The sequence below is a fragment of the Balaenoptera acutorostrata genome, chromosome 1 (assembly GCF_949987535.1).
Source record: "Balaenoptera acutorostrata chromosome 1, mBalAcu1.1, whole genome shotgun sequence".
NCBI classification, from domain to species: domain Eukaryota; kingdom Metazoa; phylum Chordata; class Mammalia; order Artiodactyla; family Balaenopteridae; genus Balaenoptera; species Balaenoptera acutorostrata.
This window is the reverse complement of record NC_080064.1, coordinates 139,819,962-140,087,242: the sequence shown is the minus strand read 5'-3', so window position 1 is coordinate 140,087,242 and position 267,281 is coordinate 139,819,962. Positions and strand designations below refer to the sequence as shown.

General features: G+C 39.8%; 4 protein-coding genes and 1 pseudogene across 14 annotated transcripts; 2 read left to right on the top strand and 3 right to left on the bottom strand.

The window, feature by feature from the left end:
- The first annotated feature begins 14,029 nt into the window (after positions 1 to 14,029).
- On the top strand, positions 14,030 to 14,383 carry LOC103006869 (transcription elongation factor A protein-like 8). Its single transcript, XM_007196700.2, has one exon. The coding sequence runs from the start codon at positions 14,030 to 14,032 to the stop codon at positions 14,381 to 14,383; it is 354 nt and encodes a 117-aa protein (XP_007196762.2).
- Positions 14,384 to 59,580: 45,197 nt separating this feature from the next.
- On the top strand, positions 59,581 to 182,572 carry ABL2 (ABL proto-oncogene 2, non-receptor tyrosine kinase). 6 transcript variants are annotated; one of them, XM_057540946.1, is made up of 13 exons: positions 59,581 to 59,997; positions 155,404 to 155,466; positions 156,699 to 156,869; positions 160,392 to 160,687; positions 163,739 to 164,011; positions 165,103 to 165,187; positions 166,236 to 166,413; positions 167,030 to 167,214; positions 168,223 to 168,375; positions 169,261 to 169,350; positions 172,118 to 172,291; positions 172,834 to 173,067; positions 173,377 to 182,572. In XM_057540946.1, the coding sequence occupies exons 1-13, from the start codon at positions 59,841 to 59,843 to the stop codon at positions 174,531 to 174,533; spliced, it is 3,216 nt and encodes a 1,071-aa protein (XP_057396929.1). In that variant the 5' UTR covers positions 59,581 to 59,840; the 3' UTR covers positions 174,534 to 182,572. The 6 variants fall into 6 exon arrangements, with proteins under 6 accessions (XP_057396929.1, XP_057396932.1, XP_057396907.1 ...); XM_057540937.1 differs by adding an exon at positions 90,781 to 90,860 and having other exon boundaries at positions 59,867 to 59,997; positions 172,834 to 182,572; XM_057540949.1 differs by lacking the exon at positions 155,404 to 155,466.
- On the bottom strand, positions 91,504 to 91,867 carry LOC103020163 (mitochondrial import inner membrane translocase subunit TIM14-like; annotated as a pseudogene).
- Positions 182,573 to 183,046: 474 nt separating the features above from the next.
- On the bottom strand, positions 183,047 to 211,693 carry TOR3A (torsin family 3 member A). 4 transcript variants are annotated; one of them, XM_007188268.2, is made up of 7 exons: positions 211,209 to 211,693; positions 209,957 to 210,070; positions 209,111 to 209,376; positions 207,302 to 207,480; positions 186,776 to 186,900; positions 186,044 to 186,212; positions 183,058 to 184,430 (listed from the first exon to the last, which is right to left on the bottom strand). In XM_007188268.2, the coding sequence occupies exons 1-7, from the start codon at positions 211,480 to 211,482 to the stop codon at positions 184,391 to 184,393; spliced, it is 1,167 nt and encodes a 388-aa protein (XP_007188330.2). In that variant the 5' UTR covers positions 211,483 to 211,693; the 3' UTR covers positions 183,058 to 184,390. The 4 variants fall into 4 exon arrangements, with proteins under 4 accessions (XP_057396949.1, XP_007188330.2, XP_057396945.1 ...); XM_057540966.1 differs by lacking the exon at positions 186,044 to 186,212 and having other exon boundaries at positions 183,047 to 184,430; XM_057540955.1 differs by lacking the exon at positions 183,058 to 184,430 and having other exon boundaries at positions 185,260 to 186,212; positions 211,209 to 211,576.
- Positions 211,694 to 215,389: 3,696 nt separating this feature from the next.
- Positions 215,390 to 260,225, bottom strand: FAM20B (FAM20B glycosaminoglycan xylosylkinase). 3 transcript variants are annotated; one of them, XM_057551140.1, is made up of 8 exons: positions 260,073 to 260,225; positions 247,579 to 248,087; positions 242,265 to 242,351; positions 235,003 to 235,112; positions 224,576 to 224,747; positions 224,167 to 224,358; positions 221,927 to 221,986; positions 215,390 to 219,401 (listed from the first exon to the last, which is right to left on the bottom strand). In XM_057551140.1, exons 2-8 carry the CDS (start codon positions 247,953 to 247,955, stop codon positions 219,170 to 219,172), a joined length of 1,230 nt encoding a protein of 409 aa, XP_057407123.1. In that variant the 5' UTR covers positions 247,956 to 248,087; positions 260,073 to 260,225; the 3' UTR covers positions 215,390 to 219,169. The 3 variants fall into 3 exon arrangements, with proteins under 3 accessions (XP_057407123.1, XP_057407124.1, XP_057407130.1); XM_057551141.1 differs by having other exon boundaries at positions 224,576 to 224,699; XM_057551147.1 differs by lacking the exon at positions 221,927 to 221,986.
- Positions 260,226 to 267,281: the final 7,056 nt, after the last annotated feature.

Here is a 267,281-nt window from a genome sequence, read left to right as displayed (position 1 = left end):
GTTTGAGATGGCCACCCATGACCTGGTCAGGCTTCCCTGAACGAATGGATCAAGGTTACCTAAACTGACTACTCTCGGTGGACCTTTTAACAAGGAGATTTGCATAAGTTCCCCTGGCCGCCCAGAGCACCCAGCATTGTTCACCCTGAAGCAGAACCTGGCTTCAGCGTTCAGTCAATTCAGGACTGGCAGTCATTGGCAGGCGCACCCAGTTTACCTCTTCTACAGTTGTAATTGCTAATTCTGCCACCTGGATGACAATAGGATCTGATCCATCACCTCTCCCCTCCTACCAGTTTAAGAGCAGTAGGGACACAGGGACTCCTTTCTTTAAGACTGCTCACCACTATATACACACACTAAAAAGACTCGTTTTCGGGCTTCCCTGGTGGCGCAGTGGTTGAGAATCTGCCTGCCGATGCAGGGGACACGGGTTCGAGCCCTGGTCTGGGAAGATCCCACATGCCGCGGAGCGACTAAGCCCGTGAGCCACAATTGCTGAGCCTGCGTGTCTGGAGCCTGTGCTCCGCAACGGGAGAGGCCACGATAGTGAGAGGCCCGCGCACCGCGATGAAGAGTGGCCCCCACTTGCCACAACCAGAGAAAGCCCTCACACAGAAACGAAGACCCAACACAGCCATAAATAAATAAATAAGTAAAATTTAAAAAAAAAAAAAAAGACTCGTTTTCTTCCCTTGTTTTGTTTATTCATTCAAAAAATATTGTGTTTTGTTCTTGGTGCTAGGGATACAGGAGTGAATATTACAGAAGTCCAGCACTCAGATGCTTCTGTTTCTAGTGGAAAAGATAAATTTTTTTAAAAAGTAAATAAAATAATAGCAGGTAGTGATGTGTTAAGAAGAAAACAAAACAGAGTGGTCAAGAAAGGACTTTTTGAGGAAATGATCTGAACTAAGCCTTAAATGAGGAGAAGGAGCCAGCTATGCCAATTATGGGGAAGAAGAGCATTCTAGACCGAGGACATGGGTGCGGAAGTGCTGATGCTGAACAACGCTGGCTTGTTTGAGGAACAGAAGGCCAGGAGGCCTGAAACACCTTGTGTGGAGGGTATGAGACTGAGGTTGGCAAGTTAAGCAGAAGGCTAATTCTGTTGTTTGGATTTTTTGTTTGTTAAGTTATGTCTTGTATTGTTTTTTAAGTCAACCTGTTTTGTAGAGAATGACTTGCAGGGGGTTAGAAATGGAACAGGGAGAAGCCAGAGAATGATAGAGAGCTATTGGACAAATCCATGCGATATATGATGGTGACCTGGATTAGGGTGGTTGCTATAGAAACAGAAGTTGAAGGATCTCAGGATATTTTCCTGGGGTGCAGGTGTGAAGAAAGATGGTAAACAAGGTGACTCCCAGGTGGTTTTCTTAAGCAAGTAGGAGGATGCCATTTAGTTCAAGGGGAAAGATCATTTAATATGATTGGAGGGACCCTAAATGCCTCTGCCCAAACTCCAAGCCTCTCCCACCACTGACCTGAAAATCTCACATCATTCACTCCTTGGGATCAAGGCTTGGTTAAATATGAATGTTGGCTTTATCACACTCCAAAAACCACATGTACGGAACTTACATTAGTTGCTAGGAATCTAAAGATGAATAAAAACAACTGTCTATTGGGGAGATTGATAATAAGTTAGCCATTTCAAGACAAGTAGGACAAGTATTATAATAAGAAGGGATAACAAAAGAGCCTACCTTGGTGGTGGGGGTGGGGAGGTGGGGAAAGGAAGCTGGGACGAAGTGAGAGAGTGGCATGGACATATATACACTACCAAATGTAAAATAGATAGCTAGTGGGAAGCAGCCACATAGCACAGGGAGATCAGCTCAGTGCTTTGTGACCACCTAGAGGGGTGGGATAGGGAGGGTGGGAGGGAGACGCAAGAGGGAGGGGCTATGGGGATATATGTGTACATATAGCCGATTCACTTTGTTATACAGCAGAAACTAACACACCATTGTAAAGCAATTATACTCCAGTAAAGACATAAAAAAATTAAAATTAAAATTAAAAAAAATTTTTTTTAAAGTGCCTACCTTACAGGGTCACTGTAAGGATGCAATGAGTCAATGCCTACAGAGCTCCAAGTACACACACTGGCATATAGAAGTGCTCAATAAATATCAACAGTTATTTTACACTTTTCTACACTGAGGTTTATCATTATTTTTGATGTTGTTATCTTCTGGATTCAGTAGGAGCAGATGGAATGATTATCACAGCCTGCTACTCTAGGAGAGGGAAGGTTGAATGGTGGAAGTCTACCTGACTCTAGCTTTCTGAACCAGTAGGAAGAAAGAGAAGTTTAATTGGCAGGCCAGGGAGGAGGGACATTCTAAGCAAAAGAAAAACAAGATCAAAGGCTAACAAGGCAAGAGGGAGCCAGAACTAGAGCCAGAACTATGCAAGAGACTGGAAAGTAGTTGAGTATTGTTGAAGTGTAGGTTACTTACCGAGATGTGGCAAGAGATAAAGTTGGTGTCAGGGCTGAAGAAATGGGAAAAGAATTTGAAACAGAATAGATACATGTATAGGGATGACTGAATCACCTTGTTGTGCACCTGAAACCAACACAACATTGTTAATCAACTATACTCCAATATAAAATAAAAACTTAAAAAAAAAAAGAAATGTGTAGACCATGCTGAGACATTCTGACTCAGACTCCCATAGACAGTGGGGAGCCAGTAAAGGATGTTAAGTAGGGAAGAGTCATGATTTAGGAGACTGTACTGTACTAGAGGAAATGAAACTGAAGGTGGAGAGACCAGTTAGAAGGGCGTTACAGTACTATGGATGAGAGATGATAAGTGCCTAAACTAGGGCAGTAGCAAGTGGGGTGGGCATATTTGAGAGAGATTTAAACAGACAATTAACAGAATTAGAGAGTGTTTGGATGTGGTGGTTCAGGATGTATCCAGGATTTTCAGCATAGCAGGCTGGGTGGCTGGAGTTAATGCTGACTGAAGTAAGAAAATGCTTCCTGGAGAAGGACGAATAAGCTGTACTCGGGTTAATATTTAAGCTGCACTAGTCCATCTCCAACTGAGACCTAAAGAAACTGAACAAGAAGCAATCAAGATTTGTTTAATTTTACAATAAAAATAGCTCTAACGTTTTTTGCTGGTTGTGTCAATAATGCATACTTACTGCAGAAAATAAAATCAAGTACAGAAAAGCACAAAGATAAAAGCCATCTAAAGTCCTACCACCCAGGGATGCAGCTAAACTTTGATGTGGGGAAGGAAGAGAACAGTGGCCTGAGCCTGGGGACTGAGCCATATCACAAGAAGACACTGGGGTCTACAGGGAGCCAGAACGGGAAACTGAACAGGAACCAAATTGGGTTTTAAAATACAAACATCTGGGGCTTCCCTGGTGGCGCAGTGGTTGAGAATCTGCCTGCCAATGCGGGGGACACGGGTTCGAGCCTTGGTCTGGGAAGATCCCACATGCCACGGAGCAACTAGGCCCGTGAGCCACAACTACTGAGCCTGTGCATCTGGAGCCTGTGCTCCACAACAAGAGAGGCCACAATAGTGAGAGGCCCACGCACCGTGATGAAGAGTGGCCCCCACTCGCCACAACTGGAGAAAGCCCTCGTGCAGAAACGAAGACCCAACACAGCCAAAAATAAATAAATAAATAAGTAAATTAAAAAAAAAAAAAAAGAAACATGCCTTCAGAATCCTAACCAATGTTTGTTAAAAACAAACAAACAAACAAACAAACATCTCAGTTCTTTTTTTTTTTTTTAAGAAAGGTTTTGGTTTTTTTTTTTAATTAATTAATTAATTTATTTTATTTTTGGCTGCACTGGGTCTTTGTTGCTGCCTGCTGGCTTTCTCTAGTTGTGGCGAGTGGGGACTACTCTTCATTGTGGTGCGCAAGCTTCTCATTGCAGTGGCTTCTCTTGTTGCGGAGCACCGGCTCTAGGCATGCGGGCTTCAGTAGTTGTGGCTTGCAGGCTCTAGAGCGCAGGCTCAGTAGTTGTAGCACACGGGCTTAGTTGCTCCGTGGCATGTGGGATCTTCCCAGACCAGAGATCGAACCAGTGTCCCCTGCATTGGCAGGCGAATTCTTAACCACTGTTCAGCCAGGGAAGTCCAACATCTCAGTTCTTCAAAGGGTCACATCTCTCTTAATGATACCAAACAAGCAACAAATCTTTATCCCATTTCAAATATGTGTAATTTCTCCCTTGGCACTCAGGCGTAGTGAAAACATAGACTCATCCGGAGTTAAGGTTTTGTGACTAAGTCAGTATGAGGCAAGAGTGTAACTCAGGACAACCTTGATTGGTATGTCCCTGAAAACTCTTGGAGAGTTGGACTCCTCTCTTTTTTATGTATTCTGGAAGCATCCAGCAAAATATGTAAGAGCCACCTGAAAAATACATTGAATGAGTTAATGAAGCCAACTGAAATATAAGATTGTGGGCAGATCCCAAACTAATGAGAGGTCAGACACAACTTCATTCCTTCTCTTAGTGATTCAGTCATCTTGCATGCTGACATCACTTGTTTTTCTACAAACAGATTTCTTTATATACAAGGAAGAGTGCCACCTATCCCTGTTAAGTAGACTGCAGCTTGACTCGATAGACTGCCTCTTGCTCTAAATAGCAAAGTATTACATTTTAGACACTGCCATAGATGTAATAATAGTTCAGGTAATACACACACGTAAGAAAACACCCTCAAGATTTCCTGAATCACCAGATGATTTTTTTTATCTTACTGGGACTAAGTTGGTATAAATCTGAGGAAGATTCTGGTCAGTTAAGACGATATGGTAAGACCTAGAGAAACCACTAAGAAAATAACTCCAAAAAATATAGGGAAAAAATCATTAAAGAAATTTAAATGTTACACTAAGGAATATTCAATTAAAGAAAAAAAGAGTAAAGTAGGAAGAGATGAACAAAAAAGACATGAGACACAGAAAACAAAAATTATAATGGCAGACATAAATTCAACTATATCGATAATAATAACATTGTGTGAATGAATTGAACAGAATACATTAATAAAAAAAGTCCATCTATATGCTATCTATAGGAGCAGTTTAGATTCAAAGATACACAGAGGTTGAAATTAAAAGAATGGAAAAACATGTATCATTCAAAAAGCAATCATAAGAAAGCTGGAGTGGCTATATTAATATCGGATAAAACAGACTTTACAGTAAAAATATTTAAGTGGTGCAACCACTTTGCAAAACAGCCTAGCAGTTCAGCATATAATTGCCATATGACCCAGCAATTCCACTCCTAGGTATATATCCAAGAGAAACATCTGTCCACACAAAAACTTGTGCAAAGTATTCATAGCAGCATTATTCATAATAACCAAGAAGTGGAAACAAACTAAATGCTTATCAACTAATGAATGAATAAATAAAACATAGTATATCCATATAATTGAATATGATTCATCCATAAACAGAAATGAAGTACTGACGTATGTTTCAACGTGGATAAAACTTGAAAATATTATGCTAAGGGGAAATAAGATTGTCACAGAAGACCACATATTATATGATTCCATCCATATGGAACGTCCAGGATAAGTAAATCTGTAGAGACAGAAAGAACATTGGTAGTTACCCAGAGCTGGGAGAATTGAGTGGAAATTGGGAGTGACTGCTAAGAGATACAGTTTCTTTTGGGGGTGATGGAAGTGTTCTAAGATTGATTGTAGTGATGGTTGCACAACTCTGTGACTACACTAAAAACTATTGAATTGTACACTTTAAATGGGTGAATTTTATGGTATGTGAATTATATCTAAATAAAGTAATTTTTAAATACAGAAAAAACTAATATAGAGGTCCGAATGGTGGTTACCTTTTGCCAACTTCTCAGTTGAGAGAAGGCATGAGGGAGCCTGCTGCTGTGTTAGAAATATTCAGTGTCTTGATCTGGGTGGTGATTACATGGGTGTTCACAAATGTAAAAGTTCTTCTAACTATATACTTAAGGTCTGTGTACTTCACTACATGTAATACATCAGACAAAAAGAAAAACATTTTTAAATGCCAGCTTTATTTAAATAATATGACTTAAAATATTGATATTAATTATATTTAATTTTTCCATTTAATTTTAATATAATATTTTATAAATGAAATAACTTTTAAGACATATATTAAAATAATTTTTATTTTACATTTTACATGTACTTTCCTAATGAAAATATATTCAACATATTCAATTTTTGTACACTTTAAATTCTACTACATTTTGTATACTAATACTTTGAATCATTACTGTAGATAGTGCACAAAAAATGAAAATCTTAATGATAATAACATAATGATTTTGTTGATGATGGCAAGATAAAAGTTATGAAATAAATACATGATAATATATGAATTACATATGTTTTAATTTTATTCCCCATCCAAATATCATTGGATCATCAGCCCAAAATCTAGACACATGCAATAATATTTAAATTGTAATATTTGACATTTTACTTCTCTTTCAGTCATACAAAAGTTATAGCTTTAGATATATTTTCCCATTTGATTGTTATAAAGGTTTGTTTGTTGATATAAGAAGATATATTTTATTTGATAGTCCTGTGTGAACTTGATTTATAACTTTTAAAGACTTAAACATAAGGCACGTGGGCCTCAATTTATTCTTTGGTTCTCAATCCCACACATGTTATTGGTGGGCCTACAAATAGCATGTGTGACCTGCCTTATTTACAGTTATCTATATACTTTTTAACCACCTACTTCAACTTCCTGTATATACACACACAAACACAAACATACACACATACACACACACAAAATTCTCTATTGTTCCTGAAGAACAGAGATGGTCTTACCCATTCTTGATTCCCCTGTGTAGTGTGTAACACAGTAAGTATAGGAAACAATAAATAGATTTTGAATTTAACTGAATCACATATGTAGGAAGTGGGAGGTACACCTCAAGAGATTTCTTGAGAAATCATGGATTTAAGAAATCCAAAAATAGACAGGAGTGATAGGTGTGAAGAGTCAAGACTTTTGCCTTCAAGACATCTAAAGCATATGCAATAGAGAGCAAGTTTACCCAGTTTGCTTCACTAATGTACATCCTTTGACACAATGAACAATCTATGGAGGTGAGAGGTTCACTGACTCAGAGTCGGGCTGGGCAATGTGTGGTAATGAGACATGTCTTTCGGTATATTGTTTTAGAAGAAGACGTAGGAGCACATTAAACTTCATACTCAGGGATGAAAAGCCACTCTCTGGAACTATATAAGATCCTCTATGCAATGTTCTAACAGTCCACCTTTAATTTCCACTGGAATCTAACTCTGCAGAAATTACCAGTAAAAATTCAAGAAATAATTGTGGTGGTTTTAGCAATATAGTAAATAGCCATCTGTTAGAAATTTGACTAAGATTCCCTAATAGGTTGTCAGGGCTGAATGAATTTTAAATAACAAAAATAATGTCAAGCAACAATTAATTTCACCAAACTGCTATCAGCTGGAAACAATCGCCCTTATTGGCTGAGTTTGTACAGTTGCAGAATCAGTATGAAACAATGGATCCAGGTCTTCAAATTTTAGGTCATAAGGCAGACTTGCACAAATGTTAGAGGATTGTTTCCCTTCTGTAGGAACACAGAATGTAGATCGAATCGTCCTGGTTCTGGACAAGAACAAGTTGGCTTTTTATCTCCTCTATTTTACCAAGTAAATTTTGTGACTTGAAAGGTTTGGCAGGAGCCAAAGCATGAAGTCAGAAGATACAGGATGAAAAAAAAAAAAAGATACAGGATGTGTTCAGAAAATAATGAGTAATCAAGTTGGCCAGGAGACTCAGAGCTTCTCAAAACGTTTCTGCCAAAATATCTCCTTACAGAGAAAGAATAAACTCAAATGTCCCATTCATCAAGAAATTTAAGCGTTTGTCCCCATATCCCCACTCAATGTCTTCGAAATCTCATGTTTTATCTTTAAAATGAATGCAAACTTTGCATACCAGTCTATCATATCAATGGTGCTATGTAAAAATAATGTTTCAAATGTCTATTATCAGAGGAGAAAACAAGTTTCCTATTTCTGAACTTGGCTAATATACTTTCTTGGGAAAGGAGGTTCATTATACATGTGGCAAAGCCCTTTATATAAATACATATTTTTGGAATTTTGTGAGAATTGTCACGAATATATACATATATTTTAAATATTATTATTAAACTGTTCTGTTTTCAAACCTAATTCAAATTCAAAACTTAATAAACAGTTTATTATTAAACTGAACAGTAAGTAACTACCACTCAGCTTAAGAAATAAAACAGCCCAGAACCTTAAAGCTCCCAGTATACCCCTCCCAGACTATTCTCCTTCTGCTTGTTTTCCCTCCAGGAAACCACTATCCTGAATTTTATGTTACTCATTCCTTTGCTTTTCTCTATAACTTACTAGTTTACCACAAATGTAGATATTCCTAAACAATATAACATAAAGTAGCATAAATAGCTTTACTTGTTTGTGACCTTGATATAAATGATGTATATATTCTACAATTTGCCTTTTCAGTTCCACATGGTTTTTGTGATTCTTTCATATCAATATGTGTGGTTAGAGTTCATTCACTTTCACTTATGAAGAGTATTGCTGTATATTTATCCATTCCAGTGTTGCTGGACATGTTGTTTTCAGTTTTTTGTAATTACGAAGTGTTGTGTCTCCAGATGCATATGGGAAGGAATTTCTGTAAGGTAAATATCCAGGAGTGAATTAAATTTTAGTAAATAGTGCCTATGGCACATAATATTTTCTAAAGATAGCAACAAAAATATCTTCCGTCCAAATGCTCTTTTTACAATGTGACTTTGACATATCTCCCATCAAGACGTGGAGTCTATGTCCCCTTTCTTTGATAGTGGGTGAGCTTTTGTAACTTTCAGTCAATAGAGAATGGCGGAAGTTACTCTGTGTGACTTTCAAAGCTAGTTCATAAAGGGCCATACACCTTCTATTTTGTTAGCTCAAATACTTGCTCCTAAAAGACTTTAGCTTCCTTATAAGGACTCTGACCAACCAGAGGCCTGAGGCCACCATGCTATGAGCTCAGTCTAGCTGCCCAAGTGGAGAGGTCCCAAGGAGGGACGCTGAGACAACATGAAGAATGATTCCAGCCAGTTCCTAGTGGCCCCAACTCCCAGATGACCCACTGGAACTGAATGAATGATTCCAGAGCTGCCCAGCCAAGCCCCTTCCAATTTGCTGACCCATAGAAACTGTGGAATGTTATTTTAAGTCACTAAATTTGGGGTGGCTTGTATGCAGCAATAGAACACCAGAAAAATACCAAATTGTCTTCCAAAATTGTTGTACCAACTTTCACTGGTAGTGAATGCAAGTACCTGTTGTTCTACATCTTCATCACCCTTTATGTTTTGCCTGTACGGTACACATATGAAATATGATTATAGTTTTAGATTGAATTTCTCTGATTACCAGGGACTTTGAGCATTTTCATATATTTAGTGGCCATTTGTGTTTTTTCTTTCATAACATCAAGGCTTTTGCTTGTACTTCCATTAGATTTTCTCTGTAGAATTTAAAAATATTATGAGTACTAATACTTTGTCAGTTATATACAAGTCTCTTCTAGGTTGTTTATTGCATTTTCCACTCTTTTTATAGTGTATTTTGATGGACAGAAAGTAGCAATATTTTCTTTTATGGTTTCACCTTTTTCTGTCTTAAATTCTTTCACCATGGGATCACAAAGAAGGTTTTCTGTAATTTATTTTAGAAGTTTTACAAGTTTTGTTTTTCATATTTAAGTCTTTAATCATCCACGTGGAATTTATTTTTGTTTGATATGAGAAAAAAACTTTAAATAGGTCCAATTGAGCATCTTTTCTCAACTGAAAACTCTATTGTATGTCAAGTTCCCAAAGCATGGTCTGTTTCTGTGCTTTCTTGTCAGTTCCATTGACTTACTAATCTTTTTGTCAATACCACATTGTTTCAATAATTACAGCTGAATGTTAAGATGTTTTTCAATCTAGTAGGGCATGACCCTCTTGCCTGATTTTTCTTATTCAAGAATAGGCTATATCTCCCTATTTATTTAGTCTTCCTTAATGTCTTTCAATAAGCTTTTATAAATTTCTGCACTAAGATCTTGCACGTTTTTTCCAGATTATTTAACAGTTTTTGTTGCTACAGTAAGGATATCATTTTAAAATAAATGTTCTTTTTTGCTGCTGGTATAATCTTATATCTATAAGTTTTACTAACTGCTCTCATTAACTGTCATAGATTCTTTCTCAGTTTTTCATGTAGGAATCATATCATCACCAAAGCATTACAGAGTCATGTCTTCCTTTCAAATTCTTTCCTTGTCTTGCCTTATTACACTGGCTAAGGCCTATAATACAATGGTGAGTAAAGTGGGGAAAGTGGGCATTTCTGTCTTTTTCCTGGTTTGAAAGAGAATGATTTTAATGTTTTGCCATTAAACATGATTATTAGGGTAAGTACTTTGAAACTAGCCTTTATTAGATTTAGAAGTCTGATTGTATTACTAAATTACAAAAAGCATACATTTTTATACATCCAGATAATAATTACATGGTTACTGTTATGTGGTACCTTGCCTCCAAGATGGCCCCAAATGATTCTCACCTCCTGGTACTCAGAGTCTTATGTAATTCCTCTCATATTGTACCAGAGTAAATCTGTGTAATCAACAGAACATGGCAGAAGTGATCAAATGTCATTAGATTAGGTTATAAAAGATATTATGGCATAAGGTTACAAAGGATCATAAAAGACTAGGAACAATTATATGCCAATAAAATGGACAGTCTAGAAGAAATGGACAAAGCCGTAGAAATGTACAATCTCCCAAGACTTAACCAGGAAGAAATAGAAAATATGAACAGATCAATCACAAGTACTGACATTGAAACTGTGATTTTAAAACTCCCAACAAACAGAAGTCCAGGACCAGATGGCTTCACAGGCGAATTCTATCAAACATTTAGAGAAGAGTTAACATTTGTCCTTCTCAAACTATTCCAAAAAATTGCAGAGGAAGGAACACTTCCAAACTCATTCTACAAGGCCACCCTGATAGCAAAACCAGACAAAGATATCACACATACACACACACAAAAATTACAGGCCAATATCACTGATGAACATAGATGCAAAAATCCTCAACAAAGTATTAGCAAACTGAATCCAACAATACATTAAAGTGATCATACACCAGGATCAAGGGGGATTTATCCTAGGGATGCAAGGATGGTTCAGTATCCACAAATCAATCAATGTGATATGCCATATTAAAAAATTGAAGAATAAAAACCATATGATCATCTCAATAGATGCAGAAAAAGCTTTTGACAAAATTCAACATCAGTTTATGATAAAAACTCTCATCAAAGTGGTTATAGAGGGAACATACTTCAACATAATAAAGACTATGTATGATAAGCCCACAGTTAACATACTCAATGGTGAAAAGCTAAATGCATTTCCCCTAAGATCATCCTTGTTCCACAAGACAAGGTTGCCCACTCTCGCCACTTTTATTCAATACATTATTGGAAGTCCTAACCACAGTAATCATACAAAAAAAAAAAAAAAAAAGAAAGAAAAGGAATCAAAATTGAAAAAGAGGAATAAAACTGTTATTGTTTGAAATGATATGATACTACACTTAGAAAATCCTAATGACCCCACCAAAATACTACTAGAGCTCTTTAATGAATTTGGTGAAGTTGTAGGACACAAAATTAATATACAGAAATCTGTTGCTTTTCTATACACTAAGAACTAACTAATGGAAATTGAGAAAACAATCCCATTTACCATAGCATCAAAAAGAATAAAATACCTAGGAATAAACCTACCCAAGGAGGCAAAAGACCTGTATTCAGAAAACTATAAGACACTGATGAAAGAAATAGAAGATGACACAAGCAGAAAGAAAGATACACTGGGTTCACAGACTGGAAGATGTAATATTGTTAAATGATCGTACTACCCAAGGCTGTCTACAGATTCAATGCAATCTCTATCAAAATACCAAAGGCATTTTAAATTTTTTATTTATTTATTTATTTATTTATTTATTTATTTATGGCTGCATTGGATCTTTGTTGCTGTGCATGGGCTTTCTCTAGTTGCGTTGAGCAGGGGCTACTCTTTGTTGCGGTGCGTGGGCTTCTCAATGCGGTGGCTTCTCTTGTTGCAGAGCACAGGCTCTAAGCATGTGGGCTTCAGTAGTTGTGGCATGTGGGCTCAGTAGTTGTGGGGCATGGGCTCAAGAGTGCAGGCTCAGTAGTTGTGGCACACAGGCTTAGTTGCTCCACGGCATGTGGGATCTTCCCGGACCAGGGATAGAACCCATGTCCCCTGCATTGGTAGGCAGATTCTTAACCACTGTGCCAAAGATATTTTTAACAGAACTAAACAAGTAATTTTAAAGTTCGTATGGAAACACAAAAGACCCCAAATAGCAAAAACAATCTTGAGAAAGAAGAATGGAGCTGGAGGAATCACGTCCCTGACTTGAAATTATACTACAAAACTACAGTAATCAAAACAGTATGGTGGGGGAGGGGTGTGTGGTGGTTGTGGGATGAATTGGGAGATTGGGATTGACATATATACACCAATATGTATAAAATAGATAACTAATAAGAACCTGCTGTATAAAAAGTAAATAAATAAAGTAAAATTCAAAGAAAAACAGTATGGCAGGACTTCCCTGGTGGCGCAGAGGTTAAGAATCTGCCTGGCAATGCAGGGGACACAGGTTCGATCCCTGGTCCAGGAAGATCTCTCATGCCGCAGAGCAACTAAGCCCGTGTGCCACAACTACAGAGCCTGTGCTCTAGGGCCCGCGTGCCTCAACTACTGAGCCCACGTGCTGCAACTACTGAAGACCACGCACCTAGAGCTCTTGCTCCACAACAAAAGAAGCCACTGCAACGTGAAGCCCGTGCACCGCAATGAAGAGTAGGCCCCGCTCGCCGCCACTAGAGAAAGCCCGCACACGGCAATGAAGAAGGAACGCAGCCAAAAACAAAAACAAAAAAAACCATTTTGGCACTGGCACAAAAACAGACACATAAATCAGTGGAACAGAATAGAGGGCCAGAAAAAAATTCACACACTATGGTCAATTAATCTATGGCAAAAGAGGCAAGAATATACAATGGGGAAAAGACAATCTCTCCAATAAGTGGTTCTGGGAAAACTGGACAGCTACATGTAAACGAATGAAATGAGAACATTTTCTCATACCATATACAAAAATAAACTCAAAATGGATTAAAGACCTAAATGCAAGACCTGAAACCATAAAACTCCTAGAAGAGAACATAGGCAGAATATTCTTTGACATAAATTGTAGCCATATTTTTTTGGATCTGCCTCCTAAGGCAAAGGAAACAAAAGCAAAAATAAACAAACGGAACCTAATTAAGCTTAAAAGCTTTTGCACAGCAAAGGAAACCATTGACAAAATTAAAAACGAATCTACTGAATGGGAGAAAATATTTGTAAATGATATGACGAATAAGGGGTTAATATCATATATGTATATGTATACATATATACACACACATGGACACACAGACACACACAGCTCATACAACTCAATATCAAAAAATGAACAACCTGATTTAAAAAATGGCCAGAAGACTTAAATAGACATTTTTCAAAGAAGACATACAGATGGCCAACAGGCACATGAAAAGATGCCCAACATCACTAATCATCAGAAAAATGCAAATCAAAACCACAATGAGATATCATTTCACACCTGTCAGAATGGCTATCATCAAAAAGACCACAGGCAGCTCCCTATTGCTGGAGAAGAAAAGTGCCCCGGATCCTTTCAGGACTCTTGGTCTTTCGGAAGTGACCCAAATCGAGTGAGGGAAGAGGGAGGAAAATCCCCTGGGTCCCTGCAGGGTTAATTTATTCAAAAAAGAAATAAGAGAAAAATGCATGCAAAAGTCAACATGCAAAAGTCTTGTGAAGAAAATGAAGGAAAAGCACAGAACATGCCAAAGGCTGAGGAAGACTGCCCTATGGAAGCTGTACCACAGGAGGCAGAAAGAAATCCTCAACCTTCTGAAGAAGGTGTAAGCCCGGAAGTAGAAGGAAACCTTAGAGGAGGGCTGACTCAGCCTGGTCAGGGATATAAAGAGGACACTCCGGTTAGACATTTGGACCCAGAAGAAATGATAAGAGGAGTAGATGAGTTGGAAAGGCTTAGGGAAGAGATAAGAAGAGTAAGAAACAAGTTTGTGATGATGCATTGGAAACAAAGACATTCACGCAGCCATCCTCATCCTGTGTGCTTTAGGCCTTGAATTCTTTTTTTTTTTTTTTTTTTTGTCTGATATTAAAATCTGGCCCCTGCTTTCTTTCTGTTAGCATTTTCTGATGTATCTTTGACTTTTGTTTTATTTTTAATCATCTGGTGGAGTTTTGTTTTAGGTAGTGTCCTTATTACCAGCGTCTGGATTTTGTATTTTGACACATTCTCCAGGTCTGTTTTTCAATTGGGAAGTTTCACACATATGCATGAAAATATGTTCATTCCATATTGTAAAGTAAAACATAACAGCTAACAAAGCAGCATATTTAGTATCAGCTCACATATGTAGGAGAAACTCTCAAATTGTGTGTGTGTGCATGTGTGTGTGTATACATACATACATATATCAAAAATATAACTGTGCTTATTTCTGTGTGGTGTGAGTTTTTTTCTTTTTGCTTATATGTATTTTTTAATGAACACGTCACACATACAAAAAGAATTATAGTTTTTTTTTATAATTAAGAGTCAATCAAATAATTTGCAACCAGCTTATAAGGGCAATGGGGCACCTAAATTCTTGATGAAAGAACTATTAAAAAAAATGTAAGCCTCAAATTACCTCTGGATCTCTTAGCCAGAGGAGTAAAACTGGCAGTTATCACAGGAAAAAAAAAAAAAAAGACCACAAATGATAAATGTTGGTGAGGACGGGGAGAAAAAAGGGAACACTTTACACTGCTGGTGGGAATGTAAGTTAGTGCATCCACTAGGGAAAATAATATGGAGGTTCCTCAAAAAACTAAAAATAGAACTACTTTATGATCCAGTAATTCCACTCCTGGGTATATATCCAAAGAAAATGAAAACATTAACTTGAAAAGATACATGTACCCCAATGTCATAGCAGCATTATTTGCAATAGCCAAGGTATGGGAGCAACCTAAGTGTCCATCAACAGAAAATGGAAAAAGAAGATGTGATATATATGCTCAATGGAATACTATTCAGCCATAAAAAAGAATGAAATTTTGACGTTTGCAACGATATGACTGGACTTGGAGGGTATTATGCTTAGTAAAATAAGTAAGAGAGAGAAAGATAAACACTGTATCTTAATCTAAGAAATAAATGAATGAATATAACAAAAATAAGCAGACACAAATATAGAGAACAAACTAGTGGTTACCAGTGGGGAGAGGGAAGGGTGTAGAGATAAGATACGGGTAGTGGATTAAGAGTTACAGACTACTATGTATAAAATAAATAAGCTACAAGGATATATTATACAGCACAAGGAATATAGCCAATATTTTGTAATAACTATAGGTAGAGTATAATTATAAAATTGTGAATCACTCTGTTGTACACCTGAGGTTAATAATATTGTAAATCAACTGTTCCTCAATAAAAAAAAAACAAAGAGATATTATGGTATAAGTTTAGACATATAGATCAATGGAATAGAAGTGAGAGTCCAGAAAAAAAAACAAACACCTACATTTATGGTAAATTGGTTTTGAGAAGGGTGGCAAGTCACTTAAGTGGGGAAAGAATAGTCTTTTTCAACAAATGATGCTGAGTCAACTGGACAACCAGATGGAAAAGAATGAAGTTAAACATCTGTCTCAGATCATGTACAAAAAAGAAAAAAAACCTCAAAATAGAGCTAAAACTATAAAACTCTTAGAAAAAAAACATAGGCCTAAATCTCTGTGACTTTACATTAGGCAATGATTTCTAAGGTATGACACCAAAGCGCAAGCAACAGTAGAAAAAATAGACAAATTATACTTTATCGAAAGTACTTGTATTGAAAATATATAAAGAACTCTTAATTCAACAATAAAAAGATAAAAACCCCAATTTTAAAGTGGGCTAAGAATTTGAATAGACATTTCTCCAAAGACCTAATAGCCAATAGCACATGAAAAGATGCTCAATGTCATCAGTCCTTATGGAAATGCTAATCAAAACCACGAGAGGGACTTCCCTAGTGGCACAGTGATAAAGAATCTGCCTGACAATTCAGGGGACATGGGTTCAAGACCTGGTCCAGGAAGATTCCACATGCCACGGAGCAACTAAGCCTGTGCGCCACAACTACTGAGCAAGCGCTCTAGAGCCCGTGAGTCACAACTACTGAGCCTGTGTGCCACAACTACTGAAGCCCGCGCGCCTAGAGCCTGTGCTCTGCAACAAGAGAAGCGACCTCAATGAGAAGCCCACGCACTGCAATGAAGAGTAGCCCTGCTCATCACAACTAGAGAAAGCCCGTGTGCAGCAACGAAGACCCAACACAGCCAAAAATATATAAAATAAAATTAATTAATTAAAAAGAAACAAAAAACCACAGTGAGATACTATTTCATACCCACTAGGGTAGCTATAATAAAAAAGACAAATAGTAAGTGTTGGCGAGGATGCAGAGAAATTAGAACCCTCCTATATTGTTGGTAGAGAGGTAAAATGGTATAGCCCCCTTGGAAAACAGTTTGGCAGTTTCTCAGAAAGTTAAACAGAGTTACCATACGCATGCTCATATTCCTTGGGGTGTCTCTGAGGCCTAGGTTTAAAGTGCATTTTCCCAGAGAGTATTTGAATTTGCTCTGCAAGGTACTTCTGCCAGATGGAGAAGTAGCAATCCAAGCCCACTTTAAACTACATTTTTAGTTGGAATCTTTTGTTTATTTTGTTTTTTGCATAGCTCAGAAATTTCGCCAAAGTCTTGTTTTTCCTCCAACAAAACTTAAGTTGAGACAGACAAGAGTCATTGATAAATCCTTCTGTTTGGTATTTTTTTCCTTGTTTATAAGCTGAAGTAAAGTACTGTATCTCCTTGGGGTTCTCAGATCCGTGTAGGGATTTCCATCCAATCTTCCACCATAAGGGGACAAGTCTTTAGTTTTCTCTCCTGCTCACTGCACCTGTTAGAAGTCAAGCTTTAGGCCATCCATGTAGACAGATGCCTCCAGAGCAAACACCAACATTTGATTATATATATATGTATATATATACATTTTTAGGTGTTCTATACCAGGAGAGTTTCTCTAGACACCTAATCCTCCATAATGCCCGAAATGAAAAATCTGACAAAGCATATTTGTGCAGAAGTTCACATTCCCCATCCACCCCCATCTCTAAGAAAAAGTCTTTAAGTAAACACTAGTCTCTGGGAAAATGTACCATGTTCATTCTGTGACTTTTTACCCTCTGGACATTCTCACATCAACCATGGTTTCAGGAACACAGTGGAGGAGGGAAAGATTAGATTGAGAAGTTAAGTTGCAGTCACATTAAAACAGTCTTAAATGCAAAGATAGGAATATTCGGATTTCCAAATTATCACTTTTTGATTCAATAGGTTGAAATTCCATGACAGACATACTTCCACTGACAATATATATATATTTTTCAAATAGGTTCTTTCATTCAAACTATTGATGGAAGAGATTTTTACATACTAAGGTATGGGGAAATCTTTCTAGCTTATACACAAATTAACTTGAATTTTATGCTAACTAAAACAGCCTGTTTGTGGCCTATCAAACATACATTGTACATCTGCTTTAATTATTAAAGAAAAGGGTGCATTGACCATAAGTAAAGAATGCGCATGTTAAAAATAAAAATTAAATGCCTCCCTTCCTGGGACACCGATGCTGGTATTCTTTCAATGATAAAGACTTCCTTCCTAGGTGCCAAGGCCACACTGACTCACTGTGTACATGGTGATCTGGTTTTTTTGAAACTTTGAAAGAATGTATCCCTTGTTTGATGTTCTTTGTTCTTATAAGATATAATACTGCTGAAAACCATGCTTCTCTGGAACAATTCCCCAGAGTTATCTGAGAGTCTGTCTCCTTGGCTATAGTACTCAGTTTGGCTCAAATAAAACTCTTTTCTATTCCTATTACAGATTGTTTATTGATTATTTCCATCAACATTGCTTGGCATAGTTGGCAGGATATCAGAAAAACCCATCTGAGGTTGCCTGGAGTCTATGCTGGACCAGCACCTTGGTACCAAGCACAGCCCCTTGAGCCCCACTGGCTTCACAGAACCCTTCAGGTGCTTTGGTGAGTTTTTCCTGATATCTAGATCTCCTTGTATTAAGTGACAGTCTATGACTTTTATTTGAGCTGTTATCTTAAGACTTGGACTCTTAAAGGGGTACTGTTACATTTCCTAGGTGAAGAGGACCTAGGGAAAGATCCTAGGCAGAGGGTCTAGAGTATAAACTTTAAAAATTGTGAATCACTATACTGTACACCCATAACATATAATGTTGTATATCAACTATACTTCAATTTTTTTTTTAAAATAAATTTATTTATTTATTTATTTTTAGCTGTGTTGGGTCTTCGTTTCTGTGCGAGGGCTTTCTCTAGTTGCGGCGAGCGGGGGCCGCTCTTCATCGCGGTGCGCGGGCCTCTCACTATCGCGGCCTCTCTTGTTGCGGAGCACAGGCTCCAGACGCGCAGGCTCAGTAGTTGTGGCCCACGGGCCCAGCCGCTCCGCAGCATGTGGGATCTTCCCAGACCAGGGCTCGAACCCGTGTACCCTGCATTGGCAGGCAGACTCTCAACCACTGCGCCACCAGGGAAGCCCTATACTTCAATTTTAAAAAAAGAATGATTATATTTTATGGTCTGTCTACCTAAAAATAGTTTCTCCAATTTTTGGTAACTTGAAACTTTAGAGTTTTGCTAAGTTAAATTGAATGATGAGAATTCATTGAATATCCAGATCATTTCTCATTAAGATAAAATACTGAAACATTAATTGCTAAGCAAGTCTAAGTTTACCTACTTTTCTTACTAAAGAAAAACTAAAGATGCTTGGATTTATTAGACCTATGTCTTATACCACATTGAGGGAAGAATGTTATAAGAAAATGTACGTTTCTAGAGGTTATAAAATGTGTTCACAGATTTACCAATCAGGAAGTGCTGATATGACAGTTTACAATAGCCTGCTTCTCAAGAGATTAAGGTTTTTTAAGGGTTAAAAATTATAACATAGGTGTAATTAAAGCTACTAGAAGTAATAAGGGAAGCATTTCAGTATACAAGGAAAATAAGATGTGTGTTTTCAGTAAAAGGAGATAAGAAGAATGGAAATGCATTTTGTTAAGGGAAAAGAAAGTGATTTTGTCCTGAAGCACCTCAAAGAGAGATATTAAACTAATTAGGCTTATTTTGTATATTAAATTACATGGGAAGCATTGTCAAATAAAAGGTAACATTAAGCCTTCTTTATGTTGTATTTGTATATAGGTATTTGAGAAATTATATGAAATTCATAGAAATCTTATATGTCCTAACATAAAATGTTATTTGTCATCAAAATTTAGGCTCACATGAAAGGGACTGAACCTGAGTATTAGGGAAATGCCCTAGTTGACTTTCATACAAAGACAACAGCAACAGGGACTTCCCTGGTGGTCCAGTGGTTAAGATTCCACGCTCCCAATGCAGGGGGCCCGGGTCAGGGAACTAGATCCCACGTGCCGCAACGAAGATCCCACAGGCAACAATGAAGATACTGCATGCCACAGCTAAGACCTGGTGCAGCCAAATAAATAAATAAATATTTAAAAAAAAAAAAACAAAGACAACAACAGAATCTGTAAAGATTATGGCACGTGTAGATAAAGTCCATTCTGTTTTTGCAAAAATTTACCCCTCATTGTCAGACTTTTGCCATCCTGATGTCCTGGTAACATGGCAAGAGTCTGCTCCTAGATCAGAGAAATTAAGATGGGTAAACAATAGCTGTGAATTAAACAGTCAGGGCTATGGGCAACTCAAAACAGTTTGGCTCTTCTTGGCTCCCTGGCCAACCCCATCTTTTTGTTTGAAGGTTAAAGCCTCCCCTTGCTGCAAGCTGATGCCCTCACAATGAAAAAGAAACTTAGAAAATGTGTTTTCCACTTGGGGTATAGTTCTACAGTCTCCAGTGATCAAGGCACCCACTTACTGGGCAAATCAACAAAAACCTCACAAACTTCTTGAAATTATCACTGTCAATGCTATCACCCTCAATCATCAGGCAATGTGGACAGAACTAATGGAAAAAACTGGACTCAAGCAGAACAAAAATTAATTACATGGCTTTGAATGAACTGATAAATATGATTATAATTTTACAACTTTTTGTCTGAAATATTACTAGCTTTTAATCTTTGTTGTCCAGATGCAAGGGAAATTTTCGCCTTAACCTAACTATGACTTACAGCAATTTAGTAAATTATACCCTTGTTAAGAGAATTGAAGCATTTATCTTTTCTCTCTACCTGATCCCTCCAGAATTTGGAAACTCTTATGTTCCCAGCAGGAGCTTTCCAGGAAGGAAGGAAGGTCCATTTCCTGGCAGGTGCAGGAACCTCAAGATATTTTGGACCTCAAGAAGAGAGATATCCACCTAAATCTGTAGCTATTGCAGATGGGATCTGATGACAAGTCCTTGGCATGGCTCTCCTGGCCTTGAGAGGTCTTTTAAAAGTTCAGTTTGAGATTCCTTATGAAAAGTTCCAGCAAAGCAAAATTTAAAAGAGCCTATACGATCAATTATACTTATGTAAATAATCAGGCCAAATTTATTGAAACCAGACTTATTTAGCAAACAAACTGGTTTTAATTTAACTATATTTGATAGAAATAGGATAATTTTAAAGATAAAAAATTATGTTTCAACAATATACCTTTATGGATATTAAGTTTTAAGTGTTACTGTCTTTGAGGTTTGGTATTTTCTGCCTTCGACTCACTTCCTAGTTGGCTTCTTGTTACTATGTTACATTATAATAAAATTTAATTGAATTATTAAAAAGATACTCTAAGCTTGTTTCTGAAGCTAATCACAGTAATCTATCTTTGGATGAAGATCAGATGCCCCATGACCCACAGCCAGGGGATTATACATACTGGAGAAAGACATCAGTTAAAGGACTCTCTCTCCAACCTAGATGAAAGTGCCCTTATCAGGTAGCATATGCACAATAAAACTGAAGGGCGTTGACTCTTGAATTTATATTTTCCATTTAAGAAGGGCCTCTGCACTGGACTGGTCTATGGAAAGACCTGCTGACCTCAAACAACACTCACACCAGGATAAGAAAAAGATGACAACAGTAGTAAACAGCTTACCCAAGAACCCAGACCAGGACTGTGAGACCCATTCTACTAGTTCAATTGAAAGCTTACCAAATGTTTGTCACCCTGTCAAAATCTAAAGTTATTGTTTTACTTCTAGCTATACTTTTGACCCCATATTCAGGATGGCAAAAAAAATTCTTAGTAAATTTATCACAAAGTATACTTCTGGGGCAATGTAACCAATTGTTGGATCTATCATCAAATTCCTCAGTCAACATAAGACCAATATAGGCCCCTCTTAATACCTATCACTGACTTTCAGATGTACTTAATATTGTCATCCCTCTAGACCAATCCCCCTCTGGCCTAACCTTTCACGTTCAAATTCTTCAACATACTAGATGGACACATTAGTATGTGTCCATCTAGTATCCTCAGATACTATCCTCAGTCCTCAGAGACTGAGCACAACTTACCCCAGGATCCCTTCACTCTGTCTCTTACTCTATTGAAAAATGTCTTAAAGAGAAAAATGCAAATAAATTATGCCAGCAACTCCCATATGTTAAATACCATGCAAATGACTTTTGGAAAGCCTGCAAGAGAAATGACCCATAGTTTAATATTGTGTTGACAAAACTTCCAGTTAATAAGGCAATCAATGAGAGCACTCTGGGAGGGATCACTTGTGCTCCCCCAGGTTTTGTCTTCGTATGTGGTACTGGAACTGATCCACTTTCCCAAGGACGGGCATATAAACGTCTTAATAGCTGGTAAATAGAAAGTTTATATTTATAAGGACATTATGTTACCCCATTTTCTGTACATAAGGAAACAGATGAACTTCCTTCCTTTCTTCATTACAGAGTCAAAAGATTCATGTTAGGGGCTTCCCTGGTGGCGCAGTGGTTGGGAGTCTGCCTGCCAATGCAGGGGACGTGGGTTCGAGCCCTGGTCTGGGAGGATCCCACATGCCGCGGAGCAACTGGGCCCGTGAGCCACAACTACTGAGCCTGCGCGTCTGGAGCCTGTGCTCCGCAACAAGAGAGGCCGCGACAGTGAGAGGCCCGCGCACCGCGATGAAGAGTGGCCCCCGCTCACCGCAACTAGAGAAAGCCCTCGCACAGCAACGAAGACCCAACACAGACACAATAAATAAATAAATAAATAAAATAAAATAAAATAAAATAAAATAAAAAAAGATTCATGTTAGCAAGAAACCAAGATACCTGGTGGCAAAATCTTTTGGGAATCCTGGTTCCTAATGCAAGAGTACATGTAAACAAAGAGATGATCAGAAATCTATCAGCCACTATTGGTCAAATAGCCAAAAGACTGTAAAAAGCATTTTAGCACAATAGACACCCCTAAATTCCTTAGCCCAAGTAATATTAGATAACAAGGTTGCCTTAGATTTTCTTTCTTTTTTTAAAAAAATTAATTAATTTAGCCCAAATAATATTAGATAACAGGGTTGCCTTAGATTTTCTTTTTAAATTAATTAATTTATTTTTGGCTGTGTTGGGTCTTCGTTGTTGCGTGTGGGCTTTTTCTAGCTGCGGCGAGTGGGGGCTACTCTTCGTAGCTGTGTGCGGACTTCTCATTGTTGTGGCTTCTCTTGTTGTGGAGCACAGGCTCTAAGCGTGCGGGCTTCAGTAGTTGTGGTGCACGGGCTCAGTAGTTGTGGCACATGGGCTTAGTTGCTCCGCAGCATGTGGGATCTTCCTGGACCAGGGCTTGAACCCGTGTCCGCTGCATTGGCAGGTGGATTCTTAACCACTGCGCCACCAGGGAAGTCCCTGCCTTAGATTTTCTACAGGCTAAACAAGGAGGTATTTGTGCTATTACTCATACTACTTGTTACACTGATATCAATACCTCTGGAGAAGTTGACACACCCAGAAAAAATATCCCCAAAAGCAAAATGGTTACAAGATGTAAGAAAAACTAACCCTTTAAATGATCTGTTCAGTAGACTCCCCTCAGGAATAGACATTTTTTTTCTGTTTTGCTTTACAGATGATTATCATTGTCATAGTATGCATTATTATTCTTTTCCTAGATATCATGACATGTATCACTGCTTGCTTTAAGCCTACTGCTAAAAGCATGTGTACAATGTTTGTGTGACAATTCAGTGCAATTGCTAAAGTGTACAGTCTCTAAAATATTTTCCCGTTCGCATACCTGTGTGCTTGTTCACTATATCTGATTAGTTTACCCTCAATGTGGATAACTAGGCAAATCTCTATACACATATAAACAACAAAAAAAAGAGGCCTAGCCCTGAGGGACATGATGGACCCAGGGCAAGCAGCAATCTCTGGCATCAAGGGACAAATATTTTGATCATCAATGCTTTCTGTTGAAAGATTTACAATCTAAAGGGGGGAAGTGATGAAAGAAATTTTCACATACTGAGGTATGGGGAAGTCATTCTGGCTTAAATGTGAGTTAACTTGAATTTTGTACTAACTAAAACAGCCTGGTTTTAGCTTACCAAACATACATTATACATCTGCTTTATTTTATTTTATTTTTTTATTGAAGTGTAGTTGATTTACAATGTTGTGTTACTATATCTGCTTAAATTATTAAAGAAAAGTATGCACTGACCAGAAGTAAAGAATGTCCATGTTAAAAATAAAGATTAGGGAATTCCCTGGTGGTCCAGTGGTTAGTACTCCATGCTGTCACTGCTGAGGGCCTGGGTTCAATCCCTGACCGGGGAACTAAGATCCCACAAGACACGCGGCGTGGCCATAAAATAAAATAAGATTAAATGGCTCCCCTCCTTGAATACCAATGCTGGTATTCCTTCAATGGTAAGACTCCCTTCCCAGACACCAAGGTGATACAACTCATTGTGAACAGGGTGATCTCTTTTTTTTGAAACGTTGCAGGAATGTATCCCTGACTTGTTTGATGTTCTTTGTTCCAACAATATATAAAACCATGCTGAAAACCATGCTTCTCCAAAGCAGTTCCTCACAGTTATCTGAGAGGCTGTCTCTGGGGCTATAGTCTTCAATTTGGCTCAAATAAAACTCTTTTCTATTCCTATTATAGATTGTTTATTGATTATTTCCATCAACACAGCTAACTGGTTCATGTGTGCCTGACACTGGTTTCATGCTGTATGGAGTAAAAGAAATCATTAAAGACAAGTTCTGTCCTTAAGTAGTTTATAAGGAAATGTTTATCTGGGAAACATTTCTTGTATACAAATAATTACCACATAAAGCAAAAGGAGCGCTAAATTAATGGTGAGAGTTCAGACAGCTAAAGAAGTTCAAAGTAGGGAGTAGTACTTCCAATGTGGACTGGGGGGAGGGTGACCAATGATCCTGGTTTGCTGGGGACTGAAGGGCTTCCTGGGACACAGAACCTTCAGAGAGAAATGCAAGATAGTCCTGGGCAAATAGGCCAGTTGGTTACCTTAATAAAGGCAGTGTTGTAGGCGGAGTCAGAGAAGGCCTTGTGGAGGACAGGAGATGGAAATTGAAAAGAACTCTGTAGAATTAGTTGGATTGGATTGGCTACCTTCATTAATACCTTTGACATATATACAAACTAACACCCTTCACCAGTCTTACCAATAGCAGTCCTAGCAATTGTGCAGTGATTCCATTTTCGTGAGTACTTTCTTTTGATTGTCATGTGGGTTGAAATCTTTTATCAGCCATTGGCTTCTGCTTTCACTATTGTACCAGTGTATCCTACATAGTTTTCTAATTTCCAGTTGCTCTACTTCCCTTCAATACTGTGTTAAATGAGAGCTTTTTGTAATGCCTCCTCCTCTCCAAATGTATTAAATTACAATGGAGTCTGTATTGGTGGGTCAAAAATTAGAAGGAAGGCTGCTTAGAAGCAAAAATGGGTCTTCATTTGAATACAGATCCTCATAAGCAAGAGTTAGCTGACCTTAAACCAGAGAGGGGAAGTGTCCACCTATGTGAAATACTGTAAACCAAAGCTTCTCAAACTTTAATGTGTAAAGAAACTACCATCTCCTCCTCCTATCTTGTAAAAATTGCAGATTTTGACTAGTAGGGCTGGGAGGGCCTAGGATTCTGAATTTCTAATAAGCCCCCAGGTGATTCCATTGCTACTGGTCCTAGTACCATACTTGGGGTAACAAGGCTGTAAAGCAGAAAGGCCCTTTCTGGCACTTGTACTTGCCCAAATTTCCCTCCACTCCCTAAAATTCTTTTACTTTGCTGCTGAGTATGAAAGTCCACCAATTATACTTTCTGAAACAAGGTGCAGATATATTCACTACTTAACATTAACTTGTTTAATCAGATAATTTTCCTCATTATACCCACTGAATTAGGAACTTTAAGAATGGACATTGATTGTTGTGGGTAAGTAATAAAGAATTTAGTAATGAGGCACTGTATTAAAGGGTGAACATAGAGGTGGAACATGAAGAGGTTAGGAAGAAAGGTGGGTATTGGGCACCTGCAGAGTTCTGTGAAAGCAGGGGCACTTGGGGTTCTGCCAAAGGCCATATTAGCAAATAGGAGGAAGTGAAGAGGTGAGAGGCTACTTATAATGAACCTCATAGTTTCATAGCCTTGCCTTGGGCCAGTCTGAGGAAACCTGATCCTAATAAAAATAGCAAGTCTAGTCCTTGTTTTTTATAGAAAGATAATATGACGCCTGTATATATCAGTAAAGATTCACTGTTTTTTCTCAATTTGCTTATGCAGTTGTGAAATTCAAGAAGTTAGTTTGGTAAATGCACATGCTAGTTGAAACCGTAGGAAATGTCTTCTAATAAATATGTGAGATTTCAAGATAGGATTTAGAGCTAAAATTATGACCAGTGACTGACAAATACAGAATGATAGCACTTAAATGAGTCAGAGATCACCGAGCCTTTTTATCCTATGGATGCAGAAACTGAAAACAAGCAGGTTTAAATGGATTTCTCAACCTCGTTCAGGTAGTTAATGTAATAGTGTGGACTTGACTACCATGACTGTTGACTTTTAACCAAGGGCTTTCTATAATACTATGTACAAGTTAAAAAACCCAGGTTAACATTTCCCAAAAGGTTTCACATTTTAATGTCAGTAAGTTTTTTTGTTTGTTTGTTTGTTTTTTAATGTATAGAAGTTTTTTTTTTAATTTTTGGCCACAAAGCATGTGGGAATCTTAGTTCCCCAAGCAGGGATCGAACCCATGCCCCCTGCATTGGGAGTGCAGAGTCTTAACCACTAGACCACCAGGGAGGTCCTATATAGAAGCATTTTTGTGCTTAATGATCTTGTACTTAATGGTTCAGTTACTTTTGACAAATTTCCAATTTTTTGAAACTTTTCTTTTCTTTCTTTCTTTCATTCTTTCTTTCTTATAAATCCTTGTGTCACAAGCTCCATTTTTAAAAAATTTCTAGGAGACCTATGCAATGTATTATAAATGAGATCAACACCAAGATAAACCCATTTATTTTCTGAACATATTCCAGGTGTCACCAAGAACCCTCCTTTTTTTTTTTTAACATCTTTATTGGAGTATAATTGCTTTACAATGTTGTGTTAGTTTCTGCTTTATAACAAAGTGAATCAGCTATACATATACATATATCCCCATATCCCTTCCCTCTTGCGTCTCCCTTCCTCCCACCCTCCCTATCCCACCCCTCTAGGTGGTCACAAAGCACCGAGCTGATCTCCCTGTGCTATGCAGCTGCTTCCCACTAACTATCTATTTTACATTTGGTAGTGTATATATGTCAATGCTACTCTCTCACTTCGTCCCAGCTTACCCTTCCCGCTCCCCGTGTCAAGAGCCCTCCTTTTGATAAAACAGTAAAATCTACTCTCTTATCCTGAAAGTAAGCCTGGTTTTCTTCTGAAATTCCTCCACCTACTATACACATATTTCCATGTCTGAATTTGGATAGCTAAAGGCAGATGCGAAGTAGAAGTTAGAGTCAAATGAGATATATATGTAGTCCTGACCTCTGATGTTACCCCACCTGTCAGCTTAGCCTGCTTGGTCAGGACACACCTTGAAGCAGTTGGAAGGTAAATATTAAACAAATAAAGGTTAGTATGTACTACTTCACAATGGAGATTGTAAAGCAGTGAAATTTCTCACCAGGAAGGTCACAGACTAATATGTTACTTTCCCAGGCTCCACCTTCCCCCTTATCAAAAATGTATTATGATATCAGACTTTCATACTCTAATGTGAGTTTTAACTCAACTTATTGCATTTTCTAAAACAATTTGGATCTTATACCTCTGTGCTACTCTAAGTAAGAGTGACAAAAATGTGAGGTATCCAATCTTATCTGTTACTGACATTGGTAGAGGACAAGAAAACATTGTTTTAGTGGAGAAGGTTTTCAGAACCCCTGAAATCTCAACCGGTAGAGAACAGACTATTCTGGCATTATTGTTCTGGCGCCTGCAGGTTAATTCATTAGGTTATAAAGCACAGAGTTCACTATAGTTAGCCTAAAAGGTGAATGCAAAATTTTGGATTCAATGTCTCTGAAAACAAAAACACACCTTTTTAGAGGAGTTCTTCAAATACAAGAGAACTGAATTTATGTTATGCCAGCAGGACTTTCTTTTTAGTACCCCATTCAGTGGAATTTTATTTGGAATACTTCTGGATGTTAATTTATAATGTCTTCAGGATTTATGTTTAAACAACATATTTTTAAATAGATTACTTTAGAGGCTGATGAATCAGAATAATAAAAATAAGAAATATGTACATTCATTTCTCAGAGGAAAGGCATTAGATACACCCAGAGTAATGTTGTTATTGTCTTAAGATTGCTCTTTCTTTTCCTAGCTCAAGAAAATGTACTTAATAATTTTCTGAATGTCTCTAAAAGTCCGGATGTCATTTCTCTATGTTGAAATTTTGTCTGTTTTAATGAGATTTAACTTATATACAGCAAAACTCACCTGTCAGAGATATTTAATTGTCCTGTAAATCGATCTGATGAACTAATCACTGCTAATGTTTTAACAGGTATGGACTTATCAATGTGTTCTCTAATAGAATTACACTCTGGGAACTTTTTGAAATAGAATCTTACCCAAAGTCGAGATTCTTCTGGAATGATTCCAAGGATGCTTGCAAATCTGTGGTCAGAGTACTTTGGAACAGACAGTTCTCAAAACAATCTCACCACATAGACCCTTAACTAGCAGCCCAATCCTTTATACCAGTATGACTGGACTGCCCCTATAAAAATTTTCCCTATAATTACAGAGCTAAATAAGAATTCCCCTTTCTGATGTGTAAAACCTTTTTACAGTTCAAGGATGAGATAGTATAAAGTAAATCCCTTCAGTATGAGAGACAGAACATAGCATGTAGAAATCTGTGCTTTCCTTTTTTAAAAAAAAGTAAATAAATAACTAGCACACATCCCTCTAATACCTTTTTTACCAGAATACCTTCAAATACAATCATATGGCAAATGAATAAATATTTACTGAGCACCTACTATGTGTCAAACACTATGCTGTGTGGTTTTAAACGTGCACATTTCATTATTCTTACTATACCCATTCCTCCCTTTTATAAAGCCAATCCAGTGTTTACAATGCTTACAATCAAGGCTCTAAATTTCACCTATATAAATATAAATAAAGTGGTTGTATGATTTATATATCCATTAGACCATATTCCTTGAGGTAAAAGACTACCTGTTCACTTTTCTACCTCTGAGCCTGAGCCTAGTCCAATGCCTGCCACTTAGTACATAGGATCTCATTAAATCTTTTTTGAATAATTCTTTTTTGGGGGGGGGGCTGGTCCTGTGGCTTGCTGGATCTTAGTTCCCTGACCAGGGATCGAACCCAGGCCATAGCAGTGAAAGAGCCAAGTCCTAACCACTGGACAGCCAGGGAATTCCCTGGAATAATTCTTAAAGACATTGTGGAACGGTTTGTTGGACAGATCATTGTGATTAGTTCTTCATAAGTGTATTACTGATATAAATGGTGCTTCAAGTTACTAGGTAAAGGGGAGTAATATGTGAACTTGACCTTCCTCAACAGTGCTTTGTACGTAATGGGTACTCAATAAAGATTTAATTAAATGGGGAATTTTAAAAAGCATTGTGAAGGGTACAAAGCTCTATATGACATGGTTTTATAAAAATATATGTAATCAGAGACTCCACTTCCCTAGTCCCCAGGCTTGGGGTTTACTCATGCCCTAGTTTTTCCTCAGAGTGTGAATACTGGATCCTTGTGGTCTAGGATGCTTGGAGAATCCAGGGTAACCAGTGCACAGAATTTCTTGCTGCTATCATGAAATGGAATGCTGATAGCAAATGGCAGCTGGCCTCTACAGAGTGCTGGCTGGTCCTCTGTTCTGGCTTCTGCCAAGGCACTGGCAGGATACTTGTTCATAACAATATCCTCTATCCACACGCACTGCTGCCTTATGGGCCATAATCTGGTCCTGGACCCAGAATCAGGATGTACTCAAGTATTTGCTACTTTATGGACCCAAGGTTCTGGCTAATTTTTCTCTTTTCCTCTTTGGAAACCTGGCAAATTACTGCTAAATTTAGCTCCAAACAGAAAGATACATTGTTTTTCTAGCCTGAAGTTCCAGCCAAGCCTTCATCCTCAGAGTTATGACCATCTTCTAAGTCCCTGGGCCCCACAAAAGAGAAGAAATAGCTCTTTATTTGTACTTATGGGCCCTCCTGCCTGTACATTCCTTGGTTCCTGCCATGGGATTCAAAGAATGGACAGTAACTACCTTTTAGGCAGCCAAGTAGGAGGTGGTCTTGCTTGGATGCGGCCAGCCCCCATACTGCCTATTTTCTGTTGTTTTGTGAGCATTCCAGCCTCTTCTCTCCATCTTGGATCCTTTGCTACCTATGAAAGGAGAAAGAGCTTCTATCAGCCTTGGGATCCTCTTTTCTCTGGGTTCACCTTTGTTTCTTGAAAACTCCAAAACATGCCTTAGCTTTTATGGTTCTCCTTTGTGCAGCCTTCTATACATACCCATCTTTTCCAGAGCAAATAAAAGCAAGGACATAGCTGGGCAGTTCCTTCTGGCCTTAAGAGTCTTTGATGATTACTCCCAAACAAAGCTCAAAGCTGCTAACATTCCCAATTGACTGTAGGGACCTTAGAGTGGGTCTTGATGGCTCTTTCAAAAGGATTACGTCTTCTTTTCCTCTTTCAGAATTAACCTCCTTAATTCTAGAAGTCTTGGAGGCAGTTTCACAGCTTTAGCCTACGTCTCTGCCCTTCATTAAAAGCACTGCCTCTGATAACTTGATTTCTCTATGGCATCCATTGGAGATAAGTTTTTGGAGCAAAGCCCCTAAATGTGTATGATGTCTTAATAGTTTTGAATTTGGAGCTTCCCCTTTCTGAGTCTAGTCTTAAAACTTCTGACCAGAAAGATCCGACGATTCTCTATATTCTCAAAAAAAATTTTTTGTTTAAGTCTTTTTTTAAAAAAATTTATTTATTTATTTATGGCTGTGTTGGGTCTTTGTTTCTGTGCGAGGGCTTTCTCTAGTTGCGGCAAGTGGGGACCACTCTTCATCGCGGTGCGCGGGCCTCTCACTATCGCAGCCTCTCTTGTTGCGGAGCACAGGCTCCAGACGCGCAGGCTCAGTAATTGTGGCTCACGGGCCTAGTTGCTCCGCGGCATGTGGGATCCTCCCAGACCAGGGCTCGAACCCATGTCCCCTGCATTGGCAGGCAGATTCTCAACCACTGCGCCACCAGGGAAGCCCTTGTTTAAGTCTTAAGGTCCTAAATCCTAATACATGCAACAACATGGATGGATCTCAAAAGCATTATCCTAAATGAAACAAGACAGACTCACAAAGTTACATACTATATGATTCCATTTATATGATATTCTAGAAAAAGCAGAGGTCATAGGGACAGAAAACACATCAGTGGATGCCAGGGATTGGCAGGGTTTGGGGGAGGGGTTGATTACAAAGAGGGCAGTTTTTTAGAAGATAGAAGAACTGTTCCATATCTTGATTTTGGTGGTAGTTAAATGACTCAAAACTCACAGAAATATACTAGGGTACAGTGTTAGTAAAGAGTGAGTTTTACCATATATAATCATAATTTTTAAAAATGGAAAAAACTGTTTCACCCAGATACTTTTAAGAACCTACAAACACTTGGGGGTGGGGTGGGTGATGGTAGTGGGATGACTTGGGAGATTGGGATTGACATGTATACACTAATATGTATAAAATAGATAACTAATAAGAACCTGCTGTGTAAAATAAAATTAAATTAAATTTAAAAAAAAAGAACCTACAACCACTTGACCACATTTATAAAGATATTTTCTACATGGGGTCATCTATAACTTTTAGGGCACCATCATTGGAACACTATATTGATATCTAGTCCCCTTCTAATATCTGCTTCTTTTGTAGGACTTCAGCAATTTGTTGTAAAATTTTATTTCTTTCTTTCCCGGGGGTGGAAAGGTCATTCCAGATAATACCCTCAGATTCTGGAAATCATTACTTCTATCACAGGCTCAATGCCCTTTCCCACAGACTATTGCAACATAACGCGTTGGGCATGTCTCTGATGGCTTATCTAGGCTTGGGGTAATTTGCGTTTTCTTGAACACCAAGACTTGCCACAGTCCTTGCTTCAAGAAGAGTGCTGTTATATTTTAGAAATTTTTGGAGTCTGAGTTAGAAGCTTTAGAAACTACCTTCTATATGTCTACATTACACAAAACTCTCCAGGGATGGGGATCACAAAGAAGAAATTAATATCATCATGTCCTCTCTCCTGTATATTCTGCCAACCACTCTATATCTGCCTGGTTTTGAAGCATAGTTTAGAATCCTTTCAAGCTCAGACTCACCAGACTCTAGTCTCTGTCTACCACATTAGCAGGGACTTTAAGTATCTCATCCATCCATGTGCCCTAGCCTGTCTGTAGCATCATAGCCATTGTCTAAAAAATATTCAATACTTCCCACTTTGGGAGTTTCAATTAGTCCATACTACAAGTATGTGCTAGATGGGAATTCATAAATATCCTGGATAAGGCCCCTGGTAATGTAACTTATTGTCTCCATGAACACATGATACAAATATTGTTCCACCTTTTCATCTTCCCAAATAAATTATACTAGTCCCAGGTCCACTTATCAGGAAGTCTAGAATTGCTGTCTCTTCAGGCTCCTTCCTGCCCCTGAATTTTCAATTAACTCAAGGCCTTAAGCAGTTCAAAAGGTCAGTCTGACATCCTGCCTGTGACAAAGACTGTCAGCTGATCACCAAAGCTAGGATTGTTAGATTTAGCATGTAAACATACAAGATGCCCAAATATTATATGGAACATAACTTATACTAAAAAAATTATTTGTTGTTTATCTGAAATTTAAATTTAACTAGGTATCCTATATTTTATCTGGCAATCCTACACCAACCATTTCTTCTCTCTGGACATACAGCCCTACTATATTTCCCAGCTTCTCTTGCAGTTAGGTGGGGTCATGTCACTGAGTTCTAGCCATTAAAACCTCTCAAGCAGGGACTTCCCTGGTGGCGCAGTGGTTAAGAATCCACCTGCCAATGCAGGGGACATGGGTTCGAGCCCTGGCCCAGGAAGATCCCACATGCCGCGGAGCAATTAAGCCCACGCGCCACAACTACTGAGCCTGCGCTCTAGAGCCTGCAGGCCACAACTACTGAGCCTGCGTGCCACAACTACAGAAGCCCGCGTGCCTAGAGCCCGTGTTCCGCAACAAAGAGAAGCCACCCCAAGAGAAGCCCATGCACCGCAACGAAGAGTAGCCCCCACTCGCCACAACTAGAGAAAGCCCGCACGCAGCAACGAAGACCCAACACAGCCACAAAAATAAATAAATAAATAAGTAAGTAAATAAATAAAGTGCAAATTTAAAAAAAAAAAAAAAAAAAAAAAAACCTCTCAAGCACAATCCTCCTTTCTCTCTTTCTTTCTAGCTGGATGGGGAATCCATCTGGTAAAGATGATGGGGCCACAAGATGGAGGGATTCTGGGTACCTACATCATCACTTGAGTGGGAGCTGCCCAGGAGAATCACCCAGGACAGTCATGTGCCATGACCCATGAACACTGCATTAAATGGTTTTTTTTAAAATATTTTTTTATTTTTTTAAAATTTTTTATTTATTTATGGCTGCGTTGGGTCTTTGTTTCTGTGCGAGGGCTTTCTCCAGTTGCGGCAAGCGGGGGCCACTCTTCATCGCGGTGCACGGGCCTCTCACTGTCGCGGCCTCTCTTGTTGCGGAGCACACGCTCCAGACGCGCAGGCTCAGTAATTGTGGCTCACGGGCCCAGTTGCTCCGCGGCATGTGGGATCTTCCCAGACCAGGGCTCGAACCCGTGTCCCCTGCATCGGCAGGAAGATTCTCAACCACTGCGCCACCAGGGAAGCCCCTAAATGTTATTTTTATTGTTAAGCCACTGAGATTGAACATTTATTTATTATAGCAGATAGTTTTACCTTAACCAATACAGGACATTAGTATCTTGAAGTGGATGGAGTGCTATTATCTTAGTCTGTTCAGCTGCTGTAACAGAATACCATACACCGAGTGGCTTATAAACAACAGAAATTTATTTCTCACAGCTCTGGAGGCTGGGAAGTCCAAGATCAAGGTGCTGGCAGATTCTGTGCCTGGTGAGGCCCTGCTTCCCGGTTCATAGGGCCATCTTTTTGCTGTGTCTTCACATAGCAGAAAGGAGAATGGATTTCTCTGTGGTCTCTTTTAAAAGAGCAAAATCTCATTCATAGAGCTCTGCAGCTAACATATACAAAACCCTAAAATCTGTGACATCAGCTTAGTGGATCAGCAGTGGGAAGTAAGGAAACAGATATCCAAACTTAGAAAAATGGAGACGCATATTATGCGCTAAAAAAAGATTTGATAAGACGTCCGTCACTTGAAATAACTTAGAAGGATGACTGTGTGCCTAAATGCATTTGTAATTCTAGGGCACAGAGGTTAATCTTCTCATCTCTTCTCTTTCTTTTTTCCCTTCCTTCCTTTCCTTTTTTCGTTTTGGTGCCATGTACCCCTATGGCAGTTTGGTGAAGCTGACAGACCCCATTTCAAAGTAATATTTTTAAATGTATGAAATAAAATGTGTACCAGAAAACCAACTGTATTGACAAATGCTTAGGAAAATACTTTTAAAAAGCAAAGATGTGATACAGTAACATATCTGCATCTTTATTAATCCATTAAATAACAAGATCTAAGGATGTGTGATGGTTAATTTTATGTGTTAACTTGACTGGACACTGAGTGCCCAAGTATTTGGTCAAGCATTCCTGCTGTGTCTGTGAGTGTGTTTCTGGATGAGATTAGTATTTGAATTAGTAGACAAGCAAAGCAGATTGCCCTCCCCAATGTAGGTGGGCCTCATCCAATCCATTGCAGGCCTGAATAGAATAAAAATGCTGAGTAAGGGAGAATTCATTCATTCTCTGCCTGACTGTCCTCAAGCTGGGACACTGGTATTCTGTCTTGAGACTCAGACTTGGACTAGAACTTACATCATTGGCTCTCCTGGGTCTCAGGCCTCCAGACTCAGACTAGAATTATACCATCAGCTCTCCTGGGTCTCCAGCCTGCCAACTGCAAATCTTGGGACTATCATAATTTCAAAGTAGTAATGAGTATATGAGTGTAAACAATATCTTGAGGTATGTTATAACATATATGCAACAACTATAATATTATATGAATATACCTGGGACATAATGCACAGGAGCTGCTAATACTACTGTGATTTGTTGCCTACATTCATAACTGAATAAAGGAAATGTTAACTTTCAGTTGGGGTTAGTGAAAATAAAGATGTAATTTGTTTCCCATGTTGGTGGACACTGTTGGTTCTCTGCCTGATCTCCTCAGATCCTTTGTAGGGGTTCCATCTGCTAATCCCACAGTTTCTATTACCTTTGCTTTACCAGCTTTCACCTGAGACGTTTCAGAGTACTGTCCTTGGGCTATGGGAGCCCTTTGTCTACAGATGTAGAAATTTGGAAATGGATGGGTGTTTAAGTCCAGAGGGCAGCCATGGCCAGTAAGTGACTGGTGAGGATATATGACAACCCAGCTTCTTTGCTCTGAGGTATAACATATGCTCCAGAGTTCCCCTGTTGGATCAAGCTGAGGTTGGAACTTTGCCTAAAATTGCATCCTATCCTTATTCTGTTTTTCCCTCATTCCTGGTTAATCCTTAATAAATCACTTGCACATGAATCCTCATTTCAGTGTCTGCTTCCAGAGAACTTGACTTAATATACCATCCAAGTTACAAATCCTTAGGTCTAGAATACCTGCTCTAGGGAAGTGGTTGGAAAGAGTCTGAATGCTAGTGTATTTGAGTTTTAACTTTCTGCTCTCAGCAAGTTATTCTTGAAAAAGATGAGTGTAGCCTAGAATTGAGTTGGACTCAATTCAGGCAGCGATCAAAGAGGATGAGGAAAACCCAGAGATCATGAGCTTTATAGGGCTGGGAAATCCTATGGCTTCTAGATTCCAAATATTAAGGGATAAGATAAAAAAAGGCTTGAGAGAAAAAGGCTCAGCAAGACTACTGAGTAAACAAAATGACAGCTGTGTGGCAATTAGGCAATTAAGGATGTTGTCTTCTCTGCCAACCCTTAAGGTAACCACTTTTTAGGTGAAAGAGCAAATCATGAGGTAAAGAAGCAAAGAATTAAGATGACCCTGAGAAATGGATCTAGATATGGTTGCCAAATTTAGCAAATAAAAATACAGGATACCCAATATTTTATCTGGCAACCCTAGGTCTAGTAAATAACTTTGGGAGTAGTTACTGGCACCTGAGTCTCAAAGCAAATAGATCAGAATAGCCAAGTTCTGGAACTTGGAATTGAATTGATAAAGAACCCACAAGCCTAGTCTATAAAGCTTTTGCCTATCCAGGAAATTTTAAAACAGCTCTCAAGCCTCCACATTTGCGTGGGCAGGGAACACACTGTGAAAGTCCCCAAAGATGACACACTCTCTGACATTGGCTTCAGATGTGGCCATGAAGGATAACGGAAAAGGAAGAGCCTCTTAGAAGATGGAGCCAGGGACTGCAGAGAAAATTGGGAAGAGGAATTCTTCCCAAAGAGCAGGACCATGGTCTAATCAAGGAAATTCTTCCACCCCAAGACAGAGGTCTTCACAGTGCCTGCGCAGCTGGTTTTCACAATTGCAAAGGACTGGCAACTGTGTGTTACCTCCTCTTCTTCTTTTTCCTGAATGGGGGTTTGTTTGTTTGTTTGTTTGTTTTACTGTGGATAGTATGTCCTAGCTCTGCCATTGAATGTAGGGGAGGGGAGAGGACAATTTACAGAAAACTTGTTTCCCTAATTCTAAAGTCATCAGACCATGAGGAGCTATTTCCAGACCTAGAAAATACTGACACAGAAAATACTGTGTCACCCAGAGATCCTGGATTTTGAGCTTGATGTAATGACTGGAAGAGATTTTGAGTTGTTTCCCTTGGTGGAGAAAGAGGATTGTGTTCTGTATATGGTAAAAAGGGATGAAATGGATATTTGATGGCCAGGAGAGAAGACTGTGGCAGAGACCAAACCCGTGTTCTCTTCTTCCTGGGCACATAGTTTGACAACAGTTCCTAGTCTTTCCTGCAGTTAGGTGTTGGCCATTTGTCTGAAAAATATAGTAACTTCTAGGCCGGATCCATAAACACTTCCCAGGATTGGGAAATTCCCTGGCAGTCCAGTGGCTAGGGCTGGGTGCTTTCACTGCCAGGGCCCAGGTTCAGTCCCTGGTCAGGGAACTAAGATCCCGCCAGCCGTGCAGCACGGCCAAAAACAAACAAAAAACAAACAAACAAAAAGCTTCCCAGGAGTGATCCTTCATGCTTGTCCCCTATCCCCACGTTTGATCGCTGGAAGGTAATGATCCCCAGAGCAACCTTGGGAACACAATACTGAAGATGGCAGAACCACACGGAGGAACTTGGGTACTTGAGTCACCATTCAGAGGAGAGCTGCCTAAGAGAACCACCTAAACAGAAATACACACTTTGGACTGTTGGGTGAATGAAGATTATGCTAAACTACTTAGATCTTGCCGACTCATCTAATATTAAGATTTAGTGGCTCTCAAAATATGGCCCCAGACCAGCAGCATCAGTATCACCTGGCAACTTGTTAGAAATCCAAATTTTCAGTCTCTTACCCAGATCAGAACTCTGGAGATGGGGCCCAGCAAGCCTCCAGTTGATCCTGATGCACACTGAAGTTTGAGAACGACTGACTAAGGAAACAACTGGTGTTAACTAATACAGTATCCAAGTGGGCAGTCCCTAAAGTGGACCAGTCTACTGTTCCTATTGTTTCACAGTGATGCTACTGACCACTGGTCTAACTCTACTGACAGAAGATACTGGTACCCTTCTGACCCTGATCTCAGCACAGGCCATGATAGAACCTTGAGGGAGGATGGTCCTTTTCATTCAGTGATAAGCTCATCTAAGGTTGATTTTCAAAGGGGTTTCATTGGTGCTCGTTTTTCTCAGACCCATCACCTCATAGACCAGGCACCACAAGAGCACTGTGTCAGTTAGGATGATCGACTTGTCCTGGTTTGCCTGGGACTTTCCTGGTTTTAACAATGAAAGTTTCTTGTCCTAGGAAACGATCCCCTGTCTCAGACCATCTGGGACTGTAATAGGGAAGAACCTTTGTATTCTATTACAAGTTAACCACTAAAGGGATGCTGCCTATAAGCTTAAATTATACAAAATGGCCCATCTCTGAGAACCCTGCCTTCCAGGTAATAAGCATTAAGCTAAAATACCTTTTTTTTTTTTTTTTTTTTTAAATTTTTATTTATTTATGGCTGTGTTGGGTCTTCGTTTCTGTGTGCGGGCTCTCTCTAGTTGCGGCGAGCGGGGGCCACTCTTCATCGCAGTGCGCGGGCCTCTCACTATCGCGGCCTCTCTTGTTGCGGAGCACAGGCTCCAGACGCGCAGGCTCAGTAGTTGTGGCGCACGGGCTTAGTTGCTCCGCGGCATGTGGGATCCTCCCAGACCGGGGCTCGAACCCGTGTCCCCTGCATTGGCAGGCGGATTCTCAACCACTGCGCCACCAGGGAAGCCCCTAAAATACCTTTGTTTAGCTCACAGGAATCATCCTGACCAGGCCCACCTGTGAATGACTGCAAGCAGGAAGAAATGAACACATCCCCTCTGGAGGCTGACCAGAACCAGAAAATGTTTGACTTTACTCCCTTCCCTTTTATTATAAAAGAACCCTGAATTCTGACTCAGGCAAGATGGTTCTTTGGAACATGGGTCCACCATCTTCTCAGTCTGCCAGCTTTCCAAATAAAGTCTCTAATTCTTGCTCCAACAACTGTCTCTTGATCTGTGGGCCTGTCACGCAGCAAGCAGTATGAGCTTGGACTTGGTAACAGGATGTTTGGTCACCTTAGTCAATGTGGGTTGAAATGTTCACCATTTGTGACCCAGAGCCTTTTCTCTCACAAGGGTGATCCGTAACTCAACGAGTCAGGAAACTTTTTATTTTCAACTCCCAAACACAAAAGTCCTAATTACACTATCTTTCCCAGATAATTGACCTACTCATCTTTGAAGCCAGATATGCTGACTGTCTTATAGTTCTCTGCACACCTGCTTTTGTGGATGTGTGATTGCCGGGGTGGGGGTGGGGGGTCTCTTTCATGGTCAGTGGATAAAAGTGACCAAGGTAACTTCCGAGTGTTTACCTCACTAAAGGGAGGGAGGAGGGGTAGGTACATTGATGTGTACCCCAACTTTATTTTTTATTAAAAAATTTTTTTTGCATTTTATTTTATTTTATTTTTTATTGAGGTATAGTTGATTTACAATATTATGTAAGTTTCAGGTGTACAACATAGTGAGTTACAATTTTTAAAGATTACACTCCATTTATAGTTATTAAAAAATATTGGCTGTATTTCCTTTGCTGTACAATACATCCTGTAGCTTATTTATTTTATACTGTATCCCAACTTTATAATGCAAGGTAGGATGTTAACTTTGCTGTGAATAATACACAAGATAAGGATTTCTAGGGATTTCCCTGGTGGCACAGTGGTTAAGAATCTGCCTGCCAATACAGGGGACAACGGGTTCAATCCCTGGCACGGGAGTACCCCACATGCTGCGGAATAACTAAGCCCGTGCGCCACAACTACTGAGCCTGTGCTCTAGAGCCCACGAGCCACAACTACTGAGCCCGCGTGCCACAACTACTGAAGCCTGCACGCCTAGAGCTCGTGCTCCACAACAAGAGAAGCCTCTGCTGTGAGAAGACCGTGCACTGCCTTGAAGAGTAGCCTCCACTCGCCGCAACTAGAGAAAGCCTGCACGCAGCAATGAAGACCCAACCCAGCCAAAAATAAAAATAAAGAAATAAAGAAATGCACATCCTCTATTAAAAAAAAAAAAGATAAGGATTTCTTCTTTCCTTAATTTCTTTAGGACTCATTCAGAGCACTGGTTTTCAATGGTGGGTGTGGGGTACATATCTAAATTAAGTGCGGGAGATATTTTTTGAAGTACAAATCCTCCACTGATATGGAGTGCTGACTGGCCCTTAAATCCTGCCTGCTTCAAACTCATTAAAAACCTGGGATTGGTTCCAGGACCATCTTCGGATTTGGGGTCCAATTCCATTTTAAATAAGAACCTTAATGTTCAGGCTTATGTACAATTACATGAAGTTTTAGCAACTTAGGAAGGGAAATTCTAAAATGCATTCAAATGGTTTGGATTGATCCAGCACATGAAGATTAAGTGACCTCTCACACTGTTTTAATCCTACATTATGACCTTGTGGCAGTAACTATCTATGAAGAAAAAGAATGATGACACATGAAGACGAACTCATTATTTTGTAATGGCTTGATAGCATCATTACAGGACGAAGTCCATGGACTTTGGAGCCAAACTACCTAAGTTTGAATCATAGCTCTGCTACTTATTAGGTATGTGACCTTTGGGCAAGTAATTTCATCTCTGTGTCTCAATGTCCTCATCTGCCCATTTAACTTAGCAGTTATAACAAAGGCACAATATTGAGCAATAAAAAAATCCTTTTAAAAAGGGATGGAAGTGGGGGAAACAAGTCTGAATACTTAACGCTGGTTTATTTTTGTCCTGTGACTTTATTATCCTCACATCTCCCAGTTTGCAACCTAGTTCATGTGTGCCAAATGTTTGTAGAATCATATAAATTGAGCTTATTTATGTTCTGTTTAAATTCTGAGGCATTATTAGACTCTTTGATCTATGCTGACCAAAGAAAAATGTATGTCTTCAAATAATGACTGCTCTGGAAAAGTCCTCGGTAGCAAATAGCTACAGATTTCTTCTATCCAAGGAGGACACCTAGAGGTTACTTTTGTAATGTGGCTGCCAGCCCTGAAATGCTTTCCAAATTGTGTTCTTCACAGATCCAATCATAAATCATTCATCACAGATCCAATAAGTCCAAGTAGAATAAATGTTAATGTGTAGCTAATCTTTAAGGAGAGGAAATAGACCAAAAGAGGTTACATTTGTTTTCCAGGCGCAGTAGAAGTACATTACAAGGTACAGAAGAGCTTTCAAATGTGATAGGTGGGGGGAACAGTTATGAAGGAATGTTTGGGGGACATTTGGGGAAATTTGAGTATTGACTGAATGTTGGGTGACGTTATTGAGTTCATGATGATATTCTTAGGTGTAGTTAGGGCATTGTGCTCTTGTAGGAGAATGTTTCTGTTCTAGGAGATGCAGGCTGACATATTCAAGGGTAATGTACAGATGTCTGAAACCTAGTTTCAGATGTTTTGGCAAAAGGGAAGTGTCCACATATGGAGAGAGATGAAGCAGGTGTAACAAGATGTCAACAGTTGGTGAATCTAGGTGGGGAGGAATATGAAGCTTCATTATACTGTTCTTCCAGCTTTTCTGCACATTCAATTTTTTTTCAAAAGTTTCAAATTATAATGTAAAAGCATTGAGCTAAATCACTTAAAATGTTAACTGAATTTGTATCTTAACTTGTGACATCTCTTGTGCTGTTTTGTTCCTGTGTTGATATTTAGCTTTTTAAGTCTTATATTCCCACTGTATTGTAATCACTCACATGATTATCCACTGTTCTTTGTATCTCTCATAGGAGACACAGCAAACACTCACAGATATTTGCTGATGCTTGAAAAAAACCTGATAGAAAACTTCATAGCTCCCTACTTGTGCCCTGCTCTCACTGACCTTATTTAGGGCCCAGAGGATGCTTCTTTCTGCCCTTTCTCCAACCCCCAGCTTCCCCTGGCTGACTCATGTTCATCTTCCAGATTCCCATTCTAGTGGAAGCCTTCCTTGCCCCACCTCTGTGCTCTTAGGTCATTTCCTCTCTCTTAGCATTTCAATATATTATAGTGTCTGTTATCTCAGCTGAATACCCCATTAGACTATAGTTTTCTTGAGAAGGGATTTTTTTTTTTTTGCCTTTTTACAGCTGTAACCTTAGACCCTGACACAGTATCTGACACAGAACTTAATAAATAATTAGTGACTGAATGGCCAATGCTAGAGTGGCCAACTTTTTAGAGAGCCAGACTAGAATACTGCCCTACCAGACTGCCCCCCTCCCCAAATATATGTGTGTGTGTGTAAACTATACACATATGTGTTATTAATTTCATATAAAACATTTTAAAATAAGTGTTTATTTTATATCAAAGTGTTTAGGAAAAGATACAATAATGCATGTTAATCCATGTTAACTTGTTTGGTATGGCCTAACTAATTCAGTTCAGTCTATTTTAGACAGTATTGATGTCTTTGGGGGAGAGGAGAAAACTTTGGATTGATTTAGAAGTACTTGCCTTTCTCACTCTGGATTTGTGAGATTCTCAGAGTCAGAGCTTTCACTTCCCCTTCACAATGTTCAATTCCAAATTCTTTTCTGCAAATTGTGTAGTATGCTCTGTTTTGGTTATTTACTTTCTTAATCGTGCTGTGTGGCTCCTTCCATCTACCTCTCATTAAAATAACACAGTTGTCTAACTTTCTTTTTCATGTTTAGATCATGCCGGTGTAGGTGTTGTAATTGTTCTTTTTCATTACCTGAATTCTTAGAAAAAAAAATTCACAGTATTCACAGTGTTAAAAGTTAAACTAGTACTATCTTTTTATTTATTTATTTATTTATTTTTGGCTGCATTGGGTCTTCGTTGCTGCACATGGGCTTTCTCTAGTTGCGGCGAGCGGGGGCTACTTTTTGTTGTGGTATGCGGGCTCTCATTGCGGTGGCTTCTCTTTGTTGCGGAGCACAGTCTCTAGGCACACAGGCTGCAGTAGTTGTGGCACACGGGCTCAGTAGTTGTGGCTTGCGGGCTCTAGAGCGCAGGCTCAGTAGTTGTGGTGCACAGGCTTAGCTGCTCCGCGGCATGTGGGATCTTCCCAGGCCAGGGCTCGAACCCGTGTCCCCTGCATTGGCGGGCGTATTCTTAACCACTGAGCCACCAGGGAAGTCCAAACTAGTACTATCTTGATACAAAGCATAATAGTTAATCCACAGGCAAAGCCAAAAATGGATTGTTACAAGGCATTTAAATTGCCCACTTAAATTGTATCACTCCTAGCAAGGCGACAATGGATGATTCATTATTGTGAACTGGTAATTTAGGTTGCCAACATCAGCTTCAGGAGTAAAAACAGCAACCGGTGACTACACAGGTGGGGTAGTTTGTGCTGGAGCCATTTGACCCTAAAAACAGTGTTGCTTTCAGACTCTATTTTTTTTTTTTTTTTTTTTTTTTTAAAGATTTATTTATTTATTTTTTTATTGATTAATTGATTGATTGATTGCTATGTTGGGTCTTCGTTTCTGTGCTAGGGCTTTCTCTAGTTGTGGCAAGTGGGGGCCACTCTTCATCGCGGTGCGGGGACCGCTCTTCATCGCGGTGCGCGGGCCTTTCACTATCGCGGCCCCTTCCCGTTGCGGGGCACAGGCTCCAGACGCGCAGGCTCAGTAATTGTGGCTCACGGGCCCAGCCGCTCCGCGGCATGTGGGATCCCCCCAGACCAGGGCTCGAACCCGTGTCCCCTGCATTATTGGCAGGCAGATTCTCAACCACTGCGCCACCAGGGAAGCCCCTCAGACTCTATTTTTGTGAGCTGCCACAAGGCTTTTGCAGGTTTCCCCCAAGCTGTTGCACCAGTGTGGAAACTTTGTGTCCTGTGGAGGGGTTTCCCATTAAGTGGGACTTTTCAATGCTACAACCCTGGCAAACTAGGACCATTGATCACGCTAGTACTGGCAGCGATCCCTAAAATGTCAGAAAGACATAAGCAAAGAGAATGTCAATAATCAATTTTCAGAAATATGTTCCTTTGAGACTGTAAAATCAATTCTTAACCAAAAGCTAATTAATAGATACCTTGTCAGCATATATCAAAAAAAGCAGTAACCACTGAAGACAGCCATTGTTCATTAAGAACAATTCTAATGTACCGTTGTTCATTTTAAAGTACCCTTGTTTCAGGACCTACTGCATAGTACAGGAAACTCTACTCAATATTCTGTGCTAACCTATATGAGAGGAGAATCTAAAAAAGAATGAATATATGTGTATGTATAACTGAATCACTTTGCTGTACACCTGAAACTAACACAACATTGTAAACCAACTATATGCAATAAAATTAAAATATGAAAAAAATAAAGTACCATTGTTTCTTTTCTCGATAAGGTTATTAGTTTAGTCAATGAGGGTAAATTCATAGACCCATATATGTTGATTTTTTTTTTTTTTTTTGGTAAGGCATTTAAACTGTCAACTGAAAAAAAATGCACAGCCTAAAAGTTGAGAATTATGTTTTATTCGAGGACATTACCGAGGACTATAGCCAGGGAAGATGCCTCTCAGACAGCTCTGACGACTGTTCCAAAGAGGTAAGGGAGGAGCCAGGATACATAGAAATTTTTTCTGAAAAAAAATGTAGTCGAACATCAAAAGATTACTGCTAATCACACACGAAAAGCAAACGTCTCAAGTTAATGATTTTAGTGTTTTTCTATGTATGGGAAGATGCAAGAGTCTGGGCTTGTTAAATGTATTCCCTTGACATGCATCTTAACTATCTAGGGCCAGTATCCTGTTTTTCTCCATCCCAAGTTCCCCTCAGGGTGCACGTCGGGGGTGGCTGCAGCAGTGGCTGATGGCTTTATGGCCACAATATGCTTTGCTTACTGAAAAGGCAGGTGACATTCTTTGTCTACAGAACTATTTGAGAGTACGTTGCTGATGCAACGTGCCATTATTCCTTAGTACATTAGTGTGTATTTCCTATAAGCATTCTCTTGTATAATCACAATACAACTATCAAAATCAGAAAATTAACATGCATACATAGGTACCTTGGACTTCAGACCCTATTCAAGTTTTGCGAAATGTTTCTTAGAATAAACAGACCAATCCAGGATGATGCTGCCTTTAGATTGTGGTGCCTCTTTAGTCTCTCTCATTCTGAAATAGTTCCCCAGTCTTCCCTTGACTTTCATCATGCACTTTTGCAGATTACAGAATGTAGAATATCTCTCATTTTGGGGTTTCAGTATTTCCTGATGATTAGATCCAGACTCATTTTTGGTAGGAATATCCATGTTCTCTCCTTGCAACCTATCAGCGGGAGCATGATTTTGATTAGTCATGGTGATGTTATTTATTTTGATCACTTAATTAAGATGGTATCTGCCAGTCTTCTCCATTGTAGTGTCTCTTGATTAATAATTACTTATTAATAAGTATTTTGTAGGGAGGTTCTTGAAACATGTACATAACTCGTGATTTATCAAACTTTCAAATTATTTATATATTAATTTATATAAGTATGGACTCATGGCTTCCTCTTTTATTCAATAGTTTTCTCCCTTTCCATATCTCTAACATCCTTCTCAAATAGTGAGAAACCTGGATTCCATTATCCTGACTGTATTTACTTTTTTCCTAATTATTTATTTTGATGCTCGTATTTTCCAGATTTGTAAATGAGAGCCCATTCAAGCTAGCCTTTGCATTCTTTTGACATGCCCCACCTTCTCTGAGCATTGCCTTCTGCCATAGCTCTAGAGTCAGCTATTTTCCTGCCCCAGACCTGTTTCAGACCATTTCTCTAAGAAGTTCTGGTTGCTTTTAGTAGAGAATTGTATTTAGAAGCCAAGATCTAGGCACTAGATGTGCTATTGCTATTGGGGTGTTTCTGATCTCAAATCTTTTCATGGATAGAGTAGGGAATATTATATATTTTAAATTCCATATCACATTTCTTAATTAGTAATAAAAACAGATGTACATTTCCATCTATGTACATGAATACACCCAGGGCTGGCATCGTGGGCGTGAGACCTGTGTGGTTGCACAGGGTCCCGCACTTAGAAAGACAGCTGCACTTGGTTTAATGCTCTGCTCTCACCATCTTGAAATTCTTCATTTTGAACAATGGACCCCACATTTCCATTTTGCACAGAGCTCTATAAGTTAAATAGTCAGTTCTGAATACACTGTAGGGTTCCTTTTAGTTTTTTCTCTTTTTTTATATCTGTAACTCCTTTCTCTGATAGTGAGAAACCTGGCTGACATTATGAATAAGTTTACTTATTTGATTATGCCCCTTGTAGGTAACGAATCTCCCATGACTACTGCTTCCTCCCTGATGTGGATACTCTCTTCATGGCATCTAGGCTCTGACCCTCCATGCTGAGCCACCACTTCCACATGGTGGCATTTCCCACAATATTCAGGTTCTGACAGTTCATGCAAGACTGCTTCTCCATGGAGATGCCCTGCTCACCCCACTTGGACTCTGACACTCTCTCTCCCCACTGGCTGGCTGTCCTCCCCACACGAATTCTCCTTTACCTTGCTGGGGCTCTGACAACCCATTCCAAGCTGCCCCTCTGTAGGTATAGTGTTTATACAACGAAGAAACAAATGGATATAGACTAGCCTAGAATAGAGAATATGAGTATATCACAAGAGTAAGCACTGTTTCCTGAAACTTTAAAGTTCAGTCATATATCAATGTATGTGTGTGTATGTGTGTGAACATACATGCATGTATGTGTGTGTATAACTGAATTGTAATGTAAAATAGACTTTTTTACTATGGAGCAGGGTAAAATAAAATTCAAAAACCACTGGTACATACAGTATGATCCCAATTTTGCTTGAAAAAAGCGGACCCTGCCTCTATACACAAAGTAACAATATGAGGTGATGGATGTGTTAACTAGCTTTATTGTGGTAATCATTTCACATTGTATACCTTAACCTTATATGATGCTGTATGTCGATTATACCTCAATAAAGCTGCAGAAAAAAAGTGAACCAACTTTTAACAACTGAGGGGAGGCTTAAAGGACAACTTTCATTTCTTAATCTATATTCTGTATTACTTTAATTCTTAGGACAGAGGAAGTTGTGTATTATTTATTTTAAAGATAAAATTAACAAAAATGTGTATGTGTGTGTATATATATACACAAACAAAAGAAAAAAACTGAAAGGAAAAACACCAAAAATATTTATATCTGAATGGTGGTATTATAGACAACATTTGCATTCTTCTTTATAATTTTATACATTTTCTAAGTCTCCTGAAATGAGAATTTATTACTCTGGTAGTTTTCCATTTATGTTTTCAAAAGAAATATATTTGACAAATTATTTGTAGAAAAGATAGAAAGTAGAGATTTCTAATGTTCTATTAATAAATACTTAATGGCCACTTTGTGTATACCAGGCACTGTACTAAGTTGTTGGGAATACACTGGTAAATGAGATCAACCCACTTCCTGCCCTCATGGACTTGGAATCTAGTGAGGAAGACAGCTCTTAAACAGGTAATTACAATAATGTGGGATAAGTGTTGGTAGCAGGTAATGAATTGCTTTGAAAGTGCGTAGCAGCGTGAAGGTGAGGTAATCTAACCTAGACTAGGGTTTGGGAAGTCTTCCTAGGGGAAGACTTAGGCTAAGAGCTAAGAGATAAGTAGGAGTTAGCCAGGCAACCTGAAAAAAGGACTGCATTTTAGGCAGAGAGAACATTGAGAAGTAAGTTCAGCTTGCTTCTTTTGCTGAAAGCAGACTCACAAGAGATATAGTCGTGGAGCTGGAGAGGAAACAAGGAAGCTGAGGAAGGTCTGGCAAACTCTCTTAAGGGAAACATGCGAAAATGTCTTTGCAGCTTCTTGCATCTGCACTTGCAGCTTTTCTAGATAGCTCAATGGAAAATATAGTAGTTCTTGAAGCCACTAAACTAGTCACTTATTCACTAAAGGAAGACACTTGTGTGTACAATAAAGGACGGCACTTCTATGAGATTTTCAGCTTTTTTTTGGTCTTCATTTATTGCTAAAGGTTTCTCTTCAATTGTGAGAAAGTTTATTACTGATCACTTCAAAACATTAACATGCTGGGAAAGATCCTAATGGAGTAGCACAACTTACGTGCTCTACAGACATCATTCCCCAATTTACCATTTATGGATGAGTAATATGCATTAAATAAACATGGTATTTTATGGCATTTGTATTCACTGTATTGGTTGTATTGATTAGGATTATAACAGAAAAACAGCTCAAACTAGCTTAAGAAAAAAAATGGATTATAAATATAAATGCTTGCTTTTTCTCCCTGCATATCAATTCCCTCCTCTTCTCTGCTCCAAATGAGAGGAAACATGGCTGCCAAAATATCTTGCACTTTACATCTCACAGTCCAAGTTCTCTAAGAGGGACTGGCCTCTCTCAGTTCCAATTCCAAAATGTCCAGGGGAGGACTGTAATTGGCCAAGCTTGGGTCAGCTGACCATCCCTAGACCAATCACTATGGCTGGGGGTTTGAGAGTGAGGCAATTTTGTGTTGTTCTGAGAGCTTCACATATATTAACTCCTCATAAAACCCTTGAAGGTATACATTATTATTAACCTCATATTATAGGTAAGGAAATTCAGAGAGGAGTTTTCAGAAGGAAGGCATAAACATTGTAGCAAATGCTGAAGTTTGCCCAAACAAAATGGTAGCACTTCTGGTATTCCCCTTCCCCCCTTTTCTGGTAACTCTTCCCCATTACCCCATCCAGAGAAGTTTTCATGTTCTTCTGTGACTTGCTATTCTTTTTTTTTTTCAGTAAACTTTGGAGATCTTTTTAAGCCCTATATACCTATTTCATTCTTTTTTTTTCAACCAGTGCTTAGTATTACATTAACTATTCCTATGTTGATGAACAGTTACTTTGGGTTCAATTTTTCACTATTAGAAACAATACTGTGGGATGAATTGGGAGATTGGGACTGACAGATATACACTAAAATGTATAAAATAGATAACTAGTAAGAACCTGCTGTATAAAAAAATAAATAAAATAAAATTCAAAAATTCAAAAAAAAAAGTAGAATTAGGAATAAAAGAAACAATACTGTGTGGGACTTCCCTTGTGGTCCAGTGGTAAGGAATCCACCTTACAATGCAGGGGACGTGGGTTAGATCCCTGGTCAGGGAACTAGGATCCCACACGGTGCGGGGCAGTTAAGCCCGTGCACCACAACTACTGAGCTGGTGTGCCTCAACTAGAGAGCCTGTGTGCTGCAAACTACAGAGCCCACCCGCCCTGGAGCCTGTGCGCCACAACTAGAGAAGAGAAAACCTGCACACTGCAACTAGAGAGAAGCCTGCGTGCTGCAACAAAACATCCCTCATGCCTCAACAAAGATCCTGCATGACGCAACTAAGACCTGACACAGCCAAAAATAAATAAAATAAATAAATAAGTCTTAAAAAACAAACAAACAAACAAAACAATACTGTGGGAATTCCCTGGCAGTCCAGTGGCTAGGACTCCAGGCTTCCACTGCAGGGGGGCACGGGTTAGATCCCTGGTTGGGGAACTAAGATCCTGCAAGCCATGTGGTGCAGCCAAAACAAAACAAAAAACAAAACAAAACAAACAAAACCAATACTGTGACCATACTTGAACATGTATCTTTGTGTAAATGTAAAAGTAATTTTTAGGAATTACTAGGTAAAAGACTATATGAATTGTACACATAGTATGTATATTGTGTTTATGAACTGAGTATATGTATTGATAGATACTGCTACAAAGACCAGTTTCAATTTACACATGGGCCAGTTTGTCCTTCATACTAACCTCAACAACTCTAAACAGGTAACTTCTAAAGCCTGGGGCACAGATACAGGTTAATGAGGGCCCAGAGAAGGGACATCTAATCCAGCATGTCAGTTAAGCCTTCTTGGAGGAGGTGACTCCTAAGCTGAGTCTTAAAAAGACAAATAGGAGTTAGACAGTAAAAGAAGTGTGAAATGGATTAAAAAGTTAAAGGATGGAAAATATCTAGTGTTAGTGAGGATTTAGAGCAACCAAAACTCTCCTACATTACTTGTGAGAGTAAAATTGGTGAAGCCGCTTTGGAAAACCATTAGATAGTATCTACTAAAGCTAAACATCACATATTCTTTGTTCCAGAAAAATACCTAACAAAATGCATATCTATGGTCACCAGAAGACATGTACTAGGATATTCATATGAAAACTATGCTCATCAGCAATAGAATGGATAAGTAAAGTAGACTATAATGTCATACAATGAAATACTATACAGCAATGAAAAATAAATGATCTGCAACTATAAATGAAAATATGAATGAATCTCAAACACATAATATTGGGTGAAAGAAGTCAGACACAATGATTACATACTGTCTGATTCCATTATATAAGGTACAAAAATATGCAAAAATCAATGTATGCTATTAAAGTCAGTATAGTGTTACCTTTGTGGAGTTGGGCGGAAATGCATAGAGACTGAAAGGGAGCATGGAGAAGGCTTCTAAGGTACTGGTAACGTTCTGGTTTTGGACTGAGATGCTGATGACATGGGTGCATTTAGTTTGTGAAATTCACCAAGCAGTACACACACACATGCTTTCTATATGAACATTATGCTTCAATAAAAAGATGGAAATAAAAGAAAGGGCTATTTGCTTTCAAGACAGAGGAAACAGCATAAGTACAGACACAGAGGCTTGATGAGTTCACCTAGGAGCAGCCCTTAGAATGGAAAGAGAAGGAGACCTTGGGAGTGGGAAGGAGGCAGAGGAAATTTATTCAGTAGTGGGACTAAGATTGGCCTGGGTCCCTTCTGATTCTAAGAATCTATGCTTTTATGATTCGCCCAAGGCCATGTAGCTAGTTAATTGTCAAAAAGGATAAGACCCGGGCTTCCCTGGTGGTGCAGTGGTTGAGAATCCGCCTGCCAATGCAGGGGACACAGGTTCGAGCCCTGGTCTGGGAAGATCCCACATGCCGCGGAGCAACTGGACCCGTGAGCCACAACTACTGAGCCTGCGCGTCTGGAGCCTGTGCTCCGCAACAAGAGAGGCCGCGATAGTGAGAGGCCTGCGCACCGCGATGAAGAGTGACCCCCGCTTGCCGCAACTAGAGAAAGCCCTCACACAGAAACGAAGACCCAACACAGCCAAAAATAAATAAATAAATAAATTAAAAACAAAAGAAAAGATGACTACTATCTAAAAAAAAAAAAAGGATAAGACCCTATGGAAGACTGAAAACAGGTGGAGCCTATTTCCCCATCCTTTAAATCTGGCTGGCCTGTGACTTGCCTTCATTAGTAGACTGTGGTGGCAGTGATGTTGTGAGAGTCTTGGAGACTAGGACTCGAGAGATGTTACAGCTTCCACTCTTGCTCTCTTAGAATACTGAGACCACCATGCTTTAAGGAAGCTCAGTATTATGGCTTGAATTTGTTCCCCAAGATTCATATGTTGAAATCTTAACTCTTTTCTTTTTTAACATCCTTATCAGAGTATAGTTGCTTTACAATGAAATCTTAACTCAGTACCTCACCATATGACATTAAGAAATAGGGTCTTTACAGTACACACACACACACGGAGAATGCCATGTGAAGATGAAGGCAGAGATGGGGTGATGCTATGCACCAAGGAACACCAAAGATTACCAGGAAACCACCCGAAGCCAGGAAGGAAGCAGAGAACAGATTCTCCCTCACAGCCCTCAAAACGAACCAACCCTGCTGACACCTTGATCTTGGACTTCTAGCCTCCAGAACTATGAGAAAATAAATTTCTGTTGTTTAAGTCACCCTGTGGTACTTTGTTACAGCAGTCCTAGCAAACTAATATACCTCTTGTTCTCCAGTAGGTTAGACTGTTTACATTAGCTTGCTAGGGCTGCCATAACAAAGTACCACAGATTGGGTGAGTTAACAGAAATTTATTCTCTCAATGTTCTGGAGACTGTAAGTCTGAGATCAAGGTGTCAGCAGGGTTGGTTTCTTCTGAGACCTCTCCTTGGTTTGTAGATGGCTGTCTTCTCCCTTTGTCTTCACATGGTCGTCCCTCTGCGTGTCTGTGTCCAAACTTCCTCTTGTTATTAGGACATCAGTCATACTGGATTAGGACCCACCCTTAGGGCCTCATTTTAACTTATTTACCTCTTTAAAGACCCTATCCTCAAATACAGTCACTTTGTGAGGTACTGGGGGTTAGGGCTTTAACATATGAATAGGGAGGTGGGTATAATTCAGCCCACAAGAGGCCAATGGAGGAGAACTGAGACAGCAGCACCAAATGCCAGATATGTGAATTGCCAACCTTCCATCTCAGCTGAGCCTCCAGCTGAAAGCTGTTACGTGAGTGAGCCTAGGTGAAATCAGCAGAACTATTCAGACAATCCACACAATTGCAAGAAGTGATAAATCGCTGTCGTTTTAAGCCACTAGGTTTTGGGATTGTTTCTTATTCAGCAATAGATAACTGAAAGAAAAACCCATTTCACATAAATTCTAAAGCAGGCTCAGTTCCACTACACTAATTAGTGGTAGGCTACATGTTAAATGGATTGTTTAGTCAGCTATTTCATTATTACCATAGGAAAGGAGTGGTACTAATTTATTAATTTAAAATGAATAGGGGCTTCCCTGGTGGCGCAGTGGTTGAGAATTTGCCTGCCAATGCAGGGGACACGGGTTCGAGCCCTGGTCTGGGAAGATCCCACATGCCGCGGAGCAACTGGGCCCGTGAGCCACAACTACTGAGCCTGAGCGTCTGGAGCCTCTGCTCCGCAACAAGAGAGGCCGCGATAGTGAGAGGCCCGCGCACCGCGATGAAGAGTGGCCCCCACTCGCCGCAACTGGAGAAAGCCCTCGCACAGAAACGAAGACCCAACACAGCCAAAAATAAAAATAATAAGTAAATAATAAATGAAAAAATTTTAAAAAAATAAAATGAATAGATATTATTGCTACTAGTAACATTTATATAGCACTTTGCCAATTATTTGAAATAGTCTCTTAATAATTTATAAAGTTTTTTAATCAAAGAAGTATTGAATCATAGACCCTTGGGGCTAAAAGGAACAACAAGAGGTCATTTAATCCATCTCCTTATCTTCAAAGATAATGACTTATTCTATGCCAGCCAGATAAGAATCCTCCTCCTCACTGTCATCCAAAAAAACTTTAAAAATGTCGATCTGTAAATGGAACTGTATTTGGCACTCTATAGGCCTTTAAAGATTTAATACAACAACAATGCAGAGACAAACCATACGTAAAACCCAAAGTACTGCATGTGCAAACAGCTTAAAAAGAATGGATAAAAAGTATATGGTATGTACAGGCAATACTTGGACATACTATGGCTTCATCTCTATACCATTGCAATAAAGCAAATATTACAATAAAGTGAGCCAAACAAATATTTTGGTTTTCCGGTCTACGTGAAAAGTTATGTTTACACTCTACTGGAGTCTATTAACCATGCAATAGCATTGCATCTAAAAAAACACCACAATATACAGACTTCAATTAAAAAATACTTTATTACTAAAAATGCTAATCATCATCTAAGCTTTCAGTGAGTCAGAGTAGTAACATCAAGGATCACTAACCACAGTGGCACAGTGGTTAAGAATCCGCCTGCAGGGGACACAGGTTCAAGCCCCGGTCAGGAGAGATCCCACATGCCGCGGAGCAACTAGGCCCGAGCGCCACAACTACTGAGCCCACGCGCCACAACTTCTGAAGCCCACGCATCTAGAGCCTGTGCTCTGCAACAAGAGAAGCCACCACAGAGAAGCCCGTGCACTGCAACGAAGAGCAGCCCCCGCTCGCCGCAACTAGAGAAAGCCCGCATGCAGCAGCCAAAAATAATAAAATAGATAAAATAAATAAATTTATTAAAAAAAATCACTAACCAGAGGTCACCATAACAAATATAATAATGATGAAAATAATAATGAAAAAGATTGAAATGTTGCCAGAATTACCAAAATGTGCTACAGAGACACAAAGTGAGCAAACGCTGTTGGAAAAATTGTGCCAACAGACTTGTGTGATGTAGGGTTGCCACAAACCTTCGATTTGTTAAAAAATGCAAAATCTGTGAAGCTCAATAAAGCAAAGTGCAATAAAATGAGGTTTGCCTGTATATACAACAGAATTTTATTCATGAGGAAGAAGGGAATCTTGCCATTTGTAACAACATTTGTGTTAAGTGAAATAAATCAGACAGAGAAAGAAGACTACTTGTATGATATTGTTTATATGTGGAATCTTAAAAAGCCGAACTCATAAAAACGTAGACTAGAAAGATGGTTAGTAGGGGCTGGGGGGAGCGGGGAGGGGGAGGAGGATTGGTATTGGTCAAATGGTACAAACTTCCAGTTACAAGATGAATAAATTCTGGGGCTCTAATGTACAGCATAGTGATTATAGTTAATAATACTGTATTACATACTTGAAAGCTGCTAAGAGAGTAGATCTTAAATGTTCTTACCATAAAAAGAAATGATAATTATGCGCCTGCTAGAGGTATTTGCTAACTCTATGGCAGTAATAATTTTGCAATATATAAGTGTATCAAATCAAGGCACTGTACACCTTAAACAATGTTATATGTCAGTTAAATCTCAATAAAGCTAAAAAAAGGGTTGGTTGGCCTGGGGTGACCCAGCACTGGAGCCTACGGGCCCTTTGGTGGGGTTGATGGCAGACTCTGGGAGGGCTCACGCCAGGGAGTGCCTCCCAGGGCTTCTGCTGCCAGTGTCCTTGTCCCCATGGTGAGCCACGGCCACCCCTGCTTCTGCGGGAGACCCTCCAACACTGGCAGAATAGCACAAATGATTGCAAAATGTGGTAAGTTTCATGACATTGGTCTTGGCAGTGATTTCATGGATATGACACCAAAAGCACAGGCAACAAGAACAAAAATAAACAAGTGCAACTATATCAAACTAAAAAGCTTCCGCACAGCAAAGGAAACAACCATCACAGTGAAAAGGGAATGAGTGTCGCTATACTGGGACCCACGTTTCAAGATTTGGCAAAAAATGGGAATCGCAGTATCAGCAGTCTTTCTCGATTTTTGTGGGCCGTGCCTTTGGATATCTGGGTGGCTCTGTGATTGGTGGAGTTCTTTTTGACAATATGAATCATTTTCTTCTTTTGGGGGTGTCAGTGTTCGCTACCACAATTGGTCTTTATCTTGTTCGATTTTGTAAGACTGCGGTGTTACTGATTGTCATGATGTCCATCTTTGGTGTTTCAATTGGCATTCTGGATACAGGTAATCCTATTGCTGGGAATAAACCTAACAAGGAGAAGACAAGCATACAAAGCCCAGGGACATTACTGGATATGTGCTGGCCCATAAAATGGTATAAGTTTTGTGAAAATTGTGAAACCACAAAGCAGTCTCAATAACTGATGACTAGTTTAAAAGTTTCTCTGTTTTATATAAATATTTAAAATAGAAAGGATAATAAGGACAAAATAAAGATGAACAGGTATAGAATTCAATGCATTCCTCCCTCAGTAAAAAATTTCTGTACTTGTACCATAGAATAAAATGTTGAGTTAAAAATAAATAAATAAATAAAAATAAAGCTAAAAAAAGAAGAAAAATGCTACATATGAAATTACATTTTTCTTCCAATTTATCTACACAAATATTCTGAGCCCATGTAGATAATATAGACAGAGATTAACATAACTATACAAGCATATGTATTATACAGGTAAAAGAAAAGATTTTGAGAAACATGACAGCTCCCAAATATTTGAAGGGCTGTTGTGTAGAAGAAAAGTGAAATTTATTCTATGTAGCTACTGGGTAGAACTAGGACCAGGGGTGAAACAGATGGAAGTTTCGGGGTGGCATGTGTCAGTTTACCTTTAGGAAGAACTTTTTGACAATTAGAACTCTTCAAAATAAATGGGCTCCCTCACTGGAATTATTGTACAGGGGATTCCAGAAGATTATCCTAGATGACCTCTAAGGTTCTTTCTAACCCTATGACACTGAGCCATATGTCAAAACTAAACACATTTGGGGATGTAGAGGGAGGTAATTGAATTTTATACGCAAATGATTGTTAACCAGCTGTGGTTGTTTTAGGTATGGACCAAGTAGAGTACAGGGAAACTATTATGTCTTTATGGATAAGAAGACTGAGATTTTCCTAAGAAGGAGGCAGGATCTGAGTAGAACCCTGAATACTGTAAAGGGAGTCATTTGGGCACCATATTGGGGAGTATCTGAGTATTGCAAAAGTCAGAGTTAAAAGGAAGACATCCTCGAAATAGGCCTATTGGATAAAACATATATGCCTGCTATAGAAGGGGTGGGGATTTGAGGAACAGGAGCTGATGAACATTAGGCAATTATAATCCAGTGTATCCTTATCCTGGAAAATAATTTTGAAACATCAGGTGAAAAATTTAGACATTGTACATGATGAAGGGGAGGGGAAGCACAGTCAAAGCAATGAGAGGAAGAAGTATTTTTGTTTTAGTGAATTGGTTGGTGAGGAACCTAGAAAGAAAAGGCTAGCATCAGGAGAATCCAGCAGAGAGATGATCTGAGTCTAAATGAACACTGTATCCATATAGACATAGAGAAAGAAATATTGACTAATATGGGAGAAAATGTAAGGATGTGGCAATAGCCTGGAAATCCAGATGGGTAAAGACAGGGATCAGTGAAGCATTGCTTACCAGTTCCCTGCTTCTGGAAATAGTGGTATTACTCTGATTATAGGGAAGGTAAAGATGATGAGCATCTATGTCTTCATTGTGCCTTGTTGGTGTTGATGATGGGTTTGATTTTGGGGGTCATCCCCCGGCCACTGCTCAGGTGAGGCTGTCCCTGTGCTACTGTGCACCATCCCTGCTCCTTTTTTTCATCTGGTTTCTGCATCTGCCTGGAGTTCACAGCTGCCCTCATTTCAGCTTGAGCTAGTACTACTTGGGATTGTTTTAAATGTTTTAATCGTTTTAAATGTTTAATTGTAACTCTCAGCTGAGTCACTTGGGCTTGGTTATATTGAGATGAAATAGTGTCCCGCACCTAAGTAAGTAGGTTCTCCCTGGTCTATCAACCACCGCCCCCCCATTCTGAAAATTCCCATTTCACTTTGAAAAACATCTTCACTTACAAGATATTTGCTTTAGTCTAGGCAGGATCTTAAGACTCTATGGTAGAGGAATCTTCATATGCTAAGCAAAGGTAATATTTCACATGCAATAGTTCACATGTGCAGGTAACTGGTGATGACCAAGTGGGAATGACTAATAAAGTGATATATGATTCCACCTGTTTTTATTGGTTGATTGGTGTTTTTGTTTTTAGTTAAATAAAGGTGGCAGGTGGTGGATGGGGGCTCACATGAATAAATACTGTAGAATTTGTTCTATTATCTAAGCATATACCACTTGAAAAAAATTAGGCCTGGAAAAGCTGATGGATTTCTGAAAACATTACATTTTTTGTACTAATAGTGAGTGCTTGTATGATGCTTTTTATATGCCAAATACTGTTTTAAGTGCTTTATGTATATTACCCAATTTAATTCTCACAACAGCCCTGTGAGGTAGGTACTGTTGCTATCATCATCACTTCACAGATGAGGAACTGATGCACAAAGAGGTTAAATATTTGTCTAAGAGCAAACAAATATTGAGCCCAGTTTTGACCTCAAGCACTTAAGTGCCTCCCTTAACCACTGCACTATACTACACTTACCCATTACATACTATGAAAGTAGAGAAGCCAGACCATTATCCCCCAGATTAAATTCTCTCAGATAATAAAAATCAAACAACAAACCAAATCATGGCTCTATGACCACCTTTATCCCTTGTCAATGATTTTTTTCCCCCAGTAGTTGCAACACTTCAGGAATTAAAAGAAAAAAACAAAGTATTTTAAACACAGGAAAACTTTGATCCAAATGGAAAATTCATATTGTATCCAGTGCTAAAGCATAATGTCTCTGTTCCCGTTTGCTGGGCAATTTCAGTTATTTCTGGTCATACCCTGGATGGCAACGGAATAATTTCAGAGCACTTTTTTTTTTTTTTAAATGAGTTTGCTTCTTTTTTTTTTTTTAATTTTATTTATTTATTTATTTATTATTTTTGGCTGTGTTGGGTCTTCGCCTCTGTGCGAGGGCTTTCTCCAGTTGCGGAGAGTGGGGGCCACTCTTCATCGCGGTGCGCGGGTCTCTCACTGTCGCGGCCTCTCCCGTTGCGGAGCACAGGCTCCAGACGCGCAGGCTCAGCAGTTGTGGCTCACGGGTCCAGTTGCTCCGTGGCATGTGGGATCTTCCCAGACCAGGGCTCGAACCCGTGTCCCCTGCATTGGCAGGCAGATTCTCAACCACTGCGCCACCAGGGAAGCCCCTCAGAGCACTTTTATAGTAGTGAGTATTAATGGTTCATCTAAGGTCAGCCCAGTTCTATGAAAGACATGTAAAGGAGAGCTGTATCCACCTTTTTCCCTGAAAATTATCTTCCGAATGGTTGTTTTGTTGCTTCTTTGCAATGGTTCCCACATCCTCTGCTTTAAAGCAAATTTTCAGTGTGGTACCTCCAATAGTTGATACTTTTTATAAAGGAAATAGGGAAGCTAAATGAATAGCTAAAGAACAATTATCAAGTTCTTTGAGAATGTAAAAAACTGGATCAATATTAACATGCAAGAATGATCAGTAGGGGGGAGATGATAAGTGAATATTTATACATATATATGTATGTGTGCGTGCATTAAAAACATTTCTCTTCTGCCTGAGTCACTGTCTTTAGATAACATAAGTTAAAGATAAGTTCTCACTCAGAAACAGGGTCAAAGGTAGTTTTATTTTTCTCCTTTGTCATCAAAGGAGACCTGACCACGTGCACTATATATAAAGCATGCCGGTAGGAAGATTAGCTTTACTGTCAAGCAATGTAAGGGTAACCGAAACACACGTGGTTACACGGTAAAGGAGTTAAAGAGGAATTCATGGTAATATAATATGAGGAACCGGATCATAACTGCTTCTCCAATGAGACTGTAGAGTGCAGACAACCGAGGCGAGTGCAACTTAACATTATGAAATAGTTTCAAAAAATTACAATGAAATAATGTACGTTTTTATTATCTTCATGTAAATTTGATATCATTTACTTTTGACTGTAGGTCGGCTTGGTGACGAGGGTATTTAAAGGAATTCTCCGGGGCATTTTAGGGAGCCTCACCTGGATGGCAAGCACCAAACGCCTTGTGCTTTTCTGTCCCAACCGTGCCTGCTAAAGAGCGAGCTGTGCACCTGGGGCGCTCAGCGCAACTGATTGATTTGACAGGTGGAGGTGGGACAGGGAAGGCTTTAGACCGACCAACCCTAAAAAAGGCGGTAGCATGTAGAACCGAACGTGGGAGGGGTTGGCTAAGGCGGATTCGGATGTGGGAGGCTGAGGTGCCGCGAACGAACCGAAGGGCCGAAAGACTTGAAGCAGCGGTAGACGTGCCAGTGAGGTAGGTACGGGGGCTGCGGGGGGCGGGGGCGAACCCACCCTCGGAAGAGAAGGGGGCGCGCGGTCGAGCCAGGGCCGGGGCGGGGCGGGGCGGGGCGGGGCCGCCGGGAAGCCCTCCCTCCGAGTAGCGGAGGTGACTGGTCGGGTGGGAGGCGGGAGACGCTCTGTCCCACGCTCTGCCAGTGCTCGGTGGTTTAAAGATGGCGGCGGAGGCGGCGGCAGCGTTGAGGGCGCGGAGCCGCGGGATGGGGAGGGAAAAGGAGAATCTGTGAGGCGTCGAGAGGCAGCGCGGCGGCTGCTGTGAGGAGTCGGGTGCGGAGACGCCGGTGGCCGGACCGCTCAGGGCCGGGGCCTCGACTGGGAAGGAGAGGCCGGAGCAAGCGCCTGGAGCCCGAGGCCGGAGCCGAGGAGGAATGTGACCAGGGGTCGGCGGGGGCGCGGGAGTACGCAAGTGCAGGGATGGGGCAGCAGGTGGGCCGCGTCGGGGAGGCTCCGGGGCTTCAGCAGTCGCAACCCCGCGGGATCCGGGGCAGCAGCGCAGCCAGGCCCTCCAGCCGCAGGCGGGACCTGGCGGGGCGCACCGCAGAGGCCGGCTTCAATATCTTCACCCAGCATGGTGAGTGTGTCCGGGAGCCGGCGTGAGGGCGTGGGGGAGGCTGGAGGTGGGGTTGGGTCGGGGTGGGAGGCAGACAGGCAGCCCTAGGGGCTCGAGGGGTGGAGGGGTGCCCAAGAGTGGGGGCGGAATCTGCTGCCATCTGGGCCAGTCACGGGAGGCGAGTCACACCCCTCCCCCCCTCCCGTCTCCAGCCTGGCTGGCAGCTCCCGGGGGCGGAGGAGGAAAGAGAAGTGGTCTTAGGGACCTTGGATGGACAGTCTTCTGCACTGGGTGGGACACGACTGTGCGGCTCGGGGAAGACGGTGGATAGTGTCCTCAGGGGAGAGAAGGATGAAGGGAGGTGTGAGCTCAGTCCAGGTGTTAGTATAAATTGGTTGTTAGCGAAGGGAGCGTGAGTTGTGCCTCGAGGGATTGGGAAATAGGAACTGACTCTCAGCAGGTAGTGGCCTAGGAAGTATCTACGTATAACTCAGGCAATGAGCAGTGTCAGGATAGTGAACAGTGCCCTGAAGTACCCTTTTATGGGAAAGATAAGGGTAGTATCTTAGCACTTTGAATTTCTTTTTTTTTTTTTCAAACTGGAAATGAAGGGCTTTGCCAAACCATCCTCTGTTCTGCTCTTTTGAGTAGGACACATTTCTGAGATGGCTGGCAGGGGTTAGAGGTTGGTGGGCATCGTTAGGACTTTGGATACGAACAAGAGTTTTTCTCCCTACCAGGTGTGCATATATATATATACACACACACACACATACATACTTACATCCTCTATATGGTCTGGAACCTATTACTTTGGCCTCATTATCAAGGTGTTTTTAAAACAGTTGTCTCCAGACTCGTGATCACGTACCCCAAGAATTTATGTATCTTTATTACTGTATTAATGTGTAACTTAGAAATGTACACAGAAACAGAATTTAAGAAAGGATGAGATGAAAAAATAAATACAACAAGAGTTCTAATAAATTTTTTCCTGCAGCTCAGTGGATCCTTTTGCACTTCCTCTGAGCTGCACCCACACCACTTTTGAGGCCACTTGTCTAGAGGAAGGAAGAATGGAGAAGGGGGGAAAAAACCAAAATTAACCTTCATGGAGTTGAGAATACCCTAAGACCTGAGAGAGGCTGAAGAGATAGATGTGACTTCTGTATAAAGGACTGGATAGTTGAGGTTGGATGAGAGGTAGCAAACTGGACTTTAACTGAAGAGGCATGTGGAAAATAATAAAAGATAAAAGAGGGTATTCTATACTGCATAGTGTAGGGAAGACAAGGAAGGAAAAGAAGTGTGAACTATTCCTTAGAAATGGAGTTCTGGAGGAAGTTAAGACAAATGATAGTATGCAGAGAAAGAGATGAACCTTAGAAGCTGTGGCTTCTAGGTGAGTCGTATCAGAGTTCTGGACTTGGACTTTGTGAACAACCTGAGTTTCCTAATGGAAGCGATAGAGGTGATTTGGGCCATTCAGGAGTTACGTGTCTACTCTTAAAGATGTGAGTGAGATTCTCTTCCAGGTATATAAACGTTTTATGAAGGTGCCGTATAAGTTAGTCTGTATCGAAATCACTTCCTGAAACATAGGAGCAAAGAATGGGTAGTCTTCAGGGAAGAAATGATCCAAGTAGCTTTGCTTTGTGGGAAGTGTTAGTTATGTATTAAACTTGGCCCAGTAGGTAATAGTGATCCTCTTCCTCTAGCATCTATTCAGGACGTAAGATTTTCTGAGAAGGAGGAGGTCATGAAGAATGGAATAGGAGGAGATTTTGAAGGATGAATAGGATTTGGATCTATGGAGCAAGAAAAAGAGGGCAGGCTGTGCAGGAGAAACAACTTAAGTGTGAACAACTGAAAGGAACGTAATTTGTTGATGGAATAGTGAGGAGAGACATCTGTCATGAGTGAAGCAAATCCTCTAGGAGTGAATCCTAGAGCAAAAATTGCAAGAATCAAGTTCTGGTCTTGGCTCCACCTGGCTGGGTGATTTAGTCACTTACCATCTTTGGGTTTCTTTATGTGTTAAATGTTGGATTGGATGATCTCTAAGGTACCATCTGACTCTAAGATGTTATGATTCTACTGATAATTGAGAAGCAGTGGGAAGAAAACTTTGAATACGTTGGGTTATGGGCTGGGTTATTGAAAATGTGGCAGAGGAGTTTATATCCATTTACCTGATTGGTTAGTTTATAGGCTATGTAAAGAAACCCAGGTGTGAGGTGCTGAAAGACTTGGCCTTGAGTGGAGGCAATGGAAACAGGTGGGGTGAGTTTGAGGGATATTTCATGCATTCAACAAAGAAAAGTTTTTTGAGCACCTATTATGTACTGGGCCCTGGGGATGTTGCTGTGAGTATAACAAGGCCCCTGTCCTTGTGGAACTTAAGGATTTTATGATTTGGTTTAGAGGATGAAAGAAGAGAGGATGACTTTGGAATACTTAGGAGCCATTCTGCCTGGATTTGAAACCTGGCTTGACTGCTTATTATCTTTGTGACCCTGGATAAGTTATTTAACCTTTTTGTGCCTTGGATTCTTCATTTGTAAAATGGGGATAATAAGAATACCTGGTAATAATAGTACCTAGATTAATGAGTTAATATGTACAAGGCACTTAGAATAGTGCCTGGCATGTAGTAAGGGCTAAATATGTGTTGGCCCCGGCCATTACTACTACTACCACTACTACTACTATTATCAAAAATAGGGATGAGTCAAAGATAATAAGTTTTGAAATTGGCTGTGTTGACAAGTTTGGAAGTTAGAAGCTGATTGAAAGGATGGGAATAGGGTAAGTTTGTTGCCAAAGACTAGTATGTAAAGAATAGAATTGGCAAATAATATAGGAAACAAAGGTTAAGTGAGTACTGTTTTTAGACAGATGGGTGTTTATAAACTTCTATAGCTCAGATTTTCTCAACCTTGGCAGTTATTGACATTTTGGGGTGAGTCGTTCTTTGTTGTGGGGGTCTGTCCTATACTTTTTAAGATGTTTAGCAGCATCCTTGGCTTCTGCTCACTAGATGCCAGTAGCACCCCTTTCTGGCAAACTACCCCCCCCCCCAGTTGTAACAACCAGAAATGTTTTCAGACATTGCTAGATTGCCCCTAGGTGAGAACCACTGCTTAGAAACACATGATAAATTCTGGTTTGAATGAATAAATTCAACTAGATTCAGAAGCTTCTCAGTGGACCTGTTTGACATTTACACAAAAAACCAGGCAACTAGTGTACAAGTCACTGTCTTGAGTTTCAGTATTGAGGTATTAGCACATAATTTCATATACGAAAGTTAGGTCTGACTGTTGAGTTTACATGTAGGTTTATTTTTTTTTAAATATTTATGTATGTATGTATGTATGTATGTATGTATGTCTGTGTTGGGTCTTCGTTTCTGTGCGAGGGCTTTCTCCAGTTGCGGCAAGTGGGGGCCACTCTTCATCGCGGTGCGCGGGCCTCTCACTATCGCGGCCTCTCTTGTTGCGGAGCACAGGCTCCAGACGCGCAGGCTCAGTAATTGTGGCTCACGGGCCTAGTTGCTCCGCGGCATGTGGGATCTTCCCAGACCAGGGCTCGAACCCGTGTCCCCTGCGTTGGCAGGCAGATTCTCAACCACTGCGCCACCAGGGAAGCCCTACATGTAGGTTTAAATATAGATTAAATGTTGTACGTAGTCAGTAAAAATGTATGTACGTTACAGAAATGGGTTTATCAGAGTCCATGATTTTTCTTCTGTAGATAAAAGAAATGGTGTTTTCTCATTGAAAATGAGAATTTTTTTTATTAATATGTAAGTTGTTATAATAATTTGCTTTGCCAAAAATGCCTTTTGTGAATGTAATTTAGAAGGAATGAAAATAATTGGGCTGTTTTTTGGTATGAAAAAGGTGAGTGCTGTGTGATTTTTCTGAAATCTGCTATTGAACCTTTTTGGTGAGCTGATGTTTTGTGACTAGTAATCTAGGGTTGAATACCTCGTCTTTTTAATATCTGACATACATTACAGCAGTTGAGTGATTTCACTTCAACTTTATTTTTTTTTTATTTTTTATTTTTTTAAGCATCTTTATTGAAGTATAATTGCCTTACAATAGTGTGTTAGCTTCTGCTTTATAACAAAGTGAATCAGTTATACATATACAATATGTTCCCATTTCTCTTCCCTCTTGCATCTCCCTCCCTCCCACCCTCCCCATCCCACCCCTCTAGGTGGTCACAAAGCACCGAGCTGATCTCCCTGTGCTATGCGGCTGCTTCCCACTAGTTATCTATTTTACATTTGGTAGTGTATATATGTCCATGACACTCTCTTACCCTGTCACATCTCACCCCACCCCCTCCCCTTCACTTCAACTTTATTTCCTTCTCTCACTTATTTGCTGTAAATGCTATTAAAAATTAACCTTAAATTGTGAAGTTTTGAGTAATAAAACTTTTCCCTTAAACTCATCAGTTTAAGTGGTCTGATTTCTTTATTTAGGATTTGTAGTTCGTGTTTTAGTCTTTGCAGAATGAAAGATGTCGGCACCACAGGTTGAAAATGATACTGTAGAAAAGAACAGGAAGGCTGTTGCAAGGGAATTTTAATTATGGTGACCTAGTATAGTGACTACTGATTCTTATGAGAACCCGACTTTTAAAAAGAAATCAGCTGTTAGGTTTTTGTTAACCTCCAAATCTGCATGAGTTACAGGTATCTGGGTGTGTCTGTATTTTTAGAAAAGTGACAAAATAATTTGTGGTACAGATTCTTTTATCACAGCCCGATTGACAGTAAGATCCCAGGTAAGTTTTGAAGTCTGAAGTTTCTCCTTAAGGGTCTTGAGCTTGCTATAAAAAGAAAAACCAGCATCTTTCCCCCTTGCAATTACTATACTATATCTTTTTTTTTTTTCTCTTCACTCCCTCTGTCAAAATCAGTAATGATGATGGTAATACTAATTTATATTTGTGTAGTTTTTTTTTAGTTTATGAACACCTTTTATGTCCTTTATCTTATTTGATCTTTACAATTACAGTTGGCCCTTGAACAACATGGGTTTGAACTTTCAGGGTCCACTTACAGGCAGATTTTTTTCAATAAATATGTACTATAGTTTTATCGCGGTTGGTTGAATCCACAGATGACAAACCCGGATATGGAGGACCACCTGTAAAGTTATAAGAGGATTTTTGACTTCGTGGAGCGTCGGTGCCCCAACCTCCGAGTTGTTCAAGGGTCAGCTGTACTCTGAAATAGGTGGGGACAGATATTAATCTTCCCATCTTATAGATGAAGAGTTAAGAGAATTAAGTGACTTCCCAAGGGCAGATAGCTGTTAAGTTACGGGACTGAAACTCAAGCCTTTGTCTCCAAATCTTGCCATAGTGTAGAGATTTGGAGAACATGGGTTTTATTTTATTTTATTTTATTTTTTTTAAATTTTATTTATTTATTTGTTTATTTGTGGCTGTGTTGGGTCTTCGTTTCTGTGCGAGGGCTTTCTCTAGTTGCGGCGAGCGGGGGCCACTCTTCATCGCGGTGCGCGGGCCTCTTACTGTCGCGGCCTCTCTTGTTGCAGAGCACAGGCTCCAGACGCGCAGGCTCAGTAGTTGTGGCTCACGGGCCTAGTTGCTCCGCGGCATGTGGGATCCTCCCAGACCAGGGCTCGAACCCGTGTCCCCTGCACTGGCAGGCAGACTCCCAACCACTGTGCCACCAGGGAAGCCCTATTTTATTTTTTTAAATGCATTTTTAAAAAATATTTTTATTTGGTTGCATTGGGTCTTAGTTGTGGCAGGTGGGCTCCTTAGTTGTGGCATGTAAACTCTCAGTTGTGGCATGCACGTGGGATCTAGTTCCCTGACCAAGACTCGAACCCAGGGCCCCTGCACTGGGAGCGTGGAGTCTTTACCACTGTGCCACCAGGGAAGTCCCAAGAAGATGGGTTTTAAAATGAGATAGAATTGGGTTCAGATCCTGCCTTGTGTCTGACATTGGTAAGTGGTTTACACCTCCAACCTCAGCAGGTTGTTGAATTAAATGATAAAATTTTGTAAGGCTTTAAGTGCTCAATAAATAGTAGTTTTGTTGTTGTCATTGTTACTTACCTCAAGATGGTTGTGAAGATTACATGAGTCTTATGTGAAAATGTTTTGTAAACTATCTCAAACGCTGCTGTTGTCTTCACGATAGCATGCTAAAGTGTAGAATTGTCTTAGCATTTATATTTTAAGTCTCTGTTTTGTCTAAGTCTCTATTTTTCTCTGAAGTGACTCTTGATTATTAAAGGACTTTCAGAAAGCAGCAAAAAGATAGGGAAATTTTGGGGATCTGAAATCACCTTAGATCTGCCTTCCTTGAGGGTAAATGTTATCTTCTTAGGATTATTTGTTTTATGGGTCTTTCTTAATCTTTTCATACTGGTGTTTTTCTTCCTTCAAAGAAGTTGAACAAGAAACACAGGCCAAGGCATATGTAAAGTTTAGGTTGAGACCTCATTCTAAGCTGGCACATTTGTTTGCTAGTTAATATTTAATGATTTTTTATATTGTAATCTCCTTCATCTGACATCCTTTAAGAACTTTTTGTGCCTTCTTATATTATTTTTACCTCTGGTTATAAAGTTTCTTGTTAAAAGCATGTTTTAGTAGAACTTTTATATTCTTAATTTTGTGAGTCAAATTGGGCTTTTTCTCATATACTATGCGTATAAGATTTCAAAATACATAATGTTAACCTCATCAATCTTAACAGATTTCTTCTGGAATAGATAAATTTGGAGTGTCACTGTTGATACTTCACCAGATCATATAGAACCATTCTCAAACTTTAGTGTGGAAACCCAGATTGCTGGGTCCCACCCCCAAAGTTTCTTATTTAGGTCTGAGGTGGGATTAGAGAATTTGCATTTTTGACAAATTTTCAGGTGTTGCTGAATGCTGCTGGTTGGGGCCACACTTTGAGAACTGTTGGTAATGTGAGATTAAGAAGAGTGGTGGGGCTTCCCTGGTGGCGCAGTGGTTGAGAATCTGCCTGCTAATGCAGGAGACACGGGTTCGAGCCCTGGTCTGGGAAGATCCCACATGCCACGGAGCAGCTGGGCCCGTGAGCCACAGCTGCTGAGCCTGCGCGTCTGGAGCCTGTGCCCCGCAACGGGAGGGGCCGCGATAGTGAAAGGCCCGCGCACCGCGATGAAGAGCGGTCCCCGCACCGCGATGAAGAGTGGCCCCCACTTGCCGCAACTAGAGAAAGCCCTCGCACGAACCGAAGACCCAGCACAGCCAAAAATAAATAAATAAATAAATAAATAAATAAAATTAAAAAAAAAAAAAAAAAAAAAAAGAAGAGTGGTGGATCAAAAGTAATTCAAAGATTGTCAGTTGTCAGAAAACATAGTGTATTGACTCTTCTACTTAAAACTGGTTCAAAAGTCCATTTGTTGCAAGTCTAGTGTCCACATGCAGGCGTCCACTGTCTTATGCCACTTTTTTTGTGGCAGGAAGAGATGCTTTGGCCTCAACTTTTTTTTTTTTTTTTTAAATCTCTAAAAGTTCATATGTTGAAGGTGTGTTGAGAGGTGCACTTTTGAAAGAATCTTGTGTCAGGGAAAAGGGAGGTAAGACACACAGAGTTCTGCTGACAGAGTGGGCCTTAGTCACTGGAAGAAGCTGTGAAGAAATAATTGCCACTTACTGAGTGCTGTGTGCCAGGAATGTTCTAAGTACTTAATTGCAGGTTTTTTTTTCACTTAAACCCCATAAAACCTTGCTTGCTCAAATTGAAAAAGATAAGAGACCAAAGAAATTGGGATACCCATTTGTGATTCTATAGTTATGTGTGATGATGCCTAGTTACCTTTTGGGGTTTCTGTATATGTACATATGTATATGTATGTGTGTGTATATAGGAAGATTTTTAGTCTTTTTTTACCCTATCTCTCTTGAGACCAATGATGAGGGTTTCAGAATGGTAGACCAGGGTTAGATCTATATACTTACTCTGTGGCTATGGATTGAGACTTAGATATTATGGCCTAACAAACGGAGCAGTAGGCGCTCACAGTGCAATTTGAAATCTCATGGTAATGTTGAACTATTGGCTTAACCTCTAGACTTAGTATTACTAATATTTCTTATTTAAAGACTTTTATATCCCCCACTCCCTGTTGATAGATTACAACTCTCCTTTTCTCCTTGTATTGGAATCTATGTAACCACTTAAAGTGATCTATTTAGTTTATTATTGTAATATGAAACTCATAAAGACATTTCTTTTTCCTTTTTAGGTAATATGATAGAATTAAAAAAAAACTAGCAGAACACTCTAGAGTATTTCCTATGTTTCTTCAGTTATTTTACAGTAATTGCCTATGTTAATATCTCAGAGAGTTTTTAGGTATAATTTAGACAGAATTGCTGTCCAAAAGAATGATGCTGCTTAAGTAGATATTGATGAACACCCTCATGAAACAGTTAATAAACTAGTCTTGTTTTGTGTGTCTCTGTGTGGGAAGTGTGATATTTTGTATAATAACTGTTGGTTACTAATCTCTGCCTTTTTGGGTTGAGGGCATAATTTCAGTATGTAAATTTGTGGTCATTGTACTAATTAGAATGATTTCTCAGTTCAATTCTTTTCTTTTTTTTAAATAAATTATCTATTTATTTGTTTATTTTTGGCTGCATTGCGTCTTTGTTGCTGTGCACGGGCTTTCTGTAGTTGCGGCGAGCGGGGGCTACTCTTTGTTGCCGTGCGCGGGCTTCTCATTGCGGTGGCTTCTCTTGTTGTGGAGCACGGGCTCTAGGCGCACGGGCTTCAGTAGCTGTGGCTCGCGGGTTGTAGGGCACAGGCTCGGTAGTTGTGGTGCACGGGCTTTGTTGCTTCGCGGCATGTGGGATCTTCCCGGACCAGGAATCAAACCGTGTCTCCTGCGCTGGCAGGCGGATTCTTAACCACTGCGCCACCAAGGAAGTCCCAGGTCAATTATTTTCCATTGAACTTTCACTCATATAAATGCACAGATTAATGCACATTAAATATAATACTGTGACAAATTTAATTTTGGTTGCTTAAAAAAATGAGACCTATATTGAGCTTCTTCTCTGTCTTTGCTTTGTGCTGTAAATGTGCAGAGTCTATGGTGATGGTACTGCGGGCTCCTCTGTAGTGAACTCTGCCAGTATTGGCTTTTGATCCAGCAGAACACAAAGCTCAGCAGGCCCAGGCAATTTATATTCCCTGGTTTGCTTTTCCAGGGAGAGGGAGGGTTTAGAAAACCTTTCACTTGATGTGGTCAAGGTCAAAGAAAATGTTCTGTGGCTTAATATAATATACAATATGTACATATACAATTTTGTTAACATGTTTCTTTCTCTATGCTAATTCCAGCAAATTAAAATAACAATACTGAGTTAGTACTAAAGATTGCCACTTAGCATTTTGTGGTTCCAGATAATTACTAAGAAAACTTGGTAATTTTCTGAGGAAAACTTAAAAATTTTCCTAAGACTAGCAGTACTAACAGGCATAATTCGTATCACCGATCTGTTCTTATAGGAAAGAAAGGTTGACACTTGAAAGTTTTTGTTATAGTAGCTTTCTTTTATTAATGTTGAAATTTGCATTTTTTAATTGTGTAAAAATATATAAAGAGGTATCTCGATGTAAAAAAAAAAAAAAAAATCAGTACAGAAGCATGTAGATTAGCCATGAAAGTTCTCTTTGATATTCCGACCCATGATCCATATTCCCTTGTTAGAGGAAACTACTGTTCATGGTTTGATATGTTATCTTCCCAGAACTTTTTATGTATTTACATTTATGTGAGTGCACATATTAATACTTCTCTTGCCATTTCATAAATGCAAGTAAATGCATTATACTGTATGAATTTTTTCCTCCCAGATTTGTTTTTTGCATTTAATATGTCTGGAAGACCTTTCTATGCCAGGATGTGTACATTTCTCATTCTTTTCAATAGCTTTATAGTGTTCTGTGCTCTTGATATATATTTTAACCATTTTGTTTAGATTTTAACCATTTTCTTATTGACGAATATTTGTTTACAAGATTATTAAAGATCTCCTGTTTTCCTCATATTTTTTCTTGTTACCAGTTTGAACCTTTCTGAAATTTATATATACATATTTGAGGTTGGAACCAACTTAATGTTTTTCCATTGTACTAATAATTGAATAGTTCATCAATTTCCACTGCTTTGAAGAGCTGTATTTCTTATATATTTAATTCTCAAATGTCCACAGATCTTTTTAAAACTCTTTCCATTGTTCCATTCATCTTTATTTCTTCCTGCACGTTGTTAACATATTTTAATTATGATAATTGTATTATAAGCTTAAAGTGTGTATGTTTACCTGGGTAGCTCCCTATTATTGTGTAATTTTTCAAAGTTTATTTGGATGTTATTGCATATTATATCTTCTAAAGATTCTTAGGACCAGATTGTTAAGATTTAGAAATCTTGATGGGATTTTGATAGTGATTGTATTGAATTATAGGTTAATTTGAGGGTGAATTGACATTGTTGCATTATTGTGTCCTTACATCTAAGAATATGGTGTCCATTTGCCAGTCTAGGTCATCTTTGTGTCCTTAAGTAGAAGATTTTCCATTGCTTTCCCATTGTTTTTGGACATTTCTTGTTAAGCTTATTGGTGGGCTTCTTAAAATTTTTGTTGTGATCATAAGTGTAATTCTTCTGCATTACATTTCCTAATTGCTTATTGCTAGTATGTGAGTAGTGATTTTTGTTTGTCAGTCTTGGGTCTGGTTGCCTTACTGTATTCGTATTGCATCTAATCATTTTCCCTTTAATTCTCTTTCTAGGAAGGCAACCAGATTTTCTGTAGTAGTAACTTTCTGCCAACATTTTTATTTTCTTAAAACTGATATTCCTAGAGGCCTTTTTTTAAAAATAAGGATTATTTTGGAAGAGTTTTAAGCTGTTATTACTATTCATTCTTTTTTTTTTTTTTTTTTTAAGGATTTTCTTATTTATTTATTTATTTATTTATTTATTTTTGGCTGTGTTGGGTCTTCGGTTCGTGCGAGGGCTTTCTCCAGTTGCGGCAAGCGGGGGCCACTCTTCATCGCGGTGCGGGGACCGCTCTTCATCGCGGTGCGCGGGCCTTTCTCTATCGCGGCCCCTCCCGTCGCGGGGCACAGGCTCCAGACGCGCAGGCTCAGCAATTGTGGCTCACGGGCCCAGCTGCTCCGTGGCATGTGGGATCTTCCCAGACCAGGGCTCGAACCCGTGTCCCCTGCATTAGCAGGCAGATTCTCAACCACTGCGCCACCAGGGAAGCCCTACTATTCATTCTTTATCACACTTCTGTGCTGTAAGGCGTTTGGTTGGAGGAGGCATGGTGGAAGTAGGAGTGGGTTGCAGGGAGAGAGAGACCGTCTATCCTTTTTCTTAATGAATTCTGGTTACTATTATTGGTGGTAACAATAAATGTTTTGTCCATTTATTTTCTACAAAATAGCTAAGGTATATATAGTACATATATCTAAAGTATATATATAATAGGTGTGTATATATACACATAAATATCATATATATGTTATTAAGTGTACCTTCAGAGAAATTGCCTGGTATATTTTAATACGGCAACTAGAGAAATTGTTTCTCTACATTTTGCATTAAGAAGTGTCATTATTGGTGACTAGCATCTAGAATAAAGCATACAATTTATGTTTTTGCACTGAGGGGAATATTAAGTTTGGTAAATACATTCCTAATGTTGACAATTCATAGTCACAGTGCTACATCAGTAGTTGAGACCTGTGAACACTGATTTTTGGTAAACGTAAACCTTTTAGCTATGAAAAAAGATGTATTCTGTGGATACTATAGAGGAGTTCCGGATTCTCTCCAGATAGCATCTGGACTTGTGTTTAGCTTCTGAATCAATATATATATTTTTAACTATGCTGATAATCCATTAGCTAACTCTAAGACCAGATTCAGTGCAGAATGATTAATTCTGTGAAACTGAGAATTAACTTTAAGGAGGTATGAAGAAAGAATATTTTCTTTTATAAAAATGTATATTTATCAGAAGTTAAGTTCCTGATACCAATAAACTCTGGTCTATTCTTCAGAAATAGAAATAAAATGTGAAGAAAGCATTTTTTTAAAAAAAGGAAGTATTTCAAACTTACAGAAAAGTAGAGCACATAACAGAATGTCCAGGTACCCGCCACCCAGATTTGACAAATGTTCATGTTATGTCACATTTTTAAAAAAAGAAAGAAAACACTATAGAGACAGTTGAATACCCTTTGCAGACCTTCTCAAACCCATTCTTCTCCCTTCCTATCCTGAGTATAACGCTACCCTGATGGTGTTTATCCTTCCCTTCTGCGTAGTTGCATTTTATTCCACTTGTAATTATCTGTAGAGAGTGTGTGTGGGGCAGGCGCCAGTTTGTAGCTTTGTATGTTTGAAAGACTTACATAAATTCTATGCCAGATGTATCATCTTGCAACTTTCTCTTTCTATTCTGTGTGTTTCTGAGATATATCCATTTGAAATAATATAGTTCAGTATTCCACTGTGTAACTATACCACAGTTTATTCAGAATTTTTCATATTGATGGTGGGTTGTTTCCAGTTTTTCATAAAATAGGTGCTATTTGCTCTGACCAGAAAACTCTTTATAGCTATTTTTATCAGAGATGTATGTGGAGAGTTTATAAATAGTCAAATAATATGACAGATTTGAAATGGGAAAAAAAAGAAAGCAGCCCTGTCCCTTTCCTAGGTTGGCACTGTCCAGTACGGCACCTTCTAGCCACAGGTGACTATTCAGCAGATGTCCTTTGTCCTCATTGAGAGGAGCTGTGTTAAAATACGCACTACATTTCAAAAACCCAGTATGAAAAAAGAATGTAAAATGTCACATTCATGTTTTTATGTTGATTACATGTTGACACGATAATGTTTTAGATACGTCAGATTAAATAGATTTTTTAAAAAATAAATGTATTTATTTATTTATTTATTTTTGGCTGTGTTGGGTCTTTGCTGCGCATGGGCTTTCTCTAGTTGCGGCGAGCGGGGGCTACTTTTCGTTGCTGCGCGTGGGCTTCTCACTGCGGTGGCTTCTCTTGTTGCGGAGCACGGGCTCTAGACCTGCGGGCTTCAGTAGTTGTGGCTCGCAGGCTCTAGAGCGCAGGCTCAGTAGTTGTGGCGCACGGGGTTAGTTGCCCCATGGCATGTGAGATCTTCCCGGACCAGGGGTCGAACCCGTGTCCCTTGCATTGGCAGGTGATTCTTAACCACTGCGCCACCCGGGAAGTCCCTAGAATAGATTGTTAAAATTAATTTTACGGATTAAAAAATTTAACCTAGCATCCAGAATATGTAAAATGACATATTTTTGCTCACATTTGTGGCTTGCATTTCTGTTGGACAGTTCTGCTTTAAATGGTAAGCTCTATGAGAGCAGGAACTTGATCTTGTTCACCACTGGAGTCCCTGTACCTTTAACAGTGACAGGCACAAAGTTGACCCTCAATAAATTTAAATTAATTGATACATTCAACAAGAGAAGGTATTTTTTGCATTGTTCACTTAGGAATATTATACCTGGCATGTTACAGTGCAGAGTTTATTCCATAGAGGTGCTTTGAGTTTTCTTTGCAGTTACTGATTGGAAAAAAGTTACTTTAAATTTGGCTTTATTATCCAGTGTATGTTTTTCCTTTTACTACCCTATTTTTAGCTTAACTGCACTTTTAAGTCTTAGGATTTCATAATGTGTTCATTCTGTCTTTATCATTATATTTTTCATTTTCTATTTTATTCTGTTATTAATCCTGCTGTTTGGGAAAATTCTAATGGATTTGTAAGTTCTTTGATCTAATTATTTCAAGTTATCTGTTTCTTGAAATTACTAGCTGTCTTCAAAGAGAAAAGTCATCTTGGCCATGGGCTGTGTCAAGATGGCTTTAGCTCTGGCAAATTTTCTACCACACTCTTACTTTTTCAAGTCTGAGGTCATGCTTATCCTTTTATGTTTATCTGTTTATTCTTTTTTCTTGGCATCATATTAAATCTTTTTATTTTAAAAATTCTTCCTCTTTTTTTGTCTTCCAGTTTATTGGGATATAATTAACATATAACCTTATCTAAGTTTAAGGTACACAACTGTTGATTTGACACATTTATGTATTGCAGTGTGATTACCATCATAGCAATTAACTGACACTTCCATCAAGTCACATAATTACCATTTCTTTTTTGTGGTGAAAACATGTAATATCTACTCTTTTAGCAACTTTCAAATACACAGTATTGGTATTATTAGTTATAATCACCATGCACTATATTAGATCTTCAAAACTTGTTAATCTTATAACTGGAAGTTTGTACCCTTTGACCAGTGTCTCCCCATTTCCGCCACTTCTTAGGCCCTGTTAACCACCACTCTCCTCTCTTGCTTCTCTGAGTTTAGCTTTTTTAGATTCCACATATAAGTGATATCATACAGTATTTGCCTTTTTTCTGTCAGACTTATTTCACTTAGCATAATGCTCTCCAGGTTCATCCAAGTTGTTGCAAATGGCAGGATTTCTTCTTTCTCATGGCTGAATAATATTCCAGTGTGTGTGTGTGTGTATGTGTATCTCTCCCATCTTCTTTATCCATTCATCTCTTGATGGACACTTAGGTTGTGTCCTATCTTGGCTATTGTGAATAATGCTTAGTGAACGTGGGAATGCAGATATTCCTTCAAGATGCTGTTTTCATTTCCTTTGGGTATAAACCCAGAAGTCGGATCACTGTTCATATGGTAGTTCTATTTTTAGGTTTTTGAGGAACGTCCATACTGTTTTCTGTGGTGGCTGCACCAATTTACATTCCCACCAACAGTGCAGGAGGGTTCCCTTCTCTCCACACCCTTGCCTGCCAACCCTATCTCTTTTTTTTTTTTTTTTTTTTTTTTTAGAGAGATTATTTATTTATTTATTTATTTATTTTTGGCTGTGCTGGGTCTTCGGTTCGTGCGAGGGCTTTCTCTAGTTGCGGCAAGTGGGGGCCACTCTTCATCGCGGTGCGGGGACCGCTCTTCATCGCGGTGCGCGGGCCTTTCACTATCGCGGCCCCTCCCGTTGCGGGGCACAGGCTCCAGACGCGCAGGCTCAGCAGCTGTGGCTCACGGGCCCAGCTGCTCCATGGCATGTGGGATCTTCCCAGACCAGGGCTCGAACCCGTGTCTCCTGCATTAGCAGGCAGATTCTCAACCACTGCGCCACCAGGGAAGCCCCCTATCTCTTTTTTTTTAAATGATAGCCATTCTAACCAGCATGGGGTGATATCTCTTCATAGTTTTGATTTGCATTTCCCTTGTGGTTAGTGATGTTGAGCACCTTTTCATGTACCTGTTGGTCATTTGTGTGTCTTCTTTGGAAAAATGTCTATTCAGATTCTCTGCCCATTTTTAACTTATTTTTCTTTTTGTCTTTCTTACATTTTTGGCCACACCGCGCGGCTTGCGGGATCTTAGTTCCCCGACCAGGGATTGAACTGGAGCCCTCAGCGGTGAAAGCGCGAAGTTCTAACCAGTGGACCGCCAGGGAATTCCCTGCCCATTTTTTAACTGAATTGTTTTTGTGTTATTGAGTTGTATAAAATTCTTCCTCTTAAAGCTTAAGAGCTTGGTAGGTAGATGTTTGAGGAGGAGTCTGTCTTAAGTGATTATTTCTCAGTCTTTATATCATATACCAACTGTCTTTGGTTTTTGCTTTTCCTTCTTGTTCAGGAAATTTTGACTATTTTCCTGGTTTCCACATTATTTACCTTTTCTATTTCCTCTGTTGTCCTTATATTTATAGATTAATTCTCATTGATCTTTTTTCTATCGCTCACCATTGGTTTCTTACTATTATAAAGTTTCATCACATTTATTTTTGATTTACTTGTGTTGAACTCTTACTCTGCTGTAGTCGATTCTTCTGTCTTAGCAGTTTTCTGTGGGTAATATGTGTGAGTAGGGCTCTTGGTTACAAGTAGGAGAGACCAACTCCAGATTATTTAATACCTAGAAAATTTATATGGAGACAGTGGAGGCTCAAGAACAGGAATGCAGCTAGGCTGGCCCAGAAACAGGATGTGGAAGGCTGCTAAAAACTCAGGCAATATTTATTTTCTGTCTCTTGTTTTGGCTTCTGTTTGCTCACTTTATTCTTCTCTCTTAGACATTTAAACCATACTTTCCTTTTTTTTTTTTTTTTTTGGTAATCTCTTCTCTGACCAAAAGGATGGTCTATATTCAACTTTAATTTCTTAGTCTCAGTTCCAGATTCCCAGGAGAGTAGCTGTGATTGGTGGTCAGATCACCTCCATAATATTGACATTTTGGGTTGAATGGTTCTTTGGGTGAGTTGTCCTGTGCATTGTAGGGTGTTTAGCAGGATTGTTGGCCCCTGTCAACTAAATGCCAGTAGCGCTCACCTTCTAACTGTAACAACCAAAAAATGTCTCTAGATATTGCTAAAATCCCCTTGGAGATAAAATCACCCCTGGTTGAGAACCACTGATCTAGAATGTATTTAGCTGCTCTGGGCCTACCACTGTGTGAGACTGATGTTTCAGGAGAGTCTTTGCGAGCTAGGCAGGTACTCAAAATGCTTTAAGTATTTTCAGTTTTTTGTAGCAACTATAAATTAACACTGTTTTTCAATATTTTTAGGTGTTCCTTTTTAAAATAATTTTTTCTTATTTAAAGTATTTGACATTAACATGTTTCTTATTAAAATATTCAACTGGAGGGACTTCCCTGGTGGCACAATGGTTAAGAATCTGCCTGCCAGTGCAGGGGACACGGGTTCAATCCCTGGTCCGGGACGATCCCACATGCTGCGGAGCAACTAAGCCCGCGAGCCACAACTACTGAGCCTGTGCTCTAGAGCCCAAGAGCCACAACTACTGAGCCCATGCTCCACAACTACTGAAGCCCGTGCACTTAGAGCCCATGCTCTGCAGCAAGAGAAGCCACCACAATGAGAAGCCCGTGCACCGCAACAAAGATTAGCCCCCGCTCGACACAACTAGAGAAAGCCTGCATGCAGCGACAAAGACCCAATGCAGCCAAAAATAAATAAATTTAAAAAATAAATAAATAAAAAAATAAAATCTTCAACTGGAGTTGTAGTGCTTACCATTTTTGGCCATCTCCCTGAATCTCTAAATTTTTCAATCTGCTACAGGTTTATATTTTTTTTCCTTGAGGGTGAGTGTATGTATATGTGACGGTATTGGTTGTTTTAAGATAAAATTTATGACTTCGGTAGGCAGACAGACAGAGGTATAAAAATTTAGAACTGGAAGAGACCTTAGAAATTATGTATTCTGGGACTTCACTGGTGGGCCACTGGTTAAGACTTCACCTTCCAATGCAGGGGGTGCTGGTTGCATCCCTGGTCGGGGAGCTGAGATCCCACATGCCTCGTGGCCAAAAAACCAAAACATGAAACAGAAGCAATATTATAACAAATTCAATAAAGACTTTAAAAATGGTCCACATCAAAAAAACTCTTAAAAAAGAAATTATGTATTCTGATACACTTTTTTCTTTTGTTTTTTTTGGCTGTGCTGCACGGCTTGCCGGATCTTAGTTCCCTGACCAGGGATTGAACCCCAGGTGCTTGGCAGTGAAAGCACGGAGTCCTAAGCACTGGACTGCCAGGGAATTCCCAGTATTCTGGTACCCTTGATTTACAGATGAATAAACTAATGCTTAGGCAGATGAAACAAGTTGATCACGGACACATAGCTTAGTAGTAGAGCACAGAAAGATTAGAGTCTAACTTTTATTATTTTTCTAGGTTTAGTTTCTAGTTACCTTTGGTGCCCAATTTTTGCTTTTGGTAGTATTACTTATGTAGTAATACTTATTCAGCATTTATATGTTAAAGTCTACTTCAGGTGTTATCTCATTTAGTCCTTGGCAAATAAATGATGAAAATGGTCTCACAATAAGACATGTCTAACTCTAAACATTTTGCTCTTAACCATTGTGCTTTAGCAGTATAATAGCATTGGGAAAGGATTGGATGCTGTGTCCTGGACACTTTATTCTACCCTATCACCTAATCCTCAACACAACCCCAGAAGCTATATATATTTCCTGGTTTTACAGATGAAGATGTTTAGCTAAGAGAGAGTAAGTCTTCTACCTTAAGGCCACATAACTAGTAGGAAGTAGAGCTTGACTTAAGTTTTGTGGTTTTCCCATTTGTGCTCTACCTAGGGGGAGATGTTCTGCAGTGATGCTCCACTGTCTTCCCAAAGCTTTCATGGTAATAAAATAGAAGGAAAAATACAATATAACATATACAATTCACTTAAGGATTAATAAATATTACCATTTTATTTTGAGACTAGCCTTCATGTACTTGTTTTGTGCCTTCTTAGATATTTGTTATTTTATTTATTCTTTGGCCACGCCGTGCGGCATGTGAGATCTTAGTTCCCTGACCAGGGATCAAACCCCCACCCCCTGCATTGGGAGTATGGGGTCTTAGTCAGTGGACCACCAGGGAAGTCCCCTTAGATATTTTTTAGAATTGAATTTAAAAGAAATACTAATAAAAGATAGCTAGATAATTACTATTAACAGGAAAATATTTCTTTAAAAAAATATATTTAAGAGATTACTGATCTACCAGGAATGACTTTGTGTTTGTTCCCTAATCTTGATGTAAACAGATTTTTCACACTTGCAATTCTTGAAGCTTTTGGGTTTTATTTGAGTGCTTTTAATTATAACATCAGTCAGTGCCATTTATAAGCATGCTGTTAATAGCTATGGACTCTGGTGTTAGACTGTGTGGATTTAGATCCTGGATTAAATTTATGATTTAGTATACCAATATCTTGACATAGGTAGAAAATAAATAATTTGCATGGGAATACATAATTTCTAAGGTCTCTTAGGGTTCTGAATTTTTTATATGTGTCTGTTTCCTCATCTGTAAAATAGTCATGCTAATAGTACCTGCCTCATAGAGCTGTGAGAATTAAATAAATACTACATGTAAAATTCCCAGAGGGTGCGTGGTGAGTGGTAAGTACTCAAAAAGTGATAGCTATTAATGTTTTTTTAAAGTTGCCTTTCTAACATTTTTATTGGTTAATGTACTTAACAATTATGGTAGCATTAAGGCTGAGATAATTTTGAGACCTTAATACAAGATAGTATATTGTATTTAGGCTTCTTCTGTCCCTTGGTTTAATTGCCAGATTTCAGTGCTTCTGGATATATAGGTAAGTGTAATGTATAGTTTTATTTTATTTTGGTACAGTTATCAGCATTTTGATTGGTATTTCTAGCACTTCACTTAGGTAGATCAAAGTCTTTCTTTTCCCTCTCACAAAGGGCACTTTGAAATCATCCTGAAATACCTTGCCATTCATATGAATAGAAAAGTTAGTTGTAGGGGCCTTAAGAAAAAAAAGGAGGGGGCGGGGAATGGTGAACCAGTGGCGCTAACTCCAGTGGAAGCGTGTGTTGTATGTGTGTACACTGGAGATCATGACACTCCGTCGGTAGGAGTCATGGTATGTCTGGGCCTCATGGAAACTGGAGCTAGTAAGCCATTAGAAATTAAGACTGCATGCTCCATCTTTCTCTTTTAGGGGCTGCAAGGTTTTGGCATCGTTTTTTGCTCTGTATATCTGTTCAGTTTTCCTTTCTTCCAGCTGGCTTTCTCGGTTTCAGCTTGTAGTACATGGAGTGTAATGGCTGCTCAGTTTCTTTATCATGATAACTCTCAGTGTATTCTTTTGGCATTTATCCCTGCTGCTAAATGGCTCAGTCTTTTTCTCTTGTAAAATTTAAATCATTTATTTATTTATTGAATGCTCAGTACCTTTGAATAGTTCAAAAATCAAATGGTATAGGGACTTCCCTGGTGGCACAGTGGTTAAGAATCCGCCTGCCGATGCAGGGGACACGGGTTCGATCCCTGGTCCAGGAAGATCCCACATGCTGTGGAGCAGCAAAGCCCGTGCACCACAACTACTGAGCCTGCGCTCTAGAGCCCACAAGCCACAACTACTGAGCCCGCGTGCCACAACTACTGAAGCCTGCACGCCTAGAGCCCGTGCTCTGCAACAAGAGAAGCCACCACAATGAGCAGCCCGCGCACCGCAACAAAGAGTAGCCCCCACTCGCCACAACTAGAGAAAGCCCACGCACAGCAACGAAGACCCAATGCAGCCAAAAATAAATAAATTAAAAAAGAAAAATTTCTTAAAAAAAAAAAATCAATGGTACAGAAGTGTTTCTGCCATCCCCTTTCCCTGGCCACTCAAATTTTGGCAATCCAAATCACCAGTTTCTTATGTATACTTCCAGATAAGTGTGTGTGTGTATATGTACACATATATATATACACACATACATACATATATGCATGTGTATCCCCCCAGTCTTTTTTTTTTTTGGAGAACAATGGAAGCATATATACTGTTTTGCACCTCGCTTTTTTTTTTCCCACTTAATTTATCTTGGAGATTCTTCCATGTTAGTAAGTAAAGAACTTGCTTTTCTTTTTTTTAATGCGTGACATTTCATTGTATGGATGAATTATATAATTAGGTTGTTTCAAACAGTGCTGTAGTGAAAAATCTTATGTATCATTTGAAACATGTGCTAGGTATAGCTGTAGAATAAATGCCTTGAATTGGAATTGCTGACAGAAAGGATATAAGGATTTCAAAATAGCCATTTATTGAATAAACTATGTTTATTCACCTTTTTGTATAGTAAAATCCTGTGTGCATTTGATTCTGTTTCTGGATTTTCTGTTCTTTCTGTTGATTTGCCTAATTATGTGCCAGTACCACACTGTTTTAATGTATTTTTATAATGTGTGGTATAAATAAGAATATATAGACTTTTGTGCTAAAGAATGGTGGTTAAGAATATGTAGGCTTTGTGCTGAACTGCCTTGCTTTAAATCTTCACTTCCTTAGCTGTGTGATCTTGGGCAAGTTACTTAACATCCCTATAATTCAGTGTCCTTATTTGTAAAATGGAGATGATAATACCTATCTAATAAGGTTGTTATTAGGAGTAAATGAATAAATTTATATAAAGTGCTTAGAAATAGTGTTTGGCATGTAATTAGTGCTTTATAGGTATTAGCTCTTTGTTGTTGCTGCCATCCAGTAGGACTAGTTCATTTCCATTTATTTTCAGAATATTCCTGGCTATGCCTGCTTGCTTATTTTTTATATTAACTTTAGAATCAGTTGGTTTGTCTAGTTAGGTTATAGGTTGATAACAATAGCTCCCCACCCCAATCTTAGTGGATTAACACATCACAAGTTTGTCACTCATACTACCTGTTCAGTGTAGATCAGTGTGTTGGAGGAGGGGGTTTTGGCAGAGGTGGGAGAGGGATTCTGCCTATCTTTTGTCACCCAGAGACCCAGGCTGTTAGTCTTACACCATCATTCTAGAATGCTGGCGGTTGCGTTGCAGAGGGAAAGAGTACTAGTGGAAACTTTAAAAACCAGAAGAGATGTTTGGCATCACATCATGTCAAGGGGATGGGGAAGGTGCCGTTTTGCTATGAGCCTGGGAGGGCAGCTAGAAATATTTGATGGAGAGCAGTAATGACTACCTTAAGTTTGCTCTGCTGGTTGCTAAATATTGGGTCATTCTTTGTGTTGTATGCAACACACTAACCCCCTCCCTTAGAGAGAAGACCCAAATTTCTATCTAGTAACTATGTTGAGCTCAAACTCTAGAATCTCTGAATCTGTCAGATTCAGAGGAGGTTCCTTTAGGCCCAGAGAGCTGTGAATGAAACAGATGTTATCAGCTGGACTATTAGAAGAGCATCCTATTAGTATCTTCTCAGGCTCCTTGGTGGTTGTGGGAGTAGAGATATGAAAGGAACTTCCACTTTCAACTCTACATATGTCTATATTATTTGAAAAAAAAATTTTTTTTACAGTTAGCAGGTGTTGTGTAAAGAGAAATATCTTAAGACAACCTACCACAAAAGAATCCTCTTATCTCCTATTTACACTAAATTAAATAATGTATAATAAGTGGCACAGCCAGAGCTGGACTGTAATGTAAGACTTACTTTAGCCCACTGTGCTTTCCAGTATACCAAGCTGCCTCTCTTAATTCATGAGCTTCTGTGTTATAGCTTTCTTTTTTTAAAGACTATTTTAATTAATTATTTATTTATTTTCTTATATTTTTTTGGCTGCATCGGGTCTTAGTTGCAGCATGCGGGATCTTCGTTGAGGCGTGTGGGATCTTTCGTTGCGTGCGGGTTTCTCTCTAGTTGTGGCCTGCGGGTTTTCTCTCTTTAGTTGTGGTGCGTGGGCTCCAGAGCGTGTGGGCTCTGTAGTTTTGCGGCATGCGGGCTCTCTCGTTGAGGCGCGGGAGCTCAGTAGTTGTGGTGTGGCATGTGGGATCTTAGTTCCCAACTAGGGATCGAACCCGTGTCCTCTGCATTGGAAGGCAGATTCTTTACCACTGGACCACCAGAGAAGTCCCTAGCTTTCTAACAATAATATAAATGCAGGGTTTTTTGTTACTTGCAATGAATATAGAAAGAGAAAAAGCAGTTTACTTTGAGGAGGATAATTTTTGGGAAAATAATGGAAGTGAAGAATGATCTAAGGTCTAAGGAGGACCTCAGTGAGAGGACAGTCTGTACTAATATGGAGGGTGATGGTGCATGTTAACTGGCTTCTAACTTGAAGATCTTTCCTGGAGTATTTTGTTTTATTTTATTTATTTATTTATTTATTAAAATTTTATTTATTTATTTATTTATTTATTTATTTATTTTTGGCTGTGTTGGGTCTTCGTTTTTTCTATGCGAGGGCTTCCTCTAGTTGCGGCGAGCCGGGGCCACTCTTCATCGCGGTGCGCGGGCCTCTCACCATCGCGGCCTCTCTTGTTGCGGAGCACAGGCTCCAGACGCACAGGCTCAGCAATTGTGGCTCATGGGCCTAGTTGCTCCGCGGCATGTGGGATCTTCCCAGACCAGGGCTCGAACCCGTGTCCCCTGCATTGACAGGCAGACTCTCAACCACTGCGCCACCAGGGAAGCCCTATTTTATTTATTTTTGATCACTGAGTTTTGAGGGGACAGCTTGCAAAGCTAACAGAAGAATGGCCGGCCAAGTGTGAAATGTTTGTTTTTTGTATTATTTGTACAAGTATAAAATGTTTATTACAAAGATCTTGCCTCATCTTTAAACTAGAAAAAGGGGGAAAAAGCCGTATATTTACTACTCGTTTCTTTCATTTCTTTAAGGGGAAAGGGAAAGAATTAATTTTTTCTTATTACAAAAGTGGTATATTTCATCATAGAAAAAAAAGAACATAAGCAAAAAGTAAAACAAACCCCAAACCCATCTTCCTGTTTGGGGACAACAATCATTAAAGTTCTCGTGTGTAACCTTTTAAACCCTCTTTTCATAGTTTGTGTTGTTAATCAAAAAGTATATAAAACATACATGCAATTTTTGTTAACTATCTTTTTTTCACTTCATATATTTTGAAACTTTGTAAATCTTAAAGGAGAAAGGGGTTTTTTTTTTTTTGGTCCTCTTAGAACTTCTTTTGCATTTATTCCTCCTCACATTATTTAACACCCATACTTTTGTCTTACACTTTTGTTATTCCTGTTTCCTTAGTTAGATAAGTTCTTCATTGAAGGCTTCTGTATTCTTCATTCTTCTGAGCTCATTATTAAGTTTATTTAAGGACAGGATACATTAATGGGAGAGATTGTAGGGAAGAAAGCAGAAGACATTTCAGAAATTATTTCAGGGTACAGATCAGTCACTAATTCAGTCCAGCATTGCTTAATTTGCTGATATAACCGAAAAACTAAGAAAGTACAACCTTGTATATGTATATATAAAAACCTTTCCTTTTTTTAAGCTAAAGTAAAGTATTCCTATGATGTTAATTTTTTAATATGACCCTTTGAGCAGAGCATACTTAGTCTGAGGCATTAACTCAAAAATAAAAATGTGGAGGAGGACAGCAAGGTTGTGGTCTATTCCTTTTAAAATGTCATGAGTTGTTTAACTTCTTTCAAGAAGAAGGAAGCGTGGGTTTACTGTCTAGTGTTTTTTTTTTTAAATAAATTTATTTATTTATTTTTGGCTGCATTGGGTCTTCGTTGCTGTGCGCAGGCTTTCTCTAGTTGTGGCGAGCGGGGCCTACTCTTCGTTGTGGTGCACGGGCTTCTCATTGCAGTGGCCTCTCGTGTTGTGGGGCACGGGCTCTAGGTGCGTGGGCTTCTGTAGTTGTGGCACGCAGGCTCAGTAGTTGTGGCTCATGGGCTGTAGAGCGCAGGCTCAGTAGTTGTGGCGTACAGGCTTAGTTGCTCCACGGCATGTGGGATCTTCCTGGACCAGGGTTTGAACCCATGTCCCCTGCATTGGTAGGCGGATTCTTAATCACTGCGCCACCAGGGAAGTCCTACTGTCTAGTTTTTAGGTGGCGATTTATAAAAGGATAGCACTCCAACAGTGTTAACAGCTAGTTTGTAAATGTACATATTAACTAGAAATGTGTAGAAATGTAATGGAAGTGAGGCCCCCTTTTTTCCTTTTCCTTCTTAAAAGAAGCATTATAGTTATTGAGTCTGTTGCAGTATAAATGATCAATAATATCTATTAAATTGCATCAAATGATTTTATCCTAGTGTGCTAAGATTAATTTTTTACTGTCTTTAAATCTTAAAAGGATTTTTTTCTCACAGGTATTCTTCTTAAGGTTAGATACAGAATTTAATCATAAAATTGTGTATGTAGTGTATTTGTGGCTTGTAAAAGAGTTTTAAAAGTTGGGCATAAGCAGCTGATAAGTTTTAAAAAACATAAATCTCAGGAAAGGAAACTTTGGTTAAAATGATAGGAAATGGAGACACTTTTTTTTTTTTTTTTTTAAATGTTTGGCTGCGTTGGGCCTTCATTGCTGCGCGCGGGCTTTCTCTAGTTGTGGTGAGTGGGGGCTACTCTTTGTTGCGGTGTGTGGGTTTCTCATTGCGGTGGCCTCTCTTGTTGCGGAGCATGGGCTCTAGGTGCACGGGCGTCAGTAGTTGTGGCATGTGGGCTCAGTAGTTGTGGCTCTCTGGCTCTAGAGCGCAGGCTCAGTAGTTGTGGCGCACGGGCTTAGTTGCTCCGCGGCATGTGGGATCTTCCCGGACCAGGGCTTGAACCCGTGTCCCCTGCATTGGCAGGTGGATTCTTAACCACTGCGCCACCAGTGAAGTCCCTGGAGACACATTTTGGATAGAAAACAGGGATCACCAAAAACAAAACAGCAGCAGTACGTTGTTTCCAAAGAGACCATCTCAGCGGTGCAGAAAAGACTGAACATAGCAGGCTTGAGACCGATAATCCTTAGAACCCACTGCTTACAAGGTTGGCCCTTGGCTGGTGTCTAGGAACTTGGATTTTGGGAGGGTTTCCACCATTCCCAGAATTGTGAAGAGTGGCTCACTGTGTCTAAACTGTTAGTACAAACAATGTGGTTTATGCTCAACACCTACTTTCCTTCTGGGAGTCTGGAATTTTGCTACGTGGTAGGTAGAGGGTGCCTACGTGACCAGCCCCTAAGAAAAACCTTGGGTACTGAACCTCTAAGGAGCTTACCCTGTAGACAGCATTTTACACATGTTGCTAAAACTCATTGCTGGAGGAGTTGTGTCTTTTGTGACTCCCCTGGGAGAAGTCTCTTGGAAGCTTGTACCTGATTTCCTGCAGACTTTACCCCATCTGACTTTTCCGTTTGCTGATTTTGCTTTGTATCCTTTAGCTTCAATAAATCATTACTATAAGTACAACTGTGTGCTAAGTCGTCGTAGTGAATCATTGAACCTGGGAGTGATCTTGGGGAAGCCCCCCAACACAGCGGTGGATCAGATAAAATTATAACTGGAATCTACCATGCTCATGGAAAAAGCCTCTACGTGGAAGTATCCAATAGGTAGATGTCATTTTTTTGGTTTAAGTTATGTCTAGGGTAGTAGATAGAATAAATGAAACTAAAAGTAATTTTGGGGTCTATAGGAGAGGGAAGAAAGCTCTTAATCTGTGACTGAGAAACTTCTGTTCAAGGTTCCATTTTTGTGAAGCTGGATCTTGGTGTCAGGCTATCTGCTAAGGTTCTGTACTTTATAAAAATGTTATTCTAAAAGGAGAACTTAAAGTGAGACAACAAATGTGACTCAAAGCACTAAGATGTAGAAAGTACAGGGGTTTTGGAGCTAGACAGATTTGGGTTAGAATTGTGGTTTATTAACTATGTGAATTGTTTGAACTTATTTCCTCATTATAAAATGAGGATAATACCTGCTGTATGGCTGGCTTGATTATTAAACAAGATAATGTATACAAAGCTTCTCCCACTGTCTTGCACATAATTGTCTTAAAAACTGTTAGTATACTTTTTCTGCTCTTCAAGATATAGAGAGATTGGAGAAATTTAAAGGGGAAAAAGGAGAGAACGTGAAGCTTGTGTTTCTCTTCTCCTTATTGGTTTGATGTGAGGTTGGGTATGAAGGTTAGTGAGGAGAGAAGAATCATTAAGTTTTAGAAAATGGAATTTTAAATTTATCTCCAAAATCACCCAGGGGAACTTTTCATAGTTTAAGAACTAAGAATATCATTAAGTACAAAGTCAAGAAGGGGCTAGAGGAAGCATAGAAACTTGATGAATGTTTTTCTGTACCATTATGGTGAGGTTGTCATGAATTAGTTGACACCTGTGTGTTATCAAGTTTCAGTAACTGATTAAATACATCCAACTTCTATTCTCTCATGATGAATGCTCCCAAGTAATAATGGGACAATTTGGACTAATTTATAGGCATGATTTCCTATTAGAATTTTTAGAATCAGTGTTTAGAAATAGTGGCATCTTAAAACAGAATTGTATAATTCTGATGTATGTATGTGTTTTTGTTCTTTTTATAACTTTATTTTGAAAGTTAACATTATAGAATAGGTGCAAGAAAAAATTAAGAACTCTTTTACTCTTTGCCCTGTTTTCCCAGTTGTTAATATTTTGTTTTGTTTATTATGTTCCCTCCCTCCCTTTCTACCTTTTCCTCCTTTGCCTCCTCTGCTTAACCAGGAGTATGTATCAAAATCACCTGTAGAATATTAAAAAGAAAAAAAGTGCGTTTCTACTGAACCAAGCAGGTGCATTTACTAGGCTAAATCCCACAGCCTTGAAGTATATCTGCTTTAGTGTTCACTTTTCTCAGTATATTATTTTATTATCCCCTGGGTTCCATTATTGCTGTTAAGAAGTTAGTTGTCATTATAATTATCCTTCCTGGAGTCAGTCTATCATTTCTTTTTGGTGGTTTTGTAAATCTTTTTGTCTTTAGTATTTAGCATTTTCACTACAAAGTAACTACTAGGTATAGATTTCTTATTATTTATCCTGCTGGTAATTCTTTGTGCTTTTTTTTTTTTGGCCATGCTGCATAGGTTGCAGGATCTTAGTGCCCCAACCAGGGATTGAACCCTGGAGCCCTTGGCAGTCAAAGCGCCGAGTCCCAACCATCGGATGGCCAGGGAATTCCCTCTCTACTTTTTTCTTTTTGAACATTGTTTAGACATATGTTGGACCTTTTGTTCTATTCTCATGTTGCTTAACCTCTTTTCCGTATTTTCAGTTGTTGTATCACTGTGCTACATTTTGTGTATTTCTTCAGAGTGCTCTTTACCTGATCTAATCAGCTGTTTAATCCATCGAACTTCTAATTTCAGTAATTATATTTTCCATTTCTGCAAGTTCTATATGATCCTCTTTAAATTGTCTTTTTAAAAACTGTGGTAAAATACACATAATATAAAATTTACCATTTTAACAGTTTAAGTGTACAGTTCAGTGGCATTAAGTACATTCACATTGTGTAACCATCACCATATCCATCTTCAGAGTTCTTTTCATCCTGCGAAACTGAAACTCTGTACCTATTAAACAATAACTCCTCATTTACCCTTCCTCCAGTCCCTGGCAACCACCATTCTACATTTTCTCTATGACTTTGGCTACTCTAAGTACCTCATATAAGTGGAATCATACAGTATTTGTCCTTTTGTGATTAGCTTATTTCATTTAACATAATGTCCTTAAGGTTCATCCATGTTGTAGCATGTGTCAGATGATATTTCATTGTATGCATGTTCCACATTTTGTTTATCTATTCATCTGTTGATGGACCACTTGGGTTGCCTCCACCTTTTGACTACTGTGAGTAATACTGCTATGAACATCGGTGTACAAATATGTCTTTGAGACTGCTTTAATTTCTTTGGGGTGTATATCCAGAAGTGGAATTGTTGGATTATATGGTAAATCTATATTTAATTTTTTGAGGAAGTGCCACACTGTTTTCCCTAGCGGCTGCACCACTTTATGTTTCCCCCAGTGGTACACAGGGGTTCCAATATTACCACATAGTCATCAACATTTATTATTATTATTGTTTTTTTTTTTTTTTGGTGGTAACTATCCTAATGGGTGTGAGGTGGTATATCATTGTGGTTTCAGTTTGCACTTAACTAGTGATTAGTGATGTTGAGCATCTTTGCATGTGCTTATTGGTCATTTATATATCTTCTTTGGAGAAATGTCTATTCAAGTCTTTTGCCCAAAAATAAATCAGGTTTATTTTCTTTTTGTTGAGTTGTTGGTCTTCTTTGACAGTGTCTTTTGTTTCTTCATTTACTATCATCATCCTCTTTTTCTTTAAACATATACAGTACTTTATATATATTGCTGAGTAACCAGTTATTCCAGAGTTTAGCAGTTTAAAACTACCAATATTTATGATCTCATGATTCTCAGTGTCAGATATCCAGAAGTTTCTTAGCTTGGTGGTTCTGGCTCAGGGTGTCTTGTGAAGTTTCAGTCAAGCTGCCAGCTGGAGCTGCAATCATCTGAAGGCTTTTCTGGGGCTGGAGGATCTGTTTCCAAGATGGCTTATGCATGTGGCTGCTGGTGGGAGGCTTCAGTTCCTTGCCCCATGGGCCCCTCTGCATGGCTGTCTGAATGTCCTCATAGTATGGCAGCTGGCTTTCCCCAGAGCAAGTAATCTTAAAGAGAGAGAACAGAATGTCATAATTCCTTTTATGGCCTAGTCCCCAAGTCACACAACTTTACATCCATCTTACTCTATTTGTTAGAAGCGAGTCCCTAATTCAACTCAAAGGGTAGGGAATTAAGCTCTGCCTCTTGAGGAGAGGAGTATCAAACACTTTGACAAGGAATAGATGAGAACAACTCTAGTACTGTGTTAATGCTAGTAATGAAGTAGTTTTTAACAACAAACTAAAACTCTAGAGAATAATCTTAGATGACAGAAGCAAAGTTTACCTCTTACAGGTTTAATGGGGCCAATACTAATAGTATTTACATGTGGCTGGCATTGTTCTAGGTGATTTACACATGTATCGCTTAATTTTCACAGCAACCTAATAATAGAACTAATAATAGAACTCTCTAAGTAACCTAATAAAATGAGCAGCCATTATTTAAATAAGTCAGTAAAAGGTGAGATACATAGTGCTATGAGAAGCAATAATAGTGAAATTTTACCTAGTCAGGGAGGTTAGTGCTGATTTCGTTGAGATTTGAAGGATGGGCAGTTATTAAATATATTAGTAGATAGGAGTGGGGAAGAGTGTTTCAGATAGCGGGAACAATGTATAAAGACCATGTGGATGGAGAAAGCATGGTAGCGTTATTTTCAATGTGTTAAGTATAATTGAAAAGGCTTTGTATACTTGTATTCTTCATTAGATTTTGCTCGATTACTTGCAAAAATATGAAATAGTCATTGTTTAGTTTTATGTATATAGAGTGTCTTAAAATTTTGTTTTTAAGTCATTCTTCTTATTCTACATATTATCAGAAATTATGTGGTATGTAAAAAGATTATTTTCAAGCCTTTGTCAGTAGTTTCTCAAATTCATTTTTTGTAACCATTAGCTCTTTAAAAGTATTCTGCTTAATATTCATAGTTCGATTATTCACATTTAGATCAGTGAGGTAATTTGAGTAATTTTCTTTTAATATTCTCCCTTTATCTTTTAATTTTTGTCATTTTGATTGTAGTGTGTCTTGGTGTGTTCCTCTGTGGGTTAATCCTGTATAGGACTCTCTGTGCTTCCTGGACTTGTGACTGTTTCCTTTCCCAGGTTAGGGATATTTTCAGCTATTATCTCTTCACATATTTTCTCAGGCCCTTTCTCTCTCTCTCCTCCTTCTGGGACCCCTATAATGAGAATATTAGTTCACTTGATGTTGTCGCAGAGGTCTCTTAAACTGTCCTCATTTCTTTTCATTCTTTTTTTTGCGGCAGTGATTTCCACTCTGTCTTCTAGTTCACTGATCCATCTTGGCTGCTCTCCTTTTTATGGTATTTTGAGTTACATTTGTCATATGTTGAAATGCCCCAGGCACACTTTGGCCATATCCTGGGTTACTCCCATGGAATCACTGCAATACCTCCAGACACACAAAGCCTGAGGCTTCAGACACCCCTGCCTGGCCACACGGGCTTGGCAATCTCCTTCTTCCAAGTAATTTTCCTAGTAAACTTCTTTTGCTTTAAATTATATTATTAGGAAACTGTTAAAGAAGATTGATTTTACATTTCTAAATTCATGCTCAGTTTATATAACAATTCTTGGAAGAGATTATATTCGTAACATTGGAAACAGTATTTTTTCAAGAAACAGATTTGGTTCTGTCTTGCAGGGCCCCTACTGACTTCAAAATTATGAAATTAAAAAAAAATGTTAACATTGCTTTGGCCATGGAAAAAATCTGCTTTTCAGGTAAGATTTTTAGTGAATTTGTCATGCTCAAATACTTAAAAGTTCAATTTAATAACCAAAAAAACTGTTCCTCACCAGTCCACTAGGGGAGACTCCAGTACTTTGGAAGAAAATTCTTAGGAAGAAAATACAGTTGCTACTATAGTTTAAAAATTATCTCTTGCTTAATAAAATTATTACTTTTCTGCTTGCTTACATTAAAAAAAAAGTATACTTTTTAGGACTGGTTTGGGTTATTAATTTGACAATATTCATCTGTGGAAGAATTTACAGCATTTTTTTCAGCTTTATTAAGGTATAATTGACAAATGGTAATTGTGCATATTTAATTAAGGCATCAAGTTGTATGTTCTGTTTTGATATATGTTGATGATACAACAGGCATGATGTTTTGATGTGTATACGTTGTGAAATGAACACCACAGTCAAGCGAATTAACATATCCATCACCTCACAAAGTTATCATTTTCTTTTTGTTTTAATGGTGAGAACACTTAAGACCTACTGTCTCAGCAAATTTCAAGTATACAAATACATTATTATTATTATTATTATTATTTTTAGCTTTGAGGCATTTTATTATAAAAAGCTGGCACTCATATACATAAATGAGTAAGAACTTAAAATTCATCATACATTTACTTCATTTTTTAGCTTGACCTTCTAGTAAATCTTTAGCTTCTTTGATTTTGGCTGCTATATAAGGAGATCCTCCCTTGTCTGGGTGATTTAAAAGCATAATTCGTTGATGAGCAGTAAGGCTCACATCTAGTATTTTTTCCCCTTATTGGCAGTAAGGCTTACATCTAGTATTAATGCTGCTTCCCATTTTGTCATTTTGGGCTCAAACCCACCTCTGTAATAGCCGCCACTGAAGGCAGATTTCGGTAGACTTTGAAAAACTTGTTTTACTTGAGGCTCCATATGCTTCATCCTTGCAAAGCGTAACGGCCTGCAAATCCTGCAGCAGCAATGGTCAGTCCAACTGCTACCACTCTACTGGCCATGGTTCCCGCTCGGCTCCTCTGCTTCCACTGGGAGCGCGGTTCATCCCACCCCAACTCTATGCCTCTACCACAAAGTGACGTGGCCACCACCAGCACGTACAAAACCCCAAATACATTATTTTTAACTCCAGTCACCGTGCTGTACATTAGACCTCCAGAATTTATTCACCTTGCATAACTGAAACTTTGTACCCTTTGACCAACATCTCCCAGATTCAAGAAAGCAATTTAGGCTCTTGTGCTTACTAGGAAAAGGTTATCACACTTAATGTTTCAGAAAATACTTCAGTTAGCCAAAAATTTATTCTTTATTTATTTTTCCTAAGCCCTTTTTTGATTTTGTCTATGATATGATTGTATGAGTGTTCTACATATCATGGATTTCATTCCTGTATGCCTTGAACATAGATTCTTAGTGACTTTGTCAGATTTAACTCATCAATTCATCTGATTTCTGCTATTTGTAAGTACAACAGGTGGGTGAAATCATGTGCCATCATGATAGCATGCTTTGAAAAATGTTTCCATTTTTCAGACAGTCTGGGATAAGAGCAAGTATATATATTTGTCCATTGAAAATAAAGGTGGTATAGGAATTACTGAGAGTTTGTTTTAATTTGAGCTGATGATTTTATAGGATATTATGGTGATAACAGTGTTGGGTAGAAGGACTGTGTTTGACTTTCTCATATTGTGTGTGTGTGTTTTTTTTTTTTTTTTAATCTCTATTTCCCTAGCAAAATGGGGAAAGAGCTATAGAGAGTGTTGCGATAATCAGGCCTTTTAGTTATGCATCTGGTTAGGTTGACTAGCATGACCTAGATACCAGCTGTGTATACCTATGGTAGAATGAGAGCCAGAGTATTCCTATGAACCATTTTTCGCAACTAGTTCTGTAACTGCTGAGTATGGTTAAGTTCCCTGCTATGTACAATGATTAATCAATAAATGAAATGTGACTGGTTCATGTTTTGTTGTATTTGGACTAGAGGAAAGGCAAAATGTCACAGTGTCACTGTTAGACTCTCTTGCTTTTAATACTTTTTTGTTTGTTTGCAATGTGTGTTTTTTTTTAAAGTAAACAAAAGAAAGACCATTGATAGTGTTTTTGCTTAGGTCCAAACTTAATTTTTATATGACAGGTTCCAACTGATGGTCATTTTTTTCTCTGACTTCAATTGAGGGAGTAATTAATTGTTCCATCTTTCATATAACACGATATAAACTGTTTCTTAGTAGTTTTGGGAAAACTCTTGGGTTTTTAAAAGCATTTTATTAAGTAGAGATTACTTAAATGATGTGGGAATATGTGTATGTAGTTAAAATGATTTCATACAGGAAGATTGTCATATCATGTAACACCTAATATTTTAATATACAAGAGTTGTATTCAGCATTATCTGAATCTGAAAATTAAGTGCAGTGGTCTCTTATGTTATAGCTGGCAGAAATCAGTGTTTATTCTTTCAAGTTATGGTTTTATAATTCTGATCCTTCATGATATAATACAAGTATAAAGTCCTGGGAAGGTCCTTAGGTCTAGTGTTGATCTATGAAAGATTTCATTACTATCGTCATGCTGGGTTTTCTCTTCTGAAGATGACCTTCTTCACATGGCCTTCATGTCAGTTGAGAGGAGCAATGTTTTCAAGAGAACTGGGAGTAACTTCCTGTCTAATTTGGGGATTAGCTGTGGTTAGAGTAGATAACAGGAAGTGACTGAACAGCTGCTTCCACTTTTCCCTTCCCAACCTTCTCACCAACCCCATTACCAGGGCTAGGACTTTAAATTCTGGCTATACTGGAGCATATCTTAGACTATTCTTTGTAATTGCTGTCTTTGGTGACAAAATTTCTGATAACAATGTCCTTGGCAAACAACCTCATAATTAGTTAGTAAAGGTATTACCACACTGGGCTGTTTGATGGCTGTTTTACCCTACCTGAGTGAACTAGTGAATGTAGCTAACAACTTGCTAGTGATACAGGAGTAAGAGAACTAGTTAATATGATTCAATAGTAAGGGAACATTTAGGAAGGGAACGTAAAAGTTCTTGTGCGTTGAGAAATTCCTGAAAAACCTTATTAAACTATCCCAGGACATGAATAATGTCATATTTTTACCACTAGTGTTCCACATCTTGAAAATGCAGAATTGAACTGGGAAGTTTATGTAATCCCAGCATCAATATTACTATCAAATTTTAAAATGTTATTAAAATTAATAGAAAGTTAACAGATTAATATAATTCAAGATTGAAGTTAACACATTAATATAATAAATGAAAAGTTAACACACTAATATAGTGTTAACACATCAAATAGTTCAAGATTTAAGAGGTATACATTTAATTGTCCCGTATTTCTCTCCCTTTAGCCATCTGGTTCTCTTCTCCAGAGGCAATATTTCCAGTTTAAATACACTTTCTTTTTTTTTTTTTTTTTTATAAATTTATTTATTTATTTATTTTTGGCTGTGTTGGGTCCTCGTTGCTGTGTGCGGGCTTTCTCTAGTTGCGGCGAGCGGGGGCTACTCTTTGTTGCGGTGCGCGGGCTTCTCATTGCGGTGGCTTCTCTTGTTCCGGAGCACAGGCACTAGGTGTGCAGGCTTCAGTAGTTGTGGAGCACGGGCTTTAGGTGTGCGGGCTTCAGTAGTTGTGGCACGCAGGCTCAGTAGTTGTGGTTCACGGGCTCTAGAGCACAGGCTCAGTAGTTGTGACGCACGGGCTCAGTTGCTCTGCGGCATGTGGGATCTTCCCGGACCAGGGCTCGAACCCATGTCCCCTGCATTGGCAGGCAGATTCTTAACCACTGTGCCACCAGGAAAGTCCCTCCAGTTTAAATACACTTTCAACATTTATTATTTAAAGGACTTCTTTGGTATGTGTGAATAATTAAAGTTGATAGCATGGATTTTAGAGTCAGGTGTTTAAATTTTTCATTTACAGTTGTCCCTCAGTATCTGCAGCATACTGATTCTAGGGCCCTCTGCGGATGCCAAAATCTGAGGATGTTCAAGTCTCATATAAAATGGTGTAATATTTGCGTATAACCTACGCATGTCCTCTGTATACTTTTAATCATCTTGTGATTACTTACAATGCCTAATACGATGTAGATGCTATGTAAATAGTTGTAAATACTGTGTACAGTATTTTCGCCCCAAGAATCTGTGCTGCAAAAAATTATGCTGGAAGCAGTTTCACTGCACAACTACTTGACCATAAGACAATTTTGCCTTAAAATAACAAAAGTAAAAGAGAGACATTAAAAAGGACCTAATGAAACATGAAAAATTGAAAACAAAAATTTAAAAAGACCCTATTATGAAAAATGAAAATACAAAAAATACTTGAATATATTTAAAGTGTTTGGAGATTCATGGTTATAGTTGTATTCGGCTGTATTGGGAATAAAGCGATACTCCTTTCTCAAAGTTGAACGTTGAGGATTCAGGATCTAATGCTGGATGTCAGTTCTTTACAGTATAAAAAAATTTGCTGTTAAGTGTCTTCAGCTCTCCTTAGAAGTAAAATGGAAAAGGGATGCTGCTATTTCTTATCAATATATGTAACATATATAACTGGTAGTACATATCTGGACTACATTTAAGTGTTCCATCACATGCCCAGCCCTTATATTTCATCATATCATCTACACCAGATTCAGTGCTAAATACCAAAATTCTGTCTACATCACGTTCTTCACTATTGAATAGCAAAAAATTTTCACCATTTTCAAGAAACTTATACTCATCAAGAATCATGTGGACTTCCCTGGTGGCACAGTGGTTAAGAATCCGCCTGCCAATGCAGGGGACATGGGTTCGATCCCTGGTCCGGGAAGATCCCACATGCTGCGGAGCAACTAAGCCCATGCGCCACAACTACTGAGCTTGCGTGCCTAGAGCCCTTGCTCCACAACAAGAGAGGCCACTGCAAAGAGAAGCCCGTGCACTGCAAGGAAGAGTAGCCCCTGCTCGCTGCACAAAATTGGTAAAGATGGCATTAGAGAACAAGGTGTTGAATCTAAATTAGCTAAAGAATCAATAATTAATGCTCTTGAAGGCTTGTGAATTATTAACTGCCTCTTTTGTATTTGCTATAGCTTGGTAAACTTTTGGTTTTGTTGGGTGGGAAGGATGACTGTGCCCCCCAAAAGATTTGCAAAAACTGATTATCATTTTCTAGTGTAATGAAACCTAAACTGTTGATCAGTTATTTTATCTTTTATGCAAAATGGTCTTATGGCCAATTAGTTGTTTGGCAAAACTTTATGGCTAAGTGTCTCATGGTGAAAATACCTAGATCCTGTAAATACAGTATAAATGCTATGTAGATAGATGCTGGTGTGCTGCAAATTCAAGTTTTGCTTTTTTGGAACTGTCTGGGTTTTTTTTTTCTTCCCCTGATTATTTTCCGTCTGTTGTTGGTTGAATCTGCCAGTGTGGAACCCATGGATATGGTGGGCCAACTACATTTAATAGTTGCACTTTCTTGGTACTGGGAATATAGCATTGAACAAATGAAACCACCTGCCTTCATGGAGATTATATTGTAGTGGGTAGAGACAGGCTCTATTTTTAAATTTACTATATCATGTGGTGATGAGTTCTGAGAGTAATATAAAGCTGGGTAAATTAGAGTGATAGGGGAAATGCTGTTTTGGATTGGGTGGTCAGAGAAAACCTCTGGTAGGGTGACATTTCAATAGAGAATTGAATGATCTGAAGGAGTGAAACTTAAGACTTTCAAGAGAAAAATATTCCAGGAAGAGAGCCATCAAAGGCAAAATTCTGGAGAATATTTGTAAAGCAGAGGTTTTTATCCTTCCAGAATGGTGGAGGAGGCTGGACTGGATAGAGAGGACTGGCTCAGGCGGAGAATGCTAGGAGATAATACATAGAGGGAGAAAGAAGGTAAAAGTTGTGTGTAGGATGGGGATCTATTGGTGTAGGGGGGTTATATTTTAAAAGGTTCAGTCTGTGCACTTTGTGGAAAATAAACTCTTGGGGGCAGAGGTGAAAGCAGAGAAACTAGTTATGAGTCTAAAATAGCCATAGAATATGCAGCAGTGTACTGGATACAAAGAGCTTTATCAAATTTAGTTTGGTGTCACTTCTCTCTAGGATTTGACTTTTACTGTTGAATAATGGGGTAAGAAATGACAGTGAATTCATAATGAATATTCATTTTTAAATGGTAACTTTAGAAATTATAGTTAAACTCTGTAATGATTTAAATTTGTTTGTATAGATTCCCCAAGCATTACTTGCATCTTAAAGAAATATGCTATGTTTTCCTCTCCAGTTTGACTAGGTGACTTTTCAAATTTGAAATGCTTTGGTTTCTCCAGCGTGTATCGATATGCTAAAAAGTATTTAAAAGTCAAAATTCTTAGACTTCAAGCAAGTAGGTTGCTAGTGGTGAAAATAAATGGAATATAAAAATGTCAACATGTAAAATTTAAACTTTCGAGTCACTGAGTAATATATCTGAATTTGCTAGCAAACTTCCTATGTTTGATATTGTGGAAAAGAATTGCATCAAAGGAAATAAATCTCAGGACTCTTAATATCTAAATGGGTGAATAAAGGCATTTTGAATCAAAGATGAAATCATGGATAAGGGAGACATAAAGATCAGACATGGTAAAGATGTAGGAAATAGAAAAGCGAAACAGACACTGTGAAGCATACTTAAATATAGTTAGTGTTGGAAGGAGAAGAGGAATAGAAAATGAAAGTTAAAGGGAAAGCCTAGTATATTGAGAGTTTATGAAATCTTTTAAATAAGGAATTGCTGGATCCAGTCAAGTTTAGGGACTACATTGAAATGACTAGCATAGTCATACACCCACTCAAGAAAGAACTCAAAGTGAATTCCAAAAATATTATATTACACATTATGTAGTTATAGCCTACAAGGGCATTGATAATTTTCTCTATTCTTAATTTCTATTAATTTCATCTGCTTGTATAATGTTCCTGTGACTTATAAAGTAGCTATTAAAAGTTTCACATTGATGGTGTAGAAGATAACTTCAGATTTTTTCAAATGTTTACAGAAGGAACTTTATCCAGAGAGGTAGTATGTATTTTTTTTTTTTTAATAAATTTTATTTATTTATTTATTTTTGGCTGTGTTGGGTCTTCGTTGCTGCACGCAGGCCCTCTCCAGTTGTGGCGAGCGGGGGCCACTCTTCCTTGTGGTGGGCGTGCTTCTCATTGTGGTGGCTTCTCCCGTTGCAGAGCATGGGCTCTAGGTGCGTGGGCTTCAGTAGTTGGGACACAAGGGCTCAGCAGCTGTGGCTCGCAGGCTCTAGAGCGCAGGCTCAGCAGTTGTGGTGCACAGGCTTAGCTGCTCTGCGGCATGTGGGATCTTCCCGGACCAGGGCTTGAACCTGTGTCCCCTGCATTGGCAGGCAGATTCCTAACCACTGCGCCACCAGGGAAGTCCAGTATGTGTTTTTATTAATATATTTTCATACCTTTTCTTGGATTTTTATTTTTGCCATAGTCTTTATCTACAACAATCTTTTAGATAGTATAAGGCTACCTTTAACCCCAATTATGTAATAATTTATTTTTATTTCTATTTAAGATAAGAAAATAAGATATAACCTCAGTTTGGTTCATGGAATCATAAGATTTGAGCTGCAAATAACCTTAGGATGATCTCTTACCCTGCCCCTTAATTTTGTAGATGGGGAAATGGAAATACAGTAAATTTTCATATCTCTGATGGAGAAAAGATTATAACTTAGGTCTTCTGATTCCCGATTCAGTGCTCTTCTATAACATTTTGCCTTACGTTTGTTTTGTATTATGATTTTTTGACTGTTTCAGTTGTACATTAATAAAGACAGGAGTTATCCTTTTTTGTTGTTTAATTGCTGCTTTATGATTATCTTGAGTGCTTTGTGCATACATATAAAGATGCTCTCTTTATATTGAGAAGATGACAGCCTTGATTATCTTCCTCCAAGTGAAAATCAACTTGGAATTTCTAGGAATACAGTATCTAAACCTTTTAATCTTAATTGCCAGCTTTCTGGTTGTGTTTATTGCTTTCTTATTTATTTTGATTTGAATTAAGTTTTGCATAGTTAATTTTATTTAGAAGAGTTAAGTATGCAAAGTATAAGTGGAAATTTTTCTGTTAAAAGCTTAAAGGCCTTACTAATTTTAATAAGAAGAACCAGATTGGCTTTATAGGTTGTCTGATTTATGGAATATTTTAGGACATTCATTATTTTTTTGAGATATAAGTAACTGCAAGTAGATTGAATGGTTTTGCTTATAAGAATCATTGGGGCACTTGATTTAACAAATAGCTAAGGATGTTAGTAGCATTTTAACATGCTTAATAGTTTAAAAAATTAAACAGAGAAAGTATCTTTAATTAATTTTTAAATTTTAAATAATGTTATCCTTAAATTTTTATTGACATTATTATTTAGCAAGCCAAATATTTACAGATACATAGAAACAAACTTTGTTAACTCCTAACAAAATAGTTACAGTTTCCAAAACTTTGAGGTAATGAGGCTGGTAAAACACCCATTAATATTGAACTCTAAAGCACCCTGTTGGTATGTAAATTGGTATATCTAGTGATTCTAGCCAAAGTAGAGGAAAAAATGAAAGCTGCTTATAACTGAAATGTGCTCTTTGTGGAAGAGTTGTGAAAGAAATTGCTTTCTTGAGCAATGTTTGATACTAATCACAGGCAGACATAGCCAGCTATACTGACAATTGGTTATAAAAATAATAATTGGCAGGAAAAGTCACAACTATCAGTGGCAAAGGAAATAACACCTCACTCCTTAATCACCCAGCATCTGTCTTGAAGGTGATGCACACACAGTGTTTTCCTTGATTGTGAATTTTAACCAGTAGCATTCTATGCAGTATAAATTGTGTTCCTTTAGTCATATCCAATTTGAGTTTTGAAAACTTACTGTAGGAGGAACACCTGTGCCTACCCCATTTACTTGAAAGATTTTAACTGGAAAGCACACTACAAAAATAAGTTGCAGTTATTAATAGATACAGTAAAATACTGCCCTGTAGATAGTTTCCAGTAAAAATAACACAAAACAAATATGCAGTCAAAAAATTTCTCAAACTAAAAACAGGGTTGTTCGTTATACAGTAAAATTTAGTGGAAGAGTGGTTATATTTAGCATTAGTGTGTATTATTAGACTCAAGTCAGTAGTTTTAATGGTTTAAGAATATAGTCATTCTTGGGACTTCCCTGGTGGCTCAGTGGTTAAGAATCTGCCTGCCAATGCAGGGGACACGGGTTCGACCTCTGGTCTGGGGAAGATCCCACATGCTGTGGAGCATCTAAGCCTGTGCACCACAACTACTGAGCCTGTGCTCTACAGCCTGCAGGCTACAACTACTGAAGCCTGCGTGCCCTAGAGCCCACGAGCCGCAACTGTTGAGCCCGCATGCTACAGCTACTGAAGTGTGCATGCCTAGAGCCCATGCTCTGCAACAAGACAAGCCATTGCAATGAGAAGCCCACGCACTGCAACGAAGAGTAGCCCCCACTCGCCACAACTAGGGAAAGCCTGTGCGCAGCAACAAAGACCCAATACAGCCAAAAATAAATAAAATTAAAAAAAAAGAATATAGTCATTTTATTATTTTCTTATTTTTGAGACATCTTTCTTGTCCCTTACTTAAACATTTTGATGCAGTAATTTTCTTGTAAGAGAATACTTTGGAAACTGACTGTTAAATGTAATACATATCTTGTTTATCTTTTTGGTTTGTAAGTTTTATCTCAATTCTGAATATAATGTAGATGTTTAAAAAGTAGTTTTTTTGGAAAATGTGTTTTAAGTTACTGAATCTAGCTAAGCTTCGGTTTCTGCATTTTTAAAATGGGGATAATTTTAGCACTTTTCTACTCATACGGTTGTAAAGATTTAATGAGATGTCCATTCTCGCCACTCTTATTCAACATAGTTTTGGAAGTCCTAGCTACGACAGTCAGAGAAGAAAAAGAAATAAAAAGAATCCAAATTGAAAAAGAAGTTAAACTGTCACTGTTTGCAGATGACATGATACTATACATAGAAAATCCTAAGGACACTACCAGAAAACTGCTAGAGCTCATCAATGAATTTGGTAAAGTTGCAGGTTACAAAATTAATACACTAATCTGTTGCATTTCTATACACTGACAATGAAACATCAGAAAGAGAAATTAAAGAAACAATCCCATTTACCATCGCATCAAAAAGAATAAAATACCTAGGAATAAACCTACCTAAAGAGACGAGACCTGTACTCCGAAAATTATAAGATGCTGATGAAAGAAATGGAAGACAACACAAACAGATGGAAAGATGTGCCATGTTCTTGTATTAGAAGAATCAATATTGTCAAAGTAACTGTACTACCCAAGGAAATCTACGGATTCAATGCAATCCCTATCAAATTACCAGTGGCATTTCCCACAAAACTAGAACAAAACATTTTAAAATTTGTGTGGAGACACAAAGGACCCCCAATAGCCAAAGCAATCTTGAGAAAGAAAAATGGAGCTGGAGGAATCAGGCTCCCTGACTTCAGACTATACTACAAAGGTATAGTCATCAAAACTGTATGGTACTGGCACAAAAATAGAAATATAGATCAATGGAACAGGATAGAATGCCCAGAAATACACCCATACATCCATGGCCAATTAATCTATGACAAAGGAGGCAAGACTGTACAATGGTGGAAAGACAGTCTCTTCAACAAATGATGCTGGGAAAACTGTACAGCTACATGTAAAAAAATGAAATTAGAACATTCTTTAACACCAGACACAGAAATAACTCAAAATGGATTAAAGACCTAAATGTGAGACTGGACACTCTAAAACTCTTAGAGGAAAACATAGGCAGAACACTCTGACATAAATTGCAGCAAGATCTTTTTCCATCCATCTCCCAGAGTAATGGAAATAAAAAGAAAAATAAAATGCGACCTAATTAAATTCAAAAGCTTTTGCACAGCAAAGGAAACCGTAAACAAAGCGAAAAGACAACCCACAGAATGGGAGAAAATATTTGCAAATGATGTGACCGACAAGGGATTAGTCTCCAAAATTTACAAACAGCTCATGCAGCTTAATATCATCAAAACAAACAACCCAGTCAAAAAATGGGCAGAACTAAATAGACATTTCTCCAAAGAAGACATACATATAGCCAAGAGGCACATGAAAAGATTCTCAGCATCGCTAATGATTGGAGAAATGCACATCAAAACTACAATGAGATAGCACTTCACGCCAGTCAGAATGGCTATCATCAAAAAATCCATAGCCAATAAATGCTGGAGAGGGTGTGGAGAGAAGGAAACCCTCCTACACTGTTGGTGGGAATGTAAACTGGTACAGCCACTGTGGAGAGCAGTATGGAGGTTCCTTAAAAAATTAAAAATAGAACTACCATACGACTGTGCAATCCCACTACTGGGCATATACCCAGAGAAAACCATAATTCAAAAAGACACATGCATCCCAATGTTCATAGCAGCACTATTTACAATAGCCAGGACATGGAAGCAACCTAAATGTCCATCAACAGAGGAATGGGTAAAGAAGATGTGGTATATATATACAATGTAATTTTACTCAGCCATAAAAAGGAACGAAATTGGGTCATTTGTAGAGACGTGGATGGACCTAGAGAGTGTCATACAGAGTGAAGTAAGTCAGAAAGAGAAAAACAAATATTGTATATTAATGCATGTATATGGAATCTAGAAAAATGGTATAGATGATCTTATTTGCAAAGCAGAAATAGAGACACAGACATAGAGAACAAATATATGGATACCAAGGGGGAAAGGGGTGGGTTGGGAGGAACTGGGAGATTGGGATGACACATATACATTATTGATACTATGTATAAAATAGACAACTGAGGGGAAAACACTCTATAGCACAGGGAACTCTACATAATGCATTGTGGTGTCCTAAATGGGAGGGAAATCCAAAAGGGAGGGGATATATGTATATGTATGGCTGTTGCATTTTGCTGTGCAGTAGAAGCTAATACAACATTGTAAAGCAGCTGTACTCCAATAAAAATTAATTAAAAAAAGCAAACAAACTAAAAACAGAGCTACCATATGATCCTGCAATCCCACTCCTGGGAATATATCTGGATAAAAACATGGTCAGAAAGGATACATGCACCCCAATGTTCATTGCAACACTGTTTACAATAGCCAAGACATGGAAGCAACCTAAATGTCCATTGACAGAAGAATGGATAAAGAAGATGTGGTACATATACACCATGGAATATTACTCAGCCATTAAAAAGAATGAAATAATACCGTTGGAGAAATATCATCTAATATTGCTTATATGCAGCATCTAAAAAAAAAGTACAAAAAAGATACAAAACAGAAACAGACTCACAGACTTACAGAATGAATTATGGTTACCAGGGGGGAAGGGTGGGATTGACAGGTACACACTGCTATATTTAAAATGGATAACAGACAAGAACCTACTGTATAGCACAGGGAACTCTGCTCAATATTATGTAACAACCTAAATGGGAAAAGAATTTGAAAAAGAATAGATACATGTGTATGTGTAACTGAATCACTTTGCTGTACACCTGAAACTAACACAACATTGTTAATCAACTATGCTCCAATATAAAATAAAAAGTTAAAAAGATTCAATGAGATATGTGTATTTTGGTTGGCACATAATAGGTATATTGGTTAAGAATGTAGACTTTCTGCGTTAAATCCCACGTCTGCTACTTATTTAGTTGCATGACCTTGTAAAAGTTATGTCACCCTTCTTAATCTCTTTGTCCCGTCCCCTTGGGTCTTCCTTTTCCATAGAATACAGCCTGTGTTTGCAGATGAGTCATTTTCTCAGCCTGTTTCCTCCTCATAGAAATGTGGGGAATCCAAAGGCGTGTTTTCATTTTATACTGTCTGTTCTCTTTATTTCAACCTGGCAGTGTTTCTGCTAGTACAGTTTTTATGATAGGAGAAGTTACAGCATTTTCGTATATACTTCATATGCTCATGGAAGTGATCTAGTAGAAAGGAGGAGAGGGAGATATTGATGATATAGAAGAGAGCAGAAGAATTGCTGGAGCTGATATTGAAAAGAGAACAGATAGTTGTTCATTTATTATAACAAGAAGGAAGGCAGAGCATTTAGGTGCAGATAGATGCTGATACTGTGGGTGGATATGGTGGTAATTCCTGGAAATTCTAATCCCTTTAATTTTCTGAGCAAAGTTATCGGCTGAGGGCAAGAAAGGGGATGGAAGAAGGCATTAGAAGTTTGAGAAGAGAGGAGAGCGCATATAATTGTCATTTAGAGAAATGCAAGAGTGAAATGGCCTAGGAAAATACACTATTATTCCTAGGTAGAATTAAGGGCTTACTTGAAGTTAAAGGTCATGAGTTAAAAGTGTCACCAGTCAGCTTGGTTGTGTGTGTCTGTGTGTGTGTTTCCTCCATCCATATTGATTTTAGGAGTAGGAGAATAGAGAATTTGATTTAATCAAGCTTGTGATTTTGCAAAGTGAGTGTATCCAAGTGAGAGGGGAGCGAGTGATTATGTTTATGGATCATGGAACTTAAACTGGATAAAGAGAGAAGAGGGGACTTCAAGGGGTGAGGGACAATGAAAAAATAGTTGAGTCGGTAGATTTGAGGTCCTGATGGGATCAAATTATGATAAGAGTTCATGTACTGGAAGGAATGAGTTAGTAAGATAGAATACGTATTCAAAATGGGTTGCGTTAAATTTAGATTATTGAGAAGGGTGCATTGCAGCGTGTGGCTGAGGTAAGGTTACATTTAGTTCTTTGATCTTCACAGCATCTCTATAATGTAGGTAGTGTAAGCATCATTGTTCATGTTTTATAGATGTACAGACTGTAGCTCAAAGAGGTTGGACAATTTCCCCAAGGTCACAAAGCTAGTAAGATGGCTACCTAGGACTCAAACTCCATTACTCTGACTCTCAGTACTCACTCCTCTACCATACTATATCAAGTTTCTGAAAGATGGTGACTTGTTATCCTCTCTTTGAACCTAAATGGCAGTCTCAAGTCAAGACGTTTGAGAAATACACATGAAAAAAATTATTTTCCTCTTCAGGAATCTTCAGAGACTAACATAGCGATAAGGGTGATGTTAGAGGGGTTCATTGCTACTGTTATTACCTAACTGATCTTACTGAACACACACACACACACACACACACACATATACATATTAGATGCTTAAATAAGACAGTTTTTTGTTTAAACTCCCTTTTGTAAGGGGGCTTAGGGTGGGTGGGGGACAGGACAAGTAGGAATGTACTATTGTTTCAGCAGCATGCCTGGACAGACAGCTGTGCTGTTAGAATGTGTCTGCCCAAATTCATGTGCATTCTTTATGGTGGCAGTTTGCACCATGGCAAGTCTCTAGGAAAGGATAGTGGGCTACTGGATGGTGTCCATTTGGGATATGATTCTCCTCTCTCCCCTAGTAAGATAGTAATTATCATACTTTTTCTCTGTGGTCTTAAACATTTTGCTTTGTGGTAGGAGGCAGACTTTGAAGAGCTCTTTAATTGTGAAGGAAGAATGAGGGAATTATAATTAAGTATAGTATGAACTAATGTGTTTACATTTTTGTAAAATGTTTGCCAGAGTAGAAAAAATAGGGTGCCTAAATTGCAGTTGTTTTTTCTTCTCTTTTTTTAAAAATTATTTTTAATTGTGGTAAAATACATACAACATAGAATTTACCATCTTATCAGGTAATGTTTTAATATGCTCTAGTTTTATTTTGTTAATATAATATTCTGTTTAAAATTAGTAGTTCCCTGTGGATGGCCCTTATGAATTTTGGCCAGAGGAATTCCTCTACATTACCACTCTTCTATCTTCTACCTGCTACTGGTATGGAAGCTTTGTACCCCATTAGAGTGGAGTCTGGTGACAGAACAAGAGAAGTAGTAGACTTTAGCTGCTGATGTTCATACAGTATCTTTGAAACATGGGTCATATCAGCTCCTTCCTTCTTTTCCCTTTGAAGTCTTCATGCCAGCTCCTCAGAGAGATTGTATAGGAAAGCCTGAATCAGAGTGTATTGATCTTGATCAGAGTGTATCTGATCTTGTCATTTCCTTAATAGCTTTCATTGATTTCTTACCATCTTCAGGATGAGGTCTAAACTCCTTAGCAGAGCATCCAAGGCTTTCATAATCTGGTGCCTGCCTAGTCTTATACATGCTCTCTAGGCTTCAGCCATACTAAAATACATGTTGTTCTCTAAACATGGTCTGTGCCTGGCAAGTAGTAGGTAGTCTAGAAATATTTCTTGAAAGAATGAAAAAAAATACATATATGTATGTATATGTATGTATGTATGACAGTTGTACTTTTTTACATGCTAACATGCTGACTTTTATTCCACGGCTAACTCTTGGCTTTCCTTTAAGACTCAGGCCAAGAATCCTCTTTTAAGAGGCCTTCTCTGCTTTTGGCTATACTAGTTGACACTCTTGCTCTATGATACCAAAACATTCAGGCCACATCTCTGTATGTAACCATGATAATTACTTTTTTTTATTTCTCCCACGTATGTGAGGTTCTTGAGGGCCAGGGATCATGTCTTATTTACCTCGGTACTCCCTAGCTCTTGGCTTATTCTTCACAGATACTTTCTATTACAGAAAGCTTTTAAGATAGCTGTTGCTCTTGTTTCCTAATATTTACATTATGTAGCATTATATATTGAATATTCCTGGCTTTTAAATTTCACTTCTTTGCCTTCCCAAACCGAAAATTGCTTCGACACTTGACTTATGAAATAATCAGTATTCCAGTGAGTATGTGTCATAAATCAAAATCAGTATAATATGATTGCTTATTATGGGATTGGGATGTTAGGTAGGAAGGTTAGAATTGCAGACTTCATCTTCATGTGGAGGAATTATCCGAGCTCTTTAAATAATTGAACAAGATTTGTGTCTTACCCTTCTAGATCAGTACATCTGAGTTTGCACATTTTAAATTGGTGATTCATTATATTGTTCCTACTTAAGATGTAACTATTGTTAATGCATTTGTGTTTCCTAATTTCCACTCTCTTTTTGTCAATCTTGCTTTCCTTCCTATTCTTGACGTCAAAAGTTGTCATCTGTGTGTTCCTTAGAATTAATGACTTAGTCAGTGGGTGATACATGTTTGTTTTTACAAGAAGGCTTTATGATAGATGTTCTTCCTTTTTAGAGTCCAGAATCTTAATCATTTTACTGTAAGTTTTTACTCTCTCTGTTACTAAATTTAGTTGTGAAATCATTAGGTGAAACAATATTCAAGGAGAGTATAAGCATACTAAAAATGTCTTGGATTTTTTGGCATGAATCTAGGTACCATAAATATTTATTATATAAACAGCAACTGTGTGAAAACCGGAATTTATTTAGATTTATTTAAATTTATTTATTTATTTTTGACTGCATTGGGTCTTCATTGCTGCACGCAGGTTTTCTCTAGTTGCGGGGTCTACTCTTCATTGTGGTGCGTGGGCTTCTCATTGTGGTGGCTCCTCTTGTTTCACAGCATGGGCTCTAGGCGCACGGGCTTCAGTAGTTGTGGCTCGTGGGCTCTAGAGTGCAGGCTCAGTAGTTGTGGCGCACGGGCTTAGCTGCTCCGCGGCATGTGGGATCTTCCCGGACCAGGGCTCAAACCTGTGTTCCCTACATTGGCAGGCGGATTTTTAACCACTGCGCCACCAAGGAAGTCCCTAGATTTATTTAAAATAATTTTAAAAAATTAAAGTGTGGGATTGAAGACATCTCTGTTGTGTTTTTTCCTGGGGTAGACCAGCTCTTCCATGCCAGAACTACCTGACTCCAGCACATCAGCTTTTATGGGATTTACTCTTAAAATTTTTTTGTAGTGCTATAAAATATATATAACATAAAGTTTGCCGTTATAACCATTTTGAGTGTACAGCTCAGTGGCATTTATTACATTCACAAAGTATTGCAACTATCACCACTATTTCCAAACCTTTTCTAACAACCCAAGCAGAAAATATCACCAATAAGCAATAACTCCATTCTTCCCTCCTCACAGCCCCTAGTAACCTCTAATCTACATTCTGTCTCATGAATTTGCCTAGTCTAGATATTTCATGTAAGTTGAATCATACAATATTTGTCTTTTTTTATCTAGTTTATTTCAATTAGCATAATGTTTTCAAAGTTCACCGCGTTGTAGCATGTATCAACTTCATTCCTTTTTATGGCTGAATAATATTCTATTGTATGTATATACTACTTCTGTTTATCCATTCATTTTTTTCTTTCTTTTTTTAATATTTATTTATTTTGGCTCTGCTGGGTCTTAGTTGCGGCATGCGGATTCTTAGTTGCGGCATGCGGATTCTTAGTAGAGGCATGCATCTGGGATCTAGTTCCCCGACCAGGGATTGAACGTGGGTCCCCTGCATTGGGAACGAGGAGTCTTATCCACTGGACCACCAGAGAAGTCCCTCCATTCATTTCTTGCTAGGCACTTGGGTTGTTTCTACCTTTTGACTATTGGGAATAATGCTTCAATGAACATTGGCGTGTTAAGTATCTGTTTGAATCCTTATTTTCAGTTCGTTTGAGTATATACCTGGGAGGGGAATTGCTGGGACATGTGATAATTCAATGTTAAGCTTTTTGAGGAACCACCAAAATGTTTTCCATGGAACTCACCATTTTACATCCTTACCTGCCATGTACTGGGATTCATTCTTAGGAGATAATTCTACCTATAAGGCCTTTAACTAGTTATATATTACCTCGGATGAGTCTGTTAATTTCTCTTTCTATTTCAGTTACTTCATCCTTAAAAATGGGGCTTGAATTAGATAATCTATAAAGTTTCTCCTATCTCTTAAATTCCATGGCTGACATTACGATGAATTTCCATGATGTTTACATTCCCAGTTCTTTTGTCCTCTCCTCCCCTTTTACAAAAAAAAGAGTAGTTTGTACAGTGGGAGACAGAACCTCTATACGCCGGGTGGTACAAGTATATTCAAGTCTCCAAATACTTTCTAATTCTTATTTGTTAGATATTTTCATAGTTCAAAGTTAGTTTATTGAAGACTTTTCAAGCACATCTACATTGAAATATCATAAACTTTTATTAAATAGTATTCTGTGGCTATGAAAATCATAACTTGGGCAGAACTTTACTTTTTGCACAATTTATGTCAAAAAAGGTTTTGCTACACACCATTCTACATTAGTGATATATATATTGTATTTACATATTATATGTCGTATATATTGTATATTGAATCACATAGTAAAATACTTAGCACTTATAAGAAAGTAGGTTACTTTTAAGAGTGTAGCACCATTTGCATATGGATAATTATCTCTAGATACTTAATGAAAACTTGAAATAAAGGGGAGAAATGCATCAAGGATAACTGCAAACTTAAAACACACACAAGTATATTTACACATAGCACTTCAATTACATACCAAAATGTATTACACATATAATGAGTAGAGAGACCAGAAGTCTTGGATCTTGTTATGGGCATTCTGTTAGAAGGCCATGACACTCCAATAGGCCATAATGTGTTAAGGTAAAGAAGTTTTAGTAAGAATTTTTTCCTTGGCTACTGATGACTGAACAGGGAGAACAGTATGAGTAGCTCTTATTCCCGAACCAAAAACTCACTTTTAAACTGGTTTTATAACTTGTTAATATACAGTTGACCTCAGCTTTGCAGGAGAAGGGCCATCTTTTATTCTTAAGTATTTTAAAAGTTGATTTTAGCACCTATTGTTTTCCAGGTAGCCCCAGAAAACAAGATTTTTGAAAGAGATAACAGTTTTAGTCTAGTCTTGCTGTCCCCAATGAATTACTAAAGTAATTGCCATTAAATTAAATGAATTGGGAATTCCCTGGCGGTTCAGTGGTTAGGACTCTGCGCTTTCATTGCAGGGGGCATGGGTTCAATCCCTGCTCGGGGAACTCAGATCCTGCAAGCTGCGCAGTGTGGCCGTAAAAGTAAATAAATAAATAAATGAAATTAAATGAATTAATTGCTATTAAATCCAAGGTTCCTTATTTTCCTGTTTATTTGGGTTTCAGTGGATAAAGAAGGAAGCCGTGATAACAACTCATTGACCTTCTGATAGTGCCTTTAGACCCAGGGCAAGATACTCCCGAAGACCGACAGTCTCCCTGAGGATGACTGTAGTTGGAAGGGGATGGTATGTCATGACTATTCTTGGAACTTGACTTGGCTGTTTCTATGCTTCTTTGGCGGAAGCTGGAAGGGTTGGGTTGGATCTCAGGGCATCTTTGGAATAATCAAGATGCTTAGTGTAGCAGCCTAGCTTGCAACCAGTTTTTGTTTTATTTTGTTTTACAGTGTTTTTGTTTGTTTGTTTTTTAATCTCTTACAATGTTTTTAATCCTTGTTCTTCTTGCCAGTAACAGAAACCTGTGCCTCACTAGTCCCTCCCTTTCCCCTAGGCTAAGGTGTTAAGTTAAAGTTGATTTTTTTCTATTGCTATACTCACTCCTAAGTTTGGCTCATCAAATCTAGAGTTTTACTTTGGAAAAATGATCAACTACTTGTATTTTTTTTACCATAGGAAAATGTAACAACATTAAAAACTAGCTGCTGTTACCCCATAGCACAGGGAGATCAGCTCGGTGCTTTGTGACCACCTAGAGGGTTGGGATAGGGAGGGTGGGAGGGAGATGCAAGAGAGAGGAGATATGGGGATATATGTATATGTATAGCTGATTCACTTTGTTATAAACACACTATTGTAAAGCAATTATACTCCAATGAAGATGTTAAAAAAAAAAAAGGCTGACAGCACCAACAGTATATCAACTGGACATGGAAAAATGGAACTCACAAATGTTGCTGATTGTAGGGCAAATGGTGTAACCACTTTGAGCAACTGTTTAGCACTTATGCTTTTACTGTTAAGAATACACCTATCCCATGACCACCATTTCATTTCTAAGTATTTACTGAAAAGAAATGAAAGCAAGAAAAAAAAAGCAAAAAAAAAAAAGGATGTTCATAGCAATTTTATTCTTAATAGCGAGAAACTGAAAACAGCAAAAATGCCCATCAGTAGGTTAATGTATAAACAATCTGTGGTATATTCATATAATGGAATATTAGTAACAATAAAAACATTTCTGATATACAAAAAAACCCCAAAACTAGCTGCTGTTAATAATGGCCTAATAAGGCTTTTGTTTTCTTGAATAGCACTTGACTATCCCAGATATTTGCCTTCATCTCCCAAAGTGAGAGACTTTTAGAACTTTAAGAACTCTTTTATGCGTATAGTTAAAAAGGAGTGATAATTGATTTCTATCAATTTCTTACAACCTCTTTTGATTGTGGAGAGAGTGGTAAGAATTTTTCTAACCAGTAATCTCCTTTATTAATTTGCTTCATCATCCCTTTCATCAGCCTTTATGTCTTACTGGCTAGGGCATGAGCTCACATTCTCATTTATTAGACTTACAAGACAGCATGCCAGACAGTAGTAAAACTTCCTAGGATATTTGTCTGCTGAGAGATTAAAATTAAGAGCTAGATGTTTATTCCTTTTTTAAAAATAATTTTATTTATTTATTTTTGGCTGCATTGGGTCTTTGTTGCTGTGTGCGGACTTTTCTCTAGTTGCGGCGAGTGGGGGCTGCTCTCCGTTGCGGTGCGCGGGCTTCTCATTGCGGTGGCTTCTCGTTGCGGGGCACGGGCTCTAGGCACGCGGGCTTCAGTAGTTGTGGCACGCAGGCTCAGTAGTTGTGGCTCACGGGCTCTACAGCGCAGGCTCAGTAGTTGTGGCACATGGGCTTAGTCGCTCCGCGGCATGTGGGATCTTCCTGGACCAGAGCTAAAACCTGTGTCCCCTGCACTGGCAGGCGGATTCTCAACCACTGCGTCACCAGGGGAGCCCTAGATGTTTATTCCTTAAGGACATCTATTTAAGGAGAGTAGCTTCCCCCTCCCATCCTACTCCTCAGATAGCTAATTTATTTCCTTTAGGTAGCTTCAGACTAGTCTGTTCTAATATTCTAAATAAGCCACCAAATATTTGGTAAACTTTTACTATTGTGAAGTATTCTTGACTGTGGAAGTCTAGTTTTCACCAGCTCCAAGTGACTGGTGGTGGCTTTTCTTTTTTGAGGCTGGCCAGGGAACAGAAGGCCAATTCAAGTGGTAAAGGGAATAGGGTAAAGGAGCTAGCTTAACATCTAATATCAGCCTGGTCTAATATTCTGCCCCTCTTTATTTTCTTTCTGGTTTTGGCATCCCTAATTTCCTATTCCTTCTCTGGCCATGTACATTTTCCACCTTGCCTATTTGTGCCCAAACCCAAAAACAAACAAAAACCCCAAGAACCCCCTATCTTATATATTTTCTCCTGTTTTTGAAATAAAAAGTGCTCTAAGAAATTTCACAGGCAGTAGCAGAAGGTAAAGGCACTAAGAGGAGGCCAGGGGATAATCACTCTTTTATCTTTCTCTACCTTCTCCTTTTTTGCTTAGAATCAATAGAAAAGTTGAGGGATATTAAAAAAAAGTTGTAGAAGGTTTTAAGACTATACTGTGGACTGAATAAAGTGTAATATATATATTTCAAAATATTTCAAACTAATTCTCAGGTGTATGTACAGGTGCAGGGGATTTCAGCGAGGAATATCAAAGAAGAATGAACTATAGTACTGGAACGGCTTTGGGTGTCTGCAAGTAGTAGGGATGGGGTAAGCTTCTTATTCTTTGATCCAGGTGAGGAGGTAGGAGTAGGGGAGTAATATGTTCCCAGGGCATGCAGGGGAGGGGAGGGAAAGTCAGAGACAAAGGAAGAGAACATGTTATGAGTGAAGAGATGCTCCACAGCTGCTTTTAAGGCATATACATACATAGGTCAGAATACAAAAAAGTGGAAATTTTTTTCTTCTTTACCTGAAATTTTTTTTTAAATTTTTTATTATTTATTTATTTATTTATGGCTGTGTTGGGTCTTCGTTTCTGTGCGAGGGCTTTCTCTAGTTGTGGCAAGCGGGGGCCACTCTTCATTGCGGTGCGTGGGCCTCTCACTGTCGCGGCCTCTCTTGTTGCGGAGCACAGGCTCCAGACGTGCAGGCTCAGTAGTTGTGGCTCACGGGCCCAGCTGCTCCGCGGCATGTGGGATCTTCCCAGACCAGGGCTCGAACCCGTGTCCCCTGCATTGGCAGGCAGACTCTCAACCACTGCGCCACCTGGGAAGCCCTACCTGGAATTTGATATGAATACACACATGCACACACACGAATAGTTAATAAGGGGAAACTGTAATAAAAATGGTGGTTTACCAATATATTTGAAGCTTTTTTTTTTCCCCCTTGCAAGCATGAAGTATCATGCTTCAGGGTTTTTTTGAGTGTTATTGTAATTTATTCTTTTAAAAAACATTTATTTGTTTTGCTTCTGTATAGTCATATATCCAGTTAGGTTCAAAAGTCATTCTCTTCTGAATTAGTATCCAGATAAGACCTATTTATCACAATGACATTTTAAATAATTGATATAACATTTGATATCATATCTAATGGAATTGTTATGTATCTTAAATCTTCTCTTCACCTTTAGGTTCTTTCCCTTCACTCTTTTTTTTTTTTTTGGGCTGCGTTGGGTCTTCGCTGCTGTGTGTGGGCTTTCTCTAGTTGCCGCGAGTGGGGGCTACTCTTCGTTGCGGTGCGCAGGTTTCTCATCGTGGTGGCTCCTCTTGTTGCGGAGCATGGGCTCTAGGCGCGTGGGCTTCAGTAGTTGTGGCACGCGGGCTCTAGAGTGCAGGCTCAGAAGTTGTGGCGCATGGGCTTAGTTGCTCTGTGGCATGTGGGATCTTCCCAGACCAGGGCTCGAGGGAACCCATTTCCCCGGCATTGGCAGGTGGATTCTTAACCACTGAGCCACTAGGGAAGTCCTTCCCTTCACTCTTAATATTGTTTTGTGCAAAGGAAAAGGTTATTATTTCTAAAAAGACAGTGAAGGCCTTTGTAGCTTTAAAATTTGTTACTGCGTTATTCTAATTATATCAGCTATTTCCTAGAAAATGCTTCAAAATATTTCTTGATGGTTTTGGAAGAATGTGTATGGAAGTTTTTTTTTTTTAAACTAAAACTTTTCTTTATAATTTATGATTTTTTAAAAAATTTATTTATTTATTTATTTGGTTGTGCTGGGTCTTAGTTGCAGCAGGCCAGCTCCTTAGTTGGGGCTTGCGGGCTCCTTTAGTTGTGGCTCGTGGGATCCTTTAACTGCAGCTTGTGGGCTCCTTTAGTTGTGGCTTGTGGGCTCCTTAGTTGTGGCACACGAACTCTTGTTTGCGGCATGCATGTGGGATCTAGTTTCCTAACCAGGGATCAAACCCAGGCCCCCTGCATTGGGAGCATGGAATCTTAACCACTGCACACCAGGGACACATCTTGAAGTCCCAAATTTATGATTTTAATACAAGTTTCTAAATGTCCAGATGAGGTTTGTTATATACGTGTTTTACAGTGCAGAGTTCCCCATAATATTCTGGGTAGACATTTGTCTGACCATTTTAATTTAGTATTTTCAGAAGAGATTTGCTTGCTTTTTGGCCAAAGTTAAAACAGAGCTAGTCCATGTGTATTTTTTAATAGGGATAGAAGAATAGGCTTTATGGCATGATTTTAGGAACACCAGCAGTGTCTCTCTGTCTGCTAGTTAATGGCTAAAATTCTTTTAAAAATGGATTTCTTTCAATTTTCACTGTGTAACCTATTAAGATGTAGATATCATTATAGTTAGGGAGGTGGTGGGATTCAGTGCCATTATATGTGCATTAACATCTTAGTAGGGACTTCCCTGGCGGTCCAGTGGTTAAGATGCTGCGCTTCTAATGCAGGGGGCACAGGTTCGAACCCTGGTCTGGGAACTAAAATCCCACATGCCGCATGGCCAAAAACAACAACAACAACAACAAAATCTTAGTAGAAGTTACTTATTATATTATCCTTAAATTCTAAGGCTCTAGAGCACAATTTTTCTAGAGACCTTGCCTGGAGGAGTAAACACCCTTAGCTCTTGTGTAGTGAAAATAAATGGAGTCCCTTCTCTTCCCCCTAATACCACTCTCCAATCAAAGATAAAATCACTTCAGTCCTTCAGATAGAAAGAGATAGACCTGGGACAGTTTGTATGTGCATTCATGTATGTGTGCATGTAGAGGGTAGTAGGAGTATCGTGAGGGGTGAAAGTCCTTGGGAAGTAAGGAGACAAATTCATAAGAGAGGTCAGGAAAGGGGGGTACCTGTCCATCAAGGCCTACTTTATGATCTTCCTTAGAACGAGACCTGATTAAGGAGTTATTTTTCTTGAAGTGCAGCATATATCAACTTCTAATTCTAGTCTTTGCTATTTGAAAATGCTGATAACCTATTATTATTTTTAAGATGATTTAATTTGCTTTTTACTTTGCCATGAATTATTTTAAGCTCTTGCTCTGTGATCAGCTTTAGTGAGGAGAGAGGTAGTTATATGTGGTCTCTGCTGGGATTTCCCCCACTGTGGGAGTGTTTCATAGTATCAATAAGGAACATTTGTGACCAGTAGTTAGGTTTGATGATTTTATTGTTCTTTTTCTGGGTACATGAAAACTCATTCTGTGAAGTTTGACAGAGTTCCTTACAGAATTTTATGTCCATTTCCTTGTATTTAGGTGTAGCATTATTAAGTACATGTTGTACTTTTATTTCATAGCAGTGTAGAATGAACCTATTCTAACCAAACCTCTAACTTAGATGTTAAGCTCTTTGAGAGCAGTCTCTGTATCTTTCATCTTTGTATCCCCCTTAGTATCTTGCTAACAGTAAAACCCTGCTGTAAGTGGGTTCAAAATGTGGTGTGTTATGAAGAGGTTAGTAGAATTATCAGTGAGCTTCTGCACGAATGGCCCATCACCAGTCATGTTATATCACAATTATAGTCCCTTGAACAGAGTAGTAGTTCAAAAATTTTTGAGTGAATGAGGATTTCTGTGTGTATTAATTAATGCTAACACAGATTACTGAAGTTTACACTTTCCATTTAATTCTTTTTTATTCTCAGATACAACTGTGTTGGGGATTTGTATTGTGTATTTTTTTTTAGAGAGAGGTATTATTTAATGTTTGGTCTTAATGACTAAAATAACCTACCTTGTTAGCAGGTTTTTCTATAGAGTTGGATAGAATGAAAGCAGTGTTCTTAATTCAGCAAGAGCTACTTTAGGTTATTTCCTATATTTGACTTTCCCTGCTTATATTTTACATAATTGTTTAAAGTCCCTTGGTTTTGACTTTCAGTGCTTCTCCTGGTATGCTTGGTGTTTTGAGAGACTGGTTAGATTCCTTTTGTGTGCAAAAGGGTTTATTCTTGTTTGTATTATACTTTGATGATTTTATCTGGAATTGCTCTTTAGAAGTGATATTTATCTAAATCTCAACTTCCTGAAAAATTAAGGCAAGCAGAAAATGGGAGGAAATTCTAACTCAGAGAGGTCTTTTAATACTTAATCAGTATAACCAAGCAAACCTGTTTAAAGATAAGAATAGTTTCCAGATTAAGTTCATCTATATCATCCTCTGTGAGTATTGTGGAGAAACTTAGGTTTTGACTGTAATGAACTCTGAGTCAGTAAGTATATTAACCAACTCAGTTTTGACTGACTTGAATATATTATTTGGCCCCCAGAGTAGACTTTACCGTTACTTATTGGATATTTTTGGCATTATTAATATTACTAAATGAACTGGAATTTGGCTGAAAATTTGAAGCCTCAGTAACTGGACAAGTAAGTCATGCTAGTTAGTGTCATACAGCAGTGTTTTTCATACTTTTTTGTTCACATATTTCCTAAAAGGACTTCTGGAAGATCTAGGTTAGAAGAGGATGTAACTGTAAAGGGGTAGCCTGAGGGAGATGTATGTACCTATTGTGTATCTTGTACAAACAGGTGGTGATTACATGAATCTATACATGTATTAAATTCATAGAACTGTACACCAAAAGAAAGAAAATAGATGTGTACTCTCTTGCACGTTTTTGGTGACATCTAAAAACTTTTTTCATCATAAGTTTAAATAATTGCGAATTATATAATTTTTGATATGTTATAAATAATGATATTTAAAATAAAGCTCTTACATCATTTTAAAAGAAAAAGTATCCAGGAATCTAAATACTACAGTGATTTATCACTTACCATTACCATTTAACAGCTGAAAGTTGTAAATTATTCTTGTTTTCTTTGGATTTGTATTTCTGTCCTACTTCCCTCATAGAATTTTATCCTAATGTCGCATTATATTGACTCCCCAAATACCATATCATAGTTCTCTGCACCTAAGATAGGTATATAAATTGAAATTGGATATTTTTTAGTTTCTGTGTTTAAAAATTTTATGATTGATTTAGTATTTAAACCTGTTAGTACATAATCAAAACAATAGGAATATATTTTTGATAGTTAAAAGTAAGATTTTATTGGAAATGCATTATATCAGCTATTGCTGCAAAAATGCTGTGTAGTAAATAATCTGAAATTTCCAGTGGTTTAAAACAACGTTTTTTCCCTCTCCCTCATGAGTCTCTGGGTCAGCTGGGTTTTGGTTGCTCTCAGCTGAGTTTGACTGGATTCAGCTGGATTTGACTCCCAAGCTCATAGGTCTGCTCTGCATCTCTCATAATCTTCCTGTGGAGAAAGTGGAAACACAAGAAGGGTGAGAAACAAACACACATGAAAGCTGTTAAGGCTCTAATTCAAAATCGGGGGACTTCCCTGGTGGTCCAGTGGGTAGTACTCTGCGTTCCCAATGAAGGGGGCCTGGGTTCGATCCCTGGTCGGGGAACTAGATCCCACATGCATGTCACAACTAAGAGTTCACATGGCGCAACTAAGAAGTCTGCCCGCCGCAAGATCCCATATGCCACAACAAAGATCCCGTGTGCTGCAACTAAGACCTGGCACAACCAAAATAAATAAATAAATATTAAAAAACAAAACAAAACCAAAATTGGCATACTGCCCACACTGTTGGGCAGAGAAAGTCATATGACCACGCCCAACATCACTTAGGCCAGGAAACATACTTTCTCTATTCAAGTGGTAGGTAACTGCAGAGTCTTTTGGCCAAAGATTTGGATGTATAATTCTATAACAGGGAGGAACTGAAAAACTGGGAACAAGAGTCCAACCTATTTTGTGCATCTTTTAATGAGATGCTTTCTCTCATGTCCATGGATATTATTTACTAGAATGAGATACCTAAATTGAGATCTGAAGCAGTAGGAGTTAGCCAGGAAAAATCCAGGTAGGGGCAGTGGGACACAAAGTATTTGGGGGTGAGGGAACAATATTTGCTAAAAAAAAAAGAGGGTTTGGGCAATTATTGAGTATGTGCAAAGCATAAGATGAGAGGCCAGGTGTTTACCAAAAGGAGAATGGGTAGGAGAGTAAGGCCGAGGTCCCTGCAAAAGAACCTTTTATGCCATGTGAGGGAGATTAGACTTTAACTTGAATGCAGTGGGGAAATCATTGGAAGGTTTTAAACAGAGTAGTGATGTAATCAGATTTTCCTGTGAGCTAGAAGAAAAAAATCATCTTTGGCTGTTTATGCATATTAGATTGATGTTAGATAAGACCAGAGGCTGAGAGACCAGTGAGGAGACCGACCATTGCAAAAACCCAGGTGAAGAATGAAGGTGGCCTAAACTAAGGTTGTGGAATTAGGGCCAGAAAGAGGTATTGTTGAGCCACAGAGAACTAATTTGATCTGTTTTTAGCCAGCGAGTACATTGGTCACATTCTCTCATTTATATGTAATTTGAATGTTAGAACAAGGGCAGCTTTTCAATTAACATATGTCCTCAATCTTTAATTTTATAAAATGGGGTGAATGTTAGCAATATCTGTTAAAAATGATTTTACTATTTACTATTTGTAAATAGTAAAGTTTAATACAAATGTCAATTATTAATATTATGCAGGATGTTCTTCATTTTAATTCCTTGGGAAAAGAGTTAATAAGTGAATATGTTGTTCTATTGAGGCAAAGAGAAATACTATTTAACTATTAGCTCCGTGACGTAGTGTGTATTGTGTGTATTTTCTATTTCCTTGGTTTAACTATTTGTCCTCTCCTCCATAATCTAGAATATTCAAAATACATATTTGTCTGAAAGAAAAACTATTGAAATTGTTACTGCTATTAATGGCTTCTAATTGCCAACAAGATAAATCTGAAATTCTTGGTGTGGCATTCAAGGTTCTCCAAGATTTGGTCCTTGCTTACCTCTCCTACTTTAATTTTCTTAGCACTTCATTTCATGCACATACCCGCCTCCGCACAAAGAACAAACAGAAATCCTGGGGCCATACTAAGTTTTTTTCAGTTTCCATCATGTCCTATGCAGTTTGCTGTCATTGATCTCACTTTACTTCAGATGGTTGATATAAAAATGACTTGTATGTCTTTAAATTGGAGGTGATGGATGAGGGCCAGATTTCATCTTTCCAGTTTACAGTTATATCCCAAGTGCTTGTTATAGTGTTTGGTACAAAGTGGATGTTTGATAAATATTTGAATAGTTAATAAATTGATGAATTAATACTGAGAGTTAGGCATTTTAGAATTTCCTATGGATTGAGTTATATTGTTTCTTTATGGGCACAGACACATCATATACATTCCATGCAGAAATGTGTGTGTGAATGTGTATGTGAGTATATGTAAGCAGTTGTTGCATGCTTCCCTAGTCTCAGTGAAACAGCTGACTGCTTGGATTACAGAGGATTGTATTGTAGATCTTTAGGAATGATCTAGGTTTATTTGTGAGTCCCTTCCTAGGAATGTCAGCTCTGAGCTTGCATTGAAGTCATTGTACCAGGTGCTAGTTGCATTGACTTTGAGAATTCCATGAGGGAAAGAGGATTGGCACATTCCTTTCATCCCTTAGATATTTCATTATCTTTTGCCTAAACAACATAGGCAATGATGTGTTTCTACTAAGATGCAAAGATCTTGGAATGCTGAGTTCCACACATTTTATGTGTTTAGGAAGGCTATTACTTTCCTCTAAACTTTTGTCACAATTCTGAACAGAAGGGTATTTATATCTAAAATAAGTGTGGAAATTTTAGATTGTCAAGTTAAGCTGTAAATTCTCATCTGTAGGTATTACTAAAATTTAGTGTTCTGTGATATGACATTTACGGCATGACTTTTTATTATTTTCATGTAACTGGTGTGAAAATGTACTTTCAGTCCCATTTTTTGCCTTTTTTCTCTTTATTTTAAAAATTATCATACAGTAAAATTGATTTTTCTGTTTGTTTTACAGTTCTTTGGATTTTAACCCCTGCAGATCTGTGTAATCCCATAATCAGAGCAGTTACATCATTCCAAAAAACTTTCATGTGCAATCCCTTTGTAGTCACATCTTTCTTCTACCCCTAACCCCTGGCAACCACTGGTCTGTTCACTGTCACTACACAATTGACCCCTTGAATAACGTGGGGGTTAGGGGTGTCAGCCCTCTGAGCAGTGGAAAATCTGGATGTAACTTCACAGTTGGCCCTGGTATCTACGGTTCCACATTCATGGATTCAACCAACCACAGTTTGTTGTAGCACTGTAGTATGTATTTAGGGAAAACTTATGTATAAGTGAACTTGCACAGTTCAAACCCATGTTGTTCAAGGGTGAACTGTAGTTTTGTCTCTTTAAGAATGGCATATAGGGCTTCCCTGGTGGCGCAGTGGTTGAGAATCTGCCTGCTAATGCAGGGGACACGGGTTCGAGCCCTGGTCTGGGAAGATCCCACATGCCACAGAGCAACTAGGCCCGTGAGCCACAACTACTGAGCCTGCGCGTCTGGAGCCTGTGCTCTGCAACAAGAGAGGCCGCGATAGTGAGAGGCCCGCGCACCGCGATGAAGAGTGGCCCCCACTTGCCACAACTAGAGAAAGCCCTCGCACAGAAACGAAGACCCAACACAGCCAAAAATAAAATAAATAAATAAATTAAAAAAAAAAAAGATTTCCACTTAAAAAAAAAATGGCATATAAATAGAAGCATACAATGTGCTTGTGAGACTGGCTTCTATTGTAAATTTAGCAAAATGCCTTTGAGATTCAAGTTGTTGTGTATATCAATAGGTCATTCCTTTTTTATTGCTGAGTAGTATTCCATTGTATGGATATACCACAATTTATTTGTAAATCTGTTGAAGGACATTTAGGTTATTTCCTATTTGGGGCAGTTATGACTAGAGCTGCCATAAATGTTTCTGTACGGGTTTTTGTGAATACAAGTTTTCATTTCACTAGGGTAAATACCTGTGAGTGGAATTGCTGAGTCATATGGTAAGTGTTTGTTTTACTTTATAAGAAACAGCCAGGCTGTTTTTCAGAGTGGTTGTATCACTTTGCATTCTCCCTAGCAGTGTTTGAGAGTTCCAGTTGGTCAGCATCCTCAGCACTTGGTATTGTCACTGTTTTTCATATTAGCCATTCTAATAGGCATGTAGTGGTATCATTGTGGTTTTAATTTGCATTTTCTTAGTGGCTGCTGATGTTCAACATCTTTTCATATGCTTATTCACCATTTATATAACCTCTTTGGTGAAGTGTCTGTTCAAGTCATTTGCCATGTTTTTTTTTAATGGGTTGTTTTCTTAGTGTCTTAACCCATTTTTGTTTGGCCTTTGTATATCATGAGTAAGTAATGTTTCTTGTTCTTATCACTTTTCTTATTAAAAAAGTGTCACAGGACTTCAGAGAAAGACCAGCAGCCAGGTTTTAAAAGTGGGTTACTCTAGGGACTTCCCTGGTGGTCCAGTGGTTAAGAATCTGCCTTCCAACACAGGGGACGTGGGTTTGAACCCTGGTTGGGGAACTAAGATCCCACATGCAGCGGGGCAACTAAGCCCGCGTGCCACAAGTAGAGAGCCCGCATGCCACAGCTGCTGAGCCCGCACGCTCTGGAGCCTGTGTGCCACAACTAGAGAGATGCCCGTGCGCTGCAACAAAGAGCCCGCTCGCCACAACAAAAGATCCCACGTGTCGCAACGAAGATCCTGCATGCTGAAACTAAGACCCGACGCAGCCAAATAAATAAATAAATTAATTAATTAAAAAAAAAAAGTGGGTTACTCTGTAAGTCATCCTGTGATTTTTGCTACATTATTTACCTGATAAGATTATTATAAAAATTAGATAATTTTAATTCATGTGTATGAAGTGCTTGACATAAAGGTGTGTCCAAACCTTTCTCATCCCCCTCAGTTCATATTTCAGAGTGCCTTCCCTGGAATACTAGTTGTTTGTTTGTTTTTTAATATCTTTATTGGAGTATAATTGCTTTACAAAGTTGTGTTAGTTTCTGCTGTACAACGGTATACTAGTTTTTTGAGATGCTCAAAAATAGCAGACTGAGAAAAGAAATCTGAGATATGCTACATGCTGTAGCTGCCTTTTGGATGGCTGCTATAAACATGAGTATATTAATGACTCTAATAAGTTAGACATTTCTTTGTTGTAAGACTTGTTTTATTCAGTATTGTCCTGTGACATCTACTCAGTCTACTTTCATGGAACATACTTTGGGAAATAATGACTTATGAGTATGTTACCCCAAATAGTGTGGCACATGATAAACACTCATTATTTGTTAAGTATATAGATACATGATTTCATTTAGTTTTAAGTCTTGAAACAAGCATTTAAAGAATCATATGCTTTTTTTTTTTAAATCTCTTTTTATGACTCATTTATTCCATTTCTAAGGCAGTTCTCAGCAGTAGTTTGAACGTTTGATTCCTATACCAGTACCATCAATTTCACCTCCGGGTGATAGTAGGAATGCAGATTCTCAGGTCCCACCCTAGGCCAACTGAATCAGAAACTCAGAGTGTTTTCTCAGAGGAAAACCTGTGTTTTCCAACGGGTTCTTCAGGTAATTCTTGTGTGTGCTAAGGCTGAAGAACCCACTCTAGGGAATCACTTAGTTTGGGGTTTTGTTAGCACAGGAACAACAACTGAGAAGAGAAGATTTAGATCACCTAGGTCTGACTAGGATTAACCAGAATATCTTTTTGTACTATGTACTGATGTTGAAAGACTTTATAAAACATATTAGAGTACTCATACAACAGAGTGACTCGTTTTGTTGCCTTAGACAGTAGTTTTCCAGTTATGGGTTGTGAAATCAGTCCAGTGGGGGGCCACACTAGCAGTTGAGATGGTAGAGAGGAAGAGAAAAGGGAACATAAGAATGCGTCACGTGTAGTAAAAATGTTTTATGACCGTTTCATTTGTACATGTTTGTAAGCAAGGTCACACTATCACGTATTTTCCTTGGATTACGGGTTGGGAGCATATAAGGTAGAGCAGAAATGCTGCAGAGGGAAGAGCACTGGATTCAAAGTCTGAAAACTTGGGCTTGAGTACCACTCAGTTAGGATTTTTGTCAAAGCCCTATATACTGTAGGATTGCTATAAAGATTAACAGTGGGGCAATTTGCCATCCAAGGGACATCTGACAACCTTTTGAGGCATTTTTGGTTTTCACAGCTGGGGATGGGGTGCTATTGGCATTTAGTGGGTAGAAGCTAGGGATGCTGCTAAACATCCTACAATGCACAGGACACCTCCCCAAAACAGAATTATCTGGCCCAAATGTCAGTAATGTCATGGCTGAGAAACTCAGAATTAAATGATTCCATTTAAAAAACTGTAAATTGTCATAAAAGGTACATACTATTTTATTAATAATTTAAGTATTTTAAAAACACTTATGTTTCAGTATTATCTTTCAAAGGTGAATTTTTATCATAAAGTATAACATGTAAGGAAGATGAAGGAAATTGGAGCAAATCTGTATGATCTTGGATAAGTTATTTACCTGACAGGATTATTATGAGAATTAGATAGTTAGATGTGCACTAATTAGATACATACTAATATGATAATTAGATATATATTTATACATGTTCCAAAAGGTTGGTATTCAATTTAAATAGTGTTTTTTTAAGTTGAATTTTATTTTATTTTATTTTTTTATGTCTAGAAAGACAGTAAACAAAGCAACATTTCATTTTTAAACCATACGACCTCTTTATTTTATTCTAAAAAATATATTTATTTATTTATTTTGGCTGCGCCGGGTCTTAGTTGTGGCACGTGGGATCTTTAGTTGCCGTATGTGGACTTCTTAGTTGTGGCATGTGGGTGCTTAGTTGCGGCATGCGTGCGGGATCTAGTTCCCTGACCAGGGATTGAACCCTGGCCCCCTGCATTGGGAATGTGGAGTCTTACCCACTGGACCACCAGGGATATCCCTTAAACAGTGTTTTTTAAAAAATTTTTTAACATCTTTATTGGAGTATAATTGCTTTAAAATGGTGTATTAGTTTCTGCTTTATAACAAAGTGAATCAGCTATACATATACATATATGCCCACATCTCCTCCGTCTTGCGTCTCCCTCCCACCCTCCTTATCCCACCCCTCTAGGTGGTCACAAAGCACCGAGTTGATCTCCCTGTGCTATGCGGCTGCTTCCCACTAGCTAGCTATTTTGGTAGTATATATAAGTCCATGCCACTCTCTCATTTCGTCCCAGCTTACCCTTCCCCCTCCCCGTGTCCTCAAGTCCATTCTCTACATCTGCGTCTTTATTCCTGTCCTGCCCCTAGGTTCTTCAGAACCATTTTTTTTCTTTAGATTCCATATATATGTGTTAGCATACCGTATTTGTTTTTCTCTTTCTGACTTACTTCACTCTGTATGACAGTCTCTAGGTCCATCCACCTCACTACAAATAAGTCAATTTCGTTTCTTTTTATGGCTGAGTAATATTCCATTGTATATATGTGCCACATCTTCTTTATCCATTCATCTGTCAATGGACACAGGTTGCTTCCATGCCCTGATGATTGTAAATAGAGCTGCAATGAACATTGTGGTACGTGACTCTTTTAGAATTATGGGTTTCTCAAGGTATATGCCCAGTAGTGGGATTGCTGGGTCGTATGGTAGTTCTATTTTTAGTTTTTTAAGGAACCTCCATACTGTTCTCCATAGTGGCTGTATCAATTTACATTCCCATCAACAGTGCAACAGGGTTCCCTTTTCTCCACACCCTCTCCAGCATTTATTGTTTATAGATTTTTTGATGATGGCCATTCTGACTGGTGTAAGGTGATACCTCATTGTAGTTTTGATTTGCATTTCTCTAATGATTAGTGATGTTGAGCATTCTTTCATGTGTTTGTTGGCAATCTGTATATCTTAGGAGAAATGTCTATTTAGGTCTTCTGCCCATTTTTTGATCGGGTTGTTTGTTTTTTGGATACTGAGCTGCATGAGCTGCTTGTAAATTTTGGAGATTGGTCCTTTGTCAGTTGCTTCATTTTGCAAATATTTTCTCCCATTCTGAGGGTTGTCTTTTCGTCTTGTTTATGGTTTCCTTTGCTGTGCAAAAGCTTTTAAGTTTCATTAGGTCCCATTTGTTTATTTTTGTTTTTATTTCCATTTCTCTAGGAGGTGGGTCAAAAAGGATCTTGCTGTGATTTATGTCATAGAGTGTTCTGCCTATGTTTTTCTCTAAGAGTTTGATAGTGTCTGGCCTTACATTTCGGTCTTTAATCCATTTTGAGTTTATTTTTGTGTGTGGTGTTAGGGAGTGTTCTAATTTCATTCTTTTACATGTAGCTGTCCAGTTTTCCCAGCACCACTTACTGAGGAGGCTGTCTTTTCTCCATTGTATATTCTTGCCTCCTTTATCAAAAATAAGGTGACCATATGTGCGTGGGTTTATCTCTGGGCTTTCTATCCTGTTCCATTGATCTAAGTTTCTGTTTTGGTGCCAGTACCATACTGTCTTGATTACTGTAGCTTTGTAGTATAGTCTGAAGTCAAGGAGCCTGATTCCTCCAGCTCCATTAAACAGTGTTTTGATAGGTAGGAATGGTGCAGAAGATAGAGTAGTTGTATAAAAAAATGATTCTGTATCAATACAAGCAGCTTCAGAGAAGCTTATATTTAAACACATTACACTAATCCAGTTCAGGTTATTTGAGAGATTAATATAATTCTATGTTAGCCAAGTATAAGAAAGTGTAGCTACCCATGGTTTTTAATCAGAATTCCAGGAAGGCTGCAAGGTAATGATATTCAGAAAAACAACCCAAAATGGCAAATTTTGAAGGGATAGGCAGAGTTCCCACCATATTCTCTATCCTCTTTCTTTTTTATTGAAGTATAGTTGATTTACAATGTTGTGTTAATTTCTGGTATACATCAAAGTGATTCTGTTTTTTGTATATATATGTACATACACGTGTGTGTGTATATATATATATATTCATATATATTCTTTTCAGATTCTTTTCCATTATAGGTTATTACAAGATATTGAATATAGTTCTGTATGCTATACAATAGAACTTTGTTGTTTATCTATTTTATATATAGTAGTGTGTATCTGTTAATCCCATGCTCCTAATGTATCTTCCCCAGCTTTCCCTGTTGGTAACTATAACTTAGTTTTCTAAAGCTGTTTCTATTTTGTAAATAAGTTCATGTGTATCATTTTTTTAGATTCCACATGTGATATCATATGGTATTTGTCTTTCTCTGTCTGACTTCACTTAGTATGATAATCTCTAGGTCCATCCATATTGCTGCAAATGGCATTATTTCACTTTTTTTTATGGCTGAGTAATATTCCATTGTGTGTGTGTGTATATATATATATATATATATATATATATATATATATATATATACACACACACCACATCTTCTTTATCCATTCATCTGTTGATGGACAGTTAGGTTGCTTCCATGTCTTGGCGGTTGTAAATATTGCTGCTGTGAACATTGGGGTGCCTGCATCTTTTGGAATTAGAGTCTTCTCCAGATATATGCCCAGGAGTGGCATTGCTAGATCATATGGTAGCTCAATTTTTAGTTTTTTAAGGAACCTCCATACTGTTCTCCATAGTGGCTACACCACTTTACATTCACACCACCATTGTAGGAGGGTTCCCTTTTCTCCACACCCTCTCCAGCATTTATTATTTGTAGACTTTTAATGATGGCCATTCTGACTGGTGTGAGGTGTTACCTCATTGTAGTTTTCATTTGCATTTCTCTAATAATTAGCAATGTTGAGCAACTTTTTATGTGCCTATTGGCCATCAGTATGTCTTCTTCGGGGAATATCTATTTAGATCTTTTGCCCATCTTTTGATTGTTTTTTTAAAATATTTATTTGTTTTTTTTACTTATTTGGCTGCATTGGGTCTTAGTTGTGTCATGTGGGATCCCTCGTTGTGCTGGACGGGCTCTTTGTTGAGGCACATGGGCTTCTCCTTAGTTGTGGCGCATGGGCCCCAGAGTGCACAGGCTCAGTAGTTGTGGCACACAGGCTCTCTTGTTGTGGCACACAGGCTCTAGAGCACTCAAGCTCAGTAGTTGTGGTGTGTAGGCTTAGTTGCCCGGCGGCATTTGGTATCTTAGTTCCCTGACCAGGGATCGAATCCGCGTCCCCTGCATTGGAAGGCAGATTCTTAACCACTGGACCACCAGGGAAGTCCTGGGTTGTTTGTTTATTGATATTGAGCTATATGAGCTGTTTGTGTATTTTGGAAATTAATCCCTTGTCGGTTGCATTGTTTGCAAATATTTTCTCCCAGTGCATAGGTTGTCTTTTTGTTTTGTTTATGGTTTCCTTTTGCTGTGCAAAAGCTTGTAAGTTTGATTAGGTCCCATTGGTTTATTTTTGCTTTTACTTCTTTTGCCTTGGGAGACTGACCTATGAAACATCACTACGATTTATGTCAGATAACGTTTACCTATGTTCTATGAGTTTTATGGTGTCATGTCTTATATTTAAGTCTTCAAGCCATTTTGAGTTTATTTTTGTGTATGGTGTGAGTGAGAGTTCTAGCTTCACTGATTTACATGTGCCTGTTCAGTTTTCCCAACACCACTTGCTGAAGAGACCATCTTTTCTCCATTGTATATTCTTGCCTCCTTTGTCAAAGATTAATTGACCATAGGTGTGTGGGTTTATTTCTGGGCTCTCTATTCTGTTCCGTTGATCCATGTGTCTGTTTTTGTGCCAGTATCATGCTGTTTTGATTACTGTAGCTTTGTAGTATTGTCTGAAGTCTGGGAGGGTTATGCCTTCAGGTTTGTTCTTTTTCCTCAGGATTGCTTTGGCAATTCTGGGTCTTTTGTGGTTCCATGTAAATTTTAGTATTATTTGTCCTTGTTCTGTGAAAAATGTCATGGGCAACTTGATAGGGATCGCATTAAATCTATGGATTGCTTTGGATAGTATGGCCATTTTAACAATATTAATTCTTCCAATCTAAGAGCATGGGATATCTTTCCATTTCTTTGAATCATCTTCATTTTCCTTTATCAGTGTTTTATATTTCTCAACATATAAGTCTTTCACCACCTTGGTCGGGTTTATTCCTGGGTATTTAATTTTTTTGATGTGATTTTAAAAGGGATTGTGTTTTTACTTTTTCTTTCTGATATTTCACTGTGAGTGTAAGGAAATGCAACTGATTTCTGTATGTTAATCTTGTACCCTGCTACCTTGCTGAATTCATTTATCAGTTGTAGTAGTTTTTGTGTGGAGTCTTTAGGGTTTTCTATAATAGTATCATGTCATCTGCATATAGTGACAATTCTACCTCTTTCCTTCCAATCTGGATACTTTTTATTTCTTGTCTGATTGCTGTGGCTAGGACTACCAATACTACATTGAATAGAAGTGGTGAGAGTGGGCATCCTTGCCTTCTTCCAGATGTTAGCAGGAAGTCTAGCCTTTTTCTTAAATAGATTAATCTCTTAAATCCATAGGCAGAAAATCAAGAAATCACCTGAACCAGAAATCCCATCATAAACAGCTGTTGCTGATAATTTATGAAACAATCTGTCAGTACATTTGAGGCACTATCTTGTCTAGGACTACTTACCACTCCTTCACCAGCAAGATGTGATAATCTTCATGTGCTCTGTGACTATTACACCGTCTGTTACCTTAGTTGTAAGAAGAAAAGAGTTAGCATAGATCCCCTCTGTGAACTGGAAAATTAATTGATCTTGGACATCATGTTCTAAGGATTCCAGATTAAAGAGATTATCTGTCCTTAGAGTATGCATCTTACCCACGTTAAAGTTGGATGAAACCAGCTTTCATCTGATCATCCAGTACAGTCTGATAGAAAAGGCAGAAACTTCATTGCTAAGGTCTGAAGATAGGGCTTGGTGTACATTCCTTCTAATTAGCCTTTTCATCTTCACCAACCAAATAACTAACTCTTTATACAGCTCTTATTTTGTATCAGACACTGTTTTAACATCTTTACATACAATAACATTTAATTCTTATGCCTCTTCTCTAAGAGTAGGTACTATCATACTGTCCATTTTTGGTTGTGGAAACTGAGGCACAGAAATGTTAACTTGATGAAGGTCACACAGTTACTAAGTGTAGAACTAGGATTCAGACACAGGGAATCTGGCTTCAGAGTCTATGCTCTTAACTACTATGCTCTACTGCCTATTTATACTCATAACAGCTGTCTTGAAGAGCAGTTTTAATTAAATAAAATTTCATGTGCTTAACACTTCACATGTGTTAGGTACTCATTAAATCAGTCATGGTATTATCATATATTCTTTTTTTTTTTTTTTAACTTTGGGTTTATTTATTTATTTATTTATTTATGGCTGTGTTGGGTCTTCGTTTCTGTGCGAGGGCTTTCTCCAGTTGCGGCAAGTGGGGGCCACTCTTCATCGCGGTGTGCGGGCCTCTCACTATCGCGGCCTCTCTTGTTGCGGAGCACAGACTCCAGACGCGCAGGCTCAGTAGTTGTGGCTCACGGGCCCAGTTGCTCCGCGGCATATGGGATCTTCCCAGACCAGGGCTCGAACCCGTGTCCCCTGCATTGGCAGGCAGATTCTCAACCACTGCGCCACCAGGGAAGCCCCTATCATATATTCTTGTTAAACACAACTAGAAAGAATTCTGCAAAGCATGACTTCAAAATGCCTCTTTTTATTTTTTTAATAACAATTGTCTTTTTAAAAAATTTTGGCTGCACTGGGTCTTCAGTGTGTTGCTTGCAGCGCATGGGCTCTTTGTTGCGGCGCACAGGCTTCTCTGGTTGTGGTGCACGGGCTTCTCTAGTTGTGGCGTGTGGGCTTAGTTGCCCCGTGGCACGTTGGATCTTAGTTCCCCGACCAGGGATCAAACCTGTGTCCCCTGCATTGGAAGGCAGATTCTTAACCACTGGACCACAAGGGAAGTCCCTAAAACATCTCTTTTTAAAAGCTAGAAATTATATATCTAAATAGGAATGCTTTAGAAAAATTTTCCCACGTAACAAGAATAGGAGTTATTTTGAGATGATCATATGTTTTTTTCCCTTTAGTCTATTAACTTGGTGTATTGCATTGATTGAATTTTTTAAAATTTATGTATTTATTTATTTTTGGCTGCGTAGGGTCTTTGTTGCTGTGTGCAGGCCATCTCTAATTGCGCGAGCGGGGGCTACTCTTCGTTTTGGTGTGTGGGCTTCTCATTGCGGTGGCTTCTCTTGTTGTGGAGCATGGGCTCTAGGCTAGGCACGCGTGCTTCAGTAGTTGTGGCTCGCGGGCTCTAGAGCGCAGACTCAGTAGTTGTGGCACACGGGCTTAGTTGCTCCATGGCATGTGGGATCTTCGTGGACCAGGGCTCGAACTCGTGTCCCCTGCATTGGCAGGTGGATTCTTAAACACTGCGCCACTAGGGAAGTCCCGCATTGATTGATTTTTGTATGTGAAATCAACCTTACATTCCTGGGATAATTCCCACTTGGTATGGTGTGTAGTCCTTTTAATATGCTCCTGCATTTGGTTGGCTGGTAATTTATTGGGGATTTCTGCATCTGTATTTATAAGATGTATTGATCTGTAGTTTTCTTGTGGTATCTTTTTCTGGCTTTATCTTTTCTTTTCTCCTCCCTCATCATGGAAAAGACCTTGTCTTACTCACCCATTTCCACCTTAGGTCAGAGGTCAGTTTTACTGCATAAGTGCAGAAAGCCAAACAATCAGGTGATTGTGGAGGTCCATAAAACATTCTGGTTTTGGCAGTTCAGGGCATGTGATCCTTGGCATAGGAGGATATTTAATAAAATGCATATGATTTTGTAATACTATCATGGTTCTGTTGTACCATGCTGTAAATAGGGTGGTTTTATTTGTTTTCAGAGTTATTTATTTATTTATTTATTTATTTATTTATGTATGTTTTCAGAGTTATTAAGTGCCCACAATTTCAAGGCTTATAAATGTTAAAGGCAGAATTTCAAATCTTACTCCAAAATTGTCTCTCTGGTTATAGTCATAAATTAAAATAAAAAATACATATAGTTTGCATTATGTGGTCTGTTTATCTGAGAAAAGGGATAATATATTTCTATCATTGTTAAGATGAGGATTCGTGGTAATAGATATAAGTGCTTGACTTAGGTCAGCAAGTACTCAGCAACTGTTAGATGTTAATTTTCTCCCATTCTCTGTCTTCTAAATTGCTCCTAAATGATATGGTGCTCAAAAGTCCAGAATTTAAGTTTTGCTCTTGTGGGGTTAATATAACATTGCTTTTTTCAACCTCTTAACTTATTCTTCCCTGTCCCTTATTTCTTTTCCTCACAGTCTGGCTTAGCATCTAGGAAGAGTTTTGATATCTGATTTACATTCTTCCTCAGTCTGTCCTGTAAATGTTACTAGTGAGCACAGTATTCTGCCCTTCCATCATCAAGATAGAATCAGTGGAAATATAGCAAAACTGAAAAGGGAAATTGAAATTAGTAACACTTCTGGGTTAATTTAAATGCACAAAGCCACTACTCTCTTGATCTGGGCCCAGCTGTCCTGGTGAAGAAATTCTACTAGCTCCTGCTCTTAAGGATTCTGTATTTTTATCTTTTGGATACCTCTAAAGTATTCTTTTTTCCTCCTTTCCTCCCTCCTCCCTTCTTTTCCTCCCCTTTCTTCCCTTTTCACCTACAACTCCCACCTGGATATTTGAACTAGTGACCTGGAAAGACATTATTGGCAGTGGTGGTGGTGTTAAAGCAGAGTTTTTTTGCTGCCCTGTATGATTTTACCCCACATCATAAATTAACCCAGTGATAATAGTGAACTTTGAGTCATAGTACACAGTTACATAATACATAGTATTTATGTAGTACTTATAGTACTGTGTATTCTCAGACAGATCTTTTAGTAAAAATAACTTTGAGAGCTTTATTAACTAAGATGTATCTTTAAAAATTTTCAGTAATTTCGTAATTTCACTGGTAGTCTTGTTTTAAGCTGGAGAGAAGTACAGAGTTTAGCAATGAAATCATATGGATTGAATCCTGAGCATGTTTTTATAGATTATTTGAACAAATATATATATATTATTTTGAGCCCTAAACCAAAAGAATTTTGTAATTTGAAGTATGTTTTTTTTTCTTCTTACCTCTAACACTCGTGCTGTAGGGAGGGTTCTATTGCTTTGGACAGCCATTGCTGCTGAAATAAGGGTAATGAATCAGGTCTTTGTTTCTTTTAGTTAAGGCCATTGGAAATATCTGAATTCAGCCAGCAGGAAATAGCTTGCAGCCAGGACCCAGGTATAGAGAGTGTAGTATATACACATACACATGCCTCTTCATAGACATTGGAAAACTAGCTCCACCAGTCGGAAACAGGAAAGACCAGCTTTTTTGATTTTTAGCATCACATGAAAGGATTATGTTACTAAGTTATCTGCAGGGCAGTGACAGGTGTCCTAGAGGGTAAGGTTAGAGGACCTTTAGAACTATAAGAAATATTTCCTAACGAATGCCCACATACACAGTACTTTTTTTGTTTGAGATGTTTGTGAGATGAGCCGTACATTAAGGGAAGCCTTTTGTTCAGCTTATTCTTTCATATTTGAGTACAAATCAAAAGTAAAGACACAGTATTTTGTTTTGGTCTAAATAAGATTCTTCAAAGAAGAGATGAAAGTTGTCAGTTAAAGAAAGGTTATATTTCTGGATCCATTCTGAGTTCGGGCATGACCTACACAAATTTTTAAAACTCTTCTGAGTCATTGTGCCTTAATTCTGGAAAAATTTGTAATTACTCTGCTGCTGGGAGTAAATTCCAGCAGTTTCCAGTTTCCTTTGATGGAATCCATTGGTTGGTGAGCACATGTGTATCATTCTGATTAGTCTCTTAGGTTTGACTCTTAAATGTCATCCTATGTATGGACAGATGAATCAAGGTCATTCCACTTGGGCAGTCTGGCTGTCTTAAAATTCTTCTCTAGAAGGTAAGAAGAAAACATTTCCCAGTAGTTGTTTTTGTACCACTCTCTATTGAGGCAGCCTTGAATAGCAAAAGGAGCATGGGCTTTGGAGTTATACATGACCTACGGTTTTGAATCCTGGCTTCACCAACTAGCTCTGGAGCTTGAATAAGATACTTAGCATTTCTGAGCATTTGTACATTGGTGATAATAAAGCCTGTCCTTCAGGGCTATAGTTAATAATACTATAATTTGTAATATATCAATTAAAGTGTGTGAAGTACCTGGTTTATAATACGTGCTCCATAAATGGTAGCTATTATTATAATCAAAGTGTAGAGAGAGCTAGAATTGCTTTGAGTCATTTTTAATTTGCATGGAAAACTCATGCTGGCAGTTTTTTGTGAACACTAATTAAAAAATACTGAGTGCCTACTATGTGCAAGGTACAGTGATTAGTATAGAGGAAAATTAGTGATCACATTGTTGAATGCAAACAGCTATCTGTTTAAATAATCTTATCTGCAAATGGCTGGGTGACTCTTTCCCAAATGCAAGTATTTTAATACTATCTCATGACAACTATACCTTCAAAAACAGGGCAAATGATAGTGTGAGAAATAATGAGAAGGGGGTGCTATTAGGGGATGATATTAAAGAATTCTCTTAGAGACAGCACAATCCCTAAGTTCCCCCTATATCACTCCTTTAAACAGGATTCTCTTTCAAGAATGACATCTGCACATGGAACTAAGCAAGGCAGGATACACTTTCTGTTACTAGAAGGAGTTTTTGCTTCAAGCCTATTGAAGAAATATAGTTAGCTAGGACCAAGTTATAGATCTTACCTCTTTTGTTGCATGAAAAGACCATACCTTCTAAAAAGAAACAGGAGAAAAACACAGTAGACAGAGAAAATGTGGCCCAGTCAACATCTCTGAATATAAGAAATTATAGCAAGTTCTCCATTTCCTTGAGGGTGGAGTTGAAAGTCAAGATTCTAATTCAGTTTTGTGAGGAGAATAAAGATCTGTGAATGGCGAGGAGACATCAACTTCTCTTTTCATGGAGACCAGTACATAATTAAGTATGGCATTTGAAAATAATCAAAATTGTAAGCTCATTAGAATAAATTTCTGAAATATTCAGACTTTGAAAACTTTGCTATTTGATTTTGGGAACATGTGAGGACTACTTTTACTTTTGGGCAGTTGATATTTTGACCACAAAATGGGTAAAATACTTTAGAAATAGATTATAACATAGGTTTCATTTTAAATTTTGTTCATCCTTGAAAATTAAAATTGTTTATGCTTTATAAAGATATAAAAACTACTTACCTATTGATAAAGTTGCTTTGAATTTCTTTCTAAAAAGCATACTGCTTTTATAAATTTTGGATCTTAGGAATCTGAATATGTAGAACAAAAATCTAAATGAAATAAATCAAATTTGCACATGTGCCAAACAAATCTATGAACTAAATTCTTTCTATTGCCAAGTTCCAAATCTTAAGTTATAGGAATTGGTAGATTATATGTTAATTTTAATCTCAAGGCTAAAAATTGATGTAAGAGTATGTGTTAGAGAACATATTTAAGAACAAGATAAGAAAGAGACTGGATATAAATGTATGAAAAATATTATCAGTAGTTATTTCTGGGTGATGGGATCCTGATTGCTTTTAATTGTCTTCCTTCCTGTGTGTTTTGGATTCTAGAAAATGGGCAAGTATTGCTTCTATAATTAGGAAAAAATATGTCAACAGATATTAAATACATAGTCTAGGAAAATTAATGAGTAAGGCATATAATTTGCAAATATTTTCTCCCATTTATAGCTTATCTTTTCATGCTCCTAACAGTATCTTTCAGACAACAAAAGTCTGGTTTTGCTTGTTTTTTTCACCTTTTATGCCTTATTAAAAACTTTATTGGGACTTCCCTGGTGGTGCAGTGGTTAAGAATCCACCTGTCAATGCAGGGGACACGGGTTTGATACCTGGTCTGAGAAGATCCCACATGTTGTGGAGCAGCTAAGCCCGTGCGCCACAACTACTGAGCCTGCGCTCTAGAGCCCGTGAGCCACAACTACTGAAGCCCGCTCACCTAGAGCCTGGGCTCCGCAACAAGAGAAGTCACTGCAGTGAGAAGCCCGCACGCTGCAATGAAGAGTAGCCCCCGCTCTCTGCAACTAGAGAAAGTCCATGGGCAGCAACAAAGACCCAATGCAGCCAAAAATAAATAAATAAATAAATTTATTTTAAAAAAAGAACAACTTTATTGACTTCTTTTTTTTCTTTTTCTTTTTTTTTCCTTTGTGTAAATGAGAGTTTATTGACGAAGACAAAGTCAAGCTTCCCCAACTGCCACCCTACCCAAGAACAGATCCCAACAATAAAAGAACAGTAAGCATTCTTAGGGCAATACTTGCCCCCCCTCCCCAACTCCAGAGTTCCAAGGTTCACAACACAGGCACACGAAACTCAGGCAAGGACAGACGCTTAGGGAATCTCTGACCAGCAAGAGTTCTGGGTGTGTGCGGGCTTCCCTTGCCCTTTGTAAGACACCAGCTGACGTTATAAAGACATATTGAGGCAGAGGAAAGGGGAATGCAGGGCAGTCTCCACTCTGTTCCCCAGTTCGTTCCCCAGTTCAGCCAAGCTTGAAATGAGCCCAAAGGGAAGCTGTGATGGAGGCAACAGGCTCTGTCTCTTTAGGAGAGAGGTCCTTTTCCATGGAGCAGAATCCCTCCCTAACTGATCAGGGGCAAACTGGGATGCAGCCTCTTCAAGGAGCGAAGAGTTCATGACTGGCTCAAAAACTTCATTGACTTATGATTTACATTCTATAAAACTTATATTTTAAAAGATGTACAATTCAGTGATTTTTAAAAAATGTACATAGTTATGCAACCCTCACTACAATATAGCTGTTAGAACATTTCCATCACTCAGAATTTCCCTTGTACTAGTTTGTAGTCAGTCAGCATTCCTAACCCAGTCCCAGGTAACCACTAATCTCCTTTTCTCTACATATGCTCTTTTTGGAGATTTCATATGAATGGAGTCATGCAATATGTAGACTTTTAATCTGGCTTCTTTCATATAGCATAATGTTTTTAATGTTCTATGGAGATATAGATCCACATATCATAAAATTCACCCATTTAAAGTGTATAATTCAGTGGTTTTTAGTATATCCACAGAGTTCATTAACCATCAGTACAATCTGATCTTAGAACATTTTTATAACCCCCCAAAGAAACCTTGTAGCCATTAGCAGTCATTCCATATTCCTCCCCACACCCCAGTCCTAGGTTACCACTAATCTACTTTCTGTCTCTATGGATTTACCAATTCTAGACATTTCATCTGAATGGAATCACAGAATATATGTTCATTTTGACTGGCTTCTGTCACTTGGCTTAGTGTTTTCAAGGTTCATCTATGTTATAGCATGTATCAGTACTTCATTCCTTTTTATTGCTGAGTAACTTTATCCATTCATTAATTGATGGACATTTTGGTTGTTTCCACTTTTGGGTGTTATGAATAATGCTGGGAACGTTCATGTACACGTTTTTGTGTGGACATACGTTTCCATCCTTTTATTTTTAACCTACTTATGTGATTATATTTGAAATGAGTTTCTGTTAGATAGCCTACAGTTGGATCATATATCTGCCATATGTCTGTGTTTAGGCCATTGTCCTTTAATGTAATTTAAATATGTGGATTCAGGTCTACCATTTTATTTTTTTATGTTCCTGTTTCCCTTTTCCTGCTCTTTCTTGGGTTCACTTTTTTTTTTTTTTGGAAGTATTGCATTGTAATTTATCTGTTGTGTTTTGGGCTATATCTCTTTGTATAGGTTTTCTAGTGGCTGCTCTAGGGATTGCAATATACATATTGAACTTTTCCCATTCTACTTAGACTCAACATTTTACCACCTCAAATGAAATATGGAAACCTTACTGTCATGTAATTTTCTTTCCCCTCTTTATGTTGTAGTTGTTACATATTATATCTATATACATTGAAGAGTCCCTACAGATGGTGTTATACTTTTTGCTTCCAATCATCAAGCATATTTTAAAGAACTCGAGAAGAGTAGTCTATTCTATTTCCTATTTTCGTTTCTCTTTCTTTATTCCTAATGAATAAAGTTTCCTTCTGGTATTTCCATTCTGTCTGAAGAATTTCCTTTTAACAATTCTTTTAGAGCAGGTCGGCTGTCAATGAGTTCTTTCCTTCAACTGAGAATGTCTTTATTTCACCTTCATTTCTGAAGGATGTTTTCTGTGATTATGGAATTTTGGGATGACATTTTTTTCTCTCAGCACTTAAGATAATGTTTTTTCATTTCTTTCTAGCCTCCAAGGTTTCAAATGCAAAATCTGCAGTATTCCAGTCATTGTTCTCTTGTAAGTGTGATCCTGCAGTGAGGTAGTGAAACTCCCCACCTTACCTCAACCTGTTACTTTTCTCTCTTATGGACTTTATTTCTCGCCTAGCACTTGATATATCCTGCCTAGCAAAATGCTTTGCACATAGTATCCACTCCATAAATAATTGGCTGAATGAATGAAATATGATGCAGATTAAAAGGGCCAATATTTTAATAATTTAATAAGTGGGGGTGTAGAAGTGGGTAGTGTGTCATCTATTTATATATAGTTCCCAGATTTTCTATAATGAGTATATATTGCTTTTATAAACTGAAAACAATTTAAAAAGAAAACATGTTATACTAATACTTTTGTTGCGTTTAATCTTAGGCTTTCATTTATCATTTTTTGGTGGTTAGTTTTTCATGTGCACTTTTTCATTTTATTTTTTTCTCTAAAATGTTAAAGGTGGTATTAGATGGTTTAGATAATTAAAAGCAGCATAGAATGACAAAAGTATCTTATCATATTTTACTTTTAGAGTATCTTTTTTTAAATATCTTTATTGGAGTATAATTGCTTTACAATGTTGTGTTAGTTTCTGCTGTATAACAAAGTGAATCAGCTATATGTATAAATATATCCTCATATCCCCTCCCTCTTGAGCCTCCCTCCCACCCTCCCTATCCCACCCCTCTAGGTCATTACAAAACATTGAGCTGACTTCCCTGTGCTATGCCGCAGCTTCCCACTAGCCATCCATTTTACATTTGGTAATGTATACATGTCAGTGCTACACTCTCACTTTGTCCCAGCTTCCCCTTCCCCCTGCCGTGTCCTCAAGTAGAATGTCTTTTCTTAATTTTTGTAGTTTTCTAACTTAGATGCTGTCATTTCCCACAGAGCTGTTTGCACATCCTTTGTATGTCTTTAATGACTTTGACTTTTCTGAACCTTGCCTAATTTTTATTGTGGGAGTTGCGTAGGTTTTTTCCTTCTACTTTTTTCTTTGACCAGTATTTAATGTAAGGGTGCTCCTGAATGTCCCATCATTATTGTAACTATTCTTTTCTTACCCAAGAATTATAAATAGAAATGTACTTATTGTCTGAACTTGTTTTTGTAGAGAAATGTTGAATTATTGAGAATTTTTTTAGGGGTCCCTTATTCAGTTCTGTACAGTGCAATTCAGAGGGAGGTCAATACGCTTTAGCAAAAAGTATATGTTGATTTGTGTTTGTGTGCGTAAGTTGATAACAAATGGAGATGTCTAGTTGCCTAAATCGGAGTTGAATAACATAAACAGCACTGATTAGTTCTTCTCCAACTTCGTGAAGGAACCATTTAAATGTAGCTGGCATTTTTTCACATTCATGATCCAGAATAAAGAAACCTTACTATTTATTCTAAATTGTCCTCATTTAAGAGTGTGGTAATTGGCATGGAATATTATGCAGCTGTACATAGGAAGAGAACTATTTCTGTGTGCTACTGTGGAGTGATCTTATAGTTAAGTGAGAAGAGCAAAGTGGAGAAAAAGTGTGAAATATCCTACTGTTTAAGAAGAAGTAAGGGTTTGTGAATATGTATCCATTTACATTAAAACAGTGTAAGAATAAAACACTTAAATTTAGGTTACCTCTAAGGAAGGAGTGAATAGGGTAGAGGTGGGAGGGGTGCCTCATTCTGTAGATTCAACTTTGGAACCATGTAAATATTTTATGTAATGAAATGAACTTTAAAAAGCAGAGCTTAAAAATTGAAAATAAAGTGAAACATTAACTCAGGTGGATATCCTAGAGGCAGCAATTCTCAGAATCTGATTGTGGGGCTTCCCTGGTGGTGCAGTGGTTAAGAATCCGCCTGCCAATGCAGGGGACATGGGTTGGAGCCCTGGTCCAGGAAGATCCCACATGCCACAGAGCAACTAAGCCCATGCGCCACAACTACTGAGCCTGTGTGCCACAACTACTGAAGCCCACGTGCCTAGAGCCTGTGCTTCGCAACAAGAGAAGCCACCGCAATGAGAAGCCTGCGCACCGCAACGAAGAGAGCCCCTGCTCACTGCAACGAAGAGAGCCCCCGCTCACTGCAACTAGTGAAAACCCGCACTCAGCAATTGAGACCCAGTGCAGTCATAAATAAATAAATAAATGAATGAATGAATAAATAATCTGTGTTCAACAAATCTCTGTGCTGACATTTGCATTAATGGTGCCAAAGCATTATAGATAAAACTGTTTATGCCCTTAATAGAAATCAAAGTAGTGGGCTTCCCTGGTGGCGCAGTGGTTGAGAATCTGCCTGCTAATGCAGGGGACACGGGTTCGAGCCCTGGTCTGGGAAGATCCCACATGCCGCGGAGCAACTAGGCCCGTGAGCCACAACTACTGAGCCTGCGTGTCTGGAACCTGTGCTCTGCAACAAGAGAGGCCGCGATAATGAGAGGCCCACGCACCGCGATGAAGAGTGGCCCCCGCTTGCCGCAACTGGAGAAAGCCCTCACACAGAAACGAAGACCCAACACAGCCAAAAATAATTAAATAAATTAATTTAAAATAATAATAATAAATTAAAAAAAAAAGAAATCAAAATAGTGACATGAAACAGTACCTAGTAGTCATTGCATTGTCACTGCCACATTCTTTCAGTTAAAAGTCAGTTTTCAGATTGGTTCAAGATGGCAGAGTAGAAGAAAGTGTGCTCACCCCTTCTTGTGAGAGCACTGGAATCACAACTAACTGCTGAACAACCATCCACAGGCAGATGCTGGAACCCACCAAAAAAGATACCCCACATCCAAAGACAAGGGAGAAACTGCAGTGAGATGGTATGAGGGGCGCAATCATGATAAAATCAAATCCCATAACTGCCAGGTGGGTGACTCACAAACCGGAGAATAATTATACAGAAGTTTTCCCACTGGAGTGAAGGTTCTGAGCCCCACGTCAGGCTTCCCAACCTGGGGGTCCGGCAACAGGAGGAGGAATACCCAGAGAACTCGACTTTGAAGACAGCAAGATTTGATTACAGGACTTCCACAAGACGGGGGGAAACAGAGGCTCCATTCTTGGAGGGCACACACACAGTCTTGTGCACACCAGTACCCAGGGGAAAGGAGTGGTGACCCCATAGGATACTGAACTAGACCTACCTGCTAGTGTTGGAGGGTCTGCTGCAGAGCTGGGGGGCAGCTGTGGCTCACCACAGGGACAAGGACACTGGCAGCATCAGTTCTGGGAAGTACTCATTGGCATGAGCCCTCCTGGGGGCTGCAGTTAACCCCACCAAACAGCCTTTAGGCTCCAGTGCTGGGTCACCTCTGGCCAAACAACGAACGGGGAGGGAAGACAGCCCCACCCATCAGCAGACAAGCTGATTAAAGTTTTACTGAGCACGGTCCTGCCCACCAGAGCAAGACCCAGCTCTACCCACCACCAGTCCCTCCCATCAGGAAGCTTGCACAAGCTTCTTAGATGGCCTCATCCACCAGAGGGCAGACAGCAGAAGCAAGAAGAACTACAATCCTGTAGCGTGCGGAACGAAACCACAATCACAGAAAGTTAGACAAAATGAAAAGGCAGATGATTATGTCCCAGTTAAAGGAACAAGATAAAACCCCAGAAAAACAACTAAATGAAGTGGAGATAGGCAATCTACCTGAAAAAGAATTCAGAATAATGATAGTGAAGATGATCCAGGATCTCAGAAAAAGAATGGAGGCGCAGATTTAGAAGATGCAAGAAATGTTTAACAAAGACCTAGAAGAACTAAAGAACAAACAGAGATGAAGAATACAATAACTGAAATGAAAAATACACTAGAAGGAATCAATAGTAGAATAACTGAGGCAGAAGAACAGATAAGTGACCTGGAAGACAGAATGGTGGAATTCACCGCCACAGAACAGAATAAATAAAAAAGAATGAAAAGAAATGAAGACAGCCTAAGAGACCTCTGAGACAACATTAAGCGCACCAACATTCGCATTATAGGGCTCCCAGAAGGAGAAGAGAGAGAGAAAGGACCAGAGAAAATATTTGAAGAGATAATAGCTGAAAACTTCCCTAACATGGGAAAGGAAACAGTAAACCAAGTCCAGGAACACAGAGAGTCCCAGGCAGGATAAACCCAAGGAGGAACATGCTGAGACACATAATAATCAAATTGACAGAAATTAAAGGCAAAGAAAAAATATTAAAAGCAACAAGGGAAATACAACAAATAACATACAAGGGAACTCCCATAAGGTTATCAGCTGATTTCTGAGTAGAAACTCTGCAAGCCAGAAGGGAGTGGCATGATATATTTAAAGTGATGAAAGGGAAGAATTGACAACCCAGAATACTCTACACAGCAAGGCTCTCATTCAGATTTGACAGAGAAATCAAAAACTTTACAGACAAGCAAAAGCTAAGAGGATTCAGCAACACTACACCAACTTTGCAACAAATGCTAAAGGGACTCCTCTAGGCAAGAAAGAGACTAGCAACTTAAAACAACCTTGTACCTATAGAGAGTGCTATATCAAAACCTCATGGGAGCAGCAAAATCCAAAACTACAATAGATACACACACAAAAAAGGAAGAGCAGCCCAAACACAGTACTAAAGAGGGTCATCAAACCACAAGAGAAGAGAACAGAAGAGGAAGGGAAGAAGAAAGACCTACAGAAACAATTAAGAAAATGGCAATAGGAACACACATATCGATAATTACCTTAAATGTAAATGGATTAAATGTGCCAACCAAAAGACATAGACTGGCTGATACAGAAACAAGACCTTTATGTATGCTGTCTACAAGAGACCCACCTCAGACCTAGGGACACATACAGACTGGAAGTGAAGGGATGGAAGAATGTATTCCACGCAAATGGAAGTCAAAAGAAAGCTGGAGTAGCAATACTCATATCAGAGGCAATAGACTTTAAAATAAAGACTGTTATAAGAGACAAAGAAGGACACTACATAATTATCAAGGGATCAATCCAAGAAGAAGATATAACAGTTGTAAATATATATGCACCCAACATAGGAGCACCTCAATATATAAGGCAAATGCTAACAGCCATAAGGGGAGAAATAGACAGTAACACAATAATACCGGGGACTTGAACACCTCACTGATCATCCAGACAGAAAATCAATAAAGAAACACAGGCCATAAAGGACACATTAGAACAGATGGACTTAATTGATATTTATAGGGCATTCCATCTAAAAGCAACAGAATACACATTCTTAAGTGCACAGGGAACCTTCTCTAGGGTTGGCCATGTGCTGGGCCACAAAGCAAGCCTTGGTAAATTTAAGAACATCGAAATCATATCAAGCATTTTTTCTGACCACAATGCTACGAGATTAGAAATAAACTACAAGAAAAAAACTATAAAAAACACTTAACATGTGGAGGCTAAACAATATGCTACTGAACAACCAATGGTTCACTGAAGAAATCAAAGAGGAAATCAAAAAAATACTTAGAGACAAATGAAAATGAAAGTACAACAATCGAAAACCTATGGGATGCAGCAAAAGCAGTTCTAAGAGGAAAGTTTATAAGAATACAATCTTACTTAAGGAACCAAGAAAAATCTCAAATAAGCAACCTAACCTTTCACCTAAAGCAACTAGAGAAAGAAGAACAAACGAAACCTAAAGTTAGCAGAAGAAAAGAAATCATAAAGATCAGAGCAGAAATAAAATAGAGACAAGGAAGACAGTAGCAAATCAATGAAACTAAAAGCTGGTTCTTTGAAAAGATAAACAAAATTAATAAACCTTTAGCCAGACTCATCAAGAAAAAAAGGGAGGGGACTCATCAGTAAGATTAGAAATGAAAAAGGAGAAGTTACAACTGTCACCACAGAAATACGAAGGATCATAAGGGACGACTATAAGCAACTGTATGCCAATAAAATGGACAACCTGGAAGAAATGGACAAATTCTTAGAAAGGTACAGTCTCCCAAGACTGAACCAGGAAGACATAGAAAATATGAACAGACCAATCACAAACACTGAAATTGAAATTGTGATTAAAAAACTACCATCAAACAAAAGCCCAGGACCTGATGGCTTCACAGGCAAACTCTATCAAACATTTAGAGAAGAGCTAACACCTATCCTTCTGAAACTGTTCCAAAAAATTGCAGAGGAAGGAAAACTCTGAAACATTTCTACAAAGCCACAGTCACCTGATACCAAAACCAGACAGATACCACAAAAAAAGAAAATTACAGGCCAGTAATTCACTGATGAACATAGATGCTAAAATTCTCAACAAAATACTAGCACTCCGAATCCAACAATGCATTAAAAGGATCATACACCATGATCAAGTGGGGTTTATCCCAGGGATGCCAGGATTATTCAGTATCCACAGATCAATCAGTGTGATACACTACATCAACAAATTGAAGAATAAAAACCATATGATCATCTCAGTAGATGCAGAAAAAGCTTTCAATAAAATTCAACACCCATTTATAATAAAAACTCTCCAGAAAGTGGGATAGAGGGAGCATACCTCAACATAATAAAAGCCATTACAACAAACCTACAGCTAACATCATACTCAGTGGTGAAAAGCTGAAAGTATTTCCTCTAAGATGAGGAATAAGACAGGGATGTCCACTCGCCGCTTTTATTTAACATAGTTTTGGAAGTCCTAGCTCTAGCAATCAGAGAAGAAAAAGAAATAAAAGGAATCCAAATTGGAAAAGAAGAAGTTAAGCTGTCACCGTTTGCAGATTACATGATACTATACATAGAAAATCCTAAAGACACTACCAGAAAACTACTAGAGCTCATCAGTGAATTTGGTAAAGTGGCAGGTTACAAAATTAATACACCAGAAAGCTGTTGCATTTCTATACACTAACAACAAAAGATCAGAAAGACAAATTCAAGAAATAATCCATTTACCATCACATCAAAAAGAATGAAATACTGGGCTTCCCTGGTGGCGCAGTGGTTGAGGATCTGCCTGCCAATGCAGGGGACACAGGTTTGAGCCCTGGTCTGGGAAGATCCCACATGCTGCGGAGCAACTAGGCCCGTGAGCCACAACTACTGAGCCTGTGTGTCTGGAGCTTGTGCTCCGCAACAAGAGAGGCCGCGACAGTGAGAGGCCTGTGCACCGCGATGAAGAGTGGCCCCCACTCGCCGCAACTAGAGAAAGCCCACGCACAGAAACGAAGACCCAACACAGCCAAAAAATAAATAAAATTAAAAAAAAAAAGAATGAAATACCTAGGAATAAACCTACCTAAGGAGACAAAAGACCTGTACTCCAAAAACTATAAGATGCTGATAAAGAAATCAAAGATGACACAAACAGGTGGAAAAATATACCATGTTCTTGTATTGGAAGAATCAATATTGTCAAAATGACTATACTACCTAAGGCAATCTACAGATTGAATGCAATCCCTATCAAATTACCAATGGCACTTTTCACAGAACTAGAACAAAAAAATTTTACAATTTTTATGGGACACGAAAGACCCAAAATAGCCAAAGCAATCTTGAGAAAGAAAAACAGAGCTGGAAGAATCAGGTGCCCTGCCTTCAGACTATACTACAAAGCCACAGTCATCAAAACAGTATGGTACTGGCCCAAAAACAGAAATATAGATCAATGGAACAGGGCAGAAAGCCCAGAAATAAACCCATACACCTGTGGTCAGTTAATCTATGACAAAGGAGACAAGACTATACAATGGTGGAAAGACAGTCACTTCAACAAATGGTGCTGGGAAAACTGTACAGCTACATGTAAAAAAATGAAATTAGAACATTCTTTAACACCATACACAAAAAAAAACCTCAAAATGGATTAAAGACCTAAACGTGAGACTGAACACTCTAAAACTCTTAGAGAAAAACATAGGCACAACACCCTCCAACATAAATCGCAGCAAGATCTTTTTCGATCTGTCTCCCAGAGTAATGGAAATAAAAAGGAAAATAAACAAATGGGACCTAATTAAATTCAAAAGCTTTTGCACAGCAAAGGAAACCATAAACAAAATGAAAAGACAACCCACAGGATGGGAGAAAATATTTGCAAATGATGTGACCGACGAGGGATTAGTCTCCAAAATTTACAAACAGCTCATGCAGCTTAATATCATCAAAACAAACAACCCAGTCCAAAAATGGGCAGAAGACCTAAATAGACATTTCTCCAAAGAAGACATACAGGTAGCCAAGAGGCGCATGAAAAGATGCTTAACATCACTAACATTTCTCCAAAGAAGACAGATAGCCAAGAGGCACATGAAAAGATGCTCAACATCACTAATGATTGGAGAAATGCAAATCAAAAGTATGAGATATCACCTCACACCAGTCAGAATGGCTATCATCAAAAAATTCACAGCCAGTAAATGCTGGAGAGGGTGTGGAGAGAAGGGAACCCTCCTACACTGTTGGAGGGAATGTAAATTGGTACAGCCACTGTGGAGAACAGTATGGAGGTTCCTTAAAAAGCTAAAAATAGAGCTAGCATATAATCTTGCAAGCTCACTCCTGGGTATATATTCAGAGAAGAACATGGTTAGAAAGGATAGATGCACCCTGATGTTCATTGCAGCACTGTTTACAATAGCCAAGACATGGAAGCAACCTAAATGTCCATCAACAGAGGAATGGATAAAGAAGATGTGGTACATATATACAATGGAATATTACTCAGCTGTTAAAAAGAATGAAATTGGGTCATTTGTAGGGTTGTGGATGGACCTAGAGTCTGTCATACAGAGTGAAGTAAGCCAGAAAGAGAAAAACAAGTACCATATATTAACACATATATGTGGAATCTAGAAAAATGTTATAGATGAACCTATTTGCAGGGCAGGCATAGAGACGTAGATGTAGAGAACGGACGTGTGGACACTGGAGGAGAACGGGAGGGTGGGACGGATTAGGAAATTAGGATTGACATATATACACTACCATGTGTGAAATAGATAGCTAGCAGGAACATGCTATAAAGCTTGGGAAGCTCAGCTCGGTGCTCTGTGATGACCTAGATGGGTGGGATGGGGGGTGGAGTGGGAGGGAGGTCCAAGAGGGAAGGGATATAGGTATACATATAACTGACTCACTTCATTGTACAGCAGAAACTAACACAACATTTTAAAACAATTATACTCCACTTAAAAAAAAATGAAGTAATGCCATTTGCAGCAACTTGGAAGGATCTAGAAATTGTCATACCGAGTGAAGTAAGTCAGAGAAAGAAATATCATATGATATTGCTTATATGCGAAATATAAAAAGAAATGATGCAAATGAACATATTTACAAAACAGAAACAGACTCACAGACTTAGAGAATGAACTTACGGTTACCAAGGGGAAAGGGTGGAGGGAAGGGATAGTTAGGGAGTTTGGGTTTGACATGTACACGCTGCTATATTTAAAATGGATAACCAACAAGGCCCTACTTACTGTATAGCACAGGGAACTCTGCTCAATGTTAAGTAACAGCCTGGATTGGAGGGGAGTCTGAGGGAGAATGGATACATGTATATGTATGGCTGAGTTGTTTTGCTGTGCACCTGAAACTATGACAACATTGTTAATCGACTATATTCCAATATAAAATAAAAAGTCTAAAAAAACAGTTTTAAGAATTTCCTTGATTAAGCAGTAAAAATGGTTAATTTTATAAAAATCTTGATTCTCAGATACATGTCTTTTTAGTATTCTATGTGACAAAATGGTAAGTACGCATAAAGTACTTCTGCTGCTTGCCAAAATATTGTGGCTGTTTTTAGAGAGAGCCATGTGCAATTTTTTTGTGTTTTGAGTTGAACTGGCTGCTTTTTTCATGGAACACTATTTTCACTTGAAAGACTGAACAAACTATTCAAATTTGGGATTTGGTAGACATTTTCTCAAAAATGAATGAAGTGAGTTTGCTGTTTCAAAGAAGATGTATTAATTGTTGGAAATGGTAGAATTTGAGCTTTTAAGCAAAAATTAGAATTTATTAAAATTAGTAACCATCATTCTGATCATGACAGCTTCTTAAAACTTTTGTGATGAGATTGATGGTGATAGTAATGAATAGGATGTTTCAATGTTATATAACGAAGTATATCAACATTTAGTGAATCATGATTTCCAGATGATCAATGCATGATGTTAAAAAAATGCAAAGTACAGAATAGACCCATTCCAAGTACAAGATAAACCAACAAATTTTAATTTGACAGATGATGAAAATTTTGTCTATGTGGTTTCAGATTTCAATTTACAGTTAACCTTTGTTGAGTTTTGGTGTGGTATCAAAGAAGAATATCCATAATAATCTGAAAGAATGTTAAAATATACCTTCCTTTTATACCTCCATATCTGTGTGCAATAAGATTTTCATATACTTAAACAAAAATAACATCACAACAGATAAAATGCAGAATGAAGATTCTACTATCTTGTTTTAAGCCAGATATTTGCAAAAAATGACAATGTTACTCTTACCTCTTAATTTTCTTTTCAAGGGTAGTTATTTTTAATAAAATATTTTAACATGAGTTTATTGTTATTTTAAAATTAATATTACAGTTTCTCAGTTTTAATTTCAAATATGGTAAATAATGATAGATGTAACCCACATAACAGAGGTCTTTGGAGACATCAGTAGTTCTTATTTTTTAATTAAAAAATTTTAATTATAAAATATACATAACATAAAACTTACCTTTTAAACTATTTTAAGGTGTACAGTTTAGTAGCCTGAAGTACAGTCACCCATTTCCAGAACTATTACAGCTTCTAGATATTTCACTTAAGTGGAATCATACAATATTTGTCCTTCTGTGTCTGACTTATTTCACTTAGCATAATGTTTTCAAGGCCCATCTATGTTGTAGCATATATTAAAATTTTTTTCCTTTTTATGGTTGAATAATATTCCATTGTATGTACCACATTTTGTTTATTTGTTCATCCCCTCTGTACTCCTGGTAACAGTATAGGAGCCTTGGGCTTCCCTGGTGGCGCAGTGGTTGAGAATCTGTCTGCCAATGCAGGGGACACAGGTTCGAGGCCTGGTCTGGGAAGATCCCACATGCCGCGGAGCAACTAGGCCCGTGAGGCACAATTACCGAGCCTGCGCGTCTGGAGTCTGTGCTCCGCAACAAGAGAGGCCGCGATAATGAGAGGCCCACGCACCGCGATGAAGAGTGGCCCCCACTTGCCACAACTAGAGAAAGCCCTCGCACAGAAACGAAGACCCAACACAGCCATAAATTAATAAATAAATAAATAAATAAAAATTAAAAAAAAAAAGAACAAAGATGTTGATCTGAGATCACAAAATGATCTTTAAAAAAAAACAATATAGGAGCCTTAAAAAATGTAACTATTAATTATTGGTAATTTAAGTAGCAGATTTACTGATTAAATAGTAAATCATATGGTATAGAATATAGATATGTATAAAATATGAATTATGGAGCTCCTTTGCCTTTTATTTTGTGTAATTTAGGGAAGGAGAAATTCAACCCAGTATTTGAAATTCTGAGTCATTAATTTGAGGTAACCCATTAGTCGTTTAACTCTTGCTTTCCTCATGATGTTAACAGTACTGGCTTCATAAAAGTTAATTTGAGTGCATAATGTTTGTTTTTTTTACACTGTTAATAATTACCTACATCAAAGTCATTCTTTAAGTTTACATTATAATTTTGTAACATCTTTATTGAAGGCTATTTCAGTTCTACTATCTATAATTTTACCGTTAACCTTTATTGACCTGGAACCAAGCACAGTGGCTGGTACATAGTAGGTACTTAACAAATATTTATTGAATCAATGAGTGTTCTTAGGTGTACAGTAACACATTCTTGTATTATTTTTGTAGATTATACCACTAAAGTCATCCATCATTTGTAGATTTTACTAATTTCCTATAAGGTTCTTTAAGTTTTATTTAACTTTGTTCCTATGTATTAACAAAGATTAGGCTTTCACTTTTAAAAGTTTTAATACTCAAAAGTTTTCAGCACTATCATGCCATGTTTTTAACCTTTATTAAGCTATAATAGAGCCAAAATTTTACTGAAGGCTGTCATTTCCTGGCTTCTGTGCTTATGAATCAGATTGTAACTATTTCTTTGACTTTGGATTTGTGGTTTCGTGAACTAATTTAAGTGATGCAAAAGATGAGTCTTGTTAGGCGTTTCCTCTCTTTTAAAAGTGTAAACACTTATTGTAAACGCGTTTTCTTCAAGGAAACTTTTCTCTACAGTCTCACTTCATTATCACTTAGGAATGAAACCCCATCTATATGTACTAATCCCTACGTATTTTATTATTTGTTACTCATGTGTGTCAGTTTTTACTTATTTTTTCAAAATGTTCCAGAGGTTTTGAAGTATCTCCATTCTGACTCAATGTTTTGCTAATTACTAGACATTTTCCTTTATGTAACTCTTCACCCACTTTGGACTTGTAAATGCTTACTCTTCCATTGGTTCCTTCTGGCTACTGAGTACATGAATGAGTGTCACATGCATATGGTATTGCTTGTCAGAGAGTGGAATTCCAAGACTTCCTCTGTACATACATCAGTTAAACTTTTGTGCTTCTGGGCAGAGGAATGGTCTTTGGGACAGCTCTGCTTCTACCTAATTGTTATGGCAGAGATCAGGGCACATCGCTTTGCTGCCTGTGCAGTGAGGCCTCAGAAACTGCTCTACCCAACTTGACAGGTATGATATAAGGGTGATAGTTTAGGGAGGGTACATAATCACAGTAATCAAGCATGAATGGAGATTTCAAAAAATTGATATTATCTCCTATTGTTATCATCTTTATTCTTGGCCAGTGAAGCTTCATGTGTTTTTTTTTCCTGGTATTTCATAGTAGGACCTTAGTAAGTACCTATTGAATGAAAGAAGAAATGAATAACATATGATATTTTGTAGTATTAAGATACATATGGCTTGATATTGAGAACAATTGATTTATCTAACCACCTTACACAGTTTTTAAAAGAGGTGTTAAAAAGTATTATTTTCTTAGGGACTTCCCAGGTGGTCCAGGGGTTAGGACTCTGTGCTTTCACTGCTGTGGGCCTGGGTTTGACCCCTGGTTGGGGAACTGAAATCCTGTATGTTGCACGGCACAACCAAAAAGAAAAAAAAAAAAAGTATTAGCTTCTTAGAGAATATGGAATCAGACAAAGTAGAATTCTAGCAAGATAAGTGTTTGTAAAAATGCTTGGAAATGCCTAAACTGAAATTTTTGAATATTAATTTCTCCAATTACTACCTGACAAATTTCTACCTAGAAATTTCTTAAACTTAGAAATTTCTGCTAAAAGTTATTGAATGACTAATTGGTAAAAAGTGTTTTAAGTAAAATTAAACATTAATTTAAATTAAACATTAGACATTATTTAAACAGTAATTAAACATTAAACGTTAAATTTAGGAATTATCTCTGAATTTGAGTTTTATTCTGGATTTTAACTTGTTTAATGCTGATAATTTACTTTGTACAAGCTGCTACTTCTATGTTTTACCTTATTTTTGTTGTTTCCTACAAGTGTATTAGTAGAAAAAAGTAATAAAATTACCTTTTCTTAATAGTCACAATGTATTTCTGCTACCTGGGTCCTATATTCCATAAGTAAAAATTAGAGTCTTCTGTTGTGTCATCTTAAGTCCATGATATACCTCAACAATAGTGAGTAATGACAGATAACTCACTATCTAAGTTACCTCATGTATAGTAGTCACTTGACGTTGTTCAAAAATAAAACATTCCCAGCCTACACACTTGTATTTGGGCGGGTGCAGTACATCTGAATCATCCAGATTTGACTGTCTTAAGCCGATGAGGAAAGTAGCATAGACTAGACCTACTGGATAACACGGTGGCATTTACTTCCTATAGGTCCTCCCCCCTCTTTTTGTCTTCATTCCTTAGCTTGCTCTCCCCCATTTAGTTCTTTAACTCTTTATGATTTAAAACATGTTCATTCCTGGCCTCAGGAAAATGTTAGGATATTTCTTGTCTTTGGAAAATTTCCCCTTTTGTTTGGTGCTAGTGGGTAGGAAGGTGTTTAAGTGGATATCCTGTGCAGGCGGATTGTACAGGAAATAGAGCCTTAGTACTGTGAGAACAAAAGAGTGGGAAGAAAGAAGAAACGAAGGAAATAAGATCTTTTGACTTGACCAAAAAGACTGTAAAACCAGAGATGGGAAGAAGGGGATTGGGGAATGAAAAAGATTGTTTTCCAAGTTGTGGTTCTTTTAGTACTTTGGTCTCAGAAATGACTGTTTTCCTGTATTTATTATTTTGTATATCAGAAATGTACAGTATTTTTTGGCCTGTATATATGTTTTAAGTTTTCATAAAATTGTGCCATAGGTCTCATTCTCCTTTTGTCAAATAACATGGTTTTAAGAAGCTGACTTGCCTTTAAAAATCCTCCTTTGAGCTTGATGGAGTTCCTATCCAGTACAGATGAATCACATGTCATAGACATGTCCTTGCACTTTGACAGTCTGTCATTCTACTATCATCAGAGCAGAATTCCTGCTCATCCAATTTAAATGCTTTCTCTTCTCTGAAACCTTTTCTGACTGCAGAGTTTTGTTTTCTTATTCTGTCCTCTCATAGCATCCTCTGTGAGTATAGCAGTATGCATGATTCAGTTATTCAACAAATTGTTTTCAAGAGCCTCTTATATGCATTCACTGTTTGGGGTGCTTGGAATTTATTAGTGAACAAAGCAGGCAAAAATATCTGTCCTCCTGAAACTAATATTTTTGTGGGATGAGGTAATAGTTGATGTGAATGTGATGATAAATAAATTGCATATTTTGTGGTAGTAAGAGTGATGGAGGGACTTTCCTGGTGCAGTGGTTAAGAATCCGCCTGCCAATGCAGGGAACACGGGTTCGAGCTCTGGGCTGGGAAGATCCCACATGCTGCAGAGCAGCTAAGCCCGTGTGTCACAACTACTGAGCCCGTGCTCTAAAGCCCGTGAGCCACAACTACTGAGCCCACTCTCCACAACTAGAGAAAACCCACGCACGGTAACGAAGACCCAACACAGCCAAAAAAATAATAATAAATTTATTTAAAAAAAAAGGTGATGGAGAGAAATACATTAGGAAGGGAGGCATGGGGGATGTGGAAGTGTTGTCAGGAGTAGATGCATTTTAAAATAGGATGGTCAGAGAATGCCGTACCAAGAGGGTAACATTTGAGTGAAGTGTCATGTGGATGTCTTGGGGAAGAATGTTTTAGGCGGATGTAAAAGCCAGTACAAAGGTCCTGAGGTAGGAGTGTGCCTGTCTTGTTCAAGCAACAGCAGGGATGCCAGTAGTCAGAATGAGGTAAAATGGGAGAGGAATAGTAGGAAGATGAATTGGGCAAGGTAAGTTGCAAAGGGCCTTGCAGGCCCCTTGTAAGGACTTTAGCTTTTATTCCAAGATAAGGAGCCATCAAAGAGTTTCGAGCAGAGGAGTAAAGCAATCTGACTTATGCTTTAAAAGCTGGTTGGTGTGTTGAGAATAGACAGTAGAGAGCTAGGATAAGAAGCATGGAGATCAGTTAGAAGTCTAGTGAAATAATATAGCTGAGAGATGATGGTGCTGACAGGGCAGTAGTAGTGGAGGCGGTGAGAAATGGTGAGAAATGGATAGATTCCAGATATATTCTTGGAGGCAGTGCCAATAGAATTTCCTGATGGATTGGATGTTGTATTGGAGAGCAAAAAAGGAGTCATGAATGATTCCAAGGTTTTTTGTTTTTCTTTCCTCACCTTTATTGATATAATTGACATATAACATTGTGTAAGTTTAAGGTATAATAATACATAAGTGTTGATTTGGTACACTTTGGTAATGCAAGATGATTACCATCATAGCATTAGCTAATACCTGCATCATGTCACATAATTACCATTTCTTTTTTGTGGTAAGAACAATTTCAATCTAGTCTCTTAGCAATTTTAAAATTTATAATACAGTATTATTAGCTGTAATTCTATGTTATACACTAGATCCCCAGAGCTTATTTATCTTATAGTTTGTACTCAAACTTCCAAGGTTTTTGGCCTGAGGAACTGAAAAGATGGACTTGCCATTAATTGAGGTGGAAAATTCTGTGAGAGCAGCACATTTGGGGGAAAGAATGGATGCTAGTTTTTTATAGTAAGTCCAAATAATGTTATTAGTGATTTTTAATCTTTATATTCTGAGGCCCAGCATGGTGCCTACTGTATAGTAGATGTTCACTAAAATCATTAGTTTTGTAAATCTTAGATTTTTAATATACTGGGTTTCACAAAGTAAGGTATAAATATACAGTATTTGTTTTTTCTGGCCTGATAGGATTTAAGAGTTGGCTTCAGTGTTTACTTGATTACTGTTTCTGACTTGGTAGTACAGAAGTTCTTGTTACCCTTGATTTTTGTTCCTCTTATAATGTCAAACAAGGGGGACTTTCTTTTATCTAAAAAGAAGGAAATATACTTGAACTGTTTGACAATCATTAAACCAAATAATAATCATAAAACATTGTAATGTGTTACCACTATCACTGGCAAGAAACATTTATCATTGTGGATGGAACATGTGATATTCAGTATAGAACCTAAAAAATATTAGACTATTCTCTGTACTTCTTTTTGGCAGTTCTTTTCATTTTAATAAAGTAGCCCAATGGAAATTCCATTAGAGTAGATAATATTTCATTAGAATGAAGAAAAACATAGTACCTGAGACCAGTTTGAAGCATGTTTTATATGATATAGTATTTTGTTTGGTAATCCTAATTTGTTATCGTAGTATATATAATACAGCTGTTCCTATTCACTATAATTCTGCATTTAAACAAGAAGCAAGGTAATTTGTTTCAAATTAACTTTTCAGGACATATGGACATATCTTCAGGTTTGTTGTAACATTCTTAATGTAAAACAATTTAATTAGCTGTGAAATTTTGAAAATACATTCTTTTTAAGAGGAGGAAGGAATGTGAAGAAGTGAAATAAACTGTTAGAAGAACATCCAACCTATAAGAGGAATTTCTGTCTGTATGATATAGACGGTTATGAAGCCATTTTAAAAACATTGGTTAATGCTATTTGAAGTTTAAAAGACATCTCACTGTTTCCTGTCACTTATATTTTTGTGTAATTTGGTTATTCATTCAGTCAACAGTTACTGAACACATATTATGTGACACTTGCTAGAAAAAAGATACAGTTCTTATGCCAAGGAGCACATTGTGAAGTTGGGGAAACGAACATAAATTGAGGATAAAGATAGGAGGTGTTACTGCAGCAAGTGTAATGCTTTTGTGAGCACAGGGAGGAGGAGCATGTGAGGCTTCCATGGGGAGGTTATATTGGAGTTGAGTGTTATATCAATAAAATGAGTAGAAGCCAGCCAGTCAAAAAAAAGGGTGGAATGAGTGCACATTCTAGGTAGATAGGACTATGTGAACAAAGGCAAAAAGGTAGGAAGCATCATGGTGTATGTTCAGATGTAAAATTTGAGGTGTGGAATGGGGGAGAGGTGAAGCTGGAGGAATAGGTAGAGATCTGATAATAAGAGACCTTGTAGGCCATGTTAAAGAGATTTTAGCTTGATGGTGAACTATTAAAGAATCTTAAGAAGAGTGACATGGTCAAATTTTTGTTTTAAATAGATCACTTTGCCAGCTGTGTGGAGGATGGATTTGAGGGAGACAAGACTGGAGGCAGTAGTCCAGGTGAGAGATGATGGGAATCTGAACTAAGACATTGGCAGTACAGAAGGAGAGGAGGGAATGGATTGGAAAAGAAAGAAAATCACGGATTCAAGGGTTTTTCTTCATGTATGATAAAACCAAGTTTAAATTTAAAATGAGTGGAAGGAGAGGGAGAGAGAGACATACTAGAAAAGTGTTGTTTTATGACAGAGGCAGCTGGATAGTGGCAGATTGCCACAAAAACCAGTTTTTAGTGATTAAGAACATTGCTACTGAAAGATGAGTGTATTTTTTGTATAATCATCCTGAACTGTGAGAAGCAGGTGATCTTTAACTAAGATGGTATAGGGATCACCTGTTTGTGTAGTATAACTAAATCTAAGAACCACAATGCCTTGAGGAAGAAACCAGGTCTTACAAGGCTTCAACCAGTACACATGATAGAAACTCAATAAATCATGTCCACTGCTGGCAGTATTTTCTAGAGCGCTAAGTTAGTTATTTTATAAAAATGTACCACTTAGGAAAAGAAAATAGGGTAAAAATTTTTTTTTCATTAAAACAATTAACAATTGAAAGCTGTTATGTTATAGACAGTGCATGGTAACACAAAGGTATTTTGGGATGCCAAAAATATTTTGTATTAAACCAAAATATTTTTCTGTTATTTAATAGGTAATTTTAGGATTTTTTTCTAAAGGCACTATTTCTGTAATTTTCTATATGTAAATGGAAGGTCTGGATTAATACAGTCTGTACATATTTCTTAAAATCTCTGTTATCTTTTCCACAATTTGTTTTATATGGAGAGAGTAAGGGGAGAAAGGTACTTTGGGAGGACTTATAAAACATAACTATTCCTTCTTAAAACCACCGTCACCTAGACAAAATATCTTGTGTGTTTTATAAAATGAACTGCCATTTCTTTTTGAGATTTCTTTTTTTATTTTGAGGAAACTGTGCCTTTCCTATTCATTTAGTTCTGATTTTGGTTAAGGCATATAACAGCTAAATGCTCGTTTTGTGTTCTTTTCTCTATCTTGTTGTATTTTCAACAAGTAGACTTCTCTCCTGCTTAGGAGATGGTGCTGTTTTGCTCATTCTTCATGACTCCACAACTATGTGTACAGTTTTGTTCCACCCTGGAGCCATCAGTATAATGCCAGCAGCTAAAATATTGTGTATGTACTGAATTCAAATGAATTTCCATCTCTTGGACTTACTGTGAACTCCTTTCTCTTTATGTCTTTCAGAAGCCTTGCACCGCCCCTATGGTTGTGATGTTGAACCCCAGGCCCTGAATGAAGCCATCAGGTGGAGCTCCAAGGAGAACTTGCTTGGAGCCACTGAGAGTGACCCTAATCTCTTTGTTGCACTTTATGATTTCGTAGCAAGTGGTGATAACACACTGAGTATTACTAAAGGTGAGCTTCTATGTAACATCCTCTCATTTTTCAGTTTTTATTAGTGGTTAAGAAATAAAGGGGTGTATTCTAGATTCTGCCTCTGACTAAAATTAGCTAGGCAATTTGGGCCCAGATACCTTTGGTTCATTCTTTTTTTTTTAAACCTGTGTAGGGGATAATGCCACTTTATCTACTTTATAGGATTTTTATTAAGGCTAAAATGAGACAAAGTACTTTAGAAAAAACACCACACGATATATACATAAACTTTACTCATTCTCAGAATTCTGTACTATACATAATATGCCAGCATTCACCTGCCACAAAGGTAAGGTTTACCGTACACCTCTTCTCACTGAACTGTGGCTAAGATGTCATGTTGCCAGACCCCAGTGCTACTCTAAGTGTCGTTCGTGGACTGACTGCCTATTTGAGAACCATTCGTTACCAGTCTGCACTGAGATTAAGAACTTTCACTCAAAATGTAAAACAACTACATTGCTAAGTGCACTATTTATTATTTAGTTCAGCTGACATTTTCCTTTTTTGGAACAAGACTTTCAGCAGGAAGAAAGTAATCCAGTGATTCACATTCTGGCACAAGCATCTTGTTGTGGACCTGCTTTGAGTAGCACTGGCCTAGACAACTTATCTCTCATTTGTGTTTATATGGGTTAGTGAAAGGACTAGTAGGAAGGGTTTCTATTGTAGTAACACTCTCAACAGAGTAGTAGTTTATTTTCAGTAGTAAATTCTTATCAAAGGGAACATCGAGAACATGTCCAGGTAAAACCAACCATTATTGGTTTTTTGAACAAGGACAGAAAACGTGAAACTTTTTTGAGAAAGAAATAGTATAGGACATTCTCATTGTGTACGTGAGTTGGATTGCTAATCTGCTTAAGCTTTTCTTGTCTTTTGCATTTATGAAAGCTTCCTACGGGGAAAAAATAAGATTCAGGATAATTTTTAGCTAAATGAAAATGTAACTTAAATGATTATTTGTCAAACATATTCTTTTTATTTGTAAGGGTTCAGAATGAGGTATTAAATGGGAGCACATATACCAAATTAAGAAGACAGGTCTCCACTCAAGGAATGTTACCGTTAAATAAAATTTTTATATACATCAATTTTTAAAATCCAACCAGATTCTTCAAAAGCAGAAATCCTTAAAACTGAGTTTCTCAAACTGGGGTGTAGGTATGTCCCAGAGTGGGCATGATTGTATGTGTACATGTGCAAGGAGGTTTCAAAAGTACAGGAAAAGTAAAGTGCATTATTATCTCCTAACATCAGTTTACTTAAAGATTTTGGGTAGTTTTGGGGGCAGCAGGTTGGTGATGGTATTTGTACATGTGTGGGGGGCTGTGTTTTATGATGGGAGGAAAATTTTACACAGACGTTTAGGATAAAACAAAGGACTTCAAAAGCATTATATACTGTGTGGTAGGTAGTCTCTTTGGGCTACAACACACTCTTTTACCTTAAGATGCTTCAGTGGAGAAGTTGGTGAAGTGAAGACTCAGAACATTCTTTCCTAGATATAATTTTCATGTCAGTTATTTTCCAAGATAGCTCAGTCAGTCACCAAGGAAACATTGATAAAGAAAGCCTGTTGATTCATCTGTTACCAGTAATGGCAACTACTAGTGTGCAGCCCAAGAAGTGGGATTCCCATTTTCTTATGACCAACAGTGATTTCTTTTAAAACCTACGAAATGCCAGGTTTTTATCCAGGTTCTTATTAATATAAAACAGTGTCATGCTAAAGCTAATTTATTATTTTAAAAGACAAGAAAATATTTTAAAAATAAAATAGCAATACTTATTTTAGTTCCTTCTTCAAAGATGATATTTTGCTTGAATTAAAAAACAAAGTTCTCCCAGGATTCCTCTGGCAATAGGGCCAATGTTTATATCCATTGTCAATTTCCATGGTATTCAAAACTTCCAGAGTGGAAAATTCTCCTCCTTACTGCCAAAAAGAGAAAAACAAACAACCAAACACCTAGGGAGTTTGACTGTATCCTGATTATGATGACATGTCATTATCAGTTCTTTGTAAGGAAGCAACAGTAATATACTTGGTAAAGAACTTAGTCTTTAATTCTCATTCTCTTAGAGTAGTGGAGAAAAGCTACAGACTGACAAGTCTTATTTAGCTTTTCTGGCAGCAGTAAGATTTTTTTCCCCTGCAGATATGGTTGGGGAGTATTTATCAGTACACATGCATTTCCACCACCACATGCACGTACACTACTATATACTTATACGTATACATATTTTTTGTATGTGTGCGTGTGCGTGTGCACATGCACAAACTCATGTTTTTTCTCATTGAATGTCTCACATCCTAGGGTCTTGGGTGAGGTGGTAGGGGCTAATAGAAAGTTATCCTATGGTAAACATTTCTGTAGACCGCTGAAAAAAGTTAGACGGCTGCCAGAATAGTAATTTTGAGTTTTTCCTCAACAGCCTTTGCCTGATAACTGCTGAGCCATGTGCTTTTGATTGCTCTGGCTTTCTTCTGTTTTCTGACACTGAAGTCAATCTGAACTCTATAGGAAGGCTTGCATCTCTCAGATATGGGAGCCTAAGACCTTATAAGGATTCTTTAAGTTATCATTTATCACTAATGATACCTCTTTCACCTTCCCTGTTTTGCCTGTGCTGCAAGTACAGGGGCAGGGTGTATGTTTGGGGAGTCTAAAGTTGATGTTCACGGCTTTATTAGAGAAATCAAGGACATTGAAGTTGATAGCAAAGATAACTCCGAGTAACTTGTGTCTTGGGTTCCAACTTCAGACTCAGCTTCCCTTTGCCACACACTACTTTGAGAGGAGCAGATAGGGGTGATTAATTCATCATGGGGAATGGGAGGGATATTGGGAAATTCTAACTGTTTTAAAACTTGAGCCCTGGAAAAGATTGTGCTTCGGGAGTCCTCACTGCCCACCTCCACCTCCAAGTACTTTTCTTTCTGAAAATGTTGCTGAAAGCTCTGTGGTCAGTTCTTTTTTGTTTTGTTCTGTTTTTTTACATTGATGGTTTTTGTAGCCTTTGTGCCAACTGAAATTTAGAAGTAACTTTGTATTTTACATGTCTTATCCCTAGTCCTTGATTGTGGTTAACACTGAACCATATATAAGATACATTCCCTGACAGACTGTTTTGAGGAAAAAATTAATTTCATTTTTTTGAAGAGTGAGCCTATGTCATTTTCCAGACATTTGAGTAACCTTTTTATCTTTGTATGCTACCTTAGTTGCATACATGGAGTTTCTGGTTAAAAACCTTTAAAACTCTGTAGGTAATGTCAGAAAACCATCTCTTAACTATGCTGCTTTTGTTTAAGCTACGAGCTAAAGATATCAGTCAGGCTATGATGACAGCCAACTTTTCATTATTTTTAAAAATTTTGTTGGCTTAAAAGTTCTTGATTCATTTTTCAGTGAGTTTTAAGTTTGACAGTAGACTGCTTCCATTTGAGATAGTCGTAACATCTTTTCTTTCATTCTATGATGACCCCCTGGCCAGGTGAAAAGCTACGAGTCCTTGGTTACAACCAGAATGGTGAGTGGAGTGAAGTTCGCTCTAAGAATGGCCAAGGCTGGGTGCCAAGCAACTACATCACCCCAGTGAACAGCCTGGAAAAACACTCCTGGTACCATGGACCTGTGTCTCGCAGTGCAGCGGAGTACCTACTCAGCAGTCTAATCAATGGCAGCTTCCTGGTGCGAGAAAGTGAGAGCAGCCCTGGGCAGCTGTCAATCTCGCTCAGGTATGAGGGGCGTGTGTATCACTACAGGATCAATACCACCACAGATGGCAAGGTAAGACTGGCTGGCAGCCACCTCTAGGTGTGGACTGGCTGCTCTTTAGAAACAATACTCAGAACGACCAAAGAGTATAGTTTTTATGTCTGACATGAAATAAACTAATCACTGACATTGAGTTTGAGCTATTTGGCATGTGAGAGAGAGCTTACTCTTTTCAAAAGAATATGGTAATGGAAATTAAAAGCAGTATTATGTTAATAGTTTAATGATGAGCTAGATTTGAAGGTGAAGAATGAAGAAAACAGCTATATAAGTTAACTGTTCTCATCATCATCAGTATACAAGTATGCATATATGCATCCAATACATTATGTAGAATTTATAAATTAAACCTTGTATCTATGAAAATTATAATAATCTCTACCAGAAAGTTTACCGAGTAAGAATTTAGGCTTCTGAAATTGACGTTGATCATTAATGTATGTTAATATAAATAGTTCAATCAGTCATTTAGCAGTTTATATGTTAGAAAGACCAACCATATAGAAGTGGCCATATTAGAATGGAACTGTTTTACTTTATAAATGGTAAAGTATAGGCTTATGTCAATTCTTCTGTTGAACAGTAAATTTAGATTGAATTGTTTCTTCCACTCTTTCTCTCTTTGTGATATGCATAGTAGGGGAAAAGCACACAGGCTTTAAAGCAAGCAGATCTGGTTTGCTGGGTAACTCCATCATTTATTAACGTTGTGACCTTACTTAAGCCTCAGTTTCCCATCCCATATTATTGGATTCTTGTGAGGATTCAGTGAGATAATTTCCATAAAACATAATGGCTGGTAAAAAGTAGGAGATAGTAAATTATTAATTTTCTTTCTCTTTTGCATCACCTTACAGACATATTTTTTCTTGATGAAACCAGATAGAATCAGATGAGTGATGATATAAGAGAGACTCAACAGATCTACTTCTGGTTGTATACCCAATAGAAATGAGTGCATTTGTGTACAGAAGACATGTACAAGAATATTCACAGCAGCATTATTTATAGTAGTCAGGAACTAGAAACACCCAACTGTCTAACCACAGTAGAATGAATTAATACATTGTGGTATATCCGTAAAACGGAATCTCATACAACAGCAAAATTAACATAGTACTGGTACACACACTCTCAGGAAAAACTGTGACCCACCAGCTGCCTACTTTTGTAAATAAAATTTTATTGGAATACAGATACACCCATTTGTTTATGTATTGTCTACGGCTGCTTTCTCAATATTACGGCAGATTTGAGTAATGACAGAGACGCTATGGCCACAAGCCTAAAATATCTACTATCTGGTCCTCTAGAAAAGTTTGCTGACCCCTGTCATAGATGACTCTCATACACATAAAGCTGAGCGGAAGGGGTTAGTGATTGCCAGGGGATGGGGATGAGGGGAGTGGGAATGACTGCTAATGCGTATGGGGTTTTTCTGTAGGATGATGAAAATGTTCGGGAATTAGATGGTGGTAGTGGTTGGACAACCAGTGAATATATTGAAAACCACTGTATTGTACACTTGAAATCATGAATTTTATGGTGTGATATATGAATTATATCACAAAAAAAGTTGAGTGAAAGAAAGCAGGCACAAAACAGTACTTATTGTGTGATTCCATTTGTATAGGTATAGTTCACAAGCAGGCAAAGCTAATCTAAGGTGTTAGAAGTCAGCAGAGTGGTTACCTTTGCAGGGGTGAATAGCTGGGAGGGCACGAGGGAGGCTTCTGGGTGCTGGTAATATTGTAATTCTCCATGTGGGAGATGTTTACATGGGTGAGTTCACTTTATAGAAATCATCAATTCTCCATTTATTAATTGTATACTCTTCTGTATACACTAGAAATTTCTTTTTTAAAAAATAAGCAAGCTCCCTTGGGAGATAAGGCCCAAAGACTGCTATCTTACTTTATACTTCTTACTGCTTATCACAAATTAACTACAATTTTGTTAACAACTCTCTGAAATAAAATTGTGGCTTTTTGTAAAATGGCCTAGACACTCAAAAGCACATCTTAATGAAATAAAAATTATAAGATATTTGAATACTCTCTCCCTACCAAAAAAACTGAAGTCAGTGTTTTTCAAATTATGTTCTGTGCAAGATTCTGAGGTGGTATTTCATAAACTTTTACAGGAAGCCAATCCCCTCTTACCTACTTTAATCAGCGTTTCTCTTCCTTTATCTTATATATTTGGGTTCCGTAGTCTTTTTGCATAAAAATATTTGAAGACCAGTGATCTTGATGATCCAGAGAGAGATTTTGGAAGCTTTTCCCCCTCAAGACTAGAGCTACTTTAGGAACCATAGGAAGAGTGGTTTAAATGAGATTAAACTGAAGTTCTGTTTCCCCCTGCCATCATGGTTTAATTCTTCCATTTACCTCAATAAGATAATTCTTTATTTTCATATTTTTTAATCAATATTTTTTAAACTGAAGTATAATTGGTATACAATGTTGTGTTAATTTCTGCTGTACAGCAAAGTGATTCAGTTATACATATATCGACATTCTGTTTTTATATTCTTTTCCATTATGTTTTATCATAAGATATTGAATATAGTTCTCTGTGCTATACAATAGGACCTTGTTGTTTATCCATTCTATATATAAATCTTACATCTGCTAACCTCAACCTCCCACTCCATCCCTCCCCCAACCCCCTCCACTTGGCAACCACCAGTCTGTTCTCTATGTCCGTGATTCTGTTTCTGTTTCAGAGATAAGTTCATTTATGTCATATTTTAGATTCCACATATAAGTGATATCATATGGTATTTGTCTTTCTCTTTCTGACTTACTTCACTTAGTATGATAATCTCTAGTCACATCCATGTTGCTGGAAATGGCATTATTTCGTTCTTTTTTATGGCCAAATAGTATTCCATTGTATATACGTACCACATTTTCTTTATCCATTCATCTGTCAATGGACATTTAGGTTGTTTCCATGTCTTGGCTATTGTGAATAGTGCTGCTTATTTTCATATCTTAAGACTAGTGAAATAATGACCTCTTTTAGGTTGGTTTAGCTTTTCTCCACTCTCCTCACCAGGTGTATGTAACTGCTGAGAGCCGCTTTAGCACCTTGGCCGAGCTTGTTCACCATCACTCCACAGTGGCTGATGGACTGGTAACAACACTACACTACCCAGCACCCAAGTGTAATAAGCCTACAGTCTACGGTGTGTCCCCTATCCATGACAAATGGGAAATGGAACGAACAGATATTACCATGAAGCACAAACTTGGGGGTGGTCAGTATGGAGAGGTTTACGTTGGCGTCTGGAAGAAATATAGCCTTACGGTTGCTGTGAAAACATTGAAGGTGGGTTGCTGAGAATTACAGTTTTCAGGCATCTTTTTCTTTTGTGCTGAATCACTTGGAAATATCAGCTTGCCCTTCTTTAACTTTGGAATGCTTTCCACCCACTGGTGCCAAGCACATCAGCAAATTGTGATGATTAACCCTGGTGCCGTTGCTGACAGTGCAGGGGCAGATTATTCACTGAGATGCAGTGAAATCCACATGGGGGGAAGGTTTGTCTCTGGAGGCTGTTGATATAGATCTTGGTGGGAGGTTAGAAGCAAATTATTACTTGTAAAAGCAAAGCAAGCTGCTTTCCTTCCTCAGAACAAGCCCTGCTGGACAGAATTCTTCATGCATTGTTGGAGAATCATGGGCACTCTCTTTTCTTGTTCTGTCCTTTATCTCCCTGCTGCTTGCTCTTCCCATCTCCATGAGATTAGATCACTTTTTCTTGATCTTCATATTCAGAGAAATCTTTTTCCTGATGCCACCCTCTTTCTCCTTTAAGCATCCTGGTATCGAATTACAAGTTTTGTCACTCATTCCATTCTCTGAAGATTTTCTCATATGCCTCAGTAGCTCTGGCATGTCACTCAAAAGGACTGCTCTTCACCTATGAGTAGTAGTCAGTTCTTTTGCAAGCACTTATTAAGTGCTTGTTCTGAGTGTGAAACAATATGTACAGCCTTGCAGATATGCATTGCTCCTTAAGGAATTTGTCAGGAAGACAAATGTGTGAACAGCTAACTGTTCTGTCTCCTCTTTCAGAGGCTTGAGGTATCTAGGGAAGTAAACTAGCAGAGAACTGAGTTATCTATCCAAGTCTTGTGTTTCAGTTGTGATAGGACATGATTGCTGAATTTTACTCACCCTACTAAATTTTACTCCAGTTTCAAATATTGAATAAATTCAGGGAGACATTTTTCTTTCTCAATTGGACTTGTATAGAGCATATTATTTTGTGATAAAATTTCTTGAAGTAAGTGCTAAAATATTCAAAAGATACCACCTTTTAAAGCTGAAGTTTTAGGATTGTGAGTTGACTCAAATGATTAAGATGGGGGCTTGTCCCTTTCCTCTTTTTCTTTCTTATCTTCCCCCCTTTCCAGGAAGATACTATGGAGGTGGAGGAATTCCTAAAAGAAGCTGCAGTGATGAAGGAAATCAAGCATCCTAATCTGGTACAACTATTAGGTGAGGACGCTTGCCTGAACCATAGGTTTCTTCAAAGATACTTGTCCCCCAGTCCCCTGTTATCTCCAAATCCTCCTTTTGAATCACCATGGTGGAAGCTCCTAGTACAAATCTATTTCAATAAATGGTTGTTGTTTTAATCAGCAGTCTCTGTGTTTAAAAATTACCCAACAAACAGTGACCTGGTTTGATTGCAATGTATAAAACCGCCCAGCTTACGGTTATTGCCCCAGACCAAAGTTCAGAATCATTCAAAATGATACTAAACCAAAAACTGTCCCAAATTTTTTTGCAAAATAAAGAAGCATTAAGCAAAGGACTATGATTAAAGTCCTTCTTTTATCATAGTCATAAAGAGGCATTAAGCAAAGGAGTAAGATTAAAAATTATGACCACCCATCAGTTTACCTTTATAAACAGAAAGTGCTGTGCTGTGATAGATTGGCTTCTCACCTCTTCAGATCACAGAGAAACCTTTGACTGAAACCATTGCCTTTTTAAAAATAGGGCCAGTTTCTTCGCGTGTTCATTGCACCAAACTATCCCAAAGGAAGTAGTTTCTTTTGGTTTTTTACAAGGAGTCTGCCATGTATTAGTGAAATCCTTAACTATGGAAACAGTTATAATCTTTTTAAAAAGCATTATTACAGTCTGGGCTCACATAGCCTTCAACATATGCACAATTGCTGTTACTTTTAAATAAACATTGTTAGCATGCAGTTGAGGATGGGAATTGTGGGCATGTACAGAACTCTAGAAGTATCGGTAGTCCTGACCCCTTATGGAATTAATACAAGTAACTCTGCTTTTGCTCAAACAGGCACGTACTCAAAATGCATGTGAATTTCCAGAGTGTGATATCAATGGAAGTAGAGACTTCCTATCAGCCAGCTTCTTAACTTTGCTGCATTATTTTCAGAGAATGACATGGCAAGAAAGGAAAAGATTACTGCTGAACTAGACTTTAAAAATTGTCCATTATTCTTGCCAAAGTGGTTTGGAGTGTTTGAATATATACTAATAAAGCAAGCTCTATTTGAACTATCAGGTGTATGTACTTTGGAGCCACCATTTTACATTGTGACTGAATACATGCCTTATGGGAACTTGCTTGATTATCTCCGAGAATGCAACCGAGAAGAGGTGACTGCAGTTGTACTGCTTTACATGGCCACTCAGATCTCTTCTGCAATGGAGTATTTAGAGAAGAAGAATTTCATCCATAGGTGTGTAAAACCTGATTATCGCCTATGATTAACCGTGAAGCTGCCTTGCCTGACATGCAAATAAAGGAAAGAATATGAGAACCTTCCCAGAAATTTTCAGATAACTCAGGAAAGTAATTTTCTCTTTCACAGGGACCATTGTAATGTCATTTCCTATAAACCTACTGTGTATTCTGATTCAAGTATTAATGCAGGGCTTTTGCTGTTCTCAGAACAGAAAGCTGTTTATTTTGCCCAAGACTATATCCAAGATCTTTTTGCTCCATCTAGCGGCTTAAGTTTAAAAATAGCTTTTTGTCTTAGTAAAGAACTTGAAACCTTGTAGAAGAGCATCTGTTACTCACCTCTGAAACCTATCCCACTGTACTTACAAATAGGAACCCGTTTTCTGAAGCCTGCTTTATTGTGGCATCACATAACCGCCTCTTGATGAGTACTCTACAAGTGATGTATAATTAGTGGCTTTCTACCATGTCAGCGATTTTCATAAAATACCATATCTGTCAACAGTTACTTATCAACTCTGCTTGTAGCACAAAGAACCGATAATAGAGCATTCATGACCATTTTCCAGAACCATCTGATTGGAATCACATTTGGCTTCTCTTTCCCACAGAGATCTTGCAGCTCGTAACTGCTTGGTGGGAGAAAACCATGTGGTAAAAGTGGCTGACTTTGGCTTAAGTAGATTGATGACTGGAGACACCTATACTGCTCATGCTGGAGCCAAATTTCCTATTAAATGGACAGCACCAGAGAGTCTTGCCTACAATACCTTCTCAATTAAATCTGACGTCTGGGGTAAGGTTGAAAGGGACGTTTTTCTGTGTTTTGTCATTTTCTTTTTAAGTAAATGCTTAATTCTTTAGAGGTTCTCTTTTATATGATCCGTATCCTTTGCCTTTACACCCGTCCTTTTTCAGTCATTCAGCAAGCATTTATTAAATATTCACTATCTGCCAGGCATTACTATCTGCGAGGCACTTACCGTAGAAAGAAGTTGTAAAGAAAAAAGTAAAAAACGTCCCTGCCTTCAGAGCACTCACAGTCTAGGTATTATATTGCACTGAAGTTCTAATGATCCTCTCTGTGAAGCTCCCTGTTTTCCACATTAGGCTTTATTGCTTGTTTCTAGAGCACTGTGACACAGAGTAGCAACCTCTTTTCAAGGAAGGCATGATGAAGTTTCATCTAGAATTTGTCCTTGTAACTGATCTTGTTTCTACTGCCCTGAAAAGAAATATGATTTAGTAGAGACTCAGGGGACAGAACAAGTCTAGAAGTTTGGATTGTAGGCCAGTAGAAATAGTTGAGGATTCTAGGTCATATTTTACCAGAAATCTCAAACTCAGGAATAACCTGTGAGAAAATCAAGCAAACTCTTTTTTCACATGCGAATTTTATCTGATTTTAAATGAGTCTATTTTTATATTATTCCTCTAGTATTAGCTGACTTAAAAATTGTGAAATTCATTAAATAGATCATAAATTGCTCTTAGAATAGTTTGCTTGTGCCCCAGACTTCTTGTATGCTCATAGTTTATTTTCCCTCATTGAAGTAAAGGAAATCCAAATAAAAATTGGGAAATTTAAAGAAAACTGTCTTTAAAGTGAAGTGTTCCTTCAGTGAAGTGTTCCTGTGGAAGATATCTTCGAAGAACAAGTCATGTTGTAAGAATTATAAGAGTATACTAATGTTGTAATAGTGTGAATATTACCCACAATTTGAAAGAGAAGTTACCTAATGGTATAAAATAAATAATAAATCAGAAGAAATATAAAGCTCTTTTTTGTTCATCCCTTTTGCAGCTTTTGGGGTGCTCCTGTGGGAAATTGCTACATATGGAATGTCACCATATCCAGGTATTGACCTGTCTCAGGTCTATGATCTACTGGAAAAAGGGTATCGAATGGAACAGCCTGAAGGATGTCCCCCTAAGGTGTATGAACTTATGAGAGCATGTGAGTATTTTTGCATATTTTAATTTTGAAGGTTAAAGTGAGCAATTCAGGAAGATTAACAAAATTGAAAACATTTTTCCTCTCAATGTTGTAAGATTGTGTCCAGCCTCATGACATAGAGTTGGTCATTGATCAGCCAATTGGGATATCGTATGCTCTACCAGTGAGTCTTATTGGAATCCGAAGAGCCATTGTCTGTGGCCCAAATATTCACCCAATTTTCCACACACATTTGCATATATAATAGGATAATAAGAAATTGGGTTTGGAGATTAGGTAGGGGAGGGCTGCTTTCAGCTACACAAAATGATTGTTAAAGACTATGGAGAATGCATGAAATTGACTTCTGTGATGAATAAACAAAAGTATCTGACTTCTTAAAGATGAGAAAGTAGGAAGGTGAGTAGTGAATTAAACTGCAGTGTGTTTGAATATGTCTTGTTATTTTCCCATTGAGCATTGGTGTTGCTTACTGCCCTGTCTTTGTCAAATGTGAATTCCAAGCTCCGCCTTTCTGATATACTGTTATGTTTCCAAATGTGTACAACTGATTATTTATAAGAGTGAGTTTAAAGACAGGTTTTACTACTTTTCATTTTTCCAGTGGAAGAAAACTTGTCATTTTCTAAACCATCTCCCCACCCTTCTGCATCCCTACAGTAGAGGGAATAGGAGCTGAGGCTACACAGAAGGACTGGCCCTAGGAAGTGGGTTCATCACACCTCTGAGTCTGGAACTGAGAAACAGCTGCCTCACTATCATTGCGAACTTGCTGTAACTCTGCTTTAACAAGCATGTGTCCTAATGCGTGGAACTCACCATCAGGGTGCCCCTGGATATTTAATTCCTGCAAGAAGCTTTTAATACTGTTCTTTTGTTACATAGGCTGGAAGTGGAGCCCTGCTGACAGGCCCTCTTTTGCTGAAACACATCAAGCTTTTGAAACCATGTTCCATGACTCCAGCATTTCTGAAGGTGAGAATCTGGTGATTTACTGTCGGTGGTGGCTAGTTCTAAGTGCTGGGGATGATAAAAACATTTCAAAAATGATAGATTCTTATAATTTGGGACTCCATTTCAAGATATTGAATTTATTCTTGGCCTTTATTATTCTTGGCCTTTATTATTCTTGTTTTGCTTTTTTTTTTCTATTTTAAGGTGTATCTTTGTGTCTCTAGCTCATATTAATTAGAAATTAGTTCAGTCTTTTCAGGAAGAGAATAAGTTTAAGTTCAGTGGTTAAGCATTAACACGATGCAGGAAAGAGAAGAGGAAAAAATGAGAATGAAAAATATTTCAACTCTCTAAACCACACCTATAAAGGCAGAACCAAGTCATAAAAGCAATATCCAGAAATTCCATTTCTGGAAATAGATCTTAAGGAAATAATTAAGAGTATGAACAAAGATTTAGCTGTAAGGATGTTACATCAGAGTGTAGTTTATAATATTGAAAAATTACGAACAATTTAAATATTTAGTGTGCTAATTATTATGTCCATGTAATTGAGTAGTTAAAATGATATTCTTAAATATATTGACATAGAAAGTTTAGAATGAGAATGTTAAGCTATGAATAGTGAGAATCTTTTTCTTATCTAACAAACAAACAAGTATATGGACACATACAGGAAGTTTTCTACTTCTGTGTTTAATGTCTCTTTAAAATTATCTGCAAAAGTGAAACAATAAACTTACTTGTTATAAAGAGAGGGAGACTATTCTTAGAGAGCTAAAAACAAACAATTCTTAGTTATACTTGCCTGTTAGACATTTTGGTGTAGTTCCAGAATTGTATACATATTTTTAAAATTTTTCTTTTCCTGCATAATTGAACAGAGAACTTACTGTTTAAGTTCAAGTTAAGAATGTTAGAAGAGGAAGTCAGCGAAGTTGATTTTTGTCTGCTTCCCTTAGTGATTTATCATGTCTAGGTAAGAAGAAAGGAAGAAGTACAGCACCAAAGTTTAATGAAAAGTATTTCCATCCTCGTCCTTTGATGTATGGAACTTCTGCAGCTTGGGGAGGGCACAGCTCGCCCTTTGGGCCAGATTGAGCAGCTGCCTATCACAGCACTCTTCTTTCCTCTGTCGCTTTATATCCTATGCAGTCAAAGTGGTAGAATTGTAAATATTGGTCAAAGAATTGGTTGCTTCTGTGTAAACGTTTAACTTCTGTTGAATCCTTAGCTAAATATTTCTGCTTCTCTTGAAAATGTTATAGCCTTTTAGAAAAGCAACCGTATCAATTTTCAAAGCTAATTTCAATTAAAAATTGCTAAGCAAAAAATTTAACATTATTTAACCCACATTTTATTAAGTATTTAATCTGTCGTAAGCACCATACTAGGTCTGAAAACATAGAGATAAGACACAGTTCTTACCTTAAAAGGATGTATATTAGTTGTAAGTGAAAGAAACTTAGCTCAAACTTTTCTTAAGCAACAAGAGGAGGATTTATTGCCTCATAACCAAACCATGGAAAAGCAGGGATGGCGCTAACCTCAGGGTCACTTGAAGCCGTGGACTCAAATAGCTTCAGGTCTCCTTCCCTCTTCTCTTTCCTTCCTTCCCACACCGTCTCCCACCCAATATCTCTTTACGTTTGTTTCTACGTTAATCTCATCCTCCAAATCCTCCAGGTGGCACAGAACACAGTTGTCAGCATCCTCATGTCTGTCTCGCAGCTGCTCTGTAGGAAAGGAATCTCATTGGCACGGCTTGGGTTATGTGCCATGTACCCACGCTTGTGGGGGGTCAGTTTTGAGAAATAATTACCAAAAAAAGGTGTAAATTAATTACAAAAATTCACAGTTTAATTGATCCGTACTTCATTTTTGTTCAGGAATGAATAGCAAAGTATGTCTGCCTTATTAGTAAAAGCCACAAAACCCATGACCGCTTTCAATCAGCTGAGGCTTACTAATGGGGTGAACACATTTTCAGGAGCCTCATTTGCTTCACTGGCATGAAATGGAATGGGTTGTATCTACCTTCCTTTTTATGCAAGGTGCAACCTGAAAATAAAAATATGTGCAAACATCTGTTTGCTTTGTTCAACCTCTGAACAAGCGCTTAGTAAACATGGATATCCAAATGACCAATGAGCACACAAAATCACCCATCATCAGAGAAGTACAAAATAAAACAGTGAGATGGCCACTACACATCTATCCCAGAATGGCTAAAATTAAAATCAAACAAAAAAAACTAACATCAAACTTTGGCAAGCATGCATGGTAACCAGAACTTTCATACAAGTTAGTGGGGATGTAGATTGGTCCAGCCAGTTTGGGGAGGTTTGGCAAGACCCAACAAAGCTGAATTTATGTGCTCCCTGTGACCTACCTGCTCCTGTACCCAGCAGACGTGCATACCACTGTGAAGCCAAGGACACATAGTACAATAGGATGTCCCTAGCAGTATATTCATAATAGCCAAAAACTAGAAACAACTTAAATATTTATCAAGAAGAGAATGGATGAATTTTGGTGTATTCATGCATTTGAACAGTACACAGCAACAAGAAAAACCCCTGCCTCATGCAGTAACAGGGATGAATCTACAGATAGAATGCTGAGCAAAAGAAGCCAGACACAAAGAGTACATAGTCTGTGATTCCACTTACATATTTTATACTCCATTCTTCAGTTCTTCTCAGTTGTATGCCTTTCTGAAAAGAGAAACTCCCATTTTTTGGTCATGAAATTGTTCTTTTTATCATTCCCCTTGCCTTCCTCACAGAGGTAGCTGAGGAGCTTGGGAGAGCTGCCTCCTCCTCATCTGTTGTTCCATATCTGCCCCGATTACCTATACTTCCTTCTAAGACCCGGACGCTGAAGAAACAGGGGGAGAACAAGGAGAATATTGAAGGGCCACAAGATGCCACAGAAAATTCTGCTTCCAGTTCAGCACCAGGTATGAATGAGTCCCTAGGCAGGTAGAGTCAAACTGCCTTGTTTAAAGAGCCGTGGGGTATGCTGCTTTTATTTCCACTTTCCTGCCCATCTTCCCTGAGGAAAGTGTGGCTGGCATCTGTTTCATTTGCCACTCTAGCCCTCGGCTCTGCATTGCCAGTGTGAGTAGTCCTGATCTGTCCGTCCAGCATACAGCTCTGCCTCCCACTCCATCTCCTAAACTCCTGATCCCCAAATAGTTACTGTCTTTACAGTTCTGGCAAAAAGTTCTTCATTGAGTCTGATAGATGAAGCCAGGTTGTGCTGTAGTTTCTAGAGAAAAGGTGAATGCCGAGAAAAACCAGCTGATTGTTTCTTTCCATTTATATCCCATATTGCATTTGGAACAATAGCGTGAAATGATAATGTATTTATTAGTTTCCTCTGAGTCCTGCTAATGCTTGACATTTAATAGATGCCAACAGCACTCTTACAGTTCAGCCTTAGTAACTCAAATGAGTCACTTCTTATTTTTCACATTACTGATTGGCCGTTTTTTATCAGGGTTCATTAGAAGTGCACAGGCCCCCAGTGGGTCCCCAGCACTGCCTCGAAAGCAAAGAGACAAGTCCCCCAGCAGCCTCTTGGAAGATGCCAAAGAGACATGCTTCACCAGAGATAGGAAGGGAGGCTTCTTCAGTTCCTTCATGAAAAAGAGAAATGCTCCCACACCCCCCAAACGCAGCAGCTCCTTCCGAGAAATGGAGAATCAGCCCCACAAGAAATATGAACTCACGGGTAACTTCTCATCTATTGCTTCTCTACAGCATGCTGATGGGTTCTCTTTCACTGCTGCCCAGCAAGAGGCGAATCTGGTGCCACCCAAGTGCTATGGGGGTAGCTTTGCACAGAGGAACCTCTGTAATGACGACAGTGGCGGGGGTGGGGGCAGTGGCGCTGCTGGGGGTGGGTGGTCTGGCATCACAGGCTTCTTCACACCACGCTTAATCAAAAAGACGCTGGGCTTACGAGCAGGTAAACCCACAGCCAGTGATGACACTTCCAAGCCTTTTCCAAGGTCAAACTCTACATCTTCCATGTCCTCAGGGCTTCCAGAGCAGGATAGGATGGCAATGACCCTTCCCAGGAACTGCCAGAGGTCCAAACTCCAGCTGGAAAGGACAGTGTCCACCTCTTCTCAGCCAGAAGAGAATGTGGATAGGGCCAATGACATGCTTCCCAAAAAATCAGAGGAAGGTGCCGCTCCGACCAGGGAGAGACCAAAAGCCAAACTTTTGCCCAGAGGAGCCACCGCTCTTCCTCTCAGAACCCCCTCTGGGGATCCAGCCATTACAGAGAAGGACTCTCCAGGACTGGGGGTGGCTGGAGTGGCAGCTGCCCCCAAGAGCAGAGAGAGGAATGGTGGGGCACGACTTGGCATGGCTGGAGTCCCAGAGGATGGCGAGCAGACGGGCTGGGCTGCCCCAGCCAAGGCTGTGGCGGTCCTCCCAACCACTCACAACCACAAAGTGCCAGTCCTTATCTCACCCACTCTGAAGCACACTCCAGCTGACGTGCAGCTCATTGGCACAGACTCTCAGGGGAATAAGTTCAAGCTCTTATCTGAGCATCAGGTCACTTCCTCCGGAGACAAGGACCGACCCCGCCGGGTAAAACCAAAGTGTGCCCCACCCCCGCCGCCAGGGGTGAGACTACTGCAGCATCCGGCCGTGTGCTCAGACTCCACGGAAGAGCCCACGTCAGAGACACAGGAGGGAGGGAAGAAGGCGGCTCCAGGGGCAGTGCCCATCAGTGGGAAAGCTGGGAGGCCTGTAATGCCCCCACCTCAAGTGCCTCTGCCCGCATCTTCCATCTCGCCAGCGAAAATGGCCAATGGCACAGCAGGTACTAAAGTGGCTCTGAGAAAAGCCAGACAGGTGGCTGAGAAAATCTCAGCCGACAAAATCAGTAAGGAGGCCCTGCTGGAATGTGCTGACCTACTGTCCAGTGCAATCACGGAACCTGTGCCCAACAGCCAGCTGGTGGACACTGGACACCAGCTGCTCGACTACTGCTCAGGCTATGTGGACTGCATCCCCCAAACGCGCAACAAATTTGCCTTCCGCGAGGCTGTGAGCAAACTGGAACTCAGCCTGCAGGAGCTGCAGGTGTCTTCGGCAGCTGCTGGTGTGCCCGGGGCAAACCCTGTCCTTAACAACTTACTGTCATGTGTACAGGAAATCAGCGATGTGGTGCAGAGGTAGCCACCGGTAGCCGGGTGGAAAGATGCACACGTTTCTGGGGGAGAGGAAAAGGGACTTGTTTTCCTGTGTTCTCGTTTCAGAAAATGGAAGACTGATACTTGAGTGTGTTTCTGTGAAGTACCTCAGATCTCTGAGTTCTCACGTTTACAGGTTCATCTCAAAAATAACAAAAAGCAAAACCCATAGGAGAGGGAAAATAGATGGGGGCAGGGCAGTTGCGGACCGGATTGGAAGCTGCACTGGAACATCAGGGAACATGCATATGAAGAACCAAATCCAGCCCGTTCTTACCTGGAGTGATGTGAGCTGGTTAGGGCTGCTCCAGCAGGACCGCAGGGGCTGTGCCCAGACAGCGCGTTGGCTGTGGCACTCATTCTGCACCACACGGAAGGGAATTGACTTGGGGCCCCAGTAGGTACTAATGGTGATTGTGCTCCAACTCGTCTAACTTACTGGGTGGGACAGAAGAAAGCTGGGAATGTGCCAAGAGAAGTTTTGTTCAAGGCTGTTGGAAGCTGCTGTTAGCCTCGCTTCCACAGGTCACTGCTGCAGTAAGAACTGCAGATCAGATGGCTAGATGCAAAACTGGGAAATGTGGCCCTGTCAGTATGCTCCTGTCCTGTTTGCCATTGGTGTATTAATTGGTACAGGAGGTAAAGAATGCTAGGAAGTATATTTAGGGAGATTGAAACCTTCTCCTAAAATCTTATATTACTTAGCAGAAGCCACTTCTCCCAGGCTGGTATATTGTTTCCTAATGGGTCAGGATTGGCTTTTTGCTTGTTGGTGCCTATCTTGTAAACCATAGGCATAGGAGTCTCTTTGGTGATTCTTTTCTGCCCCTTGCTGGGCAGGCTGTCTTCCTTTATTCCTGGCAGCATTCAGGGCATTAACCAACACTGAACATTATTGAAAACAATGGTCATGTACAGGTCTTACAGGGGAATCCTTTTCTGTTACAGTGCCCCTGCATACTGACATACTGGCAAAGGACTTGAGCAGCTATATGTTTCTTTATCAACTAAAATGCCAGGGGAAGCGTGTCTTCTTGAAACCCAGTGGTCAGCCCAGAGGTCTGTGACTGAGAGGAGAAGCTGGCTTGGTCCTAATGGCAGTTTCCCCTCCCTCCCTTATCACCTTAGACCCAATCTAGGTAGAGAATACGGAGAAGCATTCTCTCACTCTGTACGATTTCAAATGAATCACCCTAAATTATTCTCACATGCTTTTCTACTCTCACATACTCCCCCTGCCAATTGTTGTGCTTGTTTGTAAAGATCATATTGGGAATATTCTTTGATATTTATTTTATAATTTCACCTCTATTTTAAGAATGCATAGTTGAAGGAGCAGGTCATTTTCGGGGGACACCAATTAGATCCCAGAAACCTAACGATTCCTTTTCCTACCCTATTCAGTTATTGTTATGGAAGTTAATTAGGATCGCTTCTTAATTTAGAACCAAGTCTAATTGGTTAGATATTATTAGTACTCTCGATATCAGGTCTAATTCCAGTGACCACTTCATCCTCTTTTTAAAACTTTATGCCCCCTCCATTCCTGCCTCCAAGGAGAACGCAATATAAAAAAAATACATTTTTTTTCCTCCCAAAGGAATATTAACTTAGGAAGATAGGAATTCAACATTGATGAACAATGAGTTTTCTTCCTGGCTCTGTCATCGATCCACTGTCAGGCCATAGCCCCATCTCTTCATCTATTAAATGGAGGTAATGATACATGTTCTCAAGGGTGTTTTGCAAATAAGTGTATAGTTATCCCTTTGAGAGCCTCTCTGGAAAGCTCTTCAGTGCAGTATTGTTATATATGAATACAAGTTTTTCATTCTCTTCTTTGCTCAGTAGCAGATAATGAAATTTAAAACTGCTGAGATTATACTAATTGGGCTAGAATACTAAGGGGGAAAAAGCATTTTGGATAGAGTTTGGCATCTTTGACCAAGGAGGAAATTTAGTTTTCATTAGAAAGAAAGGAGCTGATTCTTACCGTGGGTGTTCCAGAGGAGTCCCAGGCCAAGAGAAGGATAAGAAGGGAGGAGACAATGCCGGGCATTCCTTTCAGGGGTTGGGTGACCCCTGTCTGTCTGTTACCTACAGGTGAAGCACAGGCAACTAGTGATCTGGCTAATCTCCTTGTAATGGTTGGAAGAGTTCCCTTTAACTTGGATTTAAAAACCAACAGTCCTCCTACCTTCTTCTTTGCCACTCTCCTTCATCATATGTTTCCGTAAACTTGAAATCGTTTTAGCAATTAGCCTTTTAGGGGTGGGGCAGGGAAAGCTAAAACTTTGGAATATTGTTATGCTGCTTTTTAAGTTTATCCCTGTCATTGTGGATGCAACTTGAGGGATTCTAATTGTTTTTCAGGGGATTTTTTTTTTTTTTTTAAATGGATCTTTCCTTGAGAGCTCTGAAAATAAGCCTTGGAGGAACACTACTGAGTGTATTTAAGCTTCCTGGTTTTCTCATCGAAGAACAGTCTTTGAGGGTGGGGGCTGGGTCTTTCTCAGGGGCCGCACCTGGCTCTGCCTCGTCCGCAGTAGGTGCTCAGTACGTTTATGAATAGAATGGATTTTTTTCTCATCACTGTCAAGAGTAGCATTGACTGTTGTAGCACACCCAGCCACGTGATGCTTTAACTTTGTAACTTCAGGAGTTGAGGGCTCAGGGTTCAGGTTAAAGAGGCACTGTCAACTTACTATAAAAGTGTAACTTAGGTTTTTTCTATTATCTACTTGAAAAGGACCAGATTTTTTAAATAACCATAGGTAAATTTAAAAGTTTGAATTCAAAACAGAGAAAACTGCTTTTAGAATCTAAAAATGTAGTTTAATTCTATCTAGTTTGAAAACAAAGCAGATAGCAAAAGCCCTTCTACAAGGTGTTGAAAACTTTCTAAAGTGGTTATACGTATGTATACCTTTGGGGTTACCACAGCTTCAATCTTTTCATGCACAGATAATATGATTCCAGTTTAGATTTACAACCTTAAAATGCAGTGTTGAGAATACATCTTGATTGTGCTTTACATGAAGTATTTTCTTAAAAGGCTTTGTGTAAAATTAAAATGTGTATATTTTCCTACAGCTCTCCATCATGATTTTCAGAGATATAGCCTTAAAAAATAAATTGGCCCTGAGAAATTTATTCAGTGTTTCTTCAGATGACATTGAGGTTCTTAGAGTGGAGACCCTTTCTCAGCTGAATTATGGGGTTTAAGTTAGAATTTTCTTACAATTCAGTTGCAAGTTAGCTAGTAAAATAGTGCCCAGTTAATGCTGACTTTGCTAAGGCACCACCCATATTTATTTAACAAAACCATGGAGATTTTGAGCTTCAAGGATACAGTTTAGGTAGTGATTAAGAGTTCAGACTCTAAAGCCAGTCTAGAAGGCAAGTCACTTAACCTTCCTGGGCCTTAGTTTCCTCATTGGAAAACAGGGATAATAATAGTAACTACCTCAGGGTTGTTGTAAGGATTAAATGAGATAATGTGTGTAGGATAGTTAGCTTGAGTGCCTGGCGTGTAATGAGTACTCCATAAATGTTAACTACTACTACTATTATTATTAATGCTTATTCCAGTGAGTCTTAGCCAAGGATGTGCAACAAAATTTCCTGGGGTTTAAAAAAAGAAAAACAACAAAAAACCTGATGTGTCGGCCTCACCCCAGATCAAGAATTCCCTGTGGGGTTGGGTCTCAGCCAGTGTGTTTTCCAAGAATCTCTCCAGGTGTTTCAGACACCCAGCACTGTGTGAACACTAGCAATACCCCAACTCTTCTTTTTTTTTTTTTTACAGCTTAAGAAATTGGAAGAGAGGATGGTTAAGTTACTGGCCCATATTCTCAGAGCAGTTAATTAGTGGCAGAGCCAAGGCTAGAGTTAGGTCTTATTCACTTTCTCATTGTGGGGTCTTTCCACCATTCCTGTTGCCTTGTGAGACACTGCCAAAAAAAAAAAAAAAAAGTAGCTCAGATAGACAATCAGTCTGCACAGTGCTGCACACTTTCTAAAGCACATGTTCCTGGCACTCCCTGACCTTAAGGGACTTGAATGTTGAGTAATGGCAACACTAGCAAAGCAGGCATTCAGTAGAACTCAGTAATTTAAAAAATTATATGGGGTCATTCTTTTGGACAGACCTTAGCGACACAGCAATCTGCACTTTGTAATAAAGAAATAAGTTTTAAAAAACCTAGTCCTACATTCCTTTTTCTTAAAAAACAACAACAACAACAAAACTTTATTGTTCCGTATCATTTTGATAACTATGAGGTAATGTATATGAAAGCACTTTGAGAAAAGTATCAAGTGTAATATAACTATAAAGTTGTATTATTAATGTCTATTGAGAAGTTAAAACAGTTAATTAGATGTTGATTGACTTACAAGCTTTTGCCTGTGGGGGACCTGAAAATGCAGATATATGAACAATCAGCTCTGTAATTTATCACATTTATAAATATGAAACTGCTAAATGAATATGTGCAGGTATAGTAAGTGTTTTGCTAAAATTGTAGCTCAGTGCTGAATAACTTCAGAAAACTAGGGACCAACTTTCTGGTTTAATTATAATCTTTAAAAAATAGTAACATGTACTCACTCCAGAACAAAGAAGCTCTTCTAGGGACCTTGACTCAAGAAGAGTGAGGTCCTCTCATCCTTGAACGTTTGTCCACCACATGCTCAGCCATTTAGTACCCTAAATATGGTGGGAGCAGACGCGTTACCTGTTCATGTTGACAGTGTCTTTTTTAACCTATGTCCTGCATAGTTTTGTTGTTTTTTGGGGAGGGGGGTGGCAGAGATAGGATGGCTGTAGAACCAGTGCACTTTGGGAATTACTTTTCTAGGATTTCCTACCAGATATAGATGAGCTTGATATTCATCATCCCTGTTTGTTTTTTTCCCCCCTAAGAGGAGTAGCTGAATATAACTCACCTATTAAATGATTAAAAATACTCAAGAGTAAATTGCATTGGTGGCTACATCTGAGTTGTAGCTCTACTGCATTCTGACCTCTCCCACTCCCTTCCATTTTTGCTACCGATGTCATTGTTCCTATCAGGCTATGCCTCCACAGGAGTCCCTATTGAGCTGACAGGTTTGTCTACATTTTTATTCTTGATGATTTTGGGGTTTCATCATCTTGCTTACATTAACTTGTTCTACCTGGATTTGGGGGCCATCTCTGTGCTCCAAGCATCTGTTATGACCAGTCATCTTTAGGTAAGTTTCTCTGGACATAAGTTTCTTCGCATGTATTAATGGACTTAAGCTATCTATATCTCTGTCTTAGCTTCTGTCAAGCCAGTAGCTCAGTTCTTTTGTAAATTGCTGCTTCAGTCTGGGAGATGTGGGAGCAGGAGAGAAATAGGGAAAGGCAGCCCTAAGGTCGCCTGTACCTTCCACGTGACAACACAGGGAAATTGCTGTAGGCCTCACTGGTCAGAGAGGAGAGGCCTTGGGCTGGTGCTGAGACTTGTCCCACTCTTAACAGGATAGAGTTCCAGTTTTCCAGCTATCAGACTTTTAAAAATATAATACAAGGCTAGCTTTTTCTGGCAAGCCAACAGTGCCTGGAGTAACAATTACTGTTACCTGCTTTGTTGCAGCTCTGTTACAGCCAGAACTTCACTGCCATCCTCTGCCCTCCTGTATTACTTGGCGGGGGCGGGGGGTGGATTTCAGGGCTGCGGAATGTGCTGCACCCTGCCCCAGAGCATCTACCCACGTGACTCTCTTAGCTCCAGCCTGTCTTTTGTGAAGTTTACTGCAATGTCCCAAAAGATGAGTTTCTGCTCTGGGGCTGCTGGTTTTCATGCCACCCACCTGAGGTGTATATGTTCTATTGTATCTTGAGATAACAAGTGTGCAAGATGATATTTCCTTCACTTCTGACTCAGTATCCTAGATCCAAAGGACAGGAAATTAGGGAAGATTCCACCCTGTGATAATCAGGGTAAGAAGAGCCAATGTTTCTCTCCGGGTGAGAAGGCCTGGGCAGGTCATCTTGATTCTGGGCTGACTTGGAGTGGTAGAGATCATTCCTAGAGGATTGTGCCTTCAAAGATGGATTTCATGTGTTTTGCAGAGGAAAAGATTGTCAGCTAGGTTGATGTTGCACAATTATCAAACTAAAACTGGTGGAAATGAACTTTTTGGTAGCAGTGGCTCAAAGCCCCCGTCAGTGAGATATTCTCTCCACGTGGGGTGCTGATTTGGTAGATTGCTGCACTTTTCTCCATCCCCTTGGTGAGCTGGGGGGAGGACGCTCTAACTGGACCCTTCCTACCCTCCAAGTGCACTATGTACAATTATGAATTTGAAATTGTTTACCTCTCCTAGAAAAATTATATCCTTTACCCTCTCCATTGCTCTGTGACCTGAACACAGTAGCAAGGCCCTGTTACCTCAGCCTGAGGTCACAGATGGCGTGTGAGCAGATCTTCAAACCTGCAGACCATCTAAGGGAAGGGATGTCTCCTTGTAAGTTGAAAGGCCAGGCCCCCACACACGTACACACCGACTATGTCTGTTCTTTGAGATTTTTTGTTCATCATTGTACTCGAAGCAGCAAGTTTCTGGATCCTGCATGTCATTCCAAAGTGCTGAGCTATACACTCAGGGCTTGAGGTCTTGGATCATTCTAATTAACTCTTTAGAACACGGTGGAGGTGGACTGACAAATGCCAGCAAGCATTAAGAAAGGAAATACCAAGAGTTTGTATGGTTGGAGCTTGCTTAGATTTGCTTCTGAGCCTCAGGATAGGAGTTTTAAATCATGTAATTAAGCACCATAAACTTTAGTTGCAGAATGGGACTTCTGGTTAGTAAAATTTTCACATATAAAGGCAATTAATCTTCAGCAGTTCTAACACAATAATAACACAGATACGCCAAATAAATTTATTCTTGATTTGGAAGATACTGCAGGATCCTGCAATGCTTTAGGGTCATTGGTGGAGAATCCAAATTCTGTTCTGTACAATTCTGAAGTACCGTACCATGTGTTGTAAGTGGCAAGAATGCCAAGAGGCAGATGTTTCCGGTAGATGAGGGCCAGATAACCAGCCTTCCTCCATTTTGACAAACCAGTTTTCACTGTGGCCACTCTTCTTGGGACTTCATCCTGAGGGAAATTTGCTGAGGTCTTGAGAAATCACCCTGATTAGGCTTATTGTCCTTCAGAGAAATGAGTATTCAGCAGCTAGAAGGAACAATGAGGTACTCATCTTATAGTTCTTTAGGGTGTATGTTTGAAAACCCTCATATCTCAGCTCTGTGTAGAGGGTACATGCGATTCCACATTACGTACATACACTGTCGTCGTGCTCACTAAGAAAGGAGGGGTGTGAGAGAGGAGTTAATCAGATCTTTCCCTGTGGTGAATGGAAGCTGTGCCCTGGTTAGTGTGTTTGCCATGAACAGGCCGACTGAGCTGTTAATGCATGCTCAGAACCCCCTGTCTCCTGGGTAGACCCCACGCTTTTCCTTCTTTGCAGTCTGATTCTGTCATGACTATCAGTGGAGAAACCCCAGTTTTGTGCTTGCTTGGCAAAAATAAGTTTGAACATTTCAAGGTTGTTGATGGAAGTTTGTCCTTAAAACATATGATTCAGATTCTTTAAAACTTGTTTATACCAAAGGTCACGCTCTGCAGGTGTATGTGAGGTGGGTGCACAGAGGGGGAAGTCTGGAGGGCCTACCCCTGTGTGCATTGCTAAGGGGACACAGTGAGACAATATGGGATTTAATTGAAAACACATCAATCATGGGTCACACTACCAGTGTTGTCAGGTATTTGTTCTTAATTGTTATTGTAATATATTTTCAGGTGTTTTGTTTTTCTAATTTAATACTTTCACCCTGTTGTCTGACTGTGAACTGCTAACAGTGTTAAACTTGATGTAAATAATGAGGCCCTTGAAAGGGGAATGCTGTCTGCCTGTTGTCTCACAAGGCTTGCCAACTTGTGTTTTATTTTAAATAAAGGTTGCAATATTTTATTGGCAATGTGGGCTTGTGATTGGAGTGTTTCTCCTGTAATTTTAACTGATGGGTAATCATCTAAGCATAATTTCTCTCTCTCTCTACATAAAATAGATATCTTTAAGGTAAAGAAGCTGATTTTAGCAAGCATCCCTCTGGCATATTCTTTAGAATGGTCCTCTTTGGGGGTGGCTACTCACCCTTTGATGGATTACAGTTTTGGAAATGGCCAAAGGCATCATCTGGAGCCCAGCTGACACATAAGGTGGGTGATGTGTGTGTGGGTCTGTCCATCCATCCAACATGAGGTGACTGTAAAATGAGACTTAATTCTCTCAAAGTTCATTCTGAGGACAGCTCCAAATAAGTTGTAAAAATGTTTTGAGCCAAAGCAGCGTTAATGGAGTAAGTGTGGAACCTCACAGGGAACATTCTAGGCTTGTTTGACTTGGTCTTCAATTAAAAAAAAAAATGAATGACTCATTGCTTTTAGAAGTAACATTTTAATTCAGGATGAGTAGGATATACTCAAGCGATGCACACATATGGTCCAATTAGATTGGCTGTTGTAGGGGAGCAGAATTTGCCACCCCAAAATATGCCTCTCTGGCATAAGGGTTATTTTAAGCTGGTTATCTTTAAGAAACTGCAGACACAGGCGAAACCTGAGTAACTAAGTTACCCTTTTGTAAGAGAGATTTATGGTTGTGAGGGAAATCTCCATTTGTAAGGGTGTCTCCCTTGCTCTACCAAGAAGAGGAGGATGACCAAATCTCTAGAAACTTATCAGTGGAGAAGGTGAGGACTTAAATTTGCATAACAACCTCACAATTGTTTACTGTGCTTTTCCTGGTAACCATCCATAACTGACCTCCCAGCCCCAATGTCTGCTTTTGTCTTTAGCTGAAAATAGTATTTAAGGTGATAGGTTCTGCCATTTTGGAGTTAGTTTTCCTGGGTCTCTCCCATGTGTACATTTTACTAAACTTTTGTTTTTCTCCTGTTAATCTTATGTCAGTTTAATTATTAGGCCAGCCAAAGACGCTAGAAGGGGAAAAGGAAAAATTCTCTTCCCTGACCCTGTTAAGCATCAGTTTATACACCTCCTTACACGCCACTTTCAGTCCTTTTCTCCCATGCATTTTTGGTTTAGTTTAGGAAGTCTTGTTTCAGAGTCATTCAAGGAGAATCTCCCATTGTTGCCACACACTTTCCAACCTCCCATTGTTCCATACACTTTCCACACCTGAGGCTATGGCTTTTGCCAAGAAAATCATTTTAGAAGCATTAAGTCATTAATGCATAGGAATTGGAGTTGGACTGCCTGGGTTGAATCCCACTCCTTCATTGACTAGCTCCGTGACTTAACCCAAGTTATTTAACCTCTCAGAGCCCCAATTTTCTCAGTCATTAAATGGTGATTAAATTGGTCCCTAAGTGTTACGTATTACATGAGGTATCGACTAGGCTATAGAGCACTTAGCACGCAGTATGACACGTGGTATGTTTGCAAATGTTAGTTACCTAAAACTAAACTCGCAGGGTTCCAAGAATTAGAATGGAGGGAAAGGCCCAGCCTGGGCTTTGAGTATGGTGCCAAAACCGACAGCAGTTTTACTAGGTTTTATTATTCGTAAAACACCTAAAGCTCTGTGTCCTGAGTACTTGATAAATATTAATTCATTTAATTCTCACAGCCCTGTGAGGTGGATACAGTTATGCTCACTTTTACAGAAGTGGAAACCAAGGTTAAACCGAAGCCGGTAGCTTTCCCCGTGGTCTCAACAGCAAGCGGTAAGTGGCGGAGCCGCTGAGCAGAGGAGTCTGGCTCCAGAGGAGTGTTCAGAACCACTGCAGTCTGCTGCTTGTTTTGGTTCCCGAGCTGTAAGAGATTCAGACCCGATGTTTATGACGTCAAACATGGCTGGCCAGCGCTAAAAGCACGTCAGCTGCTCTGCGGCTCTGAGACCTGAAGCTATAGAACATACCTTTTAAAGTGTGTGTTTACAGAGTTTAGATCTGGGTACGTTACAGGATCGGGTGGCTGCATACTGTTCCTGAAACGCTCTAGCGTGAGACGGGGAGCCAGCACCTAAAACCGGCCCCCGTTGGATTGTGCAGTGAGGCCAGGTTTACGTCTGTCCCATGGGTGGTGTAAAACTCAGTGCCTTTAATTTATGTGAGGATTGACTGGGTATCTAACGTTGCTCAGGCTAGGTACTGCCTAACCTAGAGGTAGCTGTTCAAGTAAACGAATGTAATAAAGTGTTAAACAGGAGAGGAGCAGAAGTGTTCCATTTTACCAGGACTAAAGGTGAGAGGGTTGGGAGGACTGTAAATAAGAGGGCCACTTGAGGTGATGACACATATAAAAGAGCCGTGTGTAATTCCAGAAGTGTGGTAGAGGGAAGGGGAAAAACACAGAATGAGCACCTCCTGTGTATAGAGGCACAATGTACACATTTACACGTGGCCGTTCAATCCTCAACGATGACTGTTTTTCTTTTTAAAGCTGGGCGCACAGGCGTGCTCTTTTCATATATATAAGGGCACTGTGCTTTGGCGGCCTCTTCAGTAAGAGGTTGAACTAGCCTGGCTCAGCTGGTGTGGCCCCAAAGCAAGCGGAAGTAAACTGGCAGAGCAGGCAACCACCCGGTCAGCTCTGCGAGTGCCAGTGTATGTCCCCCGTCTCCACCAGTCCCCATCAGTATTAGCTGGCATGTGGAATTCTGCTGAGTGAGCACCATTACTAGGGCTCAGTAAGAAGGTAAGTAAGCCGAGGGTTTTAGAAAAATACAAAATTTTAATCTTTACATATGATACAATCATGTCAAGGTCCATAACTTAAAAAAAAATTCTTTTAATTGATTTAAATCTGCAGAGCAGAACAAGTCTTAGCCTACATGTACCTGATTAAAAAAAAAAAAAAATCTTCCTCTGTGCACTTTTTCCTTCAGCCTGAGGCTCTTTCCTGATCTCACAGATAGAAGCTGATCAGCTTCCCTCTGGGAATAACAACTTGAAAGCTAACCCACCCAGTTCCTGCCACTGGTAAGCAGAAGTTCATTTTTCCCTTCTCTGTCACTGAGGATACTGCAGCCTCAGGCCCAACACCCAAGTCCAGGCATCTGCAGGCAGGAGCTGATATGCTAATAAATCCTTGGGATTTATCTCCCACATGACCTTCTCCAACCAGCTGGCCCACATTTTGGAATGTGGCTCTGTAAGGCACCAAGTGATTTTAAGAATTGGCTCTGTCTCTGATTTAAGGCCTCCCTTTTACACACCACTTGTGCTCGTGGCTGCTGGTGCTAGCCTGCCCCTCCAACCCGTTACGTCCTGGACAGTGTGCTGACAGGCCCCAGGATCCTATTAGTGGAAGGAAGGCAGCTTTGGAAGTTTTCTTCTAGCCCTCAAGGCAGGAAATAGTTAATTCTCTGGGAAATAGATTTGCATCCCTGAGAAGAGAAGAGTTGTTCCTCCTTGGGGACGTACACCATCATCTTGGCGACTTCATCTAGTGCCTCTTCCGTATACAGGAGCTCCTGGCTCAGGAAAGCATCACGTGCACACAGCCTCACGTGACGGTACTCCAGTGGCAGGAAGGGGATGAAGAAGTCAATCAGGTTTTCCTTCACAAGACAGCTGTGTCCAAAGCCACTGTCTAAAATCAAGAGCAAAGTTACATGGAGTCTGATTTGGGGCTGAACCCAACTGGAATTGTGAGGTGTCCCCTACCCTTAGGCCTGGGCAAGGTTTGTTCTTATATGCCAACTCCAGGAGGGCTGTCTGAACTTTATGTCAAGAACTATGCAACTGTGTCTTCCTTTAGGGAAACAGGGCTGTGATTAACTGGGTGTGTGAGAGGGGGAGAGGGGCTATGCCTGCCAGGTTATGGTTTCGTTGGATGGCAGAAAGCAGAAGGTGGAGTGACCCTACTTATCTGACTGGAGGCTGAGCCACTGAGGCTCTCGCAGTGAGACTTTCTTCCTCAGGGTCTGCATACTCCATAGACCACTGCCTGTGTGGCCACGGGCAACTATTCCCTTACGAAGGACTTTCAGAAAAGGACTTCAGCTTTCTTGGCGCTTTCCTAGTGCCTGCCTGAAGCTGACGACGAGACGGTTATACGGCGCGTCTCATGAGTACACCTTCTAGTACATACACATTACCCCCTCCTCCCCTCTCAACAGAGGCTGCTTTTCTGCAAGGCCGGGAGTCACTTACCTGTGGATTCCACAATCTCAGCCTGGAGTTGGGGCTCCAAGTGCTCCATCCCAATTTCTTCCCGGGACCACCCAGCCTTAAGCAGCTTCAGGACTACCTCATTGATGATGTTGCCCCCAAGGTTACTGAAAGAGACAAGCCCGGTTAACAGATTCTGTTGTTGGTATTTTTAAATTGAAGTAGAGTTGATTTACAATGTTGGGTTAGTTTCAGATGAACAACAAAGTGATTTAGTTTTATATATATATATATATTTTTTTTTTCAGATTATTTTTCATTATAGGTGATTACAATATTGTTGGAAAATTTTCCATTATAGGTGATTATAATATTGTTGGGAATATCGTTCCCTGTATTATACAGTAAATCCTTGTTGCTTATCTATTTTATATAGTGTCTGTAAATCCCGTACCCCTAATTTATCACCCCCCCTTTCCCCTTTGGTAACCAGAACTTTGTTTTCTACGTCTGTGGATCTATTTCTGTTTTGTATATAGATTCATTTGTATTATTTTTTTAGATTCCACATATAAGTGATATCACACGATATTTGTCTTTTTCTGACTTACTTCACTTAGTATGATATTCTCTAGGTCCATCCAGCAAAGGCAATATTTCTTTATTATGGCCGGTTAACATTCCATATGGTGTGTGTGTGTGTATACCACATCTTCTTAAATGAATCGTCTGTTGATAGGCATTTGGGCTGTTTCCATGTCTTGGCTATCGTAGAGTGCTGCTATGAACACTGGGGTGCATGTATCTTTTCAAATTAGAATTCTTATCATTTCTGGATATATGCTTAGGAGTGGGATTGCTCGATTACATGGTAGCTCTATTTTTAGTTTTCTGAGGAACCTCAACACTGGTTTCCATAGTGGCTGCACAAATTTACATTCCCACCAACAGTGTAGGAAGGTTCCCTTTTCTCTACACCCTCTCCAGTATTTGTAGACTTTTAGATGATAGCCATTCTGACCAGTGTGAGGTGACACCTCATTGTGGTTTTTTTAAAAAAAATTTATTTAATTAAATAATTTATTTTTGGCTGCGTTGGTTCTTTGTTGCTGCAGGCGGGCTTTCTCTAGTTGCGGCGAGCAGGGGCTACTCTTCATTGTGGTGCACAGGCTTCTCATTGCAGTGGCTTCTCTTGTTGTGGAGCATGGGCTCTAGGGCCGCGGGCTGATCAGTAGCTGTGGCTTGCAGGCTCTGGAGCGCAGGCTCAGTAGTTGTGGCTCACGGGCCTAGTTGCTCCGCAGCATGTGGGATCTTCCCTGACCAGGGATCGAACCCGTGTCCCCTGCATTGGCAGGCAGATTCTTAACCACTGTGCCACCTCATTGCTTGGGTACTATGAGGGACCAGGGAAGTCCCCTCATTGTGGTTATGATTTGCATTTCTCTAATAATTAGCGATGTTGAGCATCTTTGGATGTGCCTGTTGGCCACCTGTATGTCTGTCTTTGGAGAAATGTCTATTTAGGTCTTCTGACCATTTTTTGATTTTTTTTTTTTTTGATATTGAGTTGTATGAGCTGTTTGTATCTTTCGGAAATTAAGCCCTTGTTGGTTGCATTACAAATATTTTCTCCCATTCCGTAGCAGGTTGTCTTTTCGTTTTGTTGATGGGTTCCTTTGCTATGCAAAAGCTTTTAAGTTTGATTAGGTCCTATATGTTTATTTTTGCTTCTGTTTCTTTTGCCTTGGGAGACTGATCCAAGAAAATATTGCCACAATTTATGTCAGAAAATGTTTTGCCTATGTTCTCTTCAAGGAGTTTTATGGTGTCATGTCTTAGATTTCATTATTTTTATATTTGGCTTCCAAATGAATAAGCTGACCACCGAAGCCATTGCATGGGTGACTGGAAGAATGGAGGTTGAGGGGCCTGGGCCTCCCCTCCTCCAGGAAATCTTATCGCAACACATCATCCTGCTTTGTCACCCATTCTCCCTGCCTCACTTGCTTGTGACAAACACTGAGACGGTACTAGGTGCAGAGTGCACAAAGATGGTATGATGTAGTTTTTTTCCCTTGACTTCTGTGTGGAAGGAGAGGCACATGTGTGTGTGATTCCAGGACAGTGTGGCAAGGGCTAATGTAGGAGCAACTAGGGCCCAGGGAGAAGACTTCAGAGGGAAGATGAGAATTCTGGGCAAATGTAGACTGAGTAGTGATCATCAGACACAAGGCAGGGAAGGGCACGTGTCCAGGCACGACAGTCAGAGGGCTTGTGGGGTTCAGGGGCTGCAAGTAGCTTGGAGAGGCTGGAGGAGCATAGGCATGAAAGGTAGGCTGAGCCTGGCGTGAGGTCTTTGTGAGCCATGCACTTGGATTTTAGCTTATGGGCCATGGAGAGCTGTTGAAGGGTTTTGAACTTGAGAGTATAGGGTAGTAGGGTAGTCTGATCAACTTTACTTCCTAAGAAAGAAAATCATTCTTGGGCCACAGTGGTTGGATTGAAGAGAAAGCTACTAGTCAGGGAGCTTTTTGCAGTAGTCCATGTTTAGAGGTGATGTACGCAATGGAGAAGGGTTTAGAATTAGTGTAGGAGGCACAATTGACAGGACCTTGTAAGTGATGGATGTGAGAAGTGAGAGAAAGGAGGTCAACAAAGAAATCAAGTGTCTGCCTTGAGTGGCCTGCAGCCCCCTCAGCGAAAGTGGAATATAGGAGAAGGGTGGAAATGCCAGCTTGTATTTACACACGTTTGAGTGTTGTGCACTTGCCTGTGACCTCGCCAGGGGTTGTGATTTCATTGGGCAACTGGAATTGTGGGTCTAAAATACAGGAAAGAGGAGTGAGTTAGAGATGAAGGGGAGAAGAAATCTTAGAGCTGGGAAGGAGGAAGTGGAGGCTGGGACTGGCAGCACGTCGTCCTCCCCACCCCTGATTGATATACTTCTCTCCACCCCACTGCACTCATCTCCCCTCCCAGGCCTTCTGCCAGCTCCTTAAACAAACCGAGCTCTGCCCTGCTTTTTCCTCAGGCCCAGCAGAGTGAGGGAATATAATGAGTGAAGGAAACAGGGAGACAGGTGGCAAGTGAAGGGGTGGGGATCCAGTATTTCCATTCTGTTCTCATCAAGCTCTGACACTCAGGTATGTTAGCTCATTTGTCTTCTCATTTAGCATTTGAGAGTATCCTAGGGGCCAGGCTTGGGACACAGAGGAGGAGCTGGGTGGTTCTCTCCCTGCCTGCCTCCATGGACGGGCAAGGAGAGAGAGGCTGGGGCAGGCATCCTTTCCTGCCAAGTGATCCAATCTTCCTTCTTGTAGGGGCCAGTGTGCCCCTCACGGCTAGATTTGACCTGAGGCCATGAGCCCCCAGCTAGAGAGCCTGGGGGCTCCCTGCTCAAGTTCAGCTGCTCAGCCAGACTTCCCCTGACATCTGCAGCTGGGGAAGCTGCTTATGACGACACTCTTCTACTTCCTGAAGCTGTGGCCCTACTCCTCCTCCTGCAGGAAGGCCTGCCAGGCAGGTTGTCTGTGTACACGCAAGACCACAGTTGCATCAGCTGAGGCAAGACCTGCCCACTGCCAGGGGATTGCCCAATCCTGCATTCCTCACAGGAGGCAAAGGAGGGTTTACCTTTCCATGGGCTGCAGGACAAGCATCCAGGGTGAAAGGGAGAGGAACAGGATTCACTTCCTCAGCCCCAGGGGCACAGACTCCGGTGCCTTCCCCATTTCTACCCAGAAAGCCACCTGAGACTAAGTTTCTTGAGAGCATAAGCTTAGCCTCTTTGTGGTTACCCAGTGCCTAGCACCTATCAGGCACTCAGTATTTATTAAATGTTTGTTTATTGAATAAATGGACATCCCTGCATGTTTGTCTACACTATCCGTCTCCACCTCCCTTCTGAATTTCTCCTCTTGTCCCACAGCCAATGTCTTTCTTCTTCCTCCACGTTACAGGCTTTATCTCACCCACCAATACATAACCTGGGCCCCTTTTCTATTCCAACCCCACCCCTAGTCTTCAGCTCCTCAGGCACCAACAATTACACCTTTAAACAGATGTTGCCTTCCTGGAACACTTCAATTCCCTTGCACATCCTCCCAGGTTGCCTGCTGACTGGGAGGTCTTAAGGGATCAAGGGACAGAAGGCACCTCTAGAGATGAACTCTCTCCCCTGGCTCTGGGACAGGATGACATGAAATCTCACCACAGAGGAAGGAGACTCAAAGGCCTCGCCAGAACTGTGATCACAAAACCCAGCCTTAACTGCTAAGTCTTCCCTGAAGAACAGATACAAACTTGACTCAATCATAATCTCTCTGAACCTTAGTTTCCTAATTTGTAAAATGAGAGACTTGAAGCAGACAATTTAAGAAGCCCTCCTTAGGTCACCTTGGATTCAATGGTCAGTCAACAAATAGACACTTCTGTGAGCACCTGCTATGTGCTGGGGTACAAGGCCTTTGATTCCATGAATAACTGACATTTGTATAGTTCTTTTCATTTTTCAAAGCCCTTTCTATCCATTCTTTTCCTGACAGCAGCCCAAAGAGAACAGGCATTAATTACCCTCTTCACTATACAGCTTCAACGGAAGAGGCCAGTAGCTCTCATCCCCAGAGTTCCACTGTGCCTGTCCTGCCCTGTTGACTCCATTCCCAGAGCCTTCTGTACTGGGTAGAAATGGGCAAAAGCAGTCAATGTTTGTTAGTTTTCTGGTACTTGGCCAGGGCCCCCAAATTCCTCAGGCCCAGATGAAGGACTGGCTGAGTGCTGAGGCAACAACTCTAGCCACAGCCCCGCTCCCCACTACACCCCCTGCTTCAGCTGCCACCTCCTCCTTTCTGCCATCTGACACCACCACTTTGCAGGGGGGCCAGCAAAGCCGCTAGCACTTCACTTCAAATAGCAGGTTTAGGATTTTTTTCAGGATTAAACAACTGGCCTTACACTAGTGATTTGTTTACACCATCAATTTGAATCAGCTGTGCTTTTCTTGCAACTATAAGAGTCCTCACCACACAGGTAAGGTTATCGTAGAAATCGAGTCCAGAGACACCATCTTCCCCCACCTATCACTAGACTAGCTGAAAACTTTGGGGTTTAGAGGTGCTGCTTTCTGGCTGCCCGAGGCAGGGGTGTGAGGTGCTGCACCGCACTGACAGCCTGGCTGGCCCGCGGGCTCCATTTGGTCCACCCAGGCCTGTTGGGGACCACTGGCTCTCGCGGGCCGGGCCCACACCAGGGCCACTGGACCTGGAAGCCATGTCCTCGCCTCTCTCTCACCAGTGTGCATCCTCCTCCCTAAGGGCTCAAAGGCTCCTTCAGGGCCAGTGCAGCCTCTGCATCCCTTATCACACTAGGCCCACAGGGCAGCTTGTCCGCAGTGGCTCTCTTTCTGGCCCTGCCTCCACTCTGCCAATGTCTGCTCATCAGGACCCCGTGGCCTCAGACAGTGCACAGACGCCGGGTCACTAGGGGGAAAGGGCAGGTGGTGGGACAGGGGCACTGCCAGCGGGTCGATGACCAAAATACTACAAATGCAAACATTTGCCTAGACATAGCAGGGTCACCTGGGTCACATTAGGAAATCCTGGCAACAGCAAGGGTGAGGTTTTCCAAGCTGAGAACTGGTGGGGAAGTCAGTGCCCTGGCACCTCGAGCCAAGCTGGGGAAAGGTCGGTCACAGCCACAAGGCAGAAGTGGGCTTGGCCTAGTAGGAGAAAGGAGGAAGGAACCAGGCAGTGGAGGGGGGAAGAAGCCACGCACGAAGTCAAAGGATCCCTGCAATAGAAAGGGCGTTCTGAGGTAGCTGGGCACTAGGCTTCCTTCCGTTCTGAGGGAAGGACTCTGCCTGCAGGAATGGTTCCAGGGGTCCCCTGCCCCCACCCCCTGCCAGGGCTTGGGTGGAGAAGCCTTGGGGAACCAATGTGATTCCTTATTTCGCCTCCTCTGCATTTTGGAGTCCCTACCTAAGTCACTGCAACAGGAAGAGATCTGCACTTCTGGGCTACCTCAGAAGGTGATAAGTAGTATCACCTTCTGGGCTACCTCAGAAGGTGATAAGTAGTATCACAGAGTTTACTGTCCTTGCCTCCTAATTCTGATCACTCAAGTCATATTAGAAAAGCTTTCTCTGCTTTTCTCTTAAAATCACCTTTGGGGGGGTCCCAAAGGCCCTCCTTCGCAATGCACTGTAGTGTCCCGTCAGCCTTACTTATAGACCAGGAAGGACTTGCCACTAACACACCAAAATCCCAACCCAGCGACAGTTTAAACCAGTTCCACCTTGTCTTGTGGGTCCACAATGAAACAAGATCTGCCCTCCACAGCTCACTCCTTCACACACACCAAGCCTGAATGAAAAACCAGATCCCTTACTTCTCCTCACAGGGTGTACCCTAAAGCTGGGGGAAATCCCCTAGCAAGCATGTACTGGCCTGCGGGAGGCGGGTGACCATGGGGAGGAGTGCTTTGGCTTCCACTGAGTGCAAGAAGCTGCATGTGAAGCATTCGAGTTGGGCCAACAGGGACCCAAACTTGACTGCTAACAGACCTTGGGCAGGACTTTCTGTTGGAGCTGCCATAAAAAGATAGGATTGGACAGCTTGATTTCAAAATTAACTTTTTGCAAGCCATTTCTAGAGCCTGTGGCACACAGTAAGAGGGAACTCCTAGTGTGTACATTTCTAACTATATTACAAAGCTTTAGCAGTCAAAGCAGTATGGTATTGGCATATAAACAGACACACAGATAAATGGAACAGAATAGAGCCTGGAAATAAATCCACACATACATGGTTAATTAATTTACAACAGAGGAGCTATGAATATGCAATGGGGAAAGGACAGTCTCTTCAATAAATGGTACCGGGAAGCTACATGCAAAAGAATGAACTCGACCACAAAAAAATGCTGGAACCGACCAAACAAGATATCCTACAACCAAAGACAAAGAAGCAGCCACAATGAGACGGTAGGAGGGGCATAACTCCAATAAAATCAAATCCCATACCCGCTGGGTGGGCAACCCACAAACTAGAAAATAATTCTATCACAGAAGTTCTCCCACAGGATTGAAAGTTCTGAGACTGACGTCAGGCTCCCCAACCTGGGGCTCTGGCAACAGGAGGAGGAACCCCAAAAGAATCTGGCTTTGAAGGCCTGTGGGGTGTGAGCACAGGAATTTCACAGGACTAGGGGAAACAGAAACTCCACTCTTGGAGGGTGTACACAACGTCTCGTGTGCACCAGGACCCAGGGAAAAAAGCAGTGACCTCATAAGAGCCTAGACAAGACCCACTTGCTGGTACTGGAGGCTCTCCTGTGGAGGCAGGGGGCAGCTGTGGCTCATTGTGGAGACAAAGACAATGGTGGCGGTAGTTCTGGGGAGTGCTCATTGGCATGAGCCCTGCTAGAGGCTGCTATTTTCTCACCAAGACCTGGTCCCACAACAGCCTTCAGGCTCCAGTGCTGGGACCTCAGGCCGAACAGGGCAGGAACACAGCCACAGCCCTCAGCAGACAGGGTCCTTAAAGTCTTCCTGAGCATACACCTACCTGCTAAACACACCCCTTGACATGGCCCTGCCCACCAGAGGGACAAGACCCAGCTCAACTGCAATCACAGAAAGTTATACAAAATGAAAAGGCAGAGGAATGTGTCCCAGATGAAGAAACAAGATAAAACCCCAGAAGAACAACTAAATGAAGTGGAGATAGGCAATCTACCTGAAAAAGAATTCAAAGTAATGACAGTAAAGATGATCCAAGATCTCGGAAAAAGAATGGAAGCACAGATCTAGAAGATAAATGTTTAACAAAGACCTAGAAGAACTAAAGAATAAGCAGACAGAGATGAACAATACAATAACTGAAATACAAAATACACTAGAAGGAATCAATAGCAGAATAACTGAGGCAGAAGAACAGATAAGTGAGCTGGAAGACAGAATGGTAGGAATCACTGCCATGGAACAGAATAAAGAAAAAAGAATGAAAAGAAAAGAAGACAGTCTAGGAGACCTCTGGGACAACATTAAATGCAACAACATTCGCATTATAGGAGTCCCAGAAGGAGAAGAGAGAGAGGACCTGAGAAAATATTTGAAGAGATAATAGCTGAAAAATTCCCTAACATGGGAAAGAAAACAGTCACCCAAGTCCAGGAAGCACAGAGAGTCCCAGGCAGTTTAAGTGCAAGGAGGAACATGCTGAGACACACAGTAATCAAACTGACAAAAATTAAAGACAAAGAAAAAATACTAAAAGCAACAAGAGAAAAGCAACAAATGACACATGAGGGAATTCCCATAAGGTTATTAGCTGATTTCTCAGCAGAAACTCTGCAGGCCAGAAGGGAGTGGCATGATATATTTAAAGTGAAGAAAGGGAAGAACCTAAAACCAAGAATACTCTACCCAGCAAGGCTCTCATTCAGATTCAATAGAGAAATCAAAAGTTTTACAGACGAGCAAAAGCTAAGAGAATTCAGCACCACCAGACCAGCTTCGCGGCTTCTCTGGGCAGAAAAGAAAAGGCCACAACTAGAAACAAGAAAATTGTGAATGGAAAAGCTGACTGGTGAAAGCGAACATACAGTAAAGGTAGGAAATCACCCACACACAAATATGATATCGAAACCAGCAATCATGAGAAAAGGTGAGTACAAATGCAGGATATTGGAAATGCATTTGAAATTAAAAGACCAGCAACTTAAAACAATCTTGTTTATATACAGACTGTTATATCAAAACCTCATGGTAACCGCAAACTGAAAATCTACAATACATACACACACAAAAGAAAAAGGAATCCAAAAACAACACTAATGTTAGTCATCAAATCACAAGAGAAGAGAACAAAAGAGGAAACGAAAGAAAAAAGACCTACAAAACGAATCCAGAACAATTAACAAAATGGCAATAAGAACATACATATCAATAATTACCATAGTACTTCCCTGGTGGCAAAGTGGTTAAGAATCCGCCTGCCAATGCAGGGGACATGGGTTCGAACCCTGGTCTGGGAAGATCCCACACGCCATGGAGCAACTAAGCCTGTGTGCCACAACTACTGAGCCTGTGCTCTAGAGCCTGTGAGCCACAACTACGGAGTCCACGTGCTACAACTACTGAAGCCTGTGCGCCTAGAGCCTGTGCTCCACAACAAGAGAAGCCACCACAATGAGAAGCCTGTGCACCGCAATGAAGAGTAGCCCCCACTCGCCGCAGCTAGAGAAAGCCTGAACACAGCAATGAAAACCCAACATAGCCAAAAATAAATAAATTTATTAAAAAAGATTACCTTAAATGTAAATGGATTAAATGCTTCAACCAAAGGACACAGACTGGCTGAATGGATACAAAAACAAGACCTGTATATACGCTGTCTATAAGAGACCCACTTCAGACCTAGAGACACATGCAGACTGAAAGTGACGGGATGGAAGAAGGTATTTCATGCAAATGTAAATCAAAAGAAAGCTGGAGGAGCAATACTCATATCAGATAAAATAGATTTTAAAATAAAGAATGTTACAAGAGACAAGGAAGGACACTGCATAATGATCAAGGGATCAATCCAAGAAGAAGATACAACAATTATAAATATATATGCAACTAACATAGGAGCACCTCAATATATAAAGCAAATACTAAGAGCCATAAGAGGAGAAACTGACAGTAACACAAGAAGAGTGGGGGACTCTAACACCCCATTTTCATCAATGGACAGATCATCCAGACAGAAGATCAATAAAGAAACATAGGCCTTAAGTGATACATTAGACCAGATGGACTTACTCGATATTTACAGAGCAATCCATCCAAAAGCAGCAGAATACACATTTTTCTCAAGTGCACATGGAACATTCTCCAGGATCACATGTTGGGCCACAAAGCAACCCTCGGTAAATTTAAGAAAACAAATAATATCAAGCATCTTTTCCAACCACAACACTGAGAACTCAACTACAAGAAAAAAACTAAAAACACAAACACGTGGAGGCCAAACAGTATGCTACTAAACAACCAGTGGATCACTGAAGAAATCAAAGAGGAAATAAAAAAATACTTTGAGAAAAATGAAAATTAAAGCACGATGATCCAAAACCTAGGGGATGCAGAAAAAGCAGTTCTAAGAGGGAAGTTTATAGCAATACAATCTTCCCTCAGGAAACAAGAAAAATCTCAAACAACCTAACTTTATTCCTAAAGCACTAGAGAAAGAAGAACAAAACCCAAAGTTAGTAGAACAAAATAAATCATAAAGATCAGAGCAGAAGTAAATGAAATAAAGACGAAGAAAATAGAAAAGATCGATGAAACTAAAAGCTGGTTCTTTGAAAAGATAAACAAAATTGATAAACCTTTAGCTAGACTCATCAAGAAAAAAAGGGAGAGGGCTCAAATCAATGAAATTAGAAATTAAAAAGAGAAGTTACAACAGACAACACAGAAATACAAAGGATCATAAGAAACTACTACAATTAACTATATACCAATAAAATGGACAACCTAGAAGAAATAGACAAATTCTTAGAAAGGTACAATTTCCCAAGACTGACCCAGTAAGAAACAGAAAATATGAACAGACCAATCACAAGTACTGAAATTGAAACTGTGATTAAAAAACTCCCAACAAACAAAAGTCCAAAACCAGATGGCTTCACAGACGATTCTATCAAACATTTAGAGAAGAGTTAACACCTATCTTTCTGAAACTATTCCAAAACAATTGCAGAGGAAGGAACACTCCTAAATTCATTCTGAGGCCCCATCACTCTGATAGCACAACCAGACAAAGATACCACAAAAGAAGAAAATTACAGGCCAATATCACTGTTGAACATAGACACAAAAATCCTCAACAAAATACTAGTAAACCGAACCCAACTGTATATTAAGAGGATCATATACCATGATCAAGTGGGATTTATCCCAGGTATGCAAGGATTTTTCAATATCTGCAAATCAAAACATTCTTCAACAAATTGAATTATAAAAACCATATGATCATCTCAGAGATGGCAGAGTAGTACGTGCGCTCACTCCCTCTTGCAAGAGCACCAGAATCACAACTAAATGCTGAACAATCATCGACAGGAAGACACTGGAACTCACCAAAAAAGATATCCCATATGCAAAGACAAAGAAGAAGGCGCAATGAGACGGGAGGAGGGGTGCAATCACGATAAAATCAAATCCCTTAACCGCTGGGTGGGTGACTCACAAACGGGAGAACAATTATACCACAGAAGTCCACTCACTGGAGTGAAGGTTCTGAGCCCCACGTCACGCTTTTCAACCTGGGGTCCGGCAACAGGAGGAGGAATTCCCAGAGAATCAGACTTTCAAAGCTAGCAAGATTTGATTGCAGGACTTTCAAAGGACTGGGGGAAACAGAGACTCCATTCTTGGAGGGCACACACAAAGCAGTGTGCACATCAGGATGCAGGGGAAGGAGCAGTGACCCCATAGGAAATTGAACCAGACATACCTGCGTGCTGGAGGGTCTTCTGCAGAGGCGGGGGCCAGCTGTGGCTCACCGCAGGGACAAGGACATTGGCAGCAGAAGTTCTGGGAAGTACTCCTTGGAGTCCACCAAAGAGTCCACCATTAGCCCCACCAAAGAGGCCATAGGCTCCAGTGCTGGGTTGCCTCGGCCCAAACAACCAACAGGGAGGGAACTCAGCCCCACCCATCAGCACACAGATTAAACTTTTGCTGAGCTCTGCCCACCAGAGCAACACCCAGCTCTACCCATCACCGGTCCCTCCCATCAGGAAGCTTGCACAAGCCTCTTAGATAGCCTCATCTACCAGACAGCAGACAGCAGAGGCAAGAAGAATTACAATCCTGCAGCCTGTAGAACGAAAACCACATTCACAGAAAGACAGACAAAATGAAAAGGCAGAGGACTATGTACCAGAAGAAGGAACAAGATAAAACCCCAGAAAAACAACTAAATGAAGTGGAGATAGGCAACCTTCCAGAAAAACAATTCAGAATAATGATAGTGAAGATGATCCAGGACTTTGGAAAAAGAATGGAGGCAAAGATCGAAAAGATGCAAGAAATGTTTAACAAAGACCTAGAAGAATTAAAGAACAAACAAACAGAGATGAACAATACAATAACTGAAATGAAAAATACACTAGAAGGAATCAACAGCAGAATACCTGAGGCAGAAGAACAGATAAGTCACCTGGAAGACAGAATAGTGGAAATCACTGCTGTGGAACAGAAGAAAGAAAAAGAATGAAAAGAAATGAAGACAGCCTAAGAGACCTCTGGGAGAACATTAAATGCAACAACATTTGCATTATAGGGATCCCAGAAGGAGAAGAGAGAGAAAGGACCAGAGAAAATATTTGAAGAGATTATAGTCGAAAACTTCCCTAACATGGGAAAGCAAACAGTAAACCAAGTCCAGGAACACAGAGAGTCCCAGGCAGGATAAACCCAAGGAGAAACACGCCAAGATACATAGTAATCAAATTGACAAAAATTGGGGCTTCCCTGGTGGCGCAGTGGTTGAGAATCTGCCTGCTAATGCAGGGGACACGGGTTCGAGCCCTGGTCTGGGAAGATCCCACATGCCACGGAGCAGCTGGGCCCGTGAGCCACAACTACTGAGCCTGCGCGTCTGGAGCCTGTGCCCCGCAACGGGAGGGGCCGCGATAGTGAAAGGCCCGCGCACCGCGATGAAGAGCGGTCCCCGCACCGCGATGAAGAGTGGCCCCCACTTGCCGTAACCAGAGAAAGCCCTCGCACGAACCGAAGACCCAACACAGCCAAAAATAAATATAAATAAATAAATAAAGTAGCTATAAAAAAAAAAAAAATTGACAAAAATTAAAGACAAAGAAAAATTATTAAAAGCAAGGGAAAAACGACAAATAACGTACAAGGGAACTCCCATAAGGTTAACAGCTGACTCCTCAGCAGAAACTCTACAAGCCAGAAGGGAGTGGCACGATATATTTAAAGTGATGAAAGGGAAGAACCTACAACCAAGATTACTCTACCCAGCAAGGATCTCAATCAGATTCAATGGAGAAATCAGAAGTTTTACAGACAAGCAAAAGCTAAGAGAATTCAGCACCTCCAAACCAGCTCTACAACAAATGCTAGAGAAACTTCTTGAAGTGGGAAACACAAGAGAAGGAAAGGACCTACAAAAACAAACCCAAAACAATTAAGAAAATGGTAATAGGAACATACATATCAATAATTACCTTAAATGTGAATGGATTAAATATTCCAACCAAAACACACAGGCTCACTGAATGGATACAAAAACAAGACCCATATATATGCTGTCTACAAGACACCTACTTCAGACCTAGGGACACATACAGACTGAAAGTGAGGGGATGGAAAAAGATATTCCATGCAAATGGAAATCTAAAGAAAGGAGTAGCAATACTCATATCAAATAAAATGACTTTAAAATAATGTTACAAGGAAGACAAGGAAGGACACTACATAATGATCAAGGGATCAATGCAAGAAGATAGAACAATTATAAATACATATGCACCCAACATAGGAGCACCTCAATACATAAGGCAACTGCTGACAGCTATAACAGAAGAAATCGACAGTAACACAATAATAATGGGGGACTTTAACACCTCACTTACACCAATGGACAGATCATCCAGACAGAAAATTAATAAGGAAACACAAGCTTTAAATGGCACAACAGACCAGAGAGATTTAATTGATATTTATAGGACATTCCATCAGAAAACAGCAGATTACACTTTTTTCTCAAGTGCACATGGAACATTCTCCTGGATCATGTCTTGGGTCACAAAATCAAGCCTCAGTAAATTTAAGAAAATTAAAATCATATCAAGTGTCTTTTTTGATCATAACGCTATGAGATTACAAATAAATTACAGGGAAAAAAACGTAAAAAACAGAAACACATGGAGGCTAAACAATACGTTACTAAATAACCAAGAGATCACTGAACAAATCAAAGAGGAAATAAAAAAATACCTAGAGACAAATGACAATGAAAACACAATGATCCAAAACCTATGGATGCAGCAAAAGCAGTTCTAAGAGGGAAGTTTACAGCAATACAAGCCTACCTCAAGAAATAAGAAAAATCTCAAATAAACAATCTAACCTTACACCTAAAGGACCTAGAGAAAGAAGAACAAACAAAACCCAAAGTTAGTAGAAGGAAAGAAATCATAAATATCGGAGCAGAAATAAATGAAATAGAAACAATAAATGAAAGGAATAGCAAAGATCAATAAAACTAAAAGCTGGTTCTTTGAGAAGATAAACAAAATTGATAAACCTTTAACCAGACTCCAAGAAAAAGAGGGAGAGGACTCAACTCAATAAAATTAGAAATGAAAAAGGAGACATTACAACGGACACCGCAGAAATACAAACCATCCTAAGAGACTACTACAAGCAACTCTATGCCAATAAAATGGACAACCTGGAAGAAATGGACAAATTCTTAGAAAGTTATAACCTTCCAAGACTGAACCAGGAAGAAATAGAAAATATGAACAGACCAATCACAAGTAATGAAATTGAAACTGAGATTAAAAATCTTCCAACAAACAGAAGTCCAGGACCAGATGGCTTCACAGGTGAATTCTATCAAACATTTAGAAAAGACCTAACACCCATCCTTCTCAAACTCTTCCAAAAATTGCAGAGGAAGGAACAGTCCCAAACTCATTCTACGAGGCCACCGTCATCCTGATACCAAAACCAGACAAAGATACTACAAAAAAAGAAAATTACAGACCAATATCACTGATGAATATAGAGGCAAAAATCCTCAACAAAATACTAGCAAACAGAATCCAACAACACATTAAAAGGATCATACACCATGATCAAGTGGGATTTAACCATATTAACAAATTGAAGAATAAAAGCCATATGAGCATCTCAATAGAGCAGAAAAAGCTTTTGACAAAATTCAACACCCATTTATGATAAAAACTCTCCAGAAAGTGGGCATAGAGGGAACTTACCTCAACATAATAGAGGCCATATACGACAAACCCACAGCAAACATCATTCTTAGGTGAAAAACTGAAAGCGTTTCCTCTATTATCAGGAAAAAGACAAGATTGTCCACTCTTGCCACTATTATTCAACATAGTTTTGGAAGTCCTAGCCACAGCAATCAGAGAAGAAAAAGAAATAAAAGGAATCCAAACTGGAAAAGAAGAAGCAAAACTGTCACTGTTTGCAGATGACATGATACTATACATAGATAATCCTAAAGATGCCACCAGAAAACTACTAGAGCTAATCAATGAATTTGGTAAAGTTGCAGGATACAAAATGCACAGAAATAGCTTGCACACCTATACACTAACAACGAAAGATCAGAAAGAGAAATTAAGGAAACAGTCCCATTCAACACTGCAACAAAAAGAATAAAATACCTAGGAATAAACCAACCTAAGGAGGTAAAAGACCTGTACTCAGAAAACTATAAGACGCTGATGAAAGAAATCAAAGATGACACAAACAGGTGGAAAAATATATCATGTTCTTGGATTGGAAGACTCAATATTGTGAAAATGACTATCCTACCCAAAACAATCTACAGATTCAATGCAATCCCTATCAAATTACCAATGGCATTTTTTACAGAACTAGAACAAAATGTCTTAAAATTTGCATGGAGACACAAAAGACCCCAAATAGTCAAAGCAATCTTGAGGGAAAAAAACGGAGCTGGAGGAATCAAACTCTGACTTCAGACTATACGACGAAGCTACAGTAATCAAGACAATATGATACTGGCACAAAAACAAATATAGATCAATGGAACAGGACAGAAAGCCCAGAGATAAACCCACGCACCTATGGTCAACTAATCTATGACAAAGGAGGCAAGGATATACAATGGAGAAAACACAGTCTCTTCAATAAGTGGTGCTGGGAAAACTGGACAGGTACATGTAAAAGAATGAAATTAGAACACTCCCTAACACCATACAAAAAAATAAACTCAAAATGGATTAAAGACCTAAATGTAAGACCGAACTCCATAAAACTCTTAGAGGAAAACATAGGAATAACACTCTTTGACATAACTCACAGCAAGATCTTTTTTGACCCACCTCCTAGAGTAATGGAAATAAAAACAAAAATAAACAAATGGGACCTAATGAAACTTAAAAGCTTTTGCACAGCAAAGGAAACTATAAACAAGACAAAAAGGCAACCCTCAGAATGGGAGAAAATATTTGCAAATGAAATTGATGGACAAAGGATTAATCTCCAAAATATATAAACAGCTCATGCAGCTCAATATTAAAAAAACAAAAAATCCAAAAATGGGCAGAAGACCTAAATAGACATTTTTCCAAAGAAGACATACAGATGGCCAAGAGGCACATGAAAAGCTGCTCAACAGCACTAATTATTAGAGAAATGCAAATCAAAACTACAATGAGGTATCACCTCACACCAGTTAGAATGGGCATCATCAGAAACGCTACAAACAACAAATGCTGGAGAGGGTGTGGAGAAAAGGAACCCTCTTGCACTGCTGGTGGGAATGTAAATTGATACAGCCACTATGGAGAACAGTATGGAGGTTCCTTAAAAAACTAAAAATAGAATTACCATATGACCCAGCAATCCCACTACTGGGCATATACCCAGAGAAAACCATAATTCAAAAAGACACATGCACCCCAATGTTCATTGCAGCACTATTTACAATAGCCAGGTCATGGAAGCAACCTAAATGCCCATCAGCAGATGAATGGATAAAGAAGATGTGGTACATATATACAGTGGAATATTACTCAGCCATAAAAAGGAACGAAATTGGGTCATTTATAGAGATGTGGATGGACCTAGAGACTGTCATACAGAGTGAAGTAAGTCAGAAAGAGAAAAACAAATATCATATATTAATGCATATATATGGAATCTAGAAAAATGGTACAGATGAACCGGCTTGCAAGGCAGAAACAGAGACACAGAAGTAGAGAACAAACGTACAGACACCAAGGGGGGAAAGCGGTGGGGGGGTGGGGGGGTGGGATGAATTGGGAGATTGAGATTGACATATATACACTAATATGTATAGATAACACGGGGTCTACTCTTCGTTGTGGTGTGTGGTCTTCTCATTGCGGTGGCTTGTCTTGTTGTGGAGCACGGGCTCTAGGTGCACGGGCTTCAGTAGCTGTGGCACATGGGCTCAGCAGTTGTGGCTCGCGGGCTCTAGAGTGCAGGCTCAGTAGTTGTGGCGCATGGGCTTAGTTGCTCCGCGGCATATGGGATCTTCCCAGACCAGGGCTCGTACCCGTGTCCCCTGCATTGTCAGGCAGATTCTTAACCACTGCACCACCAGGGAAGCCCCCTCATTTTTGCCACTTTTATTCAACATAAGTTTTGGAAGTCCTAACCATGGCAATCAGAGAATTAAAAGATATAAAAAGAAAAGGAATTCAAATTGGAAAAGAAGTAAAACCATCACTGTTTGCAGATTACATGATACAATACACAGAAAATCCTAAAGATGCTACCAGAAAACTACTAGAGCTCATCAATGAATTTGGTAAAGTGACAGGATACAAAATTAATACACAGAAATCTGTTGCATTTCTATACACTAACAACAAAAGATCAGAAAGGGAAATTAAAGAAACAATCCCATTTACCATTGCATCAAAAAGAATAAAATACCTAGGAATAAACCTACTTAAGGAGCCAAAAGACCTGTACCCCGAAAACTGTAAGACGCTGATAAAGAAATCAAAGATGACACAAACAGGTGTAAAGATATACCATGTTCGTATATTAGAAGGATCAATACTGTCAAAATGACTATACTACCCACAGCAATCTACAGATTCAATGCAATCCCTATCAAGTTATTGTACCAATGGCATTTTTTCACAGAAATAGAACAAAAAATTTTATAATTTGTATGGAGACACAGAAGACCCCAAATAGCTAAAGCAATCTTTAGAAAGAATAACAGAGCTGGAGGAATCAGGCTCCCTGCCTTCAGAGTATACTACAAAGCTACAGGCATCAAAACAGTATGGTACTGGCACAAAAACAAATATAGATCAATGGAACAGGATAGAAAGCCCAGAGATAAACCCATGCACCTAAATGTCCATTAACAGAGGAACGGATAAAGAAGATGTGGTACATATATACAGTGGAATATTACTCATCCATTAAAGAATGAAATAATGGATGGACCTGGAGATTATAATACTAAGTGAAGTAAGTCAGACAGAGAAAGACAAATATCATATGATATCACTTATATGTGGAGTCTAAAAAAAAAATGATGCAAATGAACTTATTACAAACCAGAAACAGATTCACAAACTTAGAAAATAAACTTATGGTTACCAAAGGAGAAAGGTCGGGGGGAGGGATAAACTGGGAGTTTGGGATTGATATATACACACTCCTATATTTAAAATGGATAACCAACAAGGACCTATTGTATAGCACAAGGTGCTATGCTCAATATTCTGTAATAACCTAAAGGGAAAAGAATTTGAAAAAGAATAGATACATGTATATGTATAACTGAATCACTTTGCTGTACACCTGCAACTAACACAACATTGTTAATCAACTATACTCCAATAGAAAATAAAAAATTTTTAAAAATGGATTAAAGACTCGAACTTAAGACCTGAAACCATAAAATTCCTAAGAGAAAACATAGGCAGTAAGTTACTTGACATTGGTCTTGGCAAATATTTTTTGGATTTGACACCAAAAGCTAAGGCAACAAAAATAAACAAGTGGGACTACATCAAACCAAAAAGCTCCTGCACAGCAAAGGAAACCATCAACAAAACAAAAAGGCAGGGACTTCACTGAGGTCCAGTGGTTAAGACTCTGCACTCCCAATGTAGGGGGCCCAGGTTTGATCCCTGGTCAGGGAACTAGATCCCGCATGCTGCAACTAACAGGCCACGTGCCGCAAGTAAAAGAGCCCGCATGCCACACCTAAAGATCCCGCACGCAGCAACGAAGATCCTGTGTGGCACAACTAAGACCCAGCGTGGCCAAATAAATAAATAAATAATAAAACAAAACAAAACAGCAACCTACTGAATGGGAGAAAATATTTGCAAATCATATATCTGATAAGGGGTTAGTATCCAAAATATATAAAGAACTCATACAACTCAATAGCAAAAAAAATCCAATTAAAAAATGGGCAGATCTGAATTGACATTTTTCCAAAGAAGACATAAAAGTGGCCAACAGGTAGACAAAAAGGTGCTCAACATCACTAATCATGGGGGATATTACGCAAATCATAACAGGTATGAGATACCACCTCATACCTCTTAGAATCGCTATCATTAAAAAGACAAGAAATAACCAGTGTTGGTAAGGCTGTGGAGAAAAGGGAACACTTGTGTATCGTTGGTGGGAACATAAATTGGTGCAACCACTACGGAAAACAGTATGGAGGTTCCTCAAAAAATTAAAAATACAACTACCATATGATCCAGCAATTCCACTTCTGGGCATTTATCCAAAGATAATGAAAACACTAACTTGAGAAGATATCTGCACTCCCATGTTCACTGCAGCATTATTCACAATAGCCAAGGTAAGAAATAACCTGTGTCCATCAACAGATGAATGGATATAGAAAAAAATGTGTGTGTGTGTGGGTATACATACACATACACATATATATATAATGGAATATTATTCAGCCATAAAAAAGAAGGAAATCTTGCTATTTGCAACAACATGGATGGACCTTGAAGGCATTATGCTGAGTGAAATAGGTCAGACAGAGAAAGACAAATAAGACAAATACTGTACAAACTTCAAGTAATAAATAAGTCATGGAGATGTAATGTACAGCATGATGGCTTTAGTAAATAATACTGTAGTGCATATTTGGAAGTTGCTAAGAGGGTACATATTAAAAGTTCTCATCACAAGAACAAAAAGGTTTTGTAACTAGTATGGTGACAGATGTTAACTAGACTTATTGTGATCACCTCACAATATAAACAAATAGCTAATCACGTTGTCCACCTGAAACTAATATGTCAATTATACCTCAATTAAAAAAGAACACTTAATGTCCTTCTAAGAGGGGACTCCCAGTGTCCTTCCCTCAGGAGGCCATGTACTAACTGGGGAGTCTGAGGGGAGCCTCCCCATCCTAAGAGAACCATGGAGGAGGTCAGATGAGGGACAGCTTGTCCTCCCCAGGCTGGTCCTGGGAGTTAGTTAGCTGGCCTGTGCTGGGGGAGGGGATGTCAGAGTCCTTCAGAAGTGCTTGGCAGAATCAAGGCAGAAGCAGGGAGACCTAAGGCTCCCCGCCCCTGCTGCCACCCAGTCAGCTGGGCTTCTGTTTTCTCTCCCGGAGTTTGTGTTGGTCTCCCTTTTGCAAAAGAGTGGGCAGCCTAGGAGAGCGTGGAAGCCCTCCACCGCCGGCTTACAGGCCAAGTAACAGCTCCCAGGCCTGGCACACACAGCGCCTGGACAGGGTTCTTCCTCCCCTCACCCAGTCCTCCTGACTTTTGTTCCCCAGACCTCACCTGAGAAAAAGAAAGATGGTTCTCGGGGACTTGGCCCTCGGGTTCTCGGGGGCCTGGCGTTCCAGGTGTGGCCTGAGGGCCTCCAGCAGTCCTGGGTGCAGCTTCTCAGCCTCATCTAAAATGAACAGGGTCTGGTGGCAGTGCTCCTGCGTCTTCCTGATCTGGCTTGCCAGCTGCTCCTGCACAGAATACAGGGAGCTGCTGAGGTGCAGTGGGAGGCACCTTCTAGCCCCGAGGGCCCTGGTGAGGCACTGGTTTCCCCAGGGCGCCTGCAGTGGATCACCTGGAGCTGGGTTCCACCGCAGAACCACCAATCCAAACCTCTGGGGGTGGAGCTAGGGCATCTGCCTCTAATGAGCTTCCCAGGTGATTCTCCTGTGCCCTGAGGTTTGAAAGCCAACTAGGTGGAGCCAGCCTGGGGAAAGGGAGAGGGTCCTTGGGAAATGGCCCCAGCCATGCTCCCTCCCCTTCAGGATGAGGTTCCCTCCCAGAACTAACCCTAACTCACCCTCCCCAAGGAGAGGAGTCAGGCTCTCACACGGGGGTGACAGGCAGAGATAGGCTCGAATGCCCACAGGTGCCGTCCTGAACTCCCACTCCCACAAGCAGAGCATCCGCTGGCACTAGGCTGGGCTCTCAGGGAAGAACCCAGGGGAGGACCTGTCTGGGACCCAGCCGACTCAAAACTGGGGTTCCCCAGCCCAGGCAGGATAGTAAGCGCTCTAGTGAAAAGATGCTGCTCTACGGGGTTCAGGAGAACAGGGCCAGCTCCTGCCCCAGGGTGGGGTGTTTTAGCAGAGCCCACACTCACCATCCACCTCTAGCCTTCCTGGATTCTGACTTCAGCCCCCTGTCTCCCCAGAGTGTGTGTGAGAGGATGGGCAGGGTATGAGAGAGAGAGAGTGCACACGTCGGTTTTCACAGTGGGGAAGCTGAGATTCACAGCTGTTTTACTGCAAAGCCAGCCAGTTCTTTCTGGGAAGGCCTGGGTGACCAGCTGCCTGCCCTTAGAACACGTTAGCCTACCCCTGCCCTCCCGGGCCGCACTGAAACTGCCAGGCAATCTGTCCTCAAAGGCTTACATAATCTTCCCAGGTTAACACACTCCAAATATTGGAACTAAAAGCCAAAGGTAGACACAGTCACCTCTGTCATGCTGCAGTGGGGTTTGGTCATCATATGGCTAACATGTCTGAATGAATGAAACCCAAAATAGCAGAGCAGCAGAGACACTTTCTGCCCTCCACTTGTTGACATATAATGAGTAGTTGTGGGAAGACATGGAAAAATTACTTACGATAAGCCTGTTTAAAAAAACAGTGGGATATGCAACTTTCTGTCCAATATAATTACAGTGATATAAAAGAGCGCAGGGGAATGGCCCGAAGGAAGTACACCAAAATGCTAACTGTGGTGGTGTCCGTGTGGGGAGATTATGATAAAGTTTTTGCTTTCTCTGTTCCACACTTCCCGAGGCACTTCCACTATTTCCGCGACAGAAAAATTTAACACACGAAGTGTCTGGTTAAGCTCAGTGTCTGGCCTCTCCTGTATGGCCGGGAGGGCGACAGCTCGGCACGAATAGTGTTTGGGACATCACTCTTTCCTCCACGTGTTCAGGGCCTCATCTGTGTGGAGTGGATGCCTCTGTGGGTTACAGGTTCCCTCGCAACGGCGGCCCCGGCCTCCAACCGCCACACCCAGGGCTGGCTTCAGCCCCCCTCCCAGCACAGGGGCCTGCGCCTCAGCTGCCAGAGCCTCAGCCAGGCCCAGCCCCGCTGGCCAGCTCCCCGGCACAGCCGGCCTCACCTGGTACAGGTCCACATACTTGTGGTGAGGGAAGTGCAACGTGGCGATGAACACCTTGACACAGTCGCTCCTCAGCCCGTCCCGGTACAGGTTCTCCGCCAGCATCCGCGCCACAAAGTTCTTGCCTGTGCCAGACCAGCCGTGGAACGACAGAGCCAGGGCCTTGTCTGGCCGGGGCAGCTCCAAGTAGCCCCTGGCTGCTGTCAGGACCAGCTCCCGGACCAGGTGCTGGCCGTGCAGGCGCACGCGCAGGTCCGCCTCTAGGCCTAGGGCCAGGAAAGAGCCATGCTGAGAGGTGCGCACAGGCGCGTCCCCACCAGGCTCGGCGACAGCCGAGAGACTGAGCACCTCTGAACATCTATGAGGTGGGAGCCATCCTGTTTGGTGGCCTCAGGACAAGAAGCCACTGGGCAGACCTTGCAGCAGAAGAGATTCAGGGCTATTTTCTGAAGAGTTTGAGAAATCAAGGTTGACTTGACCCTTTCTGAAGGCCCTGAAGACACCCCAGAAGGGCTGGCAGAATCCTATCCAGAGGAGGAAGTTGCTTCCACCCAGAAGTTTCAGGACCCCCTAAATACTTTATGGAGACACCCTCATTTTATTCATTCTAATTCAACTCAGCAAACACCTACTGAAGGCAGCTAGTGTGTGCAAAGCCCTCCTCCAAGGCCTTCCTTCCTCTCAGCCATGAGGTTGCAGGGTTTCGATCAGGAGCCGCGGTGGACACAGGGAGGGTGTGCTGCCAGCTGTGGGCAGGCTGAGGTTGGGTCCCTTCACCCTAGCATTTTCCTGAATTGCCTCCCCTCCCCACAGATTCCTGGGCCTTAGGGCCATGTAAGGTCCAACCTGTGAAGTTATTGATGATCCTGCAGTCCCCACTGTCACAACAGTCCTGGAAGCTGCAGTACCAGGTGGTCAGGATATCCAGGTACTGCTGGCCCAACAGGGGAAGGCTCCAGCCTGGAAAAGGAGGAGCTGTGAGACAGGGACGGAGCCCAGGCCCCAGGGAGAGCTGAGCACTGCATCCCTTCTCCCGTCCTCTCTCCAGAGCCACTCCCCGCTGCTCTGCCCTGGGCCTTCCTTGTGCCGCACTAGGGAATGGGCACAAGTGGGCACCTCCGGCTATGAGGAAGTAGATGGCCTTGCTATATACAGATGCAGCTCCAGCTGCAGCGAAAGCTCAGTTTACTCAACAAATAAGCCTTAAGCATCTGCGCCAGACGTGTAAGAAACCCAGGCCCTGCCTGCAAGGAGTTTGGAGCCTAGGAGAGAGACACACAGTAACTGGTGATTATCATTCTTCCTACTTGCTTTGGATTGCAGAATCATCCGATCACGGCCAACCCCAAGTATCTCAATTCTTTTATCAAATGTCAATTTGAATATGCCCAGCATTAGCAAAAACGAAACAAAAACCATTCACTGCAATTTAGAACTCTCGATTTAAATGGAAGATGTTTCTAGCACCACTGCAGCATTACCATTACAGTACTATTACAGGACCTAGAATTAACGACATCGACTGCAAGGAGCCTCAGAGATCACTGGGTCCATGACGGTGACGTGACAGCCCTGCCTCACAATCTGTCAGTGACAGAGAATAAATCAGAACTCAGGTCCGGTGGACTCACAGCCCAGCCTCCGCCGCCAGAAGCAGCAAAGGGGAAGGAGAAGGTACTTGGGGGTGTATCCAACCGGGGACTTTCCTTAAAGCCATCAAGAAGGTGGGCAAGAGCAGCTCCTTGGAATAATGCCAGGGCAGGTTCGGAGACAGCAAGGAAGTGTGAGCCGTCTGGAGGAGTCAAGAACGGGCGACGTGGGGGAGCGCAGCCAGGCCCACTCGTACGCACAAGGGCGCTGCGCCAGGGCTGGGAACGAGGGCAGTGACGGGCCTTCCTGGTCCCGCAGAGGCTCCCTGCCCTCAGCCTGGCCCAAATGCTGGGCGGAATAGCAAAGCCGGCGGCTAAGGCGCCCGCCTGGTGACCCCGATCACAATGGCCCAGGGCAGGCGCGAGGCTCTGACCTCCGTGCCCGGATTCCATCGTGCCTCGCGCATCCAGCCCGCGCGCTCCCGCCCTCCTGAGCCGGCGGGTCTTACCCGGGGGCCGCGCCGGCGCCTCCTCATCCTGCCTACAGCCGTCGGGCCACACGCGGCAGCTGAAGAGAGCCCAGGAGCGTCTGCAGAGGGCGCCGGCCGCCCTCAGCCGCTCCCGCAGGCCCTGGAAGGCCGGCCAGGACCCGGCCGAGCCCGCCTCCTCGGCCCCCTCCCTCGGCCTCGCGCGGCTGCCGTGTCCCCACGTGCCCGGGGGCGGCAGCAGCAGGAGCAGGAGCAGCAGCAGGGGCCAGAGCGGACTCCGCAGGCCGCGAAGCATGGCCAGGTCGGCAGCCGATCCCTCCGCCGCCCGCCCTCCACGGCCGTTTCCAGCCCACGGTGGGCGGGCGGGCGCCGGCACTTCCGAGGCCCGGATTGGCCGGGGATTGGCGTTGCCACGGGAACCGCAGGCAGGCAGAGCTCGCCTCCCATGTGACCCAGGGCGAGCCAGACGCCGGCCGGGAACCGAAACCCGGATGGTGTTCCGGAGGGCGTCCCGAGGCCGCTTGCAGGCGCCGCCCACCCACCGGGGACTCGCTGCCAGCGGTCTCTTCTGGGTGATTGTGGTTGCAAAGAAGTTGAAGTCAGGCCTTAAGATGGCCACTGTCAATAATCACCCAGATACTTTCGGGCAGCTCTGGTGGCCCATCTGAGGCCTACTTAACACGGGCACCCACTTGTGCCCTGTCCCGTGTCTGCAGATCAACTTTTTGCCAACCTGTTAGACGAAACCGGGTAACCATCTCACCCAGGAGCTTGAGGTGGCCAGGGCAGTCAGCCCTGGGCGTGGCTCCTCTACAAAGGGAACTGAAACAGAGCAGCAAATAATCAGCAGGTTTCCACAGCGGGAGTCCACCAAAAGCAAGAGGAAGCTGGTGGGCTCCAGTCTGGAGATATTTGGGTTTTGGAAACTCCCAGAGCCATGGGAAAATCACGAGGTCTCATATTAGTGTTATCATAGCCCATTAAAAACAAGTTAGGCCGAGTACTGGGTGCACTTTCTTGGCTTTAAGTTCGCAACTTTCAAATGCTTGTGACTGTGAGCAGCTTCTCAGACACCACTGGCAAAAGACCTACGAGCCTCTTTCCTGGGACTCTGTTCTCATAACCTGAGCAGGTAACAAGGTCGCTAGATTTTGGAAGAGCTTAATGCATTTTTCAAAATCACCTGAGTTATTGAAGCCACTGGCCTAAGAGCCATCTTGTCCTAGGAAGAAACTGCTGTCTCGAAATCATGGGACTTGACTAATTTCATAGGCTCAGTGGCTTTGAGGCTGGCCTCCCCATACAATAAGGTGAATCCTAGCACCAGATCTGTCACAGCCAAATTGATTCATATGTTCATTCCAGTCTCTTAGATAACACTCAATGCCAGGTCTGTTCCTTCCTCAAGAGCTCACCAAATGTGCTCCTGCCTTTAATTCAAACAGCAATAGAGAAAGAAAAAGACTTACAAAAACAAATCCAAAACAACAAAATGGCAATAAGAATATACATATTGATAATTTACGAAAGAGGAAAGAAAAAAAAAAAAAGGCAAGACAAACGGCTGCGTAAGTCAGATAAGCACCTGTGAGAATACCAAGAAAGTTAAATTGAAAAGCTACATTATGTATGCATATTGTATGTTTTAGTCATTCAGAGTGATGTCAGAGCTGAACTCAAACCTTCCACAGAGCAGTCGCTAGTACACCAGTGCTGAGTTATCTGCAATCAAGCTCGTGAAACCCTTGGAAGGACAGTTAACAAGGAACACACCATTATGCTTATTTGGAAATTGAAAACATTAACTCATTCAATAAATGTTGTTTGAGCATGAATGGCAATCTAGTATAGTGATTAACTGAATGGCCCCTTTTCTGATATGTCACTTTGGGTGTTACTTAACTGTTCTATGCCTCAGTTTCCCCACCTCTAAGATGGGGATAATAAAATGGTCACTTCATAGGCATGCTGTGAGGGCTAATGAGCTTATTCAGTTCTGCATTAACCTTTATTATTGTAAATGCCCCTGCCTTGGAGGAGACTGGATGGTCTACACAGGAGGCTTTGGAAGACTTTATTTACACTTGTGAACTTCACAGGTGAATCTATGGTGATAAAATTACTAGTATTTACCCTGGCTTCTTTTAAAAAAAAATCCATGTTTGAAGACTGTGGAAATAATTCTCAACTGGTAACTTTCATGTAGGTCTAACTGATAATTTTTGAGATTGGATTTTTATTTGGATTTCACATTTCATGGTTAATAAAGCAGGTAGCTTGGAAGTTCTTGGACAATTTGATTTCAAGACATCTTTTTCCTGAAAGAGTAAACTTTTTTTTTTTTTTTAAACCAGAATCAGTCCCACATAGAAACAATGAATCCAAACACCAGTTTTTAGCTAAGCTTCTATTTCAAGTAAATTGCTCATATTTCATTCTCAGTGCTTGGAAGCTACTGGTTGTAACTCTAGGAGCAAGATCTCATAGATGATGGGGACATCTAGAGGCTTTTGTGAAAACTACGGGTAGCTTGATTCCTTAGCAAGCAAACTCAGTGCTACTCATGAATGGCCCAAGGACCAGTGGCACTGGCGTTGCCCTGGAGCTTGTTAGAAATGCAAACTCAGGCCCCAAACCTACTCAATCAAAATATGCATTTTAGCACAGTCTTTCAAAGAGAAAATGGGCACACAGCACCTTTATTGAGGTCATCTGAATGGGACCTAGCTTAGCAATTAGACAACTTCCCTACCCCGCTGAAGGCCGTCAGAACACCATCCGCCTTGAAAACAACCTTTGGGTAAAAATCAAGTCTTTATCTCCAAATAAATCTGGCATGTAAAAAGCAAACTCTGAAAAGATAAAATGAATGTTTCACACCTAATCTATAAGCCAATGGCTCCTTTAACATCTATGAAGCAGAGCAACTGAAGCATCACAGTGGACGGAGACTTCCTCTCAAGAGGCAGGGCACACCTGATGAGAACCAAAGGAAACCCCTGAAGGGTTATTTCTGGTGACCCAGGTACTGAAAACAAGAGTACAGGCCCAGGAAGCTCTGTATCTTGCACACATACGGCTTTGCATTTCTGGAGTCAGGGGTTCTACACACACATGTCAAGCCTGGATTGATTTCCCCTTCTTCCCCAAGGTAGGTCTGCCTACCTCTCACTCTCAACCTCCTGTGATTCTTTCCTGCTCCTTATTTCCACTCTAATTCACACGATTCCTGAGGCATTTGGTACTTCACAAGTAGTCTCTTCTGCTAGGACTATGGGCTCCTTGAAGGGACAGTCATTATCATCTTGATGGCCTCCAGCACAAGGCCCAAATGTCTACTGAAGACCAATACTTTACACACTGTGACTTCATTCTCTAATTCCCTCGGATTCATAAAGCGGCTTATCTTACAGAATTCACCCACGCTAAACCAGTGGTTACGACCATTCTTGTCTATTTTACAAAATGAGGGCTGCTAAAAATCAGTTTTTATAGGCAAATACAGTGGGTAAAATGAGCCCATAACAGAACCTCTCCCTCCCTACTCCCAGCTGCCTTTTCAGGCTTTAATACTGGTCTTGCTGGTATGCTTGAGAAGAAAATGAAGCCTGAAATCTCGCCTGGAAAATGATCGTATGAGGTGAGTCAGCGAGGAACCCGTTAACTAGGCTTTAGCCTCCCTTTAGTTTTCAAGTACAAGTGACAAAAACTGGCACAAACAAAAACGCTACAAATCAAGTAAAAATCTTGAGAACTCTGCTCAGTTGTCTGGTTGAGGTTTATGACGCTGCATTTCCATTTCAAAATTTAAAAGTCTGGGTGTCCTAAGAATTATAACCAGGGCAGCTGGTCTTTTCTTCCAGGCCTCTATGATACTGTGCTGACAAGTTCTTTGGGATTCATAATTCTTTACCTCTAAAGAAGCTGCAAGAAAGAAGTTAACAATTAAATAAACAAAAGGCACCTAAGAATATCCTACTGAAATTCTCAGTTCAGTCACAACCTGATATGGGCCTTCTGAAGACTAGTGAGAAGTGTAAAGGTCTTATCCGTCGATTCTGTGAAACAATCCCTGTGGAAGTTTATGTGTATGCAGAAGATGTAATCTTCTGTCCCCTAACAAAACAGGAAATCGGAATTGAAAACAATGGAAGTATCCCGAACCGGGGTGGGGAGGTGGGGAAAGAATGAGGAAAAGATGGTACATCAGTACTTATTAAAATCTTTATTCATTTTCTTTCTTTCAGAATTGAAACCCATAGAACACATTAGAAATTTAGGTGCATATCTGTCTTGTTTGGTATCTTACCAAGCACAACCTCTATTTGTGCAACAGCTCTGAGAGGAAATCCTTGGCAGATCAAAACAGAGGGTAGTGGTTCCTACACCTCTCTTTGAAGCAAATAAATTAACTTCCCAGTAAGTTATTCCCAGTTCCCCCCCAGACATTTTGTATTTGTGAGTAACACCTTAGTTCCTTAAAAACCTGTGGCAGTATAGTATCCAGCCCTCACCTTTTCAACCCAGACTTGAGGCGTCGAAGGGGGAAAGCTGGCCTTCCCCTGTACAACCATCTCACGAGGCTGGTCTATGTGCCTCGGGCGTCGGCCCTGGCTAGCACAGGAGGTGTTTGCTGAATGGATATCTTTATGTCACTTAGATTTACTCTCAGAGACTAAGAGAACCTTCTCCTAGCTTCAGGTTCTTCAGCAACAGTGTTTCCCTGTGTCAAAATAAATACATTTTTTTCTTGTTAGAATACATATATGACTATATATATACATATACCTTGACTCATGTTTCCTGAAGCCCAAGCTCACAAGATGACTCACATAAGACAGCTCACTGATAGATGCTGTTTACCATTATTTGAGGTGTGGTCAGGTAATGGTCAAACAAGAATACGGAAGCTGTGGAGAAGGGAGGGTGAAGGAACGTGGTGGATGGGAGGGGAAGGCCAAAAGCCTTTTTTTTTTTTTTAAGAAAGGAAAGGTTGGATTTCTTTGGAAGAACATGTTGCCTTCAGGTGACATGGAATTTTTGCCATGTATAGGATTCATCTTTCCCAAAATAATAGGATGTACCTGAATTCTCCCATTTCCTTATTAAATTTCATTTGACTTATTAATCCTGAGTGCAAATAGGGAGAAATGCCTTATTAATAAATTATTGAGCAATAGTCTGAGTAAATCAGATCCTATTAATGTTTTGCACAGAAAATTATTTACCCCCAAAACCCATAATACAGCTTCATATTAAATAACAATTCTAGAATGAAACCTCTATACCCATATTCGCCCAAACTATGGAATATATAGATTGGGTTGGCCAAAAATTTCATTCAGGTTTTTTGTAAGATGGTGTGGAAAACCAGAATGAACTTTTTGGCCAACCTAATATTTAAGAAGTGGAAGAAGGAGGGCAGGAAATGGTACTCAGTTCTGATTTTCTTAGTTTTATAATATTAAAATGTACCCACATCTACCTTTAGATGTTAGCTAGGCACGCCCAGCTTAGGACTGATCAAAAACCCTTCCAATGACCTGTTTGATTATAATAGTCCTCGATTCTAAAAGATAAACCATCAAGAGGATAGCATTACAAAACTTAAAAAAAAAGATATCTACCTATTTTTTGAAACAGAATTTAGTGTTTATGAATTTTAGGGCTATAAGCTTATGGTTGGTTTGTTTCCAAGATTCTAACCGTACTTTTGCAGCTTAATCCGATCCTGACTTAGAACATAAATTTATATTCTACGCATCAGTTCACACCACTCTGTTAGCATAATTCTAACTTTAACCACTATACATCTGAACACCTTTTAAGATCATGAATTTTAAAATAGGGAAAGAGAATGAGATTATACATTTTCTGCAATGTTTGGAAAAAAGAATGAGGCATTTTTCAAAGCAGCTTTTCCTCCTGCTTTTTTCCTTAGCAGAATCTTCTGCCTTCAACATCATGAATAAAGTTCCCAGTTTGAGAACAGCTCTTATTCATTTCACTGGGGCATACTGAAGGTATCACATGTTTGAAAGAAATTTAGTTCAGCTAACATTTACCACGGAGAGCAGCACTGACTTCCTTCCCACTGTCCCTCCAGCTGGCTCCCTGATGCTCTGAGGTAAGCACCATCCAAGGTATTCTCAAGCTCAAATGTGAACTTCCCTGGATGCACATAGTAAATGAGTTTAAAATTGGAATTAATGCTTCCTTCTGTTAACACTAGCTCAGTGTTTTGTGCTACTACCTGTCTTCTTAAATTCAATACCTTTTTAAAAATAACTCAGCCCATTCTGTGTACATCGCCAAATGTACATACTAAGTACAAAAGCGTCCTAATTTCATGTTACTTTAAAGTAGTTATGGGGTACTCAGTTATCTTTCAATTTGAGAAAACTGGGGCATAAATTCATAACTGTTTTTGAAAGGGTGGTTACCTAAAACTGGTCTCCAATGGCTGGCAGTAAATTTGTTCAACCACACTGTTTAAATATTAGTGTCTGCTTCACAGAAGTCAAAACCGGAACAGTCCCCAGACAAAATGCAGGAGAGAAGCACCCACCTCTGAGGACATGTGAGTGGGCACACCAGGCCTAGTTTCCTCTGCCCTGTATTTTAATGCAAGTGCTTATATGTCAAATCGCTTTGGCAGAACACAAAACTAAGCCTGTTTTAGCAACTTGAAATTTGAAAGTGCTAATAGGAGACAGAAGGACAATACTACATTGTGGGTTCAGAACTCCAAACAAGATTAAATGATGAAATCAGGGTTTGACATAAATCAAAATCTTAAGGCTCTTCCTGGTAACCACTTTAATTTTAAGGCTCAGAAGGCTTAAAATCTTTGTTTCCAGCCTTCCACATGGCCCAAATCACAAGATAGGTCCAGCCACCAGCAGGATCTGAACTATATTATCCGTAGGAGCGAGCTGGCTTTTCTCACAAGAAAGGCACAAATAGGATCGCCAATCTCTTGGGAACAGCAGCTTTAATGACCAAATGCCTTGAAGACAGAAGTGGAAATTCATTTTAAAAATCAGGATGGCAGAGAAGACAGGCAACCTAACTCTTATTCAAGCTGTTATTTCAGTTTGCTTTGATAATTTGCAAAGGATTTGCCTGCTTTGGGCAAAAGGAAAAAAAAGTATTGTGCTTGTGTTGTAATGGTAGGTTCTCCAGGGACACTTTTTTGGATTAATTTGGACACGATTATGAGAATGCAAATCTTACTTAGGTACAAGTCATGCTTGCTTTTATATACGTTAAGAACTTAAATACAGGGGAACCTGTTTTTTCACTAATTCAATCACCGCCTTGATTCTGGTTCTACCAAGCAGGTCTCTCTCTCTTCTTCCCTCCTTTAAGAATCATCAAAAGCACCACCTACTCACTTAAAAGCCCAAACATCTTTCCTGCTTTTGTCCTTCCTCTAATTCTATCTTAAAAACATAGTCCCTCCAACAGAGCATGCTACTTTGGCTTAATAGAATGCTGGGTTACTTGCTGCCACTCCTTAGGAAGCAGTAAAATTCCCAATTTGACTAGTCCTGGTAAAAAAGGACTCGAGAGATTACAAAGTGTTTTCGGAAAATCCACAAGTGTGGAGAAAGGATTATAAGGATGGACTCAAAACACACACTTCAGAACCAACCCCAACATTAACCTATTCAAATGTCACACCTCTAATTTGTCCTTTGGCATGAGAATTAATACTGACCAACTGTGATGCCCACTGCTAGAACGGGCATACGCCGAGGAAGTCAGAAGGTGGTTCAGCAGGTACAGCTCCGTGGTCTGAAACTTGTAGTCTTTGCTTCAACTTCTACTACAGCAAACACCAAAGAAATCCAAGGCCACCCTGTCCCCTGTCACCAGAACGTGCTGCTGGCCGTTTCCAATCCACCTCATACCATTCGGAATTGATTGTGCTGTTTCTCTGTCTTTGTAAAAAGAAGTTTCACTTATTTTGTGGAGAATTACAAGTGGGAGAGCGGCATCCTGTCTTCCACCAGCACTGCGTCCATCCCAAACTGGTCAGTGCACTGCTTCACGGTGGCCAGGACACTCAGGAGCCGCTGGTCCACAGCGTCTAGGTGAGGATCAGAGAGCACTGGGGAGATGGGGTCATGGGCCATGGCAGACTTTAAGGCAGACTTCAGCACACCATTCTTCAGCGAGTTCAGTCTGTTCCAGGTAGAAACCCGAATGCTGGGAGAAAAAAAGTTTTAGGACAGGTTACATAAAACCTCTCACTATCAAATGGAGATTAAAGCCCGCATGGCAGACAAAAGTAAAGAAATAATTACGTAAACTATCTCAACTAGAAAAATCATTTCTGTTTTAGAAGTAGCTCTACATTATGAGTAAGTAACATTACCACATTTTGATATTTCTTTCTCAGTAATTAATGAGAAATATATACAATATTTACACATGTTCATTGCAGTGCTATTTGTAACAGGAAAAATGTGAAACAATCTGAAATGTCCAACAACTGAGAAATAGTTAAATAAATTATGGCTTATCCATTCAAGGGAATACCATGCAGCCATTAAAAGCAGTTGTGAAAATTCAGTGGCATGGGGAAATGCCCATGATATAATATTGAGTCAGGGAAAATAGTTGGAGGGAAAACACTCTTTTACTCCAAATCTGTGGGGAAAGAAAATGTGTGTGTAAGCATACACACAAACATACACACATGATTACAATGAAATCACTAGAGTGTTAACAGGAGTTATCCTTATATCTTAATAAGTAATTTAATTTCCTTCTTTTTATGTTTCTGAATTAAAAATTCTAGCATTAATATTATAAATAGAAAAAGTTTAAGGATACCTATTTTTCTCAATTATTTTACCAACTAAAGAGGATCTTTTATTTATCTTAGAAAAAAAAGTATTTACCTCCCTGTGGGTAATGTGAGAATTACTAGGTATGCATTAAAGTCTGACTCTGTATGAGGCAGGCAACTTGTTCGGCAACCATTTGAAAAGTAAGAAAGTAAGGATCTTCGGATAAAGCATGGCAGGGATGGACAAGCACAGAGGCAGTGTGGTTTTACTCTTCTGAAAAATACTACAAGTGCCTAGAGCATTAGAGTTCCCCCTGTGTGACGAAGGTATCACTTGACTGCCTCTCACAGCTCCAAATTCACTCTTCATATATGCCCTGCTATAATGGACAGAGATCCTTTAAGCATCTCTCCTCTTAGGCTTTCTCGGTAGAGGACACTGGAAGGAGACTGCAGAAGGAAGAGGTTCTCCAGATGCTTCTGGCTGCTGTACAGTGAGTGGGTCAGTAGTGTGCGGGAAAGGTCATCAAATGAAACTCTGCCTTGGCCACATTCCCAGAACAGGCAGGCCCTCCATGATGTTGCAGCCTTGGCCTGGCTTGGTGATAACTTTCCTAAGGCCCTCTTGACATGGAAACCAGAGCCCCCAAAGCCACCCACCCATGCTGGTGCCCCAATTCCCTGAGCAGGCCCACAAATAAGCCTTGCCTGTAGCCTGGAGGGTTTCTACTGAGTTGTTGCTCTCTCGGTATGCCATGCTACCACCTGCTGATTGCCTGTACCCTGCCTGCATTCTGGAGGGCTGCTTCCTGCACTCCCAGCACCTGCAAACTAACACACTTCTCTGCTATTCAGTGGGCTGAACTACACCTTCTCCACTGAGGTCCAAACCCCAGCCTTGGGGAGGGGGATCCCCTTCCAAGTTTGTTCTTCCTTGGGTACTCTCCCTCAGCTCTAGTTGTCTTTTATAGTCACTCTTGTATCAAAGAGTTTAATAATGCTTATACTAAACTGTCCTGTCTAACCCACCATGTCTTTTCTATCTCCTGACTGGACCAGACTGATAGCACTATTAATACAAAATCATCTTCCTTCACAGATACAGGTTCTGACTGGATGTATCACTGCTTCCCAATATTAATGAAGATAATTAAGGGTTGCCTAGGTAAACACTTTCTGCAGAATACTGTTGTTATTAAAAAGAGAAAGAAAAGAAAAGTAAAACAGACCAGTTGCCAGAAGAGGCAGTCTTACATGATCAGTGTGTTTCTGGGAGCTGAGCAGTAGGAAGTGGTACTCCTGGACCTGCACTTCTGTGTAGCCAAGCAAGGTGGATCCCAGCTGATTGTTAGTGCTCATGCTTTAAAATCATACTGGCAATGAAGATCTGAAAAGGAGCTCCTTAGAGCCCAGTCTTTATCTCATTTTCTTGATTTACTTTTTAATTTCTTTGTTATCTAATATAGACTTTTAAAAAATCAATTACTAAATACCTATGGAGAAAGCTACTTTTGGTTTACACAATTTCAAACTGACATAAGCAAACCACAGGTGGGTTGTGCTGTTGAGTGAGAGGACTTGAAACCACAAGGTAAACATAGTACAGCAACTAGGGGCATGGGTTGCACTAGATTTTGGGTGGGGGGGGAGTGAGGACTATATTCTGATATTAAAACAAAATGGATATACATTATTGGATAAAGTGAAAATTTCTACTCATACAAAACTCAAAATGCATTCTGAGCTTTGGGCTACACTGCTGTGGAAACCTTTCCCTGATCCCCTACAGCTCAGGATCTCCAGGGGGTTCAGGGTTAGAAAAGCATGAAAAGCGCTGCCCAGGTATTAGGAAGTTTTAAAGCCAAGAAAACTGATGTACTGTTACCTGAGCCTGGAAAGGAAGGCAATGCAGGCAAATGTACTTGACTGCGTAACTTACATGCAACACTGATAGAGAGGGGCAAGAATGCTTCTCTCATCCAGCGAGGGGTTCCCAAAGCTGAAAATTAAATGAAAACTTAGTGAATTAGGTGGAAGCACCCGTCCCCTTCTTAGCATCAAAGCAAGAACAAATTCTATAAGAAACCCGAATGTGATCCTGGATAATTTCATGCTCCCACAGCTCAAATCACTTAAATTAAAGATAAACAGGGCATGACCAATTAGACACAGGATTCCTAACAGCTTGTACTGCAGCATCAAACAACAAATATACTCCTTTACAAGGATCCTTTCTCCTGCCAGGATATTGCAAGGTGTTGAAGCATAACCATCGTAACACGGTATTGGGTCCACAGACCAAGGGAGAACCTGAAGACCCCCAAACCTGAGAAGGTTTTAAGGGTATGCAGAGAAACAAAGGCTACTGATATCAGGTTCTCGCAAACAAGCAGAAGGTCATTACCTGTAAAAAGAAGTTATACTTGTTCTACTCTAATATTACCAATCAGAAAAAGACTTAGATTATCGTATTCCCTACAAGAAAGTATATGGTCAGATTCAAACTGGAAAAACTGCTCACAGAGGCTGAGAAAACAGTGATTCAAAGCAGATGTAAAAATGCTCTTAGTAATTCCGAGTTAGAAAAGGAGAACTGATTCTGGAAAAACTGTCAACCTTCCACTCTTTTCCTGGATGCTCACCTTAATAGCTGGAGGGTCTGGTAGCCCTCAGCACAGTGCAGGCCCTCAAATAATAAAAGGCAAAGGCAATTACTTCAACGTGTATTTCCACAGCACACGATCATTTTTACAAGTAACGATAAAGATATTCAGGAACTGAAAATATAGTATAAATGAAAATGAAATACATAGCACTGGCCACTACCTGCTTTGCTGGGAATGGGAGAGGCAATGTTTGCAGGCCTCTCACTCTCTGTAGCTGTCACCCCCTTTCATGGAGTATGAGGCACCTGGTGCTCAGTATGAGGTGATGGCCTCCTTAGCAAATGCTGTCCAAGCATTCTTCACCGAGTATCCATGTCTCAGCTTATTCTCAGCAACCAATGTTAATAGTGACTCATCTTCTTTATCCATTCAAAAGAAGATGTGGTACATATATACAATGGAATATTACTCAGCCATAAAAAGGAATGTGGATGGATCTAGAGACCGTCATACAGAGTGAAGTAAGTCAGGAAGAAAAAAACAAATATCGTATATTAACACATATATGTGGAACCTAGAAGAATGGTACAGAGGAACCGGTTTGCAGGGCAGAAATAGAGACACAGATGTAGAGAACAAACGTATGGACATCAAGGGGGGAAAGTGGCGGGGGTGGTGGTGATGGTGCGATGAACTGGGAGATTGGTACTGACATATATACACTGATGTGTATAAAATGGATAACTAATAAGAACATGCTGTATAAAAAATAAATAAAATAAAATTCAAAAATACAAAAAAACAACCAAAAAAAAAACCAAAAAAAAACCAATAGTGACTCAGAGCCTGGACAATTCCAGCTCCAAGGAAGTATTCTATTTAGCAAACATTTACTATGTGTAACTAAAAGTGTGGCACTTAACTGGGTACCATGGAGAATGCAGAGTGCAAACTGAAAATACAATGTGCTCTTCAAATAGCTCAGACCTAAATGAGGACATACCATTTATTCAAAATTAATAAAATTGTCTTATTCAAGATAAAAGTAACTTGTCTTTATATACAATCACTAAGCAACTAACTGCTCTCCTACTCATAATAGAAAAAATCTGGGCCTAGACTGCCATAAAAATAGCAAAAACATCCTATCAAATAAACTAATTTTTTAAACTGTATGAACCTTTGGATAGAATAATTTAACAACAACTAAATTTCATGTTCCGTTAACTATGTATTTCTCAAGATTCTAAACATCCTAGTCAAGAAAGAATGAGGTAAGTAGCAATAAATAGAAGACCTGATTTCCAGTTGTCTGTGAAGAGAATCATACTCTTTGACTCTTTGAAAAAAGTGAGTTTTCCACTTTTTTAAAGTCCTCAGATCCCTGAAGGTGAAAGGAGTACAAACTCTGAACAAGTTGGAAGGATGGGTGCCAATGGCAAAGACTCCGAGTGGAAACAAGAAGGATGCCTTCTGTTGAGCCTGCTCTGGAGGTTTTCCAGGGTACCCTAGAAAGCATTCTTCTTGTCTACACAGGACCCCTAACTGACAAGAAGAGTCCTGCTGGTCCTACCTTTTGGCATTATCGAGAAGGATGAGCATACTAGCGCCTTCATCGTCTTGAAAACTCTCGTAGTGATGGCGGTCAGCATTGCCAATCAGGTAATCAAAGACAGCTGTATCAATGATGTCCAAGAGGCGAGGGCCGGAGTCATAAGGGGATGTTTTCTTCACAGCGTCACAGTAGCTCTCATCATACTCCCACCTGGAGGGAAGCAGCAACACCAGGGTTGTTTACTGAGTGCCAGCACCACACACAACAATGTTTAAAACACAGAGAAGAGAGAGTCCCTGACTAGCAGGTTTCCCCCTGAACCCCCCATAGTCCTTTTTAGTCTTGGACAGAACCCTGGCTCCTACACAGGGTTGGCACCTGACCAGGCGCAGGAGAGAATGAAGTAGTGGCTTACAGGAGCATTTACCTGGCTAATTTGCCCTCTCGGTAAGTCCTGCCCCATGGGTGTCGGTGTTTCTGTAGAGGCCACACATCTGGAAGCCAAAGCGTGACAGACCCCTCCATCGTGTCTCCATCAGCACAGGCTGGCTCTGTTTCTCGGCAATAATAACATTTCCCATAGAAACAAGTATTATTTCCTAAAGGAGAGAATGGAACCAAATACACTTACAGAAAAAGGATGACTCCAAATTCTCCCCAAACAATGCAGAAGAGAGCAGCTCTGTGTGAAAACAAAGATCCTGAGCTTATTTTTAAATCTTTATTTATTTTCTGTATAGGAAATAAAAGCACATGGTGCAAAAAAATTCAAAAGGTACAAAAGGATATATACGAAAAAGTTAAGTCCCCCTTTCCCTCTCTGTCCCTTCTACCCAATCTCTCCCAGAAGTCAACTACTGTCACAAGTATCTTTCTGAACTCACTTTAAGTAATGTCCTCTTCTCCTTCAGCAGGACTGACATTTTGGCCAGAATCCCCAGGGGAGGGAGAGAGGGAATGTACAAGGCCAAGCCATGGACCAGGACTTTGGTTACATACGGAGTGGGGAGTGGGGTCTAGAGCAAATGAGTAAACAGACTGAGGATAATGGGAACCAGGTTTCTCATAGATGGAGAAGGGAGTTTAACATATAAAAAGAGAGAAGGCCAGAGTAAATCCTGCAGTGTTGAATTAGAATGGGAGATACTGGTTTGAATTGATGGTTTTAAAACACAGAGATATAAAAGAAAGTACAAATGTTTGTGTGTGTATATGTATGCATATATATACATACACATGTATATATATACATATTTTGCCCCTCTAGAAAACCTGGAAACAATAACACTCAGGTAGTAATGAACACACTCACATATCAGTTTCTAAATGTCATTTTAATACTGTATTAAAAGGAACCAGGGCTCCTTGGAGAAACAGATGACCCCTAGAGCAGGAGCAGGGAAAGTACAAGATGAGCCTGGGTCATACTGCTATGCCAGCTGTAAGGAGGCACTCAGAGAATGACGGGGACATTCCAAATGACACAAGAGACAGTTTGTAGGGGCTCCCACTGGCCAAATCTGGGATAGTTTGAGCATCAAATAATAACAGTAACAAATTGTAACTGAGTAAATTAAGAGTCTACGTGTTCATAGTGATATAAATAAATAAATAAGTAAACAAAAGTGGGGCAGGGCCGGGAGTTCTACTCATCAAAAGAATGGCAACCAGTAAGTCTAGAAGAAACGACAGAATTAGCAAATCACCATTTGGCAACTATCACAGTAGTAACTGATTCGGGTAAGAATTATCAATGAATTCTAAAACTGGTGGACAAAAGTTTGATGAGGATAGAATATTTATATAGTTTTGAGTTTCTCCCTACAAAGTACTCAGTAATTACTTATTAGTAAGTATAAAATACTGGAGAAACCTTGCAGACACTCACCATCTTAATCAAGTGATGAGTTAACATCACCAGCAATGGGACCAACATCACGTGCCTCCGGATATGATGCACTGAGAAGTGAACAATAGCACTTTGCTAGCATTTCCACCAAAGTTTTTAAATCATGAAGAAACATCAGACAAACGTAAACTAAGAAATATTCTAGAAAGTAACTGGCCTGCACTCTTCAAAAATGTCAAGGTCTTGAAAAACAAGACGAGTGAGGAATTGTTTCAGCCTGATGGAGGCTAAAAAGGCATGACAAGTGAATGCAACTGAATACAATATCCTAGATTGAATCCTGGATGTACATAGGCCATTACATGGACAAGTGGCAAAATCTGAATAGGATCTATGGATTAGACAGTGATATTGGATCAATGTTCACCTCTTGATTTTGATGGTTGAATGTTGTTGTGTAGCAGAGTGTTGTGGTAGTTGGGATATACTCACTGAAGTCTTAAGGGAGCATATAATGCTGTAATGGATATTCACGTCTGCAACCTGTTCTCAAATGATTCAGAAGTGTTAACAATTGAGGAATCTGGGGGATTCTGGATCATTTCTGCAACTTTCATGTATATCTAAAATTATTTCAAAATAAAAAGTTAAGGTAAGTAACGCTTTCTTTGCCCTCCACCTCTACGAAATAATAGCCATCAAATGAGCTAATTCCCTACACCCAGAAAACCTCACATACTCCTTTAATGATAGTTTATGTTCTCATGTATATGTGTCCTTGAAGAGACAAACAGCACTCAAACTTTTTAGTATTTCCAACCTCTGGCATAGTACACACTAAATAGAAACTAATCCACTATATACCCACCCACAAAGCTGATTCTATCACTCTCCATTACTTTACAAACTTTTCTAGGTAAAGAAGATTTGAACACTAATTGGAAGATATACCACATTTATTTTTTAATTATAAAAATATAAACTTGTAAGTTTAACTTGATCCATCAGAAATACCAACGGATCTTTTAGAGGGTAACTAGGTATGACAATTTTAAAGGTCGTAAGAAAAAATAAATAAGAACTGCTAGAAAATTGTTAAAATAACTGCAAAGAAAGGGGACTAGACCTACCAGATATCATAGTATAATGCCTCAATAATTAAAACATTATAGGAGATTTCCCTGGTGGTCCAGTAGGTAAGACTCCACACTCCCAATGCAGGGGCCGTGGGTTCAATCCCTGGTCGGGGAACCAGATCCCACATGCATGCTGCAACTAAGAGTCTGCATGCCGCAACTGAGAGTCCGCATGCCGCCAGAAAGATCCTGAGTGCCGCAAGGAAGACCCAGAGCAGCCAAAATAAATAAATAAAATAAATATTAAACAACAACAACAACATTATAGACCAGCTCATAAACAGATTTAATGTCCAATGGAGCAGAACAAAAAGTCCAGAAACTAAAGCTAAATAAAGAAACTAAATAAAGAAAATTTACTACAGGGAAAAACAAGAGACTCTTTAACAAATGCTATTGGGACAAATGATAGCCATCTGGGAAAAAAAAAACAACAACAGTGGAGCCATACTTCATTACATATACCAGAATAAATTCCAACAATATCAAAAACTTAAATGCAAAAAATAAAACTATAAAGGTACTAAAAGAAAAGAAAAAAAGCAGAATTACTCCATTATGTTGGAGTGAGCAAGGCTAACTATGATTCAAAATCAGAAAATCTATCAGAAAAGATGGACTGATTACATTAAAAACAAAAAGTTTCTGTAAGGCAAAAAAAAAACCCCCCAAAACAAAAAAAAAAAACCAAAAAACTATAAGCAAAGTCAAAAGAAATTAAAGAATTGGGGAAAATATTTATGTCTCATATCACAAAGGGCTATTATCCTTCTTATGTATGAGCTCCTGTAAATCGACAGGACCAATGACAAAGCTAAAAATGAGCAAAGGGGACTTCCCGGGTGGTGCGGTGGTTAAGAATCCACCTGCCAATGCAGGGGACATGGGTTCGAGACCTGGTCCGGGAAGATCCCACATCCCATGGAGCAACTAAGCCCATGCGCCACAACTACTCTAGAGCCGGTGCTCTAGAGCCCGTGCTCCACAACAAGAGAAGCTGCCACAATGAGAAGCCTGCGCACCCCAACAAAGAGTGGTCCCCATTCGCTGCAGCTAGAGAAAGCCCGCTCGTAGCAACAAAGACCCAACGCAGCCAAAAATAAATAAATAAATACATAAATTTATTTTAAAAAAATGAAAGGATATGCAAAGACAAAATACAAATGGCTCTTAAACAAATAAAAAGATGCTACATGTGAAACAAACAAAACCCAAAGTTTGATAATACGTTGTTGTTGAGGCTAGGGGGGAAGAGGCATTCTCATACATCACTGCTGAGAATGTAAACTGATTAAACATCTATGTAAAAATGTATGTGCTCTTTGACCCAGCACTTCCACTTCTGGATATATTTGATCATGTATGAAATAAAATATGTACAGGGTAATTTTGGGCAACAGTGGTTGTAAAAACAAAATACTGGAACTTTTATGTCCAACAAGGGCCTGGTTAAATGAATTATGGTAGATCCATGCAATGGAGCATGCTGTAGCTGGTTAAAATAAAAAAAAAAAAAAGAAACTCTTTACATGAGATAATAGAAAGATTTCCAAGATGTATTACATAAAAGAATAAGATGCAGTAGTATGTACAGTATGACATATGTTGTATAAAATAGTAGAGTTAAATAAAAATATATATTCATATTTCATACAAAAAGGACATAAAGAAATTACTAATAGAGATTACCACTAGGAGGAGGGAGAAGGAATGGTCGGATGAGAGGAAAGCTTTTCACTGTAGTCCTTTCGGTATTTTTTAAAAATTGTGAGTTGTGGGAATGTATTACTGATTCAAAAAACATAAAAAACAAAACAAAACAAAACATTGCTTGGTGTAGGAAACCTGTTGCCTATGTGACAAAATCCAAACTTCTGAGTTTGGTAAATAAGACCCTTTTATAACTGAATGGAGTCAGGTGTACTGGCTAAAAGTGCAATCTAAGGTCAGGTTTGTGGGATCAAAATATAGACTCTAAATGGTCATTAGACTGCAAGACATTGGGCATGTAATTTCACCTATCTAAGCTCCCTCTGTAAAACGGAGATAATATAACAGTTCTTCCGCCCTTGGGTTGTGAAGAGTGAAAGAGACAATCCCCAGTAATGCTCAGCACAGTGCCTGACACATTGTCAGAGACCAATCAATGCCAGCTATTTATTATGAATAATCTGGTTCCAATCTACCTTTCCGGACTTCAATATTCCGGTTTTATAGCCATGCACCTGAGGCTCTGAATCTTTCACTATTTCCTGGATGCGCCAAACTTTTAAAACTGGTTTTCTGATGACCTCGATCTCCATGCTCTCCTTGGATGAACCACCACATATGATAATAAGATCTATAGCTCCAGCCCACACTTCTTGCCTAAGCTACAGATTTTAGCTCCGAAATAACTAGTCAACATTTACTCCTGGATGTTCCTGTCAAGATGAGATTCTGCACCCAGTTTCACTGTGTGTGGGTTTTCCCCCACCACCAAGCAATTGTTGGACACCAGCTGGGTGTCCTAAAATTTAACTTAATTCTGACACTATCTACCCTGAGATAGCATCAGACTCCACAGGTTAAGGGCTCAGTCCCATAGGACTGCCCTCCACTTCAGATGCCAATTGCAAGTACAGGTTGTCACCTGTGCTTCTGACCAGCTGGCTATAAATTAGAGGTTCCTATGAGCCCCTGTTTGGGTTTGATTAATTTGCTAGGGTAAAGAACATACAACAGGGAGAGGACAGTCTCTTCAATAAATGGTGTTGGGAAAACTGGGCAGTCACATGCAAAAGAACGAAACTGGACAACTATTTTATAACATATACAAAAATTAACTCAAAATGGATTAAAGACTTGAACTTAAGACCTGACACCATAAAACTCCTAGAAGAAAACATATGCGGTGAGTTCCTTGACATTGGTCTTGGCAATTATTTTTTGGATTTAACACCAAAAGCAAAGGCAACAAAAGCAAAAATAAACAAGTGGGACTACATCAAACCAAAAAGCTTCTGCACAGCAAAGGAAACCATCAACAAAACAAGACAACCTACTGAATGGGAGAAAATATTTACAAATCATATATCTGATAAGCAGTTAGTATCCAAAATATATAAAGAACTCATACAACTCAATAGCAAAAAAATAATCCTATTAAAAAATGAGCAGAAGATCTGAATAGACATTTTTCCAAAGAAGACATACAAGTGGCCAACAGATACATGAAAAGGTGCTCAACATCACTAATCACAAGGGAAATGTAAATCAAACCACAATGAGACATCACCTCATACCTGTTAGAATGGCTATCATCAAAGAGACAAGAAATAACCAGTGTTGGTAAGGCTGTGGAGAAAAGGGAACCCTTGTGCATCACTGGTGGGAACGTAAATTGGTGCAGCCACTGTGGAAAACAGTATGGAGGTTCCTCAAAAAATTAAAAATAGAACTGCCATATGATCCAGCAATTCTACTTCTAGGTATTTATCTGAAGAAAACAAAAACACTAATTCAAAAAGATATCTGCACCCCCATATTCAATGCAGTACTATTTACAATATCCAAGGTATGGAAACAACCTAAGTACTCATCAATGTATGAATGGATAACGAAAAAAAAATGTGGTATATATACAATGGAATATTACTCAGCCATAAAAAAGAATAAAATCTTGCCATTTGCAACAACACTGATGGCCCTTGAGGCATTACACTAAGTGAAATAAGTCAGAGAAAGATAACTACTGTATGATCTCACTAACAGAATCTAAAACAAAACGAAACAAAACAAACCCAAGCTCACAGATACTGAGAACAGATGGGTGGTTGCCAGAGGCTGGGGGGTCGGGGGGTGGGAGAAATGGGTGAAGGGAGTCAAAAGGTACAAACGTCCAGTTATAAAATAAGTCATCAGGATGGTGACTATGGTAAATAATACTGTACTGCATATTTGAAAGTTGCTAAGTGAACAGATCTCAAAAGTTCTCCTCACGAGAAAAAAAAAAATTCTGTACCTATATATGGTGATGTTTGTTAACTAGACTTATTGTGGTGATCATTTCACAATATGTACAAACACTGAATCATTATGCTGTACATCTGAAACTAACATAATGTTGTACAATTATACCTCAATAAAAAAAAAATTTGCTAGGGCGGCTCACAGGTCTTGGGAAACCAGTTTACTCCCTAGATTACTGGTTTATTACAAAGGACATCAACCAAGAGCCGATGAAGAGATACATAGGTCGAGGTCCTGAACAAAGAAGCTTCTGTCTTTGCAGAGTTTGGGGCCTGGCATGGTGGCACGTGGAAACTTTTGGTTCACCAACCAGTAAAGTTCCCCAAACCCCGTACTATCGGAATTTTTATAGAGGCTTCCTTACGTAGGCAAGATCAATTAGTAACTCCAGCCATGATCAGTTATTTCCAGCTCCTCTCCCCTCTCTGGAGAAGGGGCAAGGGTACGGGGCTGAAAATTCCAAGCTTCTAATTATGGCTTGGTCTTTCTGGTGAACAGCTTCCATCCAGGAGGCATCCAGGAAGCAACCCAGAATCACCTCAATAGAATAAGATATGCTCCTAGTGTTCCTATCACTTAGGAATTTACAAGGGTTTTAGGAGCTGTGTGTCAGGAACTGGGGACAGAAACCAATATATCTATTTATTATTTTACACAAGGAAACAAAATATCCAAAATTAAATTCATTATCTTCCTCTGCTCCATCTCCCTAAGTCTGCTCCTTTCTATATATTCCTAAGATAGCTAACAGCTTCATTATACACTTAGTCATCCAATCCAGAAATTTAGGAGTCATTTTTAACTTTTTCCTCTCTCTCAATTGTCTCACTCAGCCCAAATGTTCACCAAATTCCTTCCATTCCAATTCTTGAGTATCCCCTAGATGTCCAGGTTTTAGTTTGGACTCACTGCATGTGCATTTACTACAACAGCCCCCAAGGGCTCTCATCTCAGCTTGCCCTTCCCAATTCATCCTCCACAATGCTGCTACAATTAGTTTTCTAAAACTCAAATCTGATCTTTCCACATTCAAACTCTTTCCCATGGCCTCGCAGTGCCTAAGGAGAAAATCTTTACTTCAGCTCAACTACACAGTCTCCTGAGCTTGCCATGCTCTTCTCTCACTTCTTGTCGCTGTTGTCTCTGTTCTGTCCTCCACCTAGAACAGGGTTAACTCAGGGAGCCTGTGAACTGGATGGAAACAAAATTACATTTTTATTTTCACTAACTTCTACCTGAAACTTAGCATTTCCTTCAGTTATGATGGTAGGCAGCAAACCATAGTATTAGCGTTACCTGTGACTTTCTCAACAGAAGAAATCAATAAATTTTTCATATATTAGCATTGTTGCAGATACTGCAAAGTATCATTTATATTTATGGTCCGAAATTATGGTAGTTACTAGATCACTCTAAATCTTGTTATTTAATGTGTAAATAACGAAGCACATGTTACTCTATCACAAATTAGCTTTTTGTAATTTTAGGTTAAAAAATATATACTTCAATATTATTAGTTTTGTTTATAAGTCTATGTATTTTAATTTATGTATTTAAAAACATTATTTTGAGAAAGGATCCAGAAACTTCTCTAGACTGCCAAAGGAGTCACTTGCACAAAAAAAGGTTAAAGAGTCCTTTTCCAAACCTAGGGTGTTCTTTCCCACTGTATCTTCCTGCAGGATTGCTATTCTCCCTCTAAGACTTGGTTGAAACTATCACCCCAGCCCTAACTTCTAGACCCCCTCCTCTTCCCCTTCACATTCCCACAGGCCCTCTGTATATGTCTGGCTCCCCCATTAGATAAAGCTCCTTGAAGGCAGGAAGGTGTCATTCATTTTTGTATATTCAACACCTAGTTCAGAGCCTGCCACACAGAGTGAAACAAAATTTTGTTCAGTAAATAAATGAATGAATGTAGAAGAATATAAGCAGATCAAATATTTTAGTCTCAAAATCTGGGTTTGAATCCTGGCTAACAGTTAGTAGCTTTGTGACTTTGGGAAAGTCATTTAACTCTTTTAAACCTCTTTCTCAGGTCTGAAATGTGGATAAATCTCCCCTACTTATTGCACTCTTTTGTCAAGAGGATTAAATAAGGTAACTGTGTGAAAGTGCTTTGTCAAGTTGCAAGGGCTATACAAAATTTAGTTATCATTATACCAAGTTATCTAGTAATACATTTTAAAAATTGTGCTAAGGTCAGCCCATTATTTAAAACCTATCTCCAGCCAATCCCTCTACCTGCCTGCTATGGACTGAATGTTCATGACTCCCTAGAATTCACATGGTGAAGCCCCAATATGGTGGTATTTGGAGGTGGGATTTTGGGGAGGAGTCCTCATGATGGGATTAGTGCCTTTATAAGAAGAGACATGACAGAGATGATTCCTCTTTCGTCCTTTCTCTGCAATGTGAGGATACAGGAAGAAGACTGCTGCCTGTGAACCACAAAGAGGGCTTTCACCAGAACCCAACCATGGTGGCACCCTGATCTTGGACTTCCAGTATCCAGAACTGTGAGAAATAAATCCCCATTGTTTAAGCCACACAGTCCATGGTATCTTGTTATAGCAGCCAAACTAAGACACTGCCCTACGCTGTAGAGTGTATCCAGAAGCTTTTCTCTAAATGTACCAGTCCTTTGTACTTTCAGGTCTTTGTGCCCTCATTTCCATTATACTTCCTGTTATTTTGCCCAATGCCCTTCCTTCTTTGCTGCCTGGGTAGCGTCTACGGATTCCTCAATACTCAGCCCAAGTGTTAATAACCTCCTCTACAAACCTTTTTCTGGCCTCTCCCTTCCCCCGCACCTTGCACAATATATGAGAGTTAACCTTCTATGAGTCTCTAGATAGCGGGCCTATTCTTCTCATCCATCAGGAATGCATGTTTGCCTAAGCATAAAATTGGACAAGCAGAAGTGATCAGAAAATACATGAAACAAATCAGTGACACTGTATGCTTTTGGTTATTTGTAAGAACAGCAGAGCCCTAGCCTGATAAGTTTAAATTCTGAATAGTGAATCTTTCAAAAGTGCTTTAAATATTCAGTTTCACCTCATTATAAATGTAAATCCATTCGCTCTGGCAAAGCAAGTTGAAGTTCATCTTGCAATGTCTATTCCAACAGTCATATCAACGCAGAGTACTGTGTCATTGAAAATGGCACCCTGAAGAGGCTCAGACAAGAGACCACAGCACCTCTGAATTCCTCCCATTCTCACTATGTCTGCAAGGAGAACAGGAGTGAGAATTCTAGCCCAGACCCATTACCTCAGAGTGTGACAATGGAGAACAGAGGCCAGAGGGATGGCAGTCAGTTCCACACACAGAGTTACATAGGCTAACCTTTGCAGAGTAGGAGGAGGCAGTGGTGATCTTCCAGGCCCAAGGGCAACCCTACAAGGGAATTTCTGACCCTCTTATAAAATTGCCTTAAGGTTTGCTCAATTCTCAGGAGACAGGAAACAGTTCCCAAGAAAGTACAGGAGTATGAAAAAAAACCACCAAGGCAATGATACACAGACAATAACTGATTTAGACCAAATTTTGAGTTTGAGATTTAGTTTAAGATCAAGCAGAAGGAAATAAATTTATCCCCTAATTACACTATCGTAAATGATCTCACTTCCTACTTCACAGACACACAAAGCGTGCATTAGGGAAAACTTTCAATTTCCTGCCATCCACCTTTAGATCTATTTCCCCCAGTAATCTGAGAACAAGCTGCCTGATTTGCTTTTGTAGTCCCTTGAGTTCTTCAGTTCCTAAAAGTCATGAGCCAGCTTGCTCAATGATGCCCCATTTAATTTATTAACTATTCCCTTACCTAAACGTCCTCTATAACCTCCTTACCTATGGTTAGGAAGGTGCTCAAGAGCTGCTCCGTGGCAACAGGCTTGATCTCTGTCCGCAGATTAACAAATCTGCCAACCACCAAGGGGGCTCGGCGGAAACCCAGAATCCTGGTTTGGAAGGTTGAACAGAAGAGAAAAATCTTTGGGGATATATTTTAAACAGTAGTCTTTTTTTTTTTTTTTTTTTTTGGCTGCGTTGTGCAGCTTGCGGGATATTAGTTCCCCAACCAGGGATCGAACTGGGCCCCTGGCAGTGAGAGCGTGGAGTCCTAACCACTAAGCACAGGACTGCCGGGGAATTCCCTAAACAGTAGTCTTAAAAATCATGGTTAATCATGTTAGGTGTGTAAAGGTATTGCTGATTGCTGGTAAGTATTTTTTTTTTTTAAACATCTTTATTGAAGTATAATTGCCTTACAATGGTGTGTTAGCTTCTGCTTTATACCAAAGTGAATCAGTTATACATATACAATATGTTCCCATTTCTCTTCCCTCTTGCATCTCCCTCCCTCCCACCCTCCCCATCCCACCCCTCTAGGTGGTCACAAAGCACCCAGCTGATCTCCCTGTGCTATGCGGCTGCTTCCCACTAGCTATCTATTTTACATTTGGTAGTGTATATATGTCCATGACACTCTCTTACCCTGTCACATCTCACCCCACCCCCTCCCCATATCCTCAAGTCCATTCTCTAGTAGGTCTGTGTCTTTATTCCCGTCTTGCCACTAGGTTCTTCATGGCCTTTTTTTTTTTTTTTTCCCCTTAGATTCTGTATATATGTGTTAGCATACTGTATTTGTTTTTCTCTTTCTGACTTACTTCACTCTGTATGACAGACTCTAACTCCATCCACCTCATTACAAATACCTCCATTTCATTTCTTTTTATGGCTGAGTAATATTCCATTGTATATATGTGCCACATCTTCTTTATCCATTCATCTGTCGATGGACATTTAGGTTGCTTCCATGTCCTGGCTATTGTAAATAGAGCTGCAATGAACATTTTGGTACATGACTCTTTTTGACCTATGGTTTTCTCAGGGTATATGCCCAGTAGTGGGATTGCTGGGTCGTATGGTAGTTCTATTTGTAGTTTTTTAAGGAACCTCCATACTGTTCTCCATAGTGGCTGTATCAATTTACATTCCCACCAACAGTGCAAGAGGGTTCCCTTTCCTCCACACCCTCTCCAGCATTTATTGTTTCTAGATTTTTTGATGATGGCCATTCTGACCAGTGTGAGATGATATCTCATTGTACTTTTGATTTGCATTTCTCTAATGATTAATGATGTTGAGCATTCTTTCATGTGTCTGTAGGCCATCTGTATATCTTCTTTGGAGAAATGTCTATTTAGGTCTTCTGCCCATTTTTGGATTGGGTTGTTCGTTTTTTTGTTATTGAGCTGCATGAGCTGCTTGTAAATCTTGGAGATTAATCCTTTGTCAGTTGCTTCATTTGCAAATATTTTCTCCCATTCTGATGGTTGTCTTTTGGTCTTATTTATGGTTTCCTTTGCTGTGCAAAAGCTTTTAAGTTTCATTAGGTCCCATTTGTTTATTTGTGTTCTTATTTCCATTTCTCTGGGAGCTGGGTCAAAAAGAATCTTGCTGTGATGTATGTCATAGAGTGTTCTGCCTATGTTTTCCTCTAAGAGTTTGATAGTGTCTGCCCTTACACTTAGGTCTTTAATCCATTTTGAGTTTATTTTTGTGCATGGTGTCAGGGAGTGTTCTAATTTCATACTTTTACATGTACCTGTCCAATTTTCCCAGCACCACTTATTGAAGAGGCTGTCTTTTCTCCACTGTATATGCTTGCCTCCTTTATCAAAGATAAGGTGACCATATGTGCGTGGGTTTATCTCTGGGCTTTCTGTCCTGTTCCATTGATCTATATTTCTGTTTTTGTGCCAGTACCAAACTGTCTTGATTACTGAAGCTTTGTAATATAGTCTGAAGACAGGGAGCCTGATTCCCCCAGCTCCATTTTTCATTCTCAAGATTGCTTTGGCTATTCGGGGTCTTTTGTGTTTCCATACAAATTGTGAAATTTTTTGTTCTAGTTCTGTGAAAAATGCCAGTGGTAGTTTGATAGGGATTGCATTGAATCTGTAGATTGCTTTGGGCAGTAGAGTCATTTTCACAATGTTGATTCTTCCAATCCAGGAACATGGTATATCTCTCCATCTATTTGTATCATCTTTAATTTCTTTCATCAGTGTCTTATAATTTTCTGCATACAGGTCTTTTGTCTCCTTAGGTAGGTTTATTCCTAGATATTTTATTCTTTTTGTTGCAATGGTAAATGGGAGTGTTTTCTTAACTTCACTTTCAGATTTTTCGTCATTAGTGTATAGAAATGCAAGAGATTTCTGTGCATTAATTTTGTATCCTGCTACTTTACCAAATTCATTGATTAGCTCTAGGAGTTTTCTGGTAGCATCTTTAGGATTCTCTATGTATAGTATCATGTCATCTGCAAATAGTGACAGCTTTACTTCTTCTTTTCCGATTTGGATTCCTTTTATTTCTTTGTCTTCTCTGATTGCTGTGGCTAACACTTCCAAAACTATGTTGAATAATAGTGGTGAGAGTGGGCAACCTTGTCTTGTTCCTGATCTTAGTGGAAATGGTTTCAGTTTTTCACCATTGAGGACAATGTTGGCTGCGGGTTTGTCATATATGGCCTTTATTATGTTGAGGAAAGTTCCGTCTATGCCTACTTTCTGCAGGGCTTTTATCATAAATGGGTGTTGAATTTTGTCGAAAGCTTTCTCTGCATCTATTGAGATGATCATATGGTTTTTCTCCTTCAATTTGTTAATATGGTGTATCACATTGATTGATTTGCGTATGTTGAAGAATCCTTGCATTCCTGGGATAAACCCCACTTGATCATGGTGTATGATCCTTTTAATGTGCTGTTGGATTCTGTTTGCTAGTATTTTGTTGAGGATTTTTGCATCTATGTTCATCAGTGATATTGGTCTGTAGTTTTCTTTCTTTGTGACATCTTTGTCTGGTTTTGGTATCAGGGTGATGGTGGCCTCGTAGAATGAGTTGGGGAGTGTTCCTCCCTCTGCAATATTTTGGAAGAGTTTGAGAAGGATAGGTGTTAGCTCTTCTCTAAATGTTTGATAGAATTCGCCCGTGAAGCCATCTGGTCCTGGGCTTTTGTTTGTTGGAAGGTTTTTAATCACAGTTTCAATTTCAGTGCTTGTGATTGGTCTGTTCATATTTTCTATTTCTTCTTGGTTCAGTCTCGGCAGTTTATGCATTTCTAAGAATCTGTCCATTTCTTCCAGGTTGTCCATTTTATTGGCATAGAGTTGCTTGTAGTAATCTCTCATGATCTTTTGTATTTCTGCAGTGTCAGTGGTTACTTCTCCTTTTTCATTTCTAATTCTATTGATTTGAGTCTTCTCCCTTTTTCTCTTGATGAGTCTGGCTAATGGTTTATCAATTTTGTTTATCTTCTCAAAGAACCAGCTTTTAGTTTCATTGATTTTTGCTATTGTTTCCTTCATTTCTTTTTCATTTATTTCTGACCTAATCTTTATGATTTCTTTCCTTCTGCTGGCTTTGGGGTTTTTTTGTTCTTCTTTCTCTAATTGCTTTAGGTGCAAGGTTAGGTTGTTTATTCGAGATGTTTCCTGTTTCTCGAGGTAGGCTTGTATTGCTATAAACTTCCCTCTTAGCACTGCTTTTGCTGTGTCCCATAGGTTTTGGGTCGTCGTATCTCCATTGTCATTTGTTTCTAGGTATTTTTTGATTTCCCCTTTGATTTCTTCAGTGATCACTTCGTTATTAAGTAGTGTATTGTGTAGCCTCCATGTGTCTGTATTTTTTACAGATCTTTTCCTGTAATTGATATCTAGTCTCATAGCGTTGTGGTCGGAAAAGATACTTGATACGATTTCAATTTTCTTAAATTTGCTGGTAAGTATTTTTTAGCGTACATCTATTTATGAATTTAATATCAAGATGTAAATAATTTATGTAAGACAAATCTAGCAAAACGTGAGCAATTGTTAAACCTAGGGAGTGGGTATATGGGTTCACTATACTATTTTTTCTACGTCTGTTAGAAATTTTTCATAATAAAATTTTAAAATTTAACAAAGCATTAAAAAAAAATTGGGCTTAAACCCATACAGGGCTTCAAACCTTTACATAAAACACTGACAGAAAACTATACAGATTAATCTAAAAGGATAAACTCATAGGACAACTTAAATATAGATACATTTGAAGATACTTCTAATGGTCTAGAAGTCCAACCTTATCGTTGAGCACCATGATTTTTTTTAAAAAAGGAAATTTTCTGGCTAAAAAATACACACTTGCTGAAGAAAAGTTGGAGGGGCAGGATTTGGAACACACAGAAAATTTATGGAAGAAAATTAAAATCATCCATAATTCCACAACCGAGAAGTAACTACTACCATTTCGGCATAAGACCATTTTTTCCTTCACATGTATATATAAACACATACTCACTCTTTGTGTGTATATACACAATTGAGATTATGCTATATACACTTCTGTCTCCTGCTTTTCACTCACCATTGTATCATGAGCCTTTTCTCATGTTATTAAAAAAGCCTTTAAAAATGACTGTGCATATGGGGCATATGTATATGTATAACTGATTCATTTTGTTATAAAGCAGAAACTAACACACCATTGTAAAGCAATTATACTCCAATAAAGATGTTAAAAAAAAATGACTGTGCAATAAATAATCCATTGTTCAGGGCTGCTGACTGACTCTGTCCTAAACTCATTTTTAGAAAAGCCACAAAAGGAGATCAATAGATGTCAAAATAACATAAAAAATGAGAGAACTTCCTGAGGCCAGAGGAGGTGGTTAAATCCTAATGTAATGGAGAAATAGCAACCCAGAGCAGAAAAGTATAAGGTGGGAAAAAAAGTGGGGAAGTATTTTTTCTCCCCATTGACTGTTGTCAGACCTTCAAAGAACAGCAGCCACTTAGTGCTGGGAAGCCATGTCCAGTGGCACCTGAGCTTGGATGGGGCAGCTAACAAAAGGGGTAGGGGGACTGGCCAGAGAATATCTTTCAGACTTTGAGGGAGGGAAGGGCTTTAAAATACAAGACCCCCAAAGCACAGGTGATAAATTGAAACATTATAGGGACTTCCCTGGCAGTCCAGTGGTTAATACTTGGTGCTTCCACTGCAAGGGGCACAGGTTAGATGGCTGGTCAGGGAACTAGGATCCCGCATGCTGTGTGGCGAGGCCACAAAAATAAATAAATTAATAAATAGAAACATGATTATATTTAATTAACATCAAAAGTAATAATTTCTATACAAAGACCACTTCACTCTAAGTTAACAAACAGGTGTTGTGCTGTGAAAAGGAGGTACTAATCTCTGCCCATAATTGGGGGAATATAAAATAATAATGAGATACCACTCTACATACATTAGATTAACTAAAATTAGTATGTTGGATAATATAAAATATTGGTATGGATATGGGAAAAAGATCTTCATGAACTGCTGGTGTCCATCAACAGGGAAACAGGAAGGGGTTTAGGGATGAAGAAAATAAGGAAACAAATGAGGTCTTGGAAAGACTGATTCTAATGTGCAATTAAGTGATGAGTAGGATTTATCCAACTCTTTCCCACTAGGCCTTAGAAGAGGCAGTGAAAATTCATGGTATTGTGAACAAACATTTATTTAATTCTTCCCTTTCAATAGATGTTTAGATTGCTTCCATATTTTCACTACTGAAAATGCTACTAGCTAAGATCTTGGTATATGTATCTTTGAATTTCTGATTCTCTAGGGTACTTCCTAGAAGTATCTGGGATGTTTGCATAAAAAGGTAGTTACTCATTCAAAGGGTATGAACATTAAGGTTTTTGATACATAATGCCGGAGTTCTTAAAAGAATGACTGAACCAATTAACAATGACAGAAGCAGTATACGAATGTCAATGTATTCCTGCCAATAAAGTATTATCTTTTTTCTAATCTTTGCTATTTTCAGTAGGAGAAAATAGTATCCCATTGTTTCAATTGGATTTTTTTGTTTGTTTTGGCCGCGCTGCGTGGCTTGTGGGATCTTAGTTCCCTGACCAGGGACTGAACCCTGGCCCACAGCAGTGAAAGTGCGGAGTCCGAACCACTGGACCACAAGGGAATTCCCTGGATTTTTTTTTTATTACTGGTGAAGATGAACTCCCTCTGTCATATTTATTAGCAATCAATAATTTCTATTCAACCAACTGTGTTCTTAGACCATTTTCTACTAGCGTTTTAGAGCATGTATAAGATTTTCTAACATTTATATATTAAGGCTCTTAATGCTTAGATTATATTAGATTCAAGTATTTTCCTCCTAAGTTTGTTTGCTTTTAAATTTTGTTTGATGTTTCTTGACATATGAGTTAATTTTTTTTTAATTTAGTTGAATCTATTGAGTTTTTTCTTTGTGATTTTTAAATTATTGCTTTTATGCTTAGAAAATCCTTCCTAATCCAGAAAAAAGACAAAAATTCATCTTTATTTTCTTCTGGTTTCCTTATAGATTCACTTCAAAAATATTGTGAATAATTTCTTTTAAAGTCTACCAATATGCCCTGATTAAAGAGCTGATCAGAGGAGCAACTGGGGTACTAGACAATTCAGTTACAAGGATCCTGACTAGTAACTTGCTAAAAAAGTATTAATTTTCCTAGTTAACTTATACATTTAGAATTCGCATCTATTTTTCTCTTAGAATTATCCTGGTTATTGAAGCTGTGCATATTTTGTATGAAGGACAATAAAATTCACATATATGTCATGCTATATGTTTCTAGCATATGAGGATAAGTGAGTATTATTTAAAACAAGATCAAAACAAGACAAAAATCAGGACTGCCAGGCCCAATTAATGACCAGTTCAATTTAGGGACTTGAATTCAAACTCTGGCCTTCTTCCTGCCATTTTATTTACGAAGAACATCTTCACTCATGCTAATGAGAGAGGGCATAACAGAATGAAATGACCTAAAAAAGCCTGGAGTTAAGACATTTACTTTGGTATTCCTAGTACCACCCAAATAATGAGGAACTCATACAAATTTAATGGAATTAATCCGTTATCTAAAGTAGGTAACAAGTTAAAGTTATTAGATTTCATTTTTTTATTACATTCCTTTGAAAGGAGTCCACAAGTCCTCTCCAAGATATTTCCAAAAGGAAACAAAACGAATGTAACCCACTGTGATTACACATACCTGTCCAAATGAAAGGCTGCTACCTCTGCATTGTGTCTATCATAACCAGCATACGGTTCCCCTTCTACCACATAGTCTCGGTTATACCTGCAGAGTGAATGGGAAGCACAGATGCAGACATGAATTATGTCAGTACCAGAGGCGACAGCACAAGAGGCAGAATAGAAATTTGCAAGCCTGATTTTGCTCTAGAAAACTTCTCTGTCAATCCTGAGAACAGTCATGGATTAGCATAGATCACTGGTTGATGTGGTGAAGATGATGTGGAGAAGAAAACTAGAATTATACATCTACCTCTGCAATCATTCTATGAATAAAACACAGATGTTATTTTTACCCTTCTAAAAGACTTTCAATGTAGCTTAAGTAAAACTATAAGGTACTTTTCTGGAAGGTGAGGACCATCTTTGTATCTTCAGCACAGTGTTAAGCCTACAGTTGGTGCTTAATACATGTCTACTGAAATGTTTATTAGATTAAGCTGAAGTAAAAGGAAAATATGGCAAGGCTTACCAGAATGGCTATGGCAAGGCTTATTAGAGAAGCTTAAATTTCTTGGGGAAAAAAATGGTCCAGATATGCCTCTGTTTTTGTTAACAAGGAGGCAAAGGTACATTTGCCTTCCCTGTTAATGGGAAGAACTAGACACAATTCACCTATGACCTCTACTGTTCACCTGCATTTCCTGAATCAAAAGGAGACCTATCAGGCTTTTCAAGACAGAAATAAGTTGAGAATGATGTGAAGAGGAGCCACTCCACTAAGGACACTTGGATCTCCAATGCTGAAAAGGCCATGGGGAAGTGAGAAACGGTACTATACAAGGCAGTGACCTTCAACATAAATGACCACAGAATACAAAGTAAAACCATGTCCACCAAACACATTTTCAAATCAAAGTGATGAAACATTTATGTTAGAAGACAGTCATGCAAAACCACCTGGTTGGACACCAGTTTCTTCTTAGCATGGTCAATATACTCAAACGTATTTTTTTGTTTCTATTGTCAAAGCATCATTTAGGCTGCCAAGGATTACACCTGTTACCTCCAAATTAAAAGTCTCAGTTTTTAAATAGGACTGCAGCAAAAGCTGACACTGTTCAAGCACTTCTCTCTCCACTACAGCTGCAGGCTGTCCATAAAGCTGGGCGACAGTCCTTGAATACCTTATTTCTCAGGACTCCAGAGGAGCCACAGGAAGATTTGTGGTGATGTGCAGTCCACTCCTTTAGTGAAACATTAGAAAACTTTCCAGTACATGGAAAGGCTGCTTCGAGTGAAATGTAAAACCCTAGAAAAATCCAGGAACTTTGGGAGTAGGCTGGAGAAACAGGGAGGGAAGGAAAAGGGAAAGGAAGAAGAATCAAAATGAAAGAACTGCATTGGAGTCCAAAGGTCTGAATCCTTAGTTCATGCTTTGGTTATGAGAAATACGGAAAGTCAGAACTCTGGATCTCATTTTCCCCAGCTGTAAAATGAGTAGTTGGACTAGCTGATCTCCAAGGTCCCTTTCAGCACTTCCTAAGATCAGTCACTGACTTCTACCCACCCCCAGGCCCTTGCCGTCTTGTTCCTTTCCCACCGTAACTGCAGTTTTTGCCTGTGAAAATCAATTTACTTCCAGAAAGAATACAGCTATTGGGTTGGCCAAAAAGTTCGTTCAGTTAGTGAACACGTTGTTCAATAAAGATCTTCGTGAAAGTGAAAAATGTCTTTTCTTACTTAAAGCCCCATTAACTTTTTGGCCAACCCAATATACTGGAAAAAATCACTTTTATAATAATGTAATAAGGAAAAATGTGCAAATAAAGGCACCACTGTATTCCTATATATTTCATATACTATACAAATCTTCCATCTCTGGCAGGAGGACATGGACAACCAGGCTCCAGAAATGCTGAACCACAAGTGGCTGTTAAAGAAAGGTGCACGTCTCGACTTAGCAGAAAGGTCTTAGATCCTCCTCTCAACACAGCAATCCATCTTAAGTCACTGACAGAGCAGCAAAATTCATACAGTAACTGCCAATAAATCACTCCTATCCTTCTGGTGAAGGACATCAGAATGTGACCAAGAACATTAATTTGCACTTACACTGGGACTATATAGTCTCAGAGGCCCGCAGGGTCAGAATAGCAATTTGCTGGGTGTCTGGGGGCTGGAGTCAATTTCTACAAGCACTTAAATGTGCACCCACTTTCCCCACCCCAGGAGAGTGCCAGGTGTAATCAGCCCAGGTCAGTGTGTGCAGTGACTAGAGCGCTATCACCTACTGCAGGGGCTTGACAGCTTGCGGGAGGTGGGGCATGAGCATCTGTGGAGCTGGGCGTAGACAAGGGCTCTTCAGAAGGTGATGGGGGAGGAAGGGGCCGCACTGACAGGAATAAAGAGCTGGGTGTAGAGAGGAGGACCAGGCTGTGAGGGGCTGGCCACTAGGCTGTGCAGGCTGGGTTTTGTCTGGTGAGCAATGGGAATCCCTGGATGTTTTAAAGTTGGGGAGCACAGTGATTATATGGGTATTTGGGAGAAGAATGAAAGTGGATTTCAGGATGGTCTGGAAGAGGAAAGTAATGGGAAGGCTGCAGTGGTAGTGAGAGATATGAGATAAAGCAACAGTGACTAAGGTTAGCTTATGCATTTATCTGCTGCTGCCACGTCCACTAGTCACCAGTCTGGCCTCTTCCTCCCTCCAGTTATGCTTTGTCTGAATACCCCAGTCCTATCTGCAAAGCACCTGGACTAATACTAATGTTGCACACCATCAGTAATATCTGCCTTCTAACACTTCCTGCTGTCCCATCTCACCTTCAATTCTTAGTGTACAAATAGTGGGTGTGGAGAGGGTATCCTTTTATTTAAACACAAAATGCCTGCAACTCATCTCTTTTTACATGAATTTAATTTTTGTTTTTAGTTTGTCTTCTTTCCATCACTCTGCTTATGCTGCAATCTCTCAGGCTACAAATCAAGGGGTCAAAGATCATATTTCAAAAGGAAAGTAGCAAATTTTTGATGATGGGTGATCCATGTTATCTCTCTTACAGGAAGGCAAACAAATTTAAGAGAATCACACGTGTGTGGCAGAACACAAGCTGCTCACACCCTGACAGCTCCATTAGTTACTGCAGGGTGATCTTGTCAAGTTATTTTTTCTCAAGTTATTCTTTCTAAGTCTCAGTTTCTTACTCTGGAAATAAGAACTGTAACTGCCCACAGTTGTGATGAAGGTTAAAAGCATTAACAGATACAAAAGTACTTAGTGTAATGCCTGGCAAATGGTGTATATGCAACAGAAATTAGATTCAAGGCCCACATAACTATGCTTTTTCCTCATTACCTGACAATCAGACTTTGTATTCTCCAAAAGTGTACTGCATTTTAAAACTTTCCTAATTTCCACATCTTCCACACACCATACTTCCCAGTTCCAGGCAAATGCAGATCCCTTCCACTTCTGGAATTCCAATAATATTTGCTCTCTGCTTGCCTATTATCTACTGATATTTGGGTCATGAAGGGAGGTAAGCCAACTACTCTGGTCACAGTTGGTTTTTGCACCCCTTCACCCCATATTTCTTCTCCCACTCCAGCAAGAGACCCAAAGTTATGCGTTATAATTTTCTCAAAAGCTCTACTGAGGAATGAAAAAAATGTTTAGTACACAGAAAATTTTAGACATTAAAAATTTTGAGAAAACCCACTAGTAACTAATTCCTGTCAAAAGAATATAAATCACCATCATGTTAACCTATTTCAAATTCATATACAAACAGAAAACTTAAAAAAAATTAATTATACTATAGAATGGCCACACGAATTATCTCTGTAGATCCTTAGAAAAGTCCAAAGGGATCACTGTCTAACAACATATGATCTAGCCCTCTCTAGTTCAAATTTGGACTGAGGCAACTAAAATGGCCCAGTTCTCTGCTTAAAACAGGTAAAAGAAACAACAACGAGATATCACTACACACATATTAGAATGACCAAAATCCAAAACACTGACAACACCAAATGCTGTTGAGGATGTGGAATAACAAGAACTCTCATTCGCTGCTGATGGGAATGTAAAACGGTACAGCTACTTTGGAAGACAGACTGGCAGTTTCCTACAAAATTAAACATTCTCTTACCATATGATCCAGCAATTGTGCTCCTTGGTATTTACCCAAATGAACTAAGAACTTACATCTACACAAATCCTGCACATGAATGTTTATAGCAGCTTTATTCATAACTGCCAAAACTTGGAAGCAACCAAGATGACCTTGAGTAGGTGAATGGATAAACAAACTGTGGTACAGCTATACAATGGAATATTATTTAGCAAAAAAAAAAAAAAAAAAAAGCTATCAAGCCACAAAAAGACATGGAGGAACCTTAAGACACAAAGAGAAGCCAATCTGAAAAGGTTACAAAAGGTATGATTCCGACTATATGGCGTTCTGGAAAAGGCAAAACCATGGAGACAGTAGAAAGATTAGGGGTTGCCAGGGGTTCAGGGGGAGGAAGGGAAGGATGAATAGATAGAACACAGGGGACACTGAGGCCAGGGAAGCTATTCTGTATGATACTGTAATGGTGAATACTTGTCATTATAAGTTTATTAAAACTCTCACAGAATGTACAGCACAAAGAGTGAACTTAATGTAAATTATGGACTTTAGTTAATAAATTAATATTGGCTCATCAACTGTAACAAATGTACTAATTTGATGGAAGATGTTAATAACTGGAGAGACTGGGGAAGAGAGGGGAGGGGGTACATAGGAACTTTCTGTACTTTCCCCTTGATTTTTCTGTAAACCTAAAATTGCTTAAAAAATAAAATAAAGCCTATTAATTAAAACAAAACCAAAGCTCAAGTGAAAGAATCACGGCTTTAGTGCTAAAAAGGACTTAAGTCACCCATCCAAAACCTACTCCAACTCTGGGTAACTCCTACTCCACAGCGTTCCTGACATGTGGTTGCCCAGTCTTTAACTGTACACTTATGGTGACAAGTTGCTTATTTCCTAACCAATTCATTTTGTATCTCTAACATCTGGCACATAGTAGATACCTGACAAATTTCAGAATCAAGGATAGCTCTAATTGTAAAATGTGCAATCTAATATTGAACCAAAACATATTCCTATAAATTTCCCTTACTCAAAGAATCATGGAACATTAAGAGCTAGAAGAGACTTCAGAGATCTTCTAGTCTCTCCTTCCCATTTTACTGAAGAGAATACCAAGAGAGGGAGATGAGCACTCATATAAATCCCAAGTTACAACTAAATAGCACAGATAACTTCAAGATGAAGACTTACCGCTTAGGTTTGAAGACAACTTTCTGTCCTCCTTCAAGTATCAGTAAGGCTTTCAGTTGTGTCCCTTTATAACCTACATCAGCTTTAATGATTTTCTTGGTGGCCATGGCATGCATGATTGCCCCCAGCTCTGGTGTCTCTTCAGGGTACACTTCCCGGGGAACCACCCACTGGGCTGCAATCTCCCAGGGAGACTGCAAGGTGTGGTCCAGCTTGGACACCAGCTCTACCCGCAAGCCAGCCATCATTCGGTGAAAGGCCCTCTGGTCCTCCCGGTTGGCAGCTGATGTATCTAAGTTGTCAATCAGGAAAACTTTGGTGAAGATAAAGATGACAAGGAGAATTGCTAACAGCACGACTCGCTGCTTTAGCTTCATGTTGACCTCTTTTCCTTCTCCCCTGACTACTCTCTCTCACTTATCAAGGAGAGCAGGTGGTGATTGTCAGCAAGGAGATTCCATGATTATACACACTGGTCCATTTCTTCACTGAGGTGCCTCCCACAATTCCTGCAAGCCCAAGTATAAAGCACAATTCAATCAGAAATTCTGTCCTTCCACCCCTGAATCTTTTGCAAGCCCCAAATATATTACTCACCATTTTAGCCTTGCTAATCCTATGCCTGAGAAGACCCAATAATTTAAAATGAACTGGTCCAAGGAAGGACCTAATAGTTAAGAACCAGGTACACTGAAAATTTAAAGGCAAATACTACCGTTTTAATAGGGTGCAGAGCCATCTAGGAGCCATTTGGATGGCTACCAATTCCTAGAAACCAAAACAATAGGAAAAAGCACAAAAAAAGTAAAACATTAAGATAGGCATAACTCCTTAACTTTCATTTTTAGCTTTCAAAATCCATAAAGGACTTTTGAATATCCAAAACCACCAGTATTTGGTAACTTTTCAGTTATCTCCTCCAAATATAAGTTTTATGACACGTTATAAGACAGGAACTCCTAAAAATGCCAAAGAGCGTACAGAGGAGAGTAATAACTCCCTCTCCAAATTCAAATACCTAGCAATCCTGGACATGTCATATCTGCTATTCATGTATTTAAATACAACAAACACCCAGATATGTACCTCTACTTAATCAGTCTTCTACTAATTATTTTTCAAAATTAAAAACCCTGTAAAATATGGATAATCAAATCTGGATAAATTAAGTAAAGGAAAAACATATCCCTACACCATCTGGCTATTAGTAGAACATGACCAGAAAACTAATGAAACCTGATACTAGAGCAACACTACGAAATCTGGACTGGTCAGGCACGTAACAGAGATACTGATGCTACAGACATAAAGAAGTGCTGCTTCCGGTGTGGGGCGCACCACCCTCTGGTCAATTCTGAAGCTAAAAGATTCCAAATACAAGATTTTTGCAAGGGTGTCAAGAACATACAATTCAGCCTCATTTGCATGCTGACAGGTTGCTTTCCACTCCACAGGGCCATTTAAAAACATGCACAAGCTTACTTTGCTACATGCCTACAGGCAGCACTGCACTGGGCTAAGACAAAGATGACAAGAAGATAACAGGGTGTTGCTTCACTCTCCAATTCATTTAACAACTCAAACCATTAACTGAAGAAATAAAACCAATACAAAAGATAGGACAAACGATTCAGGCTGAGACACTCCCACCCAAACTGGAGACTGCTCCCCTAATAACAGCTGGAAACACATCCAAGAACAGTCTACTAGAGCAACAGTGTGTTCTAAGGGCAGCACCTTGCTCAGAGCTTGCTGACATGCAGTTTATTCGTGGTGATTAACCTCTCTTCCCATTCATTTTCATAAAGATGGGAAATCGAGAGTCACATTCAAATTCTAATTATCTCCAGCCACCTGTTTTGTTGCATCATCATCTCCCAGGCAGTACATAACACTATTAGCTGAAACACAGGCAACTCAAGTACATCCAAAATGTAATTGTGATGGTATCAAGTTTGGTGTGAAACTCAGTAAAACAGTTCCCTGCGATTACTGATAACAGCAATGCTAGTAGAGCAGATTTCAGAGATTTTTGCTAGTTCCAACATGACCTAAACCACACAACTTCTTCAATTATTTGTTCAGCAGTACACATCTCTGGCTGCAGTGGTAAAAGGTAACATGGAAATCTCCCTGTGTCAGCAATCATTTCCTCAGCACCTCCAGCTGCAACTACCTCCTGCTGAGGTACAATTCTGGCACAAAGGGGTCAGCAGAACAGATTTTCACTTCCTACAAAACCCTCCTCAGGACTAAAGTCGGGTTAACCCGTGAACTTCTAATGATGCTGCTCATTTCATTTAGAATGAAGAAATTCCTCCCTTATGCTATATAAACAAATTATATCTAAACATTTAGCACGAAGGTTAGGGAGAGTGAGGGCTTTTTTTTTTTTTAAATCACCAATGCAATAGGAAGTTCTAGTAGCTCCAAAATTCAGACAAAACAAACTGAGTCTGTATGCTTTTCAATTTTGAAATCTCATTACCTTCTGATGGGCCTCAGAAGAGCACATTCATCAGTTTAGGGCTGCAGATAATTCATCCACTCAACTAGGACAGAAATTTCTACTAAGTGAACTGAAGAGTTCAACTGTTACCTCACTTCACTATTTACCGCTGCAGATTAGTAGGGAGGGCAGGTTTAACGAAGGGGCTGAACAAGTTTTCTTGTTTGTGATTAGTCACCACATCCTGGTAGAACAAGTAAGGTTGCAATTTGACACTGTTCTCTACAACTGCCCGTCATGCCCACAGCCATCGACTTCATTTAGTGCTCAGCACCTTCTACTGGATCCCTAAAAGAACTGTCTCTGGGCCTCCACGTCCTCCAATCCAGACTAGATAATGCAGCAAAATCATATTTCTAATCACACACCATTTTTGAGTTCTATAAATCCCCTAGCAAGGCATTAAAGCCCTACCCTAAATGACTTCGGCCAATCTACATTGCTAGGCATCTCTCTCATTCTCTTCACTCATCACTTGTCAGCTTCCACCACAAACATGGTCCCCTAAGTCACTCCTCACTGGAACTCTTGTCAAAATTCCTCTAGCTCTTATCTTTTCTTCCCATCTTCTCCTGTTTAAAGCCTAACTGAGCTTTGAAGGGCCATCTCCAAAGCCATTTCTGGTCTCTCCTCACACTCTATAGTAACTAACCTCTCTCATCTTTAGACCAGTACTTAAGTACATTCTGCCTTATCCAGTGTCTTCTTGTATGTAGTTCTCAATCCCCCTCTCAGAATCCTGGCTCCTTAGTGATCTTAACTACCTTTGCACTCCCTGCAGTACGTAGCATAGTAAGGCTAGATGCATTGTTCACCTAAACTGAACAAACTACTGCAAATGAGGCTATGCAAGTATCTTAGGACTCTGCTGTTAATTTCCTCGGTGGTATTCGGTATCAAATGAGTGTGTATTAACTGGCACCTTAATGTTGGCTGTCCTTAATTAGCTCTCCTTTTTTTGGGAATCTACTTCTCTACCAACACTCTTCTCAATTTAGTTGGTAGTTTCAGAGTACAGTCTCTTTTTCTGAGTAGGTACTGACAGTTCAGAAAGAGGTATTCCTTTAGCTGGAAAGCTGCTACTCCTTCAGCCTACAGGGAAAGAACAATGATATTCAAGAAATCGACAATGTAGAGGTTTTAGTGGAATTTTTACAAAAAGTCTATGAGTTTGCAAGACTCCTATTCCAGAAAAATGTATTAGATGAACGATACAGAATTATTCCATCCTCTAATAATGGCAGACTCTTTTACTCTTTACAATGATCCCCTTCTCTCCTGTATGCTTGAGAGGGGAGGGTACCCAAGACAGAGCTTCCATGCTGTATTATCTTCTTTTCTTACTGGAGACAGCAGCACACTATGCACACTCTGCAAACTGGGTTTCTAAGAGGATCCCTCTTTTCAGACACTAAGAAAATGAAAGCAAGATCACTGGGTATATCCCAAGTTATTCATGAAAACTTCTCTTGCATTCCCAGGAGCCTGCCTGCTATATTTCATGCCCTCACCTCCTGTATAAATGCCTCCAACAGTGTAACATTGTCCAGTTATATTATGGTCATTTATTTTAATGTTTCGGTTATGTGAAACAGAGCCTACCTCAAAGAACAATCTCAAGGTAATAACATAACTCAAAAAATGTTAAATATAAAAACGCAGGGCAAATGTAAGTCTTCACACTAAAAGCTGGTATAAATTCCCAGACTGGAGTTCTGGAAGGTAGAAGCTTATTAAGGAATTTTCGTACTGAACTCTGGTTTCACACTCAGCTCCATCAGTGAAATGAGGCTTGATATGGAAGCTAATACTTCATTCCTCTCTCTCTCTCTCTCTCTCTCTCTCTCTCTCTCTCTCTCACACACACACACACACACACACACACACACACACACTATCCTACACATTTGATAAGTGTTTTATAAGGATAAACTTATGACTAAAAATTGTTTTGGGAGAAACAGGTTCACACAGAAAAAGGTGAAGTCTTAGTATAAAGACTAGAATCCTCTGTACAAGAATCTGGCTGATGTCTGGAGGAACACATACAGAAATACACATCAGTGCAGAGATCTGTTAGTCATCAGCTGATAAAATTCAATACATGTGGCTGCTGAGAACATGCAAAGACCTCACCCCAACACTCCCACAAGCCACCAGTGAGGTTCCAAGCCTTATCAGTAGCAGTGCCACGTTGAATCGCCCTCTGATCAAGTGACAACCTCACGCTACTTCTCCGAACGTCACGGAGAAGAAATCCCAACTTCTGCTCACAGCAACTAAAGTGAAGGCTTCAGTAATACTCTTTTTTTGTGCTTCCAATTCAGCGGTCAAATCAAGTTCTTACCACATGAAGGGAATGTAACATGCTTTGTGAGTGTCAAATACCGGAAGAAAACATTCCGTATGAACATTTTATGCAGAGGGCTATTAACAAAGGAGATGGTGAAGGGGGTAGGATTTATTATATAACTAGTAAAATATCTTATCATGTTTACTCACACAATCTCCTCACCCTTGATCCTGAGTAGAAATTACAAGGACACTTTCACAAACTTCTTCTTTGGTCACTGTTGGTCTCAGCAAACCTCTGAAGGTTTGGTTAGTATAAAAGGTAAGACCTGAATTTAATTAAGAGTTTTTGGTTGACTGTCTACAAAGACAGACACCAACAATTCCTCCCATCGGGAGGTGGAATCTATTTTTCCTTCCCCTGAATCTGGGCTATCTTTGTAACTTGCTTTGATCAACAGAATGCTGTGGAAGTGGCTGTGTGCTAGGTGTCTTAAAAGACCTAGCAGCTTCCATTTGGGGCCAAGCTACTATGTAAAGCAGCTCAGGCTAGGCTACTGAATGATGGGAGACCTGGCCAGCCCCTAGTTATTCTGGCCACTCCAGCTAAATGCCAGACACAGAAGTGAAGCCATTAAGGGCATTCCAGTTCCAGCTGAGGCCCCAGCTAAATACAGCCGCCCATCTGACTCCAGCCTATATCATGTGGGCAGAAGAACCAGTCAGCTGGGCACAGTTGACCTATATAGTCATGAGAAACAAATCATTTAGTCTTAAGCCACTACATTTGGGGGTAATTTCTAAAACCCAGCATTCTCAGATCTATTCTGTCCATATCAACTCTTTGGGAGACATTAAATTAACCATTAATACAAATAAAGATTGGATTAATAAATAATTAAGGTCTCTTAAAGGTAACACAAGAAAAAGACAGAATCTCAAACGGATCATTTACTGAAGTCCCTTTACATACTTTAGAGCAATCAAGGCTAACCTTACACACTCACAGACTCACACAACTATACACACCCAGTTTATAAAGCTTAACTTTTAAACTTCAGCCAAAATTACAACCCTTTAGTACAAAAAAAAAAAAAATTAAAAACACACATACTTTCACCTTGGGGTAAGTCTGATATACTGCCCTCTTGTTAACTGGTGGTGACATTAGAGCACTGTGCTACATTCTTACTAGCTGCCCCCTAGAAATAAATGCAGTCTCTCCTGATGGTTAGTGACAATTATTATAAGTAAAATAAAGAGCATTCAGAAATCTCTCCACTTATCATTGTGTGTTTCTAGCTAGGAAGTCTAAACCTCTAATACCAAATGGCATCCAGTTTTTATTACATGAATAAATCCCTATTATCTTCAGAAAACCAGCCTACTCCTGCACTGCCACCACTGCCCACAACAGCATAATATTGTTCTTTTTCACGTTCAATTGGGAGTCCTCAACTAAGACAAAATCTAACAACAAGTAATATCATTAATCAGTATCTACATACAGTTTTCCTTTCCTTTCCTTGCTAATTCTCCACTTAAGAAACAGCTACTTAATTCACCTTCTTTCTAAATATAAACTCTTCTGTAGCAGAGGGGTTAAGAATATGTGCTCTGGATTCAGAATGCCTGGGTCTGAATGCCTGCTAACCTCTCTGGGCCTCAGTTTCCTCATATGGAAAATGAAATAAGAACACTATTACCTGACTCACGGAATTGTTAAAAATGAATGTCATTACCATGTGTACTGTGCTAAAATTAGTGCTTGGACAACCTATAGTAATTCTTGTTGGTCATTATTACCTTATCAAAAACCCAAAGATGACTTCCTGAGGAGAAAGAATGACAAAGAAAATAACCCTCATTGCTTATGTTGTCTTCTGGGTTACACAGTCAGGGGCTGGATACCTATGTTGCATTACCAAGAGTTCTAGTAACCTTATATTCCTGAACTAAATCCTTTCCTAAATTTGAGGAGTAGCTAAGGCTGTAAGCAAGTAGGTTTCTTCAGCGTGGGTACCAAGTGAAGCAGAAGACTGGGAGGTTATGTCACTAATTTGACCAACCTGTTTCTCTACAAAGTTCAATTCTACCACATTCAATGTAAGTGAAACAGATGGGAAGCATGAACTTTTTCTATTTCACAAAAACAGCCGAATAGAATGCCCTTCACAATTTTCTTCAGTTTGGAAAATTAAATCTGTGTTTTAAAGATGACAGCTTTGCAGGTCCTAAAGCTTTTAAGATAAGCTCTGAAGTAACCTAAGTTACAGGTATAGAAAATCAAATCTCCATATAGTCTGAATTGATTCAAGTGTTATATATTCCTCACAGTTTTCACTTCCACTTAAATATTTATTCACATATGTAAACTTTTTTTGTGTGTGAAATCCTCTAACAGTTCCCTGTGAAGGAAGGAACGAAAATGATCACCAAGCATTAATGAAGCATAAAGTAGCCTTTCTTCCTGGGTGTGAGAGTAAAACTGAAACAGGCTATGGAGTGTTTGTTCCCTCTTTGAAAAAAATTCAATTCCTGCAACCTGTCCCATTTAAACCTTGATTTAGGGCAACCCTCTAATGCTCTTCCTTGAAAAATGAAAAGAAAAAACCTTCAGCTCATACTGCTAGTGAGATTTGTTCTAAAAAACCAACACGTGCAGTGTTCACTGATCTAGAAACTCTATGGAAATGCCTAAGAATTTGCATTCTGTTTCAAATGGGCCAGGTATAATGAACTTTCCTAAGTTCCAGGTATTTCACTGCTCAATTATCGGTATCTAACAACCATTTAAGGCTATATAGAATATAATTACTATATAGCATAGAAATATGGAATTTCAAATCATATAACATTTACTTCAGATTTTCATGTTTTCCATCTTTATTGTTCAGTTCACTACAGTTCTTGAAAAGGTATGTAAGCTTTATTCAAGAGTGACACCTCACACTTTTAACTTTATGTTCTAGGGTATGTCAAGCTGACAGGCCACAGATCACTTTAGAAATAGGAACCCCAAGCAGGTCTGTGCTGAGTTATGGCTGAGGGGCTCCAGGCACGATCCCTTGTTATATATGAATATAAATGCACACACACACATACATACACACATATATTTTTTGGCATGCCTGTCTCCTCTACCCTATTGTAAGTTCCTCAAGGACAGAGGATATATTTTACTCTCTTTGTAGTTCCAAGTAACCTAGCACAGTGCAGGGCACATGAGAGGTACTGGATAAATGCTTATTGAATAAAAGGAGTGAAGAGCAAGGAAGGGAGACCTTTATGGTTATAAGAATTTCTTCAGCTCTTTGGTTTAAATATGGCCTCTTTTTTTTTTTTAAACAGACATAGGGAAACTAAGTCATGTAATGAATTCAGATATACAGTACAGTAAGAATGTTGAAATGTCAAATATGTATACCAACTTGATATACTCAATTTTAAATTGCTGCCTTCTGTATACCTTGCTTCCATCTTTCAAGGCAACTGCTATTGCCAAGCTGGTGTCTGGCGTTGGTTGGGACTGGGAGTAAAGATGATCTGGAAATGCTAAGAGGAAGATTGGAGATGGTCCAACATTGCCCAAGAATGATACAAGACAGGGCTGGAACCAAATTTTCAAGTATTATTGGCAATGCTTTCTGAAATGAGAACCAACACTGGTATTTCCATATCATTTTCTTTTTTCTACAGAAAGAACTACAGGGACATAAATGCACCTATACAGAGTGCAAATTCACTATCTAAACCAAGGATAAGAAACAAGAAATGAACAAAAGGTCTTTGGGCAGCCAAAATAATGGTCACAAAGTTCATCCACTAATACAGAACAGGCAGGCAGACCCTCACTAAGCCTATTTAGCTGTTTTGCATTCGGTTTCAGGAAGCAGTGTTATCTGGGTTGCTACTCCACAGAAGATCAGAAGCTGCAAAAATTTTAAAAAGGGCAGCAGGGATGCTAACAACAGCAAAAGTACAGCTTTTTCACCTCTGAAAGAAGAGACAGATTGACTACTGAAAGCAAATTCAAGAATTCAAAAAGCAGAGGGGACAAACAACTTACATATTTCAATCACCTCAAAGCCCTACAGGATTACTGTCTGTAACCATAACCTCAAGTCAATAAAGGTTACATTATATTGCTTAAAAAGCAAACAAAACATATAATACATTGTAAAAAATTCTTCACAAAAATATAGCTAAAATAAGAATTTTTGCACCCAATATCTTATTCCCACACTGCTATATAGATAAAGCAGAAAGTTAGCATTTAAGATCATGGAATGATCGACTTCACTGCCTCATCCTGTACTTGGTTGTGTTTCACATTCATAATTTCATATTCCTTGACCTCCTTTTAAAATGTACCCAAATTAACACCTTCCCCTCCATTGGGTAGTTACCTTGCCAGAAAGTAGTCTGCTAAACACACACCAAAGCTCAATATCTCTTTTTCTGCATCAGCCTTCATTTCTTATCTCATACTGGGATGACAGATGCAACCCCCCAGACTCACCAGGTCCAGAGCTAGTCCTTCCCTCTTCTGATTTTGGAAATGAATGACAAAAGTCACAAGTGAGAGCTTTGCATTACATTCTTTCCTAGATGGCTCTAGCAGTCATGCTGACATTATAAGTTGGTCAAAAGCTAGCTTCAGTTGCAAAGTAAGGTCTTCTGTTCTGTACCCCAGGTCTGTGCCAATGAATTCATTACTCCCTGAGTGTTACAGAGGCAGCTCAAGGAAGGAAAAGAGGGAGAGATTTACAAGTGTGGAATGAGGAGCACTTCGGGGAGGGATAACTCCCCTCTCCCACCCCCAATATGAAGGACCAGAAGATGGACAGTCAGGGTCAATGATACTGGCATGGCCAATACCAAGAGCTCTAGTTCTTCTGTTAGTGCAAAAATATTGTCTACCAATCCAACTGCTTGGTGAACCTAGCCAGAGAAGGCTGCAGGAGCAGGTCTGTGAAGCTGCACTCAGGCTGCAGGTGGCTAGAACACCACCCAATCACAAAATTAGATCTCAAGGCAGCTCCAGCAAGTAACACCCTTTACAGATACCCATCTCAACAGAACTATTTTCAACAGGAATCAGAAACACACTTTCTTGGCTTTTATTTTCCTGTAAAGAGGAGCTAAACAATTTATCATCTGCACTAGAATATTTCCTCCTCCCGCATACTGTTTTCCATTCATTCATTCAACCACCAAACATTTACTGCACACCTACTATGCACTATGCACTGTTAGGTGCAAAAAGAAAAGTACATCAATCATCATCACGACTACACCACGCTGTAGTGCCTCATTTTAACTGTGCTTCTCACCCCAAAACTACCTGGCCCTTAGTCCCAGAGTGGCCTGACATCACCTTCAGAAGACAGTCTCCTTTTTACTGTTTCCAACTATGGCCACAGAATACAAAGAGCAGCCTCCTGTTTCTATTATGAGATTGTAGCAGTCACCGAGAGACAACCACTGTGGCTGCTATTTTAAAAAGTTGTCAATTCAAGAGCTGAAGTATCTGGCTTCAGGGTTTATACCATTAAAATGATGGTCACACAAAGTGTAGGAAGCTGAAGTCTGCCCTGCAAGTAGAGGAAACAGAAAATTTCATTTAGAAATTCAAAATTCAGAAAAGATAAAAAGCAGAGGCTTTAACGCTGTGTGAAAGAACTGGAGTCTACAAATGGAAATCAAGAGAATGGACTAAAAGTCAAGGAATTATCAACTCAACGTAAAGAAATTCTATGACATAAAGGATTAGATGATAGAAACAATGATCTGTTTGTTCCCTATTCAAAGAACCCAGGGTGTGTGTTTTCCAATTTTCATTCTTTAACTAAATTATGGCTATTTTCTTACTAGCTCCAGAGAAACAAACCGGACAAATCAATCTCACATTTTTACCAGTCACACTGAAGAAAAGCTATGAGCTCCAAGATTTCCTGATCATCTTTTACCACCATTCATTTCTATCATTGCACTTTAATGTAAGTGACGCTGACTCTGAATTTCTTGCTTGTGCCTCTTAATTCTCTTTTGACAAGCACTTTCAAAGGTGGAAGGCCCTCCTGTTGATTGATTCCACTGAACAGTTCTAGGGGCCAAAGTCCAACATCTTCACAAACTTCAGAAGTTATTAATTTAACACAAAACATTAATTTTTAAATCTACCTTAGACTGGCTCTAAGTCTAGGCAAATAACTTAGCATCTTTAACATCTGTATCTCAGTTTCTCAAGGACATGTCTTGATGATAAATAACAATATATGTGGAAGAGCTCTAAGGCTTAGCTCAAAGGTCCTGCATAAATTCCAGGACTGCAATACATAGAGCACACTGAGGTCTCTAACCCAATTTAAAATAATCAACCCCATGGGACTTCCCTGGTGGTCTAGTGGTTAAGACTGCGCTCCCAACGCAGGGGACCCGGGTTCGATCCCCGGTCAGAGAACTAGATCAACTAAAAAGATCTCACACCCAGCAAGGAAAATCCTGCCTGCCGCAACTAAGACCCGGCACAGCCAGATAAATAAATAATAAAAAATAATCAACCCCAATGAAATTTATGCATTAATTTACAACACAAGGAGGATAGGAATAGTTAGTAAACGGTAATCATAGTTATCGTTTTACATAAAGTCCTGCAATTTAAAAGCTAAAACACCCACATTCCTGTTCCTTCTTTTCAAGGTGAGAAATCAAACCTCTGAAGGGAAACTAGCTGGGTGGGGATGATACTGATACTTGGTCCTAAACTCAAGCCACTGTACCCAGCATCCCTCATTTTCCCAAATTATAAACTCCTCACCCTTCCAACTGACGATATGGCCATTTAAAGGACTAATAATTCCCTAACAACCAATCACGTCTTGTCCCCTCCACTTTCACTCCAACATCCTTCTACCCCTTCTCTTCCTACCGGGAGACTTGCAGGTAACAGAAGCCTGATTAGAATGAAACTCTTATCAGATCCCACAATCAAGGACGCAACTTGACAACTGCTCACGCTCATCATTAATGGCAACGTTTCGGTTCGCTTTTAATTGCGGGACCACAGCACCCGGAAATGAAATCTCAAGCGCAACCCACTTGGGACAACCGTATCATTTCCTTAAGTTGTGCCCGACTGCGAGCGCGGGGTGCACGACCCCGAGGAGACCGCGGACCCCTAGGCACGGTTACCCTGCCTCCCGCCTCAGGCCTGGAAGTCACTCGCGCTTCTCGGCCACGAGCTGGGCCCGCGAGCGCGCGATACCCCCCCACCCCGGGCCGCCGCAACGAGCACTCGGCGGGACACGAGGGCGGCACCAGAGCCAGTCGCCTCTGGGGACCGCGTCCGGGCGCGAGGGTGGGTCACTGGACGGATCCCGGGCGGCCCGAGGCGCCCCCAAGTAAGGCCCGCGCCTCAGGCGGGCCGAGGAGGCGACGGCCTCGGCCGCGTCCCTCCAGCCACGACGGCCGGTAGGAACCCTCTCGGGGCCAGCGAAGCGGGGCGCGCGGCCCGGGCCGGTCTCTGAGGCAGCCGCCGCTCGTGGACCGCTCTGGGCACTGGTGCCCGGCCCCTCAGGGAGGCGCCCCGCCCCCAGACGGCCCCAGCCCGGCGCGCGCCACGCACCGCGCCCCGCCCGCGGGTGGGCCTGCACTTTCCCGCCCGGCCCCCCGCCCCCAAGCCGCTCACCTGCGGCGCCCTAGGCTCGCTCCATGGCCGCCCGCGCGGTGCGGTGCGGCGCGGCCCCGGCCGCCCCCGCCGCCTCAGGGAAGGGGCAGCCCCACGCCGCGCTCACCGCCCCCAGCCGCCGCTACTGCGGCTCCCGCCCACCCCCGGCCCGGCCATTCCCTGGCCACCTCACCCCGCGGTCCCACACCCACCCCCCCGCCTCCGCGGCTCGCGACTGTTGGTACGTTCCTAGCGTAACGCCTTCCCCGCGGCCAATCCAAGGGCTTCTTCCGCGAGGTCCCACCCCCGCCCTCCGGTGGGCGGGCCTACCGGACCTGATCCGGACCGCCCGCCTTAACCTTTTGCGTCCCGGGCCGTTCAGCTTAACTCTCTCGACGCCGGCTCACGCCTCTCCTGCTTCTCCCTGCCGCCCCGCCCCGCTTACGTAAATTGACCTCTAACTTCTCTCTAGCCTTAGCTTTTTCTTTCCTGGTTTTCCTGAGCAGCTAGGCAGCCAGTCAGCGGGACTGGACGTAGGGGTCCCTTAGGTCAAGTTCTGTTTGTGAGAAGCAATTTCCCTCCTCCTTTTGCCCTTTTCATTTGCCTCATTGGTACTTCTGCTTCTGCCTATATAAGTGTATCCCCTTGCCCAAAAGAGGCCAGCCTTACCATAGTGAGCGCTGTTACTTCGGACCAGAGCAAAGCTCCCTGCTACATTTTGTAGCATTTAATAAAAGTGTGACTAATTTATTGTAATAGTTTCTTAACGTCTGTCTTTTGCAATGGACTGTAAGGCCCATGAGGACAGGGCAGTCGTGTCTGGGTCTCCAATGCCTGACACTCAGTAGACTCCCTATAAATAGTTTTGTTTTGTTTTGGCCTCGCCGCGGGGCTTGTGCAATCTTAGTTCCCGGAGGAGGAATCCAACCGTGCCCACTGCAGTGAAAGCACCAAGTCTTAACCACTGGACCCCCAGGGAGTTCCCTCCTTATAAATAGTTTGAATTAAAGATTCTTCCTTCTCTTAAACTATCTCCTTTCCACTGACTCCCTACGGTGCATCCGCTGTATAACGCATCCATTCATTTATTCATCATATACTAAGCTTGGACTTAGTGTGCCTGTCCCTGAAATATTATAATGCACACTGATCCATGCGATAAGATGTGTGACGGGAGAGACGGGGCTGACACTTTTTTCAGGCTCCATAGTTCATTTAAGCAAAGGAAAGAACTCCTTACTGGCTGTATGATATAGGGTGTGCCACTTAATCTTCCAGAGTATCAGTTTCCTTACCTGGCAAATGGGAGTTTATCATAGTACATACCTCACAGGGTTGTTGTGAGGACTAAATTAGGAAATGTGTGGGGAGAGTACTTGCAGGTTATTGTATAATGTTAGTTATTATTCATTTGTGTATTTTTTGAACAGTTAGTATCAGATGATCCTAGAGAAATAATTGGTCTTGATATCTGGCCCAGACAATCTAGTTAGGGAGGCAGCCCCTTTGCAGAAAACATTACATCATTGCAAGAAGGAGTACACAGTCAAATGCAGGAGGAGTTGTATCAGCTTTTTACTGGATGTATTTGAAAATGCTTGGGGGTCGTTTTCTGACCATGGAACACATAATTCTTGGGGAAATGAGCTGGATAGTAATGAGAGTCCACCTTATTTCTCTACACAGGAACATTGGTCTGCCTGCAGTCAGCTAATCCTCCTAAACCTTGTTCATTACATCTGGAGATCATAAAGCAAAAGGGCAAATCAACATTTCCTCTAAGATGCTTTACCCCCAAAGGACTCTTTCTTACCTGTAACTCTGATAAAGACAGCAAGGATGGACTGTCCAACTGGTACTCCTCAGGAGACCAGTCAGTGCATCCTGCAGCCTCAGTTTCCTGGTGATCCCTTTGTCTTTAGGGACATTCAGAGAGAGGGGTTCATGACCTCTCTAGGCAACCCACTCCAGCGCTTAATTTCACATCCATCAAATCCTTCCATCCACCCCACATGCTGCAGGACAGACGCACTTTCTCTTCTTCTGTCCTCAGAGAAGGAGAATTATGGATTTGGGGCCTCTGTGTCAGAGGCTTTCAGATAGCAAAACTGTTTGGTGCCTCAGTTTTCTCTCCGCTAGGCCCCATTATCCAGGCTCTTTGTGCCTGTATGCACAGCACTAGCACCGTGCCTGCCACCCCAGGATGTGAGTCTCTGCCCCTCCCTCCTGTAATGGGCCTTATTTCCCAACCAATCAACAGTCAATATATTCTAGGTATTATGGGGGATGCAGTCATTTAAGAAGGGGACTCTGCCTTCAAAGAGTTTACACGACTAGCACACAGGAAGCAGCTGCAAGGAATACGGAGTACTTAAATGATGCAGCACAGACTGTGATCATTGAAGGAATCGAGGTCCAGGAAGATAGTGTGGGCTGGTATTGTCAGCCCACACTAACAATAAGGGAGGGAGGATTGAGGTGAGCAAAATATGGGTGGGAGCAGAGAGGGACAATAAGAACCAAAGTTAGGCAGTGCTATGTGAATTTAAAGTCAGACTTCTTCAGCAAATGATGGGAGAATTGTTCCTTCCTTCCTTCCTCCCATCCTCCCTCCCTCCCTCCCTTTCTCCCTTCCACCTTCCTTCCTTCAACGAATGTCTATCAAGTGCCAGACACTGAGCTAGATCCAGGGCATGCAAAGACAAAGAAGTCCTGGTCCTCATCCTTGAGAATTTTACAGTCTAATATTGAGAAACAGAATGGAAGGTCAGGCAGAGCCCCCGTTAGTTAGGTCGGAGCACTTTGCCAAGGCTTCTGTGATGCTTCTTTTCACAACGCATGTGATATCTTGTGGTACTAGGTATCTTTGTCTAATCTCTCCCTTTGCCTCTCTCTTCCCTGTCCTTGAATTGCAAGGCTTTTGAAGACACAGACTGACTTTATTTCACCTTTATCTCCACCTGTGGACTACCTCACGCAGGGTAGTGTCTCTGCACTGATGTGTTGAAGTGCATTGAGTTGAAATCAGAGCAGGGATCTGGCTGTCCCCCTCCAGGCAAGGGCAGCGCACTTCCTGCGGGACTCCCACCTCACCCCACCCCGACCTTCATCTGTGAAAATGTTACATATCTCTCTAAAGTCATTTGCTCAGGAAGGCTCTCCTGACCTTTCTAACTGCACGTGTTTTCCTGGGCTTCTGAGACTCAGTACTTTGTACCTCTCTCGCGGTACGGTTTGTATTGATGTCTTTGGGGATATGTCTGGCCTCTTCCCCTGAACAGTAAACCCTTCGAAGCCAAGGACAGTGTTTTATTCACATCTGTCTCTCCCATAGCACTAACCCTGTACATGGCGCATGGTAGACCCTCAACACTTGAAAGAGCTTTTAGGAGAGCAGGTCCTGCAGACCCGGGGAATCGGGATCACTGGAGGTTTCTTTCTTGGCCCCTTCATCTCTGTAAGCATTTTCCTTCCACTCTTTCAGAATTTCTAAGTCTCTGACAATCTGTCAAGCCCTAGGTATAAGGGGAACATAACAGTCCAGCAATCCCAAGGTATGAGGGGAGTACGGCCTCAAGGTGCCTGCGTACACGAACACAGCACGCACACTCCTTCTTTTCAGAGAATACACCCACAGTGATGGATCCTAATGAAACTAATTAAGTCAATTCTGCATCAAGAAAATTGAAGGGAGCTGTAGGAGAGCTCACACTGGTCCAAGGTGCTCGAGCCTGGGAGGAGGTGGCGGGAGGTTTAGTAAGTGAAGGAGCACTCGTGTCCTTCTGTTCCCTGCTAGGAGGTGTGCTGTGTCTCGTTGCCTCCGGGGCAGGTTTGTTCCCTGCACGGGGCTCTCTGTGCATGCTGCTTCTGCATTTCTTTTCCAACTGGGCAAACTCCTTTCTCTCATTTTGCCACGGGCTCTGCAGAGCTACTCCTAGCCCACCCCTTGCTTACAGCATCGGGACTGCCCACTTAACCCTTCCTGTGGCACCTCTGTCAGTGCCTTCTGAGGGAACCTGTCAAGTCCCAAGGACAGCATCTCTCATACACACACACACACACACACACACACAGCTTCTTTGCCAGGAAATTCAGAATTTATATTAACTGTTTTCAGTTATTTTTTTCAACCCTAGTATTATGGTTGTTGTTTTTTTAAAGAGCAGCTTTATTGAGCTATAGCTTACACACCATAAAACTCACCTGTTTAAAGTGTACAATTGAATGGTTTTTATTATATTTAGAGTTGAGCAACCATCACGTAATCTAATTTTAGAACATTGTCATCACCCCAAAAGTAATATATGCTATTTTCTCTTTTATTCTAAATATATATTTATCTATTTATTTAGGTTTTTTTTACTCTGCTCATTAAAAGAAAAAAAAAGACATTAAGGGGAAAGTGAAACTCCTAGAATTACTAAGAATGCAAAGGAGTTATAACTCACAAAGAGTGTTTCACTAAACTGCCATGTATGGCTGAAATGATTTAATTAGCCCGGCCAAAAGGCACACTTTGTTGTGGTGTATGCTTTTGAGTGCATGTCCAGGGCCACATCTTTGAACGTTTTCCAGTTTGTTGTGTCTTTCTCTAATGCCACTGGGTTCTTCAGTGGGTTTGGCAGAGACAATATTGCAAATTCCAGATTGCTAATTCCCACAAGGCAGTCATTTTGTAATGTGCTTAGGATGGTACCACATGCACATGTGTATTTAATACACATCTTTTTTTTTTTTTTTGCTGTGATGGAAATTCTTTAATTTTTATTAACCCAATTTAATGCATGAAGTAATTGCGTTAATCGCTGCATGAGGTAATTGCAGCCACATGGAAGCTCTGGGCTCCTCAAACTCAGCTCCCATCGCCCACAGGTAATATGCTAAGGAGTTAAGCTGAAGACTCTTTGAGCCTCTCTCATGACTGACCCAGTGATGTGCTAAAGCTGCAGTCCTTAATCTGGCTGCACAGGAACTTTAAAAATATCCCTATGCCTGCCCCCATCCTCAAACATTTGAATTTAATTGTCTTAGGGGGAGGTCCTAGCAAGGGTAGTTTTAAAAAGCTCCCAGCTTATTCTAATTTGCAACCCAGGCTGAGAACCACTGTTCTACTAGTGACTAAGTCAGGATCATGTTAATCAGTTGAACCATGTGAAATTGCCATCTTCAGGGGGCAAAACCAGTTCAATATCGGCAATTTCATACAATTCGGTCTAATATATGGGCAATTGGTTTTACTTTTGAGGGGGAGGTAAGATTGTCCTTCCAAAGGCATTCTACAGAAAACCCCTGTCCGGTGACAGGGAAGCCAATGACCTATTCTGTCAAGATGCTGCCCCTTGATGGACCAGACCCCCTGCATCTCCCCTTCCAGTGGAGCTTAGTTCAGAAGCCTGAAGCTGCCAGGCATGGAGGGAAATGAGCAAAGCAGGCCAAGGGAGAGACAACCAGAGGTTTCCAGGGAACATGACAAAGAGAGAACCTTGGTCCCTCCTTCAAAGGCATTTACATTTAATATATATATTTTAAATACAGGGCAGGCCAAATAAAACACATGGTTGGGGGAAATCTGGTGCTCAGGCCTGCAGTTTGTGACCTTGTCCTGAAAGGTAGATGTTCATGGAAGAGGGAGGTGGCCCAGAACAAGAGAGGACAGGATACTCAACACAGCAGGCCTAGGAGCCCAGGGAAGAAAGCAGCCAACAGCTCACTGCCATGCCTGGTGTGCCCCGGGGGACCCTGTGCGAGAAACAGGGAGGCAAGACACGTTGGCACGGGGCCCTTTGGGGAAGGGAGTGCAGGGGACCCATGAGGGGGGTGTGTAAGCGTTTCGAGAGAGGTTAGCACATCCCTGGCAAGAATGGTGCTACCAGGATAATATTTCCTCCAAGACAATGCACAAGAAAAGGGGGAAAAGAAAAACAGTTTAAGAAAATGCCCAGACACCCTCTGACCTGTTTCTCCTCTGGCATTCTGGTTTTCATTCACTGTGGCGAGCACTCACCCAAACCCAAAACACTGGGTGTCCTAGACGCATCGTCCTCACCCACCTCCAATCAGTACCAACTTCCACCAACCCTGGCTCCTAAAGACTCCTCGAATCCAGCTCCTTCCCTCCAGCCTTACCACCACTGCTCCTGTTCAGGTTCAGGCTCCGTTTTCTCCCCCTGGATTATGGCAGTGATCCTTTTTCCAGCCTCTCTGTCTCCAATCTTTCCACCTTGACTCCTTGCAATCTGTTCCAGAGTATCTACATAGACAACTCCATCTGGAAAGATCTTTCCAAAAGGAAATCTGAACCACATTATATGCCTGCTTATAACCTTTCAGTGACCCAAAGAATAAAGCTGAAGGTTCTCAGCAGAGCATATAAAACCCCCAGGGTTGGGACCCACTTGCCCCTATAGCCTTCTCAGCCTTCTTTGCCACACACTTTACATTCTGGAAATACTGAACTGTGTAAAGCTCTCCTTCATACCCCATGCTAGTTCATGCCTGTGTGCTTTTGCTCAAGTTGTTCTCTGTTTGGAATTCCCTTCCCACGTTCCTCCAGCCTTACTCATTCTTTAAAATGTCATCTTTATGGAAAAGCTAAGTACCCCATCTCTCAGCTCCCCTAAGCCTCTGCATATCCCTCTATCTTACAGTGATTTAAGATCTTTCTTCTGTTTAAAATATAGGCATTTACTATATGTTTCCCTCTAAACTTTAGATACATCCTATAAATTTTGGTATCTTGCATTTTGTTTTCATTTTCTAATTTCTCTTGTGATTACTTCTTTGATCCATTGGTTTTTTAGGAGTATGTTGTTTAATTTCCACATGTTTGTGAATTTCCCAAATTTCCTTCTGTTATTGATTTCTAATTTCATTCCATCATGGTTATAAAACATACTTTGTATGACTTTAGTCTTTTTAAATCTATTGAGGCCTGTATTATAGCCTAACACATGAGCTATCCTGGAATGTTTCTACTACACTCAAGAAGAATGCACATCCTGTTTTTGTTGGGTGGCGTGTTCTATAGATCTCTAGGTCTAGTTGGTTTATAGTGTTGTTCAAGTCTCCTATTTCCTTGTTGATTGATATTCTGTATAGTTGTTCTTTCCATTACTGAAAGTGGGTATGTATTAAAGTCACCAACTATTATTGTTGAATTGTCTGTTTTCCCTTCAATTCTGTCAGTTTTTGCTTCATGTATCTTGTGGCACCATTATTAGGTGCATATGT

What these genes read in the sequence shown, in the direction of transcription:
- LOC103006869 (XM_007196700.2), top strand. Translation starts at nt 14,030, where the DNA reads ATGCAAAAGTCTTGTGAAGAAAATGAAGGAAAAGCACAGAACATGCCA.
- FAM20B (XM_057551140.1), bottom strand. Translation starts at nt 247,955, where the DNA reads ATGAAGCTAAAGCAGCGAGTCGTGCTGTTAGCAATTCTCCTTGTCATC. An exon ending in GTTGTCTTCAAACCTAAGCG is followed by an intron (nt 242,352 to 247,578) that starts GTAAGTCTTCAT and finishes TTCACTCTGCAG; the next exon opens with GTATAACCGAGACTATGTGG. An exon ending in GCAGCCTTTCATTTGGACAG is followed by an intron (nt 235,113 to 242,264) that starts GTATGTGTAATC and finishes CTTCCAAACCAG; the next exon opens with GATTCTGGGTTTCCGCCGAG.
- ABL2 (XM_057540924.1), top strand. Translation starts at nt 59,841, where the DNA reads ATGGGGCAGCAGGTGGGCCGCGTCGGGGAGGCTCCGGGGCTTCAGCAG. An exon ending in CAATATCTTCACCCAGCATG is followed by an intron (nt 59,998 to 155,403) that starts GTGAGTGTGTCC and finishes TGTTTTAAATAG; the next exon opens with ATCACTTTGCCAGCTGTGTG. An exon ending in TTGCTGTGAAAACATTGAAG is followed by an intron (nt 164,012 to 165,102) that starts GTGGGTTGCTGA and finishes CCCCCTTTCCAG; the next exon opens with GAAGATACTATGGAGGTGGA.
- TOR3A (XM_057540955.1), bottom strand. Translation starts at nt 211,482, where the DNA reads ATGCTTCGCGGCCTGCGGAGTCCGCTCTGGCCCCTGCTGCTGCTCCTG. An exon ending in AGTATGTGGACCTGTACCAG is followed by an intron (nt 207,481 to 209,110) that starts GTGAGGCCGGCT and finishes TATTCTGTGCAG; the next exon opens with GAGCAGCTGGCAAGCCAGAT. An exon ending in TGAGATTGTGGAATCCACAG is followed by an intron (nt 186,213 to 186,775) that starts GTAAGTGACTCC and finishes TCTTGATTTTAG; the next exon opens with ACAGTGGCTTTGGACACAGC.